We start from the raw sequence: 210,516 nt of genomic DNA on the forward strand, positions 1-210,516 counted from the left end.
TTTAATGGTTCGCCAAGATAAGCTGACTACACATGCTTTGGGGCTGGGTGGGTTGGGTGATGAAAACAGGTTATGATTCAACAAAGCCCACCTTGAAGCAACAAGAAAACATGCACAAAGGCACAAGTGCAGATATAGTACACACTACAGCCTACAGCATATTCCAATTGGGTAATTTGGATTGTTTAGAAAGGGGGTACAAATGGACTAATTGAAATGGGCTCTCATTACAAGCCTCATTATAAAAGCAATAAAGTGACCTTAAGATAAGAAGTGAAAGTCTAAGGACCTGACAATGAAACCCAGATAAAGATCACATCTATTAAGAGCATTCCTACTGATTGGAACCAAAATGCTAGTCATTAAAAATCTACTGTATACTTTAATAAATTGCAGACAATTTGGGATTTTCTACACACAGGGGGTCGTGATAACATTTTCTTCTTTTTCTGACCAAATAATTGTGTAGAGAGTTGCTCTTGGAAATTTAAAAACAAAGATGAAACAGAACAATGAAATAAATGAGGTTTGGCATTATGATCAGACTTCTGCCCTGTAGCCCACCTACCTAAAAACTTTTAATTAAATAAGATTTTGACACACTCATTCCAACACAAGCAGTGAAAAAAGGTGAAAATACACATCACATACGTTTAACAAACCGTCCTCACCTTGGAACGACAAAGCACTTCTCTGAAGCTGTTAAAAACACATTTCATTTCCAGCTGAAATTGCATAAGCTGGGCCCATGGGTTTTCGCAACATTGCAGTGCTGTGCTTACACTTTTTGATATCTACAAAAATCTAGCATTTTATGTGTGTTTTAAGTCATATCTGGAAGGCAAGACTGAATATAAATATTAAGTAGGTATTCATTTCCTCGTGTTGAAAATGGTAATCTGTCTTTCATTTTCTTAAACACACACACACACACTATATATAAAAATATTAATTTAATAATTTCAATATTTTCATTGGAAATTATGTTAATAATTATAATAATACTTTTTGAATGCCTATTCTAATTATTGTACTTATCTCATTTGATTATTTTCTCCTGAGAATTTTGTATCAGTAGATTTAAACAACAGCCCCCCCCCGCCCAAAAAAACACAAAACATCGTCAAGAACTGTCCATTACTCTAAACTGTGATTAGATAAGCCACACTTAAAACATTGTAAACACCATATACACAAGATCCAACAGGTTTTTTTTTTTCTAGTAACAGTGATAAAGAACCAAAAATTGTAGTGTGCACTTCATGCTGCAATTCTTCAGTGATCTTCCTCCAAATAGTCGGCTGCAGTTTAATCTTAGCTAGTTACGAATGACGAATGAATCTGGATAATTGAAACCTCATATTTTGTACACACAGTTGCTGGAGCAGATGCCATGCTTTACTAAATTTCTTCCCATCGTCACATTGTGCTCACCTCTCAACCTCGTATTTAACAGCGTCCACCCGTTGTTAGCACCTGTCACACTCCCCACCCTTTTCCAGCTCCAGATCCCAGTAAAACACAATGATACAGGGAGGATCTGTGCCACATGTGCCCTGGTGCTACTGACAAGACTTGAGCGAGTGTTGACAGACATCTACCACCACTGACAAGACTATTAACCTCTCTGAATTGTTCATAGAACTGAATGTATGGCATATACCAAAGGCCAACACACTCTGAAGGACTTCCTTCTTAAGTTCAAGATGTAGTTTTACATGACGGAAGATTGCCAGTGGAAAAAAATAGATATAACTCAACTAGTATAACTATTGTTTCAACTCAAAAACACATGTTGAAACAACTGCATCACACACAGAGAAAAACATAAATAAGATAAAATAAATGTTAAGGCAGGGGAGTAACAAAATTTTTTAGGTTGACTCAAATTGTTTTTTTTAGTTTGATTCTTATAACCACATAGTGATCAAGGCTAGTCCTTTTCATTCTCCCTTATGGAGTCTCTGGGTGAGGTATTGCTTCAGTAACAGCTACCTTTGGTCAATAAAACTGCTCTGCCTCAGTGTGCTGACAGACTGAAGGAGTGTTTCATTTAGACCTGCTGTGAAAAACTGAATTTGCAAGTGTTTGCTTTATAACCCCAATTAGGTTTTTTGATTTTAATTTTAGATGGGCTAGGTGATCTAGGTTGGCTAGAATGATCTAAGAGTGAGGATGACGTCATGTATGTGTGCTGTGTCTCAATTCCTCAGCATATAGTATAATGAGCACACTTAAAGAGAGCAGCCCAGAAAATGGAGACCAGCTGGAAGAAAACAAAACTAGAAGTATTTTATATTGCATGGAGGGAAAGTACTTCTAATTATAGAAAAGCTCTAAAAACTTATACCTAAAACTTATTTTTAGTCTGTCTCATATTTTGCTGCAATGAACAAAACCCCAGGCATTTGTTTAATACAGTGGCTAAATTGATGAAAAATAAAGCATCAATAGACACAGACATTTCCCAACAGTACAGCAGTAGGGGTGTCACGATTTCGATTTTAAATCGAAATCGATCGAAATTAAGTCACAGTCTCGAACTTCGAATTAAAAAATTGAATCGTCGATGCTACCACGCCCCCATGTTGTATGACGGCAAATCAATGACAAAAATAACCGAGCATTCAACTGATGCTGGCGCGCGCGCTATATGGCTTCCGCGAGAGGAAAACTGAATCGGATGCGAAGAAACGGGAGCCCGCGAGCTCATTTCAAACTCTCGCGTGCGCGTGACATGTACTCTGCGCATGCTCATTCCCCACATCCTCGCGCTCGATCATCTCACCTCTGCTCGCGCGAACAATTTTATTTTTGTCAGTCGTGGGGCGGGGCTTGCTGTTTTAGTTGTTATCTCAAATGTCATTGGTTATTCCCCTTTTCCTAAAGTCAGTATTCGACGCCTGTTAGAAAATGAGTAATAATTCACTTGACTTGACCCATGACTTCATCAGTGGACCAGATACATGCGAGTAATCATTTCTTTTGCTTGTTTAATTTATTTTTGTCTTTAATGTAATTTAATGCATTGTTTATAGAGTAGATCTTTTGTAGATACTTGATTAACTGGAATTCTTCTGATTGCTAGTGATTGCAGTCTTGTAATAAGAGATACACATATTTTACAGACTGTAATGATGCACACACACACACTGTACATAATATATATATATATATATATATATAAATAAATAAATCTAAATGAATGACAGTGAAGTGTTTAACAAGCTTTTTATCTTTAATCTTTTAAATAGATACATCGTAATATTTGAAGGTTAGTTTAGTCATTTTTTATTGTTTTTGTTTGTTTTGTTATGAACTTGAATGTCATCTTTTGTGACTGCACTTACAAAAGAGAAACTGGATGGCAGTTTATTTTAAGTTTTCAATTGACTAAAGATATAAGTTATTGTTACATTATGTTGTTAATAAAAGTTTTAAATTTGACAGTGTAATGTGGTACATTGCAAACAAAGGTCAGATATTACATTACATAAAAGTCTAGTTTGAAAAATGACAATCTGTGCTTTAAAGAGAATAAATGTAAAAATCGAGAATCGAATCGAACCGTGACCTTAGAATCGAAAATGCAATCGAATCGAGGATTTGGAGAATCGTGACACCCCTACACAGCAGTAATGACTTTATGAACTTCTTTACTTCCAAGATCAATACTGTTAGAGATAAAATTCTAACCACACCACCATCAGCTATAGGTCTGCATCAGAAAGTGCATTAAACAGTAGATCCCCTAAAGATAAATTCCACTCATTCTGTCCTATAGGAGAGGAAGAATTATGAACTTGTCAAATCATCTAAACCAGCAACATGTTGTCACAGATCAAGCTGGACACAACAGGTTAATGAATGAATGACAGGTTTGTTGACAGGTATGGTTGAGGCAGAATGACTGGAGCAATGACTGGTGAGTATCCAACACAAATGACAGTTCAATGAATCTTAGTTGTGTTCTGATGATTGGTTCCTTTTCAGGTTTGCAGAGGGGTCGGTATCCAGGAGCAGAGAAGAACAATGGATGGAGATCTTTGAGGAAATAGACGTAAAGATAAATAGGTAAATAGCATATAGAGAGTCTGGTAAGGTTCAGAGTAGTGAACAGTAGACCGGATGATGAGTGGCTGTGAGGAGCGTGCTCTTAAAGGTGGCTTTATTGGAGATGGCAGGTGCAGGTGATCAGAATATAGGTGAGTGTGATCTGGTGTGAGCGGTGATGGTGACTGAAAACAGGTGTAAGCCAGAGAGGATTCTGCAACATGGAGTCCAGAGCTGGTGACTGGTGACTGCCGGTGCATTCCAAATGGTATATATCGCCCTCCGAAGTGCACTTAGGAGTGAAAACAATCATGGCCGCGATACTGAAGGGTTGTTCCAAACCGAAATACTCAAAACTGTCCACTTCAAAGGGCCCTTCAGAATGAAGGATTTCAAAGGGTACAACTGATGGACACTTTGGGTTCCCATGATCCTTTGTGCAGATTCTTTGCATGATGACACTGCTCTCATCAGACCATTGCTTTTCATGCTTTACATTATCTATGAGAGATAAAGAAACATGGTGTGAGCTTTCACTGTAATGCTGATGATACTCAGCTCTATATTTCTTTGCGGCCCGATGAACATACAAATTCGCAAAACTAATGGAATGCATAGTTCATATAAAAAACTAGATGATTAGTAATATCCAACTTCCTAAAAAATAATAATAATAAAAAACAATTATAATAATTATGTAATAATGTAATGTAATAACATAATAACTTACAACACTGTCATCCACTGCCTCCACTATCAACTCTCTGTCATCAGTTAGAAACCTAGGTGTGCTATTTGATAGGTGTGCAATCCTTCATTTGAAAATGTCGCTACGTCACATATGTAACCCTAGTTCCTCGAGGGAACGAGACGCTGTGTTGAAAACTCTTTGGGGAACACACTTAGCGTGAGCCACTCTGAATATCGTGTGTAATCAGTCCAATGGAAGAGCGTGACGTCACATGCGGGGTGACGTAAGCGACCAGGAAGCTTTGAAAGCACGTGCCGCGCAGCTGGCGTTAGCTTCGAGTACCAGCAAACACCGGCGGGGGGGGGGGGGGGGGGTTGGGGGATTAGTACCAATGATGCCACACTACCAAACCCCTGCCTAGTGTGTATCCGAAGAGCACAGCTTAGGACGAGAGGACAGAAGCGCCTGGAGTGACTGGCATGTCTAAGCCATAGAATTTAATGAAAGTAGAAGGCGTGGACCACCACGCAGCATTGCAGATGCCCAGCATGGAAACACCTGCTAGGAAGGCCTTAGAGGCCACCATACCCCGAGTAGAGTGAGCCTTGGCTCCCGACAGCAGGGGGAAACCAGAGGACGTGGAGCTCTGTCGACGCATGCGTCCAGCGCTCGAACTGGACACATACAATTTAGCTTCGCTTGGTGAGGCTCCCGAAAGGGAGGAGGACAGAAGGCCTGCAGCACTACAGGTTGTGGCATGACAGAGGGAATCTTGGGAACATATCTCGCTCGAGGGTATATGAACGCTTTGGTCATGCCAGGTGCAAAATCAATATAAGTAGGGGCCACTGAGAGGGCCTGCAGATCTCCTACTCTCCTGAACTGTACCAACTGGGCAGTTTGCTGGGTCTAGATGGCGGTCTCTGCACCATGAGTTGAAAAGTTTCCATCTCTGGGCGTACAGTTTCCTCGTTGAGGGAGCTCTGGATTGGAGGAGGGTCTCAACAACCTCGGTTGAGATACAGGATGTTAATAGTTGTGCCCCCTCAGGGGCCTCACCCACAGCTTCCACAACTCCGGGCAAGGGTGAATTATCATGCCCTGCACCTATGAGAGTAGGTCTGTCCTGATCAGTATCTCCCATGGAGAGCTGTTGAGGAGCGAGACCAGGTCTGCGAACCATACTCGGCCCGGCCAGAATGGGCTACTAATAACAGACGGACCCCATCCCGGCGTACTCCCACCAGAACTCCCGGGAGCAGAGCAATAGGGGGAAAAGCCTACAGACGAAGCCTCGGCCAGGTCTGTACCATAGCGTCCAGTCCCAGAGGAGCTGGATGAACTAGAGAGAACCAGAGGGGACATTGTGATGTCTCTTGAGTCGCAAATAGGTCTACTTGAGCTCTGACAAAAACTCTCCATATCTGCTTCACCACTTCGGGGTGAAGCTTCCATTCCCAGGGCCTCGGCCCCTGCCTTGACAGTATGTCTGCTCCCATATTTCGTTTTCCAGGAATATATACTGCTCTTAACGAGAGGAGTTTGCTCTGGGACGATGTAAGAGACCACCGATGTGTTGTCGGTGCGCACCAACACATGGTGACCCCTTAGGTCTGGGAGGAAGTGCTTCAGTGCACGATAAACTGCTAGCATTTCGAGACAATTGATATGGCGACCACCCTACAGACCTCGGGCAGGGTGGCCACTCATGACCGCACCCCAACCAGTGATCCGTCGTTAGTATTACACGGTCTTGATTCAAGAACCAAGGTTTGTTCCACATGTCCAAGGCACGGAGGCAGAGCCACTTGACCTTGATAGTTCGAAGTGGATTGCCCCTCAGGGAAAATCCCTTGTTCTTGAGCCACCACTGTAGGGGTCCCATGTACAGCAGGCCTAGAGGTATCACGTTGGACGCAGCTGCCATTAGGGCTGTCACTTTTAGTTCAAAAATCGATTGCACAATCGATCGGACCAACCAAAAAAAGTTTCGAAAATGAAAATAGGGAATCGATTTTAACAAAATATGTAGACTATTCATTTTTAAATAATTAAACAATAAAAAAATATAGATGTAACAAAACTCACAACCAAGCAGAAAAAGAAAATAAAGAATTCCGAAAGTGCAGTATGTGTTAAATTAAAATTAAATTCATGCATTTAGCAGACACTTTTATCCAAAGCGACTTACAGTGCACTCAGGCCATCAATCTTTACATATCATGTGTTCCCTGGGAATCGAACCCCAAACCTTGCGCTTGTTTGCTTGCTAGCCCAGTGCTCTACCAGTTGAGCTACAGGAACACATGTGATGCGAAAGCTAGACAGTCCTCTTATGCTGAATTCACACCAAACGCCTGGCACAAATGATTTCAATGTAAAGATGCGTTTACGTGTGTCTGGAGGTCTCGCGGCGCGGTAGACTTGAATTCGCCTCATTCGCGCATTTAGTTACAGGAAATTCTGAGTTATGAAAAGGACCATTGCAGCTGACAGCGACCGGCTTTTGTGGTGGAAAATTGGCAGCAATACCCCCACCTTACGCAGCTGTACCTGAGTGTCCCTGGGACAGTGCGGTCGGAGCGCGTCTTCTCAACAGCTGAATATATAGCGAGTAAAAAAACGCTCTGCTCTGGACCCCGAAAATGTTGATCGACTTGTTTTCCTGTCCAATAAATTTGTAATGGTCCCAACCTTTTTGCGCGTTTCATGCCTGCCTAGTGCAGCCTAGCCTAAGTGTCGGTTACGTTCAATAAAAAAACACACATGGCATGTTCTCAAGTCCATTTAAAGTTTCATTTTTTGAACAGTTGTTTGAAATGGATTGAATCATTATTTAAAATAATCTGAGATTTTTGAATTGCTTAAATCATAAATGCAGCTGGGTTGAAACCTGCAGTGATTTTTTTCTTTTGTTATGGCAGCCGTCCCCTCTGCATATATATTTTTTCGAGAATGTTGCCCTCCTGTTGCTTTTTGTTATTCTGCCAGAAACTTCATGCCAATAAATATGAGTGACTGGCCTTGTTTGACTCTCTCGACTGAGATGAGGATCGACTCGATTCGAGCAGGGGACAATCGTGCCTGCATCGCAGTCGAATCCCATACTACGTCTAGCTAGATGGTTCTCTGAACTGGAGAAAGTACACTCTTCTTGGCATTCAGTCTTAAACCCAGCTCCCCCATGTGTGCGAGAATGACATCTCGATGCCGAGTCGCAACCTGCTCTAACTGAGCTAAAATCAACCAATCGTTGATATAGTTGAGAATGTGGATGCCCTGCATGCGCAGGGGGACTAGAGCTGCATCTAAACATTTTGTGAACATGGGGGGGAGAGTGCAAGGCCAAAGGGAAGTACTCGATATTGGTAAGCTTCGCCCCCAAAAGCGAATCTCAGAAACTTCCTGTGTTGTGGAAGGATGGATATGTGGAAGTATGCATCTTTGATCGATTTAAGACCCGCAGATCTATGATCGGACGCAACCCCCCATGATTCTTTGAAACTATGAAATATCGGCTGTAAAACCCGGATTCCCTGTCTTGAGGAGGGACCACCTTGATGGCCTCCTTCTCTAATAGGGTTTTCACTTCCTGTTCCATAACCAGACCCTGCTTGGGGCCGACTATTGTCAGAGTAACCCCGTTGAACATCGGCGGTGCAGAGCCAAACTGAATACAGCAGCCTTTTTTTACTGTGTGCAGGACCCATTGAGATACATTTGGTAGTAGTTTCCATGCTGCTAAATAATCTACTAAAGGAATCAGTCTCTCGGGACTGACCTCTGGTGTAAGAGGCCCCCGCAGGGGTGGTGAGCATCTCAGCCCCTCTATGCACTCGGGCGGAAGATACTGAGAACGATGCTCGCTGGGGACCGCCGCTGAGGAGAGACGGGCACCATGTACACCGCTGTACCCCAGCAGAGGCTGCCATCTGAAGCCCTGGGAGGGGTGTCAGGGCTTCTTGGCCGAGGACTTCTTAGTTTTAATGACTGCTCTTAGATCTTGTTTGGGCCTAGAAGGCCTCGGCCGAGAGCGTGTTTTTGGGCCTCGCGGTATGAGGAGCTAGGGTGCGGCTGGGGCACCTCCTGCCCAGATGCCCCGAGAGTGTTACAAAGGAGGAACTTATGGAACGCCGCCGCCTGTTTTGCGGGCCTCCTGAAACCTGTCAACAACAGTACTGACTGCATCGCCGAACAGGCCAGAAGGGTGGATTGGGGCGTCCATAAGGCAGACCCTGTCCCGCTCTTTCATTCAGGGTCAGCCATAAGTGCCTCTCCACGGCCACCATAGCTGCCATGGACTGCCCAATCGCTCGAGCGGTCTCTTTGGTGGCGCGAGGGAGAGATCAGCAGTCCTTCTTAGCTCTGATATATCATGAGACTTGATCTCCTCTCCCTCATCTAGCTCTTTAAGCAGGTCGGCTTGGTACGCCTGTAACACCGCCATGGTGTGCAGACATGCACCAGCCTGACCTGCTGCCGCATACCCTTTTCCCACCAAAGCCGGTGTTGCTCTAAGCGGCTTGGAGGGCAATGCCGGAGCCTCCCGAGACGATGCAGCACTGGGGGACAGAGCGTCTTTTCCACCCTAGGCAGCGCTCTGTAGCCGTGCTCTCCCATCCCCACTACATTGGCGTAGTAATCTGACGAGGGTATGTAGAAGCAGGCTGAGAAAGGGTGTTTCCACGATCTAGCGATCTCTTCATGCAGATCGGGAAAAAATGGAAGGCCACGGCTAGAAGGTGGTTAACTCGCCCGGAGGAAGCGTTCATCGAGCTTGCTTTGCTGCGGTTCAGTTGTTTTCTCGCCAGGCCAATCGAAGTTTCGTTTGGCCACCGCGCGAGTCACCACCTCTAAGAGCTCCTCATACTTCGGCGAGTGGGGTGGCGAATCCTTATTGACAGATTCCACATCAACCTCCACAGAGGAAGAGAGGCAGAGTGTCGATCCCTCTCCCTGCGTGTAAGGAACCGCAGAGCATGCTTCCGACTCCAGAGATTGGGTGGCGGATCTGGCGGAAGTGGAAGGAGATAGGGACTCGCCCGTCTCCATTCCCTCCGCCAAATCCACTTGCGAACCCCACAAGTGCAGCTGCCGTTCTACCACGCACAAGCTAACGCCAGCTGCGCAGTACGTGCTTTCATATCTTCCTGGTCGCTTACGTCACCCCGCCTGTGACATGACGCTCTTCCATTAGACTGATTACACACGCTATTCGGAGTCGCTCACGCTAAGCGTGTTCCCCAAAGCGTTTTCGACGCAGCTCGAGTTCCTGAAGAGGAACCATGTTTCTATCATTTTTCCATCTTAATAATAATAATAAAATAAATTACAACCTATGCTATCAATATCAAATGCTGAAATGTTAATTGATGCATTCATGACCTCAAGGTTAGATTATTTTAATGCTTTATTGGGTGGTTGCTCTGGAACTCTGGAACAATCTACCTAGCATTGTTTGGGAGACAATAAATTCACATTTCAAGGAACACTTCCCTTAACAACCAATGTACTAGCTAATGTACACCATAGCCACCCAGATCTGGTCCTTATCCACACCAGATGATGGATCAGCAACTAGAGATGACCTGAATGTCAGCAGAGACCATGTCAACTAGATGTTCCACAGAGACAGATCCCCTGTTAAGGCCTCATCACCTCAACGACCATCGGCAAAAGACCATGGGAACCAGACAAGTCCATTGCACCTGTGTTGTAGAACCTCCCCCAATTTTTTCTCCATATCTGTAACTTAAGGAGTTTTGGTTCCTTCACTGTCACCTTTGGTTTGTTAGGTTGGGGTTGCTTTGACTGATTGCACAGACACTATCGGAACTGGATCATGACATCACTGAATCATCAATGAACTGACTTTAGCTGGAAAAATTACTCTTTGTTATTGTCTTCTTGCATTATTGATAAACTATTTTTGCATTTAACACTATAAAGCTGCTTTGACCGACACAACCATTATTGTATAAAGTGCGATACAAATAAAGGTGATTTGACTTGACTGTGCTTTCTTTACAGCTATAGAGGACCATTGCTTCAGTTGTATTGATATCTACAACTTTGTGGTGGTATAAGGAAATTAAAGTCACATAAACTAAAAAGCAATGTCTTAAAAGCCATGATAATAGAATTATGTCTGTTTCTCCAAAAATCCAAGGCCGTCAAAGTTAATATGTTAATGAACACAATTTAATACATTTAAGTTTATTTTTTATACTAATTTAATTTTATTCTGTTCTGTGTGATTTCTATCAGAACATTTGCAGCTGATTGGAAATACAAGTTCTCACGCACATATGCACACGCAAACACACACACACACACACACACACACGCACGCACACACACACACACACACACACACACACACACACACACACACACACACACACACACACACACACACACACACACAAAGAGAACCAAGCAGAATCAGTAAATAGAGGAAGAGCCTCTTTAATTTTCATTTATTTAGAAATCGCACCCAGATGGGACATTTAACCAAAGTGAAATCATTTGCAGTCTTCATATGGTAAAAGCAATCATCATCAAACGCAATAACTGAAATATCACCCATGAGCCAACACTGCTTGCTATTTATAGAAATGCAACCAACAGCTGAAGACTGCAGGCATCTTTACACATGTCCATTTATGTCCATAAAGTGTGGGAAAAGTTATTTAATTCTTGCAGATTTGCATTGAGTTCTGTATTGAGTACCCATAATACTCCCGTTTTCTGCAGATGCTGTCCAAACCTCTGGGAATTGCCATGCATTACAGCCTTCCAGTCCCTCTCGCTGTCAGATGTTCAGTTCCATGTTGAACGTTCCAGAGGCCCATCATTTCCATTCTGAATTCTGATCATTGCTCATACGTCCCAGAGCCAAGCTCATCAGCGTTCAGAGATACGTTGACAGGTGTCCAGTCTGTCTTTGTGCATCTAACTGATGCCTTTCCACTGGGAATGCAAGGTATCCATAGCTGGAGAGTTTCAAAAGGTTGCCAGTTTAATATTAAGTCAAATGATCAGAGGTACTGAGCAGAGTCAATGTAATTTGTAAGTAATGCAAATGTCAAGTGTTACTAATCGTCCTGCACTTATGGCCAATTAGAGTCAAGCAATTGGTTTTCATGGCTAAGTAGTCACCGTACCATGACCTCTTACATGATTTGACCTGAACTTGACCATGGCCCATGGTGCCAGCTCACAGTTGCTGGTAGATGGAGGGTTACCACCAGTGCTTAGTGTATCATTCAACTGACAAAATTATCTTCTGCCTTACTTATCTTTAAAGCAGCTTTTTGAAGGTTTGTTTTTTTAAATAATATGGATATTATCAATCCCATTATTAAATCTAGCTACTAGTCTGAGAACTAGTCCCCTGATGTACCTGGTTTCTTCCAAGTTTTTTTCTTTTTTCTTTATGAAACCATTGTCTTCAGAAGAGCTGCTTATAGCTGAATCGAAGTTGTTTCATAATGAATAAACTTTACAGTTATTGAAGTGAAGTGATCTAACAAACCAGATGAAAATGGCACTATTGCTACAGCTGCTTTGTAGCAAAATTTTGGATTTACCACTGATCTATATAATGACTGGATCGCTCATTCCGTTCTAAACTGCCGTCAGGCAGTGAAGCCATGGGAAGTGTTGGAGCGGCCATCTTACTATTCCCTACCATCAGAGAGCATCATTGACTGACAGAAGTTGATAAATTAATCTGAAATTGATTCAGATATACAATGAACAATGTATTGTTGTATTAAAATTCAAAACTTACCATACATCATCTTGCAAGTAAAGCGTCATGTCTTTAAGTCTAGCCAATGTCAATCATTACCTGCTTTAAATATAAGGCTGTTAATGAAATCATTGTAGAAACATTTGTAGCCTACAGTATGAATAAAAAATTACAACAAAATTACATAAATGTAATTTTATGTGTATACAAAGCATAAATCTTTATTCAGATTTCAGAATGAGCACTTGTCATTTGTAAGGCTTATGTTGAGCATCTGATGTATATCATGTTCTGTACTGTACACTACTGTAATGTATATCAACATAACTTTTTTAATTTGCAGGAGAAATTCCCAACATTAAACATATAACAGTTTAATACATTTGCATTGTAAGAATGTACAGGGATACTTGTTAGGTGATGTTTTCTCATTAAAATCTTACTATTTCCTATTAATTTAATAGAGTATATGGGGATACTAGGGAATACCAATATGGCGGTGCCAAGTCTTCGCTTTTATGACCTCATGAGCAGTCTAGTTCTCTATTACCAAATTTTTTCATCATTGATTCTGTTACTTTCCTCTTTAATACTGCACAAACAATGCTAACCTAAAAATGGAAACATCTAGTTAACTGTAAGTATATTATGTATTATCGCGGAATAAACCTAAATACATTAATTTTTACCAATAAAACATTTTGGGTTTGGGTTGTATGGATTAAATCGAGTAGAAATTCAAGTTTATTTGTATAGCGCTTTTTACGATACAAATCATTGCAAGGCAACTTGTGATGTAGTCAACCAGACGATGAACATTATTAACAGCAATTATTATACGATGCAAACACACTTGTAGCAATATTTGTTAGTTCTGTATGTTGTTTCAGGGTTAGCATCATCTGAGGTCCTCTGAGGGTCAGCATCTTCTCTCCTCAGCTGCTCTGGATCCAGACTGGAGCGTGTGTAAATCGCAAAATAGAGAAACAAATAGAGACATAATTAGCGTAGCTGCTGTTTCAACAAAGTCAAATTTATTAGTTTAACCCAAGCTAAAGAATAATCATTTGCTTTTGATCAGATACAGCTGCAGTCACAAATTATGAGACGCATTATTTGAAGGCTTGGCGAAAGAGATGTGTTTTTAATCTAGATTTAAACAGAGAGAGTGTGTCTGAACCCCGAACATTATCAGGAAGGCTATTCCAGAGTTTGGGAGCCAAATGTGAGAAAGCTCTACCTCCGTTAGTGGACTTTGCTATCCTAGGAACTACCAAAAGTCCAGCGTTTTGTGACCTTAGGGAGCGTGATGGGTTGTAACATGGTAGAAGGCTAGTTAGGTACGCAGGAGCTAAACCATTTAGGGCCTTATAGATAAGTAATAATACGTTTTAACTGATACGGAACTTAATAGGTAGCCAGTGCAGAGACTGTAAAATTGGGGGAATATGATCATATTTTCTTGACCTGGTAAGGACTCTAGCCGCTGTATTTTGGACTACCTGTAGCTTGTTTATTGAAGATGCAGGACAACCACCTGGAAGTGCGTTACAATAGTCCAGTCTAGAGGTCATTAATGCATGAACTAGCTTGGGAAATAGCTTGGGAAATAGCCCTTCAAGGTCTCACCATTTAAGATCTAATTAAATTCTGATTTGATAAAAACAAGAAAGCAAACTGTTTTCAAAGAGGAAATATTTGGTTGAAGCAATGGCACATTGTTTATCGTATGTGCTATAGAGATTCGGCCCCAGACATTTAGCTTGTCTTACTTCCAGTCATGTAATAAGGACCATCTCCACAACAGCACTGAATCTGACTTTGCAGCAGGCACATGGATTTCTTCGCACAGACCTCTGGGGAAACACTGTGAGTCAACTCTACACAATCCAATAAAGAACAAAACAAACCCACCACACCTGTGGGATTTCTTATTTCAGTCTCCCCTGATGGCAAGTAAAGAGAGTACAGATTATATTTCAGCTACATTAAAACAGTCTACATTTGTGATAGATGGGTTAATCACAAAGTTTTTTGTTTGTTTGTTTGTTTGTTTTTTGACAATATTTTAATGACATTAAGTATGCATTTTAAACTCAGCTTCCTCCTATGTTATTGTTATATATATTATCAATATTGTATGTCTAGGTACAATTATCTTTTTTTTTTTAATTAATAAAATTAAAAAGAGCAAAGTAAAGTGTTATGCATACTTAGCAGTAATTTTCTTTTTATATGTATTTTTTACCATGAAAAAAGGCTAAAAATAAAATAAAGACTATTCATTTCACAGTGGTCCAAATGTAGGATATACTGTAATTTATAAATAAATAAATAAAGTCTTATTTATTTTATTTTATTTTATTTTTGATTAGGGGTGAAATATGAACAGGGTATTTCTTCTTGTGAGTTTTTCCAAATGTCAATATGAAGTGCTGTTTGAAGTGTTCCGTTCCCTATGTATTTTTCTAGAAGCTATCTCTTTAGCTGGTGTTCTTTTAGGGTGTGTGTGAACCCTTTTGCCTACAGCTATCATAAAGTAATCCAATACAAAACAAGCACAAAAAACAGCACATTATACGTCAGAAGAAGAGCAGCGAAAGTCCAGGACCAGTGCAAGGGTACAGCAGATGAACACAGTCAGGCATTATTTAATCTTCACACCTTCACCCCTGGCTCTCTAGGCCTCTGACATCTCAGTTTCAGGTGTGTTGTTGGGGGTCATGCTGTACTGAGAGCATGCTCCATTTGTAAGTGGGGGCCAGTAAGACAAACACTACACTGTTTGTTAATAATGATGTGCCTTGCCATCGCAGCTAACTACATCCGCCTTTGTAACGCGAGACTCCGTGACAGCTTTTGCGCGGCAAACTAAAAGGCCATTTTACAGCTGTCAGGAGCTGACAGCCATTAGCCCTGCTTACACACCACTCTCGGTATGCACTGTCAGACACACGGAAGACGCCGCTACTCTCTACCTGTGTCAGTCGCACCAGCTATCATTTCGACTCTAATTAGCTACACTGCTCTCCGTCGCGCAAAACAAAGAGACTTTCTATTTTTGTCCTGATATATATTCTGATGTCTTTGTGTCTCCTCCGCGTGTTTCTCCCTTTCTTCCTCCCCTCCTTTCACTTTCATCCCTTTCTTCTCTCCCCCTTTCTCCTTGTTTGTTTGTCGGCGGAGCGGCGCATTTCATCACCCACTTCCTCGGCAGAACGTGTGATTCCAACAGTCGTTAAACGAGACTTAAATTAATACAGACAATGGGGGAACTTTTTTCCCAGCGCCCGGATTCTTTTTCATTTGTAGCGATTGTTATGCAGAGCTACACGAGGGTGAATGTTTCCTCTTGTCAATGAAGGCCCTCTTCATTAAGCTAAATTGGCAAATAATAATGATTCGAGCCAACCTGGACTGCAATGTTGTCGGGTTAAAATTCTGTGTTCTGCCTCCAAACCCTCCTAATTAGCTTTTAAACCTGTGATTTTAACTGCAGCATGTTGCGTCAATGTAGCATCAACAATGCAATAACCTGTCACAGCTGCTTAACATTAAACATCACCTGATGGAATATAATGAAGGCAGTATTCTTCAGTTCATTGGATGCAATAATTTGTAACAGTTGTAGCCATTGTTATACTTTACTTTTTGAAATTTCAACATATGCTCCCATTATTTTCAAAGCTCCATATCTTACTTAGTTGTATATGTTTCTTTAGTGTACTTTACATTGTGCAGTTTTAAATGATTGATTTATGATAGCCTAAAATATATCTCAACATTATTCAAGGAATAGTTTAATCATCGCTGTTCATAAAATTGCATATTTTGGTTTGTTAAGCATAAAAAAATATGTTTTTTTACAAAATAGCATGTACTGTACGTGGAAGTGACTGCATTAACTGGTGGATCCTCTAGGAAGCTACACTCACTGTTGGGTCGGTGCTTCCAAGTTAGAGAAGAAGATAGAAAACAATAAAAACAAAATAAAATTTGGTTGAATTTACACACACAGCAGTGAACATAATTTATCCTGCGGCACCCAGAGCGCAGTTGAGGGTTCAGTGCTTTGCTCAAGGGCACCTCAGTCATGGTACATCCAGCCCAAGACTCAAACCCACAACCCTCGGGTTAGGAGTCAAACTCTCTCACCACTAGGCCATGACTTCCCCAAGCAGTAGAAGCAGTTTAAATGTGCAGTATAAGTGAAGACGTGTGCTTTCTGTGTGTCTTTCAGGATTTCTGCTTGTGTTTAGGTGAGAAGGAGAAACATTTCCTCTCCCACACTACAGTTAACACAGTCCCTCACCAAGTAAACATGAAAACCAAGAGGCACTAATTTTGAGCTTGTTGCTTATTTTATCTAGAGAGATCTGGCATCATGGAGTTCAACCAAAAACGTCATGATTTACTCAACCTCACATTGTTCCAAACCATAAGAATGAGTGTTGGAACAAAAAGTATATAAGGAAAATTGTAGCACTCATTTCAGTTTGTGGCTCTATAAGCATGTTTCATCACTGGTTATGATTGACATTAGAAACTGATATTTTTCTCTTGACAAACACGGATTCGGTCTGTTTCAGACAACTGAATATATGGTCAGGACATTCTGCTAAAATTTCTCCTTTTGTGTGTCACAGAAGACAGTAAGTTTTGGGACAATGATACGGCAAATTTTTTTACATTTATTTATTCAAAAATGCAGTTGTGAATACAATGACTTTAATTCATTCATTCTTCTGTAACTTATGTTTTAAAAATATTAAATTAAATTAATTTATATAAAATATATTAATTTAATATTTTGGGAGCATAAAGTCAAAAACAAAGTCAAATAGAATATTAAGAAATATATTCACTTCTAAATACTTGAAAAACTGTTGTCTCCAGTTATGTGGTCCAAACAACATGCAATAAATAAATAAATAAAATACCTTGACCTTTTATGACAAGGCAAATTTGGGTAATAAAATGCCAGATGTAAATTGCATGAAGTATAAATTCATGAATGTGTATAGAAAAAACAAGTAAATACATACTACGTTTTATTAATATATTATAAAAGGTTTTGATATGGTAATGATTAACATGCTTTCAAGGTTTAAGAAAAATATTTTATTGTTACAATGGCTGATCAGCAAGCTGAACTTGTCAGTTGAATAAAACACAATGCAGTAATTTCTCAACATTGTGTGCTTGCATTTGCCAGCGAGTCTCTGTGTGAGAAAGAGCGGCTTTCTCTTATGACAAAGGGGAGAGATATACAAACAAATAAAAGTGCTGTTGCAATTTTTGCCTTTACAATCACTGGCTTCCTTTGATCCTTTCTCTCACTCTTGTAAAGAAGAGATAACACGATTACACTTCTGCCTAAATTCCTTCATTGCATAAACACTTTAGCGCAACGAGGGAAAATAACACGCTGGCAACAAACCGCAGGCTCTTGAACCAGACTGCTGTGAAAATAAACTGTGTTCCCCTGTTTGTGCTGCTTGGTGTGCCAGCGACGGCAGGGTTGCAATGTCATGGCAAGCTTGAGAAAGAAAGAAACAACACCAAAAAGGCTATGAGTGTCTGTCAGTTGGCTGGACAGAAGTACAGAGGTTTATTATTATTATTATTATTATTATTATTATTATTATTATTATTATTATTATTGACCAGTGCATGAGTTTTGATTCCAAATGGTGTGAAGCAGTTATGATAAAAAGTGATATGCTGCTAACATGATATCATGATCTAAACAACAGATCATCAAAACTACGATAAAAATAAAACTAATTTCAAATACTGTAAGTTGAATATTAGCTTTTCTTGATGTTAGCACAATGGTGACCCAAGAGATTGATCTGTTTGTCTGTCTGACTGCCTGTCCATCCACACATCACCTGCGTCTTACCTCCGTCCATCTACCTGTTTACTCATCCATCCTCCTCTCTATAATTTCTCTCTCTGGTCGTCTCTACACTAGTGGGGCTTCTGAGGTCTATGCGGAGCAGCTGTTTCACTCTAACAGTATTATTCTGCCTGGGGCTCCTCGGGGACCCCGGGAGTCTCGTTAATCAAAGCCTCTGTGAGCTTTACCCGGTGCTGGTGCATCTTCCCCTGCCCCATCTATCATAAACCCCAGCACCACTCCACGCGTATGTGCACGCTTCCTGTTTTGAGAATTAAATTGAGACACTACAAGAAGAAAGCAATTAAGGGAGGTCTTTGGTCTATCATTCACGGGTTAATGGACCACCTATTTCTCTTATTTATTTATCTGTATAATGGAACTGGAAATACTGGTGAGTCCTGTGAAGTCAGATGTTCCTCATCTTTTACAGGTGCTCTGTCTCTCAAAAGAAATAAATGAGGTTCTAAACTGGACGCAGGGCCAGAAGGGAATTCATCACAGCCTCTGTATGGAATTATGAGCAGGAGCTGATGGGCGGTCAGTGTGAAGGCGAGAGAGCCTGAACTGGGCTCTGTTTGAGGTGTTGTGTATACACTGAGCTCATGACTCTTTACACTGACACTCTTCCTTAACTCAGAATGCCTCATCATGTTGTTCCAAACTTCTTCTTCTTCTTCTTTTTTCATGTACAGTAAATGACAAGAAACATACAATGACATTATACCTGCAATTTGTTATTTTGGCACCACTTTGATTTAACTTTAAACATAAACGTAGTATTTTATTTTATTTTATTTTGCTACCTTGGAGGATGCAAAAAAAAAAAAAAGGAATAATTCTGAACCACTTTACAGACCAGTTCCAGATTCCAGGATTTTGCCGTTAATATCAATCTAAAAGACATTTGATTTGTGTGTCGTGACTTGTATGATATTTATGTATGTTAAATTTGACCATTCGGCAAAACACATTTTTCATGTTTTATTCATTAAAAACTTTTTCAAGCATTACAACGATTCCTTACATCAGTAAAGCACTATTCCGAGCCTTTAATTCTGAACCTGAGATGGATAAATTGATCTTTAATAACCTGTACTACCAGGGACAGTAATGTTATTTTGACTGCAGCTCCAGTAATGTATTCTGACTTCACATTGCACGGTTGAGGGGAGAGAGGAGAAAGAAATGGCTGCCATTGTAATGGAAACCCCATTATAGCCCAGTTTAAGGCTAGGGGTAAGTGGGTGGTATGGTATAATTACCTGTCTCCATTAAATCCCAGGTCAAAGGGTTATACTGCAGTTGCATCAAATTGACCGCATTTGAGGACACTTGGGCAATTGCAATGCAGATAGCTCTTCCTGGCAACCTGAAGTCCTGGATTTCAATTTGAATAATAGAAATAAGACTGAAACCACTTTAGTCGGCAGTGGAAAGTGATTCATTATGAATATTCTTTTGATATTTGTTGTTAAATCAGAATGTAGTTATTGCATCTGTCTCATGTGTGTGTTTCCTGTACACTGGATTTATGCTACAACATTCTCACCTGGTAAAATGAAGCTACCCCTCACTTATATAATATTTCTTGCCTATCCCAGCCAAAAAAAAAACAAAAAAAAACACGTAACAATGATGCTATTTCCAAACTGTGGTGTTATTCTAAGTGACGTGAAATGTTTTGATGGGTTCAGAGAAAGTGCATCCAGTGCATGAAAGAGACTTAGTAGTTTCATTAAAACAGGAAATCTCCATCACACTATTTTGACAAACTTTTAATGGTTTTCCCATTGCATCAATTTGCATCACTTTGCTTCAAAACGGCCCCTGTGCGCCATGGTAACAGCACCGGTCAAGACAGCAGAGCAAATGGAAAGCAGGACTATCTGGTAATACGGATACAATTACTGGGTAATGGTTTCCACATGGACACAATGAGAACCTGATAATTCCCCCCACCCTCCTTCACCTCCTCATGTAATTCTAGGTGCTTTCCTCTCACTTGCCACCAAACTGGAAAGAGAGTGAGAGAGACAGTCAAAGAGTAAGAAAGAGTATGTGACTCTGAGAATGTGTAGCAGCCCGGAAAGAAAATGAAGGTTGATGGATAGTTGTATCCTTTCCCAGGTTTTGATTCTTTCTAATTTCCTGTTCAACTTTTACATGGTGTCAGAGCAGGAAAGGGTGGGGGAGGTTTAATTCATTTGAACACAATTTAAGTTTATTTTGGAAGAAAACCGGGAGGCTTGTGACTGTCCCATAGACTTCCAAGTAAATTACACTGTCAAGGTCCAGAGAAGTATGAAAGACGTTGTCAAAATAGTCCATCTGACAACAGTGGTTCAACTGCAACAGTATGAAGCAACAATAATACTTTCTGTATGAATAAAACACAAATAAAGAATTTATTCAACAATGAGTATCCTCAGTGTCTCTCTGCATCACCAAAGTGCCATTTTGGAGCATATGAGCTGAAAGCAACCTGCGTATGCTCTTCTGTGTCAACCGTGCCACAAAAATACATTTTCTTGATTAGAATGAAAGCGGCGCCTCCATGCAGCGTGGCTGACACAGAAGAGTGTAAGCCGCTTGCGTTCATCGTATTTATTCTCCAAAATGGCGATACGGTGATGCGGAGAGACACAGATTAGACAAATTGTTAAATAAAGATGTTATTAATGTTTTCTTCACGTCCAAAAAACTATTCTCGTCGCTTCATAATATTACGTTTGAATCACTGATGGTATGGACTATTCTGACGATGTCTTTCATACTTTTCTGGACCTTGAGAGTGTATTTTACTTGGCAGTCTATGGGACAGTCACAAGCCTTCCAGTTTTCATCCAAAATTTCTTAAATTGGGTCCCAAAGATGAACAAAGCTTTTATGGGTTTGGAACGATATGGGGGTAAGTGGTTAATGACAAAGTATCCCTTTAAGGCAAAATATGTCATTTCTACTCTTCCAACATCAGAAGGCACATACTACATTTTCCATTTTCTGAAGACAATTTCAGTAGTGTTTGCATGTTAAAAAAGCATGACATTAAGGACTGATTACACATACCACTCAAGTGGGGTGTTGGATTTATACAAACAGATTATTTCAAAGCAGTCTACAGATTAAAAACTGGGGAATTTAAATTATGATTATAACTATAGTCTCAGCTATAAAGTATCTCTCCATTCTGTTCATAAAATGAATGAACCTGGTAAAAAAATCCTCATTATGGACTTCAGTTTTAAAGGCATTAAACATCCAAAGAGGAATGTTTCGTAAAGTTTGCACTTACTAGCTGTTACAAAGAACCTAAACAAACTCCAAATGTATTTTTTTGTCCAAATTTTGTCCAAAGTTTGAAATTATATCACATCTATTTGTCGTCGATTTCACTTTAAATATATTGATATAAAGTATACAAAATATATACAATACATTCAAAAGATTTAGAAAGAGATATTCAATGCTTTAAAAAAAAGCCATTGCCATTGCTTTTAACACCTTTCAAGGCATTAAGATAATGAACTCTGGGTGGTTACTAACTGTTTGCTGCCTGTCTCAAGTCAAAAGAGTCTAGCCTTAAAAACTGGAGCAAATGGATGGACTAATAACAAAGTCAACAACTCACAAACCACCTCTTGCAGCAATATCCAAATGTCCAGTATTCATGTAGTTCAAACAGTAGAACATGAATAGCAATACTAAGGTCAAGGGTTCTGTACCAAAGGGTACTTTGGATAAAAGTATCAAATGTGAAAATTAAATTAAAGGTGCTCCTTAGTGTCTGTGACCGTCATATCTCTAGGCTTGACCTTTTATATGCAAAATCAAGACTTTAATTGCTGTAGATCATTTAAATTCAAAATAAAAAAATATTACTTTAGTTGGATAACAAAACCCAAATATGTCTATTGAGAAAGAGATCCAGATAAGCATGAAAAGGCATCCTATGTTGTTGTCTTTCTCAAGTGCAGCTGTAGAATAAGAGCATTAAGCTGAGCATTAAGGTGCATATAGTCCTGCCTGATCTGCTCACTGATTGATTAGCTCAAACAGTGAGTGGAAGGAACTAAGCCACGGGCTCTCAACACATCCATCTATCTCCCAGTCACCAGCCTGCTGGGCTGAAGAAAGATGAGCTGTCGAACCTTCACAAAGTGAGAAGGTCCACTCAACCCTGTGGTATATTCAGGGATGGGATTTCAAGATCAGTAGTTGGATGTATCACGGTGTGTACTTTAAGATAATAAATGTGTTGACGGTTCTTATATCTGCTGCAGATGTTTTGAAGAGAATATCACTTTTTGTGAATACTGAACCTTTGTACATCAAATAAGTCTAACATAATAACATTTATCTAAAAAGACATCAAAATCTCTGTGAGAAACTTTTCAAATGGGTTCTTTTCTCAAATCATCCTGACCAGTAATGTTCTGTGGGTCTTTAACTCCAGGAAACAATTCCATAAGAGTTTCTCCAGCCTATTCTCAAGACAAAAAAAAGGGCATTTGTTTTCGATGTACTAAAATATCACTGCAAACCAAAACAAATGCTGCGGTGGCAACCACAAGCAAAGGAAGGTTTAGGGTTATATTCTTAAGTTGCGTAATTCACCTCTATTTCCATCATTTTTTACAGATATACAATGGGAAATGTTATGATTTGCTTGTCAACAACCCAGTGGTGGCCAGACTAGAACTTCACTGTGAGTGGAATGTGAGCAGCTTTTGCAGGCCTCAGTATCAGCTGGTTCTATTTATGGCTGAAGAGCAAGCTAAAAGGACCATTATGGAGCATTTTACGCAGCTTTGAATTAGTGTGGGAACTGTTTTTAAGGGACTGTTTGAAAAGGACCATCTGACCATCAACAGCCACACAACATAATTTCAAGTGAATAGAGAGGATGTGAGAAATAAACTGGCCTATTTAGCACTCTGGATTTATTTATTTATTTAAATTCTGGATTTATATTGAGAGGTATGGATTCGTTTAAAATTATAGTTTGATTCGATTTGATTTGATCAGCTGAAGCTGGATGACCAAGGGTCAAGCAGACTATACCAACTTCCTAAATATTATGGCTTCCAGAGTCTTTTTTTCAGAGTCTTACTTTTTTTTCTGTCCGTAAATGTGAAAAATTGTGTTTAGAAAAATAGTCTGGATGTTACTGAAGGTTGGTTATTCACAAACATAATGTAAACAATTTACTGTTTTTTTTTTCTTTTTCGGCAAGTCTTAATAGCTCAATCTAGAACAGATATGATAGAGGTCTCTGTGATTTTATGCCATGTCATTGCGAAAGCTCTGAGGCCAACTACCAAACTATCTCATGAAACTAAGATAAATCTACCCTGCAGCCATAATTAACAGAAATTCCACAGCACACATTAGGAGCACAGCTTAGGCTGAACTTTGATCAGTTTTCACCAGGTCTCCCCTTGTGCTGTAACATAAAGTATAATATATAAATTGTGACACCCCAGTGAAGCAGAAGATGCCGCACCCTTCTCTTCCACGTCATAATGACTCTCTGCATTCTGACTTGCATAACCAGTTGGCAGTGCAGATTTGGATTTTTCTTGTCAATATGATCTTATGTCAAGTCTTGTTGTGACACTATGGAATGAGATACATTTTTAAATATTACTCAGTCAAAAACTATTAGTACAGTAATATTCATCCAGAATTTTCACATGGTAAATCTGAAATGATGGAAGACTAAAGCTATTTACATAATGATTAATACAAGGAATTTGTTTTAGTGACATAAGCTTCCAGTACACAGAGAAAACAAAACAAAAACAAAATAAAGCTCATCATGGTCTCATTGGTGTACAGGGAGAAGAGCAGTGGGGAGAGAACACATCCCTGAGGGGCACCAGGGGTTGAGCAGCTGTTTTTACTTGAATTTCCCCAGTCTCACTAACTGTTGCCTATCCGTCAGAAAGCTGGTGATCCAAAGACAGATAGAGCTAGGAACAGAGAGCTGGGTCAGTTTGGTCTGGAGGGCTGTTGGGATAATGGTGTTTAAAGTCGAACTAAAGTCCACAAACAGCATCCTCACATAAGTCCCTGTTTGTCCAGATGTTGCAGGATGAAGTGCAATCCCATGTTGATTGCATCATCCACAGACCTGTTTGCTCGGTAAGCAAACTGCACGGGGTCCAGTAAGGGTCCAGTGAAGTCCTTCAGATAAGCCAGAACCATACAATTAACACAGACTACTGTATTTTAACCGCTCACCTCAGTTCAATGTTGTCTAGTCTTGTTGTTCTTTCCTGAATTCTACCCAACCACTTACCTGCATGGACTTACCTTCTTCCATTTGATATTCATTCGCATCCAACCTCCGGATATGGCTCACCAACACCGTTCATCAAAACCTACAAAAATAAGACTTTTATTAACTATATCAGCATTGCTCTGTCGACCAATCACCCACCTGCTATCAACGTGAATCTGTCAAAATCTGCAATTAACCTTTTGTTTGGATTACTTTGTTGCAGTCTTCTGCTTTATGACAGACAGGATTTGGTTCAAACCGTCAGTTTGAACCAAATGGATGTGCAAGATTGTATAGCAAACTTAATCTCAAAATACACCACTTTATCTTTACTGCTTAAGATCAATTTGCACTTATTTCAACAAGAAAAGAAGTTTGTTTGTTTTACTTGCATTTGCGCTGAAAAGCGGAGTTGGAGATTCGCTTGTTGCCTCGTCTCAGGGAATCCCAACGGAGTGTTTTTTTTTTAGTTCTGGATGCCAAGAATGCTAGTAGCTTTGGAGTAGGTAGTTCAAGCCATGGCGAAGAAGGAAGCGTGCACTCATGCACTTACACACATGACACTATACCTGACACAACAAATTAGTTCAAGCATTGGGATTTTATCCAAGCAGATTTAGTCTATCCCACGATATGATCTTCCAACTGGATGTTGTTGCAGAGCTTAGACACACCTCGTACAATCTCTCATTGTACATTTGATTGTGCATCATGCAACATCATCATGTGAGATGAACTCCATTGTGGAACTTTGGTTAATACCTTATAAAGTGTCATAATATGCACACAATACAGAATTTGGATATTTCATTCCCTCCAAGTTTAAGTAAATAATGTGAGCTACACATTTAATAGCACTAAATGCTAAAAGGTGTTATAAAACTTTAGTTAAAGTTGCACAGATTACCTTGAGCACATCAAACATATATAAAACATAACAAATATTTTTGTGAATATAGTTAAACCTTCAGATTTCTCAATTGTTGTTCTTTTGAGATTGTTTGTTGAAAAGTTCAGTTCGTAGAAAGAGTCACAAGCAAGCAGGAAGCAGAGTCATGGGACCCATTCTGTATTGGTCCTTTGTGTTGAAGTCAACCCCCATTTTTGGCATGGAGACAGAAATGACATACCCAAAATAAAAAAAGTTTCTGCTCATGATTCTTTCTGACTATATACATAATCAACATTTGTTCACAAAGCTGACAATTCAAAGTTTACTGTTCATGAATCAGAATCACTCAGACTGTTATGATAATAGAGATATATAAGCTCAAACATAAAAACAAAAATGAAAATATTAAAAAAAAGTTTGGAGACATTACTATTTTTAATGTTTTTGAAAGAAGTTTCTTCTGCTCATCAAGCCTGCATTTATTTGATAAAAAAAAACAGTAATATTGTGAAATATTATTACAACTTAAAATAATAGTTTTCTATTTGAATATACTTTTAAAGAAAAAAAAATATTCCTGTGATGCAAAGCTGAATTTTCAGCATCATTACTCCAGCCTTCAGTCTCACATGTAACATCCAGTTTATTACATGATCATTTAGAAATCATTCCAATATTCTGATTTAGTATGAGTGTTGGAAACAGTTCTGCTGTATAATTTATTTGATGAATAAAAGGTTAAAAAGAACTGCATTGATTAAAAAATAATAATAATAATAATAATAATCTAATATATATTCTAATAATATCTTTTCGGTTGCACTTTATTTTACAGTACGTGTACTAACATGTACTTATAGTGTACTTACAGTGTATTTGTCTAAGAAAGTTCTGGTAATACAAGGTAACTACATGGGGTAAGGTTAGGTTTAGGGGTAGGTTCAGGATTAGTACCTAGTTATTACATAGTTATTGTAATTACTATAATAAGTACATAGTATGTACATGAGGAACAGGACTGTAAAATAAAGTGCTACCATATTTTCTTTGCTATCACTTTTTAGCAATTTAACACATCCTTTCTGAATAAAAGTATTGATTTTATTTAAAATTACTGACCCCAAATTACTGACCAGTAGTGTATATTGTTACAAAATATATTACAAAATATATATATTTTAAAAACATAGCTTCTTTTTTTTTTTTTACTTTTTATTCATCAAAATATCCTAAAAAAGTATCACATGTTCTGAAAAAAATATTAAGCAGCAGAACTGTTTCCTACAATGTTAATGAATCATCATATTAGAATGATTTCTAAAGGATCATGTGATAATGATCCTAAAAATTCAGCTTTGCATCACAGAAATAAATGATAATTTAAAGTATAATACATTTTAAAATAATTATTTTAAATTGTAATAATATATCAATATAATTTTTTTTCTGTATTTTTGATCAAATAAAGGCAGGCTTGATGTGCAGAAGAAACTTCTCGTCAGCGTCACCCTGGAAATGGAGCAGGCACACCTGCACCTGCTCATCATGGGCTGAGCGGCCACACCTCCACGCATCCCTCCCCCCAGCCTGCTGATACCGCTGCCCATCATCTAGGTGCCATTCTAGCGAATCGTGATGGACCTAGTGGTGCTGCTGCCGAAATCCGTCCATGGACACGAACACATCTTGGTCATCCTGGACTACACCACCCACTACCATGAGGCCATTCCCCTCCATAAGGCCACCGCAAATTCTTGGCTAGCTGGCAAGGTCCATACACCATCACGGAAAGGATTGGCTCTGTCACCTACCAAGCATGGCAGCCCGGAAGATGGAAGGAAGACCATATATATCACATGAATCTACTGAAGTGCTGGGTCGGGACCAGGCCTCAGCTCTCTGCCATCGCTCACCTACCCCCTGTGGCTGTCGACATGGAGCCCCACCTCACGGCCACACAAAAGTCAGAGCTGCAACACCTGGTCAATCAGTGATCAGTCAGTTTACTGATGTGTTCCTTCCCCAGCCTGGACGGACTCACGTACTCAAGCACAATATCTGCACTGCACCCGGAGTTATGAGTTATGAGGCTTGGCGAGACGCCATCGAGGAAGAGGTACAGGAGATGCTGAGGTTAGGGGTCATCAAGCCATCATGCAGCCCATGGTCCAACCCGGTTTATCTCAACCCTCGACCTCACCAAGTGCTACTGGCAGGTCCCCTTAACAGAGCAGGCCAAGCCGAAGACAGCGTACTCAACCCCAAGTGGCCACTGGCAGTACCGGGTCCTTCCCTTCGGCCTGCACGGGGCCCCCGCCACCTTCCAATGCCTAATGGACGTCCTCCTTCGGCCCCACTAAACCTATGCGGCCGCCTACCTCGACGACATCATCATTCACTCAGAGACTTGGGAGGACCACCTGGAGCGGCTGCGGAGGGTGCTGTTGGAGCTCCGACAGGCTGGGATGACCGCCAATCCCTGTAAGTGTCACCTGGCCCTCGCCATAGCCAATTACCTGGGCTACAAAGTGGGCCGAGGTCTCATCCGGCCGCAGGAGAAGAAGGTGGCGGCTATCCTCTCCCACCACCAAGACACAGGTACAGGCCTTTTTGGGGTTGGCAGGACATTACCGCTGTTTCATCCCTAACTTCCCCTCCTTAGCCTCTCCCCTGACAGACCTGACAAGGAAGGGGCAACCGGAGAAGGTCCCCAGGAACCCTGAGATGGAGTGTGTTCCAGCTGACAAAAGCAGCCCTCACATTGGCGCCCATGCTCAGGGCCCCCGACTTCAACTGCCCCTTCCTGTTGCAAACTAATGCATCCGATACCGGGTTGGGAGCCATCCTCTACCAGGTCCTCGACCTCTGTTATTTCCCCACAGACAGCAGTGTGTGACCGCCAGCCCCCACTACGTACAGACTTCACGGACCCACACAGCACTGCGCAACGAGAGAGAGAGAGAGCGAGAGAGAGAGAAAGGGCCGAGCACCGGAAAACCCCTCACATTGGCTATTATCCCCACCTACTGGTTAATAAAAATCCACCCTTCAGGGAACATACCTGCATCCTCATGTCGTGTGCTTCTTCACCCCATCACAATATATATATATATATATATATATATATATATATATATATATATATATATATATATATATATATATATATATATATATATATATATATATTTATATATATATATATATATATATATATATATATATATATATATATATATATATATATATATATACTGTTTGCCCCTTATCTTCCAGGCCAGCTCGTAACACCCCTTCTGCCCCTTGGTTATCTGATGTTCTACGCGAACACCGTTCTAAGCTTAGAGCTTCTGAAAGGGTGTGGCGCAAGTCCAAAAATACTATTGACCTTATTGTGTATCAGTCACTCCTATCTTCTTTCTCTGCTAATGTCTCCTCTGCTAAAATGACATACTACCATAAAAAAATTAACAATTCATCTAACTCTCGCATGCTTTTTAAAACATTTTCCTCACTTCTTTGTCCTCCTCCTCCCCCTCCTGCTTCATCTCTAATAGCTCACGACTTTGCAACGTTTTACATTAATAAAATTAAACACATTAGTGGACAATTTTCCACACCACAATCAGTCAAGCTCATATCCCCAGCAAACTTACACTCATTTACTTCCTTCTCTTCACTCTCTGAGGCAGAAGTCTGAAAACTCAAAAAATCACCCTACTACTTGCCCGCTTGATCCTATTCCATCTCATCTCCTTAAGCCATTTCTCCTGTAGTTTTACCTGCACTCACCCACATCACCAACACTTCCCTCCACACTGGTGTTTTTCCCTCATCATTTAGTCAGGCACGTATAACTCCACTACTTAAGAAACCCAACCTCAACCCATCTCTTTTGGAGAACTACAGACCAGTTTCCCTTCTTGCTATCATTGCAAAACACTTATCCAAAAAATATCCAAACACACAAAATATCCACTCAATCTCCTTGACAGCAACCAAATGGACATTCAACTGAGACGGCCTTGCTCTCAGTTGTTGAAGCTCTAAGACTGGCAAGAGCAAAATCCAAATATTCAGTACTTATCCTGCTTGATCTGTCTGCTGCTTTTGACACGGTTAACCACCAGATCCTCCTATCAACCCTACTGGCAAATGGCATCTCAGGAACCACACTTCAATGGTTTGAGTCTTACCTATCAGATAGGTCCTTCAAAGTATCTTGGAGAGGTGAGGTGTCCAAGTCTCAACATTTAACTACTGGGGTGCCTCAGGGCTCAGTTCTTGGACCACTTCTCTTCTCTGTCTACATGGCATCATTAGGTTCTGTCATTCAGAAACATGGCTTTTCATACCACTGCTATGCTGATGACACTCAACTCTACCTCTCATTCCATCCTGATGATCCGACGGTAGCTATTCGCATCTCAGCTTGTCTAACAGACATTTCTTTCTCGACAGAGACCCGTGATGTACTACACTGAACCGACCCGGACCCATCTATTATTTCAAAAGCTGGACCCGGACCCGTGTAGATCCGAGAAATGCCTACCCGGACCCGTATATTATTTGAAATCTGGACCCGAACCCGCTGGGAAGACACAGACCCGACTGGACCCGACGTTCACATATTCCACCTTAAATTGCTATTACAAGTCAATAAACCTGTTGCGAAGAATACAGCTTTTTGTCTTACCTAATTTAAAGAGCCGTAGTCTCTCTTCCTTGTACCTGACTGCCTGTGATGCATTACAATCCTCCGACAAGAAAGTTATTCATGTTATTCCTCTCGTTGTTCCAAGTCCAAGCTGAATCCACTCATTATTTCAGCTTCAAAAGTCCACTTGATGTCACAGTGACGGATGACAAATGCTACTGAGCACATGTACATTCTGACTCGAGTTAATTCGCATAATAACTTACACTGTTTGCCCTTTTGAACTATAATAAAGAGCGCTCGTGCAATGCCATGGCCGCTGACGTTATTTATTTGCTATCATCTGATCTCTGTGCTCTCTGCTCTGCATCGAGTCTGAATCTGAACCACTAAAACTTTAAGATTAAATGGTTCATTTATAATATTATAAAAATGGGATTGGCAAAACGTGGTTTGGCGGTCGAAGTGTCCCTCACTGCTTGCCATAGAAACATGAAATGCACTCGAGACTGCACATGCGTGCTAGCTGTATCAACCTAAAATGCTTTAACGCAATTTGAGCGTCATACAAAACATTCATGTGACAGTTCACCTCAGATTGTGTTGCGGGCGAGAGAGAGAGAGAGAGAGAGATCTTTTTTTTTGGCTCACTCTTTTCTTTTCCTAATTTTACAAGTTGCAAGTTACAAAAAACACAAGCAGTCTTTGATCACGGCCAGATGTTCTCCGAGTCCGATGACTCCGATTGCACGGGTATTACACACAATGTTAAACAGACCCGGGACCCGAGGTAATAGATTCGGACCCGACCCGGACCCGGCTGATGATTTAAAATATAGACCCGAACCCGTAACACTCACTATTCTAATTCTATTCTTAAAAAATTCTAACTACCTTTATAATCTTTTTTTATTCTATTTTCTTTTCATGTATTATGCAATTGTATGTGTGTGTGTGTGTGTGTAAAGACCTCTAACTAGCTTGCGCTATTCTTTTTTTTAATTCTATCAGTTTTTTATTTATTTATTTATTATATTATTTAAAATCCAGTGTTACGTGTACTGTGTTAACCTAACTGAGATTTCTTATAGCACTTATATATCATTGCTCTTTTTGTTGTTTTTGATTGCTTCCACTGTCTTCATCTGTAAGTCGCTCTGGATAAAAGCGTCTGCTAAATGACTAAATGTAAATGTAAACGTAAATATATACATACATATATATATATATATATATATATATATATATATATATATATATATATATATATATATATATATATATTGAAATAACATTTTTATGTTCATTAAGGCTAAATTTATTTGATGCAAAATATATTTTGCATCAAAAAAAAAGAAGAAAAAAAAAGAAAAAACAAAAGTCACAATTCATATTCTGAATTACTATTACATTTAAAAATAAATTAAATTTTAAAATGTCATTTACTCCTGTGATGCAAAGCTGCATTTTCAGCATCATTACTCCAGTCTTCAGTGTCACACGAAAGTCATTCTAATATGCTGATTTGCTTGGAAATTAAATTGGAACCTGTGATTTACACAAATCTTCGAAACCATTAAATGTCAGCTTGCTAAATTACAGAAAAAAAGATGGTCAAACACAGAGCCCACAGAACACCACAGAAGTTAGATTTGTACTTGCTAACCTGATTCTGCTTACTAATCTTAATGATAATTAATTTTACAAACCAAGAGAGCACAAACGCTGCAAATGGAGAGTTAAATGATTTACTATGTCAAGCACCCAGTACAAATCCCAATAACAACACAAGAGGGGGAAGAGCTTGTTCAGTTTTGAGCATCCTATCAAATCCAGAAGTGCTTCCTTAGTATAATTCTAAAGCAGTAGAGCTGTGAACCATCTTGAAATCAAACAGAATGAAATGACCCTCTTGTGAGCTAAACTCCTAAGGTCAAGTGTGTTACATCTCTCTTTCATTTCTGTTTGGGGCTCGTGAGTTCGAAATTTCACAGAAAGCCAGTTTTACTTGGTGAAGTAACTTGTGGTTGCAGTTACATATTTCTAGCTGTTTGGATGATGGTCAAATATGCAATATAGCAGCAATTTCGAAAACTAAGTTTAGGACTTACAGTGCATTTATTTATTTTCAGACCAATTTCTCTGTATTTTGGATTTATATACTGAGAAAGTAAAAGCTTAGGAGATCCACTCATGATTCACCAGTATTTACTCTTTCTCCATGTTTCTTAGCTTTCTTCTCATGTCTAATTTCAGAAAAAGTTTCCCTTTTTCAATACAGTAGAAGTCATAATGAGGACATCCTTCAGAGTTGACTAGATTACAAAAAGGAGAAACTGTGACAAGATCCATTCAGCCTCACAGTTTAAAGGATCATGAAAAAATATCCAAACACACAAAATATCCACAAAAACTATTACTCTAATTGCCTCGTTAATTTTAAATATCATATGTTTCTGATAGTTTAATTATTAATATGTTGTTAGAAGGATTCTCTGCCAGCCCAAAATTTACTGCCAAACTCTCATTGATTTGACATGTTTTGTAATTGTCATAACGTTCAGCAGAAAGCAACAAATCACTCCAGTTCAGTGTTTCGAATCTGTGAAGTTATGTGGAGAAAGTGGAGGCCAAGAAAAATACACAATACTTTTGGCCCTAAGGCGCTTTGAGATTTCCTTTCACATCCTGAGCTCAAATATGATCTCTGTGCTTCTTGTAAAATTTGAGATCGGTAAATTCACGCTTATAAGAGACCTATTTGCTGTCTCAGAAAATTAAAGTTTAAACACAACATTGTTACTGAGGATGTTTGTTAATCTTTTATTTATACTAATTTTCTTTCTTTCTTTCTTTCTTTCTTTCTTTCTTTCTTTCAAACTAGTTTTATCTTTTATGGATATAAGACAGCACTGCATTTGCTTTTGGAAAGATTACATCCTGTCACGTACTTTCACTTTAACATCCATATATATATTATACACCTAAAATGTTGATAGACTTGCTGCGCTATGTATCTTTTTAGGCTGTATTAGTGAAGTTTATTATTTCCATAATGTTATAATTTACTGTTACATCCTTCAGAATGACAGATAATGCACAAAATAAGGGTGTGAGAAATGGAAAAAGATCCTGCTTATGAGCACCGTTTTGTGAACATTCACAGAAATGTAACAATAGCTTGCTCAGTTTAAGAGTGTTTTATAAGAGGTAAAGAAACAATATTTCAAATGAATGTAAGTGAGAGGTTCACCAGATGTTTATAAACCGTATCTTTGAAAAGCAGCACTAACACTTGCAGGATGTCACGTTTTACGAACACACACACCCAGAAGAAAAGCAACTATAATGACAACCAGATGAGAATTTCTCTTGATATTTTTTTTTCTTTAATTTTCACTCTCGACAAATCGTTTTGGAATGTGAAGACTTTTGCAGTTTCAGTTTAAAATATGTCATTATTCTCAAGTCTTGCTTTTTTTCAGTCGTTTGTGCTTTCTGCAAAGAAATTAATGACAAAAACATACAAATCCAGGTATAACCAATATATCTAACCTGAGACATTCATACATAAATAGATTCATACACAAAACTAATGAATACACAATGAGAGCTTTCAATTAAATATTACAGTTTGGAATTGTTTGGAAATATTGAAAATAAAATGTCTTGCTGTTTTTAATTTATTTATTTATTTTTTATTTATTTTATTATTTTATTTTTTTTGACTGCACTTGCCTGGTTCAATAGTTCCTTCAGAAATGTCTGGTTATTATGTGAAAATCAGCTCACAAAATCAAAAAAAATATGTGAAGGAATTTGCATTATTCTAGAGAAACAATAGAATGACAGGCAGCAATATGAAAGTGATGATAGAGGACAAAGGGGGAAAAAGAAAGAAAGTAGACTTTGACATAAGGAAGCACTGAGGTGGAAATTCACATTTTTGAGGTGTTGACACTCTTGGGGTGTCATTGGTAGGAATGAGATTTTTTGGCTGGGGTTGGCAGGGGGCTGGAGGAGGTAATTCCATGATTCCCAGAGCTTGAGTTCATCCTGGAACATGTCACTCCCAATCTCCTGGTTTGGGCTACATCAAGACCAGCTGTACAAGGGTGGAGAGGAGGGGAGCTAGTTAAATACCTTCAGATGTTAAAGATCCCCCCACGTATCATGTCATATTTCAGTTCTATTCTGTTGCCACTCTTGAAACCATTATGTGCATTTATGTCAGCAAACCAATCACTATAACTTTTGCACACTCCATATATGTAAAACCATTATTAATCATGGCCTTAAGTGACTGGATATTGCAGGATATGGCTTGTCAGCAGTATTCGTTGCAATGTCCTATTTATTTTCATTAATTGAAATGACTGCATTTTCCAACCATTTTATTTCTAACATTTCTAAGTGAAGTGAAAAGGAAAAAAAGCTAAATTTAAATGGGATTTGTTTTTATTGATCGAGAATGTATAAGATTGTGTTAAGCAGGTGTTATAAACAAAAATGCAATCTATTATCAAAAGGGGGTCCAAAAAGGATCCAAAAGTTCATCAGAACACATGAATATAGAAAGGTGCTTTTACAGTCCAGATTATGTATATTTATATTCATGCATTTAGCAGAAACTTTTATCTAAAGCGACTCACAGTGCATTCTGGCTATACATTCTTTTACCAGTATTTTGTTAATGGCAGGTGCTAAAGGCCTATGCTAACTATGTATGTGCTAAACCTCAACCCTTTGAGCCAGATCTGATGATGTCATCTGAAAAGGACAGTCATTTCAGAGGCGATGTAAGTTTGGTAAGCAATGGTGAGGACAAACATTATTTCTAATAATAATATGCACTTATGAATCATTCATAATAAAATAAGGAACATTAGTAAAGTGAAAGGTCAATTTTCATTTTATATGAACTTTAATCATCTTAAAATCACATTTATAATTTTGTCTCATACCATAGCATATGGAAAGTGAGCACACACAAACTCACAAGCCATCTTGATGCATGAATTACTCTATCCTTCAAAATGAGTGGTTTGGTTCCAAACCAGACATGCTGCTGAAAGTGTCTGCACTGCGCAATCAATCTTGTTTATTATCTGATATGTGGATCCTGGGTGGTAAACATGTCAAATTAGTGCTAATGAATGGCTTGGCCTGCAATGGCAAGAGCCAAAATCTTTAGTCCAACCAACTATTACGAAGAATTATTTCTTCTCTCCAGCTTGAATGGATACTTGGTACCCTCCACATCTGCTCTGAGGTCAGTTTTAAGATCTCGGGTTCAGATAGATATCAGATTTTAGAATATGGTCTGTTTCACCGAGGAAAAACGTGCATCAGATGATGTCTTAGCTGTGAACATTTAAAAAGTTTAATTGTTGTGACAAAACCAACTTGTTTAACATGTCTAATGATCCAGAACAATTACAAGATAGCTTTAGAGATAACCAAGCAGATGTTATAATGACTACAAGAAATTTAGCAACAAACTGAAAAAAAAGAAGACAACATTTATGTATGTGAAATATAATGTTTATTGGAAACTTGGAAGTTTCACCTCCCTGTACATTTAACAAAGTTTCAGTGTGCTCCAATGTATGAGTGTGCTCTTAATGAATAAAAACCAAAAAGCTGGGTTAAAATAACCCTGCATGTGTTCTGTCCAATATTTACACAGCACTGGGTTGCCAAATACGCCATAAATCATTGTTTTTAACCCAGCATTTTTTGGAGTGCAAGTGCAAGCTCATTGGCTGCTGATGTGAAAGAAATCATGTGCGCCATGTGAATAATGATGTGATTATATCAGATTGAGTTGGAACTTATCAGCCTGCACCATATAGAGTTTCATAAGAGAACTGTGTATTTACAAACATGATCAGTTACTTTACAAATCAAAAACTATGGTAAAAAATGTTTTGCGGTCAGAACATAGCATTCTGTAGGGAAACACAGGAAAATAAGTATTTATTAATTCTTAATCTTCCTTGTAACCACGTAATTATAATTTGTGTGAAAAGGAATAGAAGTTGATGTTTTACTGCAAATACTGATAATTTCAGCAAAAAATAAAAAAATAAAAAAAAAATAAAAATGCACTGATTTTTAAAGGTTTGTTTATGTTATGCAACATAAATTGTTGCAATATAAAGTTCATGAACACATGGTCAATGATACATAATGCTTGTAAGGCTAGGTCTTTATCACCAAAATGAAAATCCTTATAACTTCACATGCAGAGTTCTAAAATGAAATGTGGATGCTAAGCTAATACTTAGTGAGGATGCTAGTGCAACCATACTGTACTGTAGCTGTGAGTTCAAACAGAGGATAACACTTTGTCACAGTCAAAGAGTCCTATAACCTATCATATATCAAATTCACTTGGTCTACATTTCTGTACCCCCACTCTAACTGTGCACATGCTGAACAAACAAACATGTTTTCAACAAGCTATTCACAGCATCCAATGACAAAAACATACTTTACACAAATATGTGGCCAAAAACATCTGCTAAATTCTTAACTTTCCAGCATTTGTCATGTGAGACTTCTCAGATGGCCAGCACAGGTTTGTAACAGTAAAACCAAGACAAATTTTCCAAAGCAAATTTGGGGGTGGAGTCTGTTTATGGTTTTTGGTCAGATAGACAGACAGACCTGATTACAGATAAAGCAATTGCATCCAGGACTCCAGCCAGCAGCCGTTTACAGTCACTTCTAATCATTCAGAGATGCTGTGCTTTGTAACCATTTTTAGAAGTTTACTGAAACCTTGCGTTTTTCAGGCATCTTTACTAATATGCTCCAGGAGTGGATTTTTATTAACCCTTTAAGCTCAGTAACATCTGGCTCAATGAGGGGTGCACAGGTCTAACTAACAGTGAGACTGTGATATGTCTTCATTCAGACTATTAAAGGGGTCATATGATGTTGCTAAAAAAGAACATTATTTTGTGTATTTGGTGTAATGCAATGTGTTTATGTGGTTTAAATTTCAAAAAGCACCTTATTTTCCACATACTCTACATTTTTGTTTCTCTTCTATGCCCCACCTTCCTGAAATGTATTTTTGCAAACTCATCGTTCGGAAAAGCTATGCAGGGCGTTGTGATTGGCCGAATTTGACAGAAATGTTACGTCCCTTACCATACTGTGATGCTTTCTCCTGACACAATGAGACATAACCAATAAAACCCATTACAAATGAGGCATTTGCTGCATCCAGTGTGGATATAATTACTGATTATAATGACTTATACTGTCTTTTTACACACTGCGCTGTGAATCGTGCTGCAGAAACATAAAACCATGTCTGCATTTGTGATCAGAGAAATGACAAACAACAATCGATACTCTACACTGATCAAAATTCACGTTTGAATCATCAGTGGCAAATCCTTTACATATGTAAACGTACTTACAGACTGTGAGTCAGGAGAACCAGACTGTACTTGTAGAGTTGGAACTGCCCCACTTTATAGAAACAGACACCGGCATTGTAGGCTACTATTCCAGGAAACAGTCCTCGTCCTGAACTAAAATATTTTATATATAATATTTTATAACTGATCATTTTGTTCTGGAAAAAAAATTAATAATAAAAATAAAATAAAATCACTAACACTTTATTTCTTTTCACACATGTTACATGTAATTACTATAGTAATAAAAGTAAATTGTGCATATTTACCAGCAAGAAAAGGTAAACCAAACCCTATTATTAACCCTAACCCTATGGGTAAGTACATGTTGTTGACTAATATTGCCTAGTAATTAACTGAATAATTATGTTGTAACAAGAACACCTTAAATTGTAACAATTAAATCTATTGGCAGTGTATAGGCATTTGAGAGGTAGAATAAAAAAATGATGAAGGCATAGCACAAAGTTCCCATAGTTGAATCATATAACATAAACAAAATGTTTTAGTAAATATAAAATATTTTAAATAAATGATTTTAGTTCACCCAAAAATGAAAATTATGTCATTAATAACTCACCCTTATGCTGTTCCAAACATGTAAGACCTCCTTTTATCTTCGGAACACAGTTTAAGATATTTTAGATTTAGTCCGAGAGCTCTCAGTCCCTGCCTAACCTGATTTTACCAAGTGAGACATGTTCCTGGGACAACATCGTTGTTGACCCTGAAACAACATTGTGATTTACCAATCAGATTTGAAGAATCAGTTTATAGATTTTGTGAAGTTTATGCTTAAAATCAGTGTTTGGTGCTTGTACATCAGTGTCATTCATCTATCATTTCCTCTGATTTTAGGGATTACTCATGGTTAAGGTTAGGTTTAGGTGTAGGGATATGGTTAAGAATATATTTTTGGAGTAAAATGTTGTTCCAGGGTCAACAAAATATGTTGACCTAGGAACACATCGGACTTGGCAAAATCAGGACGTGCCTCAGTCCCTCCATTAAAACTGTGTATACGGTATACTGTCCATGTCCAGAAAGGTAAGAAAAACATAATCAAAGTAGTCCATGTGACATCAGAGGGTCCGTTGGAATTTTTTGAAGCATCGAAAATACATTTTGGTCCAAAAATATCATAAACTAAGACTTTATTCAGCATTGTCTTCTCTTCCGTGTCTGTTGTGAGAGAGAGTTCAAATCAAAGCAGTCTGGATATCCGGTTCGCAAACGAATCATTCAGTTCACCAAATCGAACTGAATCGTTTTAAACGGTTCGCATCTCTAATACGTCCCTCCTTCTCCCGGACTTCGGCACCACTGTAATAATAAAATCTCCATATTCATGCGGACGAAGGAGGCGGGAACCGGTGGACAATCAAATAACATTTTAATAATTCCAAACACAAAGCAGCACACCAGCCCCTCACGGACGACTGGTGCGCATAAATAAAAGCAAACACAACTAAAATCCAGGCCTGGTCCTCTCTCGTCCTTCACTATCGTCGCTCCAGTTTTATCTTCCATCTCCTACGTGGGACTCGAGAGCGGTGGTGGGTTGCAGGTGTAGCTCATCTCCAATCACCACACCTGGCCTCTCTCCTCGTTCCCACGTCTCTCGGCCCCGCCCTACTCATCACAAGTGGATTTTAGGAAGTACACAGAGCTTAGCGTGTGTACCTAAAGGTTCCTAAGCATCACAGAGGCGCTGAACTGCACGTGAGAGGCAAGCGCAAATTTTGCAAACCTCTGGCGAGAGGAGCATCACCTGAGGCAGTATATACAAGAAAACTTCTGTAACTACCACCTCCACCTCCTGCCGGATGCAACAGCACAATTAAGCAGCCAGGAGGCCCCTCAGGGTACATGAAAATAAAGTGTTGTACCTAAAACCAGAGCACGAGCCCGGACGGCCGGTGCTGATGAGTGTTTAGTAAACTAAGCCTCATCTGGATCACATCCCTCAGGTCCTTCTCTAAACTCCTCAGCGAGATCCACTTGTGATCCCCACAAGCTCATTCTCCTTCGTGCCTCAGCAGCGGCAGGTCCTGAACTGCAGGAAGCAGATGGCTGTCCTTCTTTCATCAAAAAGTGAGACAGAAGAGAGCAGAGCTTTTTCATAGAAAAACGCTCGCAATGCATGCAGATCGCCCCTCAAGGACATCGCATGTGTGCTCTTTCCCCAAACAAAAGACGCAGACTGTGTGTGTCATCAGGTGTCAAATAATGCCGACACGGATGTACACACTGTCTAAATGCCTTGCTAGTGGATGCCATGATAAACGGAGAAAGATCGCTCTTACTGTGGTCGTTTCTCAGATGCACGCTTCAAACAAAACAGTCTTTGAAGACGAAGAAGAGAATGACTTGTTCTCCTGGCGCTTATTTATAGTCACATCGGTAGTGACATCAGAGGCTGTTGCCGGCCAACTCGTTGGTGTTTTTTCAGTGTATGCTTCAGACACGGGTCACGATGAGGTGTTCCCCATAGCGCCCCTTGAGGACGCAGTTTGAAGTTCCCTTGAAAGGGAACTAATTTATTTGTAATCATCTTTCAATATGGTGAAAAAAGAAAGATGATGTTTGGACAGTTTTCACTTTTGTGTAAAGGTTTTTGTACAAAACTTTCATTTGACTCGTGAAGACATAGAATGTTAAAGACATGGTGATTTTTTCCTTCTTTTTGAGTTTGACAGCCACTTAATGTTTACCTTATGCATGGAAAAGCTTCAACATTAAGCTAAATATCTCCCTTGTGTGAAGAAAGGAAATTATATATATATTTTTAGAGCAACATGAGGGTGAATTAATTGAACTATTCCTCTGAAAGCAAAACAGTTAATAACCCATTTTTTGTCCTCTTTATATCCAACAGAACTGCATTAGTCATGTCTGTAATTATTAATATTGCAAATATAGTTGAAAGTTCACTGATTTGGAAAATTTTATTTAGGAAAGCGAATAAACACAGCACCTCTCAATGCTTGATTAGTGCCAGAACCTCATAATGAAGACAATATGACTTTGACCTCAGATTAAAATGTATTGCTAATATTATTGCAGGAGCTCCTGGACCGTAAACCTCTACAGAATTATCAAAAGTCAGCTGTGTTGGTCAACTGCATGTGTTTTTATGTACAAGAAAATCAATGTTAGAAAGTGAGGAGTGAAGTGAAAGGCCTTATATCTCTTCTTTGCTTTCAGAATCATGCTCCGAATCAGCATTATATCTTGCACAACCTTCAACTTACTCAACTTACCAAATTTTACAGGCCAAAATCCCCAGCTCATGTTACTGTTGGCTTGTGCTTATTCAGAGTTTCCAAATATTGTGAAAGTGTGTTATTTTGCCTCTAGGAGAGGTATGTTGGCATTCTTTATACTGGTGGATGGTCAGCGTTGGGCAACCATAGTCTTTGACCCACTAGAGAGAACAGATTTATAGATGAGAAGTGAAGACTGGGAAAATCATGGAATCATTGAACACGAAACAGGAGAGCTGAAATTCCCAAAAGTATTCAAACAGTAAGATCACAAGGTAAAATTGACTTTCTATATCAGCAGCTATCAATAGTCTATACTTGTCATTCAAAAGGAGAAACCGAAGCAATATGAAAGATACATGCATATATGCAGTGTATGCAGATGTATGCAGTGCTTGCTTAACATTTACCATCAACTTTCTTCCTCTTAAATGGATTTCATTGAAAATACTCAATGCTCAGGTGAGATAACGTAACATTAGAACAGCCTTCTGTGTGTGCCATCTCATTCTGCTTTAATTCTTGAGCACTGACTTGTTCCCTAAACTGAACATCCAATCAGAGTTCTCACTCTCACCGACAGGCCCAAAGCCAATTCAGCATGTTGATCAGGCAAACTGCCGCAGACGTGTGGACTACACCAAAATATAAAAATTGTCCTGCCCCTCAGCTTGGTATGTCCGATCCTTAACAGGTCACCTAGATAAATTCCCTGTACCTACAGTATATTCTGTACCTTCACTCCAAAAAGAAAAAAGAAGGTGGAGAGACAATAGATTTATTTTTGTACTTTATAGTTCCCCAGGCTCGTAATGCAGGTTTTATAATGGTTCTAAAATCTCAGGCAGGCCTGTGTGACCTATAGGATGTGCCTTGTGAAATATTTCAATGACTTAATGTGACATCATAGATTGTAATTATCTCAATTATTTAGTGTTCAGAGACCGCCAGCTCCCATGACTTCATCAGGGCCTATCTATGTGGTTGTGCTTTACAGCTGGGAAATATTGATAATTGGGCCGTAGATGAGCATTGCCTTGCAGAAGGAATACATTTTGTCAGGATAAACTAAAACTCCAAAAATCTGCAAAAAGGACTATCTTTGGGGAAACTTGATTTATACCTCTGCCCTTTCGTCCATGACTAAACATCTGATGTGCCATCTCATAGCTCAAGCAAAGTGTGTGTCCAGCAGAACTTTGAAATTATGTTTGCTCCATATTAATCCAATTTTTTTTTTTTTTGAATCTTGAAATGATTGTTGAACTCATTCCTTTATCTCATACTAACCTCTAACTCTACATGCAGAGTAGACCCAGAATCAGCTGTCTCCTCCCATTCATTAACCCTACGAACATCCCAAGCCTTGCACTGTTCTATGCAATGATTTTAACAATCCCGCTGTAAGTCAGGATAAATAGCTCTCTATCCCAGATTGTTAAATTCTGTCCTCTATTATTCATCAATCTGTTCAGTGGCTGCTTTAAATGAGTGGATAGGTATGACAGACAGACAGAAGGAGAGATGGGGGTCAGCACACAGGGGTTAAATGCAGGACACACTCACACTGATCCATTAGCTAATGGAAGACTAAAGCACTGTCACTTAACCCCCTGTGTTCCCATCATTGTCACACACACCTCCCAGCTTTGTCTGTGTGTGTGTGTGTGTGTGTGTGTGTGTGTGTGTGTTTGTGTGAACGTGTGCATTCAGCACACTTGAAGGTAATAAAAAAAATCAAGAGTTGTTTATTGTTGTTTGAATAAAGATTAGTTTGAGAACAGTAGTGTTAGCACGTGGCCGCAAGCTTTTGCTGGCCAGCATGGCGTTACCGGCGTCAGGGCCGTCGCAAGTGGGGTGAAAGGTAGTGATGATTAAAGGGGTCCACGGCTGATAGGGGGGGGGGGGGGTGCAGATGCTGAAAAGCTGAACAGAGTAGTCGTGTGCTGTGTTCTGTGTGCACGAGCAGAGCCAAGTCCCACAGACAGCAACACTGAACCAAGCTCTCCCTTGCGAAGCTCTCCTCGAAGTTGAACAAACAAATAAAAACAGAAAAGGATGTGAAAGAGCCCAATTCAGCACCCACGATGTTCTGGTGTTCAGGACTCACGCAGAGAGAGGCATCTCAAAACGCTTCAACACCGAGTTTGCCTCTTCTTGCTCTTGTACAGGCAAATACATACAACATATGTCTAAATGTCCGTACTTGAAAGCATGTTCAAATAACTGTCAGTTATGTCTAAAGTAACAATACACAGTTGTGGAAAAAACAGATGTGTATTATATTGGATGCATTCATCGTCTCTTAAAGTGATCACGCCTAATTTAGCTACTCGCTGCTGTAATGTTAATCCAAGACAATGAAAGAAAGAAAATCACTCCCTGCTCTTGACTGAGTGACTTTGTAGATTTAACAAGAATTAATGAACAGTCAAACCAACAATTATTCAGACACGAGAAATACTTTTTTTTTTTTTTTACTAGTAGGTCAGTAGGGTGACCAACCGTCCTGCGTAGCGTGTGTTGAGCAACTACAATGAATTTTAATCCTATAATTTTATATTATAATTGATTTAAAGTGAATAAATTGTAATGAAAAATGAATAAAATTAAACAGCTAAAATAAATCGTAAGTGGAAGTGCATCTTTCAATTCTGTCATGAGCATACATCAGTAATTACACATGTTTAGGGGAATAGGGCATTAGTAATAAACCATGTAAGGTGGTATGTGCTAGAAATGGGTAAACAACTATCAGTGAGCCTGCCCATGGGGTGGGGGCACAGTGGACTATTAGTGAAATTGATTAATATATATATATATATATATATATATATATATATATATATATATATATATATATATATATATATATATATATATATATATATATATATATATTGACTTGACTATGTTTTGCTTATCTGTTTTCTCCTGAATTGTTAATGCGACCTTATCACACCACAGACTGAACAAAATTACGCATTGCTTGGTAATTGGTCAACAAAGTATTGAGATTTGTGTATATTTTGTCATATTAACAGTTGTCTGAGGTTTTGGTCTATTGTAATCCATTACATACCTTTCTATCAAAGTTATCTGACATTATCCAGATTAATTTGTTCTGATACAGTTTAACTCTTGGACTCTATTATTATTTCTTTTTTTGTGTAGTCCACTTTTAAATTGTTGCAGCATGTAATGTTAACAATTTAGGAATGCTCACGGTGTACAGTAGACACAGGGTTGTTTGTTCCATACATTCATACAATTGAATTTTGAGAGTGCCACATTTTTCTGATAATGCTTGAGTCCCCAAGCACCTACAGGATTGGAGTCTATCTTTTGAGTCAATGATTCATCCAGTTAAAGGTGCTGTAGGGAACTTTTGTAAAAAAAACATTTTTTACATATTTATTAAACCTGTCATTATGTCCTGACAGTAGAATATGAGACAGATAATCTGTGAAAAAAATCAAGCTCCTCTGGCTCCTCCCAGTGGTCCTATTGCCATTTGCAGAAACTCCATCACTCCCGGTAAAAAACAACCAATCAGAGCTGCGGTCCGTAACTTTGTTTGTGTTCAAAATGTAGAAAAATGAACCTAATAAGCGAGTACACCATGGATCCATTTTCCAAACCGTGTTTTTGGCTTGTCCTGAATCACTAGGGTGCACCTATAATAAGTGTTTATATTCGGACTATTTTAGATTGCTTCGGGGGTACCGCGGCGGAGTAACCCAGTACCTTTGTGATTCTTCATAGACATAAACAGAGAGAAGTAGCTCCGGCTACAATGTTCTTCCGCAAGACGCAAGCAGTTCAGTTTATTAACGGCTAGAGCGTCAAAAGTTCCCTACTGCAGGAACTGCATTGCATTTACATTCCAATGCATTTTAATAATAATAATAATAATATAAAAAAAGACCAGAGCCATCATTAATATGTTAAAGTGGTTTGAGCACATTCTTTATTCCAGAAAACATGTAATATATTTATAAAATCATTGAAATGGCTCCATTTTACTAATAAGGGGCACTTAATTTCTGATTTGAATATAAATGAATATATTGAATATATTACTCTTGTTGCAGATGACAGGCTTGTGTGTGATCCTGTGAAATGCCCTAGTCTGAACCCCTGCACTACAACATCACTTCATCTCTTTATTCACATATAATTGATTGCTTCATTACAATGACGTAAATGCTGTACATTTTTATTCCCCACAACAACTTAAATTCAAACAGCACCATCCTGAAAACACTTAGTTGTTATTACTCTCATTATGTTTGAAAAACCCACAAAGAGTCACAGACAAGAGGGAACTTTATTTAAATATTGTGAAAGTCAAAAAGTTATTTTACAGTTCAAAGGTGATTAAAAAATGATCATCTTTACAGTAGTTTCTTTTTAGATTTTTCACCAGTAACGGCTGCCCACTGAATATCCAGTCTACAACAAGTATGTAATCAACAAGAAAAATAGTAGCAGGTGACAACTTGCCAATTTGGATGTGTGACATATTAAACAATAAATCAAATAACCATCAAATTATAACTTTGCAACTGACACCAATAACGGGGAAAGTCACGATTCAGAAAGAAATAAGCCACATAAACTGACTTAGATGTTCAAGAAACAGAACGTTTTGTGATGTGATGCACTGGAACAAAAATGGGATGAAACTCATTAAGACATGACAGAGGAGTGTCACGCAAGGAAATTAATCAGAAAAATAAATGTATAGACTCTTGTGCTGTTACTCCATAGTTTAACTGGTTCATTTTTTTTTCTAACCAAACTATCTAAATATTTTTTTTTTACAAAATAAATAAATAATGTAAAAAAGAGAAATCTGCATTAAGACATTTGATTGTTGGTACACTTCCACGCACGCACACACACGCACAAAATTGGTGACAAGACAAATAAAGGAACAAATATGTGTATTATTTTCCCTTTAAAAACAAGGAGCAAATTCTGGAGAGAAAATATAAAAAAATCAGGGAGATATTATTGTATATTTGCTAAGCATGAAAACAATAACAATCCTTTTATCTGTAAGTTCCAGAGAAGCGAAATGAAAAGATTATTGTATTGTTTACAATGTTGAATATACTGTTTTCTCAAACTTCATTGCATTAAAATACAAACTATTTAACAAATCTTGCCATCTGAAACAAAACATGTAACAAAATGTTATAACAACACATTTTCATAAAAAAAAAGACAAAAAATGGCAAAATAAAAAACAAAATACATTATTCTTTGACACCAAAATTACTATACAAATAAAATTCCAAAATCACATTTATGGACACAACTCGGCAGATGACAAAATAAAAACAGATCATCAGCAAATGACAAGCGAAAACACAAACATGAGGACAGTTTGAAGCATGTCAGATTTCAAGCGATACATACATACAATATTCATATGGTTATCCTGCAGATACCCCTTCATGATCATCAAAACCTCAGAGTCAAAGTCAATGAGATCTGCTAAGCATGTCGTAAACATTATATCAGTGACACTAGGTTGTATAAAGCTGCCTCATGACTCCATTCTGATGTATAAATATATTTAAAACAATGACTTTGGCAAAATAAAAGAGTATTATAAAATCAAACATATTTATCAGTCTGTACAAATCATACATGCCAGAATCCAAAGTGATGACTACATCTAGATCTCGGATCATTTATGAGAAGGGAACAGAACATTCACAGTGCTGACTATGCTGTAACATCCAAAGCCTTCATCTCCTGAACATACAGTCAGACTGTTCTACATCGGTAGTTCTCAACTGGTGGGACACGCTCTGAAAATGGGCAACAGGTCTGATCTGACAGGGTCATGGACAGTAGGGGGAAAATCAATGTTAAATGAAAATAATAAAATGCTATGGTTCATATAATGTGCATAGTTCTAATAGATTTGTTTATTCTAAAGATATTTTGATTCTTTTTGCATGATCATTTCAGTGCTGTGCTGTGCAAACTCTGGGTTTCAAGGCAAAACCAGTTGTGATCCACTGAAATGCAATAAAAGCAAAACGGCTCCGACAAATATTAATCATCTAGACCTTTCATTCAGTTTAGTATGACGTTATCAATTGGAGGAAGTCCACTGCAAAGTAAAGTAAAGTATATATATAAAGTCCAGGGCTTTTAGACTGCCCTGTCTCTGTATATACTGAGCACTTTGACTCTTTTGTGTTACTATGGGTAAGTGTCTGGTCTATACATTTTGGCATTACATAATGACAAACTGGTAGAGATGAAAATGAAATGCCAAATGTTGCCTTCAAGTCATGGGAGGATTATCAGATTTACCACTGCAATATCTTCATCTTCAGTTTCTTTCAATGTTCTGAGTTAGTGGTGTGGCAATTAAAATCATTGTGGAAACTGATCTTAATAACATTTTGTGTGCTATGAATCAATAATAACAATACATCTAAAACTCCATCTAAAAAATATAAAATGATACTTAAACTATCATTCTTTGAAGGCACAAAGCATCAGGTACAGTACAAACCTTACATGCATCCTTTACTTTTAAAGAGAAAATTCGCCCAAAAATTAAAATTCTGCCATTGTTTTCTTACCCTCAAAGTTATTCTTAACCTGTATGAATTTAATTTCACACAAAATAAGATATTTGGAAGAATGTGGGTTACCAAACAGGTTTAGAATAACTTGAGGGTGAGTAAATTATGACAGAATTTTCTTTTCTGGGAAAACTATTCCTTTAATTTTGTTGCAGTGGTGCGAAAAACTTGCCATTAAATTTAAGGAGAGAGGGAGAAATAAAAAAATGCCAAACATCTTCTTCTTCTTCTCTTTTTTTTTTTTTTTTTTTGAATCATAACTTTCCAGAAGGACTTGAAGGCAGCGTAATCTCAGCAAATGGAATATGAGTGTGAAAATCAAGATGGTGAAAAAGCAAAGGAGCTAAGTTTCTCTATTCTGAATTGGTATTTAAATATGGTAAAAAAAAAGAAAAAAAAAAAGGCATAAATTATATTTTCGCCTGGTACCGTTTTAATATGAATTTAAATGGCTGGCATTTTGTAGAATGATTGACTTCAGTTGTTCAAATTCAGATGTAATTAAAAAATTCAGTGGGACATTACTGCGCAAAAATCACCTGCAATCCTTCATCTAAAATTATAAATAGAAACCACTGCAATATTGTGTCAGGTATCATTTCATAAAAGGGTGGTACACACAGAAACACATAAATATGATGGCAATTCATTTACTACATTTTTAAATAAATAGACCTCATGTTATAATGTAGATGGGACGGGTCGCCACTTATCTTAAAAAGTGTCTAGAAGGTGAGTACAAATTTCAACATCAAAACATGGAGGTACAACAGTCGAGTTCAATATGTTTTTCTTCGTCTGTATCTTTTTGTTTCAAAGCAGATTGTGTTTAAAAAGGGCCTGAGTTTGTAGTTTTTCATCCTTCAGAACAGGACCGTGAGGTCAGTCCAGCGCCGGAGTTTCCTGCACATGTTCAGTGAGACCAGTGACATGAAAGCATGTTTCATCTTCTGTTCTGCACATAAATGCACACACACACACACACACACACACACACACACACACACACACACACACTCACAGATGCACTCTACATTGGAGGAATGATCATTCCAGGGATAACTGTGAAGAGAGAAAGATACAGGGTGTTAGATCACTTTAATCCATTAAACATGCCATCATTGAAATAGAGCTCAAGTGTCAGAGAATGAAATTAACATCTAAGAGTTTGAGTTGTACAGCGAAGCCAGAACCAGCTACATTGTTTCACATTTTTTGCAGTTCTTTAAATTCTGAAATCTGTTTCCACATCTGCGAAACAAACCATGGCCCCTTCAGAAGAGAGATAAATCCTACTCTCTTTCAGCGTCAATGAAAAATTGGCAAAAACAAGACCCTTGAAGCATTTGATTAAACATTTCAGCTGACTCATAATTGTGTGCAAGCAGTTTCTGGGCTTGTAAGGTCAAGCATTCCCTGGTGTACAAACTAAAAATTATGAATTTAAGGAAATCTGAAACAGTCTATCACATCATTCATGCCAGACACTTCACTCTCTTTAGCTAGGCCAACATTAACTTGAAGAGAATGCTAAGCACTGCACATCTGACTCAACACGAGTTTAACAACTGCTGACAAACAAGAAAAGAAAAGAGGTGAACAGTTTTGGAGAAGTTGAAGTCTCTAAGAACCAATGGAGGTGAAACACGAACCCTTAAAAGCATGCAAACATACACTCACACATAAAATTCACACATTTTTGATGTAACATGCTCTGCAGGTATATAGCATGATGTACTGACACAGAAAACTGTGTTGTGATGTATTTGAAACATGGAATATTTAAAGGTGAGGTGTGTAATTTCTAACAGAATTGGAAAATAAAGACTGTTTTCAAACAGTTCACTCAAACACCTCCTTTGTCACTGAATTTCTTAAAGCTGACTTTATAAGTTGGGGTTGTAGTATCTTAACAAAATATTACACACTTCACCTTAAGAAAAAGAAGAATACCTGTTATTATTATACTATAGCAATGTTATTTGTTGGTTTATGGATGATCAGATATAGAAACAGTGGAATGGATGTGGGAGGAGTAACGGATGAGTAACATACTTCAGGAGAAGGCCAGGCCCTGGAGCGCGCTGGCTGTGGAGTACTTGTTAGAGTCGACAAAAGACTGATCTGAAGGCAGTGGAGAAAAGAAGAAGGGGAAAGGGAAAGAGGAGAGAGAGAGATGTTAATATCAGACTGAATGATGGGTGAGTATATGGTCAAAAGTATTTGAGTAGATATTCATGCCTCTAATATGTCATAGATCCTCACTGGACTTTGGTGATTTTACATACGCTACCATTCAAATGTTTGGAGTCAGTAAGATTATTATTATTATTTAATTAAGCAAAGATGCATTCAATTAAATAAAAGTGGCAGTAAAGACTTATGTTGTCAACAAAAAAAATGTATGGTACTTAAAAATGCTTTCTTCTGAACTTTCTATTAATAATTTTGTATTAATTAAAAAGTTAAATCACAGTTTCCATAAATATTAAACAGACGTTTAAACGTTTATAAAAGTTATTTTAAATTGTAATAATATTTTACAATTTTACAGTATTTTTATTAAATAAATGTAGTCTTGGTGAGCATTAGAGACTTAAAATATCATACCAATCCCAAATGTTTGAGTGCATTCATGTTTTACACTAAACATATTCAGACATGGTTTTTAAAACTACTTTTGCCGGCTAATTAGATTAATGAGTTTCTTACTAAGGACTTTCTATTATAATCAGTAATTTACTATTACAGATTTACATAAAAAAAAAAAAAAAAAAAAAAAAACCTTGGCCAACTACACTACAGGAACTAAAAGGTGCCAATTTGAGTTGAGATTTAGAACAGATTGGCGCTCATAAATTATCTTAATAAATTATAGATTTTCCTTTTGAAAAGTCGACCCTCTGAAAGTAATCTGCACACATATATGGTACACAGTGTTGTCAGTGATTTTGGTGAACATCGCTCCCTTTCAGTTGGTCACTACGAGTCATGTCGTGACCAATGAGTTGGGATCTCGCTTCGAGAGACCAATCTACTTCGAGTGTAAACTAAATTAGCCACTGTACATTGATTCCGATGATTGCATCCAGCTGCCGCTGATCACAGCGTGAGCATAAAAAGTAAGCAGGTGCATCGCATACCAGCTTTTAATTTAGGAGCCGAGTGGTAACATCAGCCTGCTCCTGCCATATCTTCATTTGTGATGACGAGTTCAATGCGCTCTACCAAGCTTTTTGCAGTGGCGGATGGTGCTTCAGCGGTGGTCGTTCCTGTGTCAAGTGGGTTGCACATTTCAGGCTGCATTACCCCATGTTGTGCTGCAAGCAGCCATCTACCCTATGCTTCTCAGCACATAAAAGAGCTTTTCCCTGAAAGAGCTTATTTCTCTAAAAGAGCTTACAAGGGTGCATCTTTGTAAAGACAATGGATCGAGGTGAAGAAACCTTCATCGCATGCCAAGCTCTTGAGATTGGAATTGGGATGGCTTGCGCTGGTTCTTAGTGGACGGACCCGGTGCCTTTTTTTCCCAGAGGTGCATGAGGAGATTACCAGTTCATGGATGGCACCTTTTATTGCCATAAACCGAAGGGGTATATGCTGGTTCCTCCTCCCTCACCACCCTCGCCGGGGTTCAGCTAAGGGGTATACTGCAATCCCCCCTGGTGGAATGGTCAGTAGCAATTCAGTTGTGTCCTAATACTGCCTCCTCCTGGCAGGGAAACCCATCACTCCCCTCCCGGGCCTGTAGGTATTCATCTGGTCTGAATGGCAGTGCTTATTTGGCTTGTGGAGAAGCTGTCTCTGCCTTGCATGCTATAGCGTTACTGCAGGTTTATCAGGCCAAGGCACTAAAGGACCTGCACAAGGGTGGTCATAATCCAGAAGTTCTGAAAGAGTTCCGAACCACTACTGACCTTGTGCTTCAAGCAACAAAGGTCACCGTGAGTTCTCTGGGTCGTGCAATATCCACACTTGTAGACCAGGAGTACCATCTCTACCTTTCTGGCCAACATTACGCCTACAAAGTTTGGTTCCTCAATGCCTCTGTGTAGGAGACCGGCCTCTTCAGCGATGCGGTTGAGAGCTTTGCCCAGCAGTTCTCAGCTGCACAAAAGCAGACTGAGGTGATTCGTCACATCCTGCTCCAGTGGACAGCTGCTGCCTCCACCCTTCCACCGGCCGCAGTGCCCCAGCCTGCTCATCTCTGAGGGAGGCCCCTGCATCTGCCCACGCTTGTTCTACTGGCGAAGGATACAATAGAGCCAGACCCTCCATCTGATATGAAAATAGGGTTTTACAACACATACTTCATTATTCCCAAAAATGGCGTTGGGCGTTGGACCTGCGTGTCTTAAACCAGGCATTTTACTGTTTACCTTTCAAGATGTTGATGCAGAAACACATCTTCGGGTGCATCCATCCCCAAGACTGGTTTTTGGCAATTGACCCTAAGTTAATGTGTTGATCCTTCCACGCCACAGACCATTTCTGTGGTTCACGATCTAAGTATGTGCATTTCAGTACATGGTTGTGCCCTTCGGGCTGTTCCTGTCCCCCCATCTTCCTCCACTCAGCGAGGGTGTTCGCATCCTGAACTTAACATCCTTAATCTCAATGATTGGCTTTTTCTAGCACAGTCTCTGGATCAGTTGTGCGAGCACAGGGACCTGGTTCTCCGGCACCTCAGCCAGTTGGGTCTTTGGGTCAACTGGGAAAGAAGCAAACTTTCCCCGATGCAGAGGATCTCTTTTATCCGTATGGAATAGGATTCAGTCGAACAGACAGCATGCCTCACAGGGGAATGTGCATAGTTGGTGTTGAACTGCTTGAATTCATTCAAGGGCAGGACAGCGGTCCTAATAAAAAACATTTAGAGGCTCCTGAGGTATATTGTAGCTGCAGTGGCAGTTGAACTGCTGGGGCTGCATCATATGAGACCACTTCAGCACTTGATTCATGGCTGAATCCTGAGGTGGGCGTGGCAGTGTGGCCAACACAGTGAGCGTTGCATCAACTGACAAGGTGGTCTGCACTCCAATCGCATGTCACAACTCATTGCCACCTCCTCCTTTTGGAGTCAGAAAGTTCTAAGTGTCACTTCGTGCTATTCACATTCTGGGTCTGCTCAAACTTGCAGCCAATAAGCTGCTTGTGGTGCCGTATTGGCCCACTCGGATCTGGTTCCAGGAACTAATGCTCCCTTGGCAGATTCCTCTGAGGAAGGATCTACTGACTCGGACGTGGAGATTTTAGGTGATCTACCCCAGGAGGTAGATGACATCACTTCTGCGAGAGCATTTCTATGAGAAGCAAGATCCCAATTCGTCGGTCACAACATGACGTATCTGTTCCCTCCTTCAGGGAACGAGGGTTACATACATAACCGAGACGTTTTCATTGGTGCTGTACTTTCAGCTTTCAAATTTTGATGATGACATCACTGTCATAAAATTCCCACCCCAGCAGAATTTGAGTGTGAAGGACTTGTGCGTTACCTTGGAGACCATTCCCATTGGTGCTGGTGCATGTCGGTGGAGGTGAGGATTGGGGCCGAACGACTGGAGCGAACGCACTCTTCTGTTTCACAGCTGAAACCATGTTTGCCGGAGAGAAGGAAAAGATTCCAGAGGAGCTGCTGCAGTTTGAGGGCAGGCTGGTGGAGGAGGCCATGGTGGGACTGGAGGGGACGACTGCAGGAATGCAGAGAGGGGGATTGAGAAATACATTTTGGATTTAGCAGAAATATAAGGAAGGAAGAAATAAAGTAGGAAATAAAAAGTTTTGTGGGAAAAAGTTTGGGGGGAAATGATTAGTTAGCAATTTAATCTAAATAACAAAAGAATATATAAATTTAATGGTAAAAAAGTTGTTTTATCCCAATCAAAAAGCAGGGGACAACTACTAATAAGCCATTAAGTCCTGTGTCATGCTAAAAATATTGGTTTTATTGGTTTCAGCTGAAACCTTACAACAAAGCCACAGCCCATTTATTAAGTCTTTACTAATCAATTGATGAAGACTGGAGGTTTAACAGGGGTCTATGGGACAGAAACATTGCAAGTGTTGCTCCTTCAATTTCTTTACTGATTTAATTAACATTCTTTAATTCAAAGGCCAAAATAGAATCTAAATTTGATTGAGACAATAAAACTCTGTTTTTGTAAAGTGGACTAAAGTCATCAGAGGATAAAGTGGGCAGGGTTGCACTGCTGAATTCCTGATTGCTTTCTTTTCCTTTGTGCAGGTTGTGCAGGGTGTTTGTGTCAAAGTTTTGCATGCCGCTCATCTTGCCTTTTTGAGGATTAAGTGTCAGATTGCACCCCCGAATACACACCCTCACTGCTCAAGTCATAATTATCCAAACAAACACATCACTCTCAGAATATTCCCAATTCTTTTGTTTCTGGCTTTCTCACTTTCTCATGCCTGGTTAATTGGAAATAGTGGAAAATTAAGAATTAGCTCAATAAATAACAGCTGGAGTGAGGTGGCACTGTCAGGCGAACAGAAGAGGGAGAGCATCAGTAGCTGAGGAAGAGAGAACGTTCAAAGAGCTGTTGAATACAAATTGCAGATCATTGTGGAAATTCTCAGTTGGGATTTCTATCAGACCTAAAGGCCCATACTGTCAGTGAGTAAAGACAGTATTTTGTTTGGAAACTAGGGTTTGTTGGAGCATGTGAAAAAAAAAAAAAATTCAGCCGATAAACAACAGTCCCAAAATACTGTATTTTAAATGCCTTTTCAAGTGTATTTAAACGTGCATCTATTTAAACATAGTGCATGAATACATGTCACGGTAGGTCTGGTGTTTTGTCATACATTTTGTCACGTCTTAAAGTGGAAGTCAGATTTAAAAGCTACAGCAGAGGGAAGATTTTATTCAAATTAAAAATGTTAATCTGTTCCTGTCATAAAGCAATCATAGGGCTATGAGTAAATTCAAAAATAGTTACAAAGAAAGGACAGTTACCACATTAAATTAAATGGGACATTTTGAAGTAGAGACTAAAATAGGATTTTCTTGTAATAAGTACTCCCCAAAAATTTTTTTTTATTTATTTGTTTAATTATGTGGGGGGGGGGGGGAAAGCAGCATGGACATTGTGCTAAATGTCTCCTTTTTTGTTTTATGAAAGTAAGGAAGAATTTATAGAAAATCGCATCTCAGTACTCACTTGCGTAGGGTGAGTTGGCAGCAGAGCCGTTCAGGAAGCTCGGGGAGCCGGTCAGGTTGGTCATGCTGCTGTTGCCGTAGCCATTCATGCTGGTGGATACTGAACTGTAACTGCTCTGCTGAGGGGTGGAACTGGGCACGTAACCGTGTGGTGATACGCTACTCGTATTACGACTGAAACCTGCAGCCAGACATGGAGACAAGTTAGTCGACTCACCCTTACATCAAAGTAGTGTAGTAGTATTTAGCTTTGATGAACTTCATCCTACACATCACATTTTCTTTAGCACACATTCGATCAAGAGTACGGAAATATCTCACCCTGGTTTCCACCCTGAGAGGATTCTGAGACGTTAATGGCGAGCTGTCCAGTGAAGGAGTTCACCCCCATCATGCTCGCATGGACAGAGCTGTTGGTGAGGCCGGTCAGCTGGTTGTGGTTTCGTGGCACATTGTAAAGGGCTTCAGCAATGTCCGCTGCTCGCTTAAGAATGATTTCCTAGGGAAAAATGATTCATCATCTCTCACAATTGAACACTTTCATAGAATAAATGGGTGGTGTTTCATTTTTTGTGTCCTTTGACTGATTTTGGTAGCACTCTTTTTTGATGTTCCCTCAACAGACATTCTACTCAATGCAAGTAACTTTGAAAATACATGGCAAATTTTACTAAATTTCTAAAAGGGGGAGGGGGGGGGTCATCATAATAAAGGCTTCTTTATTTATTTATGTCATTGTGAAGGACAAGACTTTCAATAATGCAAAATGAAACTGCATCATTTAAAAAATATATATATAATAAATAAAAACAGTTTAAATCCAAATAGAAGTGAACAGTTTTGATATTTATTTCATTAACTAAATTTACATATTGTAACCCAAATTACCATTGTGGTAATGAATGAATTTATGAAAGCAGGCTTGGCAAAACAAAGTAATCACTCATTCAATTTAGAAATATTTGAAATGGCATTTTCGCCATTGTCATTTCCATCAAAGAATGTAATTAAACCCAATACATTATTTGAAGTGTTGGAAATTCCACCAAAAAAAAAAAAAAGAAAAAAACATTATTCTATGTTTTAATTTGCATGTTAAGTTTGCAGGGACAAAAATACAGACCGAAACACATATATCTTTTAAATGTGTTAACAGCCCACTGATGGTGAAAGGAAATTATGCGACTGTGATGTATCAGTGATAACCAGAGTTTCTTCCTCACCTGGTTATTATGAGGCATTCCATAAAGGGCTTCCACCAGATCTGCTGCTCTCTTTAAAATCACTTCCTGTATGCAAATGAAATCACAAACAAAGGAAATATTAATGATTAAACAGATTGAGAACTAGTTTTATCCTCAGTTCATTCTTTATCAATTTATAATCCATAAGATTGTCACTTGTAACGTGATGTTCTCTTTCACAGATGAAAAAGGGTTGAATTTCCGTTTAATAACATCAGTGATCACAGCCAAGTGGAACACATGGAGCTAATGTTTGCTCAATTGTTCTGTGTCTGTCAGGATAAAAAAGTGCAGTATTTCAGCAAACATCTGCTTTGCATCGAGGAAGGACAATGCAATCTATGTTTGCAGTGAAGGTCACTCGGTTTCACAGTACTGGGCAATAACTCAGCAGAGAGCTGGCTCTCGTAAGAGCTCTTGCGATGACGGTATATCAGAGATGGAATCGATGCTTTCCCGCTAATGAGAAGTAATTACTTTAACATATGCTTTTCTGCACAGTCACATGATGGGGAAGACGGACAACGGGTGTCATGATTGTTTAAGTGCAATGGCTGGAAAACATTAGCGACTTTTGTGTTCTTTTAATAATGTGATTATGTGGCTTGTGCAATATCTCCACATTATCAAACTAGCATGGGATGTGCAAGCATGGGATAAGTGCACCAAACGGCATGCTTATCTTGGCCAGTAAAAGGAGATACACAAATTTTAGCTTTTTGAACAAATATTCAAAAACAGTGGACTAATGATGCAACATGGATCATGTCATGTAGGTTCGTCATTCGACTTCTTTCATAAATCAAAGGCAATAAATCAAAATAACCTTATTGAAAAATCCCATGAATAGCACTGTTTTTTTTTTTTTGTTTTGTTTTTTTTTTTTTTTTACAAATGTTTCACATGTATAAATTCAATCTCAAAAATATATCCACATGATTAAATAAACACACTGGGTCAACCCAAGCAAAAACCTAAACTCTACTAATACATTTTTGTGTAAACTTGTAATGTAAACTTTTTTAAACCATTCTCACATAAATGATTGCATGTTATAAATGTAATCATAAAACATTTCTTGCATAAATTGTCACATTGATATAGATGTGAATTATTCATTAAATGTAGCATTGATATAAATGCAAAAAGTGCATAAAACCATTCTTACATTGATTGATACTTTGACACAAATGTAAAATGTTTGTTAAACCATTCTTCTGTGAATTGTTGCATTGTTGTAATTGTAAATCAGTTATAAAACAATTTTTATGTAAATTATTGCATTGATATAAATGCAATATAGGACTATTTTTGTTGCCTTAAAATGAATATGAATTGTTCACATTAATATGTAATGTGTTAAAACAATTAATACTTAAGTTGTTGAATTCATATACTGTAAATGTATAGTGTTTATAAAAGCATTTAATCATAAACTGTTCTTTTCGTGTGAATGTAAAATTTCAGTAAAAAAATAAATTATTACAAATGTAAATAAAAAATTAAAACACAAAAAGCAAATCCATTATAAAAAGTATTATTCTGTCTTAAATCTAAATTTTATGTAGATTCAGTCTTATGTTAATTGTTTAATTTTGTATAAATATAATGTATATAAACATACATTATCACACAAATTAATAGTTTTACAAACAATTTACAAAGAAATTAGTTCTGCTCATGCATACAAAGTCATAAGGCCCTTTAATTTGTACTTATTTTTCTCTGTCTTGAATGTTGGTGTGTGGGAGGTCTTTGGGAGAATTTAATGTAGAAGGGTGCTGCTCCAGCTAACCGAGTGACAGGCAGACAATTGCTCCCCCCTCTGAATGCAACCTTCACCAGGATCTTACCCCTTAGCATGTGTGTGTGAGCGCTTTGTTGGAACATATTGCCTCCCAGTCAGCCCTGGGGTGTGTCGCACCACACACACACACACGGACGGGGACAAACAAAACTTGACGGGGGGTCAGTAAAGCAATGAGGAGTTTTAGTGCGCTGTCCAAGGTGCTAAATTCACTCAATTATGGCTGTGCTGGCACTGTGTTAACCTCTCATTATCGTCACAGGGAGCTGTTAGAGCGATAGATCCTGCAGCGAGAGTGAGGAGGCGGAGGAAAGTCCCTCTGCAGCCCAGTGTGGGGGAGCACGAAAGGGATACTGGTGAGTGAAAGGCCGTGAATGAACGTGGGGCAGCCTGGAGGCAGTGAATTCCCAGTATGTGCGAGTTCAGCCAAAACATCAATCAAATTTAGCAGAAAAGATGAGGAGCAGAGGTCGATGATGAATACTGTAGCAGAAACACTGAGATCTATACATCACAAATGTAATATGTTTTTCTAGACTCTTCTATGACCAGGTACTAAGACTCACCAATTAAAGACAAATGGATCAGTTTGGTTGGGAAATTGTTGTAACCACTTAACACTCTAGTTGTTTAAAGACATCCTAAGAAGTATGAACCAAGACAAGGAAATCATGACAAAACTCATAATCAAAAATAACTGTAAATTAAAGACATTCCATAATCATCCTTACTGGTCAACAATAGCTCAAGAAACACCATCAAAACTGATGATTGTCCCACCATTACATGACTGTGCCATACATTACTGGAAGTGGCATATCATGTTTGGATCATCAGTTAAAATAAAAAAGCGATTTACTGTTCTAAGCAGTTTTTTAGATCAGCTCTAATGCAACATGACATAATCACAAGCTGGCGACAACAACTTCATATACAATGATATCAGCTAATTTTGTTTCCTGGAAAGGAATCTCCTAAAACATTTTTTCTATAAAGCCTACTTTATTATATGTGACACACAAATGTCTAAGTCCTCTAGTTCATCATTGCATTGTATTATATATGTTGAAAGTATTTAAAAATCACCTTACTAAAACTTATTATTGGGAGACACATAGTGACAACAACTGACATTCATATGCATTATGTTAAGTAGCTATAAAGATCTCATATTACAAGCTATCAGAATGACACTTTTTGGACATACAAATCTGCAAATACAAAATCTGCATACATTTTTTTAAGCAATATTACATGAGTAATAGTGATATGTTCTGATATACAGAATTAGTTATATAAAATTTAATGTTATGAGATTTTGCCCTCAGCCAAAACTGTTTTCTCTTAAACAAATAACAGAATAAAGCGACCCATTAGACTTACCCGGAATTAATAATGTCTTATGTTTAACAACAAATTCTAGAAGAACTGGCTGACGTATGGCTGCTCTCGGAGGGTTCATGAATGCGCTGAATGCCCTGGAGCTCAAATCTCCAAAAACGTTGAAGCAAATTTTCAAATAAATGTTATCTTTATTAACAAACCACTCATTTGAAGTCTAAACAAGTACATTCTCGCCTAAAAAACTCTTAACTACATTCCGTGACACAAAAACAGTATCTGGGCATCTGCCATGACACTCACTATGAGAAATACTGCTATTTTCTGCTCGACTTTGAGCTCCATATTCTCCTATATCATACAATATTAACTATAAAATATTTGCCTGATGTACCTGATTCAAAAGTTTTTTTGTACTTTAAGGTATTTTTTTATCATGCTTTTTTGTCTTCTTTTTGAGTTTTTATGATTAATTTGAAATGCTTCAACATCGTTTTGGTATGTGTGTGTGTGTGTGTGTGTCCACAGAAGCTATAAAGTCATGCAGCATTGGAGCAACTTCTTTAAGAAAACAACATTTTAAAACGGATCAATAAAAGCTCCAAAATGGGCAGGTTGTGTTGGTCAGATCTCACTGTCAATGTGAATGTCCAGTAGAGCATTCACACTTCTGTTGTCCTCTCTAATCCTTTCATACGGGCTACTACACCGTCTGTCCTTCTGAGCTTCTCATGTCTGTCTGCTCCTCACATTACAGCAATACACACTATAAAGAAATCTAAACTGAGAGCTTTGGATCAGAAAAACACTGAAAAATGAACTGGGGTGAAAAACAAATGTCCGAACTGTCTCTCTATTGACTAATTAATATGTCACAAATAATATAAACATACAAAATAGACATATTGCATGTATTTTACAGCAAATGTTTGCTTAATCTGGTGCTTTGTGTTCCAAGTGCTGTGTAAATTAACCTTGAAATACTTATAAATATTATAACATATCATAACATAAATATCTTACATACATTTTAACACTTATATCTGCTTACAGTAGGCTCACTGTATTGTGAACACATACTGTAGCTTTCTAAGTAAAAATATCTTTACTTTTAAAATATTTAGCCTTTGTCTACAGTTTGTCTATAATTAGCCTATAGTATATAATCAGCTTTATATAAGAACAATAGAAGTCTATGGTTTGTCTTCATTTAGATCTGTGGGTATGTGGGTATGTGGCTATGTGTGTGTGCATGTGTGTGTGTGTGTGTGTGTGTTTGGCGTCCCTGTGTTCGCCTGGTATGATTGAGTTGAGCAGTTGAAAAGAGAGCCCCGTCAACAAACTGTTATTACCTCAATAAGGACGAGAAAATCGATGGGGCGGAGAGGAACAGTGTGTGTGTGTGTGTGTGTGTGTGTGTGTGGTGCCGCTGCTGCCAATGGGACAGCGGCCAAGAGATGGAGAGAGAGCGAGAGATTATGTATGATTCTCTGTTCCTCCATATGTCGGACCTCTTCATTGAGCTCAACACTGTTCTGAATGTCAGAGGTGCCAGTGTGCTGGAATAATTTCTCTTCCTCCTTTCAAACACACACACACACACACACACACACACACACATCCACTGCTGTGACTCAATTACTGGTGGTGGAGCAATAATAAAGTCCGGCCAGCGGAGACTTCGATCGCTGACCTGCCGGGAGGCACCCCTGGACAGCTGACTTCACCATGATGGATCACCTTGGGGTGCTCGCACTCTTAAACTCACACACACACGCACACACACACAAATGTGTATATAATAAGCTCAAAGTACATGACCAAACATAAACACTTGTGAAATGAACAGAATAACCTGAACAAGCAAAATATCCTCAACACTCCAACAAAAGATACACGTTGAAAGGGAACTTTTAAAGTTTCCATGATTTTGCCATGTATCTTCCTAAAACAGCATCATTGTTGGTTCTAGAACAATATTCCCATCAAACAGATCAGATCTTAAGGCTAGAGAAAGGTGGTTGTCTAGAGAAAGATTTTGACAGCTTGATAGTCATCAACATAATATTATCTCTTACATAGTATAACACTAACCTAATAGCTCAATATATAATATAATATAATATACTTTCCTTTATAATGACTAAAATTATTTATTTAATACCTAAAGGATAAAAGTGTCAAAGAATAACAAAATAACCAAAGTAAATATATGCATAATATATAAAAAATATATAAATAAATAAATAAATAAATACAAATAAATTGTTGCATTCCAAATAGTTGAAGTTTTGTGAAAAATACTGTAAATAAAATATAATATGATATAATAATGTAAATGTAATAAATTAATTAATAGCAACATTTACTAAAAGGGTATTTAATTACAAGATTATATTATATTATATTACATTATATTATATTATATTATTAGTATAAGACTTAAATCAAAATACCAAAATGTTGCTTTAGTTCCGAAATCCTACAAAAAAAAAAAAAAAAAAAAGAAAAGAAAAAATGTCAATGAGAATGTTGTTCCAGAACCAACAAGAAAGTTGATCCAGGAACCCGCTGTACTTGTTGAAATCTAAGCCAATGTTTTCTGACACCTGACCTAGTCCTGCTATAACCGAGATTTGAACTGTGAATCACAGTGATTGAACAAAGAATGTTTTATCTCATATTCCTAGAGCTCCAGCACAACAAATGCAAACCAAATAACTCCACTGTGACGCTAGCTTATTTCCACAATTAAACAGCATGGTTTCATTAAGACCAAATTTCCCCAACCTGAAATAAAAAGTATGTATATAAAGTACCTCTTCACTCGAGAAACACAACACATGCAAACATCTGTATACATGTAGATGTAACACAGCAAGACAGTTTTTTTTTTTCTCATGATGCAACTCTTTCTGTCCTTTTGCAACAGACTCTAATGTTCATCCAAGCAGAATTATTACCATATGAGTTTCATCACTAAGACAATGATGGTATAATAGAGGCCGGCCCGTCATCCGAGTCCTTCACAAGAGAGACTCATTATCCTGATGTTATAGCTAGTGCTGTAACACTCTTTCTAAATCAAAGAAAGAGGATCTGGAAGCACTTAATAGTGATCGAGGAATGTCAGATGAAATGCATACAGCTGTATCATGATTCATGATTCAGCCCACAGAACACAGATAAACCTGTTAGTTCAATGGAGTCATGCAATTAAGCCTCTAAACATTAACCCATGTATTTCAATATAACAGAGATTAACATAAACTATATTAAAACCATTATATATAAAATACATGTAGAACCTTACATAGAAAAATTAAATAAAAAAATGTAACATTTCCTTTCAACATTATATTTAACTCTTTTTTAACCCTATTGTTTGGATATTCAGCTTTGTACCTTTGGCAAGCGTTCAGGGTCTCCTGGATGCCGAGGTATCACCTTCTGTAACCGCTGAAACCCATAGTCTATGGTGGGTTCATTCAGAGCTGTGGACAAACAAAAGAGACAAATCCATCATTATTATTTTTTATTTTTATTTTTTATGTTGCAAAGAAACAAAAGGCTTTGCATATATTTGGAACACAATTGAACATGGACATTTATTTGTTGTGAATTGTCTTTTTTTTTTATATAAATATACACAAAATTCACTCCAACCTAGTGTAATAACTGCAGAGAGTGCAATATTAATATATACAACCATTCTAATGGAAGTCATTTTGAATTATTCGCATTCTTATATCCATGTTAAGTGCAGCAAGTGCATATAACATGTAATCGTAGGACGGTTATGTTTTATGTTTTACAGCGCAATTACTTTGCATGAAGTCTTTATGCTGTCAAAAACACGAAATCCTGTCATTCACCACTTGCTCCTGTAATGGACAGAAAATGGATGTAGAAGATCTGTTCATGATGGCACTTTGTAAAGTGCCATAGTTTTGAGAGCCTGCTTAAAAGTAGGGGATCAAACAAAAACTCCTAATGGCATTAGCATTTAAGTCAGTTCTGTTCTTACCAGCTCAGACAATCTACATAAAAAAAGAAGAAAAACAAGAAGAAGAAGAAAACAAAAAGAATATGCAGGTAACACTTTATAATAACAAAAAACATGTTCATATTTAAATGTACATTATTTACTAATATAATATAGCAAAATATTGTATTATATTATATTATATTTATTATATTATATTATATTATAAACACATTTTGTAATATGCATAATATGCATTTTAATATGCTTAATTGGAGTCTACATTTAATAAACAATTCATTTAATTAATAACAATTTAAATATATTTATTATAAAAATAAATTAATAATAAATCATTATATTAATTAAAATATTTTACTACATATTAACTTACGTATTATATTACATTCATTTCTTAAATACTTTAATACAATTTTATAAATTACACAACATTGTTTCACATATTTTTTCACTGTGCAAAGCATTAAACATATAGTGTGGAACACTACATTAAATGTTACACAAGTCTTCCTATATATCCATCTTATATTAATAACAGCCTGTGTTTTACTGGTGCCAAGTTTTTTGCTGTCATCTGTGTTTTGGTTGGTATGTGGTTCAGTGTTCCAAAAATGGCATACGATTAAGCCCAAAATATGAACACGTATTGCAAAACGTTCATAAATGAAATGTCATCTGAGTGTCTGGTCCCAGGGCTGTTGAAGAAAGAGAGAAAAGAGGAAGAGAGAAAGAGAGAGTGGTTTGGACAGTTTGAGTGTGAGGGGCTGCTGGGGCATGAAACATACGGAGGTACTTTCCTGTCAGTTGGAGCAGATGGTTCAAATACTGTAAATACTGTTTAAGTTATATTGAAGTTAGTGCATGGCAATTAAGAACATATAGGTTAATTATATATAAGTGCTGCTGTTCACAGTTATTGCCGCAATAAATGACCTTCCATTATACAGTTCGTCGGAAATGTTGGTTGATAACGTCTAATTTTAAAACCTGTCTGGATAAAGGAGAAAGAAAACTGACTTGTGCATACATTCCTGTGTGGGGGGGCATCTGTTAATAAAGTGCTATGGAGATGGATGTGTCAAACACATTCACATGCTTGTATGTCTCAGGAGCACTTCACTCCTTTCTTATTGCCATTGATTTCTATATTGTAGCCAATCCTCTCACTCAGGCTAGGGAAAACATTCACTTACTAAGATACCAGGAGGTTAACAGAGATGCAGAGAGAGAGAGAGAGAGAGAGAGAGAGAGAGAGAGAGGTGCGGAGACAAAGGGGTTCTCAAGACGTGTGGGGGAAGATAAACCATTAGGATTTGTTTTTCACTAGGAATTGTCTTAATGAATTGACCATTCATCTTGGTATCATGCTCAATGAAATTAGCCTCCAAACATATTTTTGCATCTAATCCAATGACATTTATACATTAATAAGTGTGATTGTACGTTTTTAAGTTGTGCATTCCAATGCTTTTTGTGGGCCACTACACCAAAAGAGTTAGAAATGTCATGCATTTTATTTGTGGTTTAATATAATATAATATAATATAATATAATATAATATAATATAATATAATATAATATAATATAATATAATATAATATAATATAATATAATATAATATAATATTTGTTAAATAGAAAATTGAAATACATTATTTATCAAGTGATGCATGTAATAAATAAAAATACTAATAACAATGATTGTTCAATAACAACACAAATTTTTCATCCAATTCCACATTAATAAATGGAAATCATGATTTGTTTTAACTGTGTATTAATATTTTTTGCCACTGTGTGCATGCCAAACAAAACAAGAAAGAAAGGAAGAAAGATAATGATTATTTAGTGATGCATATAATAAATAAAAACTGTGTCACTAAATACATACGTACGTACATCCATCCATCCATCCATACATACATACATACATACATACATACATATATACATACATACATATATATATATATATATATATATATATATATATATATATATATATATATATATATATATATATATATATATATATATATATATATATATATATATATATATATACATACAATGGCAATCATGTCTGTAAACCATAGTATTTCTGAAGTCACGTTCCAAACCCCTTTTAAAAAGTAACCTTGCGAAACCAAACTGTGTTTTTGAAGAAGCTGTTTCTTATGAAAGAACCTTTTGTCCAATTTCAACAGAGGCTGCGGGTCATTGTGTCCCCCCAGAGAATATGAGTTTTCAATTTGATATACTTTTTGATTTGGTCACCACATCCTCTAACACTCACTTAAAAGAACACAGAGATATCAAAGGCATTGAGACATCTAAAGTCAATTTTTATAGAGGAAATAATCTTTCAAGGGTCTAACTAGGGACAAACTCGAGAGAATGAAGTTCTCAGAAGGAAAATAAATCCCTTCAACTATTCAAATATCTCTACTATATCAAAAGTTCTCTTCCCAAAATGGGGAAGTGGGCTTGCTGTTTGCCTAACTTTTCACTGTAGCCGAGTTCAGTATTCACTACATGCGAAACAAGCGCTAACCACACGGTAAGTATTTATAGCTTGGCCTAACTCCACTTCTTCAAACTGTTTTATTGTTTTCCTCGTATTAATACCACATGGCATCAATTTGCACAGGGATGTTGGTTTATAGTTCTCCCTTGGTAGCTTTAGCGGTTAAATAGCCAGAAATAGCCTAAGCGAGAGAATTATCTAACTGTGCTACCAGATTATTTAGCATCCCAAAATGATCAGAAGGGAGTTGTTAAAAGAATATCAGTATGAACTGTGGAATGACGTGCTAGCATCATGATGGCAAACAATCCAGTACATCTATATCATATATTGACATGATACTAGCTCAAGGACGTGGAAACCCATATGCTTAAGACTGGTCTACCCAGTCCAGTTTATCCCAATTTAGTGGATTTGTAATAAATTTGGTAACTGCTTTGGTTACAGAAATCCATACATAGAATATCTTGAGCCCATACGGAGAAAGCAGGAACAATGAATAGTGCCACTTCCACAACATCTGTGAGCTGTCAGCACAAAACGATTGACTGATACTGTCATACTAATATGACTAGAACATCATTGACAATAAATGAATGAGCACACACCCTGTGCGTATCACTTATTTCAATCCCTCGCTCTCTGCAAAGAATCTCTTGCAATCACAGAGATCAATTCTTATTGAAATTTCATGAGGGCAGATCCAGGCCTCATCATATTTCACTATAATGCCCCGGAGGAGAGAATGTTGTGAGTAGAGGGATGGGGAGGAAAGAGGAGACAGGGAAGCATGAAGTAAGTCCTCATTTAATTCGAGCATAGTAAAGTGGAATAATGGGTAGTAGTTCGGTACATAATTGCCTATTGCATATACTTTCACTCTATAATCAAGCCTCATCCCACACAAAATCCAATAGATTCATTAGATTCATTGATTCAATAGACCTTAATTAACTGTGATTTGTGAATGAATATGAGAATTGCTTGTTTGTCCATTGAGTCGTGGCCTTACTTCCCATGTTTAGATCCGTTTTATGACATTTTTTAAAATGTTCAAATAAAATTGAGTCTTTAAATAAAAATTATTACATCAAAGTAAATGTAATTAAAGAATCAAATATATAACAGAATCAATTTTATTTTAGAACCAGTGTTTGGATCAAATCAACATTATTGATTCATAACATTAACGTTACTGATTCATCATATTTTTGAATCAAATATATATATTTTTTTATTAAATATAAAAAAACTGCATTAAATCAAACTCATGGAATAAATTGTACAAAATAAATGTAAATTCTATAAAATAAAAAAATAAATAAAAAATATATATATATAAAACCAGAAGGTCCAGTGGTCTGTTGGCACTATGACCGTATGGATCATCTTTCACCAAAAACCTTTAAAACAAAAGTAAATTTAAATAAATGAATTAAAAAAAAATGAATTAAAAATCGAATGGATATAAAATAATTGATAATGTTCTATAACGAGTAGACTGTGAACCTTGCCAAAAGTATATCTAATATTCAAACCCAAATGTACTGGACCGTATCAGACTGAACAAAATGAATTGAATCTACAACAGAACTGATTCTACTCTAGAACCAGCAGGTCCAGCGCTCTAGCAACCATGAGGCATGGGTTGTCTTTCAATAAAACAATGTTTTCCGTTTGAATCAAATCAAATGCATGTGAACAGAATCAAACTGAAAGTTTATCCACTCTAATCAATAACAATAGCAATTCTATTCTTGGAACAAGCAGGTCCGTGGCTCTGACAGCACCACGACTGTATGGATCAACTTTAACTAAAACGCCAATCCTTTTCCTGCTGTAGTACTGCAGTAATGAGCAAGGGAATGTCACCCCCTCCCTCTCCTTCTTCATCTCCTTCCCTCCTTCTTCCTAGAGGGCGCATGCATTCCCCCTCTTCAGGTGAGAGCCGAAGGCAAAAGCTCTGTGGGATCAATATACACGGCAGCAGAGCGTTCAATACCACTGAATTATCGCTTCATTCTTCCCCCCTTATTATAGATGAGTTATTTTTTCCAAGCCACACCAGTTTAAGATCAATAGAGAACTATTTTATTCTTGTCTTTCCCTCTCGCGTATATTTTACAACACTTTTTACTTTCTTATGTTGCGTCTTTATGTCACAAAACAACTAGCTGTAAAAGAGATGTTGGAGGCAGGTGTAGAGGAGGTGCTGCTGAAGTACGCTTTCTTTACAGAATGAAGGAAATGTTTCTGTACATGACAGAACTATACACAAATATATAACATGCCGTGTGTTGTATATTAGACTAGAGTCATTTTATTCATTACTTTGAGAAACACAAAACCATTCTTGTGTTTTTTCTGCTTGGTGTGCTGACTAATTGCATATTTCCATGGTGCTCCTGTTTTCACTGAGGCTGTGTTATATAATAAAGCCCCAAAACTCATCCTTTGGGCTCTTGTTAACAGTGTGTGTGTGTGTGTGTTGGTGTGTGTGATTCATCTACCATCTACAACGCTACTGGATACAATTCTGTTGCGACTGCTGCAGAGATTTCTGGCTGCAATCCGATCTGGCAGTGTCCTGGAATTGCCTGTAATCTAATTGGAGGTGTTCGTCCCTTCTGACAATAAAGCATTAAGTTGGCAGCAGTAGATCCCACAGAATTTTTAACGTCACCAATTACTGCCTGTCTAGCAAGCAAAAATGCTAGCAGAAAAGGCGCTTTGCTATTAAGAGGCGATATTTGTTTAAAATGATGAACTCATAGATTGAGTCACAAATCAAAGTTTCATTCTGTTTTCTACTATACTTCCCATAGTGCAGTTTCATAGGATGCTAGTAGAATTCTGTCTAAGGGCCCTATTTTAACGATCTAAGCGCATGATCTAAAGCGCACAACCCAGGTCCGAATTCACTTTTCCTAGTTTAATGACGGGAAAACGGTTGGCGCGTCTAAATGGTTTGTTTTTATGAGTAATGGGTTTTTTGGGCGTTATGTGCAATAAACCAATCAGAGTCTCACCTCCCATCCCATTTAAAAGCCAGTTGTGCTCACAGCATGGCGGGTTCACTATTTACATGGTCGCTTACACTTACTAACGTACTTTTTAAATAACAAAGAAAAAAGATTTCGCCAGACTTTAGAGTAGGTTTGAGTTGGTCTATGCTGCAGTCTACTTGGAGTTCCTCAAAACTGCAATGCATCAACAATGCACCTGAAAACACCTCTTTTTTAGATCAGCAGATGTAAATGCATTTGCTATTTAAACAAATAGCAAAAACACTTGCGCTCTATTGTGCCGGGTGTATGATAGGGCCCTTAAAGTAAAAAAAGCAGGCAATCAACTTGACATCAAATTAAATTAAAATCTCATTTACAATAATATTTTACAATATTTACAATATTACAATAATGTAATTTACAATAATATTTTACAATATTTTATTTAAATTTACATATTTTTCTTACTATTTGTTTGTTATTCCAAAGATTTTTTTTTCCATTTAAATGAAACAAGTTACCCCAATCCTGAAACTACATTTTAGAAACAACACCAATCACATTATTTTCCAAATGCTTTCCACCAATCCCTCACTTTTTCCTGTCATATCAATTTCTGATTAGATTGTTTCACATTGGAAATATATTCAAACATGCAAGTTAAATGTTGTACAAATGCTTCTTTACGATAACTCCAATGAAGAGTAGTGGTTTGGCATCACTGTTCTTACATAAGGAACAGATATCAGATATACCAATTTAAAAATGATAAAATTAACGAAAGTGAGTGGAATGGTGAACAGAAGGGAAAAAGCATGACCTTTCTGTCTAAGATCTGTTTCCATGAGATTCTTGTGAATGTTAAGGCAGTTCCATAGACAGGATTTGTGTTGCTCCAATGGTTTATCGATTGGCACTTTGCACTTCCTCCTAACAAACACACGCCGCTGACATTCAGTTTTAGAAGTGACAGAGAGCCTACACTGTCAAATATATGAGATGTATTAGTTTGTCCCCAGGGATCTGGATATGGTGTCCAGTACAACTGAAACACAGAATGAGAGTGAGACAGAAAGACAGAGAAACAAACAGTCCCACTGAAGAAAAACTAGCTAAAAACTAGACTAAGGTGGTTAGTTGGCCACCATGTTGGTTTCCACTGTTTAGGTCAGTCAGGTATAGGGATGCAAAGATATATCAAGATCCTAGACGATTCTGATAAACCAGTAATTATTGTAATGCTACATCTGATATTAAAAGGACATACTATTCCATGTAAGTAAATAAATAATAATAATTGTATAATGTATACTAATATAATCATTTAAACTCAAATTAAATGTATCTAACACGCTACAACTGGAGCTAGAAGCTAGGAAACTACCTAAACCAGCAGAACACCGGCTGATCCAACGCTATCTCACAACCAATTCGTACGTATTTTAGGAGGTGGCTAATTCATACGAATTTGTATGACCTAACTTGTATGATTTTATACGATTTGTCTAAACCTCAGTGACGGTTAGGTTTAGGGGTGGGGTTAGGTGTAGGTCATTCATACAAATTCATACAAATTGTGCAACTCATAAAATACGTACGATTTGGCAAAAATTGTATGAATTTGTACGAGTGTGGTTGTACGAATTCGTACGAATAAGCCACCTTGTGAAAAATGTACATGAGATCGGGTTGGCTGCCGTGAGATCGGGTTGGCTGATCAGGTTGGGAGAACAGCTAGACCAATTTAAGCCAGCTATAAACTATACCATAAGTGGTTTAAGCAGCTTTTTATCAGGGAAAACTCATGGAGGTGCATGTACATATACATACATGCCTTTTATATACATGTGTTTTGTTTTATAACTTTATTGTGCTACAAAAAATCTAAAACAAAGCCTGACCTGTATTTTTCGTATTCTTCAATAAAACACAGGCCAAAAGCACAGACTTTCTTGTGTTATTGTCTGCGAGACCTCATGTTCAACTTACGCTCTTGTTGTGGTTGACTGATTTAGCCATTTATGGATTCCGACTTCAGTTGTAGTTTCCAGGTAGCCATTGATTAATGCCTGGCCAGAGCCTGGCGGGAGGCGTCCGTGGCTTTGCCTGTATTGATTCAATTAGTTCTGAGGGTTTGCTAGTGTTCTATGCAAATAGCCTTTTGCTAGCGGACTCGGCTAACAGAGGCTGATTAGCATTGCCAGCTGTCTGCTGGGTACTTCTAATACCCATGCCAGCTGCCATCACTGTGTGCCAGTTGCTTAACGTCGGTGATGCCCACGAAAGGTGCCAACTTGAGTTCATTTTCAAGAGTAAGGTACATGATTAGTTGAAAAAGCTGAAGGTTACCTGTAGCGCTGCTATAAGTTGGACGATTTATGCTCAAAGGCATGAATTTCACTACATTTGCTTTTATTTCCAAAGAATCTCTGCCTGGCATCTGAGAGAAATGTTTGATATTCATACTCACAGCAGCGGGTGAAAGAAATAAAATAATAAATGTGCCATCTGTGTCTTCCTTTGAGTGTCACTGCTTGCCACCTAAAACTCTGATAACATGTCTACCGTGGCACTTCACTTCTGTGGACACACATACTGTTTCCTTCTCCCTTTCTCACTGGAACGAGTCGGTCGCCCTCTCACAAGATCCATCTGTGCACCAGATCAGCTATTTTCTCTTTTAATTCGCCTTTGATTTCGAATCACTTTCAAGTGTGTCCTCTTGTTTGTGTGGGTGCACGTGAGGATTTAACACCAGCGAGGAAGTACAAACAGAAAGCAACAGAAAAAAAAAAAACTTTGAAATTAGCCAGCTAGCTGACCTTTGACCTCACAGAAGAAGTAAGCATTGATCGGGATGGGTATGATGTATGTCCAAAGCGCAATCACAGTGCTTCATGGATGCTGAAGTAACTGGTGACTAAAGCTCAATTTAACTGAGGAAGTACAATGTATTTACGCATTAACAGTTTCGTGAAAGCTGCACAGTTTGTTTTGCTGTTTAAATGGCTTCAGTATGGAGGCCTATAAAATGCAGCTTGCTTTCTTCCTTAATTGTAACAGGTTTTAAGAGCATTAGCTGTTACAATTTCTCCATCAGCAGTAATTAAGCTAACAAAGCTGTACTTTTTTGTGTGGGTGTTTGTGAGAAAATTAAACAGCAATTCTACGCATATAGCAAATAATTCTATATATAAAAAAATAATTTACATATATATGATTATCCAATCATATTCTCCTGTTCTAAATTACCCTGTACATAGGATTGAGTTTGAAGAGGTTGGTGGGTGGTCAAAAAGATATTCTGTTGGTTCTCTATTATTTTCCATAGATATAACTCAGATTCATATTCCAAAGCACTGGGAAGTTTTTTTTATTGTTCTAAAAAAAAACTTTTAAAAGTAAAAGCGCACCTTTTCTGTGACCAACCTGTTTTTATGTAATGATAATGTTGAAACAAGTCAAAAGTTTCTTCTTTTAAAATGAAAAGGTTACCTGTGTAGATGAATCTTCCTGGTGTGCCTTTGCAAAACTGTTTGGACTTATAGGAAAGCGTGACCTCTACCACTCCGGGGATGTGACGAGGAGGGGTCTGAACTCTGATGGCATGAGGTGTGATGAGCTGTGAGAATAAAATAAGATGCAGAGAGGACATTAGAATCAATGAGGTTTAAATAGCCCGGAGAAAGCATTTTCCTCAATGGCAGTTGCTCAGCTGGCACAGGAAGCATGAGAATTAAATTCTACAGTCTTTGACAAAGGGTGCTCAGTTCTACAGCCAGGTTGTTTTGAGCCAATCATTAAATGTCATGTTATTGACTGATAGCTATGAAGTTAGAGGAAACCAATGTCAAGAAACACAGTCCCCAACATTTGACTAATGACTATACTGAGCTGTGACTCTTCAGACAAACTGACTTAATAAATCCACTTAAAATCACATTGACACAAGTTAATAAAAAATCTCAGAACAGTGAAGTTAGTTCTGAGAGAGAGAAAAACAAAAAACAAAACAAAAAAACTGGCAGCATTTGTTGGCAGATGCTAGTTGTGTTTTGTTTGTTCATTTGCCCTGGTTGATTATGTTCTTTGATCCAGTTCTGATCAGTAAACAATCTGACTGTGTGTGTGCCACATGTGTGTTTGTACATGTGTGAATGAATCTTGTCTAATCAGTATCAGGCTGTTTATGGTGGGTGGTGAAGGGATGGCGTAGATGAAGGCTGGAAGAGGACAGGTGGAGCTCCTCAGAGACGTAATTAACAGCCCACTGTCTTTCAGCATCTCACAGATTATAAGCTTGTGGTTCATATGAGCTGTTGTCTAAAACATCTTTGAACATTTGTCTCTCACAGTCATAAACTCAATTTCAAAACAATAAACAAGTGAAAGTAGCAGAAAAAGTAGTTATGGAATGCTAGTGTGCAATGCCAAAAATAAATAAATAAATAAAAACCTTGACTACAAATGTAATTCACTCGATACTATAACTAAAAGAAACATGAAAATATTTAAATCTTAATAAAAAAAATATACTCCTTTACCCAGTATTTTTGTGGTTTATGCTTATTAGAGTATCATGTCATTAGCTTAGCAATATGCTAATGTCAAACTGTTCTGGAATCAACTGTGAATATATGTGTGGTGTGTCTGAGTGTTGCAGATCATTCACTCATGAGGAGTATGCAAATATAAATGTTTTGTGGCTATAAAAAAACACATAATACAATAAAACTTTATAAAAAAATGGAGCTAAATGTAAATATAAAAAAATAATAATAGCAAATACTCTAACAAATTTACAAAAATTTAAACTTAAATTTAAATGAAAACTAAAAAATATAAAAATATGTTAATTCAAATTATAGATACATTCTATAATAGTATACAGAAAATACTGAAATAAAAATACATTGAAAGAAAGAAACAAACAAAACTAGAAACGATTGTGTTCACATACTTACATGGAGCATGTTTCGGACTTTACACATATACAAACACAGCATTAAATTAAAAGTATTCTGTATATATGACTACAGAAAGGAAGTTTATGTAACACTTTAGGTTAGGGAACACTATTCACTATTAACTATTTGCTTATTAGCATGCATATTACTAGCACTGTTTATTAGTACTTATGAAACACATATTATTGCCTCATTATGCATGACATTATTCTACATCCCTGAAGCCTACCACATACCCAAATAATAACTACAAAAAAGATCTTGCTTGCTATCAATAAGCAGCAAATGACAAGATTATTGAGGGAAAATTCATAGTTAGAGGGGTCATATGATGTTTCTCAAAAGAACATTATTTGGTGTATTTGGTGTAATGCAATGTGTTTATGCAGTTTAAGGTAAAAAATAAATAAATAAATAAAACATTATTTTCCACATACTGTAGTTTACTGTTGCTCATCCATGCCCCACCTTTCTGAAACGCATATATTTTTACAAACTTCATCAGTCTGAAAAGTGAGGTGTGCTCTGATTGGCTAGCTATCCAGTGCGTTGTGATTGGGCAAATGCCTCAAGCGTGTGACGGAAATGTTATGCCCCTTACCATACAGTGATGCCATGTCTGGGCGCAATATGTCAAAAACAATAAAACCCATTATAAACTAGACATTTTTTGCATGTAGTGGGGACATAATTACTGATTATAATGAATTATACTGTGTTTTTACACATTGTGTTGCATCGCGCTGCATAACCATAAAACCATTGTCTGCATTTATGATTGGAGAGATGACAAACAACAACCGCTTCCTGTTTGCTTGCATCCTGCTTGCATTCGAATCGTCAGTGGCAAATTCTTTAAATATGAAATGTATTTACAGGCTGTCTGAAGCGCCAGACTGTCCTTGCAAAGTCGAAGTTGTCACACTTTATAGAGACAGCCTCTGTGCACAGCCGGCATTGCAGGCTCTCCCAGGAAACAGTCCTCTGTAAAATGCACTGCACACATCTGAATATTTGGGTTTAACTGTGACACTCTAATAGTGAATATGTGTTCTCTAATCTAAAGTTTCAACAAAGTTTGGATTGAATCCAGTGCAGTCGACACAGTATGTACTCTCTCAGGTTAGTGGCTAAGAGGCTATTTGTTCCTTACTGTCCGTTGTTGGGTACTACAGTATGTACTGCACGTTTTAGAAAGACCACAGTCCACAAAAAGACTTCTTTGAAACGCAGTATTAATGATTGCTGCTATTTGACAATGACAGACAAATATGACTGTGTTCAGGGAGCAGTGAATGGGTAGGAGGAGAAGAAATGAAAAAGATCTTCCTTGGTCCCTTCCCTGCTCTTGTTCTCTTCCTCCCTTGTTAGATGCTATCTGTGGTAATCAGATCCCTGCTGGCACTGCAGCTGAAGGGAACTACATGGCTCTTGACCGCCACCCCCCCCATGTATGAGGGTCACGGGGTCAGGAGATAAAGGTCACAAGGTTATGAGGTCCACAGTAACCGCTATAGGGAGATTTCAGTATAATGTATTAATCGTTACCAGATGTAGTTCATCATAAAACCTACACACACACAGTCATTAGCTCGTTTCTCTGGTAGCTAATAGCACTCAGCACCAGCAGATCAAAGAGGTTAGCTGAATGTGCAGTGGGACATTTGTATCAGGGTTGGTGATTGATAAATACTCAGTAGTACTACAAAACATTCCGGATCACTGTGTTTGTGTCTGTGATTCGCCACCACTGATTTGAGCACATTTAAAGCCGCCGCTATTAAGCAGTTAGCCAGTGTTACACAAGCTGCTCAATTTCTTGTACAAAGACTTTTGAGCAGCTATTGAAAGTATCACATTTCTTAATCACTTAAGCACAATAACTTAATCACCTGCATAATGTCGGTCTAACAAAACGCTTATGCATTCTGAAAGGACAATGGGTGTCTTCGACAACTTTAGGAAAGGTGACATTTATAACTGCATAAAGATTTAAGTTTTAAATAACAACACTGGAGGAATTTTATTAAGCTGACCACATGTAATGTTGTATTTAAGATAGAATGTATACTGAATTAACTACTGAACTAAACTGAGACTATTTTATTGTTGACTGATAATTTTTTTTAGCATAATACAGTATGTCAGGAATCATTGAGAATGGGCCATTGAATTATTGCATACCGAATGTGACAAAGTGATCTTGACACAAGCATGCATTCATTTTCAATAATTCAACAGTCCAAAGAGTAAAAATGTAAATTATTCCACTAATATCATGTTTTCCAGATGTACATGTTTAAGCAGTGTGTTTAACTCTCGCTTAAAAAGCCTAAGATTACTTCTTTTTAAAGAACATGGTGAGGTGATGAAAGTATTGTGGGAGACAATCTATATATATATATATATATATATATATATATATACAATAATTACACTGTAACAAGGGCAGCTAAAAATAAAATGTGACCATGAGGCCATAAATTCTACCTTTTGTAATTGTAATGATGTTATGTGGAAGAAATTAGCATTCATATATACGCACAGCTTTAACAATGCACAAATCTTTGTATAGGAATTATTGTATTTACATTTAATGTATATTTCTGTACTTAGGTTTCTGTGTGTTTCTTATTTCTGTGTGTAGGTTTGAGTCCCAAACCTAAGATCAATCCAATCAAATTCTAAACATTTTAAGTGATAGCTAAATGTAAGTTTCATAAAATGGGTCGACGTTTTAGATGTTGTCAGTATGTTAATAAGTGTGTTTCCGTGTCAGTGCAAACATACTAAACTGTATGTGTACTAGAACTAACTGCTTTGTGTATGAATACCTATGATTGCTTACGAGATCAAGCAACAAAGCAGTGAGAAAATCCAAAGTTCTGCTGGACAGAGGGGAACGTATGACTTGCAAACTCACCTCACTCCAGACCAACATGGTGCCGAAGATGACCTGCAGTCCGTCAAAGAAGTTGTCTCCAATGATGATGACAGTAGCACCTCCTGTTGTCCAGCCTTCACTGGGACTAATGGCTTTGATACAAGGTGCAGCTGCGTCCAGAAACGTCACAGGACCAATTTAGAGAAAGCAGAAAAATGAAAATATACTTTATTCATCTGTACTCAGTGTAAATAACCAACACTAGCATCGCTTGACCATGTTTAGAATTTTGTAGAGAACTTCCCAACATTCAGGATCAACATAAGTGTCAGGTTTGCAGATTTGGGGGTTAAAGGTGACATTTAAATGCATCTTATTTCCTGGGGTCTGAGGGAAGTCTTGACACCTCTCAGTCTCTTATTTCAAGGCCAAAGCAGGAAACCAAAAACACACAAATGTCACCGAGAAAACCCACACAGCTGGATCCAACTAAGAATCACATACCATACTTTCTGGAAAAGTGTCGGTGGTTTTCACAGCTCTCATAGCACACATTAGGCGTAAAAACAAAGGATCGCTTACACCAAGAATTCCCGTCCAACTCTATACTTTGAGGGCACGGTAAGGAAATGCTTCAGTTGTAGCAGAACAGTGAGACATTGCCTCAAATTATGGGAAGGACTGCCAAAAGGTTTACTCTTTTAGAAGGATGCATGCAAGAATCTCAATCTCTGTCCGGTATGAATGACTGTACAAATCATTCGTTACTAGAGCATAAGCCATGTTTGAGGATGAAATCATAATTTTAAGTCTGATTTAGTGATTTAGGATAGTTTTTGTATTGGTTTTTATTAAAAACATATATATATTTTTTGAAGACAACATTAAAATTATTGAAAAATACTTTGGTAGCACTTTATTTTACAGTCCTGTTCCTCATGTACATACTATGTACTTATTATAGTAAGTACAATAACTATGTAATAACTAGGTACTAACCCTGAACCTACCCCTAAACCTAACCTTACCCCATGTAGTTACCTTGTATTACCAGAACTGTCTTAGATATATACACTGTAAGTACACTATAAGTACATGTTAGTACACGTACTGTAAAATAAAGTGTATTTATCTAAGAAAGTTCTGGTTATACAAGGTAACTACATGGGCTAGGGTTAGGTTTAGGGGTAGGTTCAGGTTTAGTACCTAGTTATTACATAGTTATTGAAATTACTATAAAAAGTACATAGTATGTACACAAGGAACAGGACTATAAAATAAAGTGCTACCATTTTATTTTTAAATTGATCTTGTTACAGTGTAATAGTACAAATACTGTAAGTACTGAGTACTATTAATTAAGTAGATGTATTTACTATATAATTAGAGTTACAGTTTGGTTTTGGGTTAATTGCTTATAATTCTGCATAATTTACTATAGTAAGAACATCTAAGATGTGTAACAAGGAAACTGTAAAACAAAGTGTTACCATATGTTTTATACCCTGTATAGTATGATAATCTAAACAGAGTTAAAGCAAAATGTATTGTATGAAAAAATTATATCTATCTATCTAATATTCTTGACATTTCACCAATCAATCAGTCAGTCAGTCAGTCAGTCAATCAGTCATAGCCAAACTGTCATAAACTATATTCAATATCTGCTCATCAATTCTTCAAGTATCCTAAGAGTTCACATTAGCATTACAGCGCGATTGTACGTTCTTTGTGTAAACAAGGTGACCTTAGGCCTCCTGCTGTAGAAGACACGTGTTTTGTCACCGGTAGTCGAGGTACAGTGGCTCGTTTAGCGTGTTCTGTTTGTTGCTCTCCACGGCGGCCGAGGATCTGTGGCTGAGGGAGAAAGGGACCACCACGGAGAAAGGTCAGTTTGCTTATTAGAGCTGTCTGCTCTCCTTCGAGACACAAAGTCTTATGCTAGCAGGGGGCAAAGAAAGCAATTTAGCCAGCCTGCGTTTACCTGCATTTAGCTCCCAAATGCCAAAGCGTCACTCACAGTAATGAGATATAAAGAGAGGAAGGGTTGTGACGGGCCAGCATGACTGTGATCCACACGCTGTGAGAAGCAAGTTGGGTAAGATATATTGTAGCCTTGCTAGGCTAGAGTTGTTACAGTAAACATTAAGCGTCAAGCCGTGTAAGGTCCAGCAAAACATTTCTTAGAAGAACTAACAATGATTGATAGCTGAAATAAATAGAAAATTAGAAAATTATATATATTATATATTATATATTATATATATATATATATTGTGACGAGTCAGCTGCCTCCTCCCTGATTGTCACCGGCACCCCGTCCTAAATCGCCGCCCTTCACCAGGCTCCCGACTGGAGTGGGTGTGTGAGAGGAGGGGCGCTGGACGAGTCAGGGCTGGCGGCGTGTGATGGGGCACACCTGAAGGAAGTGGAGCCTCATTACCGCCGCTGTTTAAAAGCCCAACGCGCCTCTCCTCAGGAGACCGGTCTCTTCCCCGTGCATGCACACTGGTGTCCTCGTGGGTCCAGGAAGGGTGCGTTGAGGGACTCCCGCGCCACCAAGACGTGAGCTGCCGGACCCGCGATCCGGATGGGAACCGCACCCCTATACACGGCCGACGGGCCAGGATGCCGGGCCGTCCATCCCCTACCAGCGCCGCGGCCAACGAGAGAGACGCGGCCGCTAGGAGAAGCCGCCGCCCCTCGCGCCCCGGACCAAGGAGGGGAGCGCGTGCGGCCGCCGGACTCCGCCCCTTGCCTGGACCCTTCCTTGATGAACACTGCCCGACCTACACAAATCCCGCAGCACAACGAGGACACCAGATTCCCTGTTATTTTGGACACTTTCCCCCTTTTGGCCACTTTTATTCCCTTTGTTTTATGATTTCTGTTAATAAAAGCCTCTCCGAGGCCTGACGCCACGCCCACTGTGTCTGTCTTGTGCTCCTCCCGTGACACTGGTGGAGAATGCGGGCAGGCGGAGCCTAGACAGCGCAGTTGGGAAACGTCTGGTGACGTCACCCCCTCTCGCTTGCAAACGTTCGTGAGAACCCAGACTGGGACGGAGGAAAACTGGGGACAGCCTCCCAGCCACACAAGGGGTAAGTGACTTTTCCATTGTCATTTTACCCTGTGGTTGGTTGAGGCTGTCACTAAAACCCGGTTTCTCTGTCCCTGTTCTGGTGCGCTGCGAGAGGGAGGACCGCCCGGAGAGGAAGCCCCGCCCACTCCGACCGTTTGGAGCCTGGTTGAGGATGGTAGCACTCCCGTGTGGGTGGCGCCCTGGGGACGGGGATGTCGCTTGGGAGGGGGAATGTGACGAGTCAGCTGCCTCCTCCCTGATTGTCACCGGCACCCCGTCCTAAATCGCCGCCCTTCACCAGGCTCCCGACTGGAGTGGGTGTGTGAGAGGAGGGGCGCTGGACGAGTCAGGGCTGGCGGCGTGTGATGGGGCACACCTGAAGGAAGTGGAGCCTCATTACCGCCGCTGTTTAAAAGCCCAACGCGCCTCTCCTCAGGAGACCGGTCTCTTCCCCGTGCATGCACACTGGTGTCCTCGTGGGTCCAGGAAGGGTGCGTTGAGGGACTCCCGCGCCACCAAGACGTGAGCTGCCGGACCCGCGATCCGGATGGGAACCGCACCCCTATACACGGCCGACGGGCCAGGATGCCGGGCCGTCCATCCCCTACCAGCGCCGCGGCCAACGAGAGAGACGCGGCCGCTAGGAGAAGCCGCCGCCCCTCGCGCCCCGGACCAAGGAGGGGAGCGCGTGCGGCCGCCGGACTCCGCCCCTTGCCTGGACCCTTCCTTGATGAACACTGCCCGACCTACACAAATCCCGCAGCACAACGAGGACACCAGATTCCCTGTTATTTTGGACACTTTCCCCCTTTTGGCCACTTTTATTCCCTTTGTTTTATGATTTCTGTTAATAAAAGCCTCTCCGAGGCCTGACGCCACGCCCACTGTGTCTGTCTTGTGCTCCTCCCGTGACAATATATATATATATATATATATATATATATATATATATATATATATATATATATATAGTATGCTAAATTTCATTAATCAGTTTTTTTCAGCATAAATTCATAAATGTATTTATTTTATTTTTTATTTTTTAATCCATATTTAAATATAGTCAAATATGTTCAATGGTGCTGAGAATACTTATATAATACTTAATATAATACATATATATATATATATATATATATATATATATATATATATATATATCAATTTATTAGATACAAAAATACAGAAAAGAACAATAATCTTGCAAAATGTTATTACAATATAAAACATGGTTTCTATTTTAATATCCTTAAAAACCTAATTTATTTCTGTGTTGCAAAGCTGAGTTTCAATCAGCCATTACTCCAGTATAAAGTGTCACATGATCCTTAAGAAACTCATTCTACTATGTAAACAGTTGTGCTGCCAAATGTTTTCTTTTTAGAAACTGCAATACTTTTTTCAGGATTCTTTGATGAATACAAATTTAAAAAGGATATAAAGAAGAATATAAAATCTTTTCTAACAATTTAAATATTTGCTATCACTTCTTAACAGTTTAACACATCCTTGCTGAGTAAAAGTTTTAATTTATAAAAAAACAAAAAGAATAAAAATGACTAACCCCAAACTTTTGAGCTTTAGTGTATATGCTTAGAAAATATTTATATTTTAAATGAATCCTTTGAATCCTGAAAAAAAGTATCACAGGTTCCAAAAACATATTAAGCAGCAAAACAGTTTTCAGCACTGACAATAAATCAGCATATTAGAATGGTTTTTGAGTTATTTTCATAATAATAACATTTCAAAATATTATTTTTCCCTGTATTTTTGATCAAATAAATGCAGCGTTGATGAGCAGAAGAAACTCCAACAAAAACATTAAAAATAGTTCTGATCCAAAACTTTTGACCAGTAGTATATAGATAGATAGATAGATAGATAGATAGATAGATAGATAGATAGATAGATAGATAGATAGATAGATAGATAGATAGAATTAACTATCAATATTAATTATTTATTATTAATATTATTTATTTATTTATTTATTTATTTATTTTTGACTACACAATGACTATATTGTATTGTGACTATATAAAGTGTTTTTAACTAATCACTACCATTTTTAACTAATGATGATTTGAAAAAGAATCAAGTAAAAATCCTCTTAATCTTCTAAAAAATACATATTATAATATTAATACAATAATATTAAGAAAATAAAATATCTTGGTTCTCAAATACAAAGGATTGACATATTTTTTAACTACCAATCATTCGGTTATTAGATTTCAAAAAGCTATCATATTTAAAAGCTCAAAGGCCAAAGGCTTAATCTGTAGCCAATATTTATGTTTTTTTTTTTTTTTTTTTTTTTTTTTTTTTTTTAAACATCCCTAAATCCTAATCACAAGAAGCTTTAGATTACTGAAAAGAACAACTTCTCATGTTCCGTAAACACGGTTAATCTTCTCTTTTTACATGTCATGCTTGTGTCAAGATGCTAGAAAGGAAAGAAATCCAGACCTGGAGGGTGAAATGAGACATACATGCACACACTTTGGCGTTTGGTGGGGTGGTAGAGCAGGGAAGATGAGGTGCAATCTGTGGCGGTAATCTTGGCGTGAGTGGAGGTTTTTGGCGGAGGCTGAAATGGTAGCTGGATTAAGCAGATGGAGACACATGAATCCATCTGATAGGATTAAACTTTCTGTGGCTTTCTCTAAGCCATCTGCTCACCATGCTGGTCTGACACACACATACACACACACACACGTTTAATGTACAATGTAAAATGTCTCACACACAAAACACAAGCAAAAGACAAGAATACGAACACAGGGCAATGCACATTTGAGTAGTTAGACTTGATAGACACAAAAGCAAAAAAAAAAAAAAAATGTCCTGAAAACACAAAAAATGTCCTGAAAATCAGGAAGATACATTTTAGGTTATTCTTATATATGCTCTTTCATGTTATAATATATTTAATGAAATATTAAACTCACAATTTTAAAAGATGTTTTATTTTATCGCCATATCACAATTGAGACAATATGGGCTGAGATTTTAATAAATTAATGCATTAATAAGTAAACTAATAAATAATTCTGGGTTATTCTGTGGTATTATTTGGTTTGTCTTCAATTAAAACATCCCGTGTTATGTGATAAAATAACAAAAATACTACTAGAATATTTATAAAATTTTAAACATAATTAATAATATTATTATTAATATTAATAGTAATTAATAGCTATAAGCAATAGTTCCTGTAGCTTGACTGTTGGCTGTAACAACACCAGGGTTGAGTGTTTGATTTGTCTGCTGAGTTAATACATTTAAAGATGAATAAAGTATACAAAGTTATTGAAAATTAATCCAATTTGATTTAAAGATGTTAAAAGCAGAAACTAAAATCACCGAAACTATAGAGTGAATATAAAATTATTGCCCACATGAGGTTTGTAGCACATTAGTGCACACAGTGGACAGATTGTATCCCCTTTCCACGTCCCTAGGGTTTGTGCTTGGTGCTCTGGGACTGAGATAGAGAGATGCGCTCAGCTGAGCCATTTTTCCCTCTTTCCCTTTCTCAAAAACTCATTTAATGCTGTAGGCTGGTGTAGCTGGGATCACACACGAACCTCCAGCTCCAGGAGATAAATACATCCAGTTGTTGTTATCGGAGTTGCCCTCGTTGAGTTCATTCTAACTGCTGTTGTCTTAATGAAATATTTCCGACCTGATCTGAGGTCAGTTTGGGGCCTATTAGAACCTCAATCATGGTAAGCACAATTAATATCATCCTTTCGCTCGTTTTTCACACTGCAACAATATACAATTAAAAAAACAGCAGTTACATGTACTAAAGAATAGCGGAAAAACTTGGGCTATGGGATTCTTTTCACTCATTTTCCGACCCACCAAACAGAAAAACGCAAACTTAACAAGCACCACTAATTAAAGTTGTGGACTGAACTGACGTGATGAGTGTATCCACTGAAATGTAATAAACTGAAACCCTAACCAAAAAAAAAAACAGGCTTTCTGTCAATACTAACTGTAAATCTGTACTTTCTGTCTTTCATCCAAATGCAAACAGACCTCCTGATAACGCTTGATGCCGCCAGCACACGGCCACAGACCCCAAGAGACCATCACAGCTTATCACACCATATTCATCCATGACAGTAAATCACCACATCATATGTTCTGTTCTTCCATCCAGATCCAACAAATTTCCCTGGACATCTAAATCCTTGACAGGCTAAATGGGACACTGATTGGATTGGTCGGACGTCTAGATAAATACTTCAAGTGTCTTTGTAAAGCACGTCAGTGCTGGCTTGGCCTTACGCAGATGGGCTCTGGGAAAGCTAACACTAAAGCTAAACTCCACCAAGAGACTCTACAGCTATAAAGCATATAGATAATAAAAAACACCCCTTCAAAATGAACAGTTTCTGGATTTTTAAGAGCATTATTACTTTTAAGTGAATGAGATAGGAATGGCATTCTGAGTCAATTTTTTGTCAAACATAATTTAAGCAAACTGTCAGTCGTCAGTAATTCAATATGATCGATGTGTTGTCAAAAGAAAAAAGCCAAGAACAAAACAAACATTTTAGTGATGGATTAATTACAGAGGACACCTTAATGTTTTAGAAATGCATTGATTTGTATTTTTCAGCCATTTATATTGGTATCCCAAACCATATCGGACGATATTGAGTATACTCATTCAATCCCATAATGCACCTCAACAGTTTATGACTGATACACACTCAACAGATGACCACTAGAAAACACCCATGCACAATGAATTCCCACTTACATAGTTTCTAAATTCACTAACTTGTTCACATTCGCTTATTCAGTGGACTTTATTTGTGAAATAATGTGGGTAATAGTGACTAAGAGTATAGGGAAGCTAAACTTAACTTAGCTTAATACAGCAGCTTTCATCTAAGATGAAGTATATAGAAATGTTGTATATAAATGTACAATGTATCCAATACTGAGAAGCAATAAGTTTGCAATGAGTATGTTCTTTACCCAGCATTCATGAGTGCTGTGTTTTTATGGACTTTGGGGTATCATGCTTTTAGCTTAGCAACACGCTAAAAAAAGACTCCACAGGAATTGACTAAGTCCTGTCTCCACATCATAAATAGTACTATATTTTCAGTAGTACCTCAGAGAATCATATAAAAAGTATAAAAACTGTCATATAAATATCGTATAAAAACTATAGAACTATAATGCATGAATATGCTAACCATCAGTATTATGGTATTAGTACGTAGCTTCCTCATATTTAAAAATCTGTGCTTTTGAATTTAATGTGTCTAGCTCTATGCATCATTTTTATCCTCTGCATTCAATTAAAGCCCACCATAGTAATTTCTGCAGATGGAGGGAAGGGTTAAAGGAATGAGGGAGGGCACAGGTTAGTGCTTTAATTAATCTCTGCTTCATCTTTTACTCTGTCCGCACCACTGGAGAAGTGACTTAAAGGGCCAAAGCTCACGGACAGCTCCGACAGCTAAGTGTTATCTCTCACCAACTCATTCACACATACTGGATGGAGTTGAAGATTTTGTATCAACACACTATTAATAAAATGTAGATTTGTGTGCGTGGTTATTGTCAGAGGTTTGCAGAGGCTTACTGCATATTTCATTACAGCATAATAAAGCGTGAGTCTATATGATCTGTCAGGGTCCCTGTTCACACACTAGCCAACCTCCACTTGCTCCTTCTGATGCCATTTTTTGTGTTTGGGATTAGGATGGGAAAATTACGGAGCCCCGCACGTGACATGCAAGAAAAAATACATAAATTGGGTGCACAATTTACTCATTCGTTCCATCAATTTACTAAAACGTGCACACGATTACCACTGCATTCCCTCGATTTACTATTGCGTTCCCTCGATTTACTATTGTGTTCCCTCGATTTACTATTGCGTTCACTCGATTTGCTAAATTCTGTGCACGAATTAACAAATCGAGGGAACGAATTAGTAAATCGTGCGCACAATTTATAAATAGAGTGAATGCAATAGTAAATCGAGGGAATGCTATAGTAATCGTGTGCACGTTTTAGTACATTGAGGGAACGAATTAGTAAATTGTGCACACAATTTTTCTTGCATGTGACGTGCGGGGCTCCGTAGAAAATACTTTTTGAATCAGTTTGTTTCAATTCATTAAAACGAATAAGACTTCCCAATTCTAATTAGAAGCCAATTCAACAGAAAGTAGCAAATACATCTGCTAAACTCTCTGTGTTAAATCCACAGTAACTCACCGTGCTCCAGGTATGACGCCGTTCCCTCCGACGGGTCCAGCCGACGAGCTCTTCTGCCATGTTTGGAGTTGTTGTGCACAAACATATTGTCCGAAACAGCCAGAACGTGTCCTTCTACGCTCACTGTCGTCGACACAACCACCTGTAAAGGCCGGGTATGGGTGTAAATGACAGAAAAGGAATTTCATTTTGTCACTTTGAAGTAAAGTGTGTAATTTTTGCGCCACTAGCGGTGTCAGCCGAAGTTGACGCCTCACCTCAAAAGCAGTGTTGCGATTAAAGCACTCGCACTCTCTAATTATTTCCATGCTGTACACTAATTAACACCATATACAAACACACTTCTCTGCCTATCCCACAATGCCCTGCTCTCTCGACTGATTGCTGATAGAGGTTGGCTCGGATTAATTCAATTAAAAAGTGAGCATTACTGAAGCACCCAATGGGAAAAATGTACTAAACGTGTGAGGTCACCATTATGAGTGGCAGGAACGGGCCCTCTTAAGCTGCAGAGGCCCCCTATTACCCCACATAGAGCCTCTTATTTCAATTGCTGTTAAGCTTTGAGAGGAAATTCTGCCTCTTTAAAAAAATAAAGGACTGGGGGAAGAGAGGTAAGTCTCTGAGGGATGTTGCTAAGTATATACTTACAGTTTCACTTTATTCTTTCTCCCGACCTAATCTCCGTATCTCTTTTTTTTTTTTTACTTCTCACGGTCCTTGATGCTTAAAGGTGTGAGTCCCTATAATCTCTCAATTCTTTCTCCTAGATAGCAATGACATGGGAATTTTCAAGTGACGATTCTCCTGCTTCTGAGATTTTTCTGCTGAGAAGAGAACCCTAGTAATCACATGCTGTTCCCTTTAAAATTTCAAAAGCAATCTGAACTAAATAAAAAAAAAGGTCAGAGATCTAACTATGAGCTCAAATGTTTCTCATTTCCAAGGTCACATCTGACCTGTCCATTCGAGCTTGATACACCACATTAACATCTCTGTTCTCTTACTGTTTCTCAACATGTGTCTTATTTGTGGTTCTCCTTTAAGGAATTTTAGAAGTAACGTCTGAGACTGCTAGCAGCCACCGCACTATAACATCACATTGTGTATGTGTGTGATGGAAAGTCTCTCTTCTGCATTCTTGCACGCACGCTGTATAAAATATGACTGCGTTCTGCTGCTAATTACACATTCACTGCGAGTTCATTTGTAGAGTGCTGCAAATGATTCGTTTATAGACAGAACTATACAGACAGCTGCTGAGATAATATCTTACTTCAGCACTGAATACTGATCCAAAAACAGGCTGATATTTTGGAAACTTGGTGTGTGTGTGTGTGTGTGCTCTTGTTTTTGTGACATACCAGGACACAATTCTGTATAATGACATGGGTACGACACAGGTATTACAAGGAGAGGGCGACTTATGAGGACATAACCCATGTCTCCATTTTTCAAAACACTTATAACTCATACAGAATTTGCTTTTTTTTTTTTTTTTTTGAGAAAGTAAAAATGCGCAAAGTTTCCTGTAAGGGTTAGGGTTAGGGGTAGGGTTGGTGAAGGGCCATAGAATATACAGTTTGTACTGTATAAAAACCATTACGCCTATGGCATGAACCCACTTTTCACAAAAACAAACGTGTGTGTGTGTGTGTGTGTGTGTTTAAGAGGGCTTGTAAAAGCAACAAGGGTCACATACCAATGAATGACTGGAGGTCAAGGTTTTGTGTTTCTTGCAAAGTAGTGATAGGTTATTTACTCAATGTCTCACACTCAAACACACGCGCACTGTGTGAGTGAAACTGTTGTGCAATTATGCAGAGTGTGTTTACAGGCTTGAAGCCAGATTTTAAATACCATCAAATGCTGAAGACAGTAAAACTACATACAGAGAAAGGAATATTTCATGCATGAAAAAATAAATAAATAAAATAAATAAATGAGACCATAGTTATTCCAAAGATTTTACACTGGTATACAAAAACATCCAGAACCAGACCAGATCAGCAAAAGCAGACTAAGAGAGTTGGAAACACTGAGTCAGAAGGATGGATGTTTGGAAAGTGAGCAGAAGTAATGAGATAATGAGTGAAAAAAAATTAAAGACACATGGTTTACCTGAAAGCGCCGCATGTCCCGTGGATTTCCTGCATTCTTCAGGCAGTTCTGATTGCATTTCAGGAAAAATTTGAGAAAAAATCTGCAAAGGAAGATAAATGATTGGTTAGCGGTGGACTGAAGGAATCCTTTGAATGTTCTGAAACAGGATAGATAAACATTTAAACCCTGTAAATGGGCCAGCTGACCAGTTCACCAAAACTCTGGCTGAGTGAAATTAGACAGATCCAATTAGATCCACAAATGGTGATTCTAATGCCACAGGAGAACCTTTGTAAGATCCACAAAGATCTTTAGATTCCAGTTCTTAAGAAAACATCTATGTACTGGTACCTTAAAGATTCCTATAAAAGTTTGATGAGTGGAATTTTCTTATATGTTGACATATTTCTTGTTGAAACTGCAACTAGTGGTGGGACATATAAAAGTCCTTGTATTTTTTGTTATAATGAATAGCACAATTAAACTGTATATTGAGAACTAGATGTGCATATGTCTGTAAATGGCTAATAGATATTTTATGATGAGCATGTTTTTAATTTTAAAATCAAATAAATTTAGGAGAACAAAAGTAGTTTGTCATAATTTTTTGTTTGGCAACAAAACTAAACACCTGAAAATGTTATCTTACAGAAGCCCCCATTGTGTCAGAGTCAAAAATGTCTCTTAAATATCAGATCAATTGCCCATTAATGACAAGGCAATGTTAGTACAGGTTGTAAAATGTAAAAAAAAAAAAAAAAAAAAAAAAAAAACCTACATATTCAAAAATTAGTACCGATATTCATAAATTAGTAATTGATGATTTATAAATGAAAAAATTGATGAAAAATAAATAATAAAAAAAAACTCTTTATCTTAAGAAATATACTTCTTCCCAAGTATATTAACACTTTTGTCCAGAAAATCTAATATCCAAATAACCCAATGAAACAAAAAAAAAAAAAAAAAAGCTTCTTGGTTAGAAAAAGTTTGCTTCACACAAAAACAAACAAACAAACCCACCCACCATACAACATTTTTTTTTATAAGAGTATGAGCTTTTACACTCCCTAAAGTTCAGTAACACAAACACATGCAGACAAAAACACTCAGCAACAGGCAGTGTGCTGAAATGTGAAGCGTCCATCTGTCGCGTGGGGAAACGCTACTAAGACAGCTCGTCGATTGAAACACACACACACAGACTCCAAACCAAACAGACAATGTCTGTCTCTCTCGTAATCATGGTAAGCACAAAGCGGGCACATTTATGGGCACTATCACAAACCCTTCACTCACAGACTGGTATTAGAGCTGTAACAGCACAATACCAGCTGCTCTGACTGGCATACAAACAGTGTGTGTGTGTGTGTGTGTGTGTGTGTGTGTGTGTGTCTAACTGGATAATGCCATGGCACATATCCTGCTGTCAGGACCTTTTTTCTCATGTATTTCCCTCTCCTGCCTCTTTTTGTGGAATTCTGTCTTTCTCTTTTGTCAATATGAAACTGTTAATGAATCAGCTATTCTTACTATAACTTGCTCACTCGGTTTCAAACACAACCACAATTAGTCAGTTCCAAAAGCATCAATGCAACAAAAGTTTGGTAACTTTATTATGCTGTTTATTAACTTTATTAAGACAACTCATTTTAACCAAATCTGAAGGCAGCATGACATGTATCCTTTACAGAGAAAGCAATGCCAGAATACACTGTGAAAAAGATACCTATAATCAATTCAAACTGTCAAGGGGGGTGTACAATTTGTGGATTAACAAAAAGTGAAGTTAGAAAATCTCAAATAAAATTAGTTTGCAGAATATTTTGCCTTTTTATATAATGGCACTCCTACATGTCTTAAGTGTCCAAATTAGAGCTGAAGATCTTTGCCTGGACCCGATGGGACCCGTCGGGACCCGACGGGTTCGGTCGGGTTCGGGCTTAATTTCTATCATCTTAAGCGGGCTCGGGCAGGGCTCGGGCTTGCGCTCCGGTTTGCGAGGTAAACGAGCGGTCATGTGATGTGTTTCGATTAGCGCGAGAAAGATGCGAAAATGAATGCTGAGCAGGTGTAACGGAGGCATGCCTGTGGTGATTACGTTTTGGTTGCACCAGCAACTAAAGCAAACTCTTGAGGTGTGGAGAAGTTTTGACCGTGTTTATAATGAGAATAATGAGTGAATAATGACGCACCATCAGTGAGCGCAGGAACGCGCTGAAGACATCTACAGTGGATTCAATCATTTTCCTCCACAAAAACATGTAGACCTAGCCTAATCTCTGTGAGTAAAGGTTTTTCAAATGATAACTAAATATTCATTGAGTCTTAAATGCATAATGTTGACAGAGTAGCCTATTTACGCTAACGTTGACATTATTATTTTATTAAATAAAGCAAATCCGGCGAAGCCTTTATCTTAATTTCGTTATTGCCAAATACCCATCTTAATAAAAAATTTATCTTAATTTAATTTTTTTTAAATTACACGTTTTTATTGGTGAGTTGGTCTATTTATAGGTTAAATGAGCCTATGTCTAGAATGATGAGATGTTACGATGTCACAGAGGACTTATTTTATTTATTTATTCCAACTTCCAAGTGGTCTAGGCTACGGTAGTTATGAGTAAATTATGTTAAAACATGAATAAATGACTCATTGTTGACAAAAGGAAAAAGAGCTGTGTGCGTGCACACATTTAAATAATGTCGGGCTGTAAACGGGTTCGGGCTTTAAAAAAATCTGTCAATCAAAATGTACTTGTCGGGCTCGGGCCGAAACCTGTCGGGCTCGGGTCCTGTACATTACAGCTATTACAGCTCTAGTCCAAATTCACTGTAGATGTGCATTTGTGTGTCTATATCCATTTTGATATGTGTTTTTATGCATGTCAGGGTAATATCAGGAGGCTGCTTACTTTTGACCTAATGTGGTCAAAATTGACCACATTTTGTTGCCTGGATTAATATATATATATATATATATATATATATATATATATATATATATATATATATATATATATATATATATATATATATAATACATTAAAAGTGTAATTAATTTGTAATATGACTTGTATAATCTCTTCTATGATTAGTATGTTTATTTTTTAATCATTATGACATGGCAAGTATAGTTCAGGTTGTAGTTCACATCTGGAACATGAACAACATCATAAAAAACACAAAAGTAAAAATAAAAAGGGTGACAAAGAATCTACTAATTTCTTTACTTTAAACCAATCTCAATCCAAATGGTCTACTGTAAAAAAAAAAAATAAGATTATTATTTTATATTATCAATCCAAACATTTAATCAAATGCATTTATTGTGACAAGTACATCAATAAATGTGAAACTCTAAATTAATACTAAATTCAAAATTCACTTTTTAATTACCATAATGTTAATAAAAGCATGAATAAAAAAAGGCAAACTAGCTATTAATTATGAAATATTATATTATATTATATTATATTATACATTCATCTCAGTCATGTGATAGACTGCAGCTGTCATGATGAATAGATTGATAATTCTAAATGTTTTAAAATAAATAAATATATATGGGGGTGATACAATGGTGTTCCGTGTATTCAGAATGGTTCACAGTGTTAAAAATAGAGTTGGGTCCGAGTCCACCTTTGTCGAGTACGAGTCAAGACCAAGTCCACAAACATCGAGTCCAAGTCCGAGTCCGAGTCCAAAAGGGGCCGAGTTGGACTCAAGTCCGAGTTCTTAAAGGCCGAGTCCGAGTCGAGTCCGCCCGAGTCCAGAAAGTAATTAAATTAAAAAAGATTATAAATTGGCATTGTAAATTTGTACATTCTATTAATATTTTAACCTTTCAACCCATTAAACCAATGGCAATATAAAAATTTTATAAAACAAATACCACTGTTACATCTAGTCATTTCCATTGAACATTTTTCTTTTATGTCAACAGAACTAGTTTCCTATCAAAAAAGGTTTCAAATGTTTTATTGTATTACAAGTGCATGAAAATACAAATGAACCTATTTTATTATTGTATCACACTATATTGTCCTCCAGTTAAAGCTGACATTTCAGTTATTTAATGCCTCTCCCCCACATTTGACAGAGGTAAAGTGCAGCCAATGAGGAGATCCTTAATGATGACATTATGAATTGTCTGTTGTCTTGGGAAAACTTGCATCATAAAGTTGCACTGCTTGTTTGGTCAATTCAAACAAAAATATTGGTCAAATATATATATATATATATATATATATATATATATATATATATATATATATATATATATATAATTTTTATCTATTTTTTTTTTAAGATGCATGTTTATAATCTGTATATTGTTGATTATGTATGGGCCAAAGGGGTTTTCAGGGAAGTTGGACTACAATTAAGACTCTAAGACTCCATGATTAACAGGAATAAGGGATGATTTAGGAAATATCTGTACTGTATTTATAGTTAATGATGACAGATTCACGAATTGAGTTTGTAGTAAACAGAACATGAACACGTGTAGAGCAGCTGATGATACTGAATGGCAGCACGTGCCGGTTTGAGCGATTCTCGTTCTCGAGTCAAGAACCGGTTGCATCGGTTTTCAGATCATCAGTAAACTGAACCGAAAATCGTTTCTTTCGGACGCGTCCGATTCGAGAACCGAGGAGCTGATGATACTGCGCATGCATGATTCAGGGTGAAGCCGACTGACTCACAACGCGTCTGAACCGAACTGATTCTTTTGGTGATTGATTCTGAACTGATTTTGTGCTAATGTAATGAGTGCGGGTAAACCGAGGGCTTGAATGAAGGGCAATCTGACAAAACGTAAGTTCATTTAATAACAAATACATCACAATGGATTATGTATAGTAAGTGGATCATGGTTTCTGCGCTGATGACACCTAATTTACTTTATATCTTCAAGACTTAAATCCTCTTATGCACATTATTGCAGTTACTGTATATGGGTGTGTTGTTGCAAAACTTAATTGTAAACTTTTTATGATTATGAGGTTTTTAACTGACTGGAATTATTATTAGTGCCTTTATATATTTGAATGTTTGATCGACATCCGTGCAGTAAAATGACATAAGGGGAGACATTCATTAATTTATCATCTCAATTTTATGCTGGTTTTATTGTTACACACGCGGACTCGACTGTACTCGGAATATTTTCAGAGTCCAAAATGTTCGAGTCCATGTCAAGTCCGAGTACAAATTCACCCGAGTGCGTGACAAGTCCGAGTTCCTTCAAAATTGGACTCGAGTCCGGACTCGAGTCCGAGTCCAAGTTCGAGTACCCCAACTCTAGTTAAAAAGATGGATTCTCATGCTAAACATGGCCAAAGTTGAAAAAATTATTTAAAAGAATGACTAAGAATCTCTGTGCTGAAGATCTTACTTCGGGGTTGGTACAAGTTTCAGCTGGGTTTTTTTTTATCGTGGATCTAATGACGTAGACGAGAGTGGAACTCCTTATATGAGCATTTCTCTCTGAAAAGCGCGTCCACGCACACGCTGGCCAGTACTGGATGCAGTACTACTCTATATGTACTCAAGATTAACATGAGATTAGGTTCAACTGTGTATGTTATGTACCCTTTAATGAACATAATTTAATAGAAAGTGGCAGTATGTTGAAACAAATCACAATGGTGTAATTTAAAAACTCATGCGGCATTTAGAGCCTTGTTAAACTGTATTGTGAGTGGTTGACGCTGTAGAAACAGGTTTTTGCATTTCCTGAAATTCAGTAGGGCTGATATCATGATGAGAGAAGCTTTTGCATGAGGTAATCTAATTTGGTTAATAAATGCAAAACAGTGGCTATAGCTGCTTGTGCCATATTTCAGTATGGTGCGAGCCACACCAAGAGTAAATGAGCCCATGTGAACAGCACAGCAGCGTAAATTATTCACGGGCTGAGATGGCAATTATGGCTCTGAGCACAACCAACATTAATATTTTATGAGGGCTAACGCACACTTCCAAGTGAATCAGAGAGAGAGAGAGAGAGAGAGAGAGAGAGAGAGAGATTGGGAGGGGGGGGGGGTCTTCCCTATCCCTATCCTCTTTCTTTGTGTTTGTAATTTTTGGGTCTCTCTCTATCCTTGAACTCACTCACTTGGTCTCTTCATCTCTCAGCCTCACCAACTAATCTATTCTGCATGATTTACATTATGCCAATCAACATTTCCCAATTCCCTACAAATAGATTTAAATGTATGTTATTACACATTTACAACATAGTAATAAAGCAGTTATACCATGCATTAACTGCAAATACTCTGTTTCTGAGCATTCATACCGTTTCACTTTAAAGCACTGGCTTATGTACGTAAAATGATATGCTAAGAGACATTAATCATGAAAAATTTAGTGACATTTGACCAGATCAATCGTTTTGTGGAATACTGTAGAATTGGCTCCCGGTGTAGTGGTGAGAATTCAATGCTGATAGCAGCAGTCATTTGATAACACTATTGCAACAGTGTCAACACCACCATGCCAAGAGAAATACTAGGCATATTCTTGTGTGCGTTTACATATAATAAATTAATAAATTAATAAATTGGTGGTTATGTTTTATTTGGCATATTTTGTTGGTTTAAGTGAATTTGAAACAGTGTACCCATTCTCTTTCACATAAAACTCAAATAATACCACTATCAGTTAATAAATAATGCCAGTTTTTCTTAAAAGTATGTCATCTAATAAGTGAAGTCTTACATATATCACACATCATGCCCTGAAAGTAATAGAGAAATATCTCATCGTTAAAACCCACATGACCTATAGTTCTCCAATCTTCTTCTCACAATAATGAGACATGTTGGGCCAAGTCTGATTGTCACTGTCATGGAATATCATAGATTATCCATTGTCAGTGTGTCAAACCTGTTGTAATGCATTTTGACCAGCTCTATTTTAATGTATGCAGATCATTTTTCACTTTTTGGTGCAATTTAAAAAATGTTGGTAAAAATTTCTCATAAAGTTTCCCCGTGTTTCATGGAAGTAAGTAAGTCACATGGCTATCAAATGACATGAGTCTGATTTCATTTTGCAATTAAATATTCCTTTGATGCCAGTTCTGACTCAAAAAGGGTGTGACATGATTACTAGATGTGATGTCACTCAAAAGATGATGTCATTCCATGGTTGAATCACTGCTATGGACTGACTCCCTCCTTACTCTTGCTCTCATGTTTTAAGATTGAATTTCTTTCTCTCTCTCACTCTAGCCCCAAAAACAAAACAGAAAGAGAAATTCATGCAGGAGCATCATTTTACACAAGCAATTCTTAATATGCAGGACTGGTAATTGCTCACCCCAGAGTGGGAACAGAGAGCTGTCAATCAGACCAAGATGTCCCTGGAGATATGGAAATCAAGTTGATGACTGGTTCACCTGGATCATATTCATGCTTATATTCGGTGTTGTAAGCACAGTTTTTTTATAACAAGACACCTTGTTTTTTTTTTTGTGGTGCTAATATAGCTACTTGAGCTAGAAACACAAATAGATAATGAATGAAAATGTTGATGGTTTGTAATTTGGTGTTGTTGCTGGGTTGCGCATCCCTTAATGGGGATTCCGTCACACACCTTCAGAATATTTAAACAATGCAAAACATGGAAGCAGTATATAAAATGATCAACAGATTAATATAATTTTAATTCTAAATAACTAATTTATTTAATTTTTAACAATTTATTTAAATGTATAATTAAAAAATTCATTAAAAATGTAATATAAATATTAAACATTACTATAAATAGTACAGTACTTCATGAAATAAATTAAAAGATTAATTTAATATTCTAAATAATTAAATATAATAATTATTTTTTAAAAAAAATATGTATATAATTAAAAACATTTACATAAACAAATGTTAAAAGAATATAAATATTAAAGATTACTATAGAGCGTTGGAACTCACTATCAGTACTATAGAAGGAGTAGTAGCATCTACATCAATACTGGCACTTTTGACATACTTATTACAGGCAGCATCTTGCATTGGCCCAACAGGAAATCGACTTTTTAGCCAAAAGCGCACACGCAGTCCATACTTTCACGTGGCAAGAAAGATGACCTGACCTCTTGAAACATCTTTGACAAAATCACCAACGAACCAACCCAGTTATAGAAATAGAGAGGGAAGAAAAGAGAGCAAAAACAGTGTAAGAGAGAAAGGAAAAGAGAGAGACGGGTCTCCTTTAGTGTCTATTGTAAAAGGCTGAAGGCAAACAACTCAATAATTCATGAGAGCAAGATTGATTTTGGGGGCTAGCTCAGGGGGTGCTGGTGTGGTGGTCTAGCTGGGAAATCATTAGGCCAGCTAACACACACAGAGAGAGGCAGGCTGATTAACAGTTAGCAGGGCTGGGAGGGTCCCGTACCTTGGGGGCTGGCAGATTTACTTTTGTTTTCTTGCACACAAACACTGGCTTTATTCCTCTTCTTTGTCTGTTTGTCTTCTCTAGGGAGGTGAATTGAGTGGTGGGTTAGACCAGGGCAAGAGACGAGGGAAAACAGAATGAAGCGCACTGGGAGTGAGTGAGGGAGTTTTTGTTTGGCTAATGATTGTGTTTTGATATTTGTTTTGTCGTCAAGTCTCGTGTTAAGTCTTTAATTTTGAATTTATTCAGCCTCTTATTTTGAAAGTCTCTTGTTTTCTTTCTTTGCTTTCCTTTTCCCTTGTGATTCCATTATTATTTTTGTATATAAAATACCTCTTGTCTGGCTGACATCATAAGATTATCATATTCATGAGATTTATGAGTTTCCTTTCCTTTGTTGATGCATTTCCTATTGAAACAGGAAGTTGGGGAGGAACATATTAAAAGGCAATTTAAAAGGAGTAGTTCACCTCAACCAAAAAGGAAAAGCCATCCCGTGATTTATTCACACTCAAGACATCCTAGGTGTATATGGCTTTATTCTTTCAGACGAATACCTTCGGAATTATATATAAAAAAAATGTACTGGCTCTTCCAAGATTTATAATGGCAGTGAATGATGTTCGAGATTTTGAAGCAAAATAAAGTACATCCATCCATCATAAAAAAGTACTCCACATGGCTCTGGGGGTTAATAAAGGCTTTCTGAAGCAATACGTTCGTCTAAGAAAAGTAAACATATTTCAAACTTTAATTTCTAGCTTCTTCTAACTGTCATAAGTGCATTCACGAGAGAGTGGCGTTCCAGTGGATGACATAGGATTTAGGTTTAGTGTAAACTCAGGTGAGAATATGTCAGCTAAAACAAGTTTTTTTTTACAGCAAAGGAAAACCCATCTCTTCTTGGCTTCTATCAAATCTTCCAAAAAAAATTATTTACAAATCCTCTTTTTGTTAATTCATTTTTTTACTTTTAATTCATGACTGGAGTTATGTTTTGCTCTCTTCTTTGCGTTTCCGCATTCGTCACTTCTCACTGGAGCTTAAGCTACGTCTACGCTCTATGTTAGTCATGAATCATTGATATTCTTGGTCTTTTTTCCCAAAAGATACTGTTAATTTCTACTTATTTTCACACTAATAATTTGGCTAAGCTAACAGACATGGACTAGAAGCCTTCATTTTCAGTCCATGGCATTTCAATTCAATTGTGCATACAGAAATTGCTACGTATATTGCTAGTTTAGAAAGTGGCCTGAGCCCGTGTAAAATTATAAGAATTAAACCCAAACCTGACCGAACCCATCGGGTCCCATCGGGTTTGGGCAAAGATCTTCAGCTCTACCCCAGGTGCATTTATGCCATGATACCAGGTAGATTTTTTTGTCATTGATAGTAATAAAATGCACTTTGGGTTCTGATGTATCTCCACAGGGTGCTAACAATTTGTCTCAAATGTAATCCAAAATATTGTACCTTGTTATGGCACATCCAGTAGTCATTACAGAATTGAAACAAGTCCTTGCATTGTACACACAGACCATCTCGCGCTCTATAACACAAGACAGCCAACCAACTGTATGCTCCAGGCATGTGAACGATTTTCTGCACGTGTCAGCAGACAGCTTACACAACGCTGAGAGGCACTTTCCCATCTCAACCAGAAATTGGATATCATGTCTCTCCACATATCAAAGGCATAGATGTGTGTACAGCTGTACAAATGCTTGCCGGATACACATAACACCCTGAAAATGGATGTTTCCACGTCATTATTTTCGCAAATATCAAAAGAGGTGGCGTCTGATGAGACACACTCTTTTGTCATCGCTGGCTCCACAAATAATTCATAGACAGCAGAGTGAAGTCGAGGCACTGAGAACTCATGCTGACAGCCACTACGTCCACATTCTTCCACCTGTCTTATCCTGTCTTCAGCAGAGACAAATAAAACGACAACAAGATGGTTTCTCACTCTGACTGGTCAACTGTCTCCAGATGATGATCTCATTCACGGTCCATCTAATCAGATTTGGGAGGGGTTTGACTTGCCAGAAAAAGAGAAAGGATTAAGGGCTACTATGAGAGTCCTTCATCTGATGAAAAATGGAACGATTAAATGAGAACTAAATGAGAAGTTTCTCAGGTCTTACACTGTAACCAGGAATAACTAATAAAGTGTCTATAGAAATAAATAAAAATCTCTTTCATGCTGATCTAAGTTCCCAAATTAGGTAACATAAGTTCAACACCTTAGGGCTGATGTAAATGGCGTCTGATGACTAATTTATTATTTTTGGTTCCCAGGCATTTGTTTGTTTCATCGGGGGTTTCCTCTTATGTCACACTCCGAGGTTCCCATAGGTGTTTATGCACATGCACACTCTTCAAAAGCAGCTTTTACTGAGGACGCGCTAAAATATATCGATTAAAATGTATATTTAAATAGAATAAAGGATAATAGATTGTATTGCATTTTAGCTTGCTTAGCGTCCCAAAGAGCATCATTTAAGTCCATACTGTATGTCTTACTAAGAAGAAACTATGCTTCTAACCGCAGATGGCAAGCTGTAGTTCCAGCCATGTAAGTTTGCAACACTGTTTGCGAATGTTAGTTTGAACTATGGTTTTGGGAAACAGCTAATGGATAAACTATGTTGTTAACAACGGAACTTGCCACCATAGTTGGCTAAAAGGTAATGCTTTTGGGAAACACACCCCAGTAACTCCAAAACACATCTACTTGAAAGATTCATTAGAGGGATTCAGTAGGAGTCATTTGTAAGTCGGATTACTCTTGTTGTGGTGTATGTTTATGATTGACTAAAAACCATAAGCTGATAAGAGTCATTATTTTGTGAACTAGACTACACATGTTGTGTTATATGTTATTGTATGCAGCACGCAAGTACACCATAAAATTTGGGTTTTCTTGCAACTGTGCACTAAAACACTGGAAAAGAGTAAATGATAATTCTTGGGATTTTAGGAATTGATTGTGATCATGTCTGTATTCCATATTATGTTTGATACTGCCTTGGGATCAACTCACTAAATTCCAAGAAAATCTTTGAATCTTACTCTTTTCTGATTCTATTCATGTTTAAGGTCCCCTTCTTCGTGATTCCATGTTCACTTTAGTTAGTGTGTAATGTTGTTGTTAGAGTATATATAATATCTGTAAAATGCTAAAGCTCAAAGTTCAATGCCAAGCGAGATATTTGATTTAACAGAATTCGCCTACAAAAAACGACCCGTTTGGACTACAGCCCTTTAGTTCCAGCAGGAATGACATCACTAAAACAGTTTTTTTGACTAACCAGCGCCCACATGAATTCACAAACAGGGGGCGTGGCCTTGTTGCGCTCCGACGGAGAAGAAGGAAGAGCTGTTTTCTTTTGTCGCCATGTCATTGAAACGCTGTTATTTTCATCTCTGAGTCCAATCATCTTTGTTTGGGCTTCCCAGGGACGCTGTACTTTGAGATTAATGGTTACAATTTATGTATGTAAAACTATGTGCAACTCATTTTGCTGAGGACAGCTTGCTGAGGACAACTTTCTCAATCTCAATCAGTTTAATGCAGGATTTGCACAAAGATTATTCTTGAAAGATGGAGCAGTTCCCTCATTGTCTGGAGAAGGCGTTGTTTATGGACCACAACTGGTAAGTGAATTTTATTATTTAAGTTGGTGCGTTTAACAGTTTCTGTAACTTATTACACAAAGGGCAACGCTGTTTAGCTTTGTTAACTAGATGTTAGGGCTGTGCAAAAAAACAAATGCGGTTTTCATGCGCATCTCGTCAGTAAAAACGCTCCTGTGACTATAAATATGTCATGATTCTGCCCTCGTGTCCTTGATTTTTCCTAGTCTTGAGGCAGGATCATGACAGACCCATGTTTTGTGTACAAGCGCATGGCCTTGTCTTTGGGCCATGTGCTTGTGTTGTCTCGTTCCCTTGCCCCGCCCCCCTTGTTAACCTAGTCGTGTCTTGATTGTCCTATCTGTAACACCTGTCGTGTCTTGATTAGTACCCCTATTTAGATCTCCTAGTGTGCTCTGTCTTGCGTCGGTTCATTGTCATTGTGATTGTACTACTTATGTGTTCTACACTTTGTGATTGTACCTCTGAAGTCCCTGTATAACTGTGAGTGTTATTTGTAGTTAGTGTTCTCTAGTTTTGAGTCTTTGTTTATCTTGTCTGATCAGTCCTGTTTAGTATTTGTTGTATCTGCCCTAGTCCTGTTTTCCCCCTCGTGGGTTTTTGTTTTCCCCTTTTTGTCAAATAAATCCTGTGTGTGTACACGATCCCTGTCTGCACTTGAGTTCCTCCCTTGCAACCCTGACAAAATACATCTCCAGCACGTGCGTTCTAGCCCAATCGCGTTACCAGGAGGGCAGCCTGCTCTCAGCTGCTGTCGAATCACAACACAGGAACCGCTGGCCCAATCAGAACTCATTACGTATTTCTGAAGGAGAGGCTTCATAGACCAAGGAAGTCATCAGCCCGTTTTTGTGACAGTGAAAACAGCAGTATACAGATAGGTGAATTGTGTGAAAAATACTGTGTTTTTTTACACGCGAAACATGAACACGTTATATTGTACATTGTAAACACAATCAAAGCTACAAAAAAGCGCGTAAAACGGGACCTTTAACAAAATCTCCTAACAAGTGCTTTGATTGGCATTAGCAGCTTGCGACTTCCCCTCACAAATCCCTCCTTTGGCTCCATCTCTCGTGTGTGGACTTTCAGGTTCACTCTCTCTCTCTGCTCTGAACATCTGCTCGCTGTTGAACTACAGTTGGATTTGCCCATATAGCTCCAAGAGCGCTAGTTAATTAGTGGATGGAGATTAGGCAGGGAAAATCTCCTGATTATCTCACAGAATCCTGGGAAAGAGTTGCATTATAGTAGAGATGCCATCACCTTCTTATTTGTGTCTGGTTTAATTACTGAGAATGGGTCACATTGAAAGTGGCTCTGATAGACGTGGGATATGATAAGCACAGCTGAGGATCATTTTCCAGTGGCTAAATAAAGAACATTTCACAAAAGGAGGGAGCTTGCAGAGAAAGTTTCAGTTTAAAAGTTTAAATGCAGAAAAGAGTTGGTTATTATTGTGAGTCAGTGCTTGGTTTATTAACCAAGGTTTGATCTTCTCGTATCTCCTTACATTTGAACGGGAAGTTTTGAGGTCTTTAAATGTGATTGGATTACAAATGGCCACAGTTAAAAAAAGGTTTCATCGTCCACGTTCCAAAAATATAAAGGTCAGTTTCCCACACTCAGATACAGCTTAGTCCGAGTCATACAGTAAATATGGCCAGTGAATAATCATTATTATGCAATAAACCAGATCTAAAGCTGTGTGTTTTCAGGAAAGAGCCCCCATCCCCCCCCCCCCCCCCCCCAAAAAAAAAAGAGTGGGTCAAGGATTGGAGCAGATTCAAGATTCTAACGGACCAAATTGAATGTGAACCAAAATTAGTATGATGACAAGTAACGCCTATGTTCCCTGATGTAACTGTCAAATTACCGTACAACTCTAAACAATAAAATCGTTTAAAAAAAAAAGCCTGGGTAAATAAAAAGGCTGATGCAGATCTCTATTCTTTGTGTAAATCTAATTTGTTAGCAGTATTTCACTACACAGTCTGATGTTTTTATTCTCTTCTCTTTACCCCCCTTGTGCACAGTTCATTATAAATGGCCGTGAGGGAAGTGTTTTTTATTATTTACAGTATTTACTTCAGGGGAAGTCATGGCTTGTGTCATATTTATCTTGTTGAAAAATGGGCTGAGGAATGCACTTCACCGCGCTTTGAACACAAGGAAATCTAGCGAACTACATATACAGCTCATGGTGGGTATAATTCAGTGAGCAATGAAATAAATAATAATAAATGTCTCAATTATTCTCACAGAGAAATTCAAAGTGTGGGGCAAGTGAGATTTTTTTTTCTATTCTGCAAGCCAAGGACACATTAAATAGTTTAAAAGTAATATAAAAAAGTAATATATAGTACTGTATATAATCAATATATCAATACGGTAAATATATATTTAAGGAAAATATATATTGTTTTAAGGATGCGGAACATAAATGCAAGAGATTTGTCCCATCTGGGATGGAGGGAACGACGCTGGGGGAAGCGTGGGATTTTACAACAACCAATGATACAGATTATGACAGAGTGTGTGTGTGTGTGTGTGTGTGTGTGTGTGTGGGTAACCCAAGCCAGGCACCAGAGCAGGCAGGTCTAGCATTACACAGCCTCCAGGCAGATACATCTGCACCAGGTCTTGTCCGACAGTACACAGAGACTGCAGCCAAACTCACACACACACACACACACACACACACGCACACACACACACACACGCACACACTGACATCATCCAGCAGCGGCTTCTGCTGTATGTTACTCACACCCACTGAGCAAAGGTAGCTGATACTGGAGCCACACTCTCATCCAGCAGGACAAAAAAAAAAGTATTACAATTGTTCTGAACAACATAGTAAATTAACTTAATTTCTGTAGTATATATTGTGAAATGTGTACAGTATGCACTTTTTTCTAAACAATCAAATTGTGTGGAACGTTGCATCTTCCAATACAATAAACTCAACTTGACCTTCTATTTCCAGTAACTGCAGTGATTTTTTTTAATTGCTACATTTCCTATGATTTGAGGAAGGAAATAGTTACGAGGAAAGCGTTCACATTGCGAGAGGTCAGCTTTGACCTCGGATGTCAGGGGTCATGACCCCACAGAGGGCCTGGAATAATAATTAGTGTGACGGCAAACAGATGTCATTCATTTTTGTCCTGGTAAAATGTGTAACATTGTGTTTCCACAAACTCCGTCCTTCTCTGAATAGTGCTTATGCTATAATACCTCAGTGAAAACTCAAACTGGACTAAGAAGGCTGATTTTAGTTGTGAAACTCCCTTCTTTCCTTCTTTCCCGTCATGCCTGCAGGCTCTTTAAGGTGATAGATGGTGCTCTGTGACTTGTGCCAACAGCACAGACATGGCAGACCCCTGGGAAGGCTGAACTGTCATCAATAATACAGAGACTAGTACAGACTCTCAGTCTAGACTAAGAGAGTTAGGTTTGGACACTGGTTAGGTCTAGTCTGATTATGACATTATTATCAAGAACTGGCAAAATACCAGATACAAATCTGGGTCAAATCCATAGGGCTATTTTTAATGCGGGGGATATTGTTCCTAAAAGAAGATGCATTTATACTGGGCTGAAAAAATATTACTCATGATAATATAAAGATATAATGTCATGTTATAATGTTAATTGTAGTTTTTTTATGCTAACCTGGACTACATCGGAAAAAAAAATAAAAAAAATAATAATATATATATATATATATATATATATATATATATATATATATATATATATATATATATGAAAATAATTAATTCCCATGATTTTAATTTTCAGCACCATAACTAATTTCATCACATATAGGCATAACTGATCCATTTTAGACAAGTCTACTAACAGAATTACTCAGAATCAGGGTACCCTATACCCTGTTTTTATTTTCAAGAGAGCAATGAGGAAATGTGTGTCATGTTCATGTTCCAGAGCAGATCTTTAATGAAGAGTGTATCCCACTGTTAGTGCCATGACAGCATCATCTCACGGTGAAGTGGAGTCACAGGTGAGTGACAGGAAGAGTGGCCTCAGCACCTAGCCATTGGTTCATTTCTATTTCAGGTTCAATCTTTTATTGAGTCACAACATCCCAGTGTCATGAAATATTCATGGCTGCATGTTTCTGGTCTAATACCGCTCATGTCCTGTAATGCCCTGCTATCTTTAAATATTTCTCAGAACAAATACACTCTGGCCTGTTTTCCTCGCTCCATCTCTGCTGCTCACCTCCGCTGGACCTGCACGGGATCGGTCAAGCGCTGCATTAACTGGCCAAATGTATAAAAATCAAAGAATAATACATTTGTAAGTTTCTGCCTTTAGCAGTGTTGGGGAAGTTATTTTAGCTTCATCATTCAAGTAAAACCAAGATATATTTTTAGTTGTTTAGTGTCAGCTTGAAATGAATCAGATTTCCCTGTGACTTTCAAACGAGAGATATATTTGAGTGTTTCAGCTGGCTTGGTTATTAGTTTTTTTTTTTTTTTTGTGTACATTTACAGCTCAGAACAAAGTGAGTCCCATGTAACCCATTTCCTTACACACATCATGGTGATTCCAATATGAAAACTGCAAGAAAAAAACAAGACAGGACGTAGTATAGAAAATCCTGAACGTTGACAATGAATGCTGACGATATAGGCCGATCTTGCTGTGGTCTACACCTCATTAATTTCAGCAGGGGCCAATCTGACAGGCTTCCTTTGCTGGGGTTTCTACAGGAGTCACAAACCCAGCTCATTTTTAGCCGTACTGTCCCCCACAGCCTCTCCGTGTCTCCACGGCTGACAGTGATAAATAGAGCTGTTAGGACTCAATGTGACAGACCGGACAGTTAACAACTGCTACTGTATTCACATGTAACCTCATATTCTGTTACTAACCAAACCACTGGACAATGGAGCATTGTTGGGAAGTTTGCAAAATGATGTACATGTATACAGCTAAGCACATGTACTGTATACTTCAAGTGGTTTTGATCTGGTTTTCCTTTATTATGTTTAAATATTAAGCATTAAATATAAAAAAGAATAATAGAACTTGTAGGACTATATAAATATTATTATTATGATTATTATTATTACACTTAATATAATCAATAACCATAGCTAGGTAACTTATTCAGTTAAATAGTGACATACATTTCACATTTAAAATGGTAAACTTTTAGATGATGTATTATGAGATTTGTGTATAACAGATTAGATATAGATTAAAAGAGTGACTGTATTGCAGTAAAATAGAAAGAAACTCAACTCAACGTATTATATTAATAATAATAATTTATTAAATTATTAGATTTTTAAATAATACATATATATATATATATATATATATATATATATATATATATATATTTTTTTTTTTTTTATAGTTGCACTGAAAGACCTTGAAAAAAATAAAACATGTAATATATATATTTTTTTCAAGGTTGTTCAGTGTGAATAGGAACTGGAAAAGTAGAAAGAGCGGAAAACACTCAGTATATATATGTATTCCGTTCTTTCCACTTTTCCAGTTCCCACTCGCACTGCAAAACCTTGAAAATCTGCAAGCTCGACAGGAGCTTTAAGGATTTCTAAAGGGCTGATTTCATCACAGATGTGTCAACTAATGACAGGATCACAGCTTTTTAAAAAAAAAACAAGAGGCGTGGGGGTGGGAGGGAGAGATATAAAAAAAAAAAAACACTCAGATGCTCTCTTTTGAAACAAGATACTGTTGTCCCCTACAAATTGTGGGTCAAACTTAAAAACCAGAGAGATGAAAAGGGTTCAAATGATGTAATGGCAAAGCTGTTCATACTGTACATCAATGTTCTCACACAAACAAACTCGGCGCACTGGCAGCCCCAGTACTGCGGCGGCGTCACCCACGCCAGTTTTCACGCCAGCTGACGCGGCGGGGGAGCCTTTCTCACCGAGATAGGGGAAGGAGACAGGAGAGCGAACGGACGGGTGGCAGAGGACGTGGTGTGGCCCCCGCCGTGTTTGTCAAACAAATTAAACGTGTTGGAGATTCCTCACCTGCCTTGCGCACCGCTGCCACATATGGCCCACCCGTTCAAAATAAGGAAATATGCATACATTAGCATACCTAATAACCAACCCTCTCCATTTAATATGCAAATGCGCTGAAATATTACTGAACGCCGTCTGTTCTAAATGAATAAATTTGAATTGCAATTAGAATAATCCTTTATAATTAATGAAAACTGTCAATTTTGGTTCAGAAGTAATTTGATTAACAGGATGATGGGATGATGGTTGGGGCCAGTTTGGGGAGGGGCAGACGGGGAAACGATGGTACGTAACTGTTCATGGGCGGCAGGGAGGACCCCTTCATTATTGATTACACTGTCTAATGAACCCTGGGAGAATGACCTAGGCCACGAATACTGGCTGATTTGATAGGCCAGCCACCGAGGTGATGTTTGAGTTAATCAGGGCAAAGCTGACCCACCCCCCCACCTCGCCCAGTCCTCTGCAGGAATTTGGAAGGAGTCATTAAAAAACCATAAAGAAAGCAGAAAAAGCAAACTGCCACTCTCATAGTAGGTGACCTCATTCCTGAAGAATGAAAGAAAGCAATGTGTGTGCTGACGACATCATTGAATGGAGTACATCATCACTGTGTTTTTAATGCATTTGATTATCTATTCATTTTTATGAGCTATCTTTCCCATTTAAGCATACAAGTTTTGATTAACACGAATTTGCATGGTACCGTTCCCTATCTTGCGGTCATCTCCTTTGATTCTGGGTGTTTAGCTAAACAAATACAGGGTTTTTCTCATTAACTTAACTGTTCAATGAATTTACCCCAATGCATTTGCCAAAAATGACGGCTGCATTATAGGCGAAATTAACTGTGGGCTCATTTACATATAATAGATGCCAACCCCAACCCAAAATCCCAACCCAAATATCCAGAAACACATCCCGAGTGCTTCAAATCTGAAGAAACAAATGTGCTCTTACCTGTTTGTGCAAATTGCAGTGAAGACCCACGGGACATGAAAGAGAGGAAGAGAAACAGGGAAATGTTGATTAGTTAATTATACAGTTAAATTTAGGCCATGTGCTTTGAAAGCAAATATCTGAACAACATTTGTAAAGATCTACAGAGGTGTAAAGTAACACAGATGGAGACGGCTTACAGTTACAACACATTAAAGAGGCTGTCACAACACGAAATACATAACGAAAGCAAAGCTGGAGGGGCTTTTCAGGGTTCTTTCTAAATAAATCTCACCAGCATTATAAAAACAGAAACAGTTTTTTAAAGGGGGAGGGGAGGGGGTTAGGGTGGAAACACGCATGGTGAGATCATCTGTTTGAAAAATGGAACCAGGAAATGTTCAAATCCCTTGTTCTCCATAAATACCACCACTCTGTGACTGGCAATAGCAAGTAGCAAATCATTATTTTGATGGAGTGTGGTGTTAACAAAAGAGTTTTACAGGGTGTGGCATAAATACTAAATGTTTTGCTGGAGTGTGGGGTAATAAATAAACAAATATTAAATGTAACATTAATAGTAAATGTTTTGCTGGGGTGTGGCATAAAAAAATGTAAAGAAGAAAATAATAATAATAATAATAATAATAATAATAATAATAATAATAATAATAATAATAATTTACAGGGTGTGCCATAAATAGTAAATGTTTTGCTAGGATGTGGTATAAATATAAAACAACTAAATGTAAAAAAAAGATAATAAAAAGATAATAATAATAATAATAATAATAATAAATAAATAAATAAATATTTTGCTGGGGTGTGGTATAAAAAATGTAAAAAAAAAATATATATATTAAATTATAAGAATAATAATAATTTACAGGGTGTGCCATAAACACTAAATGTTTTTCTTAGGTGTAGTCTAAATAAAAAACTAAATAATAATAATAATTTTGCTGGGCTGTGGTGTAAATAAAAAACAATTTACAAGGTGTGTCGTTAAGACTACATGTGAAAGTTAAGACTACATGTGAAAGTACATGTGAATGAGTGTTAATATTCGGGTCAAAACCGCTGCGAAGTAGCCCAGGACCTGCATGACTCGTCATAGACATAAACAGAGAGATTTAGGTCTGGCTACAATGTTCTTCTAAAAAACACATGCAATCCTGTTTATTAACTGCGGCTTTAAACATAAGATATAAATCTCACAGCATCCACACCATAGAATACAAGGACCACAAGTAGTCAAGTAATTAAAGACGAGAAATACTGTAATGTGATAGCTAAATTACAGACAGAAGAGTTGAAGCTCTGGACGTTGGAAACAGAATAAAGGTCTTCCTCTTTGCCAGATTGTTCTAGAAGCAATTAAGTGTTTTCTGGCAGGTCGCTAGTGCTGCTGGACCTCGTAATGGTGTCATTTACACTCCAGTCACAAGTAGCTGTCGCTCAGCCCTGCCAATAACCAGCCGGAGACGCCACACCAATGTAGCGACTAATTAGCAAATTACGTTGAAAAAAGCAGAGCCCATAATTAACAGTTATTATGGCATTTCAGGAGTTGTAGCTTTAATTAGTGCAGAATGAGTGCTTGCATTTCAGTGCTGCCTCTCTCTCTTTCTCCATCCATAGAGACGAGAGCGTTCCACGCGCTCTTAAGAAAGCACTGCTCTAACAAAACCATGATCAATAAGCTCAGGTTGTGATTTCCCACCGCAAACGTAGACGCTGATTAATTTGGCTTATGCAAACACTGTAAAAAATAATTCAGTGGCTTAGTAAATTTCACAAAAATAAAGAGCTATATTTACTTAATAAAATCTTTTGAAATCATTTAAGTGATATTTTAAGTGGGTCAGGTTAAAAATAATAATTAAAAATCCAACAAATAATTTCTCTAAAATTTACATATATTATTTAAGTTTATGTAATGAAAATAAATAAGTATTTAACTAACTAATTATATTTTTAATATACCCTCAATATTTCTGGTGAATTCTAATAGAAATATTTGATAATTATTTACTTGTACTGATCTGTTTTAGAAACTAAAATTATTAAGTATTTCCTACCAATTTTCCTAAATAAAGTTCCAGCTTAATAAATGACGGTTTAAATAAATTGAGTAAATTTCGCGGCTAAAGTGATCACGTGTGCAGCTCCGCAGGAAAAAAAAATCTGCTTTCCTCAGAGACGTCGACTAGCCATACTCCTCACAACTCCTGGTAAGTAACGTTAGTCAGCTAATTCTACTTACGTTTGTAACACTTTATTATAAAGTTAATAATTATTAAGCATTTCCTAACAATTGTCTTTGTATTTTACGTCATCTTCAACAAGTTTCGTAGCTTAATCGAAGTCACCTGAAGGACGGCTTTCCTGAGTTTCCTCAGCAACGGCAAGACCCGCACTCCTCTCATATTGTGGTACGTTATGTAATTTAGCCAGCTAAAACTAAATATGTTTGTGATGTTTAATTCAGAAGTTAATTATTAAGGATTTCCTAACAATTGTGTTTGTATTTTGCGTCATCTTAAGAAGTTTAACGAGTTTCGCGGCTCAAGCAAGAGGCACCTGTCACTGAACGACTGCTTTTCTCAACAACGACGTGAACAGCATTAACGTTACTCGAATTTCCTGTAAGTAGTCATTTTATAACGATGTATATTTGCAATAATGTATTCAAAAGTTGATTAAACATTGACCGTGTGTACGTGTACATAACAGTGTAGTTTTCTAAGTTAGTTAGTGGGGCAGCGATATTTATGTTAGGGTTTTTTTTTTTTTTTGTTTGTTTTTTTTTTGAGTGGATTAACTTTCGTACTAACGTTATTTGGATCACCGTTTATTTCAACCGCGTGAGTGTACCGTGGTCCAGCAACTATAACTATACATGCCCAATGGAAAACGATTTTGTACAGGTTCCCCTTTGGGGTCAGTGGCTTGTCAAAAGGGAACACCTCATTTATGAACTTTCAAATGACATTCTGTCTGGTAAAAAGCTGTCACGTTGTTGTAAAACATCATAATTACTACATGAACTCAAGTATGAGCTCTTAAATAACCACTACAAATACGCCATGCAAAAGTATTTAAAATGGCGTGGACATAACATAGACTGGTGCGTTTTAATCAGCTCCCACTATAGGGAGTCAGCCAGTTTAAGGCCTGCTCCGTTGTAAAAACATTCTAGTGCACTGAAACCTAGATCACATACAATATCGGTCAAAAGTTTGAAAACCGTTGTAAAATCATTCTAGTGCACTGAAACCTAGATCACATACAATATCGGTCAAAAGTTTGAAAACAGTAAGCTTTTTAATGTTTATAAAATAAGTTTCTTAAGCTCATTAAGCTTGCATTTATTTAAAAAAAAAAAAAAAAATGCAGAAAAAACAACCGTCTATCCCCCCCTACCCTCTATCGCTATTTGGCTGGTAATTTTTTTTAGGGTTACTCGCCAGACTGATATAACATTTATACACCACACACACACACACACACATACATACATACATACATACATACATACATACATACATACATACATACATACATACATACATACATACATACATACATACATACATATATATATATATATATATATATATATATATATATACACACATACGTACATACATGCATACATACATACATTAAAGCCGAATTTTCATTCCATTACTCCAGTCACCGCAGCTGTTTCAAAACAAATCCAGACCTAGTGGGTATTGAAGGACAGCGGAGGCTGGGGGAGGGGTACATTGTTTTAATTTTAATTAAAGTAATATTTTTGTTCCCTGAAACAGATCAGTTTAATTTTGCATCCTTAAATAGTTTGATAGAAATTTCACAAATATATTATGTGTATTATAAATAAACTATTTGTTAGTCAAATACTAAATTGTTTTAGTGGAAAAAAAAGATAAAATATAACTGTACATTTTAGATAAAATTAACTGTTGTATTTTTAGTCAATTATTATATGTTTACATTTATGCATTTGGCAGACGCTTTTATCCAAAGCAACTACATTGCATTTCAAGGTACACATTTACAATCGTATAATATTCAGAGATTTTATTAAGTTCATAAAGTTAAATATTATTGTAATATTTACTAAGCCACAGAATTATTTAGAGGGTTAAGGGTTGAGTGTGAGGGTTAATGCAATGCATATTTTTTTTTTCAAGTAGTGCAATTAAACAAGCTTTTTTGTTTCAAAACCATTAGTCATTTTACTTAAATATTAAACATGTTTATAAAGAAATTGGTTGAAATAATGCGGACCTCAATAAAAGCCTATAGCATTGATTTAAAGCATAGAAGCTCGCAGTTGGTCTCTTTTCATTTTTCTTTTAGGTTTATTGTTAAAAATAAATGTCCCTATGTAGAAAATTAACCTGTCCTCTTGTTAAGAAGAATGCTGTTAATTTTTGCAACTCCTCCCCCTAGTAAACTTTGTTTGAGATTTTACCTATCATATGGTCCAACAGAATGTTTGCTTCTTCAGGTGCTATTTGTTTTGTGTATTTGTCGCTTTCTTGTAACATTCAGGTTTGAATGTTAGCTCTAACCAGTTATCTTTAAAATTTGCCTGTAGGGTTCAGCTGATCTACCCGTCTTCGTACACGCAGAGTTGGCAGAGGAGGTCATAAAAATCGACATCCTTCGGGACAATGATGGGGCAGTCAGCGATGTAGGAGTTGTGATTGAGGGCATCACTGTCCTCCGCAGTCTTGGGAATCTCAGCAGAGCCTGCTGCTATCTTTTGGGAGTCACGATGCATTGGATTTGAGATATCCCAAGACCCACAAATACAGGTCCTTCTCAAAAAATTAGCTTATTGTGATAAAGTTCATTATTTTCCATAATGTAATGATAAAAATGAAACTTTCATATATTTTAGATTCCTTGCAAACCAACTGAAATATTTCAGGTCTTTTATTGTTTTAATACTGATGATTTTGGCATACAGCTCATGAAAACCCCAAATTCTCAAAACATTAGCATATTTCATCCGACCAATAAAAATAAAAGTGTTTTTAATACAAAAAAAAAGTCAACCTTTAAATAATTATGTTCAGTTATGCACTCAATACTTTGGGAATCCGTTTGCAGAAATGACTGCTTCAATGCGGCGTGGCATGGAGGCAATCATCCTGTGGCGCTGCTGAGGTGTTATGGAGGCCCAGGATGCTTCGATAGCGGCCTTAAGCTCATCCAGAGTGTTGGGTCTTGCGTCTCTCAACTTTCTCTTCACAATATCCCACAGATTCTCTATGGGGTTCAGGTCAGGAGAGTTGGCAGGCCAATTGAGCACAGTAATACCATGGTCAGTAAACATTCACCAGTGGTTTTGGCACTGTGAGCAGGTGCCAGGTCGTGCTGAAAAACGAAATCTTCATCTCCATAAAGCTTTTCAGCAGATTGAAGCATGAAGTGCTCCAAAATCTCCTGATAACTAGCTGCATTGACCCTGCCCTTGATAAAACACAGTGGACCAACACCAGCAGCTGACATGGCACCCCAAACCATCACTGACTGTGGGTACTTGACACTGGACTTCAGGCATTTTGGCATTTCCTTCTCCCCAGTCTTTCTCCAAACTCTGGCACCTTGATTTCCGAATGACATCCAAAATTTGCTTTCATCCGAAAAAAGTACTTTGGACCACTGAGCCACAGTCGAGTGCTGCTTCTCTGTAGCCCATTTCCTGCACACGCCTGTGCAGGGTGGCTCTGGATGTTTCTACTCCAGACTCAGTCCACTGCTTCTGCAGGTTCCCCAAGGTCTGGAATCGGTCCTTCTCCACAATCTTCCTCTTCCGTCCAGTCACCTCTTCTCGTTGTGCAGCGTTTTTTGCCACACTTTTTCCTTCCCACAGACTTCCCACTGAGGTGTCTTGATACAGCACTCTGGGAACAGCCTATTCGTTCAGAAATTTCTTTCTGTGTCTTACCCTCTCGCTTGAGGGTGTCAATGATGGCCTTCTCAGGTTGGCAGCCTTACCCATGATTGCGGTTTTGAGTAATGAACCAGGCTGGGAGTTTTTAAAAGCCTCAGGAATCTTTTGCAGGTGTTTAGAGTTAATTAGTTGATTCAGATGATTAGGTTAATAGCTCGTTTAGAGAACCTTTTCATGATATGCTAATTTTTTGAGATAGGAATTTTGGGTTTTAATGAGCTGTATGCCAAAATCAACACTATTAAAACAATAAAAGACCTGAACTATTTCAGTTGTTGTGCAATGAATCAAAAATATCTGAAATTTTAATTTTTATCAATACATTATGGAAAATAATGAACTTTTATCATAATATACAAATTTTTTGAGAAAGACCTGTACTCACTTGAGCTGGATCCTCCAAAACTCTCTGTTAATGTTCAGAGGTTAAAAAATTATCTTCTTGCACAGTAGTGGTTCATGATCATCCCACAGAATGGATATTCCTGATGGAAGTGTTTCTGTTATTGGATTAATTCTGTTGAAGGGATAGTTCACTCAAAAAGATGATGTTGTCATAATTTACTCTCCCTCAATTTGTCCCAAACCTGTACGAGTTTCTTTCTTCTGTTGAACACAAAAGATATTTTAAGTGAAGTGACGTGACATTCAGCCAAGTATTAAAGAGTGTTGGTTAACGCAGTTAAAGGTTGCCATTGACTTTGCATAGTAGCCTTTTTTTTTTTTTTTCCTACCATGGAAGTCAATGGCAATGGTCTGTTAACCAACATTCATTAAAACATTCATTAAAATATCTTTTGTGTTCAACAGAAGAAAGAAACTCGTACAGGTTTGGGACAACTTGAGGGCGAGTACATTATGACAACATCATCTTTTTGGGTGAACTGTCCCTTTAATATTGATGTAAGTGTTGTTGTTTTTTTATGGTTTAATGAGTGGTAATGAGTGTGACTGCAAATGGCTGGTATGCACCAGGAACAAAGTAAGATGTCATTTCTCTTACGGCTATCATATTTTACATGTAATCTACTTGAATACTAAGATGGATGAAATGTTTCATAAGGTTTTATCATTTCCCTTATGGCTGCTTTACAGTTTTTAATTTTTGCAATCTACTGGAATATTAAAATGGATAAAATGTTTCAAAGGTTGATTTTAGACTTTGTCTGATGTTTAATTGATAAATAAATGTTTAATAAAAAATGTGTTTCTTTCTTTATTTGGTTTTATTATATTAATTGTAAAGGGTAAATGGTGTAAAAAAAAAAAGTGAATGCAACATTTTGATCATTTATAGTCCAATATTAAGTTAAATTCACTTTTACATGTAGTAAACATAGCACATTTGTTTGGTTAAATTTCATACAATATTTCAATTATATCTACTCAATATTTTTTGTTTATTTTACATAGAATTACAGTTGTGGTGTTTTATAATTTTGATTATATCTAATTAATTTTATTTCTCATATAAAGTTATTCAGTTATTCAGATTTACTTAATTTTTTTACTTACAATTACTCAATTTAAACAGTATATTTCATTGATTTCACAGCTTTAAAATTTACTCAATTTTTTTGAGTGTAAAAATGTTTCACCAAAAAAATTGAGTAAATAATAGTTAAACTTTTTACAGTGAAGTTGCTGTGCATTTAATAAGGTTTTATGCAAGTTGCAAGAAACAGGTATAATTCGGGTCTATTACAATGTACCGCAATCCATCAGCAGAAAAACTGCCTCTTTTTTAATTCTGCTTCTCCTTGTTTCCCAGCATGCTGCATCATTCTTTCCTTCAAAGCCATTGCTGTAATTTTACGTAAATGCGTGCTACGTGTCTGTGTGTGCTCCACTTCCATAATGGGCACCTTTTTACCATGGCTTCCTCTTGCATCAAAGTCAAAAGCTGCCGTTTTAATTAAGTGACACTAATGAGCTTGTTGAAAGAAGGCTACTCTAGCGCTCTAGTGCGGCAGTTAATGTGTTTATACGGGGTGTCATCCCTGATGGGTCTCCTCCTGTCCTCTTCTCCTACAGCCTGAGGGATGAGCACTAAAAATGAACTCAGGAATTAAGCTGCATTAAGTTTCTAAGAATATTTGATATTTTTCACCCACACTCCTTGTAGGCGCTATAGGCTGTAATGACGTTTTTTGCCTTTTTACAGTTAAAGCATACAGTTCTACCTGATCCGATCTTCAAAATGTACTTTATTAATTGTTGTTATTAATTGTAATTAAATTAATATGTTAATATAGTTAGGTTTTAAAAACATTGTGGTGACATTGTTTTCAAATGTTTCTAAAATGTTGGTGTCCAGTTTTCTTGCTGTGATTCTAACATTATTTAAAGGTTGCAAAAACATGTTCTATTAATGTTATTTTCATGCAAAATAAATTATTTGAACATTAATTTTTTTATATTTTATGAATGTTACAATGTCCAAGACTATGAAGTTATTTAAAGGTTCCTTAAAAATGTCCTCCACTCAAAATAAAACATTATTTGAAAGTTATATATATATTCTAAGGATATAGAAATGTAAATTTTCTGATGTTGTTCTTACAAAGTTTTACTAACTTTATTTTCACCTGAAATATAATGTTTCAGGGTTATATATATATATATATATATATATATATATATATATATATATATATATATATATATATATATATATATAGATAGATAGATAGATATATATATATATATATATATATATATATATTCTAAGTATGTTTTTACACTTATAGAACCATACTGGGGGTAGTTCAACACTTTCTTATTCGTATTTTACCCCAGAGATTTCAGGTCACCTTCAACTCTGAAGCCACTTTGAATACGGCTCATATGACGAGTGCTCATCTTTGAGTCCATCTCTATCTCTCTTCTCTCTTTTCCGCGATTGTTATGGAAATGCCGAACGTCATCTTGGAGATTACTTATCTTTCAAACGGCGTAATCCTGCCCAGGATGCTAAATTCCTCCCTCAAAACGCATCTTTGTTTCTGTTCTGTTCTCGGCTTTTGTTCATTAACTTCTTGAATATTCATAACGTTGATGCAGAGCTCATTCCCTTTTCCCCTTTTGTTTTTGCATTTTGTTAAATATTCAGAAAGCGGATGCAATTAACATGTTGTTAATGAATAATTAATCAGAACTAAAGCAGCCCACAAATTTATGCACTTTAATTATTGAAACCGTAAATATGAAAACACAGTCCTGCTGCCTTTTATCAACCCCTATTTAGTGTGTGTTCTTACATTCAAATGAGTCCATGCGTGTGTGTGTGAGATCATTATGATATGCAGTACGACTTGAGTGCATATGTGTGTTTATGCATTTGCATGTTTCATTTCATCCTGCTTTGATCCAAAAGCCTAAACAAACTCCATGTCCAAGATTGACCATATGGAGGACTGTACAATCAGCCCAATATATTGCAGGTGTGCCATTAGTACCCAAACCATACGATTTCACATTCATATTCTAAAACCATACGACTTTTTCCTTCCATGAAAAAAAGAAAAGAAAGAAAAAATAATAATTTTTGAACAATATAGTGGCCGCTCTGATCCATTTGGTTCCATTTGTCTTTTCCAAGTGAATGATGACCAAAAATAAATAAATCAAATATGACCTTTTCACTGTATTTCAAGTGTTCTCGAGCCATTTCTGAGCTTTATTTGACATATGAAAAAAATGACATCAATGGTGCCATATTTGATTTTAGATCTACAGATGAGGGGAAGATTTTTATTTTCATTGACTGAATTTCAGTTTGTTTGTCAAGCTATTGCAAGACTTCAGAAAAAGCATACAGACTACTTTTATGATGCTTTTTTATATAACTTGGCAAGCCAAGTCCCCATTCACTTTCATTATATGTGACCCTGGACCACAAAACTAGTCTTAAGTTGCTGGGGTATATTTTTTGCAATAGCCACAAAAAAAATAATAAAAAATAAATAAATAAATAAAATGGTCCATGGTCACATATTAAAAAGAGAAACCAGGACATTCTTCAAAATCTCTACTTTTGAGTTCCATGTACAGAACACTGTAAGAAAATATAGGCTATATGTATATAGAAAAACTGAAAGTAGCTAGTTTATTATTATTATTATTTATTTTATTTATTTTGCCAGGAAATTTTTACAGATGTTTCCTTAAATCCTAAAATACAACACGATGCAATGAGAAATTAAAAATATATAAAAAAAGAAGAATATAGGCTATATGTATATAGAAAAACTGAAAGTAGCTAGTTTATTATTATTATTATTTATTTTATTTATTTTGCCAGGAAATTTTTACAGATGTTTCCTTAAACCCTAAAATACAACACGATGCAATGAGAAATTAAAAATATATAAAAAAAGAAGAAAAAAAGTGTAAAACACATGTGAATCATTAAAGAAAGTTCCCTTATATTTAACACAGTACATTGCGCCATATATTTTTACAACTTTTCTTAGCATGTCATTTGATTTTGTAACAACCTGTGGGTCAGCAAATGATTTGAATTTGCATTTCAGGATGAACTATCCATTTAAAAGTGTCCATTCCAGATCCAGGAATGCACGTTACACCCTCTGCCACAGCCCTGTTTATTGCTTGCTCATTACACCATGTGTGTGCATCTGCGTGTGTGTTTGGTGGCTCATTAGGGCAGATCTAATTATTACTGCTGCATGCAAAAGCTTGCCGGCCATGTTGTTTGCAAAGAAGGAAATGTTGTTCTCGTTGCAACCTTCTTAGTGGAAATAACGGACGAAGTCTGAGCGAGAAAGAGAGAGAGGCCTATCCAGCCCTGCTAATTGAGATTTGTTTCTAGGAAGGCACCGCTGCTGAGCATAACAAGAGGAACTTGACTGTACGGCACATAAAATTCTCTACTAGGCACTCCAAAAATAGGCATCGGCGTGGGTACAGCCGTACATGCTTGCTCAGTACTTCAGGTAGCTCAGCGCACATTACAGAATCATATAGCGAGAAATGCTGAGGCGCACGGACAAAAATATTCTATATGTCCTAATACGCCGAGCTGGCTTGATATGAACCGCTAGCCATTTATCTTAAGCATCAGCAAGATTAAGCTGCACTCCATATAATGATGATACTGCTGACACCTTGCACCTTATATGTCTTTTGAGAGAGAGAGGGGAAAACGGAGTGAAACTGCTCTCTCGTCCCGTTTTGCACTCTACGTGCTTCTCCCTCTCCTCTTTGCTCAGGTTCCTGGTGAAGGATGATATGTGACAGCAAGCCCAAATTCCTGTTAATAAAAGGGCCTCCTCCTCCTCTCTGCCAACAGTGTGTTTTACAGCAGCAGGAAAAACGTTTCGTTTCAAGTCATTGTGAAACTCGGAGAGGGTCATGACAGGTATCAGTGACTGCAGAAGTCTGAAGAGAAAGTGTGTGTGTGTTTGTGTGTGTTTATGCATGTTGCATCTGTCATATAAACATGCACACATTACACTGGAGAAGGCTGACAGCTCCCTGACTGTGGCGTGGACTCACGCAGGAGCAGATGCCGTGCTCCCACCATCAGACAAAATGAAACACTCCCGCTAGCTGCCTTGCCTTCGCCTAATTTTTGTTCCCTCTCACAGGATCTTAAATGAAAGAAGTGGTTTGACAAAGATAAAGGATTTGAGAAGGCAGACTTGTCAAGTATTTCACATTCAGGTGTACCTGGTTTGGCATCGTATTTGTTCTTAAAATCTTTTCTAACAGGACCACAATGCGTAGAGTACCAGATATAAAGTTGTCTTGTTGATAGACCTGTAACAAGTAGTCAAACGACTGAAGAACTGAAACTGAATTATTAGTAGTGCCTGCTAAGAAAAGCATCACTGTTACCATCGCTCATACTAGGTGAGAATATAACTCTAACCCTATTAAACTTCACAGTGTAGTTCATCCTTCATCATATGTTTTATGGTCACGAATGAGAACTATAAGCTTGTTGAGGAAAGCCTGATGTGTGATAACTATCCCATAGACTTAGAGTGAAACTGTTAGTAACTACAATGCCCTAACAGAATCTTGGAGGAGAGATTTGCATTGACAAATGCCAGCAATGTTGCCTTTGAAAAATTAAAAATTGTAGTTTGTTACAAACCTTCTGCCTTTATGCTTGTTTTTCGAGCTTTAAAATGTTTTTATGCTATGTATAGATTTAACCCCTTAGCATTCCTGTAAAATTTGCCTAAAATGGCTAAAACATGCAGTGTAGCAAAGGCAGTACTGTGGAATGCTAAAAGGTCAAAATTTTAAATTGTGACTGACACCTCAAAGTGCTTCGGCCTTCAAATACTTATTACCACAACCAATGTTGTTAATACTAGACCAATATATATGTCAATGTATGTATATATATATATATATATATATATATATATATATATATATATATATATATATATATATATATATATATATATGTATATATATATATATATATATATATATATATATATATATATATATATATATATATATATATATATATATATCATCAAAGTGTCAATCTGATACAAAAAAATGAATATGCTTATCTTTAGATTGCATGAAGAATATACATCATCAACATGGCCTTTTTAGTATTTTTACATACACATTCATGATGTGTAGGACACTTAGATAGAATAGACACTTATATATACAATACCAACATGAACCCTGTGTACTACTTTATAATGACTATTTAAGTTGTAATTTAAAAAACGCTAAAGTTCATATAAAACTGAATTAATGTCAGTCATTGATTAAGTTTTGTATTAAAAATTGGACGACAAATATTTACCAAAATCAAATAAAAAACTATCCAAAACCATATACATATTCTGTCATATTCTATGACCGCATTTCTGCATGTATCAATCAATATTGATCAATGTCAGTTTACATTCAAATCTAAAGAAAATGTTTGTTTACACTTTGCAAACAAATACCTATGAATATTAATGAGAAAATACACAACGATGTTTCTTTGGATGAGATGACTTCACCAAGCACTGTAAATCTACAGTAAAGAGGAAAATATCGCAGAGATCCATAAAGTTAAAGTTTCTAAAGTTTCATTTACGAGACCATCTGTCTTTCCTTCAATGTTTCTTGAACATCCTCAGAATTATTTATATCCTGCTGCACAAGAACTCTTTTGTTACTGGCAAACTGCTTTTCTTTCTGAAAAAAAAAAAAACTCTTCATGGCTTGAATGAAAGAGAGGAGATACGGTCAGGACTCTGTCTTAAAACTGCTCTCTTCAAGACAGCATCATTCCTTTTAATTAGCGTTCCAGCGGTGATCAGAGATGAGCCACCTCTGCTGCAGAAAATATTGATAAGTGACAGGAAAACTCTGTAACGCAAACGTCAATCCCTTCAAGGCATAATGTTGGCACCGTTAAGATCCATGCCAAGTTGGCATGCTGGCGATCTGTTGTAGATGCTCTTACAAGAAGGAGGATAATACTGTGACAACTATCACATATTCATGTAATGAGGACTGCTTAATTGTCCAGTCAATATAAACACATATTCTAGAAAGAGGATGGTGATAACAGAACAGATGTATTTAAAAAAAAACATGAGTTGACAAACACACCATGCGGCAGTTTGGACTGTATGAAAACAGATCAAAAAGTGTGTCAAGTTGCTAATGCTAATAATGCAAGATTTACAGAAAACCGAGATGGTGAGCTACCAAACATGTCTTCATTCAAAATCATTCATAAATTTTTTTATTATTATTATTAATCCTAACTTTATTATGGAAGCCCATTTCCCCCAGTATCTCACAATTCTACTTTGTAACTCACAATTTTGACTTTATAACTAACAATTGTGAGTTATAAAGTCAAAATTGCGTGATACAAACTTGCAGTTGCAAGTTATAAAGTCAGAATAGCGAGATATAAAATCAGAATTGCGAGATATAAACTGGCATTTCCAAAAAAATAAAAAATAAATAAGAAAAAATAAATAAATTGTGCACACAATTTACTAATTAGTTCCCTCAGTTTACAAAAACGTGCACACGATTACTATTGCGTTCCCTCGATTTACTATTGCTTTCGCTTGAAATTGTGCGCACAATTTAGCAAATCTAGGGAACGAATTAGTAAATCATGCGCACAATTTATAAAACGAGTGAACGCAATAGTAAATCGAGGGAACGCTATAGTAATCCTGTGCACGTTTTAGTACATTGAGGGAACAAATTAGTAAATCATGCACACAATTTAGATTTATATTTTTTTCCTGCGTGTCATGTGAGGGGCTCCGTACTTTATATCTCAATTCTGTATATTTCAATTCTGACATTATTTCTCAGAACTGGGAGTTATAAAATCAGAATTAACTCATAATTCAGAGAAAAAATGTCAGAATTATGAGTTTATACCTTGCAATTCTGAATTTATAGCTCACCCTTGCATATTATGAAGTCAGAATTGCGAGATATAAACTCGTAATTAAAAAAAAATTGTCAGAATTATGAGTTTATCTTATATTTTGACTTTACAGTAGATCACAGCTCTTCAAGAGGGCTGCTGCGGTACTACAAGAGTCTGCAGATTATGACAAATATTTCATCCAAAGTTAAGAAGACAAAGGTAAGGTAATTTTTTCCTTTCATATTACATCATAACATTTCAATCTTGTGTATACTGTTAATTTTAATGGCTTTGCAATTTAAGTGTCATAAGAAAGTATTTAAATACCTTTTTCTGAGAAAGGTTGAACTTTATGCTACGGTTCGTCTGTAAGACTTTTTGATGTTTTTATAAGATGGCTGCATTTATTTGATTAAAAATACTGTAATATTGTAAAATATTCTTAGTTTTAATAGATTTTAAAATGTACTTTATTCCTGTGATGGCTTCAGTGTCACATGATGCTTGGGAAATCATTCTAACATGCTGATTAACTTTTTTTTTTAGTTTTTTTTTTTTTAAATATAAATGTTTTGTAACATTATAAATGTCACCTCGTGTCATTAAAAAAATAATAATGATAATAAGTTTAATGCATCTTTTCTGAATAAAAGTCTTAATTTCTTAAAATAAATATATAAATACTGACCCCAAACATTTGAATGGTAATGTACCTCAATATTGGTAGTTAAATAAAATAATGAATAAAATCCATCCATTTGCTTAATTTATTATATATAATTAATTGATTTATTATTAATCATCATAGTGTTTATTTATAGCAGCTAATCATGCATTTTAATTTTAGCTTCAACATTAGTAGAACATTTAAGAAAACAAAGTATACGAAAATGAAGTCCAATACGAACATCTTGGCCCTCGTGGGCGATATCAGTCATCTCAGAGAGCGAATATGTGTGTGTGTCTCCACCTTGTTTTCCTCACTCGTGCTGTTTTTGAACAGTGAAGTCTCTGAAGGGAATAAAGAGCTGCCTGATGTTTGTGCAAGCCTCACACAGCACAACAACTACTCCGGCACAACACTCCGCAAAGGTGATCTTTGCTGCTCTCAAATACATCTCAGAAACTTCACAAAGGCTGGCCGAGGTTCTCTATAAGATCCGAAATACCACCATACAGCTAATGAATCAAACTGTACAAAGCAAATAATATTTTCAGCATTATTGTGATTTCAGGAGGTCATATGAAAATGTAAAGAGGATGTTCTGGTTGGCAATTGTCTTATTTTTCTGTTAAAGGGATTAATTATCCTGTAAATTGTTAAAAATATTATAATTTACACACACTTTTTGAAATATATATATATATATATATATATATATATATATATATATATATATATATATATATATTTATTTATTTATTTTGTATTATTATTATTATTCAATGAAAGTCAGTGAAGTCCAATGCTGTTTTGACATGAGGGGGTCAGTAGGCTGTCTGTCAGTAAAAAGATTCTGCAAATTGAACAAAAGACAATGGGAAACACTGCTGCTAACCTGGAAGTTGGAAGGCACAATATAAGCTCTTAAATTTAAGCAAACACATTAAATGACCTTTAATCCATATCATCTCCCTCTCTTTCACCAATGACAGGAACACATCTCTGTTCAGGTTGTCCCCATTTTCATAATCAGCCGAGTTCAATTATTCTACTTCCCAATGCCAAGCGTCATTCACAAAGGACCCTGCATGCATATTAAAATCCTCTGCAACTTTCACCAGCAATAAAGTATCAAAGAATAATATTAGAAGCTTTTCCCTTTTTTTTTTATCTGGTACTTTTCCATGTTCATACGCACACGCATGCACAAACACAGACACTTGCATGCTTTCCCAAGCAGCGTAACTAGTTTCTTGGGACCTAATTAACATCACCTGCGTTAATTACTGCCTCAAACCAATCAACAGCTTTCCCACTAATTGTTTTTTTCTCTATCAAGGCCGGAAGTCGCCATGGAGACATGTCACCTGAGGCGTGATGTACACACACACACACACACACACACTGAATAAAAGCGAACAGCCTCCAATTTAGGAATTGTTTGCGTAGCCTCATCAACACACACCTTATGCTAGACTTGAGGGATCAACATTGAGCTGTTGTTTTTGAAGCGGGCGATATGAAACGTGCCCAGGTTCTAGCAGTCGCGGGGCGCAGCTGTGAGAATCTCGCTCCCCAGAGACGAGTGCCAGTCAAGATCCCATGTGTGCGCACGAAAGGGAGTGAGCGAGTGCAAATGCGGGATGTTTTTCAGCACTTGCATGTGTTACCTTACACGTGACGCCTTGTTGTTGTGTAAAATCATGCAAATAATGCAAAGACGGGAGGACTGCTGAGGGAAAAGAGGGTTTTGATGATGTTCAGGTTGAAATGGTCAAGATGTGAAGGGATTGATTTCCTTTCCACAGATTCTGTCACACAGACACTTTTGGCAGGCGACAGGGCTTCTCCGTGGCCCCATAAATGTGTTGTAAAGTTGGCCACAGGGCTGGTCAGTCCAGTTCACAGGAGCCCTAAAAATCAATAAGGGCTTGTCAGATGGAGGTGCTGTCACATATAACACACAAATGAGTGATGCTTTCTCGTCATACACTGTAAAAAAAAAAAAGATCGACAACGTGTCTCCACTTCTTCCCACTGTAGAAAAGAGAAGCCAATATCTCACATGCATGACTATTAAAAAGCAGCAAATTAGGAGTATATTGAGGCCAAAGTCGTAGATAATCGTTAGTTAATAGTGAGGATTGGTCCCCAAATTAGAGTGTGACCAAGCAAACCTATTAGAAAAAAAAACGAACACTTAAAATTATGGAAACCAAAATTTCTTTGAAATGTAATTTTTCTTTTTAATTTGGCTCACGTCTCATTGGTTTACATCAGGGATCCTCAAATCTGGCCCACAAGATCCACGTTCCTGCAGAGTTTAGCTATAACCCTAATCAAACACAATTAAGCACGCCAATCAGTGTCTTCAGGATCATGACAAAATCACAGGTAGGTGAGTTTGATCAGAGTTGGAGCTAAACCCTGCGGCGCATTGGCCCTGCAGGACAAGATTTGAGGAACCCTGGTTTACATGGAGAGGGCAGGGTTTATGACCTATACTACTGCCAGCCACCAGATGGTGGTCAGAATGTTTTGACTTCATTTTTCTGGATGTGTGAGGCATACTTGGGTGGCCATGACACGGATATACTGTTGGTAGAGGATTATGGGTGGTTACTAGCATGTTGTTAGGTGACTGGCTGCTAGTTGGTTGCATTTGCTAGGTTGTTGTTACGGTGTTTCAGGTGGCTTCCAGGATGGTTTGTGTGGTAGCCAGGACACTTCTAATCAGTTGGTAGAAGGTTTCTAGGGTGTTCTATGGGTGGTCGTTAAAGTGTTGCTAGGATGCTGCTATACAGTTGCTAAGGTGTCGTGTGTGGTTGGGAGGACACTTTTAAAAAGTTTCCAGTGATCCTCAAGATCTTGATTATCTGGTTCAAGTATGTTTGATTAGGGCTAAAGATAAACTGTGCTGGAAGATGACCCTAAAGGAGCAGGATTGGACACCTCTGGTGTTGTCAGTGGTTGCTTAGATGTTGCTAGGTGGTTGTAAACGTATCTTATATAGGGCTTATATAGGGTTTATATATAGGGTTTGGTTCCAACAGCCACCTAAACTAGGGAATTAAGAATTGGGTTCTTAAGGCATTGATACATACTGTATGTATACAGTCAGTACACATATGCTCATGCCGTACAGTACATAAAATAATTCAATAGCACGTCCAGTGTATGAAAGCATAAAAAATACAAATAAACGTAAACAAAGCAGATATGAGATGAAGCATGAAGCCTTAGAGAATCAAAAGCATGTGTTTAAGTGTGATTGTGTAACTCTTTTAATAGCCTATGATGATTGCCTCATCGCTATTGTGCAGACACCAGCACCAGAAGAAACCAATCTGACTCCTCACAAGCAATAAGCATTCACGTGAGGTTCTTGATGACCTGTCACAGACCTGATCAAAAGCCTTGCGTGAGCACTGGCCACTGAGGGACATCTTTTGACAGCTTTCAGCTATCAATCTAAAACCTCTTCACACACTCACCTCCGACCCCAGGGAGGAATTTCTGCCCAATTCGACTCCCTTGACCACATACATGTGCGCCTCTCATGCAATATTTAGTGCCTAGAATGGAGGCCATAAAAAAGTGGCCAGGCCTCTGCCATTGTAAATTATAAATCGCTATTGATTTTCGTCGCTTTTTCTTTTGCGATAGCAAAGCACCTCAGGCTTATTGTGAGACACTACTGGCAGAGAGCACTTTATTAGATTAGGAGAGAGCTCTCTCTCTCTCTCTCTCTCTCTCTCTCACACACACACACACACACACACTTAGTTTTAACAGCTCAGAGGTTGTTATGGGATAGTCGATTCCCCAAATTCAACAGTGATATCACTGCTATAAAAAAGAGGGCAGAGTGAAACCGAGGCTGGCTTATGGTCCCATGAGGGCCCTGGGCACACATCTTTGGAAGACCCTCAATCCCTCTCTACTGCCAATACCTCTAGTCTAATTTATGGCAAGGGTGAGTTGGCTTTAGGGTTTGGTACACTAATATTAGACAACTAAACTAACTAACAGTAGTCAGGGGCCTTAGAGACCAACTTGCGCTATATGTTTTGAAAGGCCCAGGGCCCCTAGTGGTCAGCTTGTGTCATATATACTGAGGTGCCAGGGATCTTAGTCAACTCATGCTGCTGTATATGGCAAGAGGGCTAAGTCCCTTATTCGTCAGCTTGTGCTGTATTTGCTTTGGGGTCCCATGGGTTCTTGTGGTCAGCTTGTGCTGTATGTGCTGGTGGGGCCCATTGGCCCTTGTAGGCAGCTTGTACTGTAAGAGCTGAAAGACCCGGGGACCCTAGTGGTTTGATTGTTCTATATAAGCTGAGGGGCCCAGGTGCCATTGTGATCAGCTTGTGCTTTACATAGTAAAGGGCCCAGGGCCCTTCGCGGTCAGCTCTCAGTGAGTTTCCAATTTGGAAGGAAGACTTTAAGGCTACATTTACATTACATGGTTCAAGTGACCCAATTCCGATTTTTTTTTCCTCTTATGCAGCACAGATCAGATGTGACCCATGAAAGTGAAAGGAGGAAAAAAACACATGGATTCCGAAAGTCTCTGATTGGATTTAGGCCTTGTTTACATGTGGAATTAAATCTTATATGAATCGGAATACATGCATTTGAATCTGCCGTGTACTGTAAGTGGCAGACGTGGCAAACCTGTTTCCGGGTGAGTACATCTACCTTGGGTTGTTTCACCATGCATCGTTTAAATGCAGATATCAGACATGGGTCATTTTTAATTAAAAGAAGATGTAAGCTGGTCATCAAAAATCAGATATACTCAGAAAATCTGAACTGGGCATCAAGACCTGCAGTGTAAATATGGCCTAAGATACCTTCTTCTACACTTTTCCAAATTCTAACTTTTCCCAAGCATTCAGTTCCACTTACACCTCTGCCTGCCAGGAAATCCCATTCTGTCAAACCCTCTTTCATACTCATCTCTTTCCTTCTCTATTGCTCGCTCTTAAGCCGTCTTGAAAACATCTGACAGGCTTTAAGTAGAAAAGACCTTGGCTAAGAGCATCTTTCATGTTAGCACGCTGTCTCATTAAAGAATGCTTTGCAGCTTCCAGCCCTCCTAATTCAATTAATGTTTTCAAAGGGGGCTTAATTCGTCTATTCTTTAGCTACAGTGTTAACAATTAAGCTCACACCACCAGGGGTTAAGACACAGCTGGAACAAGAAGAATGTATTTCCCCTCTGTTTCTTCACAAAGTGCTCCCATAATATTTAGACAGTGTGTTTGTATTGCTCTCAGACATCAAGGACTTGGAATTGGAGTGCGTATCTGCGAGCCTGTCCTCTCTTTCTCTCACTGTTTTCTCAGTATAAGTATGAGTGAGCTTGTTCGCGCAACACTTCTTGCAACTCTCGACTGCTATCGGGGCTATTTATGTAAACACTCAGGCACTTATGTAATAATTCACCTCTGAGAATAACTGTATTTACAGGCCTCATCGACATGACTGACACACACGACTCTCTGCAGCATCTCATCTGCCTCCCAGTGGGAACCTGTGGCTCATGTAGGCTCTACTGTTTTCTATGCTGAAATTATATTGTTTGTTTGATCGATTCCATATCTGCAAATTCCAAAATACCTGTGGAATTGATTTGAATACCTTTAAATGACATGAAAACATGATCAAGTTAGCTGAAATAATTTTACCATTGCCCTCACAATCCTATAAAAAGCATTGAATTGTTTAAAAAAATAATAATAATAATTACAATTATAAAAAATGATAACAACAAAAAAGAAACTGGCTTTTTAATGCAATGTAATTCTAGTAAAATTCCATCAAATTGATTTGAATAATCCATACATATTTTAAATTGAACTATACTTAAGAATTATTCAAACCTATTTGATGGAAGTTTTGTATTATTTCTGCATAAATAAAAAAAAAGGCATTTTTTAAAATGATCACTAAACTATGATTAAAAATCAAACAGGTACACAATTTTTAAAGAAAAAAAAAACTTAATTGTAAAAATATAGCCAAGAAATAGAATATAAATATTAAAATGGTTGCGATTTACTGTCACGTTACACTTGAGAAGGAGTGAGGAGATGCAGGAACTAAACGATATCTAAGACATTTAACATTTAACAGCAGACAGAACTCAATGCAGGGAACACTTTTTAAACAGATAACACAATGGGTCACACCTGGGAACAAATGAATTAAATAATGGGACTGGAACCAAATCAACTAAACAGGGAACACTTATAACTAATAGAACTGAGGACAGGACCACGGCCAAATAAGGAAAACTGGAACAAACTTGTGGCAGATTGCCCCCCTCCCGGATGGTGCATCCTGCACCATAACAATTCCATCAGGGAGGGGGGGGGGGGGGGTGCCCTGGAGGATCAGGAAGGATCAGGAAGCCATGGCAGAGCAGTCAGTTCGGGTTGCCATGGCAGATCTGGAGAGCTCTGGGGCTGGAGGAATCAGGAGCCCTCCCTGGGTTTAACTGGGGATCTTTAGCCCTCCCTGGGCTTAAAAGGGGAACAGGAGCCATCCCTGGGGAACAGAACAGAAACCCTTCCTGGGCTGAACTGGGGATCGGGAGTCCTCCATGGGCTATACTTGGGGACGGGAGCCCCTCCTGGGCTGAACTGGGGATCGCGAGCCCTTCCTGGGCTAAACTCAGGAACGGGAGCCCACCATGGGCTTAACTGGGGAACAGGAGCCCTTCCTGGGCTGAACTGGAGATCGGGAGCCCTCCATGAGCTATACTCGAGAACAGGAGCCCATCCTGGGCTTGACTCGAGAACAGGAGCCATAAATTAATATTAATACATTAATATTAATGTATGGATCTGGAACGAGGGTAAAACAATCAAATCTGTACATAAATCTTTTTTCAGAATATCTGTTGAATAGATTAGTTGAAAACAAATTAGTCGAAAGCATTGAATTGTTTAAAAAAAAAAATCTATCTATTTTAAATTATATTTATATAAAATGCTAAATTATAATTAGAAAAAAAACAACAACAAAGAGACTACTAACAGGCAAAGAAGAATTCAAATTCCGACATGTCAAATTTTGTGAATAACAGGCATTTTGATAGAAATCTATAGTTTCCGACAGAGTTCCTACGGTCTGCAGATTCCATAAAGATCTACTATAAAAATATCTCTCACACCGATGACTTACGATGATGTTCTCAAGTTTGTGAGATATTAAACGATCTCTTTTTTAGTTGAGGTGTGAGAAAAATATGGCGGGGCGGGGTGGGGGTGCTGGGGGCGTCTAATTTGACTCAGTAGGAAAGAGCTGGCTCTGGATTCCTGCAATTGTGTCAGCAGCGCTCGAGTTCCCCCAGATCCCTCTCTAGATTTCAGCTCGACGCTTTCTCCCCTAACCTCTCACTGTCTCCTCTCACAGGGCCCCTTCATTAGGATTTTGCAGCCATTCTAACACCCTTTCTTCTTTGACAAGGCATATCCTGTTACTGACGCCAAGAAAAAAAAAATAGCTCTGGTAATGGCACGTTGGAGGGTAAGAGCGACCCATAGGACACAATTATTGCTTCCCTTATGTTAACATGTCGAAGAAAGTGTCAAGCCGTTTCAAATCAGCCTCTAACACTCTGCAAACCTATTTTACCAGCATTTTCGCTCTTCAGCAAGACTCAATGCTTTCATAACTGGGTTACCTTAAACCGGCGTTTATTCACAAACTAATAACACAGCCAAATGTTGTAAACTAGGGGGCAGATGTAAAAAAAAAATCAACAGCTTACATTCAGATTCCTTTAAATATGACAAAATGGGTTGAAATTGAGAAATATATGCTGAACAGAAGAGTGCCATAGTCTGCTGTGATCTGAGAGTGGTTAATACATCCTATAGAAATGCTAATAGGCCTCTCAAACCGAGCATAATTTCTTCATCGTTCAGTCCAGGTTGTCTTTCAAAGTGGTCTCCTTATTTGAGCTCTCAACAAACAGAGGTGAAAAGTGCTGATGGAACTACTTGAATGAGCAAATGAGAAAATTCTGACTAACTTCTGAAAGGTCACATCTAGTTTTGGATACAGTTTTTGTACTTGAGAAAAAAAAAGATTTTTTAAAGATTAATGCAATTTAATTAGTAATTTTAAGAAGCATTTCAAAGAATAAATTAGCAGTGTGTGTGATTTGCATAATGGCTGTGTTCAGGTGATATTGGATATCAATGATACAGAAACACAACCCATATTGTGCTTCAAACATGAGACGCAGGGAAGAGAGCCAGAGAATAAGGATAATTACAAGAGGAGCTATCACTCGGATTCCAACACAACACCATACGCTTATTAGCTCTCACTCTCCTTCTCCCTTGTCTATCTTTATTTTTCACTCTCTTCCATTCTCTCTGTCAGTCTTCATCGGTCAACTAGTATGGGAAGCATAACACAAAAACACAAATTAAACACTTACAATTTGATCTGCATCATAATCAGTGCAATGCACAACATCATTTAATTTACCATAATTAATCACTTGAAAAGCCCCCAGGTTATGATTAAGGCCCAAATCTGTGCCCAAAGAACTGGAATTCCTTTCATTCATAAATTATGAACTATGAAAAAGAGTCTTTACATTTATTTTGAAAGATGAAGCTCATGATTATGGAAAGGGGCGTTACATATCTTGGCGAGTGCTTGCGGTGTTCGGCCAATCACAATGCACTAGTGCGCTTGTCAGAAGGAGGGACTTAAAAAAATCAACGCACTGGAGAGAGGTGGGGCATAGAGGACCTATAATAATGTACAGTATTTTACATCAAAGCATGTCAGCATATTCTGTTACACCAAATACACAAAATAATGATCTTTAAAAAGCATCATATTACCACTTTATTGTGTGTATACACTGTTTTTTGTTTGTTTGTTTTTCGCTATTTCAAAAAAATAAGTCTGAACAAGACGATTTTACCAAGTTAAAAGTAATTTTGCATATTTTACACAATTACGTATCCCATAAAATTAGCAAGAAGCATTCCCTTTAGACATATACATAGGTTGCAAATTCACACACACACACACACACACACACTGAGTCTACATCAAGTAAAACAAACGCAAATAAGCAAACTCAAGCCTGTTAGACAGCAAAGACAGACTGCGCTAAACAAAACCAAGAGGCCAAAGCGAAGATCATACTTGGCAGAACTTTGACATGTTTGTCATCTGCAAACTATTTTTTTGCAAGAGCCAAGAAAACAAACATTTCAGAACAGCCATTTAACTGTTTGTCATTAGTGAGAGCAGGCAAAAAAAAAAAAAAAATGGAGTATAAGGGAGGGATGAAGAAAGAAAAAGCGACAGAGAGAAAGATGTGAGGAAAACAGAGAAGCCAAGTATTATTTAAACCAGTCTGCCGCAAAACAGAGAGATAAATAAATCCATTGTTGTTTGTGCTTTAACCCGAACACAAGTGCACTGTAGAGACACCGCAAAAAAGAATAAATGGTTTCTGTTTGAAGAATAGAGAGAAAAAACAAACGCCAAGACTATCATTCTTCAGTTTTTACACAGCTAAGATAAACTGGGTTGAAACGGTTCTCTTCTATTTTCTCTTCTCTTCACTTTAAGAACCAATCAGGCATTACTGCTGTAGTTCAACAAAAAGCACAAGCAAATATCTCCCTATGTTGATATTAACTCATTCCATTTTTGCACCCAAGCCATAAAATTGAGCAACACTTTTAGGCTATATTGAAAGCGATTAGGTTGATATGTGCAGGATATACACTACAAATGATTACATTTCTTACTGCCTTTCTCTTTGGTGTGAACTGATTTTGATGTTTGTTTCTCAGTTTGAATCTAATGAGGATATGCAGCAAGTTGCTGCTTATGAGAACCAAATGTTGGCACCACAAAATTCACAGCACTTCACCGGGGCCAAAGCAATGAGGGCAGAGAATACGACAGCAGTGAACGCTTTCACGAAGATTTGCAATCATCAAAGTTGTTAGCTGCTCCTTAGCTGCATATGATTTTTTTTTTTTTTCACACACGTTAAAGTTCATATGTTTGTCTGTACATCTTTTTCAGATAAATTAATACGTTTATTCAACAAACTATGCATTAAATCGATTTTTAAAGTGAAAGTGATCATGACATCACAAAAGATTTCTATTTCAAATAAATGCTGTTATTTTGAGAGTTTGTTTATGAAAGTTTATTTATAAAAGAATGAAATATTATTATGAATTAATATTAAAGAATTTAAATACTAGAATGATTCCTAAAGGATCGTGTGACACTGACAACTAGAGTAAGGCTGCTGAAATCATTTAAAAATATATTTTAATAAAACAATTATATTAAATAGTAATATAACTTCACATTATTACTATTTTACTGTATTTAAAAAAAAAAATAAATGCAGTCTTGCTAACTATAAGAGACTTCTTTCAAAAACATTATAAATTCTAACTGATGCCAAAATTCTGAATGGATGCATGTTGCGCATATATATATATATATATATATATATATATATATATATATATATATATATATATATATATATATATATATATATATACATATATATCATTTTATTATTTTTAATAATAATTGAATAGAATTATATGGTTTATTTATTCATTCATTCATTTGTTTACTGAATTAATTTTGAAAAAAAAAATAAATTAGCTATTGGTTTAGGCAATATGGAAAATATAAGTTAAATATATTAAATGAAACAATGTGACAAACGATCAATGGTACAGGGACCCTAAAGTGGCATTTGCAGAAAAACTCTAGCAAATTATGTATCCAAACAACAATCTTAGAGAAATTCTGTAGTAACTCTCTGAAGAATAACCTAACAGGCCCTGAAATGCAGTCTCATGATACAGTATTTCAGGAGGTTTTCACTGCTACGTGGTACCAGATTTGGCCCACATGTGGACATAATGAGGCAGGTAATTGGCCGAGCAGTATAGAGTAACAGAGAGGTGCGTTTTGAGCCAGGAACACACGAGCCGTCTTGGTTCAGCAGTCTTTTAAAAAGCTGCAGCAGTGCTCGAACGTAATGCACTGCAGAGCGAGCTTTAACATCTCTCCCTGAGCCAAACAGTTTAAGCAGCATGTGCTTTTAATTAAAGGTATAATTTAACAAATATAAAACAGTTATAATCTATTAACCATACAGTCTATGCAGGGAGGAAGTGTGTACTCTGAGAGGGCAGAAAAGAATAAAATGAATGAGGTGACAAGAGTTCAAGAAAGTTCATGACGATGTTAAAGGAATATCCCAGGTTACATAAAATTACATATGAGTCTTGATCAAATAAGCAGATAATAAACAGTAAAAAAACGGGTTGTATTTTGACTTTCATTTATTAATAGGGACGAAACAAAAACAAACTATGGGGAAAATGTTGCTAATATGATTTGTAAATGACATAAACCAGACTTGAGGCTGTACCACCCATGTGATGTAACATTCAGCCAAGTATGGTGACCCATACTCAGAATACATGCTCTGCATTTAACCCATCCAAAGTGCACACACACACAGCAGTGAACACACACACACACCGTGAACACACACCCAGAGCAGTGGGCAGCCATTTATGCTCCGGCGCATGGGGAGCAGTTGGGGGTTCGATGCCTTGTTCAAGGGCACCTAAGTCGTGGTATTACCAGCCTGAGACTTGAACCCACAACCATAGAGTTAGGAGTCAAACTCTCTAACCACTAGGCCATGACTTCGCCAAGGGAAGTCACCCCAGAACCTCTCAAAATAATCTGCTGCATAAAATAATAGATTTTGGTGGGAGTATAATTGGAATAATATTGACATTATAATTAAAATATAAATCTGAGCTGACAGAAAATGCTTAATATTTTACAGGTCTGGGAATTCAGGAGGATGATTTTTTTTTTTTATTACAATGTGTAGCGTCATGTTCATATGGCAGACTCATGAACTCATGAACCTCATGAATAGAGGTTCCCACACAAATCATTTCCCTCCTAAATAGTCTGTGTTTACCCACCGTGTGCTACAGGCAGCAGGGTTTGAATCTGGTCATTCTGGGTAAATCAAGACCGAACCATGATGTGTTATTGCCATATTGCCGATGATTTCGCACACTTGCGGACACTCGCACTTCTAGATACGAAGGGCACACACACACAAACAGTGAGATTTCCCACAAAGTGATGACAACTAAGAAAAACATGCATGCACTACAAAGAAAGCAAAGTGAAGGTCAATGTGGTTGATTCGAGGGGGAAATGCTGTCCCTCCTGCCTTGCACACAGCACAGGTTTTCCTACTATTGTCATCAGCATGATTGATAACAGCACTCATTACAGCCAAGCAATTGTCAGCTTTTTCCGGGACAAATTATAAAAAGAAACAAAAGAAATCCACACACCCTGTCATTGTGACTGAGCTCTGGAGGACCGTTCCCTCTCGCTCGTGTCTTTCGCTCCAGAGCGAGGACTGTTGGCATGATGCAGAAAACACACTGTGCAGGAAAAAAGGTTAAAAAGATTTTCACATCCCGTATGATTTAAGTGTGTTGAGTGCCCTACAAATTGAAATGCACTTCTTTATTACCGCTGAACAGTGTTTGGGGTAATGCCAGTTATGTGATCAGATTACTTTTTTTCAAGTAACTAGTAAAGTAATGCGTTGCTTTTAAATGTACAAGAAAATATCTGAGTGACTTTTTCAAATATGCAATGTCAGTTACTTTGTTTTACTTTTAATACACTAAGACATCTCCTGTCCCCATGTAAAGAGAAATTGGGAGTGAAGTGCAGAGGCCAAACCATTTCCTTCAGCTGCATGCTTTTTAATTTCACTTTTGGAGTGAAAGGGCCTTACCATTGCCAAGAATATCACATTTAGGTTTTTTTTTCTATTAAAAATCAAACAAGCAAACCCAGCCCAGGTGACTAAACGTAACACACACGTAATGGAATGCATGTAAGGACTTTCTTAAGTAACACAGTTATTTAATTTTAGTTTATTTTTTTGTAATGCATTACTTTTAAAAGTAACTTTCCATAACACTGGATTTCTTCCAGTTTTATGTTAAGTAAAACGATAATGTTATCGATTTGGGAGTTTCCACACCATGACACCCCAAAATTATATATATATATATATATATATATATATATATATATATATATATATATATATATATATATAAAAAGGTTGTTGTAAAACAACAGATATACTGTTTAAAATACTTGGACAGTTTCTGGTTGGGCCTATCTTTTAAATAAATAATAAATTGCAAATGATTGCAAATGTGTGCGAAGTAACACTTCATGTTATTTCTTTGACTCAACCCTTCTATCACCACATGCTCTCTGTGTATGGCAGCGTGCCCAATAGGGCAGAGTCTGATCGCGTCCCGGTCTTGCATGATGGATTAAGCTGTGGGGAAACAGAGAGGTCTGCTGTATATCATCCACCTACAGCCAGAATGCAAAACCACAGGCCCCCTACTGACAGCTTCATTATTTACTGGAGCTGTTGGCCATGGGAATGCGACGAGCCATTCATGCTCCTCACATGCTATTTGAAACAGTATCCCAAATTACTGCTTATGGTATTCAGAACGGAGGAAATCCAGGAATGGGATTAATTATGTGCTTGACTTTATCAATTTATCTATCTTGATGAAGACTAGGAACAAAATTCTTACTGCTGTGGAAAGGCAAAGAGAAATTCTGAGAAACGTGCATGTCGCCATTTTCCATGCAATCACAGTTTACAGTGAACAGTGAACACCATTAAGTTTTTTTCTCCAATAACACTGGTTTGACATAAAGGTGAAAATAAACACACAATTTCTTTATAGATGAGAATACAAGGATTTGAGATTTCATGCTCAAAGTGGTAAATGCAGATGTCCAGGTAGCATCATTCCCATGAGCCCTTTAACTGCACCCGAAGTGCTGACTCCCCTCTGTTTATTTCTGTCTGTCTATTTCTAGCTGCTCATAACACAAACTACACTACAAAAACACAACCCTTACCCCCGAACCAGAAAAAAAAAACACACACACACACAAAAAAAAAAACAGGGGAGGGTTCAGAACCCCGAAATCCCTGGGGGAATACATTCCTCTCCATTAGCTGATCCGAATCCACTTCCTGTGGGAGTAGGGCGGCCGCCATCGCTCTTGGAGCCAGGGCCCTCCAGAACAGGAAGTAATCCAACGAGTAGAGGAATTCATCAGTCAGAGCCCCTCCACACATCTGACGGCGACATGTCGACAAATTCAAACACACACACAAATACATGCTCCTCATCTTAGCATGGGTCTGACCTCTGCACCTCTGTCAATTGATAAGGGCTTACTGAGAAGATGTGCATGAGAGAGAGGCAGAAACATAATTCCATTCTTTCTCTCACTCTCTGCACTATAATCAACACCTGTGAAAGAGTACATTTAATGCCGTTTGTCACAGGAAGAGGCAAGGGAATCGACTTCCTGTAACTGCCAGCTCTGGTGACTGACCCAAGCCCTTTTTCCATTGTCACAACACAGATGTGCATGACATATGGAACTACTTGCACCACCCAGAACAAAATTGCATATATTTTCTGGACCACAAAATTCAGAGTCAAAGTATTTTTGTGATAAGACATTTTGTTGTTGTTGAAGAAAGCTTTGAATAGTTCCTCAAAACTATATATTTTTTTTACATTAATTGAAAACATTGTGAGTAAAGTTTGCCTGCGCAAAACTGCTACTGTTCAAAGGGAATTCCACAGAGTATCCACTGAAATAGCACTGAGAGTAAAAATCTGGTCAATTTAATAAGCAAATCATTATTTTTGTTGGGTTAAACAATATTTATATGATACACTATTTTACCTAAAAATAGTCATTTTGCTAATAAATGCTAATTTATAATTATTATTTATAATTTATAATTACTTTAAAAAATGACTTTAAATTTAAGTGAGCATTACATAAATAAATAAATATTTCATGCTTCAGTAAGTCATATTTATCTAAGAGTGTCTTTCCTGTCTTTATTGATATTGATTTAATGTCATGCGCTTATGTAATTTTACAACCAAATAATTTTTTTCAACACACTTAATTTTTCCAACCATCATTCTGCATCCTCACAGAGGGTTTATAACGTTTGTCTGTGCCTTTGACCCTCTGGCGTTGACAACATGCCTGTCCCTTTCTGTTTATAAGCCGGTTCCTAAGGCTTTGGAGGTCATTTTCTTTTGTGATGTATGCGCAAATGGCTCTTTACGCCCTGTCCTCTGCCATACATTTCCATGCTATTCTTGATCTATTATCACATGAGACAAACCTTCACACTCTTTGTTTCAAGATCCTTGTTTGACGCACCAGGCTTATTCTACATGGAATAACCTCACAATGACTTTTATTAATAGGTTTGTTTATTATTGAGCTCCACCAACAAAGACTCACCACACGCAAAAAAAGTGCTAGCATGGAGCACAACTTCTGGCCATACGATCTCTGCATCCACAGACTAAACCCTCCTGGTGTTAAAGATGTTGTTAATCTTCCTTGACTTAGATTCTTAGACTGCTTAATTATAGTTCAGGCGCTAAACAAGTGAAGATGTAAAAATGGCTGCTTATGCAGTGCCGCTGATTTGCCTACATCATATCCAGCCGTGCTCTGCCATTTAGAAACGAGGCCCTCGCTGAGGAGACTGTCTAAACAAATCAGAGGGCACATGAAAACAAACCAGCATGTTGTGACTGGAGCTCACGTGAAACGTCTCGATTCCTCTGCCTGTTTAGAAAACAAACCTCTTTCAGCCAGAAATCCGCGGGATCGTCTTTGCCTGCCTCGCGACTACAAATCCCTGTCATGCCACTAGCGTGTGCCTTCTGACAGGTTGACAGGGGAAGGTGTAGGGGGCAGATGTAGAGAACACCTTGCGCTTCAGGGGTTCTTACGAAGAAGATTTTCCCTCAGTCGAACTGCACCAGAACATGACATGAATTTATGATCTAGCTCTTGTGGGTTGGAAGAACAGGACAGATCCTGAAGCCATGACACGGAGCTTTTTGTGAGCTTCTGCTGTTGACTGAGCAGCACTATTCTTTTAGAAAAGGACCATAAAGCCATAGAACGGTGGAGATGAACAAGCGGTGTGCTAAATGCTTGACGGATGGGCCCTGCCTCGTCTCCAATTGACCGTGTGACATCAGCGATGTGAGGCTCGTGTCAGTAACGTGGCACTAATGGCAGCCTAAGCTACGGTTCCTGACTGAGCAATCTATTAGCGCCTAATCGCCACTGCCATATATCTTGAGTGATCCAGTTTTCCCATGCCTCACAGTGTGTGTTTGTGCATGCGTGTGTGTGTGCAGGAACAAAAATCAGCCATCGTGAAACGGCCATCTACAGTTAAACCCCACCCTGGCTTGGAAATAGATTTTAATGTGATTTAATTCCATCTAAATGTGCCATTACTACTGATTTCAATAATGAAAAAAATCTACTTGAGTGAATTCTGTTTTAAAAATGGTCGACTAAGTTCTTATTCGCCAATCAAAAACAAAAATGTCTGGAATATAAATCATTATATTATTGCCACAAAGAAATTCAATAATGTTAGAAAAGGAAGCGTACATGAACACCAGAAGAGTTTGACTATGACTTAGCTGCACAGTGCAGTCAAAAAATGTCAATTTTTGCTTAATACACTCATTTATTTGTATTAGCAGTATTGTGATGAAATCCTTAGATATAAACACAGCGTTCCTGACACAGGCCCTCAGGAAAGATGGATGACTCCACTTCCTCATATTATCTCGTAGAGCTCTGACATTTGTCAACAGAGGAAATGTAGCTATTTCCTCCAACAGGCCGAGATACATGTGTGTCATCGTGTGGGCCTTTGAACTTCTTTATTGTTTGGATGGGATCCTTATCCTCCTCTCATAAGCAGTTCTTCGCGATTCGAGATGTCCAGGGAGACAAGAGCAGAGGAAGCTAATGAGCCAGTCTAGTAACAATACCAAGATGTCGAATTGTGGACCATCGTCTTTGCGATTGCACACGATCCTAATGCAATAAGTATGACTGGATGAGAGGCCAATAGCTCTGGGTTTAACCTTTTCAAGAGTCACTCGATAAATTCTGACTAAACAATTCCTACCGTGTCCATTAATCAATACGACTGCAACACACTTTCCAGTGCCACTATGGAACAGAACGAGTGTTTGGTTTTATTGCCGTTTATTTTTCACTTTCATTGCATTTTCCATCTCTCCTTCCCTTAGGTGGCACACACCAGGCAGTGAGCAATTATTGAAATGGGACCCAGGTGGCCATCGGTCTTACCACTTGAGCAAGGTGGCAATGCCTTGACGGCTAATTGATCAGTGCTCTCATGAAAGCAGAGTTGTGACCCTTGACCCCGAGATAAGCTTCCTGCCTGACAGCTGACATGGGGAGTGCTTTACTTGACTGAATTATAAATCTGCAACGTTTCTCTTTTTAATTTTTCTGCATTTCTTATTCCACCCCAAGGTGGAGGGTTGGACATCCTGTTTTCGTCTGGTCAGAGGAGAACTGGCCCCCCGACTGAGTCTGGTTTCTCCCAAGGTTTTTTTCTCCATTATTTGACTGATGGAGTTTTGGTTCCTTGCTGCTGTCGCCTCTGGCTTGCTTAGTTGGGGACACTTCATCTACATCTACAACATATGGTTGACTTGATTGCAAATAAATGCACAGACACTATTTAAACTAAGCAGAGATGACATCACTGATTTCAATGATGAACTGCCTTTAACTGTCATTTTGCATTATTGACACACTGTTTTCCTAATGAATGTTGTTCAGTTGCTTTGACGCAATGTATTTTGTTCAAAGCGTTATATAAATAAAGATGACTTGACTTGACATGTCTTTTTTTTTCCCAATAATGAATGTGAGGTGAAAAGAGTGTGACTTTCTTTAGCACTTAATCTCAATCGATTAAAAGTATTTGATTTTGAAGTTGTGCAAGGTGTTTCAAGCTAGTGTCTCAAGAGGCGTTATCATCCCCTGAGCTAAAATCCTTTGTTTTGATCTTAAACTCTTGTTTTTCTCTGAAGTGCACAAAGAAATGGCACCACAACAAGCCTAGACATGATGATTCAGAAACACAGCTTACATTAGGTAAGGAAAAGCAATGATTAGTTAAAGAAATGATGAACATTCTGTGCATTATTATACATTAAAATAAGTAAATTTTAGTTTAGGCACAGGGACTGCAGTTCATCTATATTTAGGCAATGTTTAATAATATGTTAATATTAATAGTATATTTTGATAATATGTAATATATAAATCAAGACAACCAAGACGATGAATAAGGCCATTGATCAGGGCAGCTGGCGCGGGGGGAGCAGAGACCCACAGTGGGGACAACAATGCTGTGCTCGGTGGGACACTGGACTACTCTTCCTGGAGCGCTTTGCAAGGGAAGTCGTCTGTTGAACACCCTCTAAGCCCGATCGCCAGACAGACCTGTCGAACAGGAAAAGCCCACTGATCCACACAAAAGGACCGACAGTACTACAGCCAGACACATGACATCATCTCCTATCAAGGACAGGCTAAGGGAACCTGAACTCCCCCTGATGAAGATGCTGAAATGAGATGCTAACGGCGTTCTTGCTTCATCCCCGTCTCAGATTTGTTTACAGACACTGACAGTCAGACGGTGTCTTGGAGAGGGGTGGGGTGGTGAGGGTGTGGGGTGAATGCATTAAAATTGGCCCGAACAGCAGGAGTGGCAGCTGTGGCAGACTCCAGGCATTCATCCTTTCATTGTGATATAGTTGTTGGAGGGAAGCGCCCGAGGACATGAAGCTGTGCAGCTCACATGGCACCGAAAGAGGAGGGCACCTTGTATTTGTATCCTGCCAGTATGAACTCCTGAATTATATCCCAAGCTTTTCAGCTTCGAGTGGTTGTGGCTACCCCAGACCATTCGATAAACAAAAGCACATAAACACACAAGGGGAAAATGAAAGAGCGCCTCATCCTAATGTTGAAAAAGAGAGGTCAGATTGACTTGCCACCAGTCTGTTCTCGTTTTAGGGCATTGTCACCACAGGGCCTGGCATGTAATTGGTGGAAAGAGGTTTTATATATTCTTTTTATCACGTGGTGGCGGTCGAAAAGCCAAGTACCTTCGCAAAGCTGTTGTAGAAAGTGCATGTGAGGATATGAGGTCCTAATTCCTTACGACGTTCAACTTACAGATGAAAAGGACTTCCTCTTGACTTAAGTAATGTATTGTTTTCCCAAGAATGATCATATTTAATGTGAAACCTTGGAATTTGATTTAGTCTGATTTAGTGGAATCATTTTTAAGTCACAGTGTGATGTCATTGGATAGGGTTATTTTGTTTGGTTCTCAACAGCAACAACAAAAAAAGTAATTTCAGAGGCAAAGAAAGTTACTCGATTGTGAGGAAAGATCATTACGACCAGGGATGTATCTGATATATCTATAGTATATCGGTAATCGGCTGATATGATTTCAAGTCTTACCGGAATCGGTATCCATTGCAAGCCATAACATATGGTGCCCTGTACATGATGCAAGAAAAAAGAAATAAATTGTGCGCACGATTTACTAATTCGTTCCCTCGATGTACTAAAACGTGCACGCGGTTAATATTGCGTTCCCTCGATTTGCTATTGCGTTACCTCGATTTGCTAAATTGTGCAAATTGAGGGAACGCAATAGTAATCGTGCGCACATTTTAATACATTGAAGGAATGGATTCATTAATTGTACACACGATTTAGCCCACAGTTTTTTCCTGCATGTCATGTGCGGTGCTCCCTAATAGCATAAAATATGGGTGCATCTCTAATGTTATACATTTTATAAGTAGTATGTTTTTTTTGTTTTGTTTTGTTTTTTTACATGTATCAATGAATTATACGCAATAGAACATTTGGGAAACGACCCAAGCAGGATTCAAACCCTTGTAACCAGCATGCAAGCACCAGTGTATAGCAAGTCAGAGGACACACCACCAACCAAGGTCATTCATCAAGGAAACAAGCTCACAATATGCACATTATTGCTTACTGCTAAGTGAGAGATCAGTTATCTGACACGATTTAAAATGTTAAAAATGACTGAAGAATGTTCTAAAACCCCTTGAAAAGTCACCACACACTTAGAAGATGTTTCGTTGCATGCTCTGTGTCAAGAGGGTGTCTGAGAGAGCGAGATCAACAGAGAGATGAGAAATCTTCCTCAGAGATGACTGCGGTGTCGGCCACTTGTTAATTACTCAGCGGTAAAGTGGTCCAGACAGGCTGACACATGGAGTCCCCCACCCTGAACCAGTGGCTTATTCTAGAGCTCCAGGCTGGCTCACTCCAGCCCACCCTTAGACACTTTAAAGAGCTTTCTACACCCAGTGAGGCCATGAAGAGGACCATGATTCCTATCATATTATAGGTTGTGGAGAGCTTTATAAAACAATGTTGCGCCTGGGTTATGCTTTTTCAGTAAGCTATGTTACGATGTGGTTCTAGCTGCAAAGAATCCAGATAATAATGCAAAACTTGTGTATATGACAGTTCAGTAGAGGTTTGCACTGTATGATGAGGACTGTAAAAAATACAAAATAAAAAAATGACAGAAATTCTCTTGTGATGTATGCTTATGCAGAACAAACAGAACAAAGAAGTGAAAATGTGAAAAGTGTGTTTCAAAAGTTTATTTTCTAAACGTCTGTTGGGCCAAAGTCAAAGAAACACCTATATACACTAAAAAAGATGTAGGATTTACTTTGAAATCATTTAAAATGAGAAACTGTTAGTAAATGTAACAAATATTACAACGAAATAGCAAGTAACACGTGGAATTAAATGTGAAATTTTTAAGTACCAAAATACTGAAATAGAATTTTCTTGTCAAACGTACTCCGATAATGTTTACATGCATATTTACATTTGAAAAAAAAAAAAAACCTTTTTCACAAAATGTATTGTATATAGCTTTAAATGATATATTATTTATGATGCACTTTGTACTGTTTGGAAATTTGTTCTTGTCTCTTTGTAAGATGGATAACATTGTATTCTGCAAGGAAAAGATGGCATGTTTTAGCATGCAACATCACTTTGACGGCGTGAGCTCTCTTTCCTGGCAACCCTCACTACTCGCTTCCTCCTGCCGTAAAAACACACCGAGACACACACACGCTCTCATTTAGGGTTGGCGGCACCTCGGTCTTCCAGTACCCTACCGCCTGTCTTTGATGGGCCGACCGTGTGTACGCAGCCATCCGTTAAATCTGACAAGGTTTGCGTTTTTATTCAGACTCTGCTATTAATAATGGAGTGATGCATGACCGCCACATCCAGAGCCACCCCCACTTTTAGATTCTCTCAGTGCAGCCCAGAGTGCTGACTCGCTACTCGAGCGCTGCCACCAACATCTACAACATCTACGCCTTGTTTACATTCTCAGAGCGACCCGTTTGGTTGAACTCACCTGCAACCTGTATTAATAACTGTTATGGGTCTGAAGTTTCCCCACCAACTGAGATGTTGAACTCTGGAGGCTGAAAACTTTCTGGGGAGGAATTCACCAGGGGCTGGGGTCTAGTTCTGTGAGTGATGAAGAATCTACAAACAGCCGAGCTTACAGCCTGTCAATCAAGGCTCCCCACCATCCCCAGAGGGGTTTCCTCTGCAGCGACCCCCTCCTCCTTCAAAAAAGCTAAATCGAGGAAGAAGGCGAGTAAAAAGAATTTCAGGGCTATATTGGACCTACTTGCTGGAGGCGCTGGCACTGAAGCTTCTTACATAAATACACATTCCCAGACACCTTCAGGGTTGAGAATAATAAGGCCACCTCCATGTCACCTTCCTCTTAACATAACAGCAAAAAAGCACAGGTATCTGCAAGAGGACACCAACCGGTGGAGATGAATATGCAGGGGACTTCCATCTGCTCTTTCATGACTTTATCATTTATCTGCAGAAAAATGGCTCGCTCCTTTTCGTGTGCACAAAGAAAGCAGTGGAGACTGACAGCTACCGAGACATCCTCCATCATGCCCTGCCTGGATGGTGACAGTAAATCGATTCCCCAAGGTCCAGCTGTCCCCAGACCCCCACTGTCACTGCGAGTCTAGGTCGGTACCAAAAGACCAGTCCTCGACCCGAGACTACCAGAGCAAGCAAGTGGATCCCAGCCCTTTGGAGCCTTCCATCAAAGTCTGCAAAGTTAAAATCTCAAGTGTCACCCGGAGCCTCCCTCTAAAGTGATAGAGAAGCCGGCAGTATGGAAATTAATGGCATGTTGATGGAGAGCCGTCTTTATAGCGGCCTTTTGAAGTCCTGACGGCACGGATCGGCACGGAGAACTCTCTGAGCAACGCTTCAAAAGCGTGATTTCAAAACAGCCCCCTTCGCAGCAGCAAAATACGGCTGCGATGTGTACACAAAGTTCTGCTAAATTATGTTAGAAGAAAAAAAAAACAAGCGAGGAATGTTAACCACTTACCAGCCTAATGAAATTACATGTGCACAATCTCACACACAAGCAACCTCGCAATGGGAAATTATACGCAGCTATTACTATGGGAGGGGTGAAGGGACATGACTGAATCTGTCTATTGAGCTAAAGGGTAGTTGGGTTTCCTGGCCATCAGCGTCTATTTCATTTTAATGGCAAACTCACTGGGTCGGGCGCTGGGTGGGTATGTGGTGGTGATATGTTGGGGGGGGGTGGGTGGTTAAACAGCGGCCCATTCATGGATACGTGGACTCTCAGGTCAGGTAAAGGGAGGGGTGTTCTGGCAGTGATATTAATGACCACTAAGTGAGAGTAGCTCTTTGCATTGGCACCCAAATCCAAACCACAGTTCCATCAGCCAGTAGATGCAATAGATGTCCTCTACTTGTGCTCACAAAAACGTACTGTGGACATATAGAGCTGGTATCAAATGGTAATACCATGGTACTTTAGCATGATGGTATCTGGGACAATTACATATACAATATTGTTCAAAAGTTTGGACTCAGTAAAACTTTCTCATGTTTGGGAAAGAAGTCTCATACTCACCTATCATACTCATTTGAAAATATACGGAGCACCCCACGTGACATGCAAGAAAAAAGAAATAAATTGTGTGCACGATTGACTAATTTGTTCCCTCAATTTACTAAAACGTGCACATGATTACTATTGTGTTCCCTTGATTTACTATTGCATTCGCACAATTTATAAATCGAGTGAAAGCAATACTAAATCAAGGGAACGCTATAGTAATCTTGTGCACGTTTTAGTACATTGAGGGAACGAATTTGTAAATCGTGCACATGATTTAGCCTTATATTTTTTCCTGAATGTCATGTGCGAAGCATCACATGATCTTTTGGAAATATTTCTAATATGGTGATTTGTGCTCAAGAAACATTACTATTAACTTTTTTTTTTTTCAAAATGTGATAAACAGGATTCTTTAAATAACAGAGTTCAAAAAATATTTATTTATTTATTTATATATATATATATATATATATATATATATATATATATATATATATATATATATATATATATATATTGTGACAAGTGTCCCGAGTCCTCATCAGCGTCGCCCTGGCAACCGACACGCCGCACCTGTCCCCGCTCATCAGCCACTGAGCAAGCCCAGCTGCGGCTCATCAAGCGGGCTATAAAGATGCGGCAGAGGAGGAAGAAGGGGAGCAACGTCTCCATGCCAGGAAGTGACTCTTTGTTCTTTTCCCCGCAGAAAGCAGCCCTTAAGCCGCAGCCCCGTCGAACCACGGTGACACCGGCACAGCACAGGCACGCGCACAAGAGGGATACGAGGACACGGACACGAAGACCCGCACTTTCGACACTTCCTCACTGGCACTCTCAATAAAATCCACCCTTCGGGGATATTTTTCACTCACTCGCTCGTCGTGTGCTTCTTTGTCTCGTGACAATTTGGTGGAGAATGCGAGCAGCAAATTGAAAGAAGCACCGACAGCGATCACCAAAATTGTGAGTTTTTTCCCCCGTTCACCGTGGTGTTTTTTTTCTTTTCTTTTTTTTGTGTGCAGGCGGCAGCTCCTCCCCCGTGATGGAAGAACTGCTCAAACACCTCACCGAGGTGAGCATCCGCCAGCAACAAATTGTTGAACACATGGCCGCGCGGCAAGGGGAAACTGAACGGGAGCTCGCCGCGCTTCGCACTGCCACCGCCCAGCGCGCTCCGCTGCCTGATCCCCGCGTCCAAGCCGCGCAGCTCGTGCCCCGGATGACGGCGAGTGATGACGTCGAGCTGTACCTGCCGATGTTTGAGGCCACAGCCGTGCGCGAAGTCTGGCCCATGGATGAATGGGCACATCTCCTCGCCCCGCTCCTGACGGGGGAAGCACAGCGGGCCTATTATTCTTTGACTCCCAACCGAAGGGCTTCATATGATGAATTAAAGAAAGAACTCCTCGGCCGCGTGGGTCTGTCCCCGATATGTGCGGCCCAACAGTTCCACGATTGGGATATCGACCCCGATTGCCCGCTCGCGCACAGGCAGCGGAACTCACCAGGTTGGCGCATCATTGGCTGTTGGCCGGGGATCCCAGCGCGCACCAGGTGGCGGAGCGCGTGGCCGTCGACCGCCTTCTTCGCGCCTTGCCCCGATCCATCCGCCAGGCGGTAGGCATGCGGAACCCCTCCAGTGTGGATGAAGTGATCGAGGCCATTGAGCTGGCGGATGCCGCCTACCACCGGGAGGCTGGGGAGCGAGCGCCGCCTTTTCCCCGAAGGGTGGTCCAGGAGCGACGCACGCCGGAGGGCACCTCGCGGCACATGAGCAGGCCAGCGGTTCCCGGTCCCCAGGACGAGCCCATGCCAACGGAACCACCACGCTCCCCAGGACGCGCTTGGCTGGCAGGCTGTGCCGTTCATGACCCCCCAGCTGGGGCGACTCGGGCCGAAGTCGCCGTCAATGGCCGCCCGTTCTCGGCGCTGCTGGATTCCGGGAGCTCCATTACATTGATGCGGCCCACCGTCCTCCCTCCACGGTCAGGAGCCAAGGCCCGGATGGCCATCACGTGCGTCCACGGCGATACCAGACGGGTCCCCACTCGGCGAGTCGCCATAACCGCTGCCCCGGGAACCTGGTCATTGGAAGTAGGGATCGTGAAGGACCTGCCCGTCCCCGTCCTCCTCGGGAGAGATTGGCCGGGGTTCGACCGTCTGCTCGCCGCAGCCGCACAGCCTGCCAGCTCGACCGGGAACCGCCGACGCCGGAGGCCAGCAAAGGGACCTCCTCGACATCCCGTGCTGCTGACATCGGACAGCCCTCGAGAAGGTGAGCCCCCCTCCCAAAATTCTGACCTATATTTTGATGTGTTTCAGCAGGTGGCAGGAGGTGGGGCTTTCGCGAAGGAGCAGCACGAGGATGATCGCCTGAAGAACTGCTGGTCTCAAGTGAGGGTTGCGGAAGGAGAGGATCTCCAACCAGCACCTCATCCCATCCCTCACTTCGTCATCCGGAATGGCCTGCTCTATTGTGCCGCCCAGCGGAGGGGGGAGGAGAAGCTTCTGCTCGTAGTGCCCCGCAGCAAGATAGGAACGGTGATGGAACTGGCACACGCTCACCCGATGGCGGGTCATCTTGGGGCCCAGAACACCATCCAGCGGATCCGGGACCGTTTCCATTGGCCGGGCCTGGACGCCGATGTGAAACGGTTCTGCCAAGCCTGCCCGATCTGCCAGAGGACCTCACCACACACACCTCCCCCCAGCCCGCTGATTCCATTACCCATCATCGAGGTGCCCTTCGAGCGCATCGGGATGGATCTCGTTGGGCCGCTGCCGAAGTCCGCCCATCGTCATGGTCCCGAAGCCCGACGGCACCCTCCGGTTTTGCAACGACTTCCGCCGCCTAAATGAGGTCTCCGAGTTCGACGGCTACCCCATGCCCCGTGTGGATGAGCTGCTCGACCGCCTGGGAAGAGCCCGGTTCATCTCTACACTAGACCTCACGAAAGGATATTGGCAGGTCCCCCTGACTAAGGAAGCCAAAGCAAAAACCGCCTTCTCTACCCCCAGTGGCCACTGGCAATACCGGGTCCTTCCCTTCGGCCTACACGGGGCCCCTGCCACCTTCCAGCGCATGATGGACATCCTGCTGCGGCCCCATATGTCCTACGCCGCAGCCTATCTGGACGATGTGGTAGTCCACTCGGAGACCTGGGGAGAGCATTTAGAGCGGCTCCGGAGGGTGCTGTTGGAGCTGCGCCGGGCGGGACTAACCGCCAACCCCCGCAAGTGTCACCTAGCGCTGTCAGAAGCCAAGTACCTGGGTTTCCAGGTCGGTCGCGGCCTCATTAGGCCGCAGGAGAAGAAAGTGGAGGCCATCCTGTCCGCACCGAAGCCCTCAACGAAAACCCAGGTACGAGCCTTTTTGGGGTTGGCGGGATATTACCGGTGTTTCATACCTAACTTCTCCTCCTTAGCATCTCCCCTGACAGACCTGACCAGGAAGGGGCAGCCCGAGAAGATTCCCTGGAGCCCGGAGGCGGAGAAGGCGTTCCAGCAGGTGAAGATGGCCCTCACCTCCGAACCAGTCCTGCACGCCCCCGACTTCAGCTGCCCCTTCCTGCTGCAGACGGACGCATCAGACACCGGGTTGGGAGCCGTCCTCTCCCAGGTCCACGACGGTGAGGAACACCCGGTGATCTACATCAGCCGAAAGCTGTCCCCCGCTGAGACGCGGTACGCGGCCGTCGAGAAGGAGGCGTTGGCCATCAAGTGGGCAGTCCTGGAGCTGCGGTATTACCTCCTCGGCCGCCGGTTCACCCTCCTCACGGATCACGCCCCATTACAGTGGATGGCACGGGCTAAGGACACAAATGCCAGGGTGACCCGGTGGTTCCTAGCGCTCCAGGACTTCCACTTCACCATACAACATCGGGCGGGGACGGCCAACGCCAACGCCGACGGCCTTTCCAGGATGTGGGCAGCTTTCGCAGGTCTGTCAGGCTCCACTCCCCACCCCTACCCTCTCTCCCCATTCTCCCGCAGACACAGGACGACGCTTAGGGGGGGGGAGTGTGACAAGTGTCCCGAGTCCTCATCAGCGTCGCCCTGGCAACCGACACGCCGCACCTGTCCCCGCTCATCAGCCACTGAGCAAGCCCAGCTGCGGCTCATCAAGCGGGCTATAAAGATGCGGCAGAGGAGGAAGAAGGGGAGCAACGTCTCCATGCCAGGAAGTGACTCTTTGTTCTTTTCCCCGCAGAAAGCAGCCCTTAAGCCGCAGCCCCGTCGAACCACGGTGACACCGGCACAGCACAGGCACGCGCACAAGAGGGATACGAGGACACGGACACGAAGACCCGCACTTTCGACACTTCCTCACTGGCACTCTCAATAAAATCCACCCTTCGGGGATATTTTTCACTCACTCGCTCGTCGTGTGCTTCTTTGTCTCGTGACAATATATATATATATATATATATATATAAACACATACACACACACACACATATACATATACAATCAAATGATGATCAGTTTTACTTGATGCAAAATGTTTAGAAGGATCTAACTGTTCACACTATTCAGCCAAACCTTGACCCCATGGTATTCACAATACATGGTACTCCAAGGTATTTCATGCAACAAAACATGATATACCATATTTCACCAAAAACAAATAAACAAAAAACAAAAATAATAATAATAAAAATACGTTTTGTGTAAAAAGACAAAGTTAAACCTGACATTTCACACATACTGCCCATTCCACCCTGCCTGTTCTAGTGGGCTGATTGCCCAGGTATAATGGGGGCTGGTTACGCAGGGACACAGGGACACATCTGTGTGCAACATATCCCGGGGCAAGGCCATTTCTCCCTAACGCTACTTCAATTCCAGTCCTTATAGCTCCAAGAGGTTGGCTCAGGAGTAGTGTGTGTGCGTGCCGCCCCTTTAAACATCGCCTCAGGGCACTTGGTTAGGCCCACCGCAGAGAAACACTAGGTGAAAATGTAGAGTTACTGGGGTTTGGTTTGTCTGTTCTTGTGGCAGTTAATTCACAAACAAGCCAATAAAAACTGCTTTAGTTGGGATGTTGTAATCTTCAATGTCAAAGAACAGAACAGATTACAACTCTGTCATATCATAGATGAATTTTGAAAAATGTGTGGGGGAAAAAAATCTATTGTGTGAGAATTACACTCGGGTGGAATCTGGGGGCCTATCGCGAATTAGCATCAAATGTAAATGTTGAGCTTTCTAATGATGGAAGGTGCAAAAGGGATTCAAAATAGGCTTGAATGAATAAAACATCTTCAGTTCTTCCTCTCTCTCTTTCTCAGTTTTATTTTCTCCCTCTCTCTCTCTGACACAAAGTCAATGGCATGAATAATTCACTGCTCTCGCTCTCTCTCAGAGCCACGGGTGACCTTTCCCCACAGGAAGTGGAATCGAAACACAACAATGGGCCCCAAGCACAGGGGGAACCAAACTAAGGAGACACTCAAACACAGTGGAGATACAGAGAGCTTGAGGATCCCATAAATTATACATTAATAAATTATTCAGTTACAGTCCCTTAAATTCACATTGCATAAATACAGCTACCAACATGCTGGAGGGGGAACACCGGCAGAGAGACTACGTCCAGATTGCCCCTAACATCAAACTAAGCAAAAGTCTACATTACTAGTGTTTTTAGTCTGTATAGAATAATATTAGTAGAATAAGTAGATTATAGACTTAGTTGTATAGTTCGGCAATGCAGAACAATCAAGGGAAATAAGTTTGACGCAGTAGAGGAAATTTAAATTAAATGAATTAAATTGAAATTAAATTAAATTCTATAACATAAAATATATAATATTTATTATATTTTAAATAAAAATAATTATATAATTCTTAAATTACATATATATATATATATATATATATATATATATATATATATATATATATATATATATATATATATATATATATATATAAATCAATAAAGATTATTTATTTATTAAAAATATGATTAGTTTTTGTTTGTTTGTTTGTTTGTTTGTTTGTTTTTGTATTTATTTATTTATTATTTTTGTTTTCCTAATGCATCTGCCAGGTCTTCAAACTTGTATAAACTTGTATAATTTGGTCAAAGGTCATGTTCAGAATAGCATACTTCCATACTACTCATACTGTAATTCCTGAAGTATACAGTATGCTATACAGTATATACTACACATGGTATGCATACTTTATGCATAGAATATATGGGTGACCTGTTAGGTCTGGCAAAAACAAATGTGCAGTATGAAATCACAGACACTGTTGAGGAATAGTGTCTCCCACAATGCAATACAAAAGATCTGACCTTCCTTTTTCCAGTGCTATGGATGAACTGAAAGTGAATTTTTTTTTTTAACTGATAACTGCCAATATTCAAAACATAATGTAAAATGTATAGACCTATAATGTTGCATACTTAATTCAACAAGTTGCATACATTTATCTTATTGCATTTTAATCCAATGTTCTATAAGATCATAAATTTTTTGCATGCATAATGCACACTGTTTCACAAGCAACTTTTAAAAAGATTTATGTATGCACTACATACTCCGAAACCGAAATGGAGACATAAATAGAATGTAAATGAATGTACTGTAAGAGGAATATTTGCCACCTACAGAGAAAGAAATCTAATTAAAACAGGATTATGAAAAACATGTTGACAATGCATTTCTCTCACGCTTTTCTTCTTTTTCACCTGCAAACGAGTAGCAGAAAGAAGGAAGTGACATCAATGCCTTAGGAGTGGCCCATCCTGTCTGCCATTCTCAAAATCTCATTTAGCAGGAAGCCCTGATCATCAGAGCCCTGATGCTCACACACTCACACAAACACACACAGAACACATTACCACGGTAAACAGTGATTCCCAGTGCAACATGAGCTCAACATACTCTCTGGAATAAAACAAATCATTTCAAATCAAGTTCAAACATCTGTTAAACCTGAGATTTGCTATCAGCCACAGATTTTCCAATAAGATAAACCCAGCCATTTTCGTAAGACATAATATTAATAATCATAAATATATATTTTACCTGCAAATCTTGAAGGTGTCAAAGATTTGTTAACAAGAGCCAAATAAAACAAAATCGAACAGCAGAAAGGGAGAAAAGACGGTGGAGGAAAGAAAGTGAGCTGATGTTTTAGTGAAAAGAAAGTGAGAGAGAGACGGATGTGCTCACACGCAGACAAATGTGCACGCCGCTTTAGGGGTCAACCAGGCGCATGATAGGATTTTCGGCAGTGAACTAGAAGTCGTTAACCGTATATTAACTTGGAGAGGTAGAGGGCGACACTGTTATTATTGTCTTTCCTGGCTGGGATTAAGTGGGCCACACGCAGCCTGTCACAAAGAGCTGGCACTGAGAACGCACAAGGAACCTCACAGCGCTAAACTGACAACCACACAAATATTCACCTCTTTCTCTTCTCTTCCTTTTACTCCTTTCTAATTTCTGCCACTTTTTCTCAAACAAGCCACTAAAAGACTATTTTTTTGTATTTCTTCTTTCTTCAAAAGGCCAATCTGGACTGGATTAATTTAACAAGGGTTGCCTCTGTCTAATTTGAGACAACCGTGTGGTGGGCAATAGATAACTACTAATTAAACCGTCACATTAAGTTTCCCACTGTTGTGGTCCATACTGAACTCTCAGACGATTGCTCCATAAAGTATCTAGGCACAGAAGGGGCACTTGAGTGAATGCCATTGCATTAGAACACGTCTGTAAACAAACAATAGACATGTGTTTTTTGTGTGTGTGTTTTTTTTTCACAGAACTAACCACTGTTCATTTTTGCAATGATTTTAACAGGAGGGATTCTGGTCATACTCTCTGTTCACACAGGTGTCCCAGCAGAGTAACCTCAGGTATAGCACACTGACTATGAACATGATCATGTTTGATAAGCAGTTGGGGTGGGGAGTGTTTAATTATAGGTCACTACTTTAGAACTGTAAAAATGAGATCATATGAATTAGCCACCAATTCACTGAAACATACAATAGTTACAAATTGCCATGAGGTTGTGTCAGACCAGAATGATAAATAAAGTCACAATCGAGAGATATAGACCCGATTTTCAAAAAGAATGTCAAATTTACGAGAAATAAAGTTACAATTATGAGAAATAGAACTGTAATAACAATTCCAAGTCACACTGAGATGTGTGCTTTTGCTATCTTAGAAAATAAATGTCACATAGTTTGATTTTTGTTAAAACAAATTTGCAAACAGGCACCACATCATCTAAAATAATGTAAACATTGTACTTGATCACTTAAAAAGAAAAGAATCATGATCATGCAGAGCAAGTTAATGTAAGATCTATTTTTCCTGCACGCCGTGAACTTTTAGCTTAGAGCTGCACTTTTTCAGCAGGACATTAAATGTAAAATTCAAGGGCATGGTGGCCCATTTCCCTCCATCAGCTCTGTGAATGTTGTTTTGGTTAGAGAACAGAGCTCCAGATGTTGAGCTCTGAGCGTTGAGAGTCAGCCCAGCCAAGAGGGGCTGAGAACCGAGTCTCAGGGGTACAGGAAGTCCCACGGTATCCAAGGGAACTTTCGCATTCCATTCTTCGCCGGCCCTCTGACAGCATCTGACATCCCTCAGCGTGGGCTCACAGCATCACTGCAAGAGCCCTGGTGATCCCAGAGTGGATGGAGAACTACTTCCTCTGAGAGGGGAAGATGAAACATCCTAAAAGCCGACGGCAGGGTGTTCAAGTTACTTCTGGTGGTGTGTTACAGAAAACACACCCTTTCTTGCACCCCTCCTGCGGCAGAGGATCTAACATATTATAACAGGCGGCTGGTAAGTGGATATGTTTGAAACGGGCCGGCAGAAAAAGGATTTCGATTGACATGCAACCGTCCGTGTGCTATCCTGTCAAACCAGTACACAGCTCCCTATGAAAAAAAATAAAAACTTTCTCCTAATGCTAATTTTAGGGACACGGCTACTTATCCGATGCTTTTTTTGGCACCCTGCACATAAACAGAAGTGAGATGGGAGGGTCTGGAATAAAATGAGACGTGAACAATAGACGTCCAGGGCTGCAGGGGATGGAGTGGAGGAAGGGGGGGGGGGGTGGAGGGCCTGGACTGAAAGTGATTAAGCCGAGAGGAAGAAAGGAGAAAGTGAGGAGGCGTCTATTAGATGTCAGTGTGCTTTGTGAACATGTCAATGAGACGGGGTTTAAGTATTGGAAATAATCTTACGGAGCCGGTGAAAGGTCAGTCCGGGAGAGGGAGAGGCCGAGTGGAACATATGGTCCAGATGAGGAGTCTCTAATGTTATACAGCACGTTAGAGACACTAACACATGAATGTGAGAGGGACCAGCTCAAATAAAACAAATCAAGAGATCCAGATAAATAAGTATGAAAGGTATCGTTTTACATGGTGGTGTAAATCGAAGCACCCGGTGGAGTACGTTACGAATTCTGTGAGCGTTTATGATTTGCGGTATTCCCCCTGCCTGTGCGAATAAATCGAAAAGAAAGAAAACAACCTGCAGCTGGACGATTCGGTCAAATATATTCGTCAAGAAATGGCGAGGGTGGATATTGTTTGTTTACAGATGTTGTTTACAATCCAAATCTTAGTAAATCTGAAATTAGTTGTTTTAACAGCATAATAAGGGTTCATTAGTGATTTTAACACAGATTTGGATTAGCTAGGTTCTTTGTGTATCTAATTAGAGCATCACTCTCAATGCAAAACCAGCAGAATTAGCCATAGCCAGACTAATTACTGGTGTGAAATCAAATCGGCTCGTTGAAAGAAGTGCGCGCTAATGAGCACCTATTAACCAAGCTAAATAACTCAGAGGGAAAAGACGGAATTTCAGATGTGTTTTTCTTTTGGTTACGCATTTAGGAGAAATAATACGTCATAATCGAGACAATAAGAGCTTGTGAGAAAACGTGTAGCTGCCAAGAATACATACCAAAATTAGGTTGTTTTCTTCTTTTTTCACCTTTTTATTTATTTATTTTTTTCTTTCCTGCATGACCCATTTCTCTGGGCTGCAGAAACATGCGACAAGAGATCAGGAGTGACACAATCAGATCAGATCACAACATCTAAACACTCTCACCTTTATGAAAAAAAAGAAAAACATTTGATATGCAAAGAAATATATGTGGGAGGATTATTAAGTAGGACTGAGGGGGAAATCGCAGCACAAATGCATTGCAATTCTGCATCAGTGCAGAAAAAAAAACATTCAGAATTTTAAATAAACTTTAAATAATATTAGTTAAAAAGAACAAATATACAGGACAAAAAATCACTATTTGCTATCTTTGTGCTAAAATGATTCCATATATCCCATGTCAAGGCACATTTACACACTTTCTAATGTAGAACATACTGTAGGTGTAAAAAATGCATTTAGATGCATATGCATAGAAAATGATAATACAGTATATGTTGGTCTGAACATAATTTAGTACAGCTTTTATGCATTGCGAACTATTATGTTTCCCTAAAACAAAACTGAAAGATAAGGTTTCTGAAAATTCCCACCTAGTGGAAATGAAGTAGTTTTATTTTTTTGATGGCCTTGAAGTTACCTAGACCTCTCACTGCACATGGGACCAATGCACATGAGATCCTCCAGCAGGTTCATCAGCCTGTGTTCATATCGAGCCTGTGTGCTCAGTGAGGTTTAAAGCCGCATGAGCATGTGTATAAGGGAGCCACAGCTGGCTCCCAAGAGTTCTGACCCGTTCTGGTCAAGTGAAGCATAAACTGTGTCGGCTGCCCACAAACACGTGAGCCAGGTATGAAGGGGGCAGCAGATCTGTTGTGTCCGACCGCGGTCGGCTGAGCAGCTTCAGTCACACCTGAGTCCATTCTGCAGGAACGGGTCAGTAGCTGAAACGGAACAGCCACAATTGTCCATCTCCTTTCTGACTGCTGTCTAAAACTGAAGTAAACAAGCAAAGCAGAATCGGGAGAGCCGATAGTGGCAAACCTTTTTTTTTTTCTTCTCAGTGGGGTTTAATTTTTACAAATGAGCCTGAACGGTCTGCTGACAAATGTCACAAATCACCCTAGTCTGGTCATCTGCACACAATAACTCTTACACACCATTCCATGTGGTGTAAATCAAGTCATTTTTTTTCCCTTTGGCAATGTTCTGACTGAGATATACCCTTGATTTGTGGCCTTTCTCAGTGTTACGGGCGTCTTGGGAAGTTGGGAAGCTGCATATATTCCAGCAAAGGCCATTTCAGTGAGACCAGATGAAATGTGATTGAGTGCTGATTTTCTTCAAACAGGCTAAGCAGCTCTTGATATGCTCACCTCGTGTGCCTACATATTGTCTCAAAGGAACGTTTAGAAATGTTTAGTGAGCGTAGCAGTTGCTAACCATTTTGCTGCAACAATAGGAAAAATATTATTTTGTTCAATCCACGAGAACCATGACCTGTCAAAATAAATGCCCTTAGACGTCAACTAATAGCTTCCACATTACAAAACACATAACTGCACAGAGCTAGCCTGAAGCTAACAGTATTAATGGCAATGAAAACACCTCAAGGACTGTAAAATCTTTAGCGTTGCTAAGAATCCTATTAGCCTTAATGCTAACATTATTACAACTACAATTACATCATTCAAAAAGGATGCAGGGGTTTAATTTTGGATTTAAAGAGATGAATGTTAGGTGAAAGAAAGTGATGCCCTGGGGGATTGAGAGAAATGGCGAGAACAGGGTGAGGGGGGGCCAAGGGTCTTTGCCGTCTATTGTTTCACAGCCCATTATACATGTGGGTTTGATTAAGACAGAATAAAAAGACCAAGAACACTGTCTTTCTTACTTCTGAAGGGGGAACCATAATCCAAAACTGGGCCAGATCTCAATTTGAAATACATACCATGTAGATATTATCTAAATTGCTTACATGTTTACTGTCAAACATGTTCTCAAGAGAAATTACTCACTAAACACTTTTAACGCAAAGACTAGCCTTTGACTCATGCCTTTAAGCCTGTAATTTACTAAGGCAAAGACAGCATAAAAAAGCAGATTAATATCAAGAGTTTGGGCTCAGCCAATCCTGGTCCCACAACAAAAAGAACATGGTGAAAAAACAGCAGCAAAAGAAACAACATGACAGAGCATTTAACTAGCAAGTGACTCAAACGTGCACACACGACAGACTCCAGCGTGTCCTAAGAACTACTTCAAAAGCAGCGTCGACCGCAGCCTCAAACAGCATGATGATAACAATGAAAGTATCAGATGTTTTCTGGCACACAAACAGTTTAAGGAAGTGTTAATGAGGGAGATATTTCCTACCTGTCGATGATGACGGGATCGGAGGGTGTCTCGTTGCGGTTCCCACAACTCTTTTTGTCACAACAACGACTGAAAGAAAGAAGAGATCAGTTTAAATCAGACATCCTTAAGTAAACTTTTTTGTCCAAATGAAACTATTTTAGCAAGTCATCTATTTTCATATTTTTGTATTTGGATTTTATCCATTAAAGGGTTAGTTCACCCAAAAAAGAAAATTAGGGTGCGTTTAAGGCCGGACATACACTGTGAGAATTTAATCAAATTTTGTGCCGAATTCTGACTCGTGCGACTCTTTTTCGGGTCGGGCCGATTTTCAGCATTTTTTTGCGTTGGTTGTCGAGCAGTGTCTGTGCAGTGTACAAGGGGAAACGACAGGCGATTAACCTCTCCCGACCAGCAATCATGTCAGTAATTTTGGTCACCTCTCATTAGCTATCGCACTATTAATGCAGGGCTATGAATCGATTTTCCGCGTTTCCCTCACTGTGCATGCGCAAAACCGTAAACGAAACCATGGTGACACGGGGTGTAGTGTGGACTGAAGCGATGGAGGGAAAACTTGTGGAGTTATGGCAATGAAAAATAAAAATAAAAGAGGGAGGGAAAAGCATGCTTACATCCTACGTATGGTTTCCTCATGAATAGTGTGAGCAGTCAAATCGCAACATAAAAAGCATAAAAATCGTGAGCTTTGGCTTTACATCGCATGCGATCTACTCGTACAGTGTGAGTTGGTACCTTGCCAAAATTGCACAGTGTATGCCCGGCTTTACTCACCCTCGAGGCATCCTAGTCATCCTATATGACTTTGTTCTTTCAGACGAATCCAGTCATAGTTATATCACAAATTGTCTTTGATCTTTCAAGCTCTATCATTGCAGTCAGAGGGTGTTGCATTGCATCAGTCCAAAAGATGTGAGATAAAAAACACCCTTCCATAAAATAAAGTGTCTAACACGTTTTCGGGGGGTGAACAAAGATACCTGTAGTGAATTGATGCATTTTTTTCACAATTATTATTACATTTGAGGTGTCGTGAAAACAGACGTTTGTTTACAGGATTAAAAGAAGTAAAGTTTCCTTACTTTAGAAAAGTAAAACCGGTCTCCTCTTGGCATACATCTAAATCCTCTGACATTCTTCTTCACATATCTTCGTTTTGTACTTCTAATAATTTTTATGGAAGGGCACTTTTTATTTCACGTCTTTTGGACTGAAGCAATGCAATAGCCGCTGACTGCAATGATAAAGCTAGAAAGATCAAAGACCATTTTAATATAACTCCGACAGGAGTCATATACACCAACGATGCCTTGGGGAGGTGTATAACGCAGCCTAATTTTCTTTGAGTGAACTAACCCTTTAAGGTTTATGCATATTTCTATAGTATAACACTTTGATACAGAAACATACTCAATACTAGAACCTCTAGTGTATACTACTCTAGTCTATTGTAGATGCTAAGATAGCATTTAATTTAACTGGATGATGACAAGTAGTCAATATATGTCAGATAGTTAAAGGCGAGGGGTTTAAAAGAGGACCTTTCTGATTAATTTTAACCGACTAAGAAGTAAAACATGCTTAAAATAATTTAGGTCCATTTTTGATGTCTGGTTGACCTGAAACTTAGTTCAACTGTAACTCCATCGCCCTCTTGAGTATTGGAGTTTGTTACCCCCACATTAAAACATTCAGTGGGACTGCTAGACCTTCATCGCATTTGCATAGGTGATAAAGGTTTAGCAGAATAATATGAGGAGAATTTAAGGTGTGCGAGGGGCTTCAGCAGCAGTTTGGAGACCACCGGCATCACATTTCTAACGCACAGATGGCAGTAGGACACTGAATAAGGGCCGGGGACAAAACTGTCACATGACACCCCTGGCATTGTCCTTCCCCCTTCAGTTTTTCTTCCACAACTCTCTCTGCTTCCACCCTCCCACCTCACGGTTTCTCTTGTTACCTCATTCCCAGCTCCCTATTTTCTCCAATGACACCGTTTTTAGACGTATCAATAGACTTTATCATTCATTCACGGACTACAAGAGTTCAGATCGTATCATGAGATGTACCATGCTTATTCATGAGGAACCGTGTGTATGTGATTTATATAATACACTTCTTCAGGTATGCATGATGAATGTCTTTCTTTAGAAACTCATCATGAATAGAAGGCTAAAATCTCTCTCTTTTTATCTAAATCTACATCTCTATCTCTCACGCCCCTCCTTCTGCAAGGCTTCCTCAACTAGGTCAGTGTCCTCCCAAAGGAGTGGAACAAGGGATCGCAGTGCCTCTGTATGTGTGTGTGTGTGTATTTATAAAGTGCAGGAAGAAGATTTGTAGGGGCCTAATGATCAAATCCGGCAGCACCCATGAGACATGGTCTTGCTCCATATACACAACCTTAAGCATCAAATTTACAGATACACATTCAAAACAATTATAAAGAAATAGTGTTAACTACATTTTTTTCATGCAAAACCTGCTGACGCAAGAGTGCATTATTATATTTTTTTGTGTGTTTAATGGGTCAGTGATGGGTCAGTATTCAGGTTGGTCTCATATGGTTTTGAAAACGTTTACATACAGCAATTTTTTTTTCTACATTTAGTTTTAACAACTTAAAGCTTACTTCTTTTGTTGAGATCCAACCTAATTAAACTAAACTGGTAATTGTAAGTTGGTTGAAACAACATTATTACTTATTATAAGTAAACAGTGTTTTTACCTCAAACTATTTTTAAAATATAAAAATATAATTGTTTTAAGGACATTACACTGCATGACAATGTATTAGTATGCAGTGAAGCCCCCAGTAAAAAAAAAAAAACAAGAATTACTACTACTGATCACAAAATAAACGCATTAAAATATATGTATGAAAAATAATAAATGCTTGCCATAGCAAATAAAACTCCAGTAATTATTACATGACTATATCAGCAGGTTGGAAAGGTTATAATCTTTTTTCCTGATCCTTTTGAAGATCGTCCCGTAGGACACCCAAAGGAAATGACATCTTAGATCTTAACACTTCCTTCCTGATACAGCTTTTGAAGAAATGTCTAAATGGACTCGTGTAATTAGCAGGATGTCGTCGGCTCTGTCAACGCTGGAACGCAGGCTACCATCATACGCCTCCAACTTGTGTTTCCTTTCCATGATGCCTTTGATTCATGACATTGCACTTGTGTTATGACAACTTTAATCTTTAGAAGAACAATTTTGGCCACTTTCACGACAAACAACATCCTGAAACACATTCCCTGATTTTCTTGTCTTCCCCCAGTTTGTGAAAATGATGGGAATAAGCACTTTTGTCCCACACTTGCAAGCTGGCATGGCACCATATGGCTAATGGTGGTGTGTGGCAATTAGTGGAGCTGATTAATAGTGAACAGCCTAATTTTCTGCTTATAATTGCAGCAGCATTTGAAGGTACACGTACATGCAATTGCATGCACAGATTCACGATTGCCTATCAGTGCTGATTCAGCTAGTGTGTGTGTGTGTGTGTGGGGGGGGGGGGGGTTGAGGACTGTATCAGTCTGTGTATACATCAGCTGTCAGTTCTAACAGTTACAAAATATCTGGTGCTTTTTTATGCAAAAGTGCCGATACAACATCTTTAATATGTGAGATGTTGCTGATAAAACCTGGCAGATATTTCAAGGACACCACGTGAGCCAGGGCACATTTGTTAGTGGAGCAGACTGAAATTTCAGATTGAGTAATGAGTTTCTGCTTGTCCTAATTAACCAGGCATCAGGGTGATATTCATGGGGGTGGGGGGGTACAAGGGTGGGTGACACTGTTAAAATACCACTAAAAATAGACGCGAGTCGATCATCACAACCTACTTTTAAGCAAATTTATCTTTGGATGTTAATTAAATACATAGCATTTGATAGAAAAAGTTATCTTCGGCTTGTTTTTTTCTGTCTCTCTCTCGCTCTCGGTCTCTCTCTCTCTCTCTCTCTCTCTCTCTCTGTTGTTCACTAGGGGTTTGTGAGTTTGACCTGGATAGAGAATACATCACTAGAGTGTACTGGATAGTTTTCTAACCAGGCAACAGAATAAAGTGACAACAAGCAATAAGATGTTTTGATGGCCACGCCCCACCTACAGCAAAATCTCATTGGTTCAACATCCCTGAATATAAAATACTCCAAGAAATCAAAATCTAAAGCGGCTTCCGAAATCGCATAGCTTTGGGAATGTTAAAAAAGTTTGTTCTATATAGCATCTGTAGTATGAATGAAATCCATATGTAATGCATCCGCCTTGTTGTCACTGTCATGTGACTTACAGCGTCAGTTGTGTCTCGTCACTGTCATTCACAACTCCTCTCCTGTAGCCTCATGGGATAGTAAAGACTCCATCAGATGCTTCAGAATCTTGGCGGAAATTTCCAGGTACTTTTTGCCAGTTTTAGGAGTAGGCTACTGTGAATTTGGACATACTACTCTGTTCATGTACTGTTTTTAGCGTACTGTGTAGTAAAGTGTTAAGCATATTCCAAACACAGAGCGAGTTTTCGCAGCAGTCCATATGTTTTAGCTTGAAGGCTTGCTATATGCAACTGTACTACTAAAATGTCAACGTAAAAGTTGCATTTTAAACAATTACAGTCCAAAAATACAAACTAGTTCATATTAAAACTTGAATGATCTTGTTTGCAGGATTATATCATATTTGTCCAATAAAATGCTCTCTAGAATGAGACTGTACGCTAATACCATTAACACACGGCAAATTATGGTTTTCTGCTGTCATGAACAATTCAGTCCACCCATTGAGATGACTCTGTCTAGGACCCCTGGGGGGAGTAGTTTGTAATGCCTCATCAAAAAATAATATGTATAAAATCAGCTAGAAGTATGCTACTACGCCATTAGTTTGCAAAACATAAGTTGAGTAAAGCAAAGATAGAATTAAAAAAACACATTAATGGTCACAAAAACATAGCTCAGATGACAGGTCATGATGCAGATTCTGTAGGATTTTTTTTAACAAGGCACTGAATAGAGTAGTAATTAAAAGCTCTTTCAGCCAGTGGAATGGACTGAACTGTTATTTAAAATGTAAAAAATTAAACTGTTTGTCTCATAGTTTGATATGTTCTGATTTTCTATGATTGTGCCGTGTCACACAGCATTTTCAGCACCTGCTTGGGACAAAGTATAATGGAAAAAGTCTCACCTGCACATGATTTCATGAGTCAGGAGCACACGGCACATCTCTGGGTTCTTGTCTTGACCTTCATATATGATGGCCTTTGAACAGAGAGGGGGAAAAAAATCTTTATTTAATACTAGAATTAATCTTTTGGGCAATCAAAATTAAATGTAGCACATTACATATGAAGCTGTATATATAAACACATTAGCTATAAAGCTGTCTATAAATATATATTTCAGGAAGCTGGCATTGACCACAAAACATCCCAAAAAAAAAGAAAAGAAATGTCCTCCACTTATCCACCCTCACATTCAGCTATGGATTCACAGAAGCCAATTCCACTTGAGAAACATGCTGCGAGGAGGCGTAATTCTGCCTTTAAAGCCTGTTGGTCTGGTCATATTTAATAAATATGAGCATGTGTCATAAGGAATCTTCTAAGCTGTTCCAATATTTCTGGACAGGCTGTCCAGAGCCCTGGCTCCACACAGGACTGTGGCTCATTACTTAAAGGAAAACAGAAGGTGAGAAACGAAGGTGTTCCAATTCATTGTTTCATTTCTTGCTCAGGTAATTACTTTCCCTACAGGGCATAGTGCTGAGACGGGGTAACATGTGGTAGAGGCTGGGGTCTACAGTAGCACCAGCTCTGAATGGTTTGAGGGATGGGTAACAGCCGAAGATCACCTGTTGTAGGTGGAGGAGATGATACGAAACTTACACTGGTGGCTCAGATTCTAACAAGCAGGGAGATAATAACAGTGATTCCTATAGATAAGGGAAAACATATTCATCAAAACTAATACTGTTGAAAGTCAACAAGAAATACTGTGCGCAAATTTACTTCTGAAATAACCATACAGGATATTCAGTAAAGGGGCACAAATATACCACTGTATCACAAATTATTATTGATCAATATTTATCCCCAGCAATATTTCAGCAATCATGTTGGGTGTTTTCTATCAGCTGTTTAGAATCATGCCAGATTCGCAAAAATAAATCAGTATTTCCATCTAACTGGTCAATCGGGTTTGCAACAAGATCTGAAATCATTCTCGATTCAGTTTGAAGAATTCGGACAGCTCCCTTACGCCCTGAATATTCGCACACCGAAATACTAACGGGATATTTTCAAGGACAGAAAAACAAAAGAGCACTGATTGAGATGGATATTTACCTACAATCCATTCAGTGCAAGAAACAAAACATAGCAAACGTCTTCTATCGTTTGTCAGCGACGAAGATGCTTTTTATTGTGCGTGCAGCTTGCAAACGACTCTGTACTGCAGGTATGGATGATTGACATCCATTAATATCCAAAACAGTGTTTCAAAAAGACACCGTATCACAAAACACCCACAAGAAAGCATCTATTAAGTTATACTTGCCAACTAAATGTAAAAAGAATCAAACAAAGAACGCGACTGATCTTGTCCGATTCACATGCATATGACTTTTATGAGCTAGTTCTTTTTAGTGTATCTGAAGGCTTGTTTGAGATGATCAAAATCTGCGCAGAACCGATCACCGATGATCAGCGCGAGATGCATGCCGGTTAGAAATGTGTCCGAGTTACGTCCACCTTGCTCTGATGGCATGCTTGACGTATGTCAATGACGCAAGGCTCACGTGTCGGATTCTCCAGTCGGGCATCAAAAGCACGATGGGAAACGACTTGCTGATGACACGGCTTAATGCTCATTGGTTTAAACAACTGTGATGTAATGTTCACTTTTAAAATGTTTGATTTTAAAACTCTAATATCATGTTTTGTGTGTTTATGTTATGTGTGAATATTCCCAAACTATCTGACAGTGCGATCTCTTTGGGTTATGTAATTAAATTTTTATATTTAAAAAAAATCTAATAAATAAAAACGTATATGTCTGTATTAAAGAAAAAATATTGATAAACACGTCTTTGGTATGTAATTAAATGGGTGTCTTGTTCATTTTATTTATTTTCATATAAAAGCAACAGAACTTGAATTACATCCAGTTTATTAGCAACACTGTGCACAGGTGTTAATCCCTCGATAGCCATCTTTGATCTCACAGGAGTCAGATCCACTACGATAAGAGAGATCTCGCATACATTTCAGGCGAGGCCAGGCGCATCTCAAACAAGCCTAGTGTTCAGTGCGACAAGTAATCCGATTTGATTGTTTTAAGTGATTCAACAACATACACAGCACGTCCAAGCAAATGACTCTTACTAGTTAATTCCTCTTAGTGAATCATACACACAATGAAGCCAGATCCTTCAATGATCCATTCAAACGAATAAACTAAACGAATCAGAGTGGATAGTGAATCAAGATCTGACTCAATTAGCTACTGATATTTTAGCCAGTCTCAAAATTAAGCCTTTGTGTTCTTCAGGTTAGTGAAATTTAAAGAAACATAATTACATAGGGTACACTATCAGTCAAAAGTTTGGATCAGCTATAATTATTATTTTCTTTTTAATGTATTTGAAAGAAGTCTCTTGTGCTCCCCCAAGGCTGCATTTATTTATCAAAAATACAGTAAAACAGAAATATATTGAAACATTTTAAATCTAAAATAACTTCAAATATGCTCATCAGTTGCTCAAAAAAAATATTAGGCTATTATTATCATTATCAGTGTTGAAAGTGACAGTACAAAACATTTTTATTTCAAAATGCTTGAAAGAAATTATCATTGATTTAACAAAAATACTAAAGAGCAAAAACTATTTTCAAAATTTAGAATAATAACCATTATTAATAATTAAGCACCAATAATAATAAAACATCAAATATGATTTTTGGTGTAAACACCAAATATCATATTACAATAATTTCTAATGTGACAATTAATACTGGAGTAAGGATTCTGAAAAAAACAATTTTAATAAATTGCATTTTAAAATATATTCAAATAGAAAACTGTTAGTTTATGTTTCACAATATTACCGTTTCGTATTACAGTATTTGTCGCTTCAGTTCACTCACTCATTTTTGCATCTTTCACTGATGGGTAAGAATATGAAGTTCCTATGCGCTCACTGGCATACTACCTACGCTAGCATCTGACGTGCCAAACCATCAGTGGTGTGTGGCACAGGGGCGGTGGGGGGAGGAGGTGGGTGCGAGAGAGCAGTTGGGATGCCAGACTGGAGCACGGTGCACCATCTGGTGCGGCCCCCAAATTTTCTCCCAATTTTTCTCGGCTTTGCTCTCACCCCTCCTTAACACAAAACACAGCGCTGCCAGGCTGGCAAAGCCTTGTGTGTGTCCCCTCCTCCCCCAGTTGAATGTTGGACATGGTATGCCATTCCGAACAGTGCCAAGCGTGTCACCTTGCTAAGATTCTGGGATCTCGTTTGTAGGCATACCGACTGGCAGCAAATCTGTCCCGTTACGCACAGTCATTACTCTCTGCCATGTAACGGAGGTGTAATTCAGCAAGACTGTCCAACATCAAAAAAAAATGTTTGTCACATTGACCTTAACTGGGAAAAAAACACTGATGCAAAGTTATATCAACCAAGAAAAGGGTAATTTGACAGGAGAAATATCCAGAGACAGACGATACATTGGCTGATTGTTTGATGTCTTTCAGATGTGCTTTACATTATACAAAGGCACTGAAAGCGATATTGTTACAGCCAGTGCTGGAGTTGGCACACTCAGAGCATTTGTTCAGATGGTTTTCTTTCACTCTGAGGGAATGAGGGCCAAGGTCTTCTAGAAGTACACAGCATGCATCACTGTCTGCCAGCCCAAAGACCTGCTTCATATTTCTATCTATAAACACCAAATCTATCTTCGCCCATTCTCGCTGAGCTGTGCTCGGGAACAGCAGTATTCTTCCACTTGCCTTACTGCATTAATAATACAATCTGAAATGTATTATAAAATGTCATACATGTAATATACTGTCATTCAAGTCAACATGAAATCAAAAATTATCCTATTTATTTTATGAATGCACATTATTTAATTATTTGTATTTTATCTGATTTTATCTTTTTTTTTCTCACATTGCATAACTTCGGCAACATTTTTAATACATTTCTTAAAACAAGACATCACAGTTAAATAGGGTAAGAATAGCAATTCTTTAAATTAATTATGTACAAGTTTTTTGAATTTCTTTCTCTTTTTTTACAGTTTTAAATATGCTCATTAGGCAATATGTAATTAAATATACACTAACTTGCATACATTTGAAAAAAGAGATCTGAACACTGGCTATAACCAAATTCAAAACTGTGATTGTGGTTCTTTTATTTTTTTATTGATTTGTTAGTTTTTTTTTTTTTTTTTTGTTTGTTTGTTTGTCACATTTCAGTTAAAGGCTCTTACATGCGGTAGATACTTAGGATACTTGTTTTTGTATATAATTTTATAAATCAAAGACAAAAAGTACAACTTTCAACAGCCAGAAGAAAAAAAAATCACCATATTTTTAGTAATAAAATGTTCTAGAAATCAAGCAAATGATATATAATCAAAACCCTCCGCGAAACCTTTAGAATATAAAGTAGATAAGAATAAAACGGTAAAGGTGTATGTAAGTGTTACTGGAGACAAGATTTCTGGCTCAGAAAGACACAAGTCTTTAAAGATATGCATTGTAATTGAAATCGACAGATAAAAATATATAAAGTGTAATTAAATAAAAAACACTTATATGTGTACTTTGGATATTTTCTTTCCACTAGACTTAAAGAAGTGTCCAGTGCATGAAAAAACAATGTCACTGCTTGAAGTGCCACAAATTCCTCCAGTCATACAAATGGAATTAATCTCTGTATATCATGTTTGTATTAAGCATTCCTAAAAGGGAAAATGTAGATTTCCAGCTCTTAAAGTGTGCCATCTCGATAACTTTTAAACGCCTTGGCTGCTTTTACTGCGATCAAAGAACAGGAAGTAGTTTTGCAGGAAATGCTTTCCTTTTGATTTAGAAGAAACATAGAATGTGCAAAGGTGCCGCATAAAAAATTACAGCATAATGAAATCATAACATTTTTTAAAGTATGACGTTCAGGGCAGTTTTAACTGTGTGCCGAAGTGCGAGAATGGCACATTAATAAGCCTTGTAATACATATTTTATCTCGCCAAGCACACTTTTCATATTTCATCTAGCAGTTTCCTCAATGGCTTTGATGTGACGCCTGAAATCGAAGGCAAGTAAACAAGACGCTATAAATACATGGAAACCTACTTCCTACACAGTTGGCATCATCTGTTAGCATGCCATTAAGAACACGACTTCTTTTTTTTTCCCAGGCCACTGCGCTACCTATAAAGAGGTGCTGTCTTGGCAGTGATTTCACTCTTTGTTCTCCCACACACACACAGAAGTGTTCACATACACGAATAAGTATCCCACCCCACCCCTGATCAGCAGTTCAGACATAAAGCCTGAGAAACAAGAGAAGAGGAAGAGAGAGCAAGAGTTGGACAGGCAGACATACAGGAGAATAGACGGAGGGTTTCTAGAGACATCTGAGAGACTTCTAGACGGTGCAAGAATTTGAGCAGGAGACCAGGGAATAGAACAAGGCTGAAAAAAAAAAAAATAGAGATGTGGAGTGGGTTAAAAGAGTCATAAAATAAAGCTAAGTAAAAATAAATCTGTATTGCCGAAACCAATCACAAGTTCTCGCTGGCATGCCTTTGTAGGGCGGGGTTTGGAGAGAGGGTGTGGTCTGATTCACTGGCTAAGTTTAGCTCAAGCTCAAGTTAGCTCAAGCAAAACAACGAACATCTAGTAATGCATCTTAAAAAACAAATAATCCATGGGGTAATGAGAGAGCAAAAGGAAATAGGGATAGATGAGGGAGGAACGTGGGAGGTCTGTTTGTCAGATGTGTTGCCGCTGATCACAGATTTAACTGTCAAACTCACACTTAACGGCCCCCCACGTCTACGACTCCGTCTTCTGTACCCCATTATGAGTTACAATCCCAGGATAACGGTGTGATTTTTTTTCCGCCAAATCCCACCCCATGGCCAATTCTAAAGATTCACATCAATCACAGTATCCACTACGCAACACTGAAACAAATCCTAACGCCTAACCCTGACCCATAATGAATAGCATTACTGTTTGTCGTGATCTGTTCCATTTGTGATGTTTCTGAACTCTGAATCCATGAGACTTTTCTTTTCTTGGGTGGTTGAGTTGACCAATGAAAGTTGCGGGGTGGGGTTTTCGCTTAATGCATGTTATTATTCCTTGAATTAGCATTCAGAACAGAATTAGCATAGAATCTTAGTATGTGCAGTATTATCCCCTCAGCTGCCTAAAAAGCGCTATCAACTATATGTGGCATGAAAACAAGACAATGCAAAGCAAAACAGAAATGCGCTACAGCTCAGCATGTCAGATTCAGAGCATGTGAGGTAAGCACTAGGCCACTGCTTAAACAACAGACGCAGTAAATTAGCACTATCACTTCAAAATGTAAAACACTAAGACGTTTACGGTATCTGTTGAATCTAATAATTTGCCTGTGACAGTAACTATGAAAATAACAAGCGTCTGCTGTTGCGAAATTGCAAGAGTAAATCAGTCTCGCCACAGAATAATAAGGTCTCTACTCGCTCTGAGAGCAATAACAGCAAATCTGGACACTAATTACAGTCCAAGCTAAAGCTGTTTTAGCTGTTTTTGCCACCGTGACATGAACAGGGTGTAAGTGTTTTAGCCTTACTAGCATTGCGAAACACTTTAGCAGCCTCTGTGATTCGAATTTTTTCCTACAAAGTAATCAACCTGTCCTCCAACCAATACGCTCGTATAGGTCGTTTGTCCAAATCCCTGAAATACGACCCATCAGAGCGTATACTACAATTGCGCTCCTATCGGCAAAAGGTCGTTTTCAAATCATTATTTTTTTGTATTATTTTATTTGCACTCTGGTTTGTGTTTCGTGTAGCTCAGTTGGTAGATTATTGCATTATACCTTGATATGTAATCATGCTATCATCGGTTCGATCCCAGGAAACGGACGTGCACGAAACTGTATATGCTCAATAAATCATAATTTAGCATGAAGTACAAATTCTTTTCTGTGAGGGGTTAGGTTTAGGCGTGGGGTTAGGTGTGGTCATTCAAACGAATAAGCCACCTAGTAAAATATGTGGAAATACTGTGAGATTGGTGTAAAAAGCCCACACATTGCATTAAAAAAAAAACGTGCATTTTGATTGGTAATGACGTTATACGTCATTTCATGACGACAGACTTAACGCGATACTGTCCTTATTTTTACGCCTGCTAGAGGGTGCTTAACTTTAAAACGTAAATATAGGTCGTAGTAAGGTGCTTGCACAAACGACCTATATGGTCGTTTTTTGTTGGAGGACAGGCTCAAAGTAATAGTTTTGCTAACAATTTGAATTAGCGCTGCTACACTCTAAAGTTGTGACAAAACATCACATTAACTCACTCCACAGCCCAATAACTAGCATCTCAGAAGTGAGAAGTGATTACAGAAGGCCGACGGGGATACAGAACATCACATAAGATTACTCAGGTCGTCTGTAACCCGATAACGACTGCCAGCGGAGTAGCATCCGCACTCCCTTCTCAAGAGTGCCTACCCTTCAAACTGAAAGCTTGTTTTTAGTCCGAGCCGCAAAATGGGCCGATACACCTGTAGCTGTCCTGTGGTCAGCTGGTATCCAGGTCTCATTTCACTCTCTCAACAGGTCTGACTGCCCCAGAGAGAAACCACATCTGATCCCGAACTCTCTCTCACTCTCAATCACCTGAGGAAATCAAAGACACATGCCGACCGGTACATATATGACTCGCTACAGTGCTTTTTGAGCTGTTATAAGGTAACTAGCTGTCTTGTTGTTGAAGAAGGGGATTTGATATCCTCCGACTGCCATTACACATGTTCCCCAATCCTTAAGTGTAGTTCTAAGTGGATCCCTTTAGCAAGTGATTTAACAATAGGTTGTCTTCACATCTGAAAGTTTCTCGCACACAAAACACCGGCAAAGGGGATCGCAATCTCATTCCTGGTGACTTCCATTACACGTGTTGTAATACCTGCACTAAAAATAATGAATACGAGTGCTAAAAATATTCCAAGACGACTGACATGAAAACTGCCGGCAAACAACTACAAAAAGATTTGTGAGGGGAAAGCCGAGGTGTCTGGGTGATTATTTTTTAACTTGACACTGATAAACAGCGCTCTAGCGACACAAGTGCCATGTCCTCCCACGAAGTGCAGCAAAGCAGATAGTTAGGAAACAACAGCTCTTCTCCCTACTGCCAGACTAGTGCTGTCAAAGTGGCAGCTACTGGGGATTCATGCGCTTTGATGTCCCCACCACGCAACTTCGGCAAGAGGGAGAGGGAGCTGCCGCCCGCAGGTAAGTTAGCGACTGTTAGCGAAGTGTAAAGAGCCTAGTGTGAAGCCTTTCTCAGTTTGCAGGAGGCAGCTAATAAACACGGATATGTTTAATAGACCACTTTCACAAAAGCTAATCACTAAATTCCCAGGGCTGATCCAAGGCTAAAAAATAAATAAAATAAAAACACTAGTTATAAACCATCTAAACACTAGCCCAGGGCCACACATGTCTTCAGTGACTGATCAAATTAAACAGGAAACAGGAAACAGGCACCAATAATAATGTAGATCTGCCATATTGTACATACAAGAAATGAAACAAGCCAGAGTTCAGAAGAAGGCAGCCGAGCATGACATGTGAACCACACCAACGGGAAACACAAACATGTTCATGAAAAGGCTTGAAAGGGCTATATGCAAGTGTACTTGTTACTGCATTCTGGGTTTGCAAAAAAAAATACAAATTATTAGAAAAACCTGAAAAGAAAATATGTGTCCCCTAAAACTACACACTTTGTATTCACTACTTATATAATCACTATTTGTATACGCACTACTCCAAAAGAGGCTACAGGACATCCTATGATGCCATTGCCACCGTGCATGCAAAAATGTGACACTGCTCCTGGGAGATACGCATGCACTCCGCTGTGAGATTCATCTGTACGAGGCACAAACAGTCAACCTTTAGCATGCCCTGATGCCCAACATGTATGAATTAGCCTCTGGTGACATGCGCAGATGGTGGTGAATGGGACGAGGTGAACCCTTACCTGTTTAGTCATGGAGTCAATTAGTCTTACATAAAAATCCTGCTCTGTTCTGATGCCTGGAACACACAGAAACTTGACATTAGCATGTGCTTTTCATTAGATTTCCCACAAACGCATTCACATTCATTATCTCTAAATCAGCCATTTCAATGCACTGTAATTGCACCAAGCATAATGCCCTTGAAATAGCACAAACACATTTTGGTGTTGTGATATGTCCACATATTAAATTAACAATACATGAAAACAATATTCTTTGAAAGCCATATTTATTAAACAAAGTACATTTTCGTATAATATAATTTATATATATATATATATATATATATATATATATATATATATATATATATATATATATATATATATATATATATATATAATCTAATTTTTTTTTTTTTTTTTTATGAATATGTTTTGTTATGTAAAATGCATGATTGGCCTAATTATAACTTTAACACTAAACACACCTGCACATGTCATAAATCATAATTAACGGTTTGTTTACTAATTTTTAATTAAACTCTATAGCAAATTATACCTATTTACATGGTTAAATAATTATTTATGAAAACACAGAATACATGACTGGATTTAAAAATGAGTTTAATTACTGCCTTAAAATCTGAATGGTGACTTGCTATGAGTTCATTGCTTTTCAACCACTTTGAATTTAAATACTTATGAATAAAATCAAAACTCAAAATGACAAAAATGATGATGTGATGAAGCATAGATGTAAACTAATGATAAAACCGTTTTGTGCACTATATATGCTGGAGAGGTGGCAGAACTAACAGCTGGTTTATTCAGAAACTGACCAGATGACAAATGATAGACAGGCTGTCAGATTACACACTAATGAATATGATCAATTCAGAATCACTCCAAGAAAAGCACATTAACAATTAATATCGCCTGGTTGGAAATAGGTTTCTGATTGATTTAAACCTTGGGTGAAATGTTAATGCTTTAAAATCAATCTGATTCATTGTGAAGAGTCATGCTTTGATTTGAAGAAAGTAAATGAGAATTAGTTTGTGTTGAGCAGTCAATGACTGATTGCGTTTAATTGTTCAGACAGAAATAGTCTCGATCGGTTAAATCATTGATTTAAATCACTGCCAATCTTCGTCAAATGGCAGCACCTGCTGCTGTTGTTATTTTAGTGCGATGAACTGCAAATCACTTTCGATGAAAGTGCGCAAACTCAAGCCTCGTGCGCAAATATGAGCATGTCTTACCGTTGCTGTAGAGAAGTTGCAGTCTGTAATGAATGCCATTGTTTGTCTTTTCTCCTGTAGTCTCCTGGGCATGAAAATAATATTACAACAGGTCTCAAAATCATCCTCTACTAATGCCATAGCCTACTAACGGAAGGAAAGTTACTGCGTTTACAAAATGATCTCGTTCGGGCCTGTTCAATCAAATCAGCTGGAGCGCTAATTCTATTTTAGTAAAAAATATAGCGTGTGTATAAACAAAACGGAATTATCTCATGAAATGTATTTAATGTATGAGGTCAAATTAATTTATTCTTAGCTGTATTAGGTCACATTAATAAAGTTATAGTAGCATTATTATAAGTTATAGGCCTTTACTTATATTATCTGCTTAGATAATATTGTTTTATTATGCAGGATACAAAATGCATAAAATATGTTTTATGTATCTAAATATGTAAATTAAGCTCTACTAAAATGTTTGAATATTTCCTGTTAACGCGGCTGAAAAAAAATACAGGTGATTGAGTTTTGAAGACATTCAAAATTAACTGACAAATTCGTGAATTTTATTTATAAATGTAAGAAATGCATATTAAACCTTAATCTTACATTTTAAATTAATCTTCGCCTTGATCATAATCAATATAACCATCCCGTTTAAATAACTATCCGATTTAGGCTAATTCCTGAAATGTTTATTTCAAGGTAATATTGCATTTTATATCATTTTGAATTTGCTGATTTGTTTTTTGTTTTTTCAATATATTCACTTATTAATTATTTCGACGGCTTTCAAATGTGCATGGTATTGCTGTTCACTTGTCATATAATGTCCCCTGCACTTTTAAAATAATAATACAACAAAACAAACAAAACAAAACAAAAAAAACATAAAGGCGTGTGCGATCGTATTTAGTGCTCGTGTAACATCGTGGTGCTGAAAAACATTTTTGAAGCTCGTTCAGTTAACTCACCTTCTCTTTTTCCACAAATCCGACAAAAGAGGTTCTCTCAATTTCCACCGGCTGTCCTTGTCGGTCATAAAGGGCTAAAACGAAGTGGAAGAAGTTGGATTTGCGGAGATTTGAGGGCGGCTGTTTCTCGAAGTGCGCCCGGGCCAGTCCCACTCCACTGCGGGGAAGACACGCAGAAAGGGCCGTGTTACAAACATCCTTCAGATACTCGACGTAGATGTGTTACTGAAACAAACTGGTTGTTTAATTTCTATTCCACTGATTGGAGAATTAAAAATGTCTGTACATGTGTATATGCGAAATCTTAATTTATTATTATAATTGTTGTTATTTTGCTATTATTATGCTATTATTGAGCAATTATTATTCTTATTATTTCTCCAGCAAGTTCAATCCAGTGGTCTTAGGACCTCCAGATGTGACTGCATGCAAAAGAAGGGGAGCTTTGGCAAAGTACCCAAACTTTGCATCCAAAGGAATCACTAAACGACAAAGCAAAGCGAATCAAAGGCTTAATCCTCCACAATCCGGATCGAGTTTCCTCAAAACAAACGACAGCAGCACGATCGGTCCACGCTCCGCGGGAGGTGAAGTCGCAGCCCCGGGGGTCTCTTACCTCTGCGCGGCCGTGTTCGCATCCAGCACCCCGGCGCCTTGCATCCATGTTCGGACTGCGTTCATGCCGGCTCCGATGGGCTCCTCTTTCAAAATACTCCCACTCCTTTGGATGCTCTCCTGAATCCCAAACATGAAACCGGGATCTCTCACACTCTCTTCCCGTTGGTAGTGTTCTCAGGTGCCCACCTCCCGTGCGTAAGAGAGAGAGAGAGAGAGAGAGAGAGAGAGGCAGCTCAGCGCTCCGATGGGAAGGAGTTTAGAAACCAGGACAGATCACGGTGTCACTAAGACGCAAAGTGGAAACAAAAAGAAAGCCGTGTTTTCTGTGCCGATAATGTTTCCTGTGAGCAGCTGGTGCGATCAAGCAGATCTCATATCAAATGTCATCATGACCTAAGAACTTTTCGCCTCTTGTCTTCTTTTTTCCGGCTTTCTTTATCAGGAGAAAAAAAAACCTAAAAAGTGGATAATTCAAGATGAGGCTGTATCCTGAGCCCTCTCGATCAAATTGAAGTGATTTGTGTCTCTTCCCAAAGGAATCAATCCTTCCTTTGACTATGAGAGGGGCAACTAAACACGAGCGCAGCAGCCCCAGAGGCTTGAGGAGGGATCGGGAAAGGCGGTCCGAAGGCAAACCAGTGTCAGATCCGCCCAACCAGAGCTCTCTCTCCTCCACCCACTCCATCAGTCTGTCAGATGGCATTACTCGAGTACTCAACAGAAGCTGATTGGAGTTAGACGCTACAAACCTCCCGCAAAATGGGTCTGTATTGATCCATCTAGTTATCTTCTTGACACTGTAATTGCCGGCGTGACAATAAAACACTTGTGTCTTGTTCACGCGTAAAGGCTTAATGTGAAGCCGTAAATAAGGACAGATTGCACGTCGCAGCTGAATACGGCACGTGCTGTGCAATGTTGCAGTTGCATCCACATTGACATTCGCCAATTGGCATTCTTCAGATTCTTTGTGAAAAAAAAAAAAATAATAAAAAATAAAAACATCTTTAGGCAGGGGTAACTTGAATTCTCAAGATCCTGCACCTGGAACCTAAAAATAACCATTAGAGAACATTATATAAACGTTCACTGTAGATAGTCACACAAATTAAAAACTTCGCCTACTTAAAGAGTGTTAAGGAATTGATTCACAAAAAAGGAAAGCATGCGGTTGGTTTTTGCAGGGAAATTTCAGCGGTTCGTTAGAATTATCCGAGGCACTTTAAATGTCCAGTGAAGTTCAGGGAGTTCATTACAGTGTTTACAGTGTAGGTTCTCCACTGGTTCCGTCTGAAAACATAAACGCTGCCTCGGTTAGGTGACTTTTACGCTGTGAAGTAGGCTACAATAAAACTTTCATGGAATTATAAAGCCATGTTTGAAATTTGACGGACGAATCTGAAGATAGATAGAAGATATATAGACTGACCAAAATTCAGTTCTTGATATACCACAGTATCCATGTCCTTAGCCTATGTTTCAGACAATCAAATGTTACAGTGCTGTCATTAAATTAAAATTTGGGGATATATATATATATATATATATATTTCACATTCTATTTTATTTTATTATTTGTCCAAGGCATTACCTACCGTGCACTTAGCTACTTGATTGCTAAAGATGAAACAACCCCAAACGTATAGAAATCGAATACTATTTACATGTTTTTGCAAATTTACATGTGCAAAATATATAAAATATATAAAATATTGATATAATTCCAATCTATGTATTACTCTTGGTTTATAGTGTGTTATCGACCGTTTCATATCAGCTTCGTCTCAATGCGCGCGCCTGAGCTACCACATCAAAATAATATTTATTTCTGCGCTTTAGTTCCAGGATATTTGTTTTCTGACATACCATTTCTTTATGACAGCACATGATATTCAAATCCGTCTAATGTTTCTTTTTTTATCTCTTTTTTGAACAATAATAATAAAAACAAAAACATCGATCTCACAAGTCAGATCTACTTTATATGAATTATTTGAATGAGATAAGACACGAATATTTGATGCAATAGATCATAGTCTATGTTATAGGCTAGTTGGTGATCAAGCTGCAGGGGATTTATATGGAATCCATTCTGAAACAAACACGCTCCTCTCCGGCTTAAACACACACACACACACACACACACACACACACACACACGGCGCAAAGCATCCCTCACTCTGACCGTTATTTTTCCAAGCTGTATTGCCGTGACTGACAGCTATGCATCCCTGTGGACCGGACCCTGGGGCCACTATATTTATAGTTTGTCCCCTTATTCTCCCACGCTGCACACTCATGCAACTTACAATGTTCAGTAAAAACATTATATATATATATATATATATATATATATATATATATATATATATATATATATATATATATATATATATATATATATATATATATATATAAATTAAAAAAATCATGATATTAGTATACACCATAGATTGTATAAAAACAGGTATACTGTATACTGATATAATTATTCAACATTTTAACATTAATTGCATTATTAATACGTGTTATTATTTTTATTATTTTTATTTTTTATTATGCAATACATTTTATGATGTTAATTCAACAGGTAACCCTAATACCTTACTTTTCTCCTGGATATTAACTCTTAAAAAAATCAATAAGAAAAAAATATAAATATACATTTTTTTAACCTAGTGTTGCGCGCTGCGCTTATAACGCAAGTGGTAAACATTTAGTGTTTCTAAAAAATATTGATTCATTAGAGAATTTAAATTTCATGTCTATCACCCTGGCAGCTTTCTGTGTAATGTTTGTACTTTTTTTACCCAGAACATATGAACGGTTTTTTTTTCTATAATACTGTTACACTTTATCGAATTTATTACCATAATGATTTTAGCATAGCTTTATTAAATAATTCTCCACCTTCGTTAAGAGCATTAATCAATTATTTAATTTTAAGCTCTCAGTTTGAGACGCGTCATCAGACTCACGCGGACCTCTATGAACATGATGCAGCAGCGCCATCAGGTGATCAAATTTAAGATCACACTAGAAAACTAGTTAAATCACTGAAAATTAATCAATAATGAATAATTACATTGAAGTTCCATTTTTATTCCTGATACTGAAAAAAATATAAATTCTAAATAAGAAAACAAATAAAACAAACAAACACAGGTCTTGAAAAAAAGGGACCTCTGCAGAATTATTAGTTTCTCTGGTTTTACTGTTTTAGTAAAAAAAAAAAAAATGTTTAAATTCTATAAACTACTGACAACATTCCTCCTAAATTCTAAATAAACATATTGTCATTTAGAGAAAAATAATAATAATAATAATAATAATAAAGACAAAAGGTGAGGTGTTTTCAGACCTCAAATAATGCAAAGAAAATAAGTTCATATTCATTTTTAAACAACCACACAACACTAATATTTTAACTTAGGAAGAGTTCAGATATCAGTATTTGGAACTATTATAATGAGATTATTTTGCCACATCACCAAGGGAGTGAATTCTGACATGCTCACTTTCTCAGAGAAAAAGACTTACCAAAACAAAGTTACTGGGTTAATGTTTTTCATGTTTCCTTAATTGGTAGTTGCACAAGGGACTTGATTATAGCACTCTGAAAAAGTCAGATTATTATCATGATGGTTCTTCAACCAGCAATAAAAGTCTGTAATACATGCTAGTTATATGAAAAGCCATGTTTCTGAATGACAGAACCTAGTGATACACGTAGATAGAAAAAAAGAATTGGTCCAAGAACTGAGCCTTGAGGCACCTCAGTAGCTTGATGTTGTGAACTGGACACATCACCCCTTAAAGATACCTTGAAAGACCTATTTATTAGGTAAGACTCGAACAACTGGAGTGAGGTTCGTGAGATGCCCTTTGCCACGAGGACTGACAGGAGGATCTGGTGGTTAATTCAATTGTGTTAAAAGCATTGTACAGATCCAGCAAAATTTGTATTGAAGATTTTGAAGTCACACTTGCAAGTCTTAGGGCTCCAAAAACTGAAATGCCCAGTTCTGAAGCAGTTACTGGTTGCTGTCCAGGAGGTTGTTCTTTGTGAGAAAGGCAGAGACTTGGTTGATCAGGCATAACATTATGACCACAATCCTAATGCTGTTGGCCCCCCCTTTGCTGCCAAAACAGCCCTGATCTGTAGAGGCATGGACTCCACTAGACCCTCTGAAGATGTGATGTGATATCTGGCACCAGAATGTTAGCATCAGATCCTTTAAGTCCTGTAAGTTGCGAGGTGGGGCCTCCATGGATCAGACTTGTTTGTTCAGTACATCCTACAGATGTTTGATTAGATTGAGATCTGGGGAATTTGGAGGTCATGTCAACACCTCCAACGTGTTGTTGTGATCCTCAACCATTCCTAAAGCGTTTTTGCTTTGTGGCAGGGTGCATTATCCTGCTGAAAGAGGCCACAGCCACCAGGGAGTACTGTTTCCATGAAAGGGTGTACAGGGTCTGCAACAATGCAACAGGTAGGTGGTACAGTTCATGTCAAAGTAACATCCACATGGATGGCAGGACCCAAGGTTTCCCCGCAGAACATTGCCAAAACATCACACTACCTCCACCGACTTGCTTTCTTCCCATAGTGTATAATGGAGCCATGTGTTCCCCAGGAAGGCAACGCACATGCACAGGGCCATCCACATGATGTAAAAGAAAACATGATTCATCAGACCAGGCCACCTTCTTGCATTGCTCCGTGGTCCAGTTCTGATGCTACCATGCCCACTGTTGGTGCTTCCAGCAGTGGACAGGGGTCAGAATGGGCACCCTGACTGGTCTATAGCTGTGCAGTCCCATACACAACAAACTGCGATGCACTGTGTATTCTGCCACCTTTCCATCAGAACCAGCATTAACTTCTTTAGCAATTTGAGCTACAAGAGCTCGTCTGTTGGATCAAACCACATATTGGATTCGCTCCCCACATGCATCAGTGAGCCTTGGCTGCCCATAACACTGTCGCCGGTTCATCACTGTTCTTTTCTTGGACCACTTACGATAGATATTGACCACTGCAGACCAGGAACACCCCACAAGTGCTGCAGTTTTGGAGATGCTCTGACCCAGTCATCTAGCCATCACAATATGACCCTTGTAAGACTCACTTAAATCATTCTGCTTGCCCATTTTTCCTGCTTCTAATACATCAACTTTGAGGACAAAATGTTCACTTGCTGCAGAAACATATTCCACCAACAGTGTTGGGGAAAGTTACTTTTAAAAGTAATGCATTATAATATTGTGTCACTTCCTAAAAAGTAACTAATTATGTTACTTAGTTACCTTTTAGTGAAAGTAATGTTTTATGTTACTTTTGCATACTTTTTAAAACTGGGCTGGGCTTGTTTGCTTTTAATATAAAAAGCTCTATTTTTTGGCAAACTTAAAAGCCCTTTCACACCAAAAGGCTTTTTTGGCAGTTGCTTCAATGCATTTAGGGTTGTGGTCCTGGTCAAGACAATCTCCTGAACTCAACTTAACCCTTTAACTGCCTGCTCAACCAAATGGTTGATTTGTCACTTTATGGTAAACGTAGAAAAGCTAAGCTAATGTTTTCAGATAATCCTTTCTGCTGTCAGAATGTACTATTTGCTGAGAAATATAACTTTCTGATCATTCATTATCGTTCATATTTTCTGATTTCCATAGTATGTGTATGAATTCCGGTACTTTTGCCATAAAGTGACATATCAACCATTTGGTAGAGGTCGATATTTTAAAAATTATGGGACGTGTTGAAAAAAAATACATTGAGTGTGGTAACTAATGACATAAGGAGATAAGAATTTTCAAATGCTTTTTTCTTGCTGGGGCAGTTAAAGGGTTAATATCAGAATGGGAAAGAAAGGTGATTCAGACGGGCCGGTCTGAGTATTTCACAATCTTCTCAGTTACTGGGATTTTCACGCACAACCATTTAGGGTTTACAAAGAATTGTGTGAAAAGGAAAAAACATCCAGTATGTGGCAGTCCTGTGGGCGAAAATGCCTTGTTGATGCTAGAGGTCAGAGCAGAATGGGCCGACTGATTCAAGCTGATAGAAGAGCAACCCATTTGTGAAGCCACAACACACACAACCTTGAGGCGGATGGACTACTACAACAGAAGACCCCACCGGGCACCACTCATTTCCACTACAAATAGGAAAGAGAGGCTACAATTTGCACGAGCTCACCAAAATTGGACAGTTGAAGACTGGAAAAATGTTGCCTGGTCTGATGAGTCTCGATTTCCGTTGAGACATTCAGATGGTACAGTCAGAATTTGGCGTAAACAGAATGAGAACATGGATCCATCATGCCTTGTTACCACTGTGCAGGCTGGTGGTGATGGTGTAATGGTGTGGGGGATGTTTTCTTGGCACACTTTAGGCCCCTTAGTGCCAATTGGGCATTGTTTAAATGCCACAGCCAACCTGAGCATTGTTTCTGACCATGTCCATCCCTTTATGACCACCATGTACCCATCCTCTGACGACTACTTCCAGCAGGATAATGCACCATGTCACAAAGCTCAAATCATTTCAAATTTGCTTCTTGAACATGACAATGAGTTCACTGTACTAAAATGGCCCCCACAGTCACCAGATAGAGCATCTTTGGGATGTGGTGGAACGGGAGCTTCGTGCACTGGATGTGCATCCAACAAATCTCTATCAACTGCAAGATGCTATCCTATCAAAATGGGCCAACATTTCTAAAGAATGCTTTCAGCACCTTGTTGAATCAATGCCACGCAGAATTAAGGCAGTTCTGAAGGCGAAAGGGGGTTAAACACAGTATATATATACACACACACACACAGTGCAAAGCATAAATGAGCATGCCCCCTCTGAATAAATATTAGATATTTATTTTCTTAATGATTACTAATATAATTCATGGAAAGATTGCAAGAATTGAAACATATTAAACATATACTTTATAAACACAACAAAATATATGGCAATATTTTCTTTAAGATAGTAAATTAGCCAATTTTGTTCAAATGAAGTATTGCAGAAATGAGTACACCTTAGATTTAATTCAGAAAATGTATAATATTCTAGTACTTATGTCCTCCAGAACTTAAGTATACTGCTCTGACCCTTCTTGGCACTGAGTGTACAAGTTCATGACATTTTCACATCTGTCCTGTTTAACTCCTGAATTAAATGCTCTGGTCTTTAATAGGGAGTTTTGCTCAGCTCGTCTCTACAGAATCTCCACAGCTGCTAAAGATTGTGAAGAAATACTTCCACTGAAGGATTTTCACCTTGGGAGAATTAATATATTCATTGTCATGCTGAAAAAATGCCCAATAATGCAGGGAATGAGGGGAGGGTAGCATCTTCTGCTTCAAGTTTTTGTATTACATCACACAGTAGTGTGTGAATTCATGCCAGCATAGATAAAGTACAACTCCCTCTCACCTTCAGCACTCATTCATCCCTATAGAAAAACTTTATTACCACTGAACATCTCTGTGGACACCAAACACTTCTCACTGGACTCCTCCTCTAGCAACACCAGAACATTTTGGATGCTTTGGATCCGAAATGATTGACTTGGTCTCTTTGAGACAGGAGTATGGATTCCCAGAAGTCTCTATTTTATAAATATGGGCCTTGGAAGAGGTAAAATTAGTTTATTTTTCTTTGGCTACAGTAGGTAATTCTAGTGGTGACAATAACCATGCAGGCCACTTCTGTAGGCTGTGTCCTACTCTGTGAGATAAAGTGACACTCTTTTCATAGTACTTGCGTGTTATTTCGCCTGCTCTTTTTCTAGAAAAAATTCACTCATCACTAAATGAAAACTTAAAGTGAAGACCTGAGTATTTCAGGAGCCTTATCACAAGTCCATTGTTTTTGAAAGTCTTCTGCTATATTTTCAAACATACAATAATTTGGTATTCCTCTCGCACCATTGTCCTCTTTTATGCCAAGAAATAAGTCACCTGGCATTTTTCTCCCAATGGGAGTCTTTTTTTAATTTAGTAACTTTCAGGAAGGTGTACTCATTTTTGCAACACTAAATTTGATCACTTTGATAAGAAAATCTTATTTTGCTGAATAATTTTGGCATTCTTCTTTGGTAATTGATCACGCAGGTTTGTTGGAACATTACATCTTCGAAGAACCCTAACATGTCTTCGAAGTAAAGAGTAATTCTTGAATTTGTTAAGTTTTAGAGAGGTTGTACTCAATCTTTTGCACTGTGCGCACACACACACACACACACACACATTTATTTACTAGAGAAATAAAAAAATCTGTTAGATCAAACTGTTAAATCACTTATTAAAAACTCAACCATATCAATAATATACACGCACACACATAAAAACCACAACATTCTTTCAATCTACATTCCCACTTTATTTTCTTTCAAGAAAATTGTGCAAGAACTACTTGAAAGTTCTGAATGTCATTTGTGTTTGCTCATACATCAGATGTATTCATGGACACAAATTTGCCATTCTGAAATGCATCTTTTAAAAATCAGCAAAACCAAACATTTCTGCATCCTCAGGATCAATCCCACTTTACAGAGCGTTCACACGATCCTCAAGACACGTCATTATGTGGTTTAACACTGCTGATTTAACACTGTGCGGCATATCAAAAACATGATAAAAGATTATACAAAGGAATATATATTGCCCATATATTATGTACACATTTATAATGAGCTATACTTCATCTGCTCTGTAAGCATTTGCTGCCCAACAAGACAAAATATTATTCGCTATAAATGACATTAGTGCAAACACACAGTATGGCATGAAATCCCTGGCAAAAAAAATTGAGCGTGTTCCTGACCCAAATAATGGCAAAAATAAGTCCATAATGACTAAATAAAGTGTAAATGAAATAAAAGAAGACTGTTGATGATATAAACTGCTTAGTCAACAGCCAATATTGAGGTGTATCTCAAACCTTCAAAACAACAACAACAAAACAACTGAAATACGACTTGATTTTGAGATTCAACCCTAAACATCACACACTGAAAGAAACATGCCAGTTTTACCGTGGGCAAACTTAAGATGGCCTTAATGGAACATCTGCTGAATGAAAAAAAAAAAAGAAAATGTATTGAATTGATTGTCTACTCACTATACGTTCATTAAAACCAGAAAACAGGTTTGGTCTATATAGTCTGCAATATGCTTTTTGAAAATGCTTGCTTCCAGGAATCAAGTCAACTGCCAATTTGACAACTTAACTTTTTCCGCAGTGATGGTTTAACATTAATTCTGACACATGGTAAAGAGGGACAAAAATATATATTTGAAAAAAGCCATATAGCTTCGAACTTCCCTTTAAAACTGGGGTAAATATGGAGAGGCTCGCTGTGATAAAATATAATGAACTGGCTCGATGGCACTTTAAATAACATTCCTCAGTTTGACTTTGCAGGGGTCTGGATTCTACAGCGGCGCATTTGGGATGCACTTCCAAAACATTTATACACACACTCCCAAATTAGTATAGCGTAAGAATTATGAATCATCCATTACCTTCATACAGATGACGTACATTTTCAGTCAAATGGACACATACTGAAAACCATTCTGTCCTACAAAGGCAAAACGCTGTACCTGCACCAGCACTCAAACAGAAAAATGTTTCTTGATTGAATTGTTACACTCTAGCTTTTCCGAATATAAGCTTAATTGTGCCAAATCCATCGGTCACAGTAGATATCATAGGAAGAGCCTATTCTAGTTACTCAATTTTAACACAAACTAAATCTGTAGTTGTTTTGTCTCGGTAGGCCAGTATTCTGAAATGTCTTTTGACCAGCAACAATGTGAACAGATCATATGAAATGCATTCATGAGCTGAGAGTCATGTGACCAGCTTAAAGGGACAGTTCATTCCAAAAGTCTAAATTGTATCATCCTTTACTCATGCCATTTCAAATTCATACAATGTTCTTTTGTGGAACACACAAGGAGAAGTTTAGCATGCAAAAGGCTTTAATTCAGCATTAATATTTTGCAATTCAGCATTTTTTTATTTTCAAAGAATTGTGATAAAATAAAAGATTTCAGATAAATACTGGCAACAATTTTTTTATTCTATGGTGGAAACAAGCTGTCATTCAGCAGCCTTTGTCCCCTTTACATTATATGGAAAAGAGCAGCTGGAACTAATTTCTAAATATCTCCTTTTGTGTTCCACAAAAAAGGTTTGGAAAGTCAAGAGTGTGAGTAAATGATGACAGAACTTTTATATTTTAAAAAAGGTAAACCATCACTTTAACTATTTTGGCGACACCTAAGCAGGCTGATAAGCATTGAAGGTTGGCTTGGCATTTGCTCATGAAGAGGAATGAACATGTGACATGCTGCACAAACCATCATTCAAATCACCAGCCGGCTCGGCTCTGCCCTCGGCCTCTAAATCACATTCTTTAGGCTGGATTTTTGATCTCTCTGATAGCAAGTCCGTTCCAAGCTCTGTCTCTGCTTGGGTGCCTTCCTCTGTGCGCAACTCAACCTGCGGTTCACCCTGCTCCTGTTCCACCTCCGCTGGGTTCTGATTGGCTGGTGGCATTTCTTGAGTGGTGGCACCTGGAGAGCTAGCTGGCTGCAATTGGCTCTTGAGCTGCCCGTGGCACAGAGGACACGTTTCTTGCACGTACAGCCACTTCTTTAAGCAGGCAGCGTGGAAAAAGTGGCTGCATGGCGTGATGACAGCAGACTTCATATCCTGGAATTGAATGACAGAAGTGAGAAACAATGTTTAAAACTAGGCATCCAAGATAAGAAGTGAAATTATGAACATGTTGACAAATGAGGAAATGTGAAATCGCTAGTAAGAGCACTGTATTGGTATTGATATCAATAAAGATATCTGGATATGGCTATGATTCACCATCTCTTGATTTGATTCAATTTAGATTCGGAGTCATCTGTTTTATATTTTTTGAACGATTCAATTAACTTTTGTGAATAAATGCACTGCAAACATCTTAAACAATCCCTAACCTGAAAGCAGATGGAACAGATGTCATTATGTTGCTGGAGTTGTAATGTGGAAGCAGTGGGCATGCTTTGGATCTTGTGAACTGCATCTCTGCGCAACAGGAAGCTTTGCCAGCCCAGCTGGGCCCTTAGCCACACGTTATAGTAGGAATGAATCAGGATGATGGTGGAGCCCATTACAGTCCATTCTCCAAACAGGGTCTCTGAAACACCATAGGCCACTACGCAGACAGCCACCAGGAACTCCAGGAGCCGGTAGGTCCCATTGACACAGTAGATGACTTCATCCATGTTCTCAACAGGAGCCTTACGAAACTCCTCCACCATGAAGAGGATGTAGATCAGAAGGGTGCCAAGAACCTGGCAGAGGGTAATTCATTACATTGATTATATTATATGACATTATAACTTTAGATTATTTATATGCAACTGTAAATGTATAGATCACATAAATATTTTCAGTCTCTCTCTCTCTCTCTCATATATTTATATGAACCTGGACCACAAAACCAAGTCTTAAGCATAAATTTTTCGAAATTGATATTTATACATCATCTGGAAGTTGAATAAATATGCTTTCTTTGTTAGGATAGGACAATATTTGGCTGAGATACAACTATTTGAAAATCTGGAATCTGAGGGTGCAAAAAAATCAAAATGACTAGAAAATTGCCTTTAAAAGTTGTCCACCTAAATTCTTAGCAATGCATATTACAAATCAAAAATTAAGTTTTGATATTTATGATTAAAAAAAAATTCAAAATATCTTCATGGAACATGATCTTCACTTCATATTCTAATGATATTTGGCATTAAAGAAAAATTGATAATTTTGACCCATACAATGCTCTTTTGGCTATAAAAAAAAATACAAAATTCTACTTCTGGACCACTATTTATTTCTGTTTCCACAACTGAAGTAGACAACCCATCATAAATGCCTGGCTGATCAACTGATATATACGAATATACCACTTCATCTTTAAACAAAGCTTGACAATGCAGTAATGTCTGTGTTGTGTTAGTGACTCTTCATTTGTATTTGCTGTGTGTGAGCTGTGTGTACCTGCAGTGATGTTAGAATACTGGAGGAGATGATTATGAGAAGCCAGAAGTCCATGCGGAAGAACTGGCAGATCATGTAAGCCATGTACGCAGGGAAGACCAGCAGGAAAAGACACAGACTCACTGCTCGGAAGTGCTTCCACAGACTCCTGCAACAACACAGAATAAAAGAAATGCTCAACATACAGGTCCTCAAACAGAAAAACACACATATCACCCCGCCAGTACTCGGAGAGGGCCCTAACAATGTTATTTCCTCATTAAAAGTCCTATCAAATCTAGTAAAAAAGTAAATGGAAGGTCCTATGACATGAACATTTCGCTTTATGAGGTTTTTTAACATTAATATGAATTTCCCTAGGCTGTCTATGTTCCCCCAGTGGCTAGAAATTTCGATAGGTGTAAACCAATCTCTGGGTGTCCTGCTCTGCCTTTGAGAAAACGAGAGCTCAGACGGGCCGATGTGGAATCTTTCCCTTATGTCGTCATAAGGGGAAAGGTTACCTCCCCTTTCTCTGCTTTGCCAGCCTAAACATTTACATTTAATTCAGTCGCAATGTCAGCACAGGCGTTACAGACAGACTTTTATGATATGGATTCGACAGCACCGCCACAAACAGTGAGTAACAGTGTTCATTAATGTCTGATCTGTGATTTCTGATGTGTAGCTAATCATTCAAGTTCACGCAGACTTTATTTCTAAATCGTTTAATACTGTTTATTCATCAGTGAATCAAGCCAGTGACTAAACGATCAACTTCACGTTGTTTCTCTTAGTACAATGAAACAAATCTGTTAATTAAATTGTGATTTAACTACAGAGCGATTAAGGAATGCTCTCTTTATATTGTTCGGAGCTGTCAGTCTCACATCGCGAGTAACGTTATACACTTGCCCAAACTGCCATTATAATGAATGACACTGTTATGCTACACAACGAAGCTCTAACAGTATTCATGTCGATATTGTGTTTGCTGTTAGTTTTGGTGAAAGCATTTTGTGAGAGAAAACGCGTTGCAATGCCGAGATCACTGCATTCACTCGATAAACAGACTCTGTCTACTCAATGCTCATCACTGCAGCGATTCACGTGATGGGAAATATCTAAATAACGCTATAATCAACACTTCCATGATTCGTTCATCTCGAAAACTGTAATAATAAAAAAAAAAATAGTAAAAGTGTTTGAGAGGGGTTCCTCATGTAATATGCATTTCGAATGCAAAGATGTCACCCAATCACAACAGCTGTCGTTTCACAGCAGACATGCCGCTTCAAACGGAGCATTCAGGCTAGAGGACTAAAATCAGGATATAAAAATGCTTTTTATTTCTAAATTTTAAATGTAAAAATCATTATGACACCTCAGGAAACATTAAAAAAGCATTTAAAAAAAAAAAGAAAATCCATGTCATGGGACCTTTAAAAATGGCATGACGGGGCACTTAAAAAAAAAAAAAAGTCCTTGGTTTTGTAATGTTTGCATAGTTCAACCACTAGAGGTCAGCATATTACAATATGAAGTTATCATATATTGTTCGGAGCTGTCAATCACTTAAACGATTCGTTCATCTCGAAAGCTGTAATAGCAAAAAAACAAAAAACATAGTAAAAGTATTTGAGAGGGGTTCCACATGTAATAAGCATTTCCAATGCAAAGATGTCAGCCAATGACAATATTTAACAGTTGTCGTTTACTCTGAGTCTCACAGCAGACATGCCCCTTCAAACAGAGCATTCAAGCCAGAGGACTAAAATCAGGATATAAAAATGCCTTTAATTCTAAATTTTAAATGTAAAAATCATACTAACAAGATTAGTATGCCCCAAGAAACATTAAAAAGCATTTTAAAAAAAGAAAATAATCCAGGCCATGGGACCTTTAAAAAATAATGCATGTTAGCATTTACTCTGGTTTATACTGTCACAAGACTTTTTTGGAAACTATTGAATTGCTGAATGAATATATTAAAACTATGCAAATAAAGAAACTTTCCAACCATACAGAAAATGTCAAAAATCTGCCATCAGACTAAAAGTTTTTTTTTTTTAATCTTGTCAAAAATTTACATGTGCACTGTTTGGCATAAGCCTTGTCTGAAAGTTGCAGGAGAGATGTATTCTGATCAGGCGTGAAGTTTACAGGAGGTGCTGAGGCTCTTACTTGTCTCTGGAGGCCCCCAGTGCCAGAACTATGGGGTCAGCGATCTCCAGCATGGACTGCAGGATGGAAGCCACCACGACGAAGAGGATGATGCTGAGGAGGAAAGCTCTGTGAATGACCTGCAGCTCAATGAGCCCGGTCTGAACAGCCAAGATCAGCAGAGTGATACCCTCCGTCATGCCCCTGAAAACCAGACGAGGAACAAACTATTGAGTGTTTACTAGTCATTTTGCATTATTAACACACTATTTTCCTATTTAATACCATGAAGTTGCTTTGATACAGTCTGTATTGTTAAAAGCGCTATATAAATAAAGGTGACTTGACTGTATACACTCTTAAATATTTACAAGTACCTGCAAAAAAAAGTTGTTTTGAACTGAGTACTATGAGTACTATAAGCAAATTGGGTGGATGTTTCTCACCTGTGCATGGTGTTGTCATTCATGAAAGCTCTGTAACCCTGTAGGTAGAACTTGCAGAGGGTGAGGACGCCCAGCGCCACAAAAGACACCGTGAAGACCAGCCCCAGCAGTGAGTACGGAGTACTACAGCACTCAGCGATACTGCAGAGAACACACACACACACAACCAACAAAACATTAACTTATGCTACATATTGTTAAATGGGGATTAGGGCTGCACGATATATTGCAATGTTCAAAATATTGCAAATGCATATATCGCAACGAAGTCTCATATCTCAAACATTTTTACTAGGCTAATTCAAAACGTTGCAAAAAGACAAAGTTTTAAGTTGATGCATAAAGCAGAGAATAGGCTGGGCACGAAACTGACTTGGTTGATGTTAACAAGCTATCAAGTGCAATAAGATGCAGAAAAACAAGTCTTTGCCATCTCTTCTCGCTGTCTGACACACACCTGAAGCCCAAACACAAGCCACATCTTGGACAACGAACCCCATAAACACAGTTGATTCGTCTTTCACATCTACTTATGTTTGAAAAGACACACACACAGAACTGTCAAAATACCCATCTCTACAATCACTCTCGTAAAAGCAATCAGTTATGTCTTAAATGAATGTAAACAGCTGAGAAAGAAATTGAATGTATATCATTATACGGGATCTGTGCAGTCAGTCTTAAAGGGACAGCAGCCTATAAATACCTGCTGAATATGTCACTAATGTTAATCAAACAAAAAAGCAGTTTTAACAAAGATGAATCTAAATTTAATTCATACAGTGAACACTATTCAGTATCTTTCACTTAAATTATAACATTTCTATACCTTAAAACTACTGCTAGACCATATCTTATTTGTAACTGTTATATTGTATTCATCTATGCTTGTAATTTGTGTTTTTAATCTTATTTTTTAACTTCCTTTTCACTTGCCTTTAATCATGTTTGCTAGTTGTCACCGTGGTATTGAACTAGTACTTAAAGTGTACTTTAAGTAATAAACGAAAAGTTACAATGATATAAAATAAGTGGCATTATTATTTTTTTTGTTTACATTGATGTTAAAATTACATTTTCAGATTTGTGACTTTTTGTAATTTTTAGGCGTCGAAACATCCCGCCCCTCACTTCAGCAGCATATTATGCTCCAGTTGTAATGTAAACAACGGCATTGTTAATATCAGTTTGAGCCCGATTGAGAACCAGAGGATATTACTGAAGAGGACCAAGCAGAACCTGTGTAAGCATAGCTTTATATGGTAGGCCTATGTTTTTTTGTTTGTGGTCTCATACTTTTAGATACACTGTTATTTGTAAATGCTACTGCTTCCGTTAGCTTTTAATATATGGTTTTACCCTGATTTAAGTTTTAATACAGTATGGCAACCACACAAGTGTCCATCTATAACGCTTCTCATAGCTATTTGAAAATAAGTATATAATTACTGTTGTCAAAAGACCCATACTTCAGTACCAAGTCGGTAGTAAAGAGTGTGTGCAGAGCAGGGGGATGCGAGGAACAGGATTAAAAACCGCTGCTTTAGAACACTGATTTTGAAACTTGTGAATCCATTAAAATCATTATAAGACAGAATTGCGATTTGTATATGAATAGATTTTTAAGTGCATCTGTAGTGTTCTCTTCCTCTTCTCTAAAGCAGCGCAGCATGGCCTTGCCCCCTTTGCTGTCTTATAATGAGGTTGTGTTAGATCACAAACCCGGGAATTAACTTGTATTCCTTACCAGCCATATTTGTAGGCATTAAACTGACAGAATTTTAAAAGACAGAAGATATCTCCGTTTGCATTGAACTTTTAACTTTGTAGATATTGTTTATGCTCAAACAGCAACATTACACTCTAACTAACATTAAAAAAAAGTGAAATCGCAATGAACCACCCCTTTAACAAAATATCACCCATCACATTTTTCTTCAATATCGCACCTTAATGGTAATGCATTTCATGTTATTATCTAGACTAGGGATATCAATGTATGATCATCCCCAATTAAATGAACAATCAATTGATTGATTAATCGCTAACCCCAACACTTCAAAATGTGTCTACTGCAGTGTATAGTCACCGGCATTACAGGATGTGCAAATCCTGTAATCGGCTCCTGAACGATAATCCCATCGTGTTCAGCCAGGAATCTTGGGGTTATTCTTGACGATCAGCTGACCCTTAAAGATCACATTGCAAAAACAGCACGATCATGCAGGTTCGAGCTACACAAGAGGAAGATCAGACCCTTCCTAACAGAGCATGTAGCGCAGCTTCTTGTCCAGGCTCTTGTCATTTCTAGACTGGACTATTGTAATGCTTTTTTGGCTAGACTTCCAACATGTGCAGTCAGACCTCTTCAAATGATACAGAATGCATCAGCAGTAGCCCAAGAGAGCCCATGTCACACCGCTACATATCTCTCTGCACTGATTTCCAGTCACAGCTCACATCAAGTTCAAATCGCTGGTACTGTCCTACAGAACAGCCATGGGCTCCACACTCCCCGTACACTCCCACTCGTCTACATCCCCTCCGGAAGCCTGCGGTGGCTTGTGGTCCCATCACAGAGAGGCACAAAATCACTATCTAGGACATTTTCTTTCACAGAAAAATCTTTTGGATAAAAGCATCCGCCAAATAATTAAATGTAAATACCACTCATAGTGCCATAGTTTTTTTTTTTAATATATCAAGGTTATTGTTGGCTGTTTCATATCCTGTCACGGAGACCACTGAATGCACCATTTTTAAATAGTATCATGGTGCTCATTACTTTATTGCATTTAAGAAACACAATCAAAATTTTTGCAATTAGCATTTTCACCATTTAAAGTAAAATGATCCCAAAAGTAGCTAAAGCATATAGGGCTGTGCCAGTAAGTATGACTAACTGCTACCACCACTGCTGCTTTCCCCTACAAGTGCAACATCCTTGCTTGTGCAGTAAATATAATTCACTTTTCCGACCATTTACAAATGGTGTCAGTTGCTCTGGAGTACTGGGAGAAAACATTTCACTCCTATTTTGGTAGCTTATATTTTATGCACTTCTAAAGTCTGGATCATATTAAAAGCATAATTTGTACATTGTGAAAGCATAATTTGTACATTTGTACAAGAGATCCAGCCCATCACTGTCGCTTCTTTTTTCTTCATGTGTCTGCTGCATGTTTTGTGCATGAACTGCACAAACCCTAAAACTACACAGGGCTTAGTCGAACATCGATAAGTGTCATTGATTAACTTATTATAGACAATTAATCACTAGAATCCCTAGTCTAGACGCTAACCTTTGCGCTGATTAAAAACAGTGTGACTCAGTAGCTGGACTATATGTTGCAGGAGTCAGACCTGGTGAGGAACAGGAAGAGCAGCCTCTCTCTGGAGGGCGGCTGGTCCCGTGTGCTGAAGTAGGTGTAGATCTGTAGTGCGAACAGCACCAGCCAGAAGCACATAAAGAGAACAGGCAGAACCAGCTGATTCCACAGAGACATGCCCAGAGCCAGCAAACCATACACCTCCACCACCTACAGAACAACACAGGAAACAGGGCGATGTTACCAAAGAGGTTTCGCTGTAGGATGAAAATGTGAACAATTTACATTTCAAAAACATCTTATTTTACTACACATTATTCACAAACCAACAAAGTTTGATATTCTAAATTAGGAGTGCGCGACAATGACCGAAGACATATCACAACATGAGAAATTGTATGTAAAGTATAACAATATATAAATATCATGATAATTATTTTTGCGTTGAGTAAGGTTTTTATCATATACATTTTTTTGATACCACTGTAATTTCATAATTTGCATCAATTTCAATATCACAAAAACACTAGTAGCTCAAAAAAAAAATAATTTCAACAAATATTAAGAAGAGATTTTTGGGAACCATATAATCTACATATTCAAATAATTTCTGAAGGATCATGACATTAAAGTTCAGCTTTGTCATAACAGGAAAAAAAAATTAATTCAACAAACAATAAAACATAACTTTTTAATAATATTTGACAATATTACTTTTCGTACTAGGGCTGCACGATGTGTCGTTTAAGCATCGATATCGCGATGTACGAATCCACAATAGTCACATCGCAGGATGTGCGATGTAGGCTGTCGTAGTTGATCTGTTATTCATTAACTGTACGGGCCAGCTGCTCCCTGGCCCTTGACGAATGTGATTCGCGGAGAGGCTCACCGTCTTCAAACACAAGCGCTGTCTTGCTCTCTCTCCATTGCGCATATTAATCAATTGACACGATGGTGTCGATGTTTAAATCATTTAAAATGAGAATGTAAGTGTGCTCACCCCATTTTTGTTTGTAAGAATTTTTTTTATTAGATTTCATTTCGCAATATATATCCCAGAAAAATAAAATCTCACAATGTCATTTTTTCCCAATATCGTGCAGCCCCTAGTTCGTACTATATTTTTAAACAAATAAATACAGCTTTGGCAAGGATAAGTTATAATTATAAAAATAATAATTATAATTATAAAAAAATATAATTTACATACCATCAACAAAGTATTTAATGGTAGTGTATATAGGTTTTCTAAAACATTTGTATATAAATTTGCTTAATAAAAAAAATGTAAAAAATGCAGATGATCACATGAGAAAAATATTGCATGTTTGTGAGATTAAGGGGGTGACACATCTTCCCCCACTCTCTACAGCTATAAAACTGTACCTGCACCAGCTCTCTGTAGGCAGTTTTGGCCAAATTGTATGGCACCAGTAGGTGGGAGGCGATGAAGTAGAGCACCTCCAGACCGGTGAAGATCATTGCAAAGCGGTTGATGAAGACGATGGTGTCCAGGGGCACCAGGCACAGTCTAGCCACCAGGGGTAGCAGGTGTGCAGAAAACAGCCAGATCTGTTTGGTCTGCATGACGCAGGAACACAGCGTACACACCACGACCTGACCTGAGGGAGAGGATAGTCTTACTGAACAAACACTAACTTACAGATGCACTGAAAAACACACTAGCACACCTCAATGTTTCCTTTAAAAACTTCCCAGTGGGAGTGCTCACAATGTGGTCGGGCTTTGCCGTGTTGACATGGCAAATAAAAGACATCAGCTCAACTGGACTCAAATCAAACAAAACAAAAAAGGTTAAACTACTGAAGTTATGTGTCTATTAGTTTGGTCAGAAGGGTTTAAACTTTTTTTATTCAGATATAAAAAGGTCAGTGTCCCTTCAAATGAGTAACTGAATAACTTTTCTGTTCAACACTGTTGCATCATGTGAATCAGCTGCCATCACAAGGCTGAAAGAATTTAATGACGTACAAATTATATTGCAAAGAGTTTCTCATTGGTCTTACCAAAGAGGACGTGCTACGTGGGTGCAGTGCTGCGGTCTTTGTGAACTGTGCTAAACATATTAATGTACTGCAGTGTGATTCTTCTACATAATACAGAGCTTTCCAGGTTTAAATATCTAGATATAAAGAAAGTCGGTGTCAAATATTTGATTAAACATGACTTTCATCCTTTCCAGTTGATATATTTTAAAGCTTCAGACCTACATCAGAATATTTTAAAAGTATCTAAGAAATAGACATAAATAAATTCTGTAATAATAATTATTGTTATTTTATATTTTTGAACTTTTTTTCTATGAGTTTGGCATAACTACAAAAAATTATATCTTATTTTCCAGGAAATATTTGTGACTTTTCCATGACTTTTTATTATTATAATTTCCATGACTTTCCCAGGATATTTAAAGATTCTACAAAGAAAAGAAAAAAAAGCTAAATCCTTCTAAAATCAATTCAAAACCTATTTCAGAATTTTTAAAAAATTCTATAAAATTCTTTGGTTTTCCAGGAAATGTCATTGAATGAATTTGTAAATTGTGACTTTACAGAAACAAGTTACATACATCAGAGCTCCTGCAGCATTACAGAAGTACAAGTTTTTGTGGCATACATTACTTCCTAAAATTATGAAAAACATTGCTTTATACAGAACCGGGCAGAAACGCATTTGGCTATTTTTGGTTCTACTGTAGAAAGTTACAAGTGTGAAAGACACTCGGGACAGTTCACAAATTTGTCACTTACCCGATCCGTTTCGTCATGAAAGTGTTTTTAAGCTTTGCTAATTGAAAAATTCAAACCATTTGAAAGTATTCAAAGGAAAATGTAAAAGATAACCCGTCTCTGACACCCGAGCCCCGAGTTTCTTTCCGTGTCTTTCTTGCGGTTAAACGGACACGTACCAAAATACCTGTCTTTGAGAGTAACATTGTAGCTTTAACAATAATTCATTTTTTTTATTAATCATTTAATTTATACAGTGGGGTAGAGATGCACCGGTCGACCGGTCACTTTTTTTTTTTTTTTACATTTTTCAGGCTCCTTCTGTTCTGTGCTTGCACACAAACGGCACTGCAATCATTTTCCAAAATGTAATTTGTGTGGAAATATGTTATATTTAGTCTGTAATTGGCCTTTAACAGAGGCCAGCGACACTGAAGACAGATGCAAAGAGGAGAAAATACTGTAGCTGGCAGAGCAAGATCACTGCGAAATATAGGAAGAAAATCCTAAATATTACATTTTATATGAATGTGTTTTTGAAGGGAACTGACTTGTCTTTAGAAAAGTTTATATGGAATTTTCATTTCATCTTATCTCTGTATAATGCATATTAAAGTTGCTTTGTTTAGAGCGGTAAGCAAGTAAACACTGCTGTTCATCAGCGCCACCTGCTGTCAGAGAGTGAATCTGCGTCTCGTTCAGCCCGTCTGCTGTCTTGGTTTCACGCAGGTGTTTTATGTAGCATAATTTCACAAAGCTAAAGTCAGAACATTCTGTTTTCAAATTTGGAAATTAAACAGGCTAATTTAAATCAAACACTGCACATGTTACAAGTGTGTAGAATCTTTTTGTTGTTGTTGTTTTTGAATTGATTCATGATTAAAGTGCAATGGTTGCCTCTGGCTATGAAAAATCAAGATGTAACATTGAATGAAGATTGGTGATTTATTTCATTAATCTTCACAAAACACGAACAAAAAATACAAACCTAAGGTATAATTTTAGTTGTATCTTTGTTCTATGTATTCAATTGTGCCATTGCTTGTAATTTGTTAACTTGTTCTTATTTACTCACTTGTCTTTGAACTTTAGATTTGTTAGGCTAGTAATTTTTGCTGTGGTATCGAAATTGAAATCGAAAATCGTACAATTTTATTGGTATGTAATATTTTGCTGTCAATTAAGCTTATTTATTAGAATACAAGATAACATGGATCAAAAGCAATAATAACAGCAACGGTTACATTTTTTGTGGCAGAGCCAGTGAAAATGTTGGCAGGGCAAGTAAGGGTTTGAACCACTAGACCGACCGGAGAAGTAGAAAAAACCCTTAGCATTGAGCTTTGCAGTGTCTTGGCTTTTACTACCTTGAGATGAAGTTTCACTCTTTGAAATCAATTAAATCAGTTAGAAATGTATTCAAGGCTGTTTTTCTTGGATAGGGATGGATCACGCAATTCCATTCCTAAATGCCTCATTAGTAAAACTGGAAGTTTTTTATAGGACCTCTATTCATTAGCAAATTGAGCACACCGTGATCTGGTTTCTTCTATTTCGAGATACTGTGTTCAGCAGTCAGGTCTCTTTTCCAGCAAGGGCGGGAACTGAAGTTCAGTAACCCAACACCAGTTGTGAGTAACTCATCCCTCTTAACGCTTCAGGAACAAATGTAGCAGTAAAGAGAACAAAATCGTGTTGTTTTGCAGTTGATAATACAGGACGTACCGATGAGTGCTGTGGTAAAGCGGTTCATGGAAAGTGGCTCCAGGTAGAGGGGTCCCTCGTAACCCGAGTCCAGCTCTCCACGTACGTAATCCCTGCAGGAACACCAGTCAATGAGCAGTACTCAACAGAGTACTAAACAGTTCATTTATTTCTAAATATGATGAGCATATTTTTTTCTTTTTTTTTAGCAATAAGTGACTAGAAACAACAAGTATCAGCACTTGGAAACCATCGTGTCATTGTGTTTGTGTACAGTCGAGCATGAGAGACCTGGAGAGCTGGTGCCCGGCGAAGAGCAGAAGAGCTGTGAGCACATAGAGGTAGAGCTGCACCAGATGCTGCCGGGGTAAAGTCAACAACACCAGACTGAGGATGTAGCCTGAAGAAGAGGGAGTCTCAATTACTGACAGGGATAATGATATACAGATATATACACTGCATTCAATGACAAAAACAGTTTCAAATGAAAAAAAAAAAAACAAACAAACAAAAACAAAACTATTTTGGCTTTAAGTTACACATAAGTAGGGCTGGGACAACAAAAAATACGTAGACGCAAAATATGCGCATCGATTCGTCGACCTGTTTTTATTTTTCTAAAAAACGTTTGCAAAACGTTTACCTTATGTGCGCTCTCTCTCTCGTGCATATTAACCAAAATCATTAGACACGATAGAAAAAGGGTGGAACGCCAAAGTTTCACGCACGCTCGCGCACTCACAGTCTTCAAACGACACGAGCGCTTCTTGCTCGCTCTCTCTTTCCCTCGTGCGGCATGATAGAAAAAGGGCGGAATGCCAAAGTTTCACGTGGAGCATTTGGAGATTTATTTTTTCTCCATGACAGGCTGCTGGCTCCCACTGTTATTTTTTTTTTTTTTTTGGAAAAGCACTCAAGTTTACATTGGTTACTGTATTCTTTCAATTGCTCTAAACAAGTATCTTGGGTGACATTTTTTATTGAATGCTAGACATCAAGTTGTTATTTTCATCTGAAAGAAGAACTTTTTTTCAGTAAACTAGGCCCTATGTGTTCAGTAAGCTTGTTTCAGTAAGCTATGTGTTTTCAAGGCTTCAAGGTTTTATTGAATGCTATCTCTTTACAAGTGCAAAGTAATGCATTCTTAGTCAGTCTTTTATTTTGTAATTTTAAGAGCAATAAACATATATTGCAATGTTAAGGAATTCATGTTTTTTTCATTCAGATATGTAAATCAACATGTATAAATTGTTAGTACTCAATTAATGGGGAGATAATCGAAAACGAATCAGTCTGAAAAAATTTTTCGTTAGATTAATCGATGCATCGAAAAAATAATCGCTAGATTAATCGTTTAAAAAAAAATCGTTTATCCCAGCCCTACACATAAGTGTCAATGACATCATTATATAACAGTGCCCACAAATAAGGAAAATGCTTTTAAAAATGCAGATTAAAAAGCATTTGACAAATAAGAAAATTACCCTTTGTATTCATTTTGATTTCATAGTATTTTGAAAAAGTTTTACACCATTTTCAAAGTTTCATTTAATGTCTCTACAATGTCTCATGTGATGTACCCAAGTAATAATATTTCCCCTACACCTAGAATACATGCGAGTGTACACGTCTCAACCCTTCTGTTGAGTTCAAAAACTAGGTTCACTGGAGAGAAAAAATAAATAAAACCTATATTCATTCAAACCCACAAAAACCACTGTTGCAACTTTACAGAGAATCTCATTAGGGGTCAATTTGACACATTTTTGTTCAAAATTAGCTGTACAGAGAATTTTTCCATGACTACTTGCACATTGAGGTACAAGCAAGTATGAATATAACTTTTTTTGTATATATATATATATATATATATATATATATATATATATATATATATATATATGGTAAGCTTTATTTTGAAACATTATTCTGATATACGACAATACAAGACTACCTCTGTGTTATGACATACTTTTCCAAATTAACTTGCTAACACTAGTGATTATGAAACAAAATACATGAAACAGAAAATTGGACGCAGCTCAGGTTTTTAGTCAGTGCTAATTGCACTGTGTTCAATTCCGATAAAAAAGCCTACAACTAGAAACTAGAAACAGGAATTAACTTTAATTTGGTCAAAAGATTGTAAGTGACATTAGCGGTGAGAACTTTATTGCAGCAGTAGAGTGTCATCAACCCTGCCTGTTTAACCGTGTCAGCAGGATCTGTAAGCCACACTAAAGCTAAAAGACCGCTCAGGCCGACAGGAAGCTACATCAAAAACCCTAATGATTTATCTCATGGGCTGGCCTGCACTTCTGCACTGGGACAGCTCTCTTCTGCAAATATCTTTAGCCCTGGGAAAGATTCTGACGGTAGTTAAACCTCTCTGGCTCGCAAACAACTGCCCTTGTTGTGGTTGTTTACCCCTGCTGCACCGAACATGCAGAGAGAATCTAAGGTATTTAAATAAGAGGAAATCTAATACACTGCCTGGACAGCTGGGGTGAGCATCTAGCTGGCAAGTGATCATCTATAAAAGCATTTGCTGATGCTTAAATCATTCCGGGCATTAGTTTACAGGGGGATGTGTGTGTTGGAAGCACAGTGAAGCTGTTCTATCCATACTGACTACCGAACAATGATCATGCTTATAAAATAGTTTACATAGCTATCCAAATGCCATAGACTTTTTTTGCTTTCAATTGAAGCCAATTTTAAATTAAGCTAACCTAAACTCTACAACTAAACATAACTTTAAAATAAATCTTATTCTATATTTAAATTACATAATACAATTAAAATATCATATTAAAACACATTATTTGCCTAAAAGAATCATTTTATCATTTGATTGACACTCTGCATATTGAAGACGTCACATTCAGCTTAAAAAGATACCATTCATGCCAGTATTTGCCAGAGCATGAGTGAATGTCTCTGACCTGAAGTGTTTTTAGTAGGTTGGTTTCTGTCATCATTCAGTGTCGGTTACATCTTGTTTGTCGACTATAAATCAGTATAAATCAGTGCCACTGAAACCTGCTCGGTTGGATCAAGTGTCCAAGTCCAACTCAGGTCACGTAACAAGAGGAGAGAAAGGTGTGGTAAAGATGTGCACAACTATTTAATCCATGCATATTATCTGTAGAACTGCAGCCCTGTTCATGCTGAGGGTTTGGCTGGAGGTCACAGAGTTGTTGCAATGACTGTTTCAAGCAGGTGTTTTGTGTTAAAATGTCTCGGGTGGCAGGAAGTGTGACATTATGTCACTGGTCCACAAAATTAATTAAATGATCCATGTATGTTCACACTGATCCTGCAAATCATTATCAGTGTCAACAATATTAAATGAGAAAAAAAATTTATTGCATGCCTGTTTATTTCCAGGCAACTCAGAAAATAACTGTTTCAGTGAATGCCATTTATTTCCAATTAAAGAATTCTTTCATAAATAAAAGATCCCGCATCCTTGTCACTGGATTTGTAGCAGTTGTTTCAGGTTTGTACAATCAGACACAGGGTGTTGGATAAAAGGAGAAGTCAAAAAAGGATTTGCAATGCAAAGCTAGCAGGCACCTGCATAAAATCAGACTCCAAAATATACTATTAAACAACCACTGAAAGATTTATTAAATTGCATTATATTCATTGATATTGTCAAACCAGCCCTACGAATGATTCACTCACAAAAAAAAAAAAATTCTGCTAGTGTTTGAGGCACGATAACTGTGTGAATAAGCACAAAAGCAATGCCAGATACCAGTGGATACCACGGCCGTAGTGTAAAATATTTAATAAACTTATATAATGTTATCTATTTTATAGTGCGGGTGTATCGCAATTAGGGTTGCAAATATTCTGGGAATTTTCAATACTGGGAAATTCTCAAGGGAATTAAAAGGAATATATGGGAAATAATGGGAATAAACTGGGAAATTGCTGGAACAGGGAACTTAAATGTAGTTATTTTATAAATCTTCCAGCATAATATTGGTTAAAACAAGCAGATTTAATTGCTATTTCAGTTGTATTTCTATCCTGCACATTCCTCACATGCACAATGCACACCCTACATGCATTGTGTATTGCTCTAGTCTATAAAATAATAGGAACATTTCTTGAATCCTGCACACAGAATAATTTCAAAATGTCCATCTTGGTGAGTATTAAACATAAATTAACTTAAATTTTATTGTGTTGTGTGTAAGCTATTCCACAACGTAATTATAGGTGAGGAGATTAAAAAAACTGTCTAAAAACGACCCTCGCCCAACACCCCTCCTCACATAAAGGGGGAACCCCCCTCATTCTATACATCTGCATGCATGTCAGCTTATGAGCAAACAAAAGGTTTATATCTATGTTTGTATATGATACAGTTTCTATACATTTCTCAATTTCAAATGAATTCACATAAATTCCTGCAAAGTTTCCAACTTGAAATATTTCTAAAATTCTCCAGATAATGTTACCATGGAATGTTTCTGGAAATAAACCCATAACTATGGATTTTATAGGTTTTAATAACTACCATAATTATGTTTCTACTCCAGTTTGTTGAAATAAACAGTGAATGTCATATCTTTTTTTTTTTAATGATTCATTTATTCAAAATGTGTTAAATGCCACTTTCTAGGGTTTATTTTTGTAGCTGATCATCAAGTTGAATGTCTTTCCTGAGGTAACTGTGATGTTGCATGACACACTGCTCACAAGCTGTTTCGCTGACGTCTTTCCACGGTTGAAACGCTGATTGAGCGATTACATGAAACATGAGACATTTCAGGAAGATGTACTGCTTCTTTCAGCATACTTTCTAATGCTCATTCATGTTCATTTCATGCAGAAACTGGTAGTAGTAGTAGTAGTAGTTATTATTATTGCCAAGTCAGTTACATAAACAAAATAACAACCAAGCAAACACAAAAATGTGTATTATCTGGTAGTAAAGAGGACAGTTGAGAATCGCTTGTACTGAGGCACAGAAATGTGTCATGCTATGCTGAAAAGCACCACAACAGTATTTACGCTTTGAATTTAGAAATAAAACTACCAGAATTTAAAAGCTTTAACGATTTAACGATTTATTAGATGGGATGCGTGCCACAAATAATGTTTTATATAGTTTTGTTCATCAGCTGCAAACAGCACAGAATGAATCTTGTGATTTAGAAATTGCTTTCAGTTCATCAGACAAGAACTGATTAAAATATTTCATCAGAGCCCAATACAAGGTATTGTGTCAACTTATGCTATCATGACAAGTTGACAACATTACCCAGGCTGCATCTCATGAGGTTGGCTGAGAGAAGCCTATAGTGCAGAGCTGGACTTCTGTCTATAAAGAATAAGAGTGATCAAACTCTTTCCATATCATTTACATTTACACAGCTTTACCCTGTTTCCATGTTTCCTCTGACACAAACAAAACAGGAATCGTGACCTAAAATGAGCCTTAATTACAGCTTGCAGTTCTATGGTTTAATTACGCTTTACCGGCTAACAGCCCAGACCGTTCCCATCATAAAAATCTTCCCAACTCCTGACTCGGTGTTTCCACTGACTGGCCCAATACAAGAGGACTCCAGCCAGAGAACAAACACTAGCACTTCGGTTTCCTTCAACAGAGAGCACAGACAGCTAAGAAAACCAGCACACACACAAAAGATGTTACTGCGTGTGAAACATAATCATCATGACCACCACATACCGAAAAACCAGACATGAAATTTCACTTTAATATTGCATGCTTTACATTTGGTTAAGAAAATGTAAGTGTGACTTGGGCACACAACATTTGCAACAGTGTTGCAGCTATGGTTTTATGGGCGATATCTTACTCGGCAAAGTCAAAAACTCCCACCCTTAACTCTAGATAATACTCTTTGCTGTCCATTTTATCACTGACCAGTTAAAAGCCAGATCATTTCCAGAAAAAAAAGTAATAATACATCATCGTTAATGCTTTTCCCCATCATTAAACGGTTAATTCACCCTTTATCCCTTTAATGACCAAGGCTAAGAAAACTAAAACTTCAAAAAGTTCTTTCCAAGAGTATTTCCAGTGCAATGTCATTTAGTGGTTGTTGTATTATGTTTGGACATACCGACATAATGCAGGTACAGGGCAATATATTTGTACTGGAAGAGAGGGTTATTGTTGAGACTGCTCCTCTGGATCTTCTGGAAGAAGGAGCTGACGTCCCAGCGGTACAGCACTTCCAGCAGCATGATGCTGGGGATCCGCAGACCCACGTTCAGCACCGCCTCCACACGGGCTTTCATCGCCATGACCAGCAGGGCACCGAAAGAAGGCCTCGACCTCAACTGAGAGAGAAACATCAGTTCAAGCAGAGAATAACAAGAGCAGTCCTATTGAATTGACACATTGCTTTCTGGCCTTTGAGGAAATAAATCATGAGACACTCAGATGGGATAAGTTTATATTTTAACTTAATACAAATTAATAATAATAATTGTGCATACATACAGTGCAATTCAAAAGTTTGGGATCAGTAATAATCATACTGTTTTTTTTTTGTTTGTTTTTTTTTAAAGAAGTTTCTTCTTATGACGGACGCATTTATTTAATGAGAAATACTGTAATATTTGTGAAATATAATTGCAAAATTAAAATAATGGTTTTCTATAAAAATCAATGTCACATGATCCTTCAGAAACCATTTTAATATGCTGATTTATTATCAAAACTGGAAACAGTTTTGCTGCTTAATATTTTTGGGGGAACCTGTGATACTTTTTTTTCAGGATTCTTTTATGAATAAAAAGTTAAAAAGAACAGCGTTTATTCAAAATAGAAAACTTCTGTTTCAATATAAACTACTGTTCAAAAGTTTGGGGTCATTTCCTTTCTTTTGGAATAAATTCATTTATTTATTCAGCAAGGATGTTAAATTGATTTAAAAAGGGGATAATAAAAAGGCTTACATTGTTGGAAAAGATTACTGCCTTGTGTGTGGATTTTCATATATAACTTTTAGTTTTTGTGGAGTATTTTAAATATTTATTTGCTCAAAAATACAAAGAAAACAAATAATGATAATAATAATAAATTATATATATATATATATATATATATATATATATATATATATATATATATATATATATATATATATATATATATATATATGATATTATCTCCAAACAAAATAATAATAAGTTACATCTCTAAATCCATAATAATACGCTATCCTTATGAAGCCATGAGAATACGAAGGTACTTTTCGGAAGTAACTTTATAAGAACGACACACCTAACGTTACTTCTCTTATTACCACATGACGGAAAAAAAAACACTTCGCTTACATAACCATAACCATAACCATACTTTCTTTCTTCAACAAAACAGTCGAATAATTGTGCCGTGGGCCGTGACGAGACTAGAGGGCTGTATTTCCCATATTTAAACTCACGTGGATTAGTTAAACGTGTTTGAACTCTAGTAACCCCGACACACCAACAGTCACACAGGACGACTGAGAAATATTGAGAAGATAAACCTTTCACAGACATAAATATTACATCGTTAAGACGACAGAACACAAGTTTAAACGTGAACCAAGACGATAAACATTAACTTTCACTGGCTTGTGAGGAGTTTGTGCTGACTAAAGGATACCGTCTTAATGCTAAGAATCCATTTCACTTTATATTTAACTGCTTTAGATGTCTTAAAACACTAACGAATAATGTTTTTGAGGTAAATGTGTTAAATAAGTAACGTTAGAGTTTGTATGTGCCCAGCTAACAGTAGCATTACAAACTGTGTCCGTTATTCCTTTACAAATACTTCGATAATTATGATAAACAATATACTTACATGTTGGTTAATCACTTCACGCTGTTAGATTTCGTCTTAGGCTGCGTCTCTGGGTGAATATAGACCATTTTTAACTCAGGCGTCTCGACGTTATGGTCAAACTGAAAGCAGAAGAGACGGAGCATCAACATTCACAGACTCCATCAAGCAGCCATTACACACATCGATTGATTGTGCACTGCGCATGCCCAGCTTTTGAGTACCGGAGATTAGCCGCTAGATGGCGCTTGTCTGTCTCACAGAAATTCTACTATGGCGAAGGCTTGGTTATAATGAATAGTTTTATTGACAAATGCAGCCAAGTAATTATTAAGGAGAGAGTGAATGTGTTCGATTCGGATCAGATTTTTTCGCGGAAGCTTCAAGGTAAATCACATTGACTCCATTGTGTAAAAGGCCCAACAAAGGTTGTACTTCCTTCGCCAGCTGAGGAAGTTAAACCTGCCACAGGAGCTGCTGAAACAGTTCTACTCAGCCATCATTGAGTCTGTACTATGTACTTCAATAACTGTCTGGTTTGGTTCAGCAACAAAATCAGATATCAGAAGACTACAGAGAACTGTTCGGACTGCTGAAAGGATTATTGGTGCTCTCCTGCCCACCCTTCAAGAACTGTATACATCCATAGTGAGGAAAAGGGCTCAGAAAATCACTCTGGATCTCTCACATCCAAGTTACCCCATCTTTAAACTTTTGCTATCTGGCCGGCGCCTCAGAGGCACAAATACCAGAACAGTCAGGCACAAGAACAGTTTCTTCCCCCAGGCAATCTACCTCATGAACGGTTAAATGTTCCCCACTTATGCTTATGCAATAAAAATGTGCAATATCCTTATATTTATTTGTTACCCCTCTATCCTAGTACATCCCTGCATCTTAATCAATCCTATTCCATTATCATTTATAGAACAATTGTTTGTACACTTAGCCTAATTTTTTATTTATTTTTTGGTCTGTGTGTTGTTGTCTCTGTGTACTGGAAGCTTATGTCACTAAAACAAATTCCTTGTATGCGCAAGCATACTTGGCAATAAAGCTCTTTCTGATTCTGATTCTGATAAAGCTCTTTCTGAATGCAAAGTACCCAGTTACACAGTTACAGATATGTTATAGATTCGAATAGGTCATGAATATTAATCAATCATGTTGACGTTCTGTGTAAATTTTCAGGAACGTAGTGACGTAATTAAATTTAATGAGCCAAATATTCTTACATTTGCTTTGCCCTAGAAGCTGACGAGTAAATAGTGTAGTGTTTTCTAATGTGTTTTAGTCTGCTTTTATACTTAATGCAGGATTAAATAAAAAAAATGTATGCATTTAGCAGACGCTTTTATCCAAAGCGACTTACAGTGCATTCAGGCTATCAATTTTTACCTAGGATTATTACATATAACAACCCTACTGGCAAAGGGCATCTCAGGAACCACACTTCAATGGTTTGAGTCTTACCTATCAGATAGGTCCTTCAATGTATCTTTTGATTCTTTGGAAGACCAATGAGAGGTGAGGTGAGGTGAGGTGAGGTGAGGTGAGGTGAGGTGAGGAGAGGTGAGGTGTCCAAGTCACAACATCGAACTACTGGGGTGCCTCAGGGCTCAGTTCTTGGACCACTTCTCTTCTCTGTCTACATGGCATCATTAGGGTCTGTCATTCAGAAACATGGCTTTTCATTCCACTGCTATGCTGATGACACTCAACTGTACCTCTCATTCCATCCTGATGACCCGAAGGTAGCTATTCGCATCTCAGCTTGTCTAACAGACATTTCTTCCTGGATAATGGACCATCACCTTCAACTCAACCTTGCTAAGACAGAACTGCTTGTGGTTCCAGCAAACCAGAGTGCAATGCCCTGTTTATCAATTTGCACTGGCTATTGTTACGTTCTACAGATTAAGTTTATTTTGTATACATGTCTTCCCAACCACTAGATGGCAGTCGTGGTTGCCCCCCCCCCCCCCCCCCAGGTAAAGCCAGGTGAAGGTGATCTCCTGGGATGAAGGATGCTCGTTTGGGGAGTGGTCTTGTCGAAGTTTAAAAGCCTCATCGCGCTCAAGGGAGAGGGACGCGTGGTTCTTTTGTTGTTTGGGGCTTTAGCTAATAGTTGGTTCTTTCTAAGCTCTACTGTTGTTCAGTTGTGAATCAGTGTTAAAACCTTTCTATTTAATTCTTTGCCTTGCTGTTAACTTGTCAACATTGTTACATTGATATAGACACTTATTTCTTTCTGTATTTATTTTGATACCAATTGTGGAAACGTGTCTTCTAATTTCAATATATACATCCAAAAACGGGAAGTTCTAGGGAGTGGGTGCCCTCTTTTTATTATTTTTGAATCATTTTCTCCTGTTTAAAACTAGAGAGGGAGTAAGGGAATTATATTGTTTTTATTTACTTTTTATTTCTGTAAGGTAAGTGTAGACTTGGTCGCAATAGTTAGAGGCATTTTTTTTATTGTATTTTCTTTGGGATTTTCATCCACTCCTGAAGACTTAATACTTCCTTGTTTGTGTTACATCAAATAAATTGTTGTATCACAGTTATGTTGTTTACTTTTTTTTTCTTTAATGTTGCTTTCCCCTATCCTAGACTGGGTGGAACGTAACATTAATTGGGGGCTCGTCCAACTGGTAGGCATCTCCTCATACTCATTATGTTCCTTTTCAACTAAAAGAGGAGGTAAGCCTTTGTTATGATCACTGTCATTTTTTCTGTGTGTATTGCTTGCCTATTTTTGACTTTGGTGAAAGAGGAAATTCTGTGATAGGGACAGTATGGATTTTGATCTTATATCATTTACACTTAGCCCTACAACAGAAGAATTTAATCGTTGTAGAAAGAAAGATTTATTGTTGATAGCTGATTTCTTTAACATTGAAATACCTAGAGAAGCGATTAAGAAGGTTATCAAAGATGAACTGTTTGAGAAGCTAGTTAGTGAGGGTATTTTGCCAAGAGAATATGAAGAGGTGATTGAAGAGGTACAAGATGTAGCTGGGGAATCTATAGATCAAGAGCTTCCCCTTGACTCTAAAAGTGTTGCATCTTGTGATGATCCAAAGATGGCACTTAAACTAAAGGAATTAGATCTATCAATAAGGAAACAAGAGTGTGAGGCTCAAAGAATTCGGCTTCGGGCTATTGAGATACAAGCTGATCGTGATATTAGATTGCGGCAGCTAGATTTACAGGCTCAGCAAATGCAGAGTAAGCCTGTTCCATTGCCACGATCTAGAGCTCCCTCTGGCACTTCTCCTGTGCAAAGTCCTAATCGTTCAATGTTAGATTCACAATCCGGTTTTGATGTGAGTAAAAACATTGCATTAGTGCCAAAATTTCGTGAGAGCGAAGTTGACGCTTATTTCACCGCATTTGAACGAGTGGCTGCTAATTTGAAGTGGCCAAAGGAGATGTGGGCCTTGTTACTGCAATGCAGTTTAGTAGGGAAGGCCCAGGAGGTTTCTTCAGCTTTGCCAATAGAGCAGTCTTTAGACTATGACATTGTTAAATCTGCAGTACTTCGAACCTATGAGCTTGTGCCTGAGGCCTATCGCCAGAAATTTAGAAATTTGTCAAAAACAGTCAATCAGACATTTGTAGAATTTGCTAGAGAAAAGAAAAATCACTTTGAAAAATGGTGTCTGTCTAGCAAAGTTAATAGTTTTGAACCGCTGCAAGAATTGCTTTTGTTGGAAGATTTCAAGCGTTGCATCCCAGAGAAAATTGTTGTTCACTTGAATGAGAAAAGGGTTGTGTCTCTGCAGGATGCAGCAGTTATTTGTGATGAATTTGTGTTGACCCATAAACAGGTGTTTTCTTCACCACGTCCAACTAGAAATCTGTTTTTTAGGGATGAAAGTAGGGAGAGAGGTATGCCTAAAACTCCTCATTCATACAGAAATGACATGCCAGTCGCTAGTGGTCGTAGCCCAGTTGCTAAATTAAATGGAGATGGGCGTGTTTGCTTTTATTGTCTTGACCCCAGCCATTTAATTTCTGAGTGCAAGGCCTGGAAGCAGAAAAACTCTTCTGCCAAGACTAAAAGTGTAGCGTTTGTTCAGAGTGCATCCAGTTTTGATTCTCCACTCAAGTCCAAAGTATATGAACCTTTCATTTTTAACGGCTCTGTGTCTCTTTCTGCTGGTTCTGACTATAAGCCTATTCAGATGCTGAGGGACACAGGAAGTGCACAGTCTTTGATTCTGAAGAGTGCTCTGTCATTCTCATCGGAGTCATATACTGGTGAAAGTGTTTTAATACAGGGGATTGAATTGGGTTGTGTCAAAGTTCCGTTGCACCAAGTCCATTTAAAGTCTGATCTGGTTGAAGGGCCTGTGAAGATAGCTGTCTGTTCTCAATTACCAGTGAAGGGGATAAGTCTTATCCTAGGAAATGATCTAGCAGGTGGAAAGGTTTTTCCCTGTCCTGTGGTGACGGATGTTCCTACTGCTTGTGGTTCAAATGACATTGCAGAAAAGTTTCCATCCGTCTTTCCTGTTTGTGCTGTGACTCGTGCTCAGGCTCGTAAATATGATGATGTTGTTGAACTTTCAGACTCTTTCTTGATTACTCAGAGTGAGCCGGTGGAAGTCAAGCTGTCTATTGACCCTGAACTTTTTAAATCAGATCTTGATGTCCTGACTGAAGTGGAGAAAATTCCTTTAACACTTGGTAGAGAACAATTAGCTATAGCACAAAAGTCTGATCCCACTTTATCGAAGTGCATAAGTGCCACCTGCGCTGGTGAAAGAAGTCCTAAAACTAGAGTAGGATATTTTTGGGACAGGGAAGTGCTAATGCGTTGGTGGAGGCGACAATTCTCTGATGAGGATGAGTGGAGTACAAGCTACCAAATTGTTCTTCCACAAGGTTATCGTAGACAAGTTCTGAAGTTGGCTCATGAGAATGTTTTGTCTGGTCATCTGGGTATCACAAAGACTTTCCAGCGGATTTCAAGGTACTTCTTTTGGCCCGGTTTGAAGTCTGCAGTGTCAGGCTTTGTTCGTTCCTGTTGTGTTTGTCAGCTCTCAGGTAAACCAAATCAGGTTATTTCTCCTGCTCCTTTGCAACCAATTCCTGTTGTGGGAGAGCCTTTTGAGAAACTCCTGATTGATTGTGTAGGTCCATTGCCCAAGTCAAAATCAGGTCATCAGTACATCCTAACGTTAATGTGTGCTGCGACACGATATCCTGAGGCTGTCCCGATACGTACTCTTAAAGCAAAAGTAGTTGTTAAGGAGCTTGTAAAATTTTGCTCTACATTTGGATTGCCTAAGATTATCCAATCTGATAGAGGTACCAATTTTACCTCTCATGTGTTCAGGCAGGTATTACGAGAACTGGGGGTGAAACATCAACTGTCAAGTGCCTATCACCCTGAGTCCCAGGGGGCACTTGAAAGGTTTCACCAAACTTTAAAGTCCATGCTTCGTGCATACTGTCTTGATACAGGAAAAGACTGGGGAGAGGGATTGCCATTACTCATGTTTGCAATTAGAGAGACCGTTCAAGAGTCACTGGGTTTCAGTCCTGCGGAACTCGTTTTTGGCCATACAGTTCGGGGACCATTGAAGTTGTTGAGTGAGCAGTTGCTG

General features: G+C 38.2%; 2 protein-coding genes across 8 annotated transcripts; both read right to left on the minus strand.

Moving 5' to 3' along the window:
- Nucleotides 1-46,209: 46,209 nt before the first annotated feature.
- Nucleotides 46,210-175,215, minus strand: LOC113063889 (transcription factor COE1-like). Of its 7 annotated transcripts, none has more exons than XM_026234299.1 (17): nucleotides 174,625-175,215; nucleotides 174,009-174,165; nucleotides 173,053-173,116; nucleotides 171,809-171,864; nucleotides 162,701-162,774; nucleotides 157,493-157,561; nucleotides 87,984-88,065; nucleotides 85,863-86,004; nucleotides 76,559-76,689; nucleotides 72,164-72,290; nucleotides 62,534-62,622; nucleotides 55,960-56,025; nucleotides 55,058-55,220; nucleotides 54,738-54,917; nucleotides 53,055-53,249; nucleotides 49,612-49,680; nucleotides 46,210-48,618 (listed from the first exon to the last, which is right to left on the minus strand). In XM_026234299.1, exons 1-16 carry the CDS (start codon nucleotides 174,756-174,758, stop codon nucleotides 49,613-49,615), a joined length of 1,797 nt encoding a protein of 598 aa, XP_026090084.1. In that variant the 5' UTR covers nucleotides 174,759-175,215; the 3' UTR covers nucleotides 46,210-48,618; nucleotide 49,612. The 7 variants fall into 7 exon arrangements, with proteins under 7 accessions (XP_026090084.1, XP_026090086.1, XP_026090083.1 ...); XM_026234301.1 differs by lacking the exon at nucleotides 49,612-49,680 and having other exon boundaries at nucleotides 46,210-48,541; nucleotides 48,574-48,618; nucleotides 55,058-55,235; XM_026234298.1 differs by having other exon boundaries at nucleotides 55,058-55,235; nucleotides 174,625-175,214.
- A 7,779-nt stretch (nucleotides 175,216-182,994) lies between these two features.
- On the minus strand, nucleotides 182,995-205,120 carry rnf145b (ring finger protein 145b). The gene is made up of 11 exons (XM_026234305.1): nucleotides 204,920-205,120; nucleotides 203,184-203,403; nucleotides 197,365-197,473; nucleotides 197,095-197,186; nucleotides 194,006-194,241; nucleotides 192,651-192,826; nucleotides 189,288-189,428; nucleotides 188,863-189,045; nucleotides 186,700-186,847; nucleotides 185,637-185,993; nucleotides 182,995-185,358 (listed from the first exon to the last, which is right to left on the minus strand). The coding sequence occupies exons 2-11, from the start codon at nucleotides 203,365-203,367 to the stop codon at nucleotides 184,966-184,968; spliced, it is 2,019 nt and encodes a 672-aa protein (XP_026090090.1). The 5' UTR covers nucleotides 203,368-203,403; nucleotides 204,920-205,120; the 3' UTR covers nucleotides 182,995-184,965.
- Nucleotides 205,121-210,516: the final 5,396 nt, after the last annotated feature.

Source organism: Carassius auratus, chromosome 46, assembly GCF_003368295.1.
Source record: "Carassius auratus strain Wakin chromosome 46, ASM336829v1, whole genome shotgun sequence".
Classification (NCBI taxonomy): domain Eukaryota; kingdom Metazoa; phylum Chordata; class Actinopteri; order Cypriniformes; family Cyprinidae; genus Carassius; species Carassius auratus.

What these genes read in the sequence shown, in the direction of transcription:
- LOC113063889 (XM_026234298.1), bottom strand. Translation starts at nt 174,758, where the DNA reads ATGTTTGGGATTCAGGAGAGCATCCAAAGGAGTGGGAGTATTTTGAAA. An exon ending in GCAACTTCTCTACAGCAACG is followed by an intron (nt 171,865 to 173,052) that starts GTAAGACATGCT and finishes TGTGTGTTCCAG; the next exon opens with GCATCAGAACAGAGCAGGAT. An exon ending in TTGACTCCATGACTAAACAG is followed by an intron (nt 162,775 to 171,808) that starts GTAAGGGTTCAC and finishes CTCTGTTCAAAG; the next exon opens with GCCATCATATATGAAGGTCA.
- rnf145b (XM_026234305.1), bottom strand. Translation starts at nt 203,367, where the DNA reads ATGGCGATGAAAGCCCGTGTGGAGGCGGTGCTGAACGTGGGTCTGCGG. An exon ending in CCTGTACCTGCATTATGTCG is followed by an intron (nt 197,474 to 203,183) that starts GTATGTCCAAAC and finishes CCTCTTCTTCAG; the next exon opens with GCTACATCCTCAGTCTGGTG. An exon ending in CTCTTCCTGTTCCTCACCAG is followed by an intron (nt 189,429 to 192,650) that starts GTCTGACTCCTG and finishes TGTTCTCTGCAG; the next exon opens with TATCGCTGAGTGCTGTAGTA.